We start from the raw sequence: 254,328 nt of genomic DNA, 5'->3' as shown, positions 1-254,328 counted from the left end.
CTACAGAGGCCTCACACCTATTCCTCTCCCACATAATTTGCATCACCGCTAATGTTCAGTGGGAAAATCTGGCTCTAAGACAGAATTTGTATTGTGTCCTATATATCTTATGGGTAGGTCAATCCAAAACATAATCCAGATAGTATTCTTATTTGAAGTCTACACCAAACAACAAACAAGAGCTAAACTAAGAGTTTTTTGAACATAGATATTTGTAATTTTCTGAGGACATTCTGTAAAACATTCCACTGTCAGCTTGTTTTCCATAATTTGTAAATGTTCTTAATGGCAATACACAAACTCCTTTTAAATTACATTTATTAAGTTATACCTTCAGGTTTAGAGCACCAATGTGCAGCATATTAAATAAACAATAAATATATAAATAAAAATTCAGAGCTTTAGAGGAGCTTACATCAAATACATTCTCATGATTGGAAATTAACTGAGAACTTTTAAATACACTTCACAGTAGAAAAACATATATAATTGTAGAAATATAAAATTATAATATGTAGTCAAAATAAAAAACAAAACATTTAGTATGAAGAGATGCCATATTGCAATGACATGGTTGTGTGTGTGTGTGTGTGTGTATGTATATATATATATATATATATATACACACACACACATAGCAGTGTTCAGAATGATAGCATCACTAAAAACAGATATACCTGAGATCAGCATGTGTAGATGTTTGATTACATAAAATCCTTAAAACACAGATATATTCTTGAAAAGTCTGTCTGCTTCAGAATTGATGGTTGGTCATGTCATCTCATACTAGATGAAGTTGAGTTGTCAGTTCTTTGCAGTGGATGGTAGCTGTTTTTAGACTTCCTGCTATGTTTCTCAGTACAGCTGAACCTGCGGCACAAAGGTTGTCCCAGTCTCATTGGACTGAAACTACCTTTTTAACTCATGGCTGCAGTATTTTGAAGCTGAAGTAAAGATTCCACTCGGTCCAGAAACGTTTTGAATTCAGTTTGAGGCCATTTCTCACAGGCACATTCACTGGAGTTTGTCAGTGGCTAGGGAGAAGATGAAAAGTCAGTTTAGTCCATTTGAACAAATTTCAATGTTGTAGTCATATTTTTTTCTATCATTGGTAGGAGAGTTTGGAGAAATACTTACATGGTGCTTTTGCAGTCGATCTTCGATCGTACTAAATAAGGAATCGAGCTCCTGGTCTATGTATTTGTTATGGTCGTCACATTCCTCTTTGACTGTTCCTTCAAGTTCTTTCATAACGCAGTCCAGTGCTGTAGTAATGCATTGTGCCTGTGTGTGAGAGAGATGTTTTAGCTTCCTTTTACTGCTCTGACCAAGGCAGACTTGTGGCTGCACGTGGAGAATTCAGCAAATAGAAGCTGTCACAGCTGTGTGAAGTATCAACACCTGGCAAGCTCATTTCCTGTACTAGAGAACCTTTACATGTGGTTTATAAAAGCTCAACTAAACCCTGAAGCTTGAGTTTCTTTGATGCTGGGGAGTACCCAACATGATTTTTTTTTCTTTCTTTTTTTCAATATTCAAAAACTGATTAGTCCATCATCATATTTGCTACAGTACATACATATACCATATTTCTTTACGTGTGACTTACTGACATTTCTGGGAATGCATCATTATATTTTAAAGAACTGTGAACCTAAAACGTAACAATATAAAATATACCCTTACCGTCACAGCTGTTGGAGCATAGAATGTTGAATCTTGTGGCTGTATGGGCAGAAGAAAACATTGAACTGTATTAGGAACTAGCAGAAACATAGCAAACTGAGCAAGGAAATATATTTAGCTTGAAATGACTTACACATTTAACTTCTGTCCGCATTAAGTTGATATTCGAGTCAGTTAAAGGTCGAGATTTTGTTGGAAGACAACCAAAGAGAGTAACAATCCAAAAGGCAATCCTAATGTGCTCCATATTCAGCTTGAAGGCTTGTCGGTGTGATAAGCAAGTTGATAAGTAGAGGTGTTGTATTGGTTTACTTACCCCCTGTGCTGAATTGAATTTATATAGCTGTGGGGTGGAAAGGGTGGGCTGAATTAGTTGTATATCATCTAATGCATACAGCGTTGTTTTTCCTTTAGATGACTCTTGGAATTTTTTTTTTTTTTCATGATGCTACTACAGCATGGTAAAATCCCTCAAGTGGCTTATTGTAGCACAGCATTTAAGCTCTTATGAAACTAGGTTGGCTGTCCCTAGTTTGTGGTACAGAGGGTTTTTTTTTGCTTTCTCTGTTTGCTCTGTTGGGCAAATGTTTGTCATGTACTGACACTTTTCACTTTTTTGTACATTAGAATATATGTAAAACAACCACAACATCTTGACTTTCTGTCTTTATGTGATTCACAATTAAATAAGGCACAGCCCACTGAAGAAAAATAAGTTGAAAAAGCCCTTGCCTGACATGCAGAGATAATGACTGAATGCTGGGCCATCGTGCTCAGCATGAGTTTGGTTTGTTTTGACTCTAGATTTTGGCGGTGTGTTTTTGTGTGTGTGGTTTCAAGTTTATCTGCTCAAATTAGTTTCTAAATGTGCTTTCATCACATTTTAATATACATTTCGCTTTGCAAGCGAGCACACTTTATATACTATATAAAGATATAAAATCTAGAAAATAATCTTAACCAAATATAGAGTACTTGAAATAATGTTACACATATCATGATGTCCTGGTTTATCAGCTCACAATGTAGGCTTCATCTGCATTGATTAAACTGGCCCTATAGGTAATTTTTCATATTATGATCAGTGGATAATATTCACAACAGTTTCCTCAACCTGGAGGAATGAAAACCTTATATTGCCCATAGGGGACTTTTCACGATGAGACTGGTAAAAACAGCCGAAATGATTAAACATGTTTGCACACCAGATTTGTATTTGTATTAAAACATAAAATATCAAGATTAGGTTGACATAATTAATGATATGCTTAAACTGCTAGATTATGCACTTCATATTTTTTGACACACAGATTTTTTTTTATAAATATATATATATATATATATATATATATATATATATATATATATATATATATATATTTGAAAGAATGCAGTAATACATTATCCTATTTCTAGTAGGTTATTTCTTATTTCACCATTTTAATTCTACTTTAATTCTCCACCTCATTTTAGTGTTTCCTCATAAGCTACTTTAATCTTCTCACCTTGCTTTTCCCTTCAGTTCTATTTCCCCCCCACACACACACACTCACACACCTAGACCTCTGTCTTTTACTGCCCCCCTTGTTTCTCTCTCCCTGTATGTGTCTGCTGTGTTGAGTTTCTTTCTCAGCAGTATGTTCTAAAAAGTCACCAAAACAACACAACTCGCGTTTTGGACATTTTCACCCGCAATTACATTTTCACAGCAGCAGGTGAGCCACGTGTGGAGGAGGCTTGTTGTTAATGACGTAGCCTCTTGAAACCAGTGTAGTACCAAATGACATTAGCACCAACAGGCACAATTTACAGGCTTTTACAAAACAATGGCATAACAGGAGACTGTCTCTGTGTGTTTCTGTGCAGAGCATGTGCAATTGTCAGTAGACTGCACCGAAGGGGTAAAAGCGAGGGGAGATTGTCCAATAGTTAATCGACCATGGATGGCATCGTTCTCTTGGAGGGATAAAAAACCAAAAATTTTAAAAGCGGTTGCCAAATATACTTTGGCGTCCGTTAATATACTCCACCTAAGTAAACTCTGTGTGGGAAGCACTGAAACCACTTCCTCACTACTGAAGTCGCTCCCCTTTTTGGAACTCGGTTGCTTTCACTTTCAGCGTCATTATGTCAACAAGTTGGATTATTGCCATTATCACAATATGAATTTTGGGTCTGCCATCCATTCAGTGCACCGGTGCACCGCTTAACGGCGAGGGCTGGAAAAACTATTTAAATGGAGGGTAACCTGTCAGCCAGCAGCAGCAACCACGTAATTGTTAGCTGACAAAACAAACGACGTCGGCCTACAGGGTGAAAGCCATGGTAGCTTTCCTAGTTAACAAATAATTGCCAGCATGACCAGCAATGTTCACAAATGGTTTTTTAAATGGTGTGCAGACTTCGCCTACTGGACGCACCACAGGTGTACGCGTGGTAAAGGTGCGGACCCACTAAATTGTGTCCTATTTAATTTTTTAAAATTCAGTTTGATAGTTTACAGTTGTCTGTTCAGGTTTTGTTTTAAACCTATTTTTTTGAATGGAGCAAAATAAATATAATTATTTATTTCCTCAACATTTTAATGATGTTTTTATTAACAACTATAGATGATACTAACGAAGTAAAGAAACAACATTTTGATTTTGGGACAGTTTACATTCACTTTAGGACTGTTAAAATAGTGTTGAGAAAAATTAGTCTGGAGCCCTGGGTTACATTATTCAGAAGTACAGTGGGAGAAGGCAGTCATCTTTCAGAGGTCAGTTATCATTTTTGTTTTCTTTTTGTCTAAAATCTGCAAATGATTTGAGACGTTGTAAAAGTTTGTAAATGTTTTATTGTCTGATCTGTAAGATTTCTCATCATCGTAAGTTTAAAGGCCCACCAAAGCTGCATCATTTGAATTTCATCAGTCTACAAAATGACTGTGATGACTCACACAGTCATTGGTAAAGTGTGAAAGGACGCAGCCTTGTGGCACCTTTTATGTTCTTAAGTGCAGATGATAGATGACTGTGTCCTGCACAAACAGCAGATTTATTGTGGCTTGGGAGCAAGGATGTTATATATCTATCTTACAAGTAAGATTGTAAGGGTGTGGAGGTCAAACAATTTGTACTCCCATCCCAGTGTTTCCCACAGGATTTTGTGAGACTGCGGTGACATGCTCCCCCGGAAGAAAATTTTCACATTAAATGCATCAGTCAGGTGCACTTTGAGAGCAAAATTAAGAGGCTAGATCTATGAAGAATGTTATGCTCAAGCAAACAATTCAATCAAACACATTCAGGGTTTTGCCTAGGTGTCTGGAGGGCTTAGTTGCTGTGCTTGCGGGGGGGCGGAGGAGGGGTGGGGTTGTATGGTCGTGGGGTTTAGGGGGTCCTCCCCCAAGAAAACTTTATTTGACTAAAACCTATGCATTTTACTTAGTTTTACATACTATTATCATTACAATATTTATTTAAAAAACACAGGTGGTAGTTTTTCACATTACACTCAGACATTAGCAAGAAAAAAAGTGAAATATGCTCACTGATGAAGTAAGCGCAATGTCCTGAAGTTATACTTAACATTTGTGTGAGTGATCGCACTGTGTGCCATAACGAATAATAATCACAAAATAACATCGGTAAAACAAGGCTTATAGTGAAGGGATTTGAACTGCGATTTGCTCGTCCTTCCAAAGTCAGGGTGAAGCCACTAACCAGCTATAGGGGTGGGTATTGTTAGGATTGTAACTTTATCTTAACCATAAATGTCAGTCAAATAATATTCCTGACATCAAAGTATGAAGAACACATACATTCAGTATCCGTCCTTCCTCCTGTCCTCTGTCGTCCTCTCTGCTGCTGTGATCATGCTTGTAGAGAGAGGAGGGGCTGGTTTGTCTCAGCCAGCAGTTAAGTTTATTTTAGTTTAATTTGCCAAATTTTAAGATTTGTGGCAAACAAAGATAAATAGTTAGGCCACATACAGACAGCTTTCGTTTTAGCTTGTTTGTAACAGTTCAATATTGGCTTAACAAGCGTGCTGTGGTTGTAACAACAACAACAACAAGGGTTCTGAGTAGGTACTAGTGCAATAATTAAATTTTTTCTAGTGCAATAATTACATTAACACTAGTGCAATAATTTATTCTAGTGCAATAATTGACCTATTCTGGAGCAAAATTACATTGTATTTAATTATTTTATTTATTATTTTAGAACCTGTGTTGTTAGCTGCGGATGTTTGTTTTGCTGAGATTGTTTCGTTTCCCTGTGTCTTTTAATGCAATGATCAGGACTAGCACTCCTAATTTCGTTGTATCCTGTACAATGAAAATAAAGGCTTTTTATTCTATTCCAAGTAACAAAACCATGTGTTTTGCCAGTTCCTAGCAATAATATTTAACAAACTGGCATTGTTTTCCTGTTCTGACACTATGAAGAACCAATCACCATCTTCATTTTTTAGAGAGGAGTTACCATTTTACGTGAGCAAATGCACGAATACATGAAGACAAAACCATGAATCACATTTGTAATTGTTCACATTTTATTAGTAATATTTCACATATCGTGTACATAGATGTGGTACAACAATTGCATAATAGATAAATAAATATATAAATAACTTGAGAACTTCTTGCAGTGTTTCTGAACTGTTACTGAGAAAAAATATCACATTTTAGTGCAGTGTGTAATGTCAAATGAAATAAAAAGTAGAGGAAACATCTGTAGGGTCAGTGTGGATTATTATTTATCGATGCTGTTCAGCAGTTGAAGAAATGTCTTGGTGTCGTTGACAAAGGCTGTAAACGTCTTATTGGATCCCTTGTTTTCCCACTTGCACATTGAAGAGTTTGTCTGTGTCTGAGAAGAGGAGGCTGGTTTAGTATTGGATCATGCATTTTGAGTGAGGGTTAGGGACCTTAAATCTAAATAGTTTATAGGGCAATGCAACACTGTCAATACTCACGGATTGGGCCCACTTTGTTTTTGCGAAGTTAGATTCCAAAGCGTCCAGAGTCTGGTTAATTCGGAAAGTGTCACCTTCACAGACTGTTACGCCGTGTTTCAGCCCGTCCATGAAGCACATTAGGACGGCAGTATAGCAGTTTTTCTGATAAAGACACAGCAATCCTTAGGGTCACACTTAGTCCAGTGATGAAATCAACAAAATTGTGAGTTGTCAGTGAAAAGTTGAATCGGATTCAATTGATGTTCCCAGTAATGTTAAAAGCTGATTGCAGATGTTGGTGTTAAGGTTAGATTTACTGTCAGGTAGGTGAGCATCAACAGCAGCCGCTTGTCATTTACCAGTGCTAGTTTAAGTAAGTTGGAATTCATTCAGTTTCTTTAGCAATTTAGAAAAAATAATCTTTACCCCTTAGTGATTGGCACTAGGATTACTAACAAAAGCTTAATTGAGGGGGCAGTCTCTCAAAAGAAAAAACAAAAGTGTGGTAAACCTGATCTGCAATGATTTCTTACCTGCTCATATGTTGGAGAAGTGAACGTCATGTTGTCTTGCTACAAGAAATTAGAGAAAAAGACAAAAATGTTTCACTATTCACTTTCAGTTAAAGCATTTCCTCTTACTCCTAAAACACTTGTGCTTATCAGTCTACATTGTCTTTATCATGAAATAACTTACACATCTGACGTCATCTAGAAATTCGAAGCCCAGGTTATCAATGTCGAATCCTTCAGGGTTTTTGCTCTGCCCAGCCATTGTGGGGGAGATTGGATGTGCGTGAAGATACCATGTGAGACAAAACATCCAGAAGGCAATTCTGCAACACAGCTCCATATTAAACTTTTGAAAAGCTTGATTGCAGTTTTCTGTGGAGATGTATAGTAGTTCTGTTTATCAATGGTTTGTGGTGCCCTCTTGTGCAGTTTACTTATTTATAGGGTAGAGGCAAAAAATGAGTGGGCTAGTAAAGGTGTGTTGTTGAAGGAACGTCTGATTTTTTCCTATTAATCATGTAACATTTTTCCCTTATCAACTGCATGGTAAAAACCCAAAGTAAGAAAAAAAAAATCAAGTGGGCATAGAGTGCCCTTTCTGATGGTGATTACTGAAAAATTTGACAGTTTGCTCACATTTCAACAGATACGATTTTTAACAATATTTCTTTAATGACACGTATGTACAGTTAAATCCTATTAACTGTAGGAGATTTGTTGGTGTGTTTTTTGACGTTCATAGTACTTCATTGACTGGGTGCTTTACAAAGTTTTTATCAGTAGCAAAGTGAGCATAATGGGAGATGTCAGAGGTTTGATTTCCTTTCTTCAGAGAAATTTGTTGGTACTTCTTTGTGTTCCAGATGAACAACAGGTTGCAAGACCACAAACATATCTGTAGCATTCATGTTTTTTTTTACTCTTTGTCTGGGCAGCAGTTGATTTCAAATTATTTGACATTCAATTTCAAAAATCAGTCACATGCAGTATGCATTACAAAATGATTGGGGTACATAGAAACTGCAAGTAAATGGACTCTAAATGAAACAGGCAGTTTCTTTTGAAGACAAAAATCTGAAAGGATCTGTCAGAATGCTCTCGTACTAAAATGCAATGATCAGCAACAACAAAAAAATGCAAATAAGTGTTTTTATCATATAAGACAGAAATGCGTGTTGTAGGAATTCGAACTGCAGAACAAAATGTATTGTTGCATCACATTATTTTAATTTGCTAATCTGTTTTTATTTATTTATTTCTCAGTAAGAATAGTGACATTGATAAATAATGGAGCAACAAGTAAAAACAGACAGGATGACAGCAGCATGACTGGCTGTGTTACTTCACACACTCAGCAGAAATGAATGAAGGGTTTCTCTTACACCTACAATCTCGTGGGGATTCCCCACAGGAATCCTAGATAACAGAGGTAGCACTGCCAACAACCTCTGCTTATTGCACCGTGTCATAGTAGACATAGTCGTCAGTTATTCTCTGTTGCTCAGTCTAGAGGGCTTCACAGGTTAAGTTTCAGTTTTGAGGTTTCTTCAGGAGTCCCCAAAAATAATGAATGTGACAGGATTTTGACGTGAATGAAGAGGGTGGGGAAATTTCTATCCATGGAATTTGTCGCTATGTGGGGGCATCCCTGCTGTTTCCATGTCTTACTGTGAAGTCCTTGCCCACACTAAAGATTAGCTTTTGATATTAGGGTTCAAGTGTCTACCCTTTTAACCTATTATTTGACCAGTTGGGAAAGTCAAGTTTCATTTATAATTCCCTTGCATTTCATTTTTATCTTCCTATGTAAACCAGGATTTTCATAAAGCAAACCCAAACACACTCTTTATGCACTGCTGCAGGTACAACATTTAAAATCCTGGGTTCAACTAATTTTTGACCCTGTTTAGATTTCCTGTTTCTATGTGCCTTCATGTTCAGTGAGATTCTGTGTTGCAGGTTTCGTTGATGTTGAGAACCACAATCTTAAGAAAATTGAAGATGCAGCTTGCTTGCTGCCACACTGTGAAATAGCAGTCCTTATGATATTTAACCTTCTCAGTACAGTACCTCTATTCAGTATTTAAATTTTATTACCATTGCTGTATATTTTCAGTGATATTACTTTGTTCTTGTTTTGTTTTAACCATTTTATTTATTTTTATTGTAAACCACTTTGAGCTACATTATTTGTATGAAATGTGCTATATAACTCAAATTTATAATGATTTATAATATCTATTTCTAATATATATTATATTTTTTGTAATAAATGTGATTCAACCTCAAATTGGTCATAAAAATCTTCACCATCCCACAAGCAACCCTACTTTCCTGCTTTCCTCTTACTTTCTCTGAATTAAGTCTTATTGTTGCAGTAGCTCAAGAAACTTTGTAAAGCTCAATCATAAACCAATGTCTCCCACATGACATTAATGCTTCCATGAGGTAGATTTTGATAGTGTGGGATAACCGAGATAAGGGCTGAACTAGACACACTCACTTTTAGCCCTTTGTGATGTGTCCTTGGTGCAAGATCAAGGGGATCTAAGAAAGTACCGAGACTTGTTTGCCACAAGCGCACAAACACCTACAGTACAGGGCATGTAAATCATGCTGTCCATGTTTGGGAGTTTCCTCCTGCACTTTTCCATTAGTTATTTTGTATTTCTTTATCAAAATAAAAGCAACAGATGAACAGAACTTCACATTTTGCTTTATTTTTCATATATGAATATTATTATATATTCATCATGTATTAATTATATAGGTCATTTTTTCTTTGAAATGTAAGGTAGTTAAATTGATTTCACTTATAACTTCATGTCAGAAATCTGCCAAACTAATTAATCAGTGATTAATCTGTCGATTATTTTCTCGACTTCTTGTCAAGATGATGTCTTCAAATCTCAAAGATATGCACTTTATTGTCATAGAAGACTTTAAAAATAAATAAAAAGGTGAATGTTGACATTTCAGAAACTGGAACCAGTGAATTTTTGGCATTTGAGCTTTAAAAAAAGACCAAAAAGATTAATCAGTTATCAAAATTGTTGCAGATTAATTTTGTGTTGATTGACTAATCAATTAATTGAAAATGACAGCTAACCACAAATGATTTAAACATTCTCCTATTTTCTCAAAATTAGTTGGATGGTGAAAAAACAGTGATTTGTGATATTTTAGGCTAATGGACAACAATGAAGAATTAATTAGTTTCTTGCCTCTACCTGAAGGCAATAAAAATCAGTTTTATTGGTTGGATGTATGTTGAATTGTGGTTCATTCTGTAGTCAGATAGTAATCCAACCCTTGTGCATTATTTTCAAAAAAGTAATACACCTGAAGCAGTTGATTCCAGCTTTGCACCTGTTGTTTATTACTGACAGCAAAAAATCATTGAGAAACTATTTATTCATTTATTTAGGTTCATCAAGTGTGGTAGTTGCGGTAGTTCATGGTTTTATTTTTTTATTAATTTTTTGTAACTGCAGAGTGACATAGTGAATTAAATACTATGCTTCATAAAAGTCATTTTGTGGCCTTTGCATAACTCCATGTTTCACTTCCTATGACGCTTTGTGTGTGGGTGATGTCATTTAAATTACATACTGACCAGAAATGCACTAAATGTCACTGCTGTCACCATATTTCACCAGTCAGAAAGAAAGAAAAAGGAAAATAATCTTTGGTTTCCGTGATAGTAGTGATGTCAGTGGAGACGGTGGAGGCTTGGTTACCACAGGCCACCACAGCATAGTATCACACTCGGGTAGTGGCTTTGCTGAGTAACCGTGTTGCTTTTGAGTCATGTTTAATTTATGGATTATCAAAAAAATCTAATATGTCCAGGTTTTTTTTATACTTAATGCACAAGCTTGTGTCATTAATGGAGTGGATGCATTGTTCTTTTTTTTTTTTTGCCAAGGGGAGTTTTTTGGAACAAAAGTTTACATTGTACGTTTTACATCATGCACAAATTGTACTTCTATTGTGCATTCTTTGAAACTGGGATCTTGGGAGGCTGAGAGTTTACATGTTTTCCTTCCATCCACTCATTTTATCAGTAGTTTAGTCAGAACTGCATGCTGGGCACTCAGTAGCACATGGTTTGAGAGTACTAGAGTAGTGCTTCAGTAATCCTTTTTCCTCAAAATTAGGGTACGGCCACACTAATCTATTCTGATTTATTGTGTACCGGTAATTATCAAAGTGAGCTTACTGTTTGCCAGATAGTGCTAATGATATGTTACTGCACTTTCTTGAGGGTGAGAAAGTTAACTGAGATTAAAAAAAATTCTAGACAGATTAATCACCATCCTTTTAGACAATTTGAGTTGGAGAGGTGATCCTAGGTTTGGTTTGTAGACCTTGGACGTGATAATTAATTTATTGTACACCCTGCAAGGATTACAAATATAAGGAGAGAGTCTGGCATAGGATTACAGGTCCTGTTTTTGATTGGATTTTTACTGTGATTCAGTTTCAGTTATACATTAAACTGACAAGATTCACTGATTAATCACTGATGATCCATTAATGCAGCTGGAGCAGTCAGGGTTAAGTGCTTTGCTCATTGACATCACAGTGGTAATGGTGGGCAAAACCACAACTTGTTCACCGCAAACTGTCTCAGTCATGGCAGGTGTTTGTTGAGCAAGCAAGGACTTGATTGAAAGTTAAGGCGGGGACATGCATAACAATCGTAGACTCAATTCTAGTTATGATTGGGTGTGATGACCAATCAAGTTGGACAGTCCATAGTCTTTGTTCTATTTAAAAATGCATTGTTAAGATGAAGTTAATATGAGACATTAGCAGTCTGAATTAGACACATCAAGTGGGTCTTTCAAAGTTAGTCTTTTTAGTATTCCCTCTTTGAGTTATTGTCCCTCTACTACAGCTAGGCAATGAAACACTGTCTGGTGAGACAAAGAGGAAATTATATACTAAAAAGTTTGGAAGAACCCCACTTGATTTCTCTAACGTAGACAGCTGAAGCCTCATATTAGCCTCAGCTGAACTTTGGAAAACATTTTTAAATCAAAAGAGGACTATGGATTTTGTCCCCTATCACTTACATTGAAATCACTTTAGAAGGGATCTCCTCAGTGCCAGTATGGACAGGAGGTATGAATACAGTGGCCAATAACTTTTCTAATGTGCATGTGAGTATTGTTTTAAGATAGACTTGAGAAAATGTGAACCTATTCCTGCAATCAGGACCATATACATCATGAGGCTGGAGAAAAATTAGTTTCAGTGCAGGGCCACATTTCAGCTGCACACATGAAGTTTTCTCACTTCCTGCTCCTTGTTACCCTTTGTCAACCATCCATTTTTTTCTTGTGTTTCTTTGCCTTTTCCAAAGAAATTGCAGCATGAATTAGCAAGACAAACTTCTTGATGGATGTCCATCTCTGTTTTGGTACAGTATCAAACAGGAATTTGTGTTCTCATGGGATTTCGGAGGTTGCCTAGCAACGCGACTCTAATCATAGTTAACCTGTCATCCAGTGTGTCGTCCTCCGTATTTACTCATTCAGTATCTGCTACTGAATGAATATTGGGAAGAAAGAAACCATAATCGTTATGTTAGGCATGTGTGGGGTTTCTTAGCTTTGTAGGCTTCAGTAATCTCAAGGTCTGTTCCCAGCTTAAGAGAACTGAAACTTGAGAGGAATGTTCTGTTTACATATAGAACATTCCCTAGTAACATAAATCATTATCATAATCATTGGATATTATCGTGATTGTTATTATGGTTAGCGAAATTAGGTAGTGTCTCTAAGGGCCCAAGTGACTCTCAAAGGATGTCACATGAAAACTCCAAACGACAGCTGACCACAGACATACGTGTACATTCTCCTCTTTTCTAACAATTTTGTTAAAATTACAATTTTGTATTTTTAAATAGAAGCTAGATCATCCAAAACTGTAACAACAACAAAAAACATGAATATGGTTTATGTGATCTCACACACACATTTCTTCCATCATGGCAGTTACAAGAGCCAAAATGACCAAATTTGGACAAAAGGGTAAAGCAGGAATGAGTAACCAGCAGCCACCATAGCTGACAGGCTGACACTCCTGGAAATATTGCTTTTGCAGACCTGTATTAAGTTCAGTTTTCACGTATTACACATTTTGTGCTAGCCACTGTGGAAAACCCCTTTACCTGACTGTACACTCCCACACACACACTAAGAGGGATTCACAAAGAAGAGAACTTCATGCCTCCTCACGAAGACCTTTGCCAGGTACACAGCTCATATTGATCTGTACTACATAGGCTTGCCTCATCGCGTGCACAACTCGACCCATCAAGCCCCCTATCCATTGGCAGTTGATGATTCTACCGGCAGGTGGAGGGGGATGTGTGCTATTGAATCACATTATTTATATTATTTTAATATGATTATCATTGAATGAATGTGAGAGTGAATGGTTGTCTGTCCTTGTCTGTGTGAATCCACTGTCCAGGGTGTACCCTGCCTTCACTGGGATAGGCTATCACCCGCGACTTTAATATGGATGGATGGATGGATGATTATCATTGATCTGTTTTGCGATTCCACCCCAGACAGTACTCTTAAAAATGTATGCAGGGTTGTTACCGGGGCTTCGGGGCTAACCCTCTTCATTATTCCAGCAGTTGGGAAACGACAGACATGACTTTTCTTGGTCGTGAGAAGCTGCTCATTTATTAACTGACACACTGTAAAATACACTGTACATTTACTGCCAGATTGACAACTTACTGCTGTTTTTTCTGGATCCTTAGACACTCATTTGTTGCCCATTGTATTTGGACAGGTGATATAAACTGGGGTTCCTCTAAACGTGATCCATTTTCAATGTTTTAACTTCGCATTTCTTTTTTTTTTTTTTTAAATGTGCTCAATGCTCCCCTGCACCAGTGAAATGCTAGCAGTCGCATTCTTACATATAAATACATGGACTTCAGCATAGTTTATCCTGAGTTGTGTGTCAAGGGGCTCGTAGGCTTTGAAATAACAGTTGGGAAGAAAAGACTAGGAAACAAGCTTGGTTAGTGCGACAGGTGGTACTGGACAAGGAAAGTGACTATTCTGTGCAAGAGGAAGGACAAAGGGAAATTATTGCTCCTTGTCTTTCTGCATGTTCCTCTTTTGCAATAAGACTGTGTAGTCCCTCATTCGTCCAGGAGTGTTCTATCGTAGAAAAGGTTTCAGTCGTAGTCATCTGGACAGAATCAAGACGTTTCGGCTCCCATCCGGAAGTCATTCTCAATTGTGAAAAAATGGGACGGTAACAAGAAATTTAAGCTACTCTGTTTGATCCAATTGTTTCTGTTAATACACGTCTCCCTTTGTTCAGTCCCTGATCTCCTGTTGTGCTGGTCCTTTCCTAGATTCTTCTTATTCAAAAGGATGTTAAATTTCTTCATTTGCCGCTCCTTGCTCTTCCTATGTTGTGCACCCTGTGCTACCTGTGTAAAATCCATCACTCTCTTGAGGATTTCTTCTGGGACAATGCTTGTTAACTTCTTCTTCAAAAATTCTATTCTGTTCTTCAAATTGTCTATTCTTGAGATGTTTTCCCTGATCCTTTCACTAAGCATCTGGGTCAGGTTTCTTCTCCAAATCTTCTCTGCTCTGTGTCCTTTTACTGGTGGTTTAATCTGTAGGCTCTTGGGAATAGCCTAGAATAGCTTAAATTTCTTGACTACGACTGAAACCTTTTCTTTTTTTCAATGGTACAATGTTTGATTTTATTTGGATCTCTTTTAGAACATTGGCTAATCTTTCAAGAGTCCATATCAAAAACATTAATTTGACACATATACATGCATATATACACACATAACCTACATACACTGGCACATACATATACTGTAATGAACTTACCTATATACACACATTCATCTACATGTGTTCACGTGCAATAGAAATATTCTACAAACCTTCTGACAACACAATGCAATAGTGTGATGATAACTACATCTTGCAATCAACAATTCAACTGTTGTACTGTTCTTTAGTGAGTTATTGTAATGAATTCCATAATTTAACAGTTCTGAAAATGTCTTCCCATTTTGGTTTTTATTTTTGGTAGTACATAATGATTTTTTTATCTCTTATGTTAACTTGATGTTTATCACATACTAATAACAGTTTGGGAAACTTCTGTATTTTTCAACCTGAACCCCTGTTGGGATCCTTTACATAATGTTATCAGACACTTAACAATCAACAATCTGAGACTGTCAGTGACAAGAACAAGCGCTTATTAGTGGACGTACATTAACGGTGCACAGTTGCCCAGAAGGAATTTTTCAGTGCAATAGAATGTTGTCTCACATGCTCTACTACTGTAGGCTATCCCATTATAATATGTAGTTCACCCACTCCTTTTTCAAACCCACACCTTAAGAGCATTCTTGCTGCCTTGTTTAGTTTGATCTGCAGTCTCTTCATATCTCTCTGAGCCCCGCACTGCACAGCAATAATAACTGAGTGTAGATTAGACTATGAGATCTTATCTTACGAATGTCTTTAGATAAAAACTTTGCAATTCCTCCAACCATTCCTGCCATTTCCATCACTCTTTTAGAAAGATCTTTAATATGAGCCGTCCATGAGAGATTATTTTGTATTTTAACTCACAATAATTTGACTTCTGTAACCTTTAATTTAAACATTGCCATATGTACCATGGCTTCAATTTCTTAATCTTTCTTGCAGTACATATAATCTTATGTTTTGTTTTATTTATTTGTTTGACAGTGATGGGTTGTTTTTTTTTTGTTGTTTTTTCTTGCTTAAAGCGCAAACCAACGTTTATCTAGTGGGTTAAGTCAACACAGGCTCCAGTGTTGCAAGAATGTTTGTTCACAGATGTGAAATACATCTTGGTAAAGTTTGTTTGTGTTGCTGAAATCCCCTTTGTCATCTGGGAAATCCACAGCAGTGGTGTTTGTAGATGGGACACCTGCTTAAAAACATGTGTGCACCTGTCATTGTGAGAGTTGTTAGTGGTATTTGAATTGCCCAGGTGCTGTATTCTTGTTTGTTGAAGTGGTTTTATTTTGGTTTTGTTTTTTGTGATAGTTTTCTTACCACAGAATTTAACCATATCTGTACCCAAAGTAAACCCACCTGGTTTTAATCATTAAAAACAATGGTGAAGTGAATATGAACATACAGGTTATATATTTTTATATTACACAGGGTGCGACCAAAAATCTGTCAAGTGCGACTAAACATTTTCATTGGTTGCACTGGTGCACCTGATTTAAAAATAATTTTAAAAAAACGTATTAAAATATTTTTAAAAAAACTTCAACTGGGTGTGCATTGGTGATGCGCAGATCAGCTCTGGCGTGATTCAAATCCGCATGTAGGCTACACATAAATCATCCACCCGAACAAATTATTTTTTCCGATTTAGAGACTCGCACTGGCATGGACATTTCACTCCACCTCTACCGGTCCCTGTAGGCTTTATTGCCGTTAAAATTATGTCGAGCAGCACAAACTTTACAGGTTATTCCTTTATTGAGTGTTGTATTGATATATGAGTGTTTTCTTTAACGATTTACTTTAATGATTAGAGAGGCTGCTGTCAGTCATTTTAAACGTTTTCATGTGTATGGGAACTGACAAAAAAAAGGTAACGCTTAAAATGTAGTATTTGGTGCACCTAAATTATGTGCTGGTGCACCTAAATGAAAAAGTTAGGCGCACCTGTGCCACCAATGTAAAATGTTACTCTGGATCCATGATTACCTTAACTTGGCTTCTCAAAGTTCCCAAATACAATTTCTTCCCCTCAGGTGACACAAGCCTGATTTCATGTTGTTTTATTTATTAAATAGACAATCAGACTTAATGGGAATACAGTACATAGCACAACAGTATCAGAACATGTTTTTAATGAGTCTGAACGGCGAAAGCTGGATTGAAACATTTTTTCCAATTTGTACTTATTATACACATCACACTGCCTAAAACTTGCCTCTAAAATGGGGACATCTGGTGGTGGGTAAGGGCAATTCAGAGTTTGTATTCAAACAAACTTTCTCAGTCCTGTAAATCAATATTTGTATTGAATATATATATATATATATATATATATATATATATATATATATATATATATTTTTTTTTTTTTTTTTTTTTTTTTTTTTTTTTTATTTATTTATTTATTTTTGACATGAAAAGTCATCTAACAAACTGTTATAACTGCTTATTTATATTTGAGCCTGGAATCCTGTGGTATGAGCTTTGATCACTATGTACCATGTTGTAAGATTTCATATTTAATTTTGGTGCTGCTGCTGTGCCGTGGTTCTTCAATGAGACTACGCTCCTTTAAAATACCAAACACTTAAAAAGGAAAGTAAGGTCATTGGAAAAATTACTGGAGACAATGTAATGAATATACTGTAATAGGAAATCAAGAAACAAAGTAAATCCTAAAATGAGTGAAAACATACACATACAAGGCAAGCTATAAAAGTCCACTTGTCAAAGTATGTCGAAGTGTCCTTAGGCAAGACACTGAACCCCAAATTGCTGGGCTGTTCCTTCGGTGTGTGAGTGTGCTTTGCATTATTAGGGCAGAATGTGTTTAACATCGACACAATTTCCGCGCTGCCTTTTTGTTTGTTTTTTTCATTTCAGTAATGGTGGTTTAATCAGTAATGGTACTATTTGCACAATACTTCTACAACAACAACACATGGCCGAATAAAACAATTAAAAACATATAAAATAGTGTGACAATTTATACCAAGTCCTAGTATTTGCTTTAGTCTAGTACATATCTTGGTAGCAAACCCGATAAGTGGTTTCAAATCGGGAAAATGCAATAGTGTAAAGACAAAGTGTGTCAAAAACTTCAGCATAAATACAAATTTACTCTCATGATGTGTGCTCAGTATCAGATGGAGGGATTCATAATGCCAGTGTTGGGACCACACTGAGAGACTGCATGCTCTTTTGAGAGCCAGTGAACTCAGTTTCCCACAACCCTCCCCCCATGGACCCAGCTCCCAGCTACCATTGGTCAGTCTGACCTGTGACCCGTGATGTCACCAGGTCAGTAAAAGGGTCAGCGACCATTGTAGTCTCTTTTCTCCAGTTCTTTCTCTTCGGCTGCTGCTGTCTCCCTCTCTGCCTGCTTGGAGAAGACACACTGCAGAACTGAACTCTCTCCTACAGCAGCAACGCGAGGGCCTGTGTAAGATTTCTGCACCAATAGTTAGCACCAACGGCTACTACACGAAGTCTGCCAGTTAACTTTAAGAAGTAACTGTAAGGAGAACAACAGACAGAGCGACCAGTTCCTCCATCTGCAATGGACTGCACAGCAAGGACTTTTCTTCAATTGGAACCAACATCCTTCCCTGCCTGGCTCATTCCAACAGAACCGCCAGATAACAAGGAGGACTTCAAAGCAACCTTCTTTCCCTCCATGGACTAGTGACGTAACTGGGCATTACATAACTTAACATAGCTTAACAATGTACTTGGTTAAGCACAGGACTGTTTAACTAATGTAACGCTACATGTATTGTTTTATTGTTGTGATGTCCTTCCCCGTTAGGATTTGGTCGCCACATGCTAAATTGATGTTAGTTAATGTTATGCTTCACACAGAGTCTTTGCATGCTAACTAACTCTCGTTTAATCTGGCAATGTTTATCCTACACAGTTCACACATCCACTTCAATTTGACTTTTAACATAGCCACACTCTTTATCAAACATGGTCTAGCCGATTTTAAATTTCCTTTCTTTGTCTAACCATGCGGCCGCTGCTCAGCCACCATTTTGAATTAGATTTCCATTTTGGAACCAAGCAGCCATTTAATTGAATTATTAATCAGTTCCACATTGATAGTTTAGTATATTATATGAGATTCCTGATTGGCAATCATTTCTCTTCTTTAAGAAAAGTGGTCAGTGGATAATTCTGAAAGACATAATTAATAAATTGAACCTACAGGTTGGTGCCCCTTTAACCATTGTAAATCCCAGCACCAGCTACCATTGGCAATGGTGAATAGTGATGTTATGTTTGTGAACAATCCAACTCTTTCCAACAGCTCTTTGATATGAACAAAGGGAAACAAGTCGTACTTAGTTTGAGCCAGTCTTTTTTATCATTGTGCCCAAATTTCACTGTCTGTCCTTTATCCACTCCCCTTTACATGAACAGTATACTAGTAACGTAACTCTCCTTTCCTACAGCTTTTTTAACTTTTGCACCACAACACTTCCACAGCACACATCTATGTATTGTTGACATGATTTCTACACCTCATTGTTCATTTGTGTTAACTTTAGTTTCAATAAATTATGCTTGTTAAGTAAATCTCTTGCGTGGACTCCCTCCTTGTCACATTCCCTGAGCCACCTGGCGCACACTGGTATCCCATTAGCTGGGCAGAGTTAAAGCGTTTTCTCAAGTGTTGCATGAATTGCATTCAAGGCAAGGCAACTTTATTTACATAAAACACTTCATACAGAAGGTAAGTTCATTATACTAGTGATTATTTCACAGACAAAAAAAGAACGATGAGCTCTTCTTTTGAACGGCTCTTGGAAAATAACGAGCCATAAGATCCGGCTCCCTTCAAAGAGCCACATCACTAATGGTGAACACTGTATCCAACAGGTGAAGTCATTCGTTCAATCGTGCTTTCTGCAACTTCGTAATATCTAGAAAATGAGATCTTTTTCTATCCACTACGAATCTGGAAACGGACATCCACGCTTTCGTTACACTCCGTCTAGACTACTGTAATTCACTGTATTCTTGTCTCACTCAATACAACCTTTCCAAACTTCAACTAGTTCTAGAAATGCTGTAGCAAGACTACTCACAAAATCCAATAGAAGAGTCCACATAACGCCTATTTTAGCATCTCTACACTGGTTTCCTGTATGTTTTTAGAATTGATTTTAACATTTTAATAATTACTTTTAAAACAAGTTTGGGGTTGGCCCCTGCATATATCACTGACTTAACCCCTTGCGAGCCCAAATGCAGCCTGAGAAGTAGTTCCTAGGGCAAGGCTAAAAACCAGAGGAGACAGCATTTGGAGTCAGGGCCCGACGACTATGGAACGACCTGCCGGAGGAGATCAGGCAGGCTAGCTCTGTTTCTTCTTTTAAATCTCTCTTTAAAATGCACTTTTTCAGAATAGCTTTTTCTTGAATTGGTTATTCTTCAGGTTTTTACTTTCCGTGTTTTTACTGTGTTTTAGTAATTCATACCTCACTTGTCATTACTGTATCTACTTTTATTTATTATTTATCTGGTAATTTCTCTATTTTTTGTCTTTGTAAAGCACTTTGTAACTTGTTTTTGAAAAGTGCTATATAAATAAAGTTATTATCTTATTTAATTTAACGCCACAATTTGTATCCTTACAAATGACTGAAAACCATTTTCCCTTTGCTGTTTTGCTCTAGTCTGCAGGCTATGTGGCCAATTTTCCAATTATAGTCTCAATTTCATGTAAATGTTTGGTTTAACTGTAACATGATCATGAAAAAAAGTAACAACAATACTTGTTTGTGGTGCAACTCTTGTTATCACACGTAGAAAATAGAATAAATGCATACAAATTAAGCAGTGACTTACTGTCAGTGCTGTCCGTTTACTCTGAAAAATGTGAAGTCAAAACTAAAAATTGAAGCTAGTTGTATAACAGCAGTGGTTCAGGAGATAGAATATATATACTGAAGATTAAAAATTGTGGTTTTAAACATCAAATTATGAATTTTATCATGGACCACTGCTTTTCACAGAGTTTAACAAACTCACTCGCTTTAAGTGATGGTGTTGTATCCACTTTGCTGGAACTTTTAGAAATGTCCTACAAATAAACCAAGCAAACCAAAACCTCTGTGTTGTAATCTATTTAATATTTTCAATTGGTACAATTATTTAAATAAAATAATTCCTGTACTAAGGCACGTCATACATAGTATAAATGTCATTATACAAGTTATATTCTTTAAGAACTACAACAAATAAATTAATTTTCACTTTCAGTGAAAAAGAGGAGAAAAACAATTCAAAGCTGCCAAGTCCACTTGGTGGCAGCAAAGCAGCTTTCCTGAGAATACCTTCTTCATAGCTTGAGTGGGTTCCCCATCACTATCTAAATAAATATTAAATAAGTTAAATATTTAGAAGGCTATAACATGTTTAGCATCTTTTCAGCGTAGTGTCTTCTCTACATTCAATCCTCGGTCACAAGTAGATCTTCGCCTCTCCTCAGTTCATGCTCAGTCTGGTTATGGCCTAAAGAGGGAAACATTTGTATTGAATTTTCACATCAATCATATATTCACATCTTAACATTGACATGTAGTGCTACAGACTTTCAGCCACTTTTCCTTATGCTACAGTAAAAACAAATGGTTCTAGTATAGTATGTATATTTTTATGAAATGTGTCAGATACAAAAAAGAAAGAAATACCCTTACCTTTTGAATAAGAGACTCCAATCTGTTGAAGAACTCTGTGGCATGTTCCTTTGGATGTGAGCCGCAGTCTTGGCAGGTGGACTAAAGGGAAATAGGCACAAAAACAATTTAGTTACTATTGACCATCTACTGTAAGTGCAACACATGCCACACTTTTTATTTTTTTATATGACTAAAATATCAGTAGCCAATAAATAAGGAAATAACAGAAGAAAATCTGGAGAAACTATTGATAAAATGTTCTCTTACCGTGACAGTTGCTGAATTACAAAAGTTCAGACCTCTCTCCTGAAATGGATCAAAGAACTGTGTTAGTTTTAGAAACGTACTGCAAACTTGACATTGTACTTGAGATACACTTTTAGTACACTTTTTACTTCATTCCCACCCCCACACATTTACTTACAGTGATGGAATTCTTAAGGCTCCTGTAAAGTTTGCTTGTTTTTCTTTCTGTAATGTTGAATTGCACCTGCAGATTAGCCCGAAAGCATTGCAAGGCTGACAGACAGCAGCAGTCCTGTTATATAATGAGAAAGAGAAAAGAAAAGTCAGTCAGATCAGTGTTCTTTGTCCAATTTGGCCTCTTGAAAAACAGAACACTGGAAAGTGACATATATGACAGATTAACCATAAAACCGAGGGTAAAGCTTTAAAAGTTGTTTTTTGTCAACCATATATCTAGTTCACCAACAATCTGTTACATTTGTTAGTTTTTAGATGGTTTTTTGTATGATGGAATTCTACATGTATCAATTTGAGGGAAAAATCCTCTCTTCACTGCCATCAAAACATTTCCAAGAAAGCTGTTGTTTCTGGTTTCATGTCATGACTTCATCATTTCAGTTGACTTTCCAATCAGATACATGCATAACACTTTTACCTCAACTGAAACTTAACCAAATAAAGTTTCCACTATTTTAAAGATGCATTTCTTTTCCTAAAAGTGCTTTGTTCATTTTTGTCTGAATTGTTTCCCTCCAGAAAACTTAATGAAAGTGTTGACATGTTTTTTCCAAGTGAAACAGTTTGTTTCTGTTTAGATACTCATACTTCAATGTGTGATTCTCATGAACCCAACTAGCTTGGGTCAGATCATAGTTTTAGATAATAGTATGTCTGTATGTCTGGTTGGAGAATTAGTAGGTTAGAGTATTCCTTCAGGGAAGATAACTGAACAACAGCTTCCTTAATACTTTCTTACTGCTATTTATTTAGAAATTCTCTGATGGTGTTTTTTCATTTGACAGTCAAATTCTGCTCTGTAGTGAAGTAATTTTTATTCTAATTATTAAGCTGTGTTTTGCAAAATAATAGCTTCACGCCCACCCAGGAATCCTCATCATTTGTGGTTTAAGATAAGCCGTAATTTGCCAGTTTTTAAACAAGAGATTGAGTCAGATGTTTGCTGGCAGGCTAAAGAACGTTTCGAGTTTGTGAGGTGGTGTGAGGAAGTGTCATGGTTTTGTCTGCTCTCCACTTGATTACTCATCACATTTCGCTTGAGAGTGCAACGGAAGCTGTGAGAAAATACACTGAGCAAGCTCTTGACTTGACTCACTCAAGAGCATAAGCCTGACAAGAAAGGGCTGATCTGAATTTACAAGTAATGCCGTTGATCTTAATAGGCTTTTATTTGAAGTCAAGTGCACATAATCAGATTGTTATGAAAGCAAACCCAATATTTTGCAATGTTAAGTAAGGCCACTGACTTTCTACAACGTCTAATTATACTAAAAATGCATGTCCTGTAAGGCACTTAAGCTAAATGTCATGAAAATAACGGTTTTGGTGATTAGAATATTTTACTTTAATCTGATGGACTGCAGGTTTTTCTAGGGCTAAGAAAAGTCTAACATAACTAGTACCAGTAATTATTTTATAAAAAACTAAATGCATGGTGGCTAGTTGGTGCAAAGTTTTGAGGATATTAGTTTGTTCTCTATAACACTGTTTAACTGAAATATTTGTACCATGAAACATTACATTTGTACTGTTATTAATAATTTCCAACACTTAATTATTTTTAGTAAATGTCATGTTTGTTTTATCAAAAACAAAAAATATATTCTCCTGTTTACTCTATAAACTATGACAGATTTTTTAGGTTTAGTTTTGTTAGCTTTGCTTTAACATGTGTTTTTTCGAGTTTAACTTGCAGAAGATGTGAAGTAAAAAAAAATAAAAAATTCTATTTAAAAATGTCAGTTTGAATCCCTGCAGCGTAAGCTTTTGATTTTCAGCCTTTGCAGCTGATTGATTATATATGCTTATTACCCAAAACATCTTGTGATTTCACACATTATTTGATGTACTCCTACAGTAGCTGGCACATGACAATTAGTAACTACAGTAAGTGGGAGAATAACAACAATGAGTAAGCAACCACAATTATTTAATGTGGCGGTGACCATACTGTCAACATTATTTGGAATAAGAGTTAGTTTGGCTTACCTCAATATTATTTGGTGGCGTATTCATTGTCTTATTCTTCTCATTGTGCTGCAAGACACAAACCAACAACATTGTATTTAGTGTTGATAATAGTGACCACACATGGGCAAAGTTGCGAAAAAGTAAATGTAGAGGAACCCACCTGCAGGCTTTCTTTCACATCATTCAGCTGTCTCAGGACTTCTTGTAATTTTTTCCTCACTAGTTTGTCATTGTTTGTCGTTGTGCTGGCCAAAGAAGAGCAGCAGACTGCAATGAGGCAAAACACAAGCAGCTTCATATTCTCAGTTTCAGCAGCAGGCACCAGATCACCAAAAGACTCTTTTCGAAAGATTTGCTGGAAATGTAGACCGTTGTGTCGCTTACCGTTTTATACTAATCCCTGAGGACACAGGAAAACCACTTGCAGAGAGTTGGAAAGCTGCAGAAACTGGTGTGTGTGAGTAATGAAATTTTCTTTTCCACTGGCAGTCACCACTACGTGATTCGAGAGTGGCGTCAAGCCGCGCGTGCGTGGGGCCTATAGATGCAAGTGTGTGTGAATGTAAACTTGTTTGAGTGCACCCGACAGGAAACTACAGGAAGACGGCACTTCCCATTTTCATTTTGAATCAGTGGAGCCGCAGCTATACCGTGTCATAGGTAGTGTTCGTAAGTGTGGTATTGACAACCTGAATGCATTCACTGCATCATGGCCACCTACACAAACACACAGAGCTTGTTGCAACAACAGGAAACCCTTTTTAAGTATTAATGTTTAATCAAAAGGAGAAGTGAGGAGATATGTTTTCTTGGTGAAGGAGGATTCTAGCCATATTTAGGAATATTACCTAATATCTTTTAAACTGGGCTTTTAGGCTGACACTTCCCTCATTTCATCTCACTGTTGCTCATCAATCAGAAAAGGTCTTTCTTTCTGTCCATTTGCAAAGACAAGCAAAAGTGTGTTGTGAAATCTCATGCAAGCCTTTGTGGGAGATACCCTGGAACAGTGGTCATGAGAGTCACTAAGGGCAGTGCTTTCCCTTGTGACTCTCATGTTTGAAACAAATTTCACAATAAAAGCATTCACAATAAAAGTTGTTGAACTTTCTGAACTTTTTATGAAGTTTGATCCTTTCAAACTTGACTACAGAGAACAACCAGATACACTGAGACGTGCAGTGATGTGAAAAATTCTTGATGAATGAATCAATAATGGTGTGCTGGTTTACATGTATTCGGGTTAGTAAATAGGTTTGCTGATGAATGCATTCATTTTACTTTTACATTATGCATTCATGGAAAAAAAATGTTGCAACTATGAATTATTTACTGGAATTATAGATTCCAAATGTTGAATTCTAGTTGTTGAATAATAAATTCAAAAATACAAATGAAATGCATTTTGTCTTTTGGGGTCACAGTAGTGAAAATGAAGAAAGAGTATCCTTACAGTTAATATTTCAGTAAGGAAATGACTGCTTCTCCATTGTAAATAAATCCACATTTATCAAGCTCCACAAATAAATGTCACACACATTGTAGATGTTAGTTTATTACTGCCACATGTTTAAAAATGATTGAACAAGCTCTCAATTAACTAACAGTCAGTGCAAGACATGTTTTTGATGTTGAAATAATCTGTGAAATTACTTGTTATCCCCTCCCGTTTTGGTTCTCCTGTTGCTGCACCTGTGAACCCGAACAGTTGAGTTACATAAATGGCAATGTGTCACTGTACTTAGCTAGACTTAAACAGTGAGGGCAACACACACTGAAGACGTATGATGCTGACAAAACACCCAGACCAGTTTTCCATATAAGCCCACACTCCGGCGGTCAGGGGCATAGCACAAAATTCTGGATCCTGTACATAGGCATTCTCTATGGGCCCCTCCCTGCATCCACAGCTATTCATTCAAGTATCTTTGTGGGCCTTCCTCACATGAGGGCCCTGTATACTCAGCCCCCTTTTCCCCCCAGTCCTACGCCCCTGCCAGCGGTGTCTTAGCACATGTTAAGGTGTCAGGTGGTGTATCCTGACACCTTGACATGTGCTAAGACACCGCTGTCTTATTTGCCAGCATCGATGTGTCATCTCGCCAGAAAAGCAGCAATTTTTCATATTTGTTCCCGAGACCAGCACATCCTGACTACTGTACCATGACTTCTTTTGTGTGTTTGACGTGTCCAGTGTGTCCAATGGGTGTCAGTGGACTTGGTAAAATGATGCGACCCGACCAGTGTTGGTTGCAGATTAGTCCACCACAGTGAGAACAAACAGCAGTCATATTTGAAATTTGTATCTTCACGCTTTTTATGTTTTTTTGTAATTTGTTGTAGGAACTACATACAGTATATCAATATATTATTCCATGCTTCCTAAAAATAAACAAAACACACTTTATTAGGCTTAAACATTATCATCATCATCATATTTGTAATTCTGTACTCTTTGGCCAGTGCTTGTGTTTGAAACACATTGCAGACCACACGTCAAAGTGTTAACCAACATTGATTTCCATTTAGAATAAAGTGCAGTGCATTCCAGCTGCAGATGTGCGCATACTGCAGTGTGAATGACTATTCTGAACCTGGAGAAACCGAAAACATTCATTGTAGAAAAATAAAATCAGAATGTATTTAGGTTCACAGCTTTTAATGTCTGTATGTTCACAGACCACTTTCATGCGCGCACACACACACACACACACACTTTTCCTACATGTGCCCCAAGATTTTCAGAAAGGCAGATACAGGACATAGAACTGAGTTTTAATCACTACTGTGTTTTCAGATTACAGAATTTGGCAAAATGGAAATTCTCCAGTGATGGTCATCTACTCCAATATGCATTGGTATTACACATTTAAGGAGGCATCATATGTTAGTCTGTGTGCCCATGTACATGACTAGCTCACACACTGTAAAGTCTGCCTGCCCCGTCAGTGTTCGTTCACACGTTCTCTACACACACAATCTTTGCATCTGTCTTTTGCCAGAGAAGAGGAAGTGAGAGTGAGAATGAAAGAGAAAACCCCTCTCGTCTGTTCTCTCTCTCTGTCAGCGTAAGGGAAAAGGTGGGTGGGGGCTTCGACTGGTCTGAGAGGTGCATCACTCAGACTCCCATCTTATCAGGACTTCCTTCTGTGATGCACATACAGAAGGGAAAATGTGCCCTCAGGTAGATTTAAAATTCAGAAGAATTTTCCTCCTCTGGCTGCCATCAAGGAACCCCTCCTAACCCACCTGTGGTGTGTGTGTGTCTGTGTAACAGTGTTACTAAGCAGTTTTGTCAAAGTGAGCAATGTCTCAAAATGAAGATGCATGCAAAGTTAGACAACACAACCTTCTGCACCACAGAGAGATAAAGTGGTGGATATATTTAAAAAAGAATGACTTGACATTAAAATAGCACAGTGAAAATTAAAGAATCATAAAGCCATTAGTTATAACTTTAAACCCTTTAGAAAATGTTGGCTTATTAGAAAGTGGAACCAGTCGTTTTTATGCAGTTATGACCAAAGTCTTATCAATGTCCTTTAGTTGTTTTACGTAGCCAATTGTAGCTGTTAGTCTCCTCACATGCTAAAAAAAAAAGTCCTTTCATGGTGGAGAAATGTAATCGTCACATACGCCTCATCTGCATTTAAACGCTTTTCCATTAAATTTTGTGAAACATTGCTGTACTGAGGCATGTTTTTGGTGATGACTAAAGTTCTCGGTCAGGGGTGAAGACATGTCACACAGTGAGAGTTGCTCATTGCGGTCAGCCAGAGTGTTAAACGCAGTAGAAAAAGTGTGACTTGAAGTGAGGCTAGATGAGAGAGTAAAAAGTGTTTTTCTAAAAAGTTACAACACAGTGAACAAGCTTACTTTCTAAAACATGAAAATTGTGAACAATTGCACTAAACTTCAAAAATGGCAAAAAAAAATATTAGGACGCCTTTCCATTTTCAAATCTGAGCATACAAAATTTTTCAATAATGTTAACATAAAGTGTGTGGGATTAATTGCACTATTGTACAAATTAAGTGAAGTTGAGAGTTGCAGAAGCCACGGCTGGAATAAACAAATTCAAATTATTTTTTAAGTTATGTCAATGTTAAGTCAATTTATTTTTTAAGTTATGTGTATATATATGTGGTTGTATGTGTGTGTGTATATATATATATATATACACACACACGTGTGTGTATATATGTGTGTATATGTGTTTAATAATATGTGTTTATTATAGGGTCTGTAATGTCTTGGAGAACAATGTCATTTCTGCATTGGAACTGTCAACTTGTAGGGAACAGGAGATCGTTTTGTATACTGTGTATTCTTTTTACTTGGCTGATTCTATGTTTTTTTTAAATAAACTTTATGTTTGTGTTTTTCTGTGTGTGTGTGTTTTCCCTTCAGATTTCTATGAGCTGTATGCCTCCTTTGTTAAGGAAGGATGTTTGTATTTCCAAAACAATGGTGTTTGGACTGTGACTGAATTAATAAAGTTTTTGTTTTTACTCACAAACATTTAATTAAATAAAGACATTCTGAGAATAATCCATTGTTGTCTTTAAATGAAGAATAAAAATGTGTAGTAAAATAAAATTTCATTCCAGGTTATCATACTTGCTATTAGCATTTTAATAAAAGGCCAGCATCGGCGTGAGTTATCTAATAGTGTAACACTTTAGTTTCTTACATGCATCATTTACTCAGAACACCTGGACAGGGCCTATAGGTTAAATGTATTCCTCTTTCAATATTATGTATTTTGTTGTTTAGTTTTCCACTGTACTGTATTTCACTATTACGTAGCCTCTGTTATCAGTGCAGATGTCTTGGCCACAGTTGTTGCTCATCGATATTTTGTTTGTTTTGTTTTGACTTGGTTATACTGTGATGATGTCATTTTTGTTTTGTTTTTTCAGAATGTGTTTACTATTTGCTATTGCACCGTTTAAGCCAAATGAAATGCATGTCTAAAAAATTGCCAAGTGCACTGTTGTGAAATTTGTCCAACTATGGTATGTGTGTGGGTGACTTAAAGAAATATTAGTCATGTTTCTTTTCTTTTTCTAACTGTTAAGACTCCAGTGAAAACTTACTACATGAGGTCAAAACTAACCTAAGCATTTGTATTTCAAACTATTACACTATCAGGCAGATGTATTTAGATTTATTAATTATGTTGTGTACTTCCTACTCCCACTTGCAATAGTACGATTTCCCACACTGCGGTCTCCTCTTAGTGAACAGTTTGCATTTCCGAGGCAAGTGGGTGCGAGGTTGAAAGTTTGCATGCAACTCATGTACACATATTGGTGAATTGCAGAACATTGTTTACTTGTTTGAAAAATTCTGCTTAATATACATAAATGTGAAGTCCTCTGTTATTTTACAACCATTTGTAGAGCTGGAACAAGGACAAATGAAGGTGATTTTTAGTGATTTGAGAAAAGCGAGCGTGCTTGATATTACCGTAAGTGTACAGGAAGAGTACAAAGAGGGCGTGGGTGGGGGATCGCCTCTTTTGGTCCTCTTCACCGGCACCGCAGCAGTGATGACATAGCTTGTTTATAATGATTGATACATTATTCACAGTCATCATTACTGAATTAAAAGATCTTACCAGTAGATCGTACCAGTAGTTATGTTTAAAATAGAAATGTAGACTTCAGCTCTACTTGACGTTGTTGTTGGCTACATTATTTACAGTAGTCCAATTTAAATGAATTAAACATAATAACAATGGGGACAGTAAAAAAAAAAACCCAACTCCTGCAGGACGGGAATCTATCACCAGCCAAATGCTGAGGAAATTTGCCTTTGACTGGTGCAATACAGTAGAGTTCAAAGTGCTGTCATATCAGCCAGTTTCCAATTGTTGCTTGGAGGGTATTTTGGATCGTCAATGGGAAAAAGTTTTTTTTCCCTGTTGTATTTCTGACTTAATTTTTCCAAATTATATGTCAATCTTTAATTAATTGTGGCCAGAATGCACAAAAGTGCTGAAACGATAACTTATTATTCAGTGACTTATTGAAATGATCTGATAAAACCACTCATCACCCATGTTTAATTTGTCATCTGAATGTGAGATCACACCCACAGGTTCTTTTCTTTAAGATTGAGATTAAAGGTTTACTTCGTTGCACTCGTTCATTTGGTCTGATTATATGTAAAAAAAAAAGTCACTTTAACTTGCAATCAGCTAATTTTCTGATAACTTAGCCAGAAGTGCAACTTAGTAAATTAGTTGGAAAGAGAGTCACTTGAAATCTGATTCCAGTGCCTGTAAATGTAACAAAGCAAGATGAACTTGTCTGGATCCTTTGCTGCAGTGAACCTACTATTTAAAAACACAAAGAAACAGCTGAAAATGATCATCAACTGACAATTCTTCTCTCTAATAGTTGTGCTGAAACGATACATTTTACACTTGTGTTTTTGCTTCATTTCATTTGCAAATGATTTTCCTCTCTTTTTTGTGGGTTGTTTATCAGACTAAGTAAGAAATCTTAAGATAAAACTTTGGCCTGTGGTAAATTGTATTAGGCATTTGTCATTAATTGACCGAATTATTTAAAAGAGCTATATGTAAGAATTGGCCAACTGTCGAATTCATACTCCAAACAATTTGGGGGCAGCATATGACCAGAAAGTTGGTGTGTCCGCCCCTGTTGTAAGAAACAAGAAAATGCACAGTCCCTCCCATAGGTCTATCTTTCTTTCAACAAACAGCTAACTTAGCATACATAACACTGTCAGTAACGTTATACAATTAGCTACCTTTATAAGCTGTCGCAACGTTGCAAGTTCAGCATCAAACTTTATCCCTTTACTCGCCAAGAGCTGTCTCCAGCGGTGGAAGGCAATGCCAATGTTAACTCTTGTTTTGCTTCTATTTCTATCACTTCTTTCTTTGCTGCTGGACGTGGTTTCTTGCCCTCGGAGCAGCGCTACTTCTTCATCCTCTCATGTTAGACTGAGGCCAGACTGGACTGGACTCACTTCGCCTCTTGAGCTACAAAGTGGTATTTTGAGACAGGACGGGCCGAGGTTAGCTGGTTAGCATGCTAACTTCCGTAGATATCTCTGCAACACAATATATTACATCTTTGACATAACGTCAAAATTGTTACTTCTTCACATTCTGTTGAGAATTTTAGTTATTTTTTGAATGGTTTAAACTATAATCTTACATATAGCTCCTTTAATCCAAAAAATATTCTACAGTGTAATATGTGGTGGAAATTACTGTCAAATGCAGCTGCAGTTGCTGACTGATTTCAGTCTTGTTGAACCACACTATAATTTACTTGGAAGATGACTGAGACTCAAACCACCAGCCCAAATGAACTGAATTAAATGGTAGAGAGACAGCTCATGATTAATCTCATTAAAGCTAAACCAGAAAACCAAGCCTATGTAATAGAGATAAAAAAAACACATTGTTATCCAAAGTTAACTCTGCAACATTGTAGAAATAGCTGAGCAGTAGTACTGCTGAGCTCCGAGTTTCCACTACCTCCTTCTGACACCATGCATGTTAATACTGTAAAATACATACTCTCAATACTATAAGGCAAGGTAAAATGGACAAAAGCAGTCCACTAAAATACACATGGTTGAAGACTATAAGCTTTTATATTGGGTGTTTTTTACATTGTAATATGTAATTTGCCTTGTACCAAACCCTGAGCGGATTTTCTTGTGGTGACACAACATGATACTGTTTACCAATCAAGTTTTTAAATGCTCCTTGTCGACCAAGCGTTTTTTTTTTTCCATAGTCGTACGCACCTGCTCTACTGCTTAAAGGTGACTGGTTAACGGGTGGAAACAAATCTTCCCAGACAGGTGGAGCATTAAAATGTGAGACATGTAAATGAGTAAGGTGTACAACAGTACATTATGAAAAAAAGGCGTGAGGACGAGGATTAGAAAAGATATAAAGAGACACCTTCCTCTGTCACACATCACTTATAAACAGCTCCTTTAAAGTCATTATGGCTTTTAGCACTGTGGTTACAAGAGTTTATGTAACAAGTTTCCTCTACATTGTATTCAAAGATCGGAATAAAAAGGACAGGCTAACAAAGCATGCTAACTGGTACTGACACTGGTTCTGGTATCTGGCACATTAAAACAATAAACCTTTGTCACAGTGATTAGATTATAATATATATTGATTACATACAACACTAATGACTTCAAAGGGGAATTTCAGAAACACTGACTTCCTCATCCTACTGTAAAAGATAGAACATTGCTAAATGTTAACATTCAAATGACTATCTGTGGATGTCTAATAAGCCAGAAATTATGTATAAAAGCTATTTCACAAATATGACTAAGGTTAAAAAGCAAACATACCACTGATGCAGTCACTCTTTGCTTCTTCTAGGTGCAATGACAGTTATTTGTCTTCAACTTGTCTTACTAAAGGGGGGCTTGTGAAAATAGGTTGTCTACATAATGGTGACACATTCTTGACCTTTAAGAGTTAATAATATAATCATCTTTTACCAGCAACAACCAGACTTACAGCACTTTGTTGTTTTGGAAATTGATCATTTTATGGGAAAAGAAAAACAGCAGCGGAGCAGTGGGAGTATTGACTCTGTGATGTGAATGCTGTTTAACCACAACAGTAGGGGAATAACACTCAGCTGAGGGGCTGTGAAGATATTAAAGGCCATGAAACTGCCACTGTACAAAAACATCCAATACCAATTGGAAAGTTTTGTTCTAAAATCAAACATCCACCGTTTCAACAACACCTACGCTCCCAAAATGACTGCTCCATGTATGTAAAGCACCCTCTACTTTTTTATTGCTAAAGTGATGAGACCTTGTCTTTTATATAAACATTTAAAGATTTTGAAATACTAAAAGCAGAAACTATTCAAACAATTTTTTGTGATTTTTGAATGAAGGCTATCAACTATGGTGGTTTTTGTGCCGAACAGCTGTTGAAAGCCATGAAAACATCTTCAGTTTTAAAATTGGATGGCTGGCATGTAACTTGAAAATAACACACGGTCACACTAAATTAAGAAGTTTAGAGGGAAGACATTCTTGAGTGATTTTTAAGCGTCTCTGTCCGCTCAAAGTGAGCTTCAGCACTGTTTTTCAGCTGTCACCTGGTGTGTGGTGTACTTTGAACTCCAAGAAGGTGGATGGATTTGAGTCATAGGGGGTAACATAAAATGAACCATTGAAATACTGGCTTTTTGATTTGGCTCATCTATATCAATTCCAAGTTTCAGCTCAACAGATGAGCAAAATAAAGGGAATCCATATAAATTCCATATTCTTGCACTTTAATTTGGTAAAAAGTAAAGATAATTGTCTTACATTAAACAGAAGGCATGTAGCCATGCCTATAAATTTATCTTAGATTTAAGAAAATTTGAATGACTTCACATGTAAAAAAAAAAAAACTATCATCGTTAAGTGACATTAACACCTCGAGGACCTAGTTTGTGAAAGTTGCGATTTCGGAAATCTACGATTCTTTTAATGTGCTTATATGGTTCTTTTTATACCATCAAACATTTTATATGTGGAATATTTTTTCAAAAAATGGATATCACCTTGGGACAAACCTTTTCATATTTTCCGCCTCATGTTCCTTCATTGTCTAGAACAGGTTATCAGAACTTTCATAATCAGTGGCAAGCATCCTCAAAATAATAGACAGCCGTCTGACGGCTCGGAAAAACACGTCACTACAATATCCTGTTTATTTTAACAAGGTATAGCGTTTTGGTCAAAACCAGACTTCCGTTGTATATTACAATTAATCAGCAGGAGCATCTTTCCTATAAGATGATCAGAACATGTAGGTAAGACAGCGTTGTACTGTATCTTCTACAGACAATGACTTGGTTTAGTAACTCAAAGCATGAAGTGAGAGTGACTTTTACTGAGCTACTCATCTCAATTTCGTGTTTGTCATTTCTGTCTACAGTAACATAATTCTGGTTAGTCAAGCATATGACTTTCACTGTCTGTTCCCCGACATCTGATAATTATTGACACGCATTGCTGTGCAGAATGTACTGCAGGGTGCTGAAATTAACTTCACTGAGATTTTCACACTAGTACTTCCACAGTTACTCAGGGTTTGAATAGAGACACTGTTAAACATTGTGAATCTAAGGGGAACATTTCTTATATACACACGGAAACATTAAACTCTTGCAATTTGACTGAATGTTTACATGCAATTTAAATACAATACTGACACTGAGAAACCAAGGTATATGTAAAAGAAACAACAGACAAATCAACTATGATGAAATATATTTATTTGTCTTGCATTGTAGAAAGATCTGTGCAAAGACACAGTATGTTAACATTTTTATTTACACTAACTAAACATCTGCCTAAGTCCCAAAAAAGCTACTGTATAAACGGTGCTGGTAGAATCAAAGGTGAATCTTAAAAAAGGTCCTAGATCGAGTCTGTAACACACTCAACAGGTTCAGTAAAGATTGGTCTTCTTCATTATCCTTAAGAACTCCTGCTCGTTGACCTCACCATCTCCATCTCGGTCTGCCTCGTCAATCATTTCCTTAAAGGATAAGAAACAAAGTCTACTGTAGTACGTTCAAATCGAAAAAGTTACAATTGAATTCAGCACTGAAAGCTATGCTTCAGACATCGCACGTGACAGACATGGAAAAACCCTCACTCTGACTTGGACTGACAACATTTGTCGAACAGGGCTTCTCAAGTGCCTTTTATTAAAGTAAAATTATTTCTAACTTCCTGAGATATCTTATAAATATTGCATTCTGCTACAATTAAACAATTTATGAATGGTTGCATAGTGTCACAGAGCCACACACATGGTACATTTTCTGTGAAGATTTGTCTGCAGCAGCCACTTCACTGGGTGATCAACATTTTTCTAATTGGAATAAATTCTGGAAACCACCCACCACAGCCAGTGGACAGTGAAGTGGGTTCCTAAACATACTGCGCCATGTTCCATATAAAGATGCATTTAACATGATCGATACCTAGTGCACGCATTCTATGCAAAGATATCAACAACAAGAATTGCAAAACAGACTGAAAGCAGTGCTGTTGTGAGACTGGTCAGAGTGTGTCTGGGGGGGGGCAGTTAGTCTCAGCACCAACTGACGTAGGGGACTCCTTTCTGGGCTCAGCTCTTGGGTTTGGAACGGAGGGTGTGTAGGGGGCTGGATTTAAGGTTGATTAAAAAATTTTAGCGCTCTTTTGAATGTTAATTATCAGTGGGTATCTGCCTAATTCTGCTCTACATGCATTTGTTGGTGTTTTTCTGTGTGCGTGTAAAATGCATCTGCAGAATTCTGCATGTAAAGATTCTGTTGGATGTTTGTCCCAACGGGTGTAGCTACGATGACTGAGTGGGCCCCAGACTTCACTACCATTTAGCGCAATGGGCTGAATGACACTATCAAATATTTTAAGCCATATTTTAATTGGAATTTGAAAATTATAAAATTTTCTCTTAATTGCATTTAGAGCTCTTCGAGCTTTTTCTTTTAGGGCATTCACTGCCATGATGAAACTCCCTGATGCTGTTATGGTTATACCAAGGTATGTATAACTCATACTATGTTCAATGATATAAACTCACTGTTGTTGTTATTTAATTTCTTGCTTCGTTTTAATACAATATTAATATGTTTAATATTGTTAATTTATTTTGTATAGTATTCCGTCGTATTTTATTTTATTTCTTTTGGGAAGCCCTTTGTGCTCTATGCTTGGCAAGTAACTTTGTGAGCTACCACTAAAAAAGTTAAACATTTCATCTCGTGTTATAATCCATTTTACCTTAATGATGCAGCACTGCATTTGAAGAGACAATGCTAGCAGTAAAAAAGTACTGTTAGCCAGTATTTGACTCACTCTCATTCATTGTTTTGACACCGGCTTCCCATTCATTATTATCCAACTCTCTCAGCAATGCCCAACACACATTTGAAACCATTGCTCCTAGCTAGAACCTTTGCAGGCAAAAAAGCTAGCAAGCACGTCAACTTTAGCAACTGAACCAAACATGCTAACCAATTTAACATTATTCAACCATTTAAAACAAGTTGAGAAGAAAGCATCGTTTATCTATAAACCTAATAAAAACTACCAGTTACCAGCCAGCAGTGACTAAGATTTAGATTTCAAGGATAATGTAACTGACATTATTATTATAAGTTTCAATGTCATCTAACCTGCATGTGCTACCATGTGATGTGACTTAAGGGTGTGTTCACAGCGATTCTACAACATAACCAAGAGCAGCCTATTCAAAATACTCTCATCCATAAACTATCATTTGAATTTTAATATCATCCTGAACATAACTTAGCCCTTTCAGATGGCAATGTTTTCCATTTTGGAGAGCTCTGATAGATAGCCTAGTAGTTCATTCTCACCTAAAGGAAAACAGGAGGTTGTTTAAATAATTTTCCAGGACAACAAGATTTTTCTTTTTCTCTCATTTTCCATGATTGGAAAATGTGTCAACTGTTTTCCAGGACGTCTGATTGTACATGAATGTACCAATCAAACTACAATACCTGTAATTCTTCATCAGTGAGGTTTTCACCCAGCTCCTTGGCAACTCTCTTCAGATTTTTGAATGAGATTCTTCCTGTGCAGTCATCATCAAACAGCCGAAAAGCCTTCATTATTTCTTCTTTGGAGTCCTTTTCACTCTATGAACAAAGAAGACATGACAAACACATAATGATTGACGCATTACAGCTTCAATTTAAACTTTAAACTTTCAATCTTGCATCTAAAACCCAATGCATTTTCTGTGACTGTTAAAAAATGTGTGTGATTTGCATGAATGGTATTTGTCCATGTTAAAACACTACATCAAACATTGGATTTCACTGTAAAAGATTTAGAAGAAATTTATTTGTGGGATACTGTTGTTTTAAGAGCATATGGACACCAAAGGTGATGAGATGACAGACACAGATTTGTAACTTTATGAATTGTTAAATGTTGTCTTTCCTTGGCTCAGAATGACAATTTTCAATTTCTAAGAAGTTTCCAGGTTTTGTCTAACAGTATACAGTGTATGTATTACGCTCACCATTTTCAGTGTCATCATACTGAGAAAGTCACTGAAGTCAATTGTTCCAGAGCCCTCTTTATCAATGTCTGCAATCATCTTCTTGATTTCTTCTTTCTTTGGTTCAAACCCAAGAGCTCTCATGGCAACCTGTGGCACAGATACACAACAAATCTGAGGCTGCTGTGGCACTATTAACGTGGTATTTGTTAATCTAAACATACAGTACACATCTGATCCTAGGCATACTAAACCAGGAACTAACCTTTAGCTCCTTCACGTCTATTGTTCCAGTTCCATCTGTGTCAAAGAGATCAAAAGCCTCCTTAATTTCTTGCTTTTGCTCCTCGGTCAGTTCGATTTTGGGACCTGCCTTTTTCCTTTGGCTAGCCGAAGGAGCTGGTTTTCGGTAATTTGAAGCCTGAAAAAAGCAAACATTAAGACGTTGTGACTTCATACAAGGTACTCAGCAGGTGCAGCAGAGAGACCCACGGGTGATGTTTTTACATGTTTTTCTCGTTTTAGTCAGCTGTTAACGTTAGTATCATGCTAACTTTTGCTATCTATAGCTTCCATGCTGCTCCCCGAGACCTAACAAAAACACGTTTCAGGATAAAATAAACACCGTTATCTAACTGTGTGCTAGCTATAAACAAAGTTCTTACAGCGTACATGTGATACTAGCCATTTATATAAAGGTTTACCATTAAAATTAACGATTCAGCAAAGAAAGCTTCAATGGAGTTTTTGATAATCAGATGTCAACAAAACAGACAGTAACGGCTGTCTTTTTTTCTGTCAAATGACATGGGAGATAGCCAATACAAACCATGAAAGCACCGAGACGTGATCATATTAGCCAATTGTAAAAACAAATGGGCTGGTCATAAGAGTGTCCGCCAATGGTTGAGCTCGTTTCTTGTCTCCCAGCAACCAGAAAGCAAAGCGCTTGCGCAGTGCTTAATCGTTCGCCGGGGCAGCTGGGCAGTGGGAACAGATACAACCATCATAGATTATTAAAGTAAGGTAACATTACACTCTTTGTGGATAGATTGAAGTTTGTTTTGCAGAAGCATCTTTTGGAGACACCTCTGCGGTTTTAGTTCACTTTAGCCTCGTTATGGACAGGCTGAATTTAGAAGTAAAGTAACGCTATTTTTTCTTTCTTAAGACAGTAGCTTGTTAGCTTAGCTTGCAAGCTGCTTGTGTGGTGTATAGACTAATTACAGGTCTGTTGAGCTGTATCTTTCATGTCACTTGCTCCTTCTGATGTGGCGTTTTTGTGTTGGTCAGTGTTACTTTAATTACTGTTGTAGCTACAGTTGCACCAATGTTGTTGACCAAACTTGTTACTAGTGGTGGAATAAGTGTTCACATCCTTCAGTAAAGTTGAAGTAGCAATAGGCTACCACAATGTATCAGAATCAGAAAATCAGAAATACTTTATTGATCCCCGACGTGAAACTCTTTAATTACAAGTGAAAGTCCTGCAAGTAAAATTACATAAGTATTACCAGCTGTTTGCAGCTTAAGTGTACTTAAAGTCAAAAGTAAAAGTACTCATTATGCAAAATTGACTCTTTCAGAGTGTTTTATATGTATAATATTATTGTTGTAGTATTAATGCCTTAATAAGTAAATAGTGTAATTAAATAATTAATAGTATAAACAGCTTTAGTTGCAGCTGGTTTGTGTGGGGCTGCTTTTAACCAACCTAGGTTAACTTTAATTACTGCTACGTCATTTAATATTTAACCATATTTAATAAGCTGATCACATGTTTTGTATGTAACATCATCTATATCTATCTGTAGGGTAACTTGTTGCTATGTGGTGGAGTACAATATTCCCCTCTGAAATGTAAAAGAAGAAGTATAAAGTACCATAAAGTATAGTTCAAGTACCTGAAATTTGAACTTACTTTCAGTGCTTGAAAAACTGTACTTAGTTATTGTCTACCGCTGCTTGTTACCAAAACTAAGATTTAACACAGACCATGTTAACTTTGCAGTTTTACTAACTAAAAAGAGAATATTTGTGGGGGTATTACTTGTAAAAGGTGAATTAATGTAAAACTTTTCTTGTCCTTGTCCCCTCAAGTAATGCTGGGAAGTACAATTATAAACCATCGACAACATGTTGGACTGCAGAAGCTCTCAGCGCTGGCAGGAATCACACATTCCTCTCTGGGCCCCAATAAAAAGTACAAGTTTATCCAAGATGACACGAGTGGGGAGTCAACTCTTGTGTGCTCGTGTTTTCGCATTTTTGAGAACCTGGAGCTCACCTGCGCTGTGGGTCAGCTGGTTTACGAGACTATTCAAGCCCACCAGAAGGTCTATCATACAGGGTCGGGATGCCTGCTGTTTCTCGCAGGAGCGTGGAGCCGTGCTGCTCTGGAGTGCCTTCAGAGAGGAATTTCAGTAGCACACATCATCTCAGCTATGTCTGAAGGGATGGAAATATGCTTGGATGTTTGCAGGAAATGCAACATCTCTACTGAGGGTCTTGGTGTGGAGCAATCAGAGAACTGCACTGCGACATCTAATGCTGTAGGACTTCAACTGTCAAAGAAACCCATTGTGGAGGTTTCTCAGGCATCGTGCTACCTACAAGGGACAGCAAACGATGGCCACAAGACTCTAAACACCATTGGACAAAGGAAAATAAAGCTCAGCAGACATTTTTGTGAAGCCAAGTCTGAAAATGTCTCCACAGTACTGCAACCTCATCAGCCTAAGCTTCCTGACATTGCACACCTTGCTGAGGGATTGAGTCACGGTTGTGTCGATGCAATGAATTTAGTAGTCAAAGCCAGCCAAATACAGTCAAAAAATAATCAGCAAGATATCAGCTGTTTCATGTTTGATGTTACTAAAGTGGTGACTTGTGTGCTACCTGGTTTACCAGAGGACCATGCGTGCGTTTTACCAGGTTGCATTGTCGTCTTATCTGCTGAACAGGCTTCAGTTGCACATCACTTAAAAGAACAGCACTTGAACGTTGCTCTAATTAATGGCGATTTATCAGATACCTATCGCCATCTTGGCTTTAATAGGCCAACGGGTGTACAGTGTGTGAGTAACCAGTCAAATTTGTCAAGTTCAAGCAAAGAGCAAGAGTGGATGGAAAAGGTTGTGACACTTCTATTAAACCTGGACGTGAACCTGATACTAGTCAGTGGGCTTGTTAGTGAGAAAGTGATTCAACACTGTTGTAGACATCATATACTTGTGGTGGAAAAAGTGAAGGCTTCGGTTTTGAAGGCATTCGCTAATGCAACAGGAGCTGTTCCTGTGACTTATGCCACACAGTTAAGTAAGCACTGTGTTGGCACAGGGGTGAAGGTTGTGATATGGAGGGACCTCAGCAGCCATGAGAGGAAGCCTTTAACAACTGTGAATATTTCCACTGGTGGTAACAGCGAGTTGGTCACAGTAATCCTCACAAGCTGTCTAACTGGCAAGCTGCAGGCTCTGGAGGACCAGTTTTGGACATGTGCTTATCGTTTACACCACGTTCTGAAAGACAAAGTCCTCCTGCCTGGTGCTGGAGTGACGGAAATGCTTTGTGTTCATCGCCTTCAAAAGCAAGCGGAGCACCATGTCAAGCATCATGGAGAGAGGAATGGGGACTCGGTCCAACATACCAAAGCAGGAACAGCAGCTAACCCTTACAGGGGTGTAGTCTTGCACCTCTTGGCAGATGGTTTAATAGATTACATATCCACTGTAGTGGTTAACACTGGAAGGTTTTCGAAAGTCAGAGCTAGGACTGCAGTGAGCCAACAACTGCAGGAATATAACGAAAGTCTAGGTATTGCTGCAAAAGTTTCACAACTTTTCTTGGAAGGTGAACAAGGGGATAGTGCATTTCCCCCCCCCATGAAGACCAGTGAAGCCCCAGCAGTAAAGATCTATGATAATCTGAGTGTGAAGCAGGAAGCATGGAGGAAAGCCTTGGATCTGGTTTTCCTGGTCTTACAGGCTGATGCAGAGGTCATCACAGGCATTGACCAAAAAACTGATGGTGCACAGGAAAACCTGATGCTGTTGTGACTTTCATGCAGAATCTTGGGGAAGTATTTGACTGTATACAACTTTCTGAATGTTTTTTTGTTGTTTGTTTTTGTTGTTTTATTTAGACTGCAAAAATGTGTTTGAAATATGAAATTAAATTTTTGATTGGTACAAAGTGAAAGTAGAATGAAGTGTATTTATATTCTTTATTTTCTTGTCATCAATAAATAGTCAAAGGACAATATACAAAAAAATCATTATAGTGAAGCAAAGCTACCCATTTGCTACCACTCGGGGGCGACACCGTAGTCTATTTGACTGTCTCATCCAAACTGATGCAGGTAAATATGACAGAAGAATTGGCCTACAGTCTGATATTGCCAATGAATGGAGTGCAATGGTGACAGTTGAATGAAATGATGATGCATGTATCTGATTGACTCTTTTAACCTTTGCCATCCTGACCTCCAGGTAATGGTGAGCCGTGACAAATGAGAACAGTGTCTTAAAAAAACACACATGAAGTACAGTCAGTAGTAATGATATATTTCCATATTTTTAATGTATTAAACTTTTCATCCTAATCATTATTTTATGTTTTGAAGGTGCTGCATACTATTCTCATAGGAAATACCCTAAAATTCAGTTTATTTTTATTATTAACCAAGCCTGACTTAGCTGACAGTACTTGTACATGGCCTTGTACACACCTTGTCTTCGTGCTCAGTGCAGCCAGGGAAAACAAATGGTACATGTCCAAAACCACAATTAAATTTCCCTGTCATGGAGCATGGGAGGAATTTTGTTGTGCCAGTATGTTTTTTAGTCTTGGTACACTTCCTTTATGATATTTGCCTGCGTTTCATTATGTGTCTACAGTTTGGCTAGCACTGTTCACACTGGACACTGCTTCCCCGCCAACTCCGGTGGTTTTATGACCTGCTCTCTCATAATGGGAATGGTTGATGGAGAAGGAACGCCTCCAGACTGAGTGAATGGTTCTGATGAAGTCTTATTAGGCCCTGTCCTTTTTTTAAGAAAGTGAACTAAAAGTAATCACAACTTCCGGATGTTATTTTAGTTGTTTGAATTCTAGAAACCTTTTGCTAGCTAACATTTCCCTTCCTACATGATCATTGAAAGGTCACAGGAATATTACCAAGCCGTCAGGCTCTGACCCTTGCACTCCTTAGCACTAGATGCTAAGGAGTGAATAAGTGTACAAATTTAATCAGTTGAAAACCTTCATTGTTCTTTCAAAGAGAAATGTCTACTACTTGGAAAAATCAAAAACAACCCGAAAACAATGATGGTTCACATGAAAGTAAAGCACACTTGGTTATCTTTAGACTTTTTCCTATTGTGCACATTGCATTTCAAAGGTGTCAGTTGCAACAACACGTGAGACCTTCCATTTCCTCTGAGATCAGATAGATCACATTCTAAAAATAGTTCAGTGAAGTAAAAACGCTACCGAGGCTTTACGGTGGAGCCATAACAACCTTAATTCAGGCTTCACTCAGCGGTGGGGTATGACATAACATAACAAACACAACATTGAGAAGGAAATTGGAATGGTAAAATTTGTGAAACATCTGAGAGTTCAGACTGAGTCCCCGTTTTACTGTCTGTCCCTCTGCGCAGAGAAGACCTTGGACCGATGCATGCACACATTTATAGATTACCTTAAAATGTAAAACCTATAGGGTTAGGTGAGATGATCCAGTTTCATTTCATAATTGCTAGCTGACAGCGTGGACAGTTCCATTCATTTTTTGCCATGTTACCATATTCAAAGTAAGATGTCAATCGGCAATTTTTAATTCTAAACTTACGTGGGGGAAAATGCAACTGAAGGCATTTGAAGTTTTGCTTTCGGAGTTAGATTCATTACATTTACATGTGATCCTAAAACCTGTTTGCATATTGAGGTATTTGATTTGTTTGCGGAAAATAAAAGTTGATCTTCTTTATTATAGTTTTTTTGAAAAGTCTGATTTATACTGCTATTCACAAAACTGCAAATGTAAGGTTTTTTAAATAAAGCCATCAGCATGGGAACAGGTGCCATGCTGATACCAGAATGTGTCACATGAATTTATTTTTAGAAAACCATAAATCTTGTTTTATTTTCCTCAGACAGTGCCACATGCTATTGTACTATTTATGTGGTCGACCAATATTAGAAAAAGTAAAATATGCTAGAACTACTGGTATGATCATGGCTGCCACGTGTAGCCATATCCAGTTTACTGTTATATACTGGTATATACTGTTGGTCTAATCACTCCATTTAGCCAGGTTTGACATACAGCAACATTGGCTGATGGAGCTACAGGTGTTATGCATCAACTGTGCATCCATGTAATTTACAGCCCACTTACAAACCATTGTTTTTTTCATAATTCATACAAAATTGAGATTAAGAATCACATAAATCAGACATGGAAAGATGGAGAAAATGTTAAATGTGAATTCAACTTCAACTGATTTTGTAATGGTGTAGGTTGTCTTTTCTGGCGTTATTATTGTCCATTTGTGTTTAAAGACAGTGATCGGTGTTTATGATGATTTTGTTTGATCTTCTGTCCCAGATGCCTGTTTCAGAATTCTCTATACTAGGAGCATTAGTAGTGCAGCACTGGGTAATGCAACACTTGGATCATTTATATGTGGTTCACTAGACTCTTTGGAGTAAAAAAGACCCCTGTTTCACACGAACAGGGAAGCAGTCGCCTCTTTCCTTACATTGTCCTAGATATTTTATCTTATCATGAACTACTGACTACAGCCTTGGAGTGAGCATACTGTATGAACTTTACAAATAATCAGTAATGAGTAAATGATACAGTGATTGAAAATGAGAATTAAAAAACCCATCAGCATTTCCTTCAGAATTTTACTTTTATCAGTGAATGTGATGGGTCAGTATCAGTCAAACCATAATTGAAAAGGCCTTGACAAGCATTCACATGCTCTCTTTTTAGCCCACTGGCTGTTAATGTATTTTAGGAAATTGACATCTTGAAAAGGGAATTCTCAGCATCAGCATGGCATTTGGTGACAAGAATTTCTCCGTTAAAAGTTTTGGTGTGTCAACAAAATGTTCCAAAGAAGACAGAAGTATACAATGAACACCTGAAGATTAGGTCTGTGAATGGAAAGGTCACTCGTTTGAGGTAAAGCCTGGCTGTGGAAGGTGGATCAATAATCTATTTTTTGTTACAGTGCCCTTTAATAAGAATTCTTGCATGTGTATTGTATTGTATTGTACAGGTGTAAATGGGACTGCCTGATGGTATACTTGGTACACTTTGTGATGAGAAACAGGACTTTGCCCAAAAAGAATATGTGTGTTCAGCAAACCCACTCTCTCCAAAACCATCTGAACCCTTCCTGTGGTTGGACTCCTATTTTGACTACAAGTCTTACACTTGCCTTAGTCACTCAAATGGCCTGGTTGATGTTTCACTGACCAGTTTCTGGGGGGGTCACCAACATGACGTCAACCAAGAGCACAGCTGACTTTCTACTGATCCAGCACGAGTTTCAGATGTGGTTACCTTTACCCAGAAGCCCAGACCAGTGAGAGCCTATTCTGACAAATGGATGGCCTTGTTGGTCCTAAAATCAAAAAAGAAACAAATCCTGCACGGATAACAACCATCACTGATCCTCCACTCAGCTGGTTCTGAGGAAGTTAAGAATAGCAATTAAAATCACTCATTCATGATGTAGGCTTTTTCATCTAAGTCTGCTGGCATTTCTACTTCACATTGTTGTTTTTTTACCTATGAATAGCACTGAGCGATTCATTAAAAAGCTGGCTGTGCTGGTTCTCTTTTTACGTCTCTCTTTTCTTGCTCTTGAACAGACTGGATGAATGTAAACACTGGTCCTGTTCAGTCACATGCTTGCTGCTGCTCTTGGCGCCCTGAAGGGTCTCAGTCACAGTCCAAGTTGCACGTCCCCCTCCTTGCCCTCCTCTCCTTCCTCGAGTTCTGCTGGGTGGTTGGTTAAATCAGTGAGCATTAGTGGGCGTGAGCATGTGTGTGTGTGTGTATGTGTATGTGTTGGTGTTCCTAGGGCGCATGCGAACTGAGGCCCAAAGGGGAAAGCCTTCCACACAGATCTAAGCCAGCTGCCCTGTTTTAAACACTTCACTGTAAGAAGATTGCAAGAGAGGGGGAATCCGCATGCATCCCCCATACCAGTGTGCTCAAAGTACACTGGCAAAGCAGCTGCCAGCTCTACAAACAACAGCCGAGCAGCTACAAATGGTAGATTTAGATGTTTGCTGTTTGGTAGAAGCATTTAGAAGTCCTTCTGCCGCAGATATCTCAGGACTCAAAGGGCACTTGCTGCCCTCAGAGTGGGGTGTTCAAGCAAACTGACCTCTGGGGTTAAGCAGAATCAGTTTGTGTGAAGCTCTGTGGAGGAGGGGAGGAGGGAACAGGCAACAGTTGGTGGGAGGTGGGAGGCCACAGTGGGGCTCCTGCACTGCTCAAGAAGGAGACGAAGCAGTCGCCGGGAAGCAGGGAAAGAGGAGGAGATGGCCACGGGAGAAATCACAACACTTCCCTCCACACCTGAAGACGGCGGCAGCGGCGGATTTCCTCCTGGGAGCTTCAAGGATCCCAAAAGGCTGTACTGTAAAAACGGGGGCTTCTTCTTGAGGATAAAGTCTGACGGGGGAGTGGATGGAATCCGGGAGAAGAACGACCCCCACAGTAAGTGGTTCCAGTCCCCTTCTTCTTTGCTTTGCACAGCACACAAGCCTTCTTAATGTTCATTTTAATATGCAACAGGGAAGTAAGAGTGAAGCAAAAATAATCATGGTGGAACGATGTGAATTTTCCAGCTTACTGCGGTTTATTCTCCACTTGCAAACACTAAAATGTGCGTAGGTCTACTTCTGAAAGTATAATAACTGTAGTTCAAGAGAAGTACACCTCAAATTTTCTTAATCAAAGGGAACTTTGATGGACTATGTGTGATGTTTTTAATAAATTTGTATCACCATGCTGAGTCATAGCCATTCACACTCACTGTGTGGTGTACGTCACACAAGACAGCACAACATGGAGTTAAAAACCAGAATAAGTGAATTCCTGATTTAGAGATCCCTGTCAGGAGGTCAATGAACTTCTGCCAGTAATGTATCTAAAAATGATAATATAAAATATATCCTTACCACTCATTTGTACCACCAGTCAATCAATATTTATATAGAAAGTGAAAGGAGTTTAAGGCTTTGCCAGTGTTCCTCTTTAAGTTAGCAACTATTAAAGTAGAAACATTAACATGCTTGTTTGGCCTGGACAACTGTGATACCTCTGCCTCTGTATCACCGATTACTTTTAAGTATGAGTCTTAAGTTGCATCAGTAAGTGGGAAGGGAGGAGGGGGAACATAAAATTGGGTTTTTTTCCGAGGAAAACACATTTGGAAGCGTGTGTTGCCCAAGATACAGTGTGACATTTCAAGCAGGTGTGCCCAAACAAATACCTGATATGGAACCGGCTCAAGGAGAGAGGAGCTATTTTAAAAAAAAATCAGTTACCTTCAATTACATTCAGTTGGACTTATTTATGAAATAAACCAGGAGAGTAACCTTGTTGAGATGATGTGAGCAAGTTGCATATTTGGTTGGTTTGCATTTAACAAAATTCCTGATATTCTGGATATCAAAGAGTCAGTATCATGGGTTCAGAAAGGAATACATCAAAAAATTAGTCATAAAACAGGAATCAGTATTAATCATTTAGCTTTTTACCATAATGTTTCTTACAGTTAATGTGACCTGAGCTGTGCTTCAACAATGGTCCTTTTGTTAAGGCTGCAATAGTCCTGCCAATTTTTTAGACAACCAAACATACCTGCCAGTTAGAACTGGAACTGTTAGTGAAAAAAGTTACCCAATATGTCCAAGGATCCTCAAGTGGGATTTTTGTGTTAATGTAGATGGGACTCCATCACATTTGTGTTTTATGTAACTCACTTCCTAACGTAAAACTTTGGGTCCAGAACTGAGGACAATATTGCCCATATACATTGCCACAAATTGTTTCTTTTACATCACCAACTCCAGGGCATTACAGATAGGACTACACTCTACAGAACCGAAGAACAGTTGAGGTAAAGTTTTCATGTATTCACAAAAGCTGTAAGACATAATATGCCCAGTAAACACTGAACACACCACAGCACAATCAGACCAATTATACATTTCTTTTAGGGAAGAACACCTCTTTGATCTGTGACATGATTCATCCAGGCAGAAATCTTAACTGTAGACAGATGTGTGTCTTTCTGAAGTCTTAATGTGGATTAATTCTGAACAGCTCCCCTAATTTACCTTATGGAGCCCCTGCTTCCTTTATATGTAGTTTGTTTTCATGCAAAGTATGCTCTGTTGGCAAGCAGCATTGTCTCTGTGGAGACAAAAATGTGGAGATAATCTATGAGGAGGCTGTCACACAGCCAACAGGTACTGTGTGCTCAGACTGCTGTCAGCCACAGTGTGATGCTACCGTTTAGTGCCTGACATGAGTTGGCTTATTGTTATTAGTGGCGTCAATGGTGTTTCATTCATTTACTGCATATAAATTTCGATTTTCACCTGAATGTTATGTTCCCGCTAAACTACAAGTTGATGATTCTCTCGCAACAAGTACAGCTCAGAAAAAAACTTAATAACTTAAAAACTTATATAATTTGGAGAGAAAATGCAAATCCAATTAATAGTTAAATCCCCAGAATCTTTTAAAATAAATACAAAAATATTGATCTATAAGCACATTTAAAGCTACATTAATCCACATTTTTTCACTAACTCTGCAGCCTTATGGAGCTTTTAAGCCTCTTAACTCATTGTTTTGGTTTTTCATGTACTGTATAGTTTACTCTCACTGCTTACATCAGTGTTGTTTCCAACCGCAGCAGGCAGCTGTTTTCAGCGAACAAGCTCTGGTAAATGCTACCTGCCCAGCACCAAACACCAGACAAAATTAGTAGCTAGCAATTTAGGAAACTAAAGCATCTACCAGCTAGAGCCAGGTGTCGTCATCAGAAGTTAGAGGAGACCAAAGCCTGTAACCTTATGTCAGCAGGACGTGTAAGTGAGGAAAACACATTAGTCTTAACAACTTTATAAGCTGGTGATTTGGTGTGGCAGTGTATCTGTCAGCTTGTTTTTGTTGCAATGCCCCCTTGTGGCCTTAACTTGATTAATACAGCTTTAAGTATCAATATATCATTATATCTGAAAATGTTTGCTTCATTTGCTCTTGAAGAACAGTTTTCTCTTCCTGTTTTGTGCTGTCAAGCAAATCACCAATCTTCCCTCCAAATTAGTAGGCACTAGTTGGCACACAACATTAAATGCCCTGTAGCAAGCAAGTAGTTAGCACAGGCTGCTATTCTTTTTAGGCATGCTTGTCTTGCTTGTTACTGGTGTGTTCTGCTTGAGTAAAGACTTCATATTGAAATGCCTCACATAGCATCTGATTTTTTTCTCGAGTTGCTGGCTCTGCTGTATCCGAGGGTAGTGTTAGATCAGTTATAACAAAAATTACAGGGTTAAAAAAGGGGGCCGTTGATGTAACCATAAAACATTGTTCATACACTTTTAAAGAGATTACCATTTCATTGCGATTTAGTAATTTAATCCGGTGCCTAGGATGTTAATGCTCCCTTTATCTTTTTATGAAATAGATATATTAAACACAGTGCTTAATTTTTTTCTTTTGATTAAACATTCCACAAGCAAACTATAAATGATTTCTGTCTTTGCTCATGTTATTAAAATAAACTTTTGTCTTTTTTCTCAGTAAAGCTTCAACTCCAGGCAACTTCAGTGGGGGAGGTGGTCATCAAAGGAGTTTGTGCTAACCGCTATCTGGCCATGAACAGAGATGGGCGACTGTTTGGAGCGGTGAGTGAGTGGGATTATCATCTTTCCGTTAACAAAACTTACATTGTTCCTGCAAAGAATTTTGAGATTACTGTAAATGCAGTGAAATCATCAAACAAAATTTCCTGAAAGGGTTCAAAGACTTTTTCAGGGACTGTCTTTTCATAGTAAGCACATAGAATAAAAAAGGCATACAACGACATTAGATTGGGCCAAGTCAAAATGATTCTGTTATAGTTGTATAGGATTCAGTGAGACAAAAAACTGTTTTGTATCTATGTACAGTATCTACAGTTTGTTTTGACCATTATTTGGATCCAACTGAGGCGTCTCCCCCAAATCCAATCAGTTCAACCATTTGTCTTTCCTTCCGTTCTTGAGTTTCGTCCTCGGCGTTAACATTGCCTCAGCCAAGCAGCTGTAGACAACAAAATCATGACACTCGTCATGGTAACGCTGACACATCTGGCTTTGAGCGTTAAAATCCAAATCACATTAAGTTACACAACTTGGAGTTTTATTTTGTACCACATACCCACATAGTCCAGACTGGCTAAGAAACAAATACATGATGTGGCAAGTTGCTAACTTATTTGGCTTTGTAAAACCAAATACAATGAGCTATATTCCTATTCCCAATCAGTAAGAGGTCACTTGGAAATGATAATGAAATAATGCCAATATGATAATTATTATGTTAATATTTATACAGCAGCAACAACATGAATGTTTTGATGATTAGACTCCATTAATGTGTACAGTTGCATCTTTGTAAAAGTGATGATAGGACATAGGACAGAATTTCTCCAAGAGTCTAGATGCTGCTGGTGGAGAAAAGCAAGTAGGTGAATGATGCGACCTCTAGTATTTGCAGGCTTTTATTGTGAATTTTTTTGGATCGCCAGGAACAACCATGGGGATGATAGGGAAGGTAGAGGATGGAGCAATACCTGGTCTGAGAGATGAAAGACAGAAACACGAAGATATTTAAGGAGCTACATCCCACAATTGACTGGTTCATAAAACAAGCGTGAGAAAACAGAAATGATGGAGAGGGTTGAAACTTATTAATGAAGATTTTTAAGCGGGAAGAGAATCCGTAAAAGAATAAAGGCTTCATTACTAGACCCAGTCTGCTGTTCTACAGAGTGAGCAGATGCACTATGGTGTCTGCTGGAAGATTACTTACTGGTATTATGTATTGTTTCTTTTTGTCCTGCTGCAGAACATCTGACTTTTAGGAACTGACAGATTGTCTGACTGACTGACCAACAGGCAAACTGACTATACTGGCTGCTGTTTTTAGTTGATCACTGATCTGATGTTTCACATGAGCAAACGAAAAAACACAAACCATAGTCAAAGTTAGGTTTAGACAACCCTTTGTATTTTATCTTGGAACAAATCCTGATTGCGCTGTGTACTGTCGCAAATTGAACTGATCTAAAACGATTTTCTGAATGCTCATGAGAAATAGCCAACATCAATTTGGCACCGCTACTGGTCTGTTGCCACAATGTTGTTGCTCACAGCGGCAGTGGAAGTGTGAAGTGTTGGTAGCTGATGTGGGTTGGTGCTTGTGAAGACTAATTGGCAAGAAGTTTTTCCTCCTAATGAGAAGTTACAGCAGCTGCCACGCATAGTGTCCCTCTGTTCTGCTCTTACTTGTGTATAGAAAATCATTAAAAAACCCACAAGAGATTAACTCTCTCCTTATTACCATTTGTTGACTGATATGAAGGTTAACATTTGTTGTTGCCCTCTTGACTGGATGTGTGTCTAGTGTGGTGTGCCATGTATTAGAACCTGACTGATATATTTTTGCTACTGACCACTTACACATAAGTCAATATAGATATTTGTCCTGCTAATAAGATAAGATTTTTTTTTCACTATTTAATGCACACTAAACCTTTAACAAAATAACATTCGTGAGTAATATATTTCATGAATTTAAAATGTAATTTTCCTGCGCTTTAGATAACTGAATTGAAAAAATCTAAGACTGGATTCAACAATTAATTGGACTTCTCTCTGTAGATCTATGTCCTGTCCATGTCTTGGCTTGTACTAGCTTGGGTGACCAGTGATTCAGTCCTCCAACTGCAACGCCCCAAAAAAAAAAAAAAAAACCAAAACAAAACAGAACAATAACACATGAACACATCCATTGATGTTATCCTTACTGTTGCACATTTTCTGTAGTGAGGGAGGATTATTGTTTTTTTGGAAGCCACTGCTTTTGCATAATGCATTGAAAGAAGTAGCCCTAAGTGGTTGTTACAGCTGAAAGAAAATGTCTCCTGACTAATAGCTCCGTAGCTGTGCAGTCACGGTCAACTAAAAACAGAAACTAAAACAAAAGCCTCTTGTTGGACAGGGTGCAGGGCAGTTAACGCCCAGCGAGATTTTGGCCAGACATTCAGTAATGAATGTTTTCTTCATGTTTTCTTCAAAAGGACAATGTTGAAAGAGGGGATAGTGTGAGCACTAAAATAGATAGTCAATAACATGACAGCACACGAGCCAATCATTTAGTTTGTATTTTTAGTGATCTTCATCTTTGGCCTTTTTTAAACCTCGTCATTTATATTCCTATCAAATCCAAGTTTGTCCAAAACATCTTGATTTGTTTAGTTTTTGGGTTTGTTCTCGGTTTGTTTAAATTCTTCAAATGTATCATGTTTAACACTTTAGCCCATTCACCTCCATGTTTAATGTTTAAACATGATTTAAGGAAGCTGAACTAAGACAAAACTAGAGCTGTAATAATGTCCCTGGCCAGACATGGTGTCCTGCATTAGTGTGAGACGCTAAGCAGAAATGATCTTAAACCAACAGTCTCCATCAAAATAAAAGTGGCATTTAGTTTGGGGTGTTTTATGTGGTAATTTAATGTCATAAAATGTCAGCATTACAAATGTTTGCCTTTTCCAACAATACATATTAAACAAATTCAAACAAATATCATCCAAACAAAATAATGTATTTGATGAAATGCCACTACAAGTAATCAGATGTCCCTCAGGTTGACTTTATACAGAAATGATGTACATAAGCAGAGGGGATTATTAGCATTTTGCAAAGAAACACGGAAACATTTATATTAAACGTACAGACTGAATGACCTAACTTCAGTTTCCATTTGTTGAAATACAATAAATGAGGATGACAGCACTGCCATACAGGCTATCCTACGCCATATTACAGACTTGTTTCACAGTTTTCTTACATTTCCTCAGTTTGCAAGCTAATTTATGTGTATTGGGATGGCAGTGTGTGCCAGTAATTCTTTGTCCTGTAAGCAAAAGTCTGCAGATTTAATCCTCACAGTAGCCAACTCCTGTTTAAATCTCCTGAACCCCCAACTGGTCCTCACTGAACAGCAGAAATAAATTCAATACATTCATAATCAAATTAAACTTATCTGTTATTCCTCTGTTTTTCTCTCCAGAGACGAGCAACAGATGAATGCCACTTCTTAGAGCGGCTTGAGAGCAACAACTACAACACCTACCGCTCCAGGAAGTACCCAAACATGTACGTGGCACTGAAGCGGACTGGCCAGTACAAGTCTGGAAGCAAAACTGGACCGGGTCAAAAGGCCATTCTTTTTCTTCCAATGTCTGCCAAGTGCTAATCTGGGATCTGGTTGAGAAATATTTACGTCTTAATGGCAGCGACAAAGAAGAAGATGTGACGGCAATGAAGACAAAGTGTTCCATCAACATTGCCCAAAACAGCTGTGATGCTTTCTGACTGTTATATCCTAAGAGTTATTTTTTATCCTGAACATGTCTGCTCATTCAGCTTCACTTTCAAATAGTGTCACACATTCACTCCTGGCTACTTCGCAGTCAAACCAGGCTTTTAGTGTGGACCAACCAACTGCTACACTAGTGCATCTGGAGCCAGGTGCCTTGCTCAAGTGCACCCCTACAGTACAGCAGCAGAGCATTATTCGTTCATTTTACCTATACAGATCTTCCCTCTCTGGCTGAGGGATTCAAAGCTGCAACCTTTTAATCCCAAATCTGCTTCCTACCGTTTCTACAGCTTCTGAGTGTGCAAGTCTGAGTTTAGCTGCAGGAACATATAGAAGAATATTCTGTTAACTCTTTTTATCTAGGATACATGTTTTAAGGAAATGCACTCAAATCCTACATATTGTAACTTGAAGATAACAGAGGAAAAGGGATTGAACTAAATAACTGAATGCTGAATAGAATTTCTGATCTTGTGATACAAAATGTTGTTTGACAAAATAAAAATTAAGCACACTAAGCACACTAAAATCAAAACCCAAGCACTACTTCTAGTTTTATACAAATCTTTCACACTACTCAGTATCGTGGCACACTTAATGTAACAAACAGGTTTCCTGAGCTTATCTTCATTTTCTGATCAAACTGCGTTCCCCTTTTGTAAATATATAATTTGAGATTTGTGCAAAAGTCCAAATGTTGCATGGCACTGGAGCATAACTTAAGCATAAGATAAGTAGATAATTGTTGTGAATGATGTTTAATTCAACGACAGACATGCAGTTAACTTACAAAAAGATGATTTAGACTTTTTTGACCAGTCAGTAGGCTAATTTAACAAGGCAGCCAATATCAATATAGCAACTACTAGCCACTAACGTTAGCTTCTGCCAGTATATGGTCAGCTGACACTGGTGGTTAGCTTGTTAACAAGCTGAAATCTCAATACTGGTCACAAAATGAACCAGTCACAGTTAAAAAATACAGCAGAATTTAGAACAGTACCTTTAAAAATGAACTCAGCTGCTGGCAGCCACTATTGCCCAACAGCTGTAGACTTCCAACATGGCCGCTAAAAATGTGTTAAATAAACCGTATTAAACTCTGCAGTATTGCAGGTACTACAGTGGCATATTTCTTTAAAAACCACAAAGTGAATGTTCTTGTAGTTCACAGCCTATTGCACCGCATTTCTTCAACAGTAACAGTTAGTGTGTGAAACACACTGCAAACATAGTTCAAGTAATAAATACACTTTAAATATGAGTAATACTGACATCCATGTGTCAACATAGCTAGCCATGATATGCTATATACCCCATCAGGTTGATGATGGCTTGCTAGGATTTTAGTGTCAGAGGAAGCTGCCTGTGGTACAGCTGGTAAAACATCCCAGAGTAGACAGCAGGAAGCTCCTCCATGGTGAGGTCGATCTTGCGGAAGCCCTGCTCCAGGCCGTGAAGCAGAAGCCTGGCTACGCGAGAGGTGATGGGCGTGGTGTCGTTGGTCTTGGCCAGCTCGGCGAGGTCCAGCCACTCGCAGCGCAGACACTCCTGAGTGCAGAAGTTGATGTCGTAGGTGAGTGGGCTGAGTCGGCAGATGATGTACATGTCCGACATGCCAAAGGCGCCGGGGTGGTTGTGCTGTTGGCGGATGCTGAGCAGAGATCTGAACTCAGAGCGAACGCCGGTTTCCTCGAAAACTTCACGAACAGCAGTGGCACCTGAGAAAGATTCATTATAATATAAATAAATGTATGTGGAGGCATTTAAAAGATCCTGACAAAAAGGAATATATTTATGTTCCCTTGTCAGAGTCACCTTGCAGACTGATGTTTCAATATGGGGAAAAGGGAAAATACATATATTTTTTGTAAAGACAAACATTTGACGCTGCTTTTTGGGTTGGGTCATGTATATAATATTAAAGCTGCTTTAAAATGTTAAAAAGGTGAATCTGGAGAAACAGATATAATTCTTAGCGTATATATCATGTGCCTTATTTTGTACAGTTAAAATGAATGTATATGTATCATCTTTAAGCATAATACTACAATCCAAGGATTTAGCTAGATGTACTGTATTAGTTTTTTGCTCTGTTGAGCGTGACACTGACCAATATTTTCTCCTGGATCAGACAAGCCACCGGGGAACTTCCAAGCATTCTTTGTCTGAAATACAAGAGCAAAGTTAAAATTGAACATGGATTGTGATAGATGGCACTGCTGTAAATGTACCTTAGAGTTATATCAACATGTATATACACTTCAGAAAATGTCCATTTTAGTCTTGTTTTGAACCATAAAATCTGCCAATGCCGTCCAGTTTAAAGTCACTTGCAAGTTCTTTAAATCAGTGACACTACTTTATCTTACAGCATGGCAATAGGTTTTTTCTTTAAGAACATAACAGCAAGTAGTAGATTATATGTTCAAAGGTTCATCTTATGTATCTGAACAAATAATTTTACAGGCAGAGAGATGTTTAATGCTCTGATCTGAGCATCCTTTCATTTTATGTTTTATATTTAGTGCCTCACTCTTGGAGACTTTTACATTTGATGCGGAGAAGTGCGTCTTCCAAAACTGTTTCACCACTTATCCTTGATATTTAATAACAGTATGCTGCTGGTTAAATTATGATGTCAGTGTTGTATATATATTTCGTTAGTTAGTTACTTAAAGAATTTTGTATGCAGTGCTTTTTTCCCCCCAGAAATGCTATTTCATCATAGATTTTCCTTGTTTTGCAAATCCTCTCTCTGTTAGGAACACAAATGCACAACAGCATTTATTTTCATGTATTGTCAAAAAAATGCTATATTTTCGGAGCTGTTTCTGTGCTCGTAGGAAGAAATAAAGAGATTTTCTGTAACTCTGATCAGTGTGGTTTTTCAGAGTAAAACGTCTCAGGAACTGTCAGAGCTGAAAGTGAAAATAATAATACCAAAAACACTTGCAAAACATACGCAAACTCTTCACACTAAATCTACTGGGAAATGATGTGTAAATGTCATTGGACGATGGCTAAATTAAACACTCATGTAATGTACCCATTACATCATTCAGCTCCCTGATGGATGAAATTACCTTCAGTCCACTGGGGATCTGTCTGTTGTCTTTTGTACTGATGCGAGAGCGATAATGTCCTGGTTTCGTTTCAGGAAGTTCGTAACCCTTCGTGAGCTCTGAATTGGCTCAGTCTGCCAGAGACGCTCTACTGCCAAGGGCCAGACTGTTATAAAGCCTATTTCCAGTAAACAGCTTGATGGGGAGGAGGAGGAGGAGGAGGAGGAGGAGGAGGAGGAGGAGAGGAAGAGATAAAACACTCCCCACACTTCCAGGCAACTAACTGCTTCCCTCTGCTTCTGGACAAAAGCCATCAAGATACATTATATGCTAAGATTCCTGGCTCAGACACACGTTACATGTTGTGTGCGATGAAAGGCCAGCAAATAGGCCCACTTAAATTCTGTCAATTATAATGTGAACTATATTTGCCATATGATCCAGATTTTACAGTAACCATGTGCCCTTTCTAGGACTATTTCTACTGGAACCACTGAGAGACTGAAGAGAAATAAACAAAGACTGCAAATTAAGAGGATTGTTGCACCATCTGACAAATTTAATGCCACAGAAGGATTAAATTATTTCAATTCATAAACTTCTATATTGTGTATACAGTGTATGTTTGGGGGGAACCTTACTTTAAAGGGTTGGTGAACACAAATGAAATACCATAAATTGTGATATACTGTCAGATGTTCTCTGCAGATAGATTTGGTTTTTAAATTTGTCTTTGACATTTCAGACTCCACCCCAATACAACGCAATCTCAGAGACAGATATCTAAAATCCGAGAAGAATGAAACCAAGGCTTCCTGCATGGCTAGATAGAGTCTAGACTAGAGAAGATTGAGAACAAGTTTTTTTTTTTATAAATTGGGAATACAATCCTCAAAGACTTACTCATCAGTCTAAAACCTGACCAACAATAGAGTCGGGACAAATAACTGATGTTGTGATAAATCGTGGTACAGTGTCTTGCGGTACATTATCAATACTAGCAGAGCCTTGCAGAATTACAATAGTTTTTGTTGTGTTAGAGGAGAGAGTTTATTTCTTTTCTTTCAAGCAGACATTTGAATTCTGAAATTTTTTCTTCCTCTGGGGTTTCAGCCTTTTGCCAGTTAATGGCTCTTTGACAATGAATGATGGCCCATGTGTTCATGTTGCTGTGTGTGTGTGTGTAGAACAGGCTCAGACTCTGCTCTTTGATAAACAGTGTTGCAACTAAGGATTATTTTCATTATCTATAAAGCAATATAACATTTTGGTGATTGTTTTGTTTTATAAAATGTCAAAAACAAATTCCATCACAATTTCCATGAGACCTAAACGCCTTCAAATTAATTGTTTTGTTCAATCAAAAGCAAATCCTCACATTTGAGATGCTCTAAGCAGAGAACTCTTTGCATTTTCTTTTTCGATACTATATTTATTGCCGGTGCAGTGAAACTGTCAGAGTTACTGTGGGAAAATTTTAGTAATATCATATCACAAGGTCCTCAATGTTTCAACCTTACAAACCATTGCTCTGTGCTGGGGTTTTGTGCTATGGGGCAGTTAAAATCTTTCCATTCTTTTCATTTCAGTCTTTAATGGTGACTTGTTGTTAAGGGTTCAGGTGCGAAGGGAGCTGATACTACAGTACTGCTGTGCATAAGCAGTGTTTGTATTACATGGGTACGCACAATGCCGGGACTTTCTGACCTATGATGCTTTGAATTGTTGGCAGCTTTAGCAGTAGTGGTGGTGTGTGGTCACATTACAAATTATTATGTTGAGATTACTTGTATTAAGGACAGAAGCTGCTGCCTTCACCACAACAGTTTTGACATTTTCTACTGTTTAGGTTGCAAAAGCACAGTTTGTGTGAAAGGCTCTTTACTTATTCCTTTGTTTATGTCAAGTTTATGAGTTAGCTGGTATCTTAAAATATAATTGGTTTCTAAAATGCAGCATGGTGCAATCACTATTTTAAAATTGGCTGCAGTCTTGTTTTGGCCAAATGAGAATGCAAACAAATCTGTGTAGAAAAGGTTTTAAAAGAGGCCTGTTGTAAGTCACTTGAGCACTACAGCAGGGCTCTGTGAGAGCTGACGGAGACACACACGCACAAAGTTGTTTGAGTGCATTGAGCTCATGTAAACACCATGTTTGCTTGAGGTCAACTAATGTTGTGTGGAGCTATGTTAAGTGTGAGAGGAGCTGAAGGTCTGAGAGGATTTCCACCCACGTTTGGATCAACAGAGGCAACATGCAACTCATTAAATAAACAAAACTAATCACAGACATTTTTAGCGGCACCAATATATCTGGTGCTTCATTGGCTAATTTTTTCACTGTGGACGGAAGGATCAGTGTCCAATATTAGTGTTTTGGCTCAACCAGACAAGAGCTGGTGAACTACCTGCCCAAAATATTTTTTAACCAGCCAAAATGTGTCATAATTTTTCTTTTTACGAAATGTGTCATTCTGCCAACTTATTAACTATATATAATCACTGCTCTGTGCTTATAGCTTGCTATGTTGCACTCCTGATCGAAAATCATAACTAAATTTTCATTCATCCCTTTTTCTAGATTTCGTAGGGTTTTCTGAGGCAGATGAGCACATCTATTATGACGCAACACATGCATACATTTACTGAAAATAAAACAAAGAAAATATTCATTAAATTAAATTAATATGAATGCAATGGACACATATACCTTGTTTCTGTCTTGGACGACAAGAACTTTTGCATTGGATTCATCAACAACTGCACCTGGACAAAAAAATAGAAAAAAATAATAAATCAATCAATCTGACATTAATTTCAAATATTTTGCAAGCACTTATGCTCCCAGTATATAAGCTGGTCCACATTTTGCACTGAAGTAGTTACTGTAAGAACAATTTAACGGGAGACCTGTTGGCAGTCTAGCTCAAAGTTAATTATTAGGTTGGACACAACATTAAACCTGCGCTATTTTCCTTCAAATGGTGGAGCTGAGCCTCTGACAGGCCTCAGACGACACAACAGCTGCCTTGTCCACTTAATATTTTTATATTTTCTAACAAGTCTCTGCTGCTGAAGATCAATCAAGTCCACAGACAAACCAGTCAAATAAATGACAATATCATTGCTGGGCTTTATGCTCATAATTTAGAAGTACTGGGAATTTAAGTTTATTCCACTTCTGGAACTGTTAAGTGGCTGTACCAAAAATAAAACTGTAATAAAGTGCCACTTGACTTTTATCCAAAGCGCCAGAAGTGTATTACAGTTTTAGAGGCCCCTGAGCACCCTTACTGTAAGGCCTCAGTATGCTTCAAACAGAGTACGTTGTGCGACTTGTCAGACCACGTCCAAAGGCAAAAGTGTTTTTGTTCCGATTTGGCCGAAAAGTCTCCTGTCATAAGCAAGAAGGATTGGGGTGATGGTTCATGGACGCTTTCGGACAGTCTCTCCTGAATGCATTCGTAGTGTTGCACCTAGTTGTACAGTGATGGAAGTAGTTGTGTAAAAAAGGAAAATAAAGACCTTGAGAGAGAAGTTCAAACCCTGCTTCACTTTTACATCTCCTCACACAAATCGTTGCATAAAGTGGGCATGATTGCCGAATCGTCTGATTCAGAACGTTTCCAATTCCGCAGTCTGAAAAGGGGTTTCGGACGCTGTAAGACGACTTGACAAGCACTTAGTTTGAAGCATACTGACGACTTAACCTTACACTTGCAATAACGATTTGGTGGCCACTTGGGGGCAGCAAAAACCACTGACATGTTATCACCTTTAAGTTGATATGGCAAACTTGTTAGCATACAGTTGCCTATTTACACATCCAGCAGACACAATGCAACATTAGCATGCAGTCCAATATTCACTCTCCTTTTATCACGGTTTTTGTTCTCCACTAACTCCTGAGGAAAATATCTGGTTCTCTAGCTGCTAAATGACCAGCTAGTAGTTAACTTCTCTGTCTGCTGTTTGGTGCAGGTCAGGTGCCGTGCATTGGGTTTATCTGAGCTGTTTGACTGAATCCAGTTGCTGCAGCTGATGAGAGCAGTGAGAGTGAACCAAAACAGTAAAGTTGTGGGCCAAAAAACCAAAACAATGAGCTGAACGCCGCTAAAATGCTACGTAGAGCTGATAATGACCGCAGATTTGGGTGATAATTCTCTGGGTTCGTCACTACGAGCGACACCTTTCACAGTAGTCATGTGATCCATTGGTAATATAAAAATAGTCTATAGCTGCTTTAATGTCAGCACTACATTTAGAGTAATATGGACAAACTTGTTACTTTCCCAAAAAATATGGACTACATATTTTTTTTAAAGTTGCGGAATAGTAATGTGTGAACAAACATCCACTGAGTGCCCAAGAACAGAGCACGTCGATGTCTGAAACTACGGGGTTAAAATAAAATAGATTATGGGTAAAGGCAAAATTCTTTAATTCCTTGAGTCTAAACAAAGTCCAAGTGACTCAGCTGTACTTGTGAATGATGTGGACATCCCACTCACCATTTACATTTTTCTCTCCTGTTTGAGCAGTTTTTTTTTTTTTTCAGCAGGTAGTGACTAAGAGAAGCGGCTATGTGCCGCTGCTGACTGCTCAGGAGGAGGAGGGAAAACGGGCCACTTTCTTTTCCGGTAGCTCTGTCTGACCGACCAGGACAGGCCTTCTTAAATGAATGTCACAGATGTGTAAAGAGGGATGGGTCGTCTTAAAGGCCTGACTTGGACTTCCATGTGGAAACTGATGTCATTCCCAATCCTTGTGCCATATGGCGCTTCACAGGAGGAGGACCGGGTTGCTGCTAAGGGAGGCTATCATTATGTAGCCTTCAGTCCAGGAAACAAAATGCTCACAGGGAGCATGAGGGGAAAAAAGGGGAAAAGGAATTATGAGACAAAAAGCCCAGAAGCAATCATCAGAGTTTTGTGGGTTTTGTAGTAAAAAATTGTTAATCGGTTGAGGTTACAGTTGGCTTCTGAGCCACAAAAAAGTTTGATGTCTTCTCTTGATTGATATTTCATGTAGGCTTCTCCTACTACTATTCGGTTTTATAAAATATCATAGGTTCACATTAATATCTCCTGTATATTATGAGGTCACAATGATTCTGACCCTTCAGTCCTGACTAGCTTTTAATTTTGATAATGTAGAAATCTGATCTGCTCTGACTGAAAGTCACTCTGAGCATCTACTTAACAATGGAGCTGAATTTTAGTAGGTGTCCAAAATATAATTATTAAAAGGTTCAATGAGTTGCTATGTGATGCGGCGAACCACAAAAAAGTCCTTATGATTCACAATAATGATGCTAATTTGTCCATATATCAGCCAAAATGTATTTCCTTTATTTTACTGCTTGTTAGGGCTCTGTGAAGGGCAGCGTACTCAACCTTTAGTTGGGTGGATACAGGATGTTCATTTGGTGTGGGCAGCTTGAGATGCTGCAGGACATACTTGTTCTCAGAATACCTTCTATATAATAACAATATTAATTTTAGTGAGTGATATTTTAATGACATAAACATGGAGTCTGTGATTCCTTGGAATTACTTTGAGCTCTAAGTTCTTGATCCTGTCCTGAGAGGTCAGAGGTCAAGTGCAGCTGGTAGGATTTCAGCATCGTACTAAAGGACACTTAAGCAGGAAAGATGTTGACATCTATGGGTGTGGATCTTTGGATAGTAAATGATAATAACTTAGATTTAGGAGGAACAACAAAGAGGACAGAGACAGGGGTTATGATCTTCCCCTATACATGAAAACCTGTTATCACATCACCAAGGTCCATACTTAGGTCACGTGATCACAACTAAGCAAACTCCATCTGCCCAAAAGACCACTTGATGCTGTTGAAAGCCCCAGAAAAAGCTAGTAAGTGGACCCTGACGTAAGATGTTTTTTTGTCAAACTACTGTTTCCAAGGTCTAGAATGATCTTTCATGCAGGTTCTTTCAACGCCAACAACACCTCTGCTTCATTTTGGACAGTATACACGACTTATTGTTGGTTTGACTCTTCAGCTGCACTAACCATGTTACAGCCCACATCCCACTGTAAACATACTGTAGCAGCACAAGTCAACCTGCAGAGTGAATCTGCAGTTAGCTCTGCAATGTGATAGTTTTAAATGTTATTGGGCTAACCTTTAATTCTCTGTGTTTAACAGTCAATTGAGGTCACTTTGACCTCGAAATACCCACTTTTGACATTTGAGTTCAGTTTGGACAGTTTAAAAGCCTTCTGCGGATCATATTTCCTTTCCCTCACTGCACACCATTGCAAATCTGTTTCTAGCACAGCACTTGTGTCCACTGCCTCTAAACTGATTATAGTGAGTACCATGTTAAGCTCAGATGTATTGGCCACAGCTACAACAATAAGAACCAAGTTGTGAAACACCGAAAATATTATTCGAGTATTTGTTAAACTAAACTGTAGTGAAGGTTAAAAGTCTAGGATCTCTGTAGGGCATCAGACACCCATGTAAGAACTAATTAATTGGATGACTTCCCTCTTATCAATGCATAGTTACACCTTGATTGACTGTGCATAATGTGTTGTTCTCTTGTCTTAATCAAAATAATAAGCTGAGAGCAGCAAGCACCCAAGAAAACAAGTATCAGATCATCTAAACAGCTGCGTATTTCAGATTCCTAACCTTAGTTTCATCAGTGTTTGTGTCGGGGCATTCTGGCAACAAAAAGGGAGTTTTTGGACCCCATTCCGTACTGAAGGATGCTCTGGACATGTTCTGACATGCTTCAAGTGCATCCACTCTTTGGTAAAAGGTATAAATGACACACTGCTCTCTGCTGGACAATCAGAAGTAATGTAACACTAGACAAAGCTCTGCCAATCACAGCCTGAAGTCTTTACTGTGGAGGGTAGGTTTGATAAATGCATGAAGTATGCATACACATTAGATTATGATATAAGTTTATATATATATACATTTATATATATATATATATAAAATTCATTGGTTTATACATGTATATATTCATATGGCAGTGAATTGATGTTTTTTAGGGCTGCAACTAACGATTATTTTCATTATTGATTCAACTGATAATTTTCTTCTCAATTAATCAAAATCCAAATTAGTGAAAAATGCCCATCACAGTTTCCCGGAGCCCAAGGTGACGTCTTCAAATGTCTTGATTTGTCCGACCAACAGTTCAAAATCCAAAAATACTCAGTTTACAATGATACAAAACAGAATAAAGCACCAATTTCTCACATTGGAGAGCCTGAAACCAGAGAATGTTTGGAGTTTTTGCTGACTTATGATTAATGACTAATGACTAATTAATCAACTATCAAAATAGTTGCCAATAAATATTCTGTCACCTGAGAAACCGATTAATCTACCAATATTTTCAGCTCCATTTGTTTTTAATGTTTGTCTGTGAAATGTTCCACTTAAACGTATATCAAATGTAATTTTGATGGAATTTTATTGTGCTTGCTCTAACAGTGATATTGTATTAACAGGCACAGATTATAGCTGTAACTGTATTATGGACTGTATGTAATGTTAGTTTTTAGATTTGTTGATTATACTGTACGTTTTAATATAAACGATATGGAAAATAAACAATACATAACAACTACACTGGTTTGACAAGATAATCTTAACTTCATTGCTTTTTCACAGAGCTTTCAACTGCATCTTACGGCCTTCATCAGATCCATAACAACTGAGCAAACTCCATCTGATGATAAAGACTGTGAGATGCAGTTGAAAGCTCAGTGAAAAGATAGGGAGTGGACCTTTAGGTGAGGTTATACTGTCAAACGACTATTTCCAAAGTCAAGAATGAGGTTAAAAATCTCGACCTGCCACTCCAATTTGGTGAGTTGCAAACCCTGGCAGCCTGCTTTCCCCTTCTCCCAACCAGAGGGCCAACACAGCATGGTCATCTTTGGCGTGATGGAAGGTGAAGCCGTGATTGGAGGCAGCGGCAGAACACCGACTCAGTTGGATGGGTACTCGAAGCCACACTGCAACTTTCCCCTCTGCTTTCCACTGGAGCAAAGAAACTGCGGAGTACAAAAGTTCACAAGGATACACAAACTTTGTTTAAAGATGTATTATTAATGATGGTTCTGTTCTGCTTTATTAAATAATAAACTGCAAAATCAGACAGGATATATGAAAGATTGTTATTGATGCTTAATCTGATTTTGGAGACAAGATGAAAAGCAACAGACAGTTTGGTGGAAGTAGCCTGAAGATTAAGGAAGCAGATCTTCAAAGTGGAAGGTTGCTGGTTGGAATCCCTGACTGATTGGAAGAATACAGATAAGAATAATGTAGTGCTGAAACAACTAGCCAATTTATCAATAAGTCAATTAAATGCTGGACATTTTGCTGATTCCAGCACATATCATTCTAAATTAAATATCTTAAGTTTAGACTTTTAATCTGACAAAAACAAGACATCATCTTGGGCTCTGGGAACTTGTGACGGCATTTTCACTATTTTTTGGACATTTTTTTACAGAACAATTAAACAATTATTCAAAAGAATTGACAGATTACTCAGTGATGACAATAATAGTTAGTTGCTGATATAATTCGAAAACCTCTCACTTAACTGAATACCATCATTTTACCTTTGAGTAAGACACTGGATGTCTAATTTTCCATAGGGTGACTCCCTTCTTCTCCGGTAAAATGGGATAAATACATGAAAGGCTTGTATCTAAAATTCGGTAATTAACATACGTTTTAAAAACTAAACTACATCCAGACCCCTGACCACAATATTTTATCACATACTGCTATGTTCCTAAGTCACTTCAGGAGGTCATGTGTATGTGGATTCACACTTTTTGTGTCTAGGGTAGTTAAGGCTGCCACCTGCAGATACACTGGACACAAACACTGAATTAGTATTTTTTTCATTACACAAACATGTGATATCAAACCAAGAGAAACGCTGGGAAACCCTGCAAGCAGTACTTCCATGCCTTCATACGCCTGCATGTCCAATGATCCCATGCGTGTCAGCTGACTTCAGCGTTCTTCTATGGGAAGTCCTTTACGCACACACATTGTAGCCCACTGTTCTAGTTTGTAGTCAGTGGTCGGGCAGGTTAATGATTTGTGAGTTGATGAGAAGACATGACCTGTGCATTGTTTCTCTCCCCAGATCCTCTCAGTCTCACACACAGCAGACTTTAGGAGAACCCACCTTGCAGTAAACTGCTGAATGAGCTTTCGCTGATGTCCGCCGGTAAACCGATCTCAGCCAGGTTCACTGTCACTCCACCGAATCGGTCCACTTTGCCTTTCAAAGCACTTGTCCCCTGCACTCTGTGTAGTTGAGAACGAGTTGCAGCGCACGCAAACGCACGGACAGCTGAGGCTCTTCTGCTAAACCCTCCTCTCACCAAGGGTAAAAGCTTGAAAGCAAACGCCCAAGCAGCCATGTTACTACGGTGCCATTAACAGTCGTTAAAAGGTAACAGTTAGTATTTGATCAATTTTCAACCGGCATATGCGTGCAGTGCAGTACAGTTACGTAAAAGTCTACCCTGGAAGTGGCATAAATACCGTAATGCTCCGGTAAAATATAGCTCGAGGACTAGCTAGCCACAAAACAGTGTGGTCTCTTGAGGTACTATGACAAACGCCTTTCAGACATCTGACATTTAACAAGTTAATACATAAACAGTAATTTGCCAGTGTCAACGTTAGCTAAAAAAAAGGACTGGTGTTAAATTCGGCTAACAAACTGACCAATTAACCCTTTTAAACCAGTTAAATATCAACTTTTTCAATAGATTAATACTGCTCATTTGCGCACTTTCTTCATGCAGTCATCTAGCGCAAAGAAGCTAACAAGAAATCAAAAGTAACCGTTGAAAACAATGAATAAACGCTGCTTGGCATATTAGATGTATGCCGAATCTAAGACTGCATCCTCATAATGTTTGCCATACCTTTGATCATATTGAATTATGTGCTTCTACTTGCTTGTAACAAAGAAAACCTAAAATTATATGATTTTTCTATGCAATTTTGCACAACTTTTTCTCGAGGCCAGATTACTACTTATCTTTAACATTTCCCCAATCAAAACCAACCCATTTCTATTGTTAGTCGTAGGCTATTTATGTTATCAAATCTCTAAAAAAAAACACACCATAAGAATATTTTACAATGCAATAAATACAAAAAGGATGTCACTTGCCGTAAAAGATACGCGAGGGTTTACGGTAAAGGGAGGCGGGACTAAACTTTAACCAGGAAGTTTACAACACCGCTCCATGTTTACACATGTTTGCACGTTCACGTGGAGAAGATTTTCACTATTAAAATGTCTTCAAAGAAAAATAAAAGTAAATCGAAAAAAGCGAGTGACGGGGATAGTTCTCTCGTACTGAAGGAGGGCTCAAATGACTCCTCCAACCTGCAAACATCCGGCCACGAAGGAGGAAGCTGCAAAAGTTTAAAGAGCAACTCATTCACTGTCATAGATTTCATTGAAAAAGGTAAGGCTTTGACACATAAACCCAAAAATCTAAAAAGGCTTTGACTCGTCGTTGAGTTGCGTATGTAAATGCATTCAGCGAATGAACCGATCTGCAGTTTGAAGATGTCGGATGCTGAGATCCTGTGTTCATCCATATTGTATGGCAGACAAATCATGTGGATAGGCTATCTCACAGTTACAGTCTTTTTAGGATGAAATTCCCTCTTTGTGTTACTTTTTTCTCCTCTGCAGCTCAGCACAATGAGGAAACTGTATGCCAGAAAGACTGTAACTTTGGAAGATATCTGCATGATTTGGTAATTCAGACTGCTGAAACCTCAAATGAACTCCATCTGTACTTTAAAATGTATTTTTGCACAGAGAGAGGACTGTGGATTTTGTCCCCCATCACTTACATCGAAGCACATTAGGAAAGGATCTCTTAATGGCCATATTAACAGCAGATATGATTACAGCAAGCAAGACCTGTTTTAATATACACATGGGTGGCTGACGGTTGTTTTAAGACTTGAAAAATTGTGAATGTATTCTCTAAAGCTGAAGGTATTATGGAAACGTGTCAGTGTCCTATACTGCTTATAGACATCGCTGTATGAACCAGTCCATTCAGTAGCCAGCTGGTCAATGGGTCGGCCTACTTAGCTATAACACTTTACATTTTCTCTTAAACCATTTCCCCACAATACAGCACATTTCCAGTATGTGACATTATCACCAAACACCAATCAAATGCTTGTAAAACTTTGCATTCTCTCTGCCATTATCAGAGCAGTTATTCATTACCTTGAACTATTGTAATCTACTTGGTTGTAAAATTGGGAAAGTGATTGGTCAATTTAGGCTGATGGACAATTTTTTTTTTTAAAAACACCTGTGGAAAAGTTGACATTTTTAAAATTTTACATTGAAAAGCTATAATAATATTATTGCTATAGTTTGACCTACTCAATAGTATATGAAGTAGGCTACAACATTAAAATTATTTTAAATGTTCACAAATCGATAATTTAACAAGGAACATTTCTCAGAATTAATACTTTCACTAGTGATACCAAAGGACATTTTAAGCAAATACTTATTTACTTTGATTTAAGTGAAGTCTGAATTTGGAGTGATTTTTTTTACCACTTTTACTTTAGTAAAGGATTTAAACACTTTTTTGACGTTATCATATTTGTGTTAATTTTCCTCACAGCTGATGACAAAACACCTAGATGCTGCAGATCAACTTTAGCCCAAATGAGCCTCAATTCAATGAAGTCAGCCAGCGCATGCATCGGGAGACCAGTCCTCCTGACGAGTCCCAGAGGACAAGAGGTGTCGTCTTCTCTTGTCTTCTTTACTCTTCTCATCAGTTTGCATATCAGATATTTAGTTGTATTGTTATTTTAAGGCCCCACTGGCTAACATATTAAATGTTGTTTTGTGTTACTATCCTTGAGCCTTTAGTTGATGGATGGTTCCTGTTCTCAGCATGCCACCTTCCTGACCGTAGCTGCCTGTAAATAATTTGCAGCTCTGAAACCTTTTTAATAATCATTTATTTGATTCTTCTGTCTTACAGGTGTGTTTAGGATGGCCGGTTGCCTCCTTTCCTGGTGGAAAAGTTGGTCTTCAGAAATGTGCTCAGAGTAACCTCAGAGTGAAGTCTGGGGATGAGGTGATGCTGCACCCACTGACAGGTCCAGTGCTCCAGGCTGAGGAGGTGGTTCTCTATAACAGGTAACCTTCATCTGGTTCTCATTGACCAAAAGCCTATGGTACATATTATACGTATTAAAATATCACATTCACACTGTACTTCATATTATACTACATTATGGTTAGTATACACTCAGTTGCTAGTTTAGTAGGCACACCTAGCTAATGCAGTCTAATACAACAGCACTGCAATAAATCCCACCTTCATGAGGGTTATAATGTTCAGTGTTTTAGAGAGGTGTTGATTCAACTTTATTTTGGAGGCTGTAGTTTGTGGTGCTGTTGAACTGTTGTGTTATCCTGAGAGGTGTTTCTTATATTTTTCCACCATTTTTTTTTTTAAATCAATGAGGGTAGACTAAATATGCATATATCACATTAATCTGTGTCACTTTGCTTAGGAATATCATAAAACCGCGAGTAAACAACTATTAGTAAAATAAAAAAACTACTTTTCCATATAAATTTTATTCGTGAGAAGCTGCAGCTGAATTGTTAAATCCCAATACAAATAGCCGATGGAGTTATATGTGATAAAGTCATTGGAATAATACACTGGAATATCAACAATAATTTAATAACGCTCAAAAATGTTGCATGTATTTCAGGTAAAGGCTGCCATCTGCTGGTCACATCTTGCAACTGCAGCTCAAATGCCAAAATAGATTTTAGTTATCCATATTATGCATTTATTTGTAGTAATCTATATCTACAGCATTTCTTTTTTAATATCACTTGTTAATTTTATTGTTGGTATTTTATCAAGCTTACTTAATCCTTTTAAACTTATGTGCTTTGTGATCCTTGATTATTCTCCTCATATTTTATCTAATTCATTATAAGTCAATGTTATATGTTTGTAACTACGTGGTATGTTCTATGTGGTGCTGCCCCTGAAAAATGTTTTTTTAATGTCAGTAGGGCACTGTCCTGGTTAAATAAAATTGTATGTTATATATTATATATCTACATACAATAGATACAAATATTGGAAAATGTGTATAGTTTTATTTTCACATACATATAACTTTCATTCAGGTCAAAAGATGACACACTAGAGACAGATGAGTTCAAGAACTTCTTTCTGAGGTCTCTGGGTAAGTCAGTCACTTCTTCACACTGTTGCATGTTTATTGGCACGTCAGTAGAAACTTTTAGAGTAGGGGTGGGAATCCTACCAAATGCAATATGAAACATAACTGGCAGTTGAGCTAACTGGTCATGATGAACGTCACCTCAGACTCTAAGACCTGTACATTACCCGATCTGGCAAAAAAGAATACTGTGTGCTGGTTTTGAATTACTGTTTATGTTCAGTTTTATTACTGTCCAGACTGCCCTGTTTCCTTTGGTGGAATTACTCTGCTGGTTTGTCTGTCTTGTGCCAGTTGGGAACATCATTTTGCCAGGAAGTGTCATCTCCCTGACCTACTTTGGCCGGTCATGCAGTCTGCGGGTCGAGACCATAAGAGGGGAGGATGGTGTCACCCTCCACAGACCAGCTCCTCCCCCAGGACTGGGCCCTGACACAGAGGAGTCCACCGTGACGAACTCCGTGCTGGACTCCACGTCAGCCGAACTCTCCCTGCAGCTCAGCTTGCTCACTGTGGATGACAACAATGCTGACGGGGCACCGAGCACGCCTGGAGAGCCCGGGCCTGCAGCCAGCACTCCACGCCGACCAACCCAGCTTCCTTCTCTCTCCTCGCCCCCTGCTCCCTGCACCCCTTCCTACAACTCCCAGAATTCTCCTGCAGGGTCAGCAGAGGATGCTGTCAGTCTAGAGAGCTCACTTAGCTCAGAGCAAGCAGAGAAAATCCCCACAGCTCCCCCTGGTGGTGCACTGAATACTGACACCTTCTACTGCCTCTCCTGCTCTACTAAAGTCAGTTTCAGAGACAGAGCAGAACAGGAGGATCCAGACGCAGGAGCTCAAAGGTCAAAGGTCACATACAGAATGATTGGTGGGCTCAGCAGCCAGTTGGATGTCATCAGAGAGACCATTGAGCTTCCTCTGAAACACCCCAAGCTGTTCTCCAACTATGGTAGGTCAGATAGTACAATGTCATTCTACATGCATACTTTAGACTTTAAAACAGTACCATTTGGCTACCAGATGCCCATTATAATGTAAGGTGATATAGATTTTTTTTGTAAACTAGGACAATAGCAATTTAACATTAAAAATGAAAAATCTAGTTGCAAGCTGTTTTCTATGCAGGGATCCCACCTCCCCGAGGAGTACTTCTGTATGGTCCCCCGGGCACAGGAAAGACTATGATTGGACGAGCCATAGCCAATGAGGTTGGAGCTCACATGACGGTGATCAACGGCCCAGAGATCATGAGCAAGTACGGTCATATTTCTCCAAAACTTTGCATCACTTTTCTGTCCCAGAATTTATATATTTATATATATTTTATATATATATATTATATATATATACATATACATATATATATATATATATATATATATATATATATATATATATATATATATATATATATTTATTTATTTATATATATATATATATATATATATATATATATATATATATATATATATATATATATATGGGGATTTTATTCTGTGGACAAGAGTATTATAATGCACACCACCCTGCATGTGATCTGAAGTCATAATTAAATAGTAGAGTAGTTTAATTTACTTCAAGAGATATGTTGTTTTATGTCTTTGCAGATTCTATGGTGAAACAGAAGCAAGGCTGAGGCAGATATTCACTGAAGCGTCTCAGAGGTAAACAGCTGACCATGCCCATAAATTACCATCACCGCCACTATCCTAGTATGATACTTTGTTTCTGTGTATTCAAAAAACAGAATGTTTTCTTTTTGTTGGCCTCTGTCTTTTAATGTTTTAATTTTGGATTTCTTTTATTTGTAATAAATTTCAGTTGTCAAATTATATACATTTATCTTGTGCAGTAAAAAAGCCATCACATGATGTCATCAACAGAAAACAAAAAGTGCAGTACACCAATGATAAGTAAAAGTAAAAAACAGCTTAAAGTCTAAAATCAAACATCAAGCTCATTTAATAGAACAAAACTAATGAAATTTGATTTGTAATTTAAGACTCTGCCCCTTAAATAAAGTCTTTAAAAATAGTGCGTTGAGGATTTGCAGTATGTCATCATCAGCTTGTGATTTTGGTTCTTACAGTCTTGTCGGCCATTTTATAAACATCGGGTGGAGTGTTAGTGTGTAACATTTCTCACATTTTCACCTAATTTACAGACAACCTGCGATAATCTTTATTGATGAGCTGGATGCTTTGTGCCCAAAGCGAGAGGGAGCGCAGAATGAGGTGGAGAAACGAGTCGTCGCTTCTCTCCTGACTCTGATGGATGGGATCGGTTCAGTAAGTATTGTTTTTACCCTTCTACCACAATGCATCCTAACAGGTGCTGATTCTTAGGTTGAAATAATAGTCACTTCATTTGTATGGTGCTTTTTTTAGAACTTGCAATTGACCACTATTTCAAGTGGCACTGCATTCCTGTGATTCTTGTGATTTCTTTAAACATAACTTCACCCTAAATTCACATTTGAGTACAGTAACTTCAGAACACTGTCAGTTGATTTTGATACCGCTAATGCTGCTCTGTAGACCAAAAAAATCAACGAAAAATATGTGATGTTGCCTTTTACTCTATGCCCCTGAAGTACAAGGCAACATTTTTTATAATTTCATCTCTCGTCCATGTTTGTATAATTTTTCCCATTACTCCTTCTAAACCAGCATCTCACCTGGTCTGGTAAAATTATCTTTAAAGTAGGGCTGCAACTAACAAATATTTTCACTTTTGATTCATCTACCAATTATTTTCTCAATTAATCGTTTGGTTAATGAAATGTCAGCAAATTGTGAAAAATCTCCATCACAAGTTCCAAGAGTCCAATAGCAATGTCTTTAAATGGCTTGTTTTGTCCGATTTAACTTTCCATAACCCAAAGATTCAGTTTACTAATAAAAAAACACAAAGAAGACTAGAAAATATTCACATTTGAGACGCCGGAACCACTGAATTTTTTGCCGTTTTTGCTTTTAAAATTTCTTAAATGCTAAATTGATTATCAAAATAGTTGCAGATAAATTTTCTGTCAGTCGGCTAATCGATTAATCAACTAATTGTGTCCGCTCTACTTTAAAGTTATACACCGGGTGATGATAGCTGCTTCTGTGTCCTTTTTTCATTACTTGGCCAGCCCTTACAGCATGAACTGGAGAGCTGCATGTCTTCTCCTTATTCTATCAACCAACAGTGTTTTTGCATCAGTATCATTATTACAAGGAGGTCTGCTTTACATTGACCAACAAATGCTTGTTCAGCATACACATGACTTCAGAATATGGCTCTCCGCAGCAGAACGTCAGGAAATGTCCTCATTGGAAATGCAGATTGTCATGCGGAAACCATCTCTGCATGCTGGACGCCCTTCAGACACTGTGGGTTGTATCTCTGGGGTGTTGTTTGTCCTCTGAGCGCTCTATCAGTGCCTGATGAGAAAAAAGATGATTCCCCCCACACACAGGGAGCCTGGGAAACAAATCACCTAAGGTTGCAGCGACCTGCCAATTTGGCATAACTTTATCAGCAAAGTACATCTCCATGTGCCCAGGCAGAAAAGAGCCCTCTTTTGGATTGGTGATATTACACAGATACACCAACTCCCTGCATACTCCCCGCCACTCTCTGTTTTCCAGACCAGATGATCCGAGGTCATCAGCACTGATTGGTTTGTGGAATGTGGAGAAAGCACTTCCTGCTCCTCAGCATTCTTGCTTGCACTATAATTTATTTGTGTTTCAATTCTCCCTGCAGTATTGAAAGGTAGAAAAATAATTTCTCATCTTGCAGGCAGACCACCCCAAGAAACACAGGACTAACACAAGTTTAGCATCAGACTGGGGTCAAATATTCTTTCTGGCTTTGCTTATGAAAACTGACTTGATTGTCATGAAGTTAAATGCACTGATGTTTTATTAGCTCCCAGGAAGTTGATATTGATGACTCAAAGCAGCAATTTGCATGTAATTCCTAGTGTCTTATTTAAAGTCACATATTGATGCCTCACAAAGTAATCCATTAGATACTGACTTTGTTTCAAGGAAATCACAGTCTGACATGAGCTGCAAGACTACAGCGAAAAACACATTTACACACATTATTCTATATACTGTATGTTAGTTTAGTATCTATGTTTATTTAAAGCAGCACGATAACATAAAACTACATTAAACCATGATTACTAGGACAAGACTGATCTCTACTCTTTTTCCTGTCCTTCCAGGAGGGTCACTCAGGTCAGCTGTTGGTCTTGGGGGCCACAAACCGGCCACATGCCCTCGACCCTGCCCTGCGCCGACCTGGGCGCTTTGACAAGGAGCTGGAGGTGCGTACTACCACACACTGTAGCGGCAGTGGGTGGTGAAAAGACTGTCCTGTATCAGATATGTGTTCAGCTTATTCCTCTGTTATAACTCACCAGCAGCCATGTGTACTCATGCAACACTCTCCCGTTTGCCTATTGTGAATTGGTCTGGTAAAAATTATTAACCTAGTGTTTAAAATGTCAGAATTTGAGGATATTTGCTGTTTGTTTGTATGATCAATGATAACAATGATCACACTGCTGGAAATATCTCTGCAAAGTTCCTTGAAGTACTCCATTCGTTTGTGGTTTGGGGTTCCTCAAGGTTCCTTCTAGGGTTCTGCCACAGTTACTTTTTAGTGTAAATGAAACTTTCTGTTCTACAGTCTATTGTTCTATTGATTTCACGATGGCAGGTGGGAGTTCCTGGTGCTGCCGAGCGTGCAGATATTTTGCAGAAGCAGCTGAGTTTTGTACCGTGCAGCGCCACCACCGAGGAGCTGGCGCAGCTGGCTGACGCTGCTCACGGATACGTAGGAGCAGACCTCACAGCTGTTTGTAAAGAAGCAGGCAAGTAAACACTGTCCTACTGTCATGTGGAAAACCAAAATGCTTTGGAATTTTAAAAAATACACACGTTTCTCAGTTGTAGGAACCTGATGGCATCCAAAATGTTTCGGATGGTGAGGGTGGGTACTATGCGCTCAATCTGTGAATGTGGTCTGCAGCGTTTTTCACATATGTTCCCCTTTTCTTCTCTCTCTTCTGGGCTACATAATGTACAAAATGTCCCAATAAGGGGAAAAAAAGTTTCTTGGATTATTATATAAATTTAATTAGTTACTTGAGTTTTGAACATCAAATGTTGCACAAAAAGTACCTTTTTAAAGGAATGGAAACAAATTCCTTTAATACAATATGTCTTTAGTAATGCCTTTAATCAGGTGCATTCACATTTGAGTTTGATAGACTGTGACAAATATTGTTCCCAGAAATACAGCTATAGGTTGTGAATAAGTCATAAATCTATATCATAAAAATGCCACTGAAACCAAGAGCATCCACAGCTACTCAGACCAGTTGTGCTGCCCTTTATTTTGATTTCCTCTTTGCACTTCCCGAAACCAACATCATTTGGGAAACCAAAACAAAGTCGTGCATGGCAGCTGGCCCTAAAATGCTCACCATCTTTTAGCAGTTTGGTTTGCCTTGTGGGCTCAGGCATCCAACCAACAAACAAATAGCATCTGAACAACAGTTTGTTATTGAGCTTTAGGTACATTTGACTCCCCCTCTGCTTGTAATACTTTGCCCAAACCTCAATTCCTAGTCGCTTATTTCTTCCTAAATTAGTTTTTAACAATTATTTTTAGATGTTTTCTTGGAGTGTCTGACATGTCTGCAGCCACTTTGAACACAGAGGGTCAACCATCCTTTGATATTTGGAAGTGTATGTGGTATTTAGATCCCAGTGAGAGAAACCACTGAAACCACCGCATGCTGTGAATTTCCTTTGCCCCCTCACCCTTAATGCCACAAACTAATCCCCCTCACATCCCGAGGACAAGCATATTGGCTTATATACAGTATGTGTGTATCTGAACGTGCTTGATTGTGGGGGTGTGTGTGATTATACGAGCACATGCACATTTGTTTTTCTGTGTGTGACCCCATATGCCTCTTGGGTGGTCCCAGAGCCTGGGGTACGTGGCGTATTGCATTTCCAGCTGAGGAGGGAGCTGGGGCTGCTGTGCAGAAGCACTACGGCGAAGAGCGTGATTTACTGTCCGCAGAGGGCCAGACGTGACTGGCAGTGTTTTCTGAAAAACCTCCTCACGCCCCGGAGGGAGACAACAACCTCCCCAGCCCTGTTTGACTCTGCTCGCTTCCCCCAAAATCTCCAAACCCAAATCACTAGACAAACACAGGGCCTCCCAAGTACGCCACAGTGGAACTAACAGATTCAGAATACATTTAATGCTTCGTTCTGTCTTCATTTCTTTCTGTCGGATCATTTAATGTTGAAAGAAAGTACAAAAAATGCCAACTGAGGTGAAATAGAATACAAATACAGCTAAAAAGGCTTGGGAGTTGTGTGTCAGATCTCCTGGCATCCACATGTAATGCCATTGGAGGTTCCATTGAAGTCTGGCTTTATGCAAAAGATAATATCTATCTAGCAAATTAGCTAGCAGTCTAACATATACCTATTTATCTAGCTATTTAGCTAACTATCTTAGCTATATTTAGCATTTAGCGTTAATTCATATACAACAAATGACAAATGTCTATCACTGAACAAGATGGCGAGACATCTGAACAAAGGTTTTGTAGCCGTCTAAAAGAAAGTGAATATTTTGATATGCTATGCTGCTCTTCTCTGCCCCAGAAACTAGCGCTAGCTGTGGCTTGAGAGGAGTTAAACAAACGTTTAGGTAGCAAAGCTTGCAGCCTTTTTTTTCAAATGCTAACACATAACATGGCGCTGTAAACTGACTAAAACTGCTACAGCATTATCTGTCAGTTTTTTACATGCAATTATTTACTTGCTGTATTTTGATGAATAAAGAACTAGTCAGAACTTCAGACGAAATAATTTGCAACCATGGTGTTGTTTGGTTTACTCTGATGTAAAACGATAATGGGCAGGGAATTGAAATAGTATTAACATTCAGCTGAATGTGTTAGCATTTTAGGAAAGCAACGCTGAAGAGAGCGGTGAGAGTGAACCAAAACATTCAAGTTGTGGGCCAAAAGATGCTGAAATGCTTCGTAGAACTGCAGAGTCGGGTGATAATTATAACACTACCTGCGACCCTGTGAGTTTGACTTCTGGGTAAAGATCCACCCTCACCACACATTGCTTGGATCCACATAAACAGACACATACAGCCACACAACAACACACGCACACACATGTACCCACAAGCTGATATCTGTTTTTTCCTTCTTTGCTTTCATTGAAAGGAACAAAAGCTGAAGAGGCACAAAAACACATCAAGTAGGAACTGCAGTTGTTTCCTTCTGCTGCTCAGGTAACAATGAGCTGCTGGGGGAACGTACACTCCGAAGCACCGCTTCCTGAAAAATAAAAATGTGGGGACGATATTGCGACGGGCGAGCGTCACGCACAAGATCCCCTCCTTGCACAGCTGCAGAGAAGCATGCACATATACACACTTATGACTTCGATTTAGATGCACGAACACACAAGAAGCACTTTGTGGTGGGGGGTTTCACATCCTGCTTTTAGTACAATACCAACCTGCTTATAGATCAGAGACTATTTAAATAAATTCTTCATCACTGAAGAAAGGCAGAGGGAAGGATGACAAGGCCAAGTGGCTGTTTTCTGTGTGTACGTTTTTGTCTTTGTGAGCATGTTTGTGTGTGCATACGAATGAATGGAAATCTTGATGTCATTAGGGGAGTTTTTGTTTGTCCGGTCTGAGTTGTACCGAGACCCAGAAACCACTTCTTAACGACGTGTTATATAATCAGCACTTAATTACAGTTGATCACGGATCAGCCAGTTGTGAATGTAATGTAATGCAAGAGCACACTCATACCAGATCTATTAGTCTGTTTCATCGAGGTAATCGCAAATCCCTTTTAAGCCTCCACTGAGCACACAAATTATTATGAAAATCTGCGCTTTACATCATGTGCACTGACCGAGGGGATCCAGGTTGAACGCAGTGATCCCTTAATGAAAGGTAGGATTTTTAGACCTGGAGAGAAAAAACAGGAATTGATCTCAGTATTAAGAAGGCGCCATCATGTTTACATGTACCTTCGCTTCAAAACTAAAAAACTAAAATTACACATTTCTGATGAAGATCTGATTAAAAAAAATTCAAATGAAGGTCAGAGGTATTGTCCATTGATTGATTGTCTGTTTTTTTTTTCTTGCTAAATGAAAGCAAAACCAACATAAAGTGTCTTGGCAAGATATTGGCCCACCACAAGCCTCCAGAAGAGTTTCAGTGCTCCTTGGCATAGATTCTACAAGTATCTGAACTCTACTGGAAGGATGAACACCAGTCTTTCAAAAGATATTCCTTTATTTGGTGTTTTGATGCGAGTGGTTGAGAGTGCTGTCACGAAGCCAACAATCTTCCACAGATGTTCAACAGGGTTGCGAGTGAACCATTCAGTAATAATCCCTTTACAGTGATATGTCTGTAATGCTGCCAACAAAGATTAAACCACTTGGTGTTCGGGTGCTGTTTGGTTCCTATAGATCACTGTCTGTCAACCTTTTTTGCTTTTGACCCCCTATCTCCTTATGACTCCTCATTGTAGGTTGCATGTCTAAGTTATGAGAAGTTCAACCAAACCAGAGATTTTGCCTTCTCAGATTGTTTCATTAGAATATGTTTTAAGAGCCTAAAGAGATAAAATTATACAGTATTCCACAAAAAAGAAGCAAAGATTAATAAGACCTGAAACATAAACATACATTTGTGTATTGAGATCTTTTATTTACTACGGGCAATCCTCTCCTGACCTACTAGGTTGATCCTGTGACCCCTTATGGGGGTTCCAACCCCCTCTTTGTCTTGTGACCCTACTTGTAACCGCTTGTCACAGGTTGCATACTCTGAGCTGTGAGCAACCAAACAACTATGTTTTTAGAGTTCCGAGGCGGTAATTCTCTCCAGTATTTGACAAGATTCGTGAAAAGTTGAAAAAATAGAAATAAATGTGTGTAGTTGAAATGTTCGTTCTTCTTCTTAACAATTTTGTTAATCGTCTTGCGACCCTATGGATGTTCCAAACCCCCAGCTTGGGAATCACTGCTCTACATAACATTTAAGTTAGTCATTTTTTGACGGTCTGATAATGTTTGATGATGGTATAGTTGCTTTAGAAAATATGTTTGCAGCAGAACAATGAAAAAGTTAAATACAAGCTGAATTATAGTACAAGTATCTCAAAACTCTACACTTTATTAAAAGTGCATACTTTTATTCCATCATTGCTTCACTGCTCATTGCTGCGGGAGGAAAGGTCAGACCCACTGAAGCTGAACTGTAGTAACCCTAACTGAGGACCTCTAGTGGGCAAATGTTATATTGCTGGGGAGGTAAACAGCCAAGCTCTGCTGCAAGCAGTGAATGTAATGTCAGCGTGGAGGGCAGAAAGACTGACCTCCGTTCAGATTCACTGTTCTGAGTTCTACTAGCACAGTGAAATGGATAAAAGGCACTCAAGGCCTATTCAGCTATGCTTTAGAGAGATTTAGTGTGTAAGTATCGTCATTTCTTTATCTTTCTAACTTTTGAATCAAGGTAACTACTTAAGCTCTTTGCAACAATTAAACCACATATCTCTGTAAATCTCTTTTCAGTTGTGGATGCTGACCTTTTATCAGACTCACTCCTCCAACTCCTCTGAACTTCTTCTGTCTCAGTCACTGTGTCTGAAGTGGACATGGCTTTCATCACGGTTTCTTGCAGGTTGACAGATTTATGTACACATTAAGATGATCTGCTGGACTGTGTTAGTCACAGCAGAAAAATGTACAGCCTGCACTCCAGTAACTCTATTTATAAACATTTTTCTGACAGCGTTTCTGTTGTATCTGATGTAGCTCCTTGTCACATCATTCTGACCGAGCTTTATGTCAGACGTGTGTCAGCAGGCACACTATTACTGGATAGGCTGACACAGATGGAGTCATTGTAGAAGTCCCATGTTTTATTGCTGGTTAGCTGCAGAACTACTGCACCACGGCTCTACGCCTGAGAAATTCTGGTGTCTTTCAGCTGTTAGAAGGTGCAAAGAAAGTTAGATATGTGGTGAATTACAAATAAATAGTACTATACTCTTACAACACTTAATATTTATTTAATATTATACTTTATGTACTTTATAGGTGAGGGTCTTTTGTGGCATTTTTCCTTATCCAAATTGAGGGTCTAATGATACAGAAAAGGACGTAAAGCACTCTGAGACAAATTTGTGATTCTGGGCCATATAAATTAAACTGTCTTGACTTAATCCAGAGTGGACTGTCTAATGCAGATCTACAAAGCCAACTGATATACAATAGTGTTTTATTATTTGATTTAATAAACCAAACGCAGTGTAAGAGCTGAGCAAAGACCAACATTTTGCCTTAGTGCCTTTATTACCATTACACTGAATGTGTGTCTTTTTAAAAACAACTCGTCTGTATAATAAACCAGACTGTGTGCAATCAAGGAAATCCTAGTACAGTAATACAACAATTTAATGAGAAAGAAGCCTAGCTAAAGTTAACTGACTTTAAAAAGAAAAAAGCAGTAGCTGAAACACTAGAGTTGTGTGTTAAAACTGTGGTTTCCAAACTGGGGATCCCAAGATATATTTGAGATTGTTAAAGTGATAAAAGAGAAAATATTATATTATTTATTTCTGATTTTCTCCTAACAATTCCTTTTTTTTTTTTTTTTACTACTGGATATTTTCTCCTTCTCCAGCCTCTAAAGATCCTTAAAATGAAACAACCCGTGGAGGAAAAATCACTCTTTAGTTAAACTGATCACAGCTCATGTACACACTGAAGCCCTAACCTGCAACAAGGGGTCACAAGCCAAAAAGGTGAAGATCCATTGTGATCCATTTTCAGATCCAGATCAATTTAGAAAATTTTAGAAAGACAAAGCCACAGCTGGCTGTTGCAGAACCTATTTTGTATACTGTATATAGAATGTTCTGATTCAGACAATAAGGAGACAGCCAACTGAAGGTGTTGTATTTATGTATTTGCAGGATCCATGAAAAGATTTCCTCCGATATAACCACATAGGCACTGATTTCTTCTGATCTTATTTCCTCAAACGTTACATTGACTGTGTTCCCAGCTCATCACAGATTATACAAAACAGCTCTTCATAATGAATCCCTCTAGGTGTTTTGTGTGGTAGTGGAAGCTATCATGTGGTCTCGTGGAGCCTCACAGACTCTGGGCGTCTCTCTGTCGTCCTGTTGGCGTTCAACTGATCCCGGTGCTAGCAGATGACTCATTTCCACAGTCTAAACAGTGTAAATTGTGTGTGTGTGAGGGTGCACGTTTGTTCGAGTGTGTATGCGTGTGCATGCTTGTTTGGTTTGTGCCACATCCGGACACACTGTTTACAAGCCTCTCTAAACAGGTGAAGCCCACTAGAACAAAAAGGGCCAGTAAAATTGATTATGTGGAATAATAAACACACAACTCTGCACTTTGTCAGCTGAAAGCTTTTTGGTTAGCCTCTTATTTGACGGCAAAGATCAGGCTCAATATTTAACATCCACTTCTCCAACTAGACTAAACGGCCTAAATGATTTACTCGGTAATTGTGCAAAGTGATTTGGCTAACACACTTCAATCCTCCAAACCTAAATACTTACTACACTGTGTAGAAACGAGGAAGAAAAACGGCGTCAAAAATGAGCTCAGTTTTGTGTGTTTGACATAAATTCTGCAGTAGAAGACTAAATGGGCCAAACACTGCTAAATGCTCGCTGATGTTTACAGCGGGAGCCTTGCCTTATAAAGTGCTTTTCCCAGCTCGTCTGTCCTTTTAAAGACACTTCAGGAATTTCAAGACAGGTCACATAAATATCAGTCTGATCAGCATGTGAAGTTTATTTGAGGCCTCTGTTTATAAAATCCGGAAATGTGCTGCTTGTACTCCTTAACCCCGGCACTTACCTTTACCCAGTGACAGCACTGTGTGTGTGTGTGTGTGTGTGTGTGTGTGTGTGTGTCTGTAGCATGTACTGTATGTGCGTGTGTGCATGTGTGTGTATGCCTGCACACGTTTTCTGCATGTTTGGAGTGTGTGAGCACATGTATTTGTCTTTGTCTATCTCTGTGTTTGTGTGTGTGTGTGTGTGTGTGTGTGTGTGTGCACTTTAAGAGCACATATTATTGTGCTGTTTCAGCTCTGGGAACAGATGTTGGGTATTGTAAATACAGGTGCAAAGAGTGTTCCGGAAGCCCCGGCGAGTAATGAAAACGTTCCTGCGGTTTTGTAATGGTGTAATACCCAAAGTATTTCACAATTCATCTGAGGACAGGGTCGCTGGAGAGCTTGTCAGTGTTCGATACAGCGCTACACAAAGCAACATAACACTACACACAGTCCTGATTCTTCCCTGTTGAAATGTGGAATGCACTGTTGAAGTGCAGATGGACTTCTTTTGACACATCTTCCTAGACTCTCTGGGTGATGATCTGCTGTCTGACAATGGAGGTCTGTGAGGTTTCCCTTTTGAAGACTTCTACTGGAATCTCTGTACACTTCCTACCTCATTTTTTTTCTTCCTTCCTGGAAGTTGAGGGCAAATCTCAGATGTTGCACTGAGTTTACTTGCAGTTGCATGAATGAAACAAATATTTACTCTACCCTACATGATACAGCTGCACAGTGCACATAAGTGCAGTGTCCTATAGTGTTTTGTATATCCAGGGAAAGAGGAGCTGTAGTGTGGACTATAGCCTGACCGATACTGAATTTTTAAGGCTGATACCGAATACTGCAGTTCAAATGCAGTTTTGTACCAAGAGCAGCTCTTCAGAGCTATGGTGCACCTGAGAAATGTTGCTGAAGTGGAGGCAACCCAACCTTTTTTACCACAACGGGGCTGCTCTTGCATCCTTTACTGGTGCATGCTGACATATATCGGTCTTGTTCCCGATCCTGAGCATCAGTTTGGACATCCCTAGTCTGCAGAGGTGCTCTATTGGATTCCAGTGTGCAGTATGTGCTCCTTCTGTTGTGTTGACGAGCGCACATATATCCAGATAGGTTGTAGATCTATATTTACCTATACCCTTGGGTATTGGAGAACTATGACCGTACTATGTTGTGGAACACAAACACACAGCTCCCAGTCATTACCATTCAAGATTCTCCCAGTCCCAGTCACTGATTTTTTTAATTTATGCATCATGTGATGCTCGTTGAAACTTAATCTTAATGTTGGTTGTAAGAATATGAAGATTAATTCGTGAAGGTACTTGTGGTGAGGTGTCATCACAAGTTGAAATATTTCTGAGTATAATGTCGGGCTTGATTCTTCAGTAGAGAGGGCCAATTTGGTGCAAGGGTCAGCCGAGGTGACCCCTAAAGGCTTTGATTTGGGGGAAGGTCTGCTTTGGACCAACATAATTAAGACCATCCCCTGTTGAAAAACCACAAATAACCATTCTCCTCTCTTCTTCCTGGCCAACTTCAACTCTGTGAAAAGAGTTCTTCCTTCTCTTCCATACCTAGTTTGGGCCCTGGTGTGATGTTTTGCTAATGTGCATTCTTATACATTTAGGGGGCCCCTTTTTCTATCAATTCCCACTAGATCTCTGGCGAATTCAAAGCATTCTGGAAAGGAGGAGTGCAAAAAAGAAGAAGAAAATGAGTCCACATAAGGTTCAGATTAAATTGTGTTGTGTTGTGTTGCCTCTTTTTTCCCTCCTCCCTTCCCATCGGATGTTTTCATAACTAAACCAAATGTGTGCTTGGAGTCAGCCAAGAGCAGTCAGGAGAGAGAGAATCTCTAAAGCAAAATGTTAAAGTCACATTGTTGAATCAAGTTTCCGCGGCCCTCCGGGCGTCTAGGCTGGACTCAGAGCTCTGTGGCTTATGAACCCCATTTCCCCTCTGGTCAGGCTGTTTCTCTGTAAGGCTTTTCATTACTGCTGGCAAAATGCTAGATTCACTCTAGACAGTTTCAGATAATTCTTGCTGAAACATTTATTAAACATTTGTCAGCTGCATTTTCAGTCCCCAGGGCTTTTATGCTGTCATACTATTGACTAGACCCTTTAAGCTAGCTGTCAGTCTGTGCTTACTGCTGTAAATTATCATCTAACTTGATGTGCTGGATTGAGGATTGAAATCTAGAAATTAAACTTCTGCAGAAATGTAGAGTCTGCAAGAGCTCCAAATTTGTTATGGAAATAAGCCAAAAAAAATCAAAGTTTTTACTCTAATAAAACATCATATCTCAGCCTTGTAGAAGATTTTTAGCTTTTTTTCTTTCTTAAACAATGATTAAAGAAACGTTTTCTTTGCACACATTGCAGTACATTTGTTTCAATGTCTTAATGTAAAAATTTGTCATTCTGTAAAAGCTTAATAATGGATAAGAATACTGATGTGTCCATGAGGAAAAACAAAAGGTTTCTCCCCTTGCAGCTGTTTCTCAGGTTTTCTCCCCTGATCCATCATCCTCAGGAGGTTGAGGCCCTCCACTTTCACAGGGTAGGGAGCTGATGGTTTGGGGTTAGTGCATATGTTGTTGTGGCTGGTGCTCCTCATCTCCCTCCTCGCCCCAGCTTCCTTCCACATCCTGTGCTGTCTTGCCTTGTCCCTTCCACTCGGACCAGATGTTTTTGTGCAGTTTAGCAGCGCCGGTCTGAAGCGTTAATGCAGATGAAGAGCTGAAGGAGCAGCCAGGTGGAATGATGGGAAGTTTAGACCTCTGGGGATCAAGAGTGAGAAGGAGGGTGGGTGGACAGGGACAGAGAGTGAAAGAGCGAGAGAAAGACATCATACACAAGGGAGCCGCGACTGGGGAACACATTGACCTCAGCTTGGCATGCTCACAGAAGACAAACCTGCTTGCATTAATTATATTTCTCCTTCTCCTCTTCTTCTCTTCCTCTCACTGCGTCCGTCCTTCTGTCTGTCCATCGCCTAGTTGGAAGGGTCCTGGAAAATATAAACAGGATGCAGTCATGTCTGATCGTAAATCCCCTCTCGTCTGCTCCCTGGCCCGCAGCCCCGTTCCCCTCCAGCCCTCGCCACCCCAACTCCCGCCCAGATCCCCCCCTTTTAGCTCAGAAGAGGAAGCCAAGAGTTTCTGTGTGTGCGTCTGTGTGATGTGTGCACGTGTGCATCGGTAATGGTTGTCTAATATACTGTTACCCGACTCTGGGATGGGAAACGTGGTTGCGGGCTGGTTTTGTAACTACTAATCATTGTCCACATTTAGCGTGCAATTCACTCAGAAAAGACCTGTCCTCCCACCTGTAGGGGTTAAATCTGCACAGCTGGACGCAAGCTGATGCGCACATGTTTTTTTCTGCATTGTCGCAGTTGTAGTTTTTTGCCTTTCTCACACATTCTTCTCTGCCTATTTAGTAATGGTTGCATGTAATATTGCAACCAGACCTACTTGCAATATTGCAACCAGACCTACCCCGTTTTTCTTTAATGTGAATTGGAGGAAATTACAAGCAGAGAAAGGCCAAAAAGATTCCCTGTGCTCTCGACTGATTGTTTAGCGAAGTTTCAAATGTTTGTGTACTGTTGCAAATTTCTATCATGACCAGCATATCAAGCTTTTGCTATGATTTTGAAAACTCTTTTAGGGAATGCCACAAAACTTAAATCTGACATAACATCTTATGCTGAGGACAAGCTGCAGAAAAATGACCTTAATCAATCTTCATTTCCCTCTCTGATAGAGATAACAACTCGAGTGGTTGTTGACACAGAAGTCCTATGACAGGAAAGACGTTGATTTAAATCTTCTTATTGACTGTGAAAGACTGGAAGGAGAAAAGGAAGTTCCTGCAGCAATGCTTACATAGCTTCCTTTGAGCAAGGCACTTGACCACAACTTGGTGTCCAACAATAGAAGACCAAGAAGTTTTTCCGGGCAGATCCCCAGTGACAGAGGGTGAACTGTAGCTGAATAAAGTTGGAAAGTCAGAGGAGCCGCTGGTTTACTTTGAATGATATCCTTAATGTTCCTCAACATAGAAACACTGAAATCTCCTGGATAATTTTGAGGATACTATAGGTTTATACAGTTAATACCTAACCTTAACCTAATTATCTCAACGTTATTTTTGAGAAATCAAGTTTTTTTTTTTTTCACATTCTGACATTGGGATGGTGGATGGCAATCGATACAACAATACCTATGAACCTAACGGCCGTTCACACATACACACTCAAAAGCTGGGACAGCGATAGCCTGCTATACATTGTGAACGGGACCTGGCATTGCAGCCCAGCGCCGCCCGCTGAGCTACAGAGACTCCAAAATTCCCAAATGCTCAACCATGCGAGAGCCAATAATGCTCATTTTAATGCCAGAATGGCAGAAACGTTCAACCTGCCTCAACGTTTGCCAGACTGCACAGCGCTGCATTGGCCACTCAAATTCCAGAGATGTAAAACCCCTCCTTGTGATATTATAAAATGCTGCGCAGTGTTTTGCAGTCTTATATTTATACATTCAAACTGGACTTCTTGGATCGTATTTCATGTATCGCCGGTGTTTAAAACATCACACTCCCCACCAACACAGCCCTATGGATTTTTTTAATGCAGGGCTGGTTTTGGTCTAAGCTCCCATTTAGCCAAAATTGCTATGGAGAAGAACCCAGTTAAAGAGACAGTTCTACCCGAAATCAAAAATACATATTTTCCTCTTACCTGTAGTGCTATTTCACAATCTAGATTGTTTTGGTGTGAGTTTCTGAGTTTTGCAGATATAAACCCTTTTTTGAATATAATTAATTAATTACTCAAGATAATCCAAAGACCTTGTTGTGAGCAGTTTCATGTAGGAACTATCGGTAGAAAGAAAATAGTTCCTACATGAAACTGCTCTCAACAAATCAGATGATTCAACCAGGAGAGCTTCATCTCCATCAAAGCCTTGGAAATGCCCCCAACTGCCAGTTACCTAACATATCTATGTAGAACATGAATAGGACCTTTACTTTTGGAACCCTGAATGTACTTCACAGCTTTATAAGCATGATGCAGGAAGAGCATGCATGTTTAATAACCCTTCCTGTGATTTAAATACAAACTTTTTTGTGACTTCTGCTTTAGAAGTATGTGTTGTATGTCTGTACTCACTCATCACCTCTGCTTTTTGCAGAGCTGTCTGTTCCCAGATCTTTCTCCCTCAAACCAGTTTGCTATGACCTCTTTTGCAAGGTGAAACAAAGGCCCATTCTTGATATTGACGCATCGGTGTTTGTTTTGCTGCCATCTTTTTGTTCAGAGGCTGAAGTCTCTGGAACTGAGGGTATTCAAACCTTAAGCGCTTCAATTACTCTTCCCTTCCTTTCGGCCTACTTTCTTTTTTCCCCAATAATGCAGGCCCAATTATTTTCGCAGTCAAAAGAGGAATTAGTGTTCATTTTGAGATTTGCATTCGCTAGGCGTGTATCATCACAGCGTGTACAAGCCTGAATGTTTTGAGTACAAAGTTGGATTGGGTGCATGTGGGTTTGGAATGAAAACCCTCAAGCCACAACGACACTAGCATTGCTTCTTTAGGCAAACAAACACCAGTTTTATATTCCTTTTTATGCCTCAAATCACAGTCTTTTATTTTCTAAATGATTCACCTTTTCTGTTTCAGAGTAAACTAGTTTTTAATCTTGTGATCAAATGAGAGATTTAAAATGTGTAAACTCTCTTTCTACAGGTTTGCATGCACTGAAGCGAGCACTGGGAGGTTCCCACCAACCGTCAGACCAGCAGCTGACCGGGACGGTGACCGTCACTCTGCAGGACCTCCAGTGGGCCATGTCTGTTGTGAAGCCAAGCGCCATGAGGGAGGTCGCTATCGATGTCCCCAAGGTAGAGTAATGCTCTCAATCACCGCTCCCTCTGTCTCTCTGTCTCCCACATTCGCTCATAAACACACTATCTCTTTCTTTTAGACTAGTCGGAAAACCAACAACATAGCTTTTTAAACTCAAAAAGCAATACAAAAATGTCTTTCCCGCGTTCTAATATTGATACTAACTTGGTGCTTCCTTATTGCATGAATGAAACTATACACAAGTTGTAGCAGCTGCAAGTTTTTTGTGACCAATCAGTGGCGTTGCACACTGTAAACTCTGCCCCGATAGTATCTCTGGTTCCATCAGAAAGTACTACCTCCGCAGCTCCGTACAACCTTTTTCTCACCAGGAACTATGGCAGAGGAACTGACTTTAGTCCCTGGTTCCACTGGTCGAAACACAGGAACGGTTCCTGAGTTCCTGAAATGGTTCCTGGTCCCCTGGGAAGGTTCCTGTGGTGGAAACAGACTATCAGTGTAAATAAAGGGCTTTCGGCAGTTATTGTGGTCAAGGAATAAAAGAAAAGACATCAAATTGGAAAACTGATGCTTTCCAGGCCTAGAAAAAGGACAGATATAGTTCCTAAATCTTGCCAAAATGCGTCTGTGTTTTGTGTTGGTTAGATAAGAGGAGTTAAAGAAGTGCAGCTGGTCAAAAGAAGTAATTAAAGTTTTTCAGACATGAATACAGACACTATAAAACTAACAAATATAAATAGATTAAACAAAAGCAAGTGTAAACAGATGGGTTTTGAGCTGCTTTTTAAAGGTGTACCCAGATCTTAAGTCCCAAAGGGAGTGAGTTCCAAGGCTTAGAAGCCACAAACACAAAGTTTTAGTCTTAACTTTTTAGCCTGGAGCAAGGTACAATGAGCTGTGATCAGAAGAGATCTACTGGTGATAGAAGGCTACAGTAGCTAACAAATGTCAGAATTTGATAGGGAGCCAGTGTAAAGTAATCAAGATTTGTGTTACACAAGACATTTTTAGAGGACCTGGTCAAAAACTTTGTGGCGGCATTCTGGTCCACTTGTAACTGATACAGAGATGTCTTGTTAAGGCAAGTGAATAGGGAGTTAAAGAGAAAAGAGTGAATGATCATCTCCATCTCAGCTTGAGATACAATCGGCTTGAGTTTAGAAATGTTCCTCAGATGTAGAAAAAACAAAAAGAAGCTATCTAGGAGTAAAAAAAACAACAGAAAAAACCATTTGGTTAAGTTTCAACTGAGGCTGAGTGCTACATGTCATAGACTACTCAAGGAAAAAATATGCTAGGAAAAAAAATCATTAAGAGGCACATGGACAGGTCCTTGACACAATCTGTATTGGATCCTTTGTTTGTAATCAGCATTAGTTGTGTCTCAGTTTCATTCAGCCTTGCAGTGGCCCTGCAAGGTTGCAGGCTGGTTTGCATCACACAGTCTTTGCTTCATATTAAGTACAAAACAAATTTATAACCCAAACCGCGTCACCACTTATTGCCACAAGAAAAACTAAGAGCTCATCAACAGCAGCCTCCCTTTCCCTCCAATGCACATTCAGAAATCCCTTAACTACTCTTTGGACCACTGACCACAGAATCACCAGCACTTAAAAGATGGGGTCAGGCTGAGGAAGAGTGGAAATGACCCTTTGGCCATTTTACCCTCTACTGCAATGAAGATGAATCACTTTGCTCTCAGCGGATGGAGGAGGAGAGAGAGTGAGGGAGGGGAAGGAGGGATGAGAGGACAGTGGTGAGACTTCAGGATGTTTTGGAGTTTGCATGTGCAAGACATAACGGACAGGAAGAGGGCTAACATCATCCTCCACCGGTAATTGAAAGCAGATTGGGTCGCTGACGGTTCCTGCCAGCAACTTAAAAAAAAGAGAAAGAGAGAAAAAGAAACGTCCTTCCTATCCCTTCACCCCCACCCGCCCTCCCCCCTTCTCTCTGCAACACTCTGCACTGAGCTCACCCAGAGACGTTCAGTCCTTGCGGCCGGTTCCTGGAAACAAGAGAGAGGAGTGAGTTTGGGTTTGGAATTTTGTTCTTTTTTTTTTTATCCCCCTAGCGCAGCTCAGCTGAAAGGCCAGCCGCAGAGCCCCGGACTTGATTATATCCACATGAGTGCAAACATTTGTTTCTAATCCATTTTATATAAGAAACTTCCAGTGGTGCCGGATGAATACACGCCTCGAGTTCCTCGGAAACCTTCTCAGATCACGTATCTAGAGATTTGAGTTTTACAGATTATGCCCCTCAATTTATGTTGTATTTATATGTAAATAAATTGAAAGTTCATTCTTAATCCTTTGTTTGTTTTGTGACAGGACATTCTTCCTCGTTTTGACATATTTCTTGTTTACCCAGCATTGCTTTTTTTACATAATCATCCTCCACTGTGCAGTCTGGCTTTAATATTTTCATTTGGCAGCTGTATAACAAGCCCATTTATTCCTCCTTTTAAATTTACTCCTCGTCTCCCTTGAGTTTTTTTTGTCTGAGAAGTTCCCCACACCCTCCTCTCAACACCATCAAAGGGCCAAAGCCTGAGAGGCCCCTTGTAAAGTTCAGAAAACAACAGTAAAAGATAATAACTGGGTCTCGTACAAAAAGGAAGGGAGGGAAGAAGGGGGAAAAACGCAGCACAGTTAGGTGTGAGTCAAAACATTGCCTTCTAATTCCACAGACGCTTCATTCATGACAAAACACACCTTGCAGTTAATGTTACTTTATATTATTTCTTACAATGACTCCATTAAGTCTGCAGAGACTTAACCAAAAAAATGCAACAAAAAGGGGGAAGATGAGACGATGAGTGTTGTGTGTTGCACATCTGCTTCCTTCCTCGGTGGAAAGAGACGAGTGGTTGATTTGTGTTCAGATGATTGGCAGGTCTGAGGATGTTGTCGGTAAACTCAGAGGCTAGAGACCTTTTTAAAGCCCCAAAACCACAAAATCTGGTTCAGATAGCAGTTTCAGATTGCAAGTCATTCGAAGCATTTTTTAAATTTATGTTCTATACCTGATGAGCGGGGTTTACTCGCTCCACCTCCACTTACCACGTAAAGACAGTTCATATAATATTGGCTAAGCTGTCATGTCACAAATCATAGAAATGTTGATACTGAAGTGTTTTGTTATATTAAGCTGTACTGTTATTACTTATAGTAATGCAGCTGCAAGTAGAGACTTTTCTGAAATTGATGTTTTTTGTTGGAGCACTTGAGAAAACTCAGAAACTTCTGAGATTTCAGTGTTCCTTGCTCAATAGCAACCTTTTTAAACAAAGAACTACAGGACTAATAGGACATATGGATATTTTGGAATATAACAGATTTTAAGAGTATCATTGATGCACCAGCCACATTAATTTTCATTCTGTAGTGAAATGAATGGAAACGAAAGTATGATGGCAATCTAAATAACTTCTGATAATATACAGTACATTTAAACATAGTCAGCCGAATATGTCCAAAACATGCACATTGTCATTGACAAAACAATCTCAGCTCAAGGTCCACTAAATAGCATGTTCCGGAACTTTCAACAGTATCACACAGTCTTCATCAGCAGATTGCTCAGTTGTCATGAAAATGTAGTGTTTCAAACTTTGCATTACTTTGAGCACTGGAAGTACTCTTGTCCATGTTAGCTTAACTACATTGGTTGATGACAACAGAGTGATTCTGTCAAAAGTTCTGGCAAGCGAGTAAGTAATTATATTGCGTCATTTTGTTTAAGTCTACATTGAATTTAGCTTCTTGCATATCACGATCCATTAAATGCTTTTTGTATCACGTCTCTTCTGTCTCAGTTTCCTCTGCTTTTCATTCTTCATCCATCTCTTTACCCATCTGTCTCCTGCTCACCTGTTTCCTCCATTTCTCTCCCTATAAGCCCGTTTTACTGTTGCTTTTATCTCTCTGCACTTCTTATTTTATTTAATTCCTTTCTGGGCCTTCAAATGAGTGGTCTGGTTCGCTCGCCTGCTTCCGGCTTATCTCCTCATCTCTGCAACACTCCTCTCTCTCTCCCTTACTCTCCTCCCTCCCTTCCCCTCCCCTCCATCCGTCCTTTCCTCTCTCTTGCTTGGCGCTGTCCATAAATTGCTTTCGGTATTTACAGTATGTGGCCAGACGCCAGGTTTCCATTAGGTGCTTCGTTCCCCGGAGACGGTGCTGGTGGCCTGGGATGTGTTACCTCTGGATGGAGCTCAGGAGGGGGGTGAGGGGGGAATGAGCATGAGAGGGAGAGAGAGGGGAAGATGTGAAAAAGAGTGGTAAGCAACAGAGTTTAAGGGAGAGAGCAAGAGATGGCGTGATAGTGAGGGTCAAATGAGAGAAAGAAAGAAGGGAGTGCAGTAGAGATAAGATATGAAGATAAGAAACAGAAAGATGGGGGAAAGAGAGGAAACAGAAGGTACATGAACACTGCATTTACATGCACTTACTGTAAGTGACTGTTGGTTTGCCGCAGTTATCTGATTAGGGCTGCAACTGAGGATTATATTGATTATTGATTAATCAAATGATTTATTTTTCGAGTAATCGTTTAGTCAAGAAAAAATAAGAAAATGATGAACAATGACCATCAACGTTTCCAGAGCCCAAGATGACATTGTCAAATAGCTTTTTACAGTCCAAAACTAAAAGATATTCAGTTTACAATCATAAAAAAGTGAAAACTTGAAAAAATATTCACATTTAAAATGATGACATTTTTGCTTCTTCTACGATTAATCAATGTTCAAAATTATTTGATTTTGATTAATCAACAAATCATTCAGCACAAAACCTGGTTTCTTAAATGCCATTTATACTTGAAACCCAGTTTCAGTAATCAGGGTAAGAATCCACCACTGAACTGTCCTCTCTATACTTTAAAGGGGTGCTCCAGTGATTACTGCAATTGTGTATCAATTGTAAGGTCGTAAACTGACCTTCAATGTGTAAAATCAGTGGAATGCCCCTTAAAAATAAGCCATTGTTCAAAAAAAGGCCAGGGATAGGGGAGAAATCTGATTACTGCTGTACTGCTTGTATATGCAGATCTTAGTGTAACCAGGCTTCTACAGTGCATGTAAACACATTGTACGACTTCCTGCATAACCTGATTTCTCCCACTAACCCGATTTCTTCTGTGCATGTAAATGTACTCAGAGAGAGAGCCAAGTTTGGGAAGAAAGAAAAGGAGTACAGGAGATAAGACAGAAAGATAGAGAGAAAGAGAGGGTATGAAGGTAGATCAAAAAAAGAAATAGAGGAGAGAGAAGGAGGGAGAGAAAGATGGGGGGTTGTAGAGGAGGAGGAAAAGACGGATGGAGGGAACAGAGTTGAGAGGCCTGAGAGGGTTTTGGATGAGGGCTTCTCTTCTTATGAAGGCTTCTCTTCTTATCTACTTTCCTCTGGTTGCTCACTGCCGGACTCTCTCCCTCCCTTCTTCCCTCCTTCCATCTGTCAGACAGACAGCTGTTGGCTGACTCCCTCTGTTGTTGTTCACTCCGTCCAGAGTCTCCCTGATTCACCCCGAGCCCTGCGTTCCTCCATCTCCCTCCAAATATGCTTTTATATTTCCTACCCTTACCCTCCATCTCCCCCCGACCCGTTCATCAGACTGGAAGAACTTGCAGTTCTCTGCAATTTACTCGGGCGGTCAGAAAGTTAAAAAGGTCCTCCGTGTGGGTTACATGAGAAAATCAGTGACATCAGTGTGCAATCAGAGTTTGTTTGGTCTGTTGCATTTATTGTTGGCGATGTGTTTGAGCTGCAACAGATTAGAACTGTATGATACTTCAGAAGAACCCGAGTAAGTTAGAGCAGTATATTAGTTCAATACATATGATACATTTTGTTTGATTGCATGTTATTGTGTGATTGATTCTTTTTCTACCACCTCTTCTTGTCTACTACAAAATCTTGTTTTTTCTACTGCTGCATCTTCTTCTTCTACTTCTATGTCTTCTTTCTCTTCTTCTATTTCTTCTGATTGTCCTTTATTTTTATCTTTTATTATCATTTATGAATATTTTTAACCAGGGGTTAAAGGGTCTTTATTGGGCATTTGATCTTGTACATGCTTCATGTAACTTGCAACAGCACTGCAATGTAAATGTAAAATAAAAATAAAAAAACATTTCAACTTATTAAAAAACAAAATTCCCTCACAAAAGTTCCCTCATTTTACGTTGTCATCTTCTTCCAGGTTCACTGGTCAGATGTTGGTGGGATGGAGGAGGTGAAGCTGAAACTGAAGCAGGCTGTGGAGTGGCCTTTGAGGCACCCTGAGGCCTTCACCCGCATGGGGATCCAGCCACCTAAAGGAGTACTGCTCTATGGGCCCCCTGGCTGCTCCAAGACCATGATAGCCAAGGCCCTGGCTAATGAAAGTGGGCTCAACTTCCTGGCTATTAAAGTGAGTTTTCATCAGTGAGTCATAATTCTATTTTCTCAGAGTGGTAACTTTTATTTTCTTTGTCTAGACAAGATACAGAAAATCCTTTGTTTTCTGGTGTGCAGTGTGTGATGAGTTCCAATTGAAGGAGGGTATGGGCAAAAGGTTATTGTTTTTCCCAGTTTTTATACATAAAAATGAACAAATAATGTATTACAGGTGTATCATATTCTGGTTGAGTGATGTGCCAAAACACTGCACGTGACTCAGTGGAAAAAAAAAGACTTCAGCTCAGTTATGATGCAGGTTTTCAGAAGTGATACCATAAACTTGACGATTGATGATCTGTTGATTCAATCTCATCTCACAGTCTAGCCCTTTTTAGTTCAACCTTTGTATACAACTTAACCTAGTCGGTACAAATTGTATTATTTCTCCCAGACTTTACTAAGGAAAGTTGCTGAAATGAAAGTGATTTGGTATAAAACACACTTCTCACCTGTCTATATAAAGAGCAGTAGAAGATAAATTGTGCTGTTTATTATTCTGTATTTAAAAATGGTGGAGAGGTTGAACTACTGTAACCACTAACAGTTATACAGTTTTCCCCTTTATTTTCTCTTAATTAGCTTTAAGTTTGGAAAAAAACATCTCATTCCACACGACATTGCTGACAGTAATCTACATACTGAAATCTACATATTTCATACGCAGTATATCGAATATGTCCAAATAGTAGTGGAGACGTTTCCTTGATGACCTGGAGGCCATCTGGCCGCCCAACTTCCTCTGCAGAAAGCTTCCCTGTCTGACCTTTGACCCTGTGTTTGTTCCCTCTCATTCATCACCCCATCCTCTGCCACCCCCTCTGTCACCCTAACCTCAGCCCGTCCAGACCTGGTTGACAGAGATTGATTGATCAACTTGTTGAATTTTTGATCAGTGAATACTTCCAAAGCTGTTGCCATGCGAGACTGGAAGCTTCGACAGAATCTCTCAACCAGGGTCATTAAGCCTTCTGCAAATGCGGGTGTGATTTGCAAGCTTGTTTGTTTTGTTTCATTTCGCAGTGTGATGTTGTGGAATGCACAACAGAGAGACAAAGTCACAAAAGTTTTCTTGAACTGCAGACAAACGTAACCTCCAATTATGTCTACACTTTACTCTTATCCAGAGCAGAACTTGAGACTGACCTTAATTTGTATATGTCCACCGTTATAGGAAAATAAATTGAATGTGCAATTGAAATTCCACAACACTGTCTAATCGTGAATTCACTTGAAGTCATTGCAGTTCAGTTCAATGCTGCTTTATTAATCATACATGGTGTAGTTCAAATCATAATAATTGGTGAAAGAAATGACAGAAAAGCACATCACATCTCAACAGAAAGTGGATGTATTTTTAGATAAATGCATTAACATTTGTATGTTTGTGATATTAGATAAAGGTGAGTCAGAGGTCATCAATCACACGAACACATTTTGAACAAATTTTAATAGAAGCGTCATCTTGTTTTCAAATGGCTCCTGATAAGACATTACATTTCACAAATGTACAATAGCTGAAATTTAAAATGTTATCACTTTCTCTCTAGTGTTGGAGACATTATCATTGTTGTTGAATTATGTATTGTGTTTGATACAAAGGTGATAAAAAAAGAGTCGCACTATAATCCTGTGCATAGGAAGAGTATCTGCTTCATAAAATGGTAAAAATACAACAACAAAAAAAACACATCCTGTCCCTCCTGCTGAAAGCTGCTCTACAGCATCTGCAATAACAGTATCAAGTTTTTCCAGTGCAGCGGTTGCTTTGACATAGATACCTTATCCAGATTTAAATGTGGATACTTTAAGGCTCAGCCTGTTTCCTCTGTGTGAAAAAGCCCTATTATCATCTTGTCAATTTCAGTTTCCTCCCACTGCAGCCACTCAAACACACGCACATCCGCAGATGCATATGTGCACACAAACACACACTCACACACCGCTTGTATCTCTACAGTGTCAATGGTTTTAAACTCACCATGTCCAGCACTTGGCTCTGCCACAGAGAGAGGAACCTGGGATTAATGAGTCAACCTCCACACTTACTGCAGGAGACAAAAGGGCTGGGAGTTAAGTGTCGACTCCTCCGTCAGCCCAGAGGTGTTGAAAGGGTGGATTGCAGGGGAGGAAGTTCTTGTGAGGGCTGAGTGGATGTTTATCTGCTTGTTAGCCAGGGAGAGAAGAGGGAGGAAAGGACTGAAGGAAAAACACAAGACAGAGAGAGGGTATAGCAGGTTCAGTTAGTAGCAGTATTTGTAATGAGTAAAATTAGTGGTGGTAGTAGTGCAGGTAGTGTTGGGTGGAATAGAAGAAGCAGAGGTTTTTGTGGCAGTATATGTGTCCACACTAGCCAGCTAAATCTGAAAAACGCAGTTAGTATATGACAACAACATGTTGCATAAATGTCTTTATGACACTTATAATAGCTTAATCTCTTCTTCCTCCAAACCATGCTTTACATCAATTATCTGGTAGTACAGACAGACTGGTCATTACACTGAGTCTTGGCTGATTAAGGCTCTCTCTCCTGCGAGCCGTCATCACTTATATTGTGTTTCAATACATCTGAATTCACTATTTAGTTGTCATTGACATATTTTTCCATTTCTGTTGTCTGGTTGAGAACCTTAATTCCTCCTTTATTCTCAAGAATGCATCTGACAAAATATATACTGATATTTAACATGAATGATCAAACCTGACATTTAGCCTGTGAGAACATGCCAAAGATGATATTTTATTTCATGTGTAGCGATAACAACAGTCGTAATAATAGCAGTGGTAGTAGCAGTACTAGTATTACTGTACTAGCAATGGTGGGGAAACATGGTACTGTAGCGTTCTGTAGTGTTGCCAGCTGAACCTCAGACATTACACACAAACATAAACCAGTACACAGTGTACAGTGAACATTAAAACAGCACCTCGCAATTACACCACAAAAACCTTGCTGTCCTTCATGACATTCTCACGCTGTGTTATCACTGTTACGCTCTGTTCCTCTTTTTAGTTTCCAAAAGATGCCACACAACAGCAGCCGCTTCTCTGGTCTTTCAGAATGTTAGCTCTCAGTTTAAACCATCTACAAACACAGTGCCACCAGGTGATACTTCACAAAACATAACCATGATTAGCCATGGTGAGTCATGAGTGTCCTGAAGAGGATGGCATATTTACCGCTGCTCGAAATCAGATACTTTAAACTCAACCTCAGACATGGTCTCCGTTAGTTCAGCGTACTTTTTTCTTTACATCAGCATTTGATTTTGCAATGAAACAAAGCATAGCACTCTAGCTTGATTAATATAATGCAGTTCCTAAACATTTCTAGTTGTCAGCATGTCAAATTATAGACCAAATGTTACCACTTAAATATCATTTAAACTTGATTTTTTTTTAGGGTCCAGAACTACTAAGCAAGTATGTTGGAGAGTCTGAAAGATCCGTGAGAGAGGTGAGTACATTTAATTTCTTCCCTGATTGTTTGTTGATACTATTGGTATGTTGACATAAAGTTATGCAAGCTGACATTCTTTTCTGGGCCACGTTGACCGATCCAAACTAAGTGTTAAAAACGTGGTGCCTTTGTAAATATTTTTAGTTGTTGATGTAATGAACGGATGACCTGAGATGTAATTTATGAGCGTAATGAGTGCTGTATTTCCTGTTTATGTTTGTGCTGAGAATGATTCATTGGTCCTGTTTAAAGATTTGTCCCATTTTCCTCTTCTCCATTGTTGCTAACACTACTTGCAGGTGTTTCGGAAGGCAAGGGCTGTTGCTCCCTCCATCATCTTCTTTGATGAGATTGACGCTCTCGCCAGTGAAAGAGGAAGGTACAGTACGTTACTTTTCTTATCACCACAGAAAAAGGCCTAGCATTAGAAGAAATGAATGGCAAAAACTCAGTTCCTGCCCTGTAGATAGATTTTCACTTCCTCTCTGAAAGTTCCTTGGGGGATTGTTCACTGTTGACCACTGCTACCGTCAACTGTTTACTATTTTCAGCACTGTGGTCATTCATTGTCCAGCGATGACAAATGGACAGTCATCGCTGCGGTCTGCTTTAATTTACCATCCTTTGCCTGTGTCCCAACTTGTCTCACAAAGATTCACTTATGAATGGATGGAGCAAACATCCCAAAAAGTCTGCATGACTGCCCTATCAAAGCCAGCTACTCAGTTCCCATGGTGTCCTCTTAGACTTTTGCGGCTTTTCTCTGACGGTGAACACAGAACACAGTCTTGTCCGGAGGCGCTTTAGTGGGATGGCACTGGGAACATCTGTGGCTTAAAGGAAAGAGGACGGGGGGCGGACAGAGGACACAGGCCGGAGGCACACAAACACTTCATTGTGCCCGTTCATGGCAGATGGGGAAGGCCAAATATGCAGCATGCTTCCTGGTAAACCAGTCAATGAAACTAAATGTTGTAGGAAGGAGCACAGAAAGGCCAACAGGCCGTCCCTATAACTTTTCCATGTGGGTCCTCGGTCAGATGCTTCAAATGCTATACAGCGTCTAAGACATAACATATTTTGACATCTTGGTTTTTGTTAAAGTGCCTCTGATCATGAAATGAAGAATTATATTTTAACTGTTTGTGTTAAACAAACTTCCCTATACTATTCCACCTCATCTTTTCTCATTAGAATCACCACCATTCACTACATTACATTTTCTCAGTACAGGTTTTCTTAACAGAAATATTTGGTTTCTCCTCCAAGAAAAAAGATTTTGTAAATCCCAATAACTCAATTCCAGTATCCCTTATCCAGTATATGGTATGCTGTCAACTATAGGTGTAACAATTTATTTGTTACATTGATGCATTTATTATATCGTTATGCACATTCAATACACTGATGTGCTAAGAAACAATCAAATTGAATTTATTTAGGTTTGACGTTTTTAAACCCTTTGAATCGCAATAATCAAATCAACGCTACTTCCTTCTCTGTCACGACTGAAACCGGTGCCATTATTGTGACTACTACTGCTGTCAGTAATATTAATATTACCACTACTACTGCTGATGTCACTGTCACTGTTTAAAAATGTGAGAAATAGTTAAATTTTCCATATACTAGATAGTCAACCTTTTTTAAATGCTTCCATATTGTCAACACATACTAACCAAACCACTCTAAAGTCTTCAGTGCTTTGTATCATCTCATAATATTTAGTGAAATAATAGAAACAGTAATATTTATGTCTTATTTTAGAGTAGTCTTTAAAACACGATTCTTCTGTGAATTTTTCACCAAGTAGGACATTAAGGATAGTTTCACATTTCACATACATGTTTCTTTAAGGGGTTTACCACGCTGGCTAATGCTTATATAATCATCTTTCCAGAATGAAATCAAATTGAGAAAAACAGCAATATCTCTAGAAATTAATCACTGATTTTTAAGAATTAAATTGAATTGCTGGTATGTTAGTAATTTGTGCAACCAGTACTGACTTTTCAATACTTAGTCTCGCTTTCAGTGCCTTGTTTCGGTTTTTCAAGATTGACAGGATGTTTTGTATTTGGGCCACTAGTCCTCTTTTCCACCATCTTTATTTTTGACACTATTTTTCTACCCTTATATCTCATTCACTTAACTCTTCCAAACTACTAAACTAGGTATGACAGGCCATTCTGCAGACAGTGCTTTAGAGTATGCATTTTCCCAAAAAACCTGGAACACAGTTTTTGTACTCTGATGTTTGGTGCAGTCATGGCTCATTTCCAGTGTACAGGATATGACTCTATTGCAACTTGTCTTCATCAATCGAGTTTTTGTCAGTGGGACTGACACGTTCCCTCTGCTTTTTTCAGTATGATTGAGTTTCCCCCTTTTTATCTTGATGTGCACTTTTGTGAATACTCTGATTCTCCACCCAGCTGTAGCCAGCTTTCACCAATAATGCAGTACAGCGTGAGAGTTTGTCAGCTGGCTGCGATGGACGTGGGGCTGGACCCGCGCCTCGGACCACTCGCCATTTTAAAAATGCACTTTGCGCTGATCTATAAAGGTTATTTATTGGTCTTCACTTCCTGCCATGTTTAATCAATGAAGTGGCTCACGCACGCCGCAAGAATTGAAAACTGTTGACACAACCAGACAGCCTCTGCTGTATAGTGGATGTGTGTGTGTGTGTGTGTGTGTGTGTGTGTGTGTGTTTGTGTGTGTGTTTTTTCCCCCTCTCGAGGCAGGATATGAGAAGCACCTGTAAATCTGTCAGCCTACCTGCCACGAGTCCAAACTGGTGGAATGAAATGAAGACAGGAAGAGAGGCAAACTAGGGAAGACAAAAACAGACAATGAATGTTAGATAGGGGCAGATGAGAAAAGACAAAAACATGTTCAGGATTGAATGAATTGAAAATAAACTGACTGCATCCCTGACAGAGAACCTAGAAAAGAAAATGGAAGATAATTATGAGTAATGAAAGAAGTATTGTTGGATTTGAAAAGAACAATAAGAGAGTAAAATGAAAGTCCAAAGTGCTTTCTCTCTCCCTTGTTGTCTCTGTCCCAGCTCTCCTTTTCTATCTTTCCTCATTTTCTTTCTCCCTCTCTCTCTCTATAGTGCCTCTTTTTCTGACACCCTCTCTCCTTATGTCTCTCCCTCTATTGCTCACTCACTCCACTTTCTCTCACCACCTTTATTCTTTCTCTCTCCCATATTTTTTCACCTCATAATCTCTCTCATACCCCTTTTCTCTCCAATTCATCGCTCTGCCCTCTTTTCCCTAATCCTCTTCCCTCTGTCCTTCTCTCCCCACTATCTCCCCTCACCCAAACTTTCTCTCTCTCTCCCTCTCTCGTTCTCTCCCTTCATATCTCAGTGACAGAGCGCCTTTGTGTTACTCTGCAGCCTTGTCTCTGCTAATGACGTCTGGCACTTCCGCTGGCCCTGTCAACAGAGACTGTGTGTGTTTGAGCTGAGAAGGGTGGCTCTCTGCACTGCGTTATGGAAAATAACCACCTTATACTAACACATTGATGAGTTTCTTAAAGGATAAGGCTGGTGATATTATATATTATATTTTTCTTACTGTCAGCAAATCCTACTAAAAGTATTGCCGGTGTAGCCAAAGCATGTGCCATAGAGCTCCATTGTTGTCCAAAAACTATTAAAAAACACATCAATGAGCCACACTGTTGCACTGGGTGATATGTTCCTTCATTACCATGAACACACACGCTGTAGTTTATTTGGAGTAGCTCCCACATTCAACGTCCTGCTGCCCCAAATACTCTGGAGCACCAAATGTATATTAATCCACTGCTGAAAATAGTCCCCATAAAGTGCACCATTTTCTCCAGTTTGAGTAACAGTTGCTAAAAACCACAGTTCCCAGCCATTTTATTATTTATTTTGCCTTTTTTAAAAATGAACCATAATACCCATTTGTTTGATCATTTCTTTAAAAAAAAAAATAGGGGGTTGGTGAATCTTTTGCATTTTGTTTTTCTCAAAATTCTCAATAATTTGAGTTGTACTCTGCATTACATGAAATGTGTGCATACACATCACATCAAGTTCATGGGAACACAATGAAGGCAATGTCATAATGAAAATACATTAAATGACTATCAGGGCTGTCACGTACCATTCAAACATCACAAAAATTAAGTATCCGATCTGTAATGATTGGACCGAATACAACGTTTACATTGCATAAGCCACCGGTCAATGCCTTGTACTTCAGCAGGGGGCGTTCCTAAAAAGCATTGTCACTGTGTTACAGTGCCGTTATCATGACAACAAATCTGATGTTATCTGTTAGCTTGTTAAGTGAGGCAGCGGATGCACTGCAAATGAACGGCACAGCGTCAGTTCTACAACGTTTAGGAGGGTTGCGTTCATGGAAAACTGGGTGGGATAATCTCCAGCACTACATTTACAAGTCCAAACAAGGTGACATATTTGTTAACTTTGTCTAAAGGAAGGCTGCTTTATTTGAGAGGGATGATGTGTTTTCTGGTGCCTTGTTTTGAGTTGCAGTTCAGTAGACGTCATTGGCAGGAAAGCTCACTTTTGCTGCCAAATCTTTTTTTTTTTTTTTTTAAGAATTGTGCTAATGAAAGAACCTGCTATCAGAGTGTCAGTGAAACTATTCAAAAGTTCCCTAGTAGCATTCAAGAACTGGAGGATTTTCATCATTACATAACACAGCAAATATTAATGATGAATGAGAAAAGTTTGAGGCATGTGTTGTATTGGACTCCTGAGAGCAGGAGTGAATGATGATGATATTTGTATCCTTCATGAACTCATTCATCCATCATACATTAATTTCCATTCTCTCTCTTTCCCTCCATCATTCCATTTGTCTCTTTTCTATACATATATCATCTTTCCACCCTTGTTCCCTTCATTTCTTTACAGTACGTGTGTGCTGTCCGTCCTCCCATCAGCCCATCCATCCATCATCTAACTCTAATTCATCACTTTACACCATCAATAATTTCCTTTTTCCCCCAGTTTCAGACTAATTTGCAAGCGTCCATTTCCCTCTCCATCATCCATCCTTTCATTCAATCGCCCATCCACACATCAGTCTAATCTCTGTTTCCCTCTCTTTTGATCCTGTCCACTCATCTATCTTATGTTCTCATCCACCCCTTCAGCTCCTCGGGCTCCGGCGGTGTAGGCGATCGGGTTCTGGCTCAGCTCCTGACAGAGATGGACGGCATCGAGCAGCTCCGAGACGTCACTGTGCTGGCCGCCACCAACCGGCCCGACATGATCGATAAGGTAAACAGACGCCGGCTCTCTGTCTTTATCTCTCCTTCCTCCTCTTTGGTCTCTGATTGATAAGGTTGAGGGGATGTTGTGTGTTTGTCTCTCTCGTCTCCTCCTTTCCCTCCCTTCCTCTGTTGTACATGATTGATAAGGTTAAAGCTCACTTACTCCAGTCTGTCTTCCTCGACTCTGTCTTTGGATGCAGTCACTGCTTTGTTTTGGTGCAGCTGAATTAGATGCTCGAGCACACCTTGCTTGGTTAAAATGATTAAAATTGAGACTGGAATAAGTTTATTATCTGTTGCTGCCTTCACAACTACGTTTGGATTCTTATAGCCACTTTCATTTTGGATCTCCTTCCCAATTGCAAAATACCCAGATTTGCTAAGTCTCTTATCAAACATTTTATCTCTCCAATGACGTTTGGTCGGTCCACAACAATAGTCCAAACGGAAATATCTTAATAACTATGGGATGGATTGCCATGAAATTTTGGACAGACATTTATGGTCCCCAGATGATGAATTCTAATGACTTTGGTGATCTCCTGACTTTTCATCCACTGTCACCAGCAGGTCAAAGTTTTCACTTTCCAGTGAAACTACATTTACTTAATGGATTGACACACATTTTGGTACAGATATTCATGGTTCCCAGACTAATTATCCTAATGACTTTGGTGATCCCCTGACTTTTTTCTCTACTGCAACCATGAGACAACACCGCATTTATGGTTTTGAGTGAAGCGTCTCAACAACTTTTGAATTGCCACCTCAGGATGAATTGTAATAACTTTGTTGATCACCTGACTTTTTTTTTTGCCATCATCAGTTCAAAATTTCAATTTGTCCAGCTCTTTGGTTTATGGTAAATGACTGTACTTATATAGATCCTTTCTAGTCTTCCGACCACTCAAAGCTCTTCACGCTATATATCACATTCACCCCATTCACACACTGCTCCAAAGAAACTAACTTATTCACCCACACACCGAAGGCATAGTCTTCGGCAAAAATTTTGGGTTCTGTATCTTGCCCAATGACACTTGACACTTGTGGGCTGGGGGAAGCCGGGATCGAACCGCCGACTCTCCTACTAGTGGACGACCCGCTGTACAGCCACAGTCGCCTCATGGTCAGGTATTGTGACCAAATACCTGCAAAACTAATGGCATTCCCATCAGCCTCAGCTGCACTTTGTGTTTAGTGCTAATGAAAAAAATCTTAGCATGCTAACGTGCTAAACAAAGATGGTGAACAGGGTGAACATTATTACTACTCAGCCTCAGGATGTTAGCATTGTCATTGTGAGTATATTAGCATGCTGACGTTAGCATTTAGCTCAAGAGCTGCTAGCATGGCTATAGACTCTTGGTCTTAAGCAATATAAAAAAAAATTCAGGTAACATTAGCAAAATTCAGATTTTTAGCTGGCACTGAAACTTGCTTTTGCAATGTCAAATTCAGGACAATTTCACAATTAATCTTTGATTCATATATCTAACTACAGGAGTTCTGTAGTTCTAACTACAGGTTCTGAGCATTAATTAGGCTCAAGCCAAGCCAATTACAGAAGAGTAACAATTTCACTTCCGATACAGTCAATTTACAATGCACTACAGGTGGGACTGAAATGTTTTTTTTCTTTCTTTTTCCCCTCTGTGAAAATTTCAGAAAATGAAGATGCTTCTGTTAGTATTTTTATTCCTCTAACCCCCCTCCAATTTCTATTTTTCTACCCTTTTATCTCCTTCTCGTCCTCTTCCCATCCACAAAAGCTTTCTTTGGTCTCTTATCCACACATCTCCAACCTAATGAAATTTCCTGAGTGCTGATCAAAGACGGAGTCTGCGGCTTGTCAAAAAGGACACAGGAAAGGAGAATGTTGATGCGCTTTTTAAGCTCCTGCTCAAGCTGCCGTCTGTCTCTGTCTTTCTTCCATTTTTTGTCTTTGGGTCTCCTCCTCAACTTACTTAAATATACTTTCATATCTCAGATGCCTTAAAATAAGTGTTGTATTCTAAAATAGCATATCCATAATTGAAATATAATAATAACAGCACCTAAACTTATGGTGCAATTGCTTTTGAAGTAATTTTACTATTGAACTATTTTATTTAAAGGGCAATTCCGGGGATTTGTCAACCATGGGCGTTTTTCCCATGGTGTTATTTTTGTCCAACATGACATAAAACATAAAAACATTTTATCCACCCCCTCTATAATAGAGATTTCGGAAACATGAGCTCTGGCAACAAAAAAGTTGCCGTTCCAGGAGACTATCTGTAATAAGTGAAAGCTTTCAGAAGTGTGCGCTCCTTGTCCCAATTGATAAGCATTTTAAAGTCAAAAGAAATATAATAATTAATATATTTTATTCTTAAGTAAAAGTGAGGGATTTTTCTTTTATCTTTCATAGGTCTAAGTCCATATTTCACTTTTAGCAGTTAACAGAAACCAGGTTTTTCATTTACATGATGTTTGAGACATCAGATTACTCTAGAAAGCCGATTGTAATCCAACTGTAATGTTACTTAAGACCATGTAAATACACTGACTGGGCATATTGCACACCATACACCTCCACTTTGAAGATAGAAACTTCATATATTTTGAGCTATTGACAATTTTCAATTTCAAATGTTACTTGAAATTGGTCTTTTCTATTAAAATCATTACATATTTTCCTTATCTATTCATCTCCATACACTTGCTATTCCCTTACTCTTTCAGCTATTCTATACAATCATAATTTTTTAACCCTTTATCAACTTTATTTTTTATACTTAATAATCACATATCTCAACTAAGAAAATAGTGTAGAGTTGCGCATCTGCAGCTGTTTTATGTAAACTGGCAACTACTCACTGCAAATCTATCCTTACTTGGAGATAGTCCTTGGAGAAATCCTCCACATACAAATTCTGGGTAATTCCCTCCCCAAACACTACACCCCTGCCCCATTTCTAGCCCACTTGTGGAGAATTGATCCATCGCTGTGGTGGGGGAATGACAGCAACTTCCTCCACCTCTGCAAATGGTTGCCATCTCATTTCAAACTCCATTAGTGGTATGGCGGCTAAGAAACAGCCTGAGAGTGTGTTTGCATATGTATGTATATCTGAGAGGGGAAAAGATGAATAAAGAGAAAAAGAGAACTAGAAAGAAACTCTCTACACAGTAGGTAGGGGGTCAAGCCCCTGGGTGGACAGATGGGAAACCCCAGGCGTCCTTCCGCAAGCTGGCCTCCCTCTCAGGAAGTGGTCTCCTGGGCAGCTGAGAAATCAGATTACCTCCTCCTTCCCGCACACCCTAGTGTGAGTGTGAGTGTGAGTGTGTGTGTGTGTGTGTGTGTGTGTGTGTGTGTGTGTGTGTGTGTGTGTGTGAGCAAGGTTCAAGTCATTTGAATGAGGAACCTTTGACATGCATTGGGAAAGAAAACTGCCAAATGGACAGATAGGCACCCCACGTTCGCCCCCCACCTCCTACGATTTTTGCACCCTACCCGCCTTTACCCCCGCTTTGCCACCACTGACGCTGACTGTCAGTTCACACTGGAGATGGGTGGACATTTCCATACCAATGGCAGGATATGATGGGACAAATGAAGATTAATGGGACGTTCTGGTGTCAATGAAGTCATTGTCAACTCTTGGTGTAACAGAGGAGGCTCCTGGGGGCCTCAGCTGTTTGATGGACAGAGAGGGAGGGATGGAGAGAGGAAGAGAGGGGAGAAAGTGTTGTAAAGGAACAGGCCTGATGTCCATCTTTCAACCACTGCTACAGGATAGTGTGGATTTCTGCTTCTTATCAAGTTTAAACAAGGTTGTTTTGAGTTGGTCCAATGTCACAATACGTTTTATTTGATATACTAAATGAATTTAAACTCTATAAATGATAGATTATAGAATTAATGAGTGATAGACCTATAGTGTGTATTCAGGTCATTCATGATATTTAGGAAGCATTTTAGTGAGAATGTAAATGTTTTCTGTACTGCAATTTCTTGTTGTTTACCATCTGACATTTATACTTGACACCAATATATTGGCATTGTCAGGCCCCAATGGATAATATCTGAACACAGTTGTTGTTATGTTATGTCGATTTATATATCAATATAAAAAATATATTCTTATTGATATCATGATATGGATTTCACCTATTTCAGCCAACCTTAATTCTAAACAGAAGTAATTTTGCTCCACACCAGAACTTCTACTTTATTTTTATGTATTTATTTCTTTTATCTTACCTCAAGGTCCATTTGTAGTAGTTTGGGAACTTGTGATCATATCCCACAGTCTCCCTCAACAGATGGAGTTTGCCAGTTTTAGATGTTCATATTTCTGATGTCCATTTTCTGAGCACTTTAAGGACTTCTCTCATTCTCTATATAAAAAATGTGATTCTTTTCTCATCTGATTTTAGTACTTTTTAAATACAAACTAAAGCCTAACTTTTATAACAAAGAAAGACATTGTGTCCTTTTGCACATTCACAAAGTCTTCCAACTTCCTCTGCCTTTGTACTACATCAGAGACAAACATGACCAGATATGTTGCAACATACAGACATAATGTGACTAATGCAGCTGAATCACATCCTAACAAATCACACAAGCACACAAAGTCCCACTACTTCCCCTCGCCTTTGTATCACAACAGTGATAAATGTAATGCACATTATTCACAACTGCAGACAAACCAGATTAATCTGTCACATTCACACTTTGCCCTCTTTAATTTTTACAGCATCATCTGCTACTAATATATCTAATTGTGTAAAGTAATGTAGCAAGTGTAGAAGGTGCAGTGGCCAATGTAAGTAGGTTAGTCCATTCCTCTGCATGATGACATGTCACCAAACAAACCCCCTTCACACCTCCTACTGCCCCCACCCCCCCCAACCCCCCCACCCCCCCCCCAACCCCCCACCCACCCCCCCTCCTTAAAAAAACATCTTACACTTCCTCTTCCTTTGTATTGCGCCAATCACCCAAGCCCACCTCTGACCCACTGCGACGGGGCTGTGGTGATTGATTAGCGCCACCAGGAATATTTATCCAGCCTGTTCAGTAGGAAGAACCCCCTGTCACTCTGTTTGTCGAGCAGCTGTCCATCTAGTTGATTGTATACACAAACACACACACACACACACACATACACATTCAAACAAGATGTCCCTGTTACCATTTGTAGTTTGTGTTAAACCACATTTTGACATTTTTTTTCTCCTTCAGTTTGTTGGTGTTGTAAATCCATTGGTGGCTTAATCCTGAGAAAAGATAGTGTTGGTTTGTTGTTTCACTGAATAGCCTATTTGTTTACCCATAATGTGCGCCGGGCTTCATCCATGTTATCAGGAGGCTGGAGTGCTTACAGTGGAGAAGATTACTAGCAGATGGGTCTTTGTTTGGGACCAGAAGTTCCCGGCTGGGCTCTTATCAGGTCAAGGGGCAAAAACAAAACAGAGACAATAGAATTAGAGTTGGAAGGACAGTATGTCTATCCTGATACTCAATAGCAACAATTAACATTGCTGTATTTCACAGTTGTCAGTGTATGAGACTCAAGGACTTTCTCTTAAGTCTGTCACCTTGACAATTGTGATATCATATATAACAGTCAATATACATATAAGCGGTGGTGACATCTTGACATTACTTGTTTTGACAGACAGTCCAAATATATTCAGCTTACTATGATATAAAACATGATGAACAAGCTTTTTAGCCATGATAGTGGCGTGACTCTAGGGATGGCAGTGTCTAATTGCATTAGCTGATTAGCAAATGTTAGCATGCTAACACACTAAACTAAAATGGTGAACATAGTTAACATTATACCTGTTTAACATCAGCATGTGAGCCCTGTCATTGTGACAGGGTTCAAAGCACCGCTGTTTCTAAGTACAGCTTTACAGAGCTGCTAGCATGGCTGTATAAAAGCTCAGTTTTTGCTACTTCGTCTACTTTTCTTTTTTTAGAGCAAGCCATGTAAATAATTTCTCAGATTCGTCTCATCTCGCACGCACTGACTCGAGTCGCAATGCTTATCGGAATACACAGATTTGATCATCATCAGTCTTTTTTTCAACCACCATTTTGTTGGTTAAGTTTAACTTAGCAAACCCTTTCTCATCCATCAGGTTGTCAGATAACTTATTGATTATTGTCATTGTTAACCAAATTAATTCACAAATATCCTCTTGAGGACACAAGATCACATTCTTCTCAGCTACTGATGAATTGCTTTCAATATTTATATTTTATAAATATAAACATTATTAAACTATAATTAAACTGACAGATCATGTCCCGACAGGAATGAGCACAGTCGCACACTCACTTACAAATTTCCTCTTTCCCAGTGTTGCCTACCCATTTCACTCACTGTGTTGTGGGTGAAATTGTGCCAGAATGCTGTTTGAGTCACCTATCAGCTCTCCAGGTGTGTTACTATGGTGGAACAATGACAACAAATAAATGGTTGTAATACCTTCCTTCCTGAGAATATCGTTTGCCAGATTTTGCCATGAAACATTAAAGTTAGCTTTGCTATAATTACATGTTCAAATTGCAAAATTGGGTGTAAACCAGGTGAATTTTGCTGCATAACTAAAGTTTAAATAAAGATAATTTCTGTCTGCAAATGATGAGTGACACAAAAATCAAGCCAAGTCTTTGCTGGTCTGTAATGTCTCAACATGGTTTTAAGAATGTAAAAAGATCATTTTATAGAATACAAAGCATTCCACAGCATTTATTTTTCATATTTTTTGGGGTTTTTTTGTTTTGTTGTCCCATCTCAACAGTGAAGCTTGTTATCCACCGGTTCAGGCTCCTCCCTCTGAAAATCAGCCCCCTCTACTGTAATTTGGCTTCCGAACAGGAGATGGTGCCAAACTTGACATGGGTCAGTTCTTTTGACAATTATGTTCAATACTGACAATTCCTACAGATTAAAAACTTGACAGAATACATACAAATGCTTAGAATTTTTTTTTCAAACCTGCCCCTATGTTGCTCAATGGATAAAGCAAGAAACCCCTGAGGTTAGGGGTTCAATTCCCACTGAGGACAAAGTATGTACTGTATGTACTACTAAAGTATGTAGTAGTAGTAGTGATATAAGGAATTTAGATACAAGTAATGACTAAATGTCAGATGTAGCCAACTTTCTTTGTGGGTGGAAAGAGCAGGAAACATGTCACACTAAATATGTTTTAACCACTTAAAAACAGGCCTAAAGCTGACTTATGTTTCAAGCAACTGTGCCATATTATTTAATATTCTGTAGTGTATGATACTTTATGCAGCTTGTCCAGTATAGCCGCTCCACATTTTATGTTGTCTCTCTAAATTTAGCAGTAATTTGGTTGTTCTATCCATTTTTTTTGTCCTTCAGTGAAATGCAGTTCTACAGCATGGTATATGGCACTGAAACATGAGGCCTTGTGAGATATTTCATGAGCCTTCATAGTCATGTGGTCTTGTGTCCTAACACATACTTACAAGCTAGCATTGTAATTGTGCAACATGTGACTATTTCATGGTCACTATTTATAATTGTAAGTCATGCTTGTTTTGAGAGTTTGTGGTCCTTTTTTAATCTAAGACCCACAAAATTCACCATTTATATCTATTAACTGGACCTCTCCTAACTGCAGTGCATCTGGCCCTATGTCTTCTTCCTAACAAGTAGGTCCATGTTGATAAAGATGCAATAATTTATAATAAGTCCTTCTGTGGCCTACTGGGCTTTAGCTGGAGTAAATACCCAACATCAGGCCAGTTTGAGAAACCTGAACATCTGCCAGTGTTTTCTGAGCCATTCTGGACATTGCTAATTGTAATCACAGTCGAATTCCACCAGACTGCAATTAGTGGGCCACTTTATAAATATTGAGGCATTAGCTAAGTGTAGCTTTGATTTTTTTTTTTCCCCTCTCTCTCTTGCATTCAGAGCTCACATCAGTACCTCTGTGTTTCTGTGTGTTTGTGGCTTTCCATTCATGTATGCTTGCATGCTGGTGTCCCAGATCTTAATCAGTGGTGTTTTTCAAATGATTTATGCTTTAGTTCTAATCGGACTGGAGAAAACAGAATGGTGGGATTTCCCACCTCATGACTATTGAAAAAGTGTCAAATAAGTTATAAATCATGTGAAAGAAAATTACATTGACTCTCTTAGACTGTGTTGTGATTGGCACTCATTGTTATGTGTAATGTGATAACTAGGGCTGCAACTAACGGTTCAAGGTTGATTAATTTGTTCATAGACTATTCATTTGATCTATTAACAGAAAATGGTGAAAAATGCAGAACACAACTACCCATAACCCAAACATTTTCAGTTTTCACAGATCTAAAATGGAGAAAAGCAGCAAATCCTCACATTTAAAAAAACTGGGCCCAGCAGATATTTGGTATTTTTACTTGATAAATTCCTTAAATTGTTGTTCATTTTGTCATTTGACTAATTGATTAACCGACTAATCATTTTACCACTTGTGCTAACCCTATCTGACTACTAAGTAAAGTAACCTAAAGCAAACCATAAAAAATATGTCTGTCTAATGTGTGTTGTGCTTTTGTTTGTGTGTGTTGGATCATATGAATACCTCTTAATTCCTACCTCCATAAAGACTGTACATTATGACTTAAGTGAAGAAAGCCTCCCATGAACACTAAAAACATTTCATTCTTTGTTATTCGGCCTCACAAGAGGGCATTGGAGGATTCTCAGAGTTTCGCTCTGAATACCTTTTGTTTTGCCTTTTCTTTGGCAGAAACCTCCACCTGAGCCATGCCTCCACTCAACAGGAAACAACTCATAGCTAAAAGAGCGACTATAAGTAAGCCAGTCAAAACAGGCCATATTTTATTTTGTGTTGGACTGACGTTATCATCTCCCAAACTTTGCTCTCCTCTCGTGACGAGCCAAGCATGATGGAATCTCTATTGGTGCTGTCTTAAAGGATTAGAGCTTATTCACAATTTTTTCCTGACTGCACAGTTCTGAATAGGGCCCCGCTGCCACAGGACAGGGTGTCCTGCTGAAGCTGAGCTGAGTTGAGCTGTCAATATTATCCACATTGTAGCTGTTAGTGTGTCTCAGCTTAAATGCTTTATTCTTTTAAAGTATTTTCATCCAGAGTTGAGTTCTCAATATTAACCACTAGCTGCAGTTTTGATATTATTCTCTTTGCTTAAAGACTGTTCATTCACTGTCATGTTTTGAGAGTATTCAAAGTATTTCCTGCCCTGGTTGTGTTTCTAAGATGCAGTAATGAGAAGGCAGAGTGAGAGTTTTGGCTTGTGGCTTAAGCTACAGTGGCAAAAGAAAACAAAAAGTATGTGTGTGTGTGTGTCTTTGCATGCAAGTAATGGGATACCACCTAGGGATGGATGAGCTCTGGGAAGCTGTGTACATGTGTGTGTGTTTGTGAGCATTGGGGGTGCAGGATCCTCAGGCAAGTATCAAACTTCAAGGGCTGTATTAGTATCAGCTTACACATGTGTGCATCCAAGAATACCACCACAAAAAGCCTCCAATCCGACCAAACACTGACAAAAACCTGCAAGACCAGACTAACTCTGGTTATCTAGACACAAAAAGATTTAACTCAGTGGAAGAAAGTGAAATAGCATGTACAAATAAACTTGATGAAGTTAAAGAAGAGTTTTCTAAAATATTATAGGAAATCCTATTCTGATGTAATACATTATGCACAGTAGACAAGCAGACTTAAAACTCTCAGAAATACATAAATACCTTTAAAAAATGAAAGTAGAAGAAAGTTTTAACATATGTAAAGAAACTGCTTGTGTTTTTGTGTTACTGTAGCTGGTGAACAACGTACATGCATGCTTTTTTTTAATCTTAAAAGTGCTCTCTATGTTGAGGTGACCTGAAGAAGTATAAGACTTGCCATTTATAAATCAAAAGACACTGCATTTCCGTCAGCTACTCCTCTGTTTTGGTGAGCTCGAGAGAGAAAGACATGAGGATGGTGGAGGGAGGTGTGAGGGTGGTGGGGAGGAGGGAGTGAGGGAGGGATAGGGAGGAAATGAGGGCTCTTTGTGCTCTGCTACCTGGCAGACATCTCCAGCATGTGTCGTCTTGCCTCTTGGCAAGCCGAGACCACCGGCGCCCTTGGAATGCTCTCAGTTCAGGAAATCTCGTTTATTCTCATAAATGCTACCCCTAACCCCGCTCCTGCAATACTGCTGGAGAGCTAGTATATTTTCTTCTTTATTGTCTTTATCTGTCTCATCTTTCTCTGTATTTTTTTTGTCCTCTTTCTATTTTTCTATCTTCGTCAAATAAGATTTTTCAGTACTCTGTATACCGAGGTGGCTATTCTTTTAACATGGTGGAGATGTTATAGTAAATGATTGTTGGCAAAGTTGCTAATCAATGAGCATAAATATTGTAACATAAAATTACATTCACCATGATAGCAGATTTTATCCATGTTGTTCACCCCTAATGAGCACAATAAGTGCAGAGTTGTCTCTCATGCATTGTGGCTACCATCCAATAAATTGCTTACTCGCCTGTCCATACTGTATAAATCAGTATATTCCAGTTTCAGTGCAGATGCTTAGTTGTTACTAAGCAACAACAGCAACGACTTTTAGCACTTACATGGTTCAGAGAAGAGTTTGACTGTACGCCTACTTGAAAAAGATATTACTGTACACCAACGTAAGTTATTTCAAAAATAAATAAAATATTTACTATATATTATAACAACAGATATGTTACAGTGACACATTAAACTATCGTGTCTTTAGTGCTACAGTCTCATATTCTACCTCACACTTCTACACATAGTGATTCGATGAGAAGCTCAGTTAAGTTGAACATAGTTAGTTAGTTAACCAGCTAGTTAGCTAGATAACCATCTAGCTACATGGCTAGCTTTGAGACAAAATGCCTCAGTGCCTCATCGGAACTCGCACAGAAATGAACTGTCATATTGAAATAGCCAATATGTTCAATCATAGTTTAATGTAAGCTTAACTTGTCTAAATTCATTTTGATTGTTAATCAAAACTGACTTTAGCCCCTTCCTTAATTTCAAAGAGGGCACTGCAAAAAATGCAAGGTTGAACTTGTATCTATTTTTGCCAAACTGCAATGTCATCTGGCAAGGTGCTAGATTTCATAACTGTAACGTGAACACTGCATTTCTACTGTTTGCCTCATGAATTGCCTCTATAATAACTGTCCAGAGTTGTAGAATCCTGTCTCTGATTATTTTAAACTAATGTGCAGTGTTTTGGCATCTGATAAGCCTTCAAACTCATGGATCTATTACTCAAATTGGCCTAGCTGGATTGTATTTCATGTCTCACTGGTACCTGAAATCACATGCCCCCACCTAAACACACGGACAAAATACAAAACGGAGCGTGAAGTTTATGGAAATTGTGTCCAAATTTTGAGAAACACAAAATGCCTGAATGTTGTTATAGAATATGCTAACATCAATATGATTTAATCTTTGAAACACGTCTTTAATAGGTAAATATACTGTATGTGCCACCTGAAGGGACATTAGACCGCCTGCTTGGTCTTTCTCTAGTCTGTGTAAAAACAAGGGAGTAGGAAGGAGTCATCAATCGCCACTATCAGGATACAGTCAGACCCACATACAGAATAGAGGCTGGTAGGGGGCCAACTGGGGGGGTGCAACAAATAATACCCCCTTTGTATGTTCCAAATATCCCCTGCTGAAGCTCCCTGAGCCAGGCTCTCTGCTCTGGGGATCCCAACACCAAATTAAGAGCTGCTTACAAGTGGACAAGATGTAAGTTTTGGGGGGATTTGAAATGGGAGTTGGAGAAGGAGGGGGTACGGTAATGTCGCAAAGGGAGCTACAGTGTGTCTCCTTTTTTTTTTTACCTTTTTTTGTTCACTTCAATAAGGTCCAGTGACATGTTTGGAGAATGGCTAAACAAATGGGCTATTATTTGCAGCAGTCATTTCAGAGGCACGCTGGACAGGCTGGGGGAGTAACGGTATCCCAATGTATATCCTCTGCCGGCTTCAGTCGTCTTCATCAAGATTTAAGTTACCCATTGTAGCTGAAATGAAATCGATCCCACCAGACCCTTCTGTGAGGGGGGGGCATTTGGCTGTATGTATACATCAGTGGTTAAGCATGTGGTTAAGTAGATTCCTTAGCATACTATGAGGCCTTCAGCTGCTTTTTTGTGTTGAAGAGTATTAATGAACATTAGGATTAGGGCTGCAACTAATGATTATTCACTATTCTCCTGATTATTTTTTCCAATAAATTATTTAGTCTTATTTAACCCCCTCATATATTCCCCAGAACCTAAGGAGACAGGCTTTTTTTTGTTTGACCAAAACCCAAAGAAATTCAATAAGATTGATATAAAACAATGAAAAGCAGCTAATCCTCACATTTGAGAAGCTGGAACCAGCAAATGTTTTACATTATTGTTTGATCAATTACTTTTTGAAAACATTTATCCAATTTTTATTTTTATTGTTATTGTTGTTAATTTTCTGTTGACTTATCATAGGATGCTTTGTTTTATTATTATATGTCTGTGCCAGAAAGAGGAGACAATGCTGTATTTTAATGAACGTACTCAAGTTATGTAAGGATCTGTTGTTGCTGTTCTCTAAACTGATGATTTGAATGCAAAGACGTTTTAAAATTATTATTAGCCACTCAATATGTGCTGTTTAACCTTTAGCTGGCAACTTTGCACATTGGTTGCCCCAAATGTAAGCAACGTGGTAACGTGACAATTGCTAACTATGGCTAAACATATAGCCATTGTTGGTTTGCGAAATTGGGACCACTTAACTATATGAGGACAGTGTCGGTGGCCAAACAAGTCATCATAATGTCATTTAGGCTAGTAGAGAGAATCTTTGACTACGGTGTTTCTTTACTTTGATTTAGATTGATAAATTGGAACCTGGAAATGCACCACTTGCTGGCACAGGATTCATTCCTGCTAAATCCTTCTGGCTTGTGACTACCCTATCATCTTTGCTTTTAGTGCTTCCAAAATGCAGCATTAAAAGATGAGAGGACTGGCCTGTCTCCTTTGAAAACTGAACATGAATTAGTTGATGATTTTAAGGAGAACCTTTTATGATAATTACAGCACGACCCCTGAGGTCAGGTAGAGATACAACAATAAAGTGAGACAGAAAAATGTCTGAGGTCTTTGAGGCCTTGCGGCCCTGCTGCAAGGACTTGGCAGATCCATCGGAAAGAGGATGATGGCGCAGTGTCACTTCATTTCCTCTTTTACAGGCTCTGCTTGATGAATGACCGTGTGAAAGGTGGCTGTTTCATAGGTTTGGGATTGCACCTCTGTGTGTGTGTGTGTGTGTGTGTGTGTGTGTGTGTGTTGCAGAAAAGGGACCAGCGCTTCCCTGCATGTCATCTCTGAAGTCAAAGTAATTTATAGCTATCAGGAAGTCCCCAGAAGCACTGTGATGCCTAAAAAAACCTTGACTCGGGTCAGATGGGGGATGAAGGGGGTTGAGAGAGTGTCACACCCACAAAATGCCTTCATGTATTTCTTGTGTCAAAGGGCCATGGGGAGGTCCCATCCTAAATCCTGTTGCCTGAGAAATGAAAGAATTTCAGAGGTTGCCTGGTCCACTGTCCTCTGGGCCAGGCCCCAGAACTAATCTCCTCTTTTTGCTGGCGGGGGGGATGGGCGGGTTGGGATGAGGGGATGTCTCTTCCACCTCTTCTGGGATCTTTGCTTCTGTTGAGCAGATCGCCTCAGGGAGATGTGGCTGAGCCCTCCTTCTCTATTGCCCTTCCCTCTTTGCTGTATAACTCCACTGATCCCTCCGCACTGCTTCCCCAACTCCCTCCTGCTTGCTCTCCCTCCACTAAGCCTTCCCTCTTGCTCCCTCCCACCTTCCCTTCCCCTCCTCTCCCTCCCTGGGCCTCTGAGCTGGACTGCCTTCCCTTTGGCTTTCCCCTCTTCCTTCCTTCCTCAGTTCCTCCACTAATAGCTCCCTTGTTCCTGACTAGTCAGGGCTGCCAGTTGAGCGGTCATTCGTGGAAGATTCATTCGCGGCACGGTAATTGTAAACAGACAGAGAGAGAGAGAGAGAGAGAGAGAGAGAGAGAGAGAGAGAGAGAGAGAGAGAGAGAGAGAGAGAGACGCTCAAGCATTAAACCTACTGGTCACAGACAGAAAGCAGAATGGAGGAACTCTCAGCTCTGTCTCTTTCTTGAACTCCGTCTTCACCATCCATATCTCCATCATCTTTATTACTTATTTGGTTGCCCCCCTTCCCTATCTTTCCTCCTTCTCCGCCTCCCTCATTTTCTGCCCCTCATAATTTAGGCACTACTTACATCCATGGGCGATCTGTGTCTTGTTTCACTGCTAAATGTTGCATGGAATTATGTTACGCCCTCAAATCCTTAATAGAGCCCAGCTAAAATCTTGCTATGTTGTTTTGCTTTCCAGAGAAGGAATCACATGTTTGCGTCTATTTCAGCTCCACAATCACACAATCACTCAATGAAACAAATGCAGGTTTCCTAAGCCACTAACAGCCCCCTTGACTCTGAATTGAGATCCTTTTAGTTGGTGTTAGTGGACAAATGAGTATACTAGACTTGGGCCCTGAATATTGTCATAACAGTATTCAAGTCAGACTCTTATCTAGGTTTTAGGCACCCAACATATGTGCTACCCAGATAAATTTCAGTAATTGTGTTGTTAGTATTAGGTAATGAGTAAGCATTGAGTCAGTAGGTGAAATAATGCATGTATACATAAGCTATTCTCTGCATGTGGAAAAGTTAAGCAATGATGGCTTTCAGGGCATTTACACAAACTGCATTTTATGCAATCAGCTAATATTTTAAGTCTTTCTAAACAACTGTCTAGGGTAACTTAAATTTCAACTACAACATCAGAATAGGTTGATGTATCCAGCAACCTAACTTATCAGTAATCAGTATTAATTAAGAGTACAGAATCAAGCTACAGGACTCTTAACAATAAAGTAGTTCTGTAAAGTTCTACTTTAAGTAATAAAAAAAGTCCAAGTTTTAACACTACTTGCAGTTTAGGCCTGGCCTCTTCACTGCTGTGTGGTGAATGTGATTTCTAAGCAAGAGTAAATTTCTTCAAGCTTCCCCAGTAACAACGAAATGTGTTTGTTGGCTGGTGGAAACAGTAAACATCAGAGAGGATGACACAGGGAATGTGTGTGTGTGTGTGTGTGTGTGTGTGTGTGTGTGTGTGTGTGTGTGTGTGTGTGTGTGTGTGTGTGTGTGTGTGTGTGTGTGTGTGTGTGTGTGTGTGTGTGTGTGTGTGTGTGAGTGAGAGAATCTAGTAGTGCTGGGCAACCAGACCTGTCCCTGACCTCAAATGATTGCTCTTTAAAGCCTGTGCTGTAAGCCGTCAGCAGCCAACCAGTTGCTCCTTTCTCTCTTTTCCCTGCTTTTGTCTCCTTTTCATCTATCCTCATTTTCTAATTCTCAAATTTTTTCTTTTCCTTTCCCACACTTATCTCTCCAGCATACTCAAAGTCCAGCAGTGGTTGTTTGGGAAAACATTTCATTGGTGTTATCAAACCAAGCATGTTTTGCAACCAGCAGTGCATCCCTTCTTGTCTGCTTCAACAATTTTGGAGCTGCTTTCCAGCTGTTTTGTTTCTACTTTTTCTCGTTTAAAGCCAAGTCAACACATATAACAACTGAGAGCTGTCCATCATTGGCTTACCTGTATCCCATACCATGCTCACACACCTTGAATGGAAAGCTACATGGGAGTGTTTACTCATCTGCGCTCTGACACAAAAACAATTAAAGACCACATACCCGGCTATAAACATATTTAGCACAGTAAGCTTTAGCTTTGTTATCTCCTGTGTGTTTTCACTCACAGTTAGCTTTTGTTGCGTGCAATAAACATGACTCAGTTGTTAGGTCATGGGTAAACATTTGCGTTCAGATAATGCACTTTCCACAAGCCATTATGAAGGGTGCTTGTCTAAGTTGTCTAAGGACACGAAGTATAGGCAGGAAGTACTGAAGTGATGAGTTGTTTATAATGCTTCTCTTTCAAGAGGCAGTATCCCTTGCATGTTTCTACATGATCACTATAAAACCAAAGAAGTATTTGTCTCCTATTTTATATATCTGTGGGTCAGACCTTTGACCTGACCTTACTGGTTGCTAGTAATGTTGGTAATCAAGGAATTTAAGCTTGCCCTACTGTCACACTCTTTGAAAAATGATATGCTAAATGCCAAGAATGTAAGTACAGTCTGTATGGCCTGTACCCAAAATATTTCCTCATTCTTCTACATTCTCAGAACAACTTATGTTTACAACACAAGGCTTTTCCTCTGGTTGTTTCCACAGTTCATACAGACTTATTTCCCTTTTTTTTTTAAATGGGAAAACTAAAAAAAGAATGAGGTTGACTGTTCTCTGCACTGATTTGCCTGTGCTGCCCTTGAAAATGTTAATTTTGTGCCTTGATTACGGTGTACAGTTTCTCTCAAGACAAACAAAGCACACTAAATGCAGCACAGCAAATTGGTCCAATCCCGAATTAAGGCAGAGGGAAGCAGAGAGAAACCAATTAGGATACGGAAGCCACTAATTAAAAGCTGCATGCTCTACAGATTGCATCAATTTTATTTTCTTTAGCAATGGCCAGGGCCATAATTTCAGAGCTTGCTTGTACGCCAGTGCACATTCCAGGACAGCTGCATTCTGTGTTTGGAAAGTCCTTGTGCACAGAGGCAGCACTGTCTGTCTACTCCTCTCCCTTGTTGGTAGTTTGGAATGAGGAAAACAAAAAAGCACAAACTGGGGAAATTTGGAAAAATCCTGGAGACTCTACATCATTCAGAATAGACGAGAACCATTCATTAAACATTTTCAACAAGAGTCTGTTTGCAGAAATGTTTCCCCTTCCTGGATTAGGTTCCGTGGATTGCTGCCAATACATTTTGTGTGTTGTGAATCGGAGATTGCATTATGCTCGAGTGGTTTGGGTGGTTAACCAATACGCTTGCTTTGGAAAGCTGCAGGGAAACGTTGAGCACCTGAGGAAAGCCACAGGGTTGCTCTAAACACTGGACTCACAAAAGACCGGGGCCTGTATCCGCGAAACGCTTCCAGAGTAATGGTGTTCATTTGGCAGAGTGACCCGGAGCACTTGTCTTTGTGCTCTTATTATAAAATGAGGATACACAAGGCATTTTCAGTTTTTGTTTTGTGGTCAAAGCGATGGGCAGCACTCCCAGAAATAGGCAACAAAGTGAGCCAAAGAATCACAAAACTATTCAAATATTTCCCTGGCAATGTTGCTATGTGATTAAACCAACTCTGTGGACATTGATTCCCACATGAAGAACCTGAAAGGTTTCATTATTTATTCCTGAGTGAAAAAATAGTCAGTGTGACATAAAATCTTATCAGGATAGACTTTTTTTTAAAAAGGGCCCTTGCTTGTTTTATATAAAGCTCAACTTCCTGATTCTATTTCTCGCTCATTGTTTTACAGGTGATTACCTAACACCGCTTGGCAACTTTTCTTCTCACGTTATTGTGTAACCAGTGAACATGAACCCTCACGATAACCACACACATACACACACACTTGATAAGATCTATTTTGAGAATTAATTGAATTTCCTCTAGTTGTATTAATTTTCTTAGCCGTTGGGGATATATTCCAATGTTTGAAATATGTTGTTTTTGTTATGCACAAGAAGTCAAAGGAAGCAAACACACAAACAGACAGATACACACTTTTTGCAAGACCCCATGACACTGGGGCACCAGATGCATGAGCTGTCACAATACACAAGTGTGTCCTGAATCCTCTTGCCATTGCTGCCTTCCTAGCAGTGACCGCTGTGACACTCCAAGGAGGATAAAGCCCCCCCCAAACCCTTTTCTCAAATGATGGAGAGAAAAGAAAAAAGAGAGGAAATAACTTAGACCTTGTCTCTTCCCTTCCATTGAACCTAATGGTTTTTCCAGACCTCGATTGCTGAAGGCTGACCTTCCCTCTCGAACTGGATTTTTCCTGTACCCTACACCTTGGATTTCAGGAAATGTACAAAACAGGATAGCACAGCACAACATATTTCTTGTGTTAGTTTTCCTTTTTTTTGAGAGACAAAAACACTTGAGAATCCAGTGACATCAGCAGCCAAGGCTGCAGTGTTTTTCTTTTTTTGTTTTTTGTCTTGTCTGCATGGTATTCAGTCTAGCTCTTCATAATGTGATTGTTCACCAATACCCAAACCTTAATCGGTGACTGCTTCAATAACTATATTTCTATTTGAAGCAAGCCTAACTACATGTTAAAATAAAAGTCGTTATATGCAACCTAGACATCGAAAAAACGCCAGCCTTTCAATCAAATATTCGCTTACTGATAAGTGTATGGTTTTCATTTATTTTATTGATTTGTTTATGATGATTGTTGTGTGCCAAGCCTTGTCCATTTTTCTGAAAAGCAAGGATGCAAACAAATCCAAAGCAAGCAAACAGGCCACATATCACAGTTATTTCCAAAGGAGCCAACTGTCCCCAAGTCGGATGGGATTTGCATGTTGAAACAGTTGGAGCTAACAGTCCCTGAGCCCCTCCGTAATTAGTGGGCAGAAAGCCTTATTTGCCTTTCAGGCCAGTATAGGCTTTGCCACATTGTTCAGGGTAGGGGTGCTGTTGAAAGCTATAGAAACAGAGGTGAATGTGTCCTTTTTCCTCGGTCACAGTCACAGTAGCACATTGACGAGTTCAAGATCAATTTTTGGCCGTTTCCACCCAGCCTAGTAGAAATTGCACCAACACTGCTTTCACTATATTCTCTTATGTCTTTGGAAGACCCCTCCATTTGTGCCAGGTTCTTGAATTATGTATTCTTGATTGAAAACTTAAGCTTTTTAAAAAAATTGCTATTGGTATGAATAGTCACCGATTTTTATTAGCTTGACTTTGTCTAACAAAGGACAGTGCGACTCAGTCACATAATCTAGTTTTAGCACTCAGTTCCCTGGCATTACAAACCGTATGCCCAACAGTGATTAATACTTACAGCTTTAAAAGCTGACACAAAGCTTTTCCATTCCTGTCCTCAGTGTATTTTTAGTATGAATGTGTTTATCTGCTGGTCACTGCACCTGTCACTATTTTTGGCGACACCATAACTCCGTTGCATCCATGCTCTGGACTCGCCCACTCCCCACGTTCGCTACATGTTTGTTTTGCCCAGTATTTTTCCTTCTCCACAATCAAGGGGGAATTATCTGTCTTCCGGGAAAAAAGGGGCAGCCCACTAATTTTAGATTGACTTGATTGAGCCTGGAGGCCAAATGGGATCAAAACCACATCCGTTGAAAACCAGGGATGCTAATTCTAACCATAACATAGCTAACATATGTTTTGCTCTCCCCAAGCGCTGATTTGAGACCTGCTTGAAGTGGAGCCCCGGGGCTGCTGCCTTCTCCACTGCATTCGCTGCAAAGGACCATTCTTTCTTGTGGCATGTTTTGTGGGTATTGGCCCACCATGTGTATATTTATAGAGACCGGGTCATGACACATGTACATGGACTACTTGTTCTTTCTCAAGGACATGAGGCAGTCACTTACCAGTGCTCACTGTTTTTGTAAGTGTGAGTGTAGACATTTCATTTATAGCAGAATTCATTTTCAGGGTGTTGAACCTTCATTTGTTTAAATTAAATTTGCCAGGAGCCCTAAACAAAAATCCTGTTTGTACAGGGCCAATGAGAAGAGGTTCTTTGTCACAGGTTTGGCTACTACCCTGGACAGGTAGACACAAACTCTACATAACACAGTAGATACTAAAAGCAATGTATAACAAATCCCATTACCTCATTCCAATCAACTGTACCACTTTAACTATAAATGCTTGACATTTAATGCAAGTGTAGCATTATTTAGGCCATGGACAACTGGAATTCTGTATGATTGCCACTCACTTCCAGAACAGACTCAGTCATTTTGAAGGAGCCCATTTAAATTAAGCTCTATAGCTTCACACTTCAGATGTTTTTTTATTCTTGGTTTATCAGTGTTTCTCTGTAATCTTTTAGTGTTCCCTTTGGCCTGTTTATTTAAAAAGAAAATTTGCTTTAGCCTTCCTTAGTTGCATTTTTACTTTATGTGTAAGATCTTTACATACCAAACTATAAACTTTTTTTTGTTGTGCTTCTCTAGAAATGGCAAAAAGAGCGTAACGAATGGTCAGGCTCAATCTTTGGCATCTTCAAAGGGAGCCTGGTAATGACAACGTTGCTAGCGGTTTAGCCCTCAGAGTTCGTTGTAGAGATGCTTAACTGTGGCTAACTACCAGACCAAAGACGACCTTAGGAAGAGACACTCGATGCTGCTGCCCTGGAACAGTCCCATATCCCCATGTCCACCCGCCCGTTTGGTCTAATAGCTCAAACCTAAACTCTGATCCACTGTTGGCTGAAGCCCTCAGGCCATTCTCAGCTCCACATCTAGCTTTGTGTCGCCACTTTTCCTGTCAAGACTTTGTTATTGCCATCTTTGGCTTGGGAAGCTGATATTTTACAATGTGTTTATTGGTGGGGGGGATTTAGCAAATATAGTTTTCAGGGTCTTTTTCCTGTTTCATGGGGGAAAATGGGAGAAAATCATTGTATGTATCCTGTAAAGTTTGAACTCAAAAGCTCAAGGGAAGGCAGTAGTTCACAGATGGGAAATGGTTCCGTTAATGATACTTAAACATCCTATTTATGTTTTCCTGAAATGATAGGGCTGTTAAACAAAGATGTTTACCACAAAACTCGTATTAGCTGTCAGTATGTTATGCACTAGCCTGGGTTATACGCTTGTATATTTCATGCAGACAGGAGAATTTTTAGGCGCCTGATGTTTGTTTGCAAGGCACTATAAAACAATGGCTGTTTGTGGATCGGTAAAGGCAGGAAGTGTACAGTATCCTTTCTGGAAAATACACATAGCGCAGTCACTTCATTAGTCTTCCCAAGTGCGGCTGTATGGGAGGGATTTAACACAATCATAGTCAATAAGGGAAGTGAACTAGCTCACAGACTAACGTACTATCCATCATTCTCTAAGCATGCTGCCAAGTCAACGGAGACTCCGCTACAGTTGGTCGAGCCAGCAGTCATGTTTCATTCCTTGAGTCCTCTGCAATCCCCCTGGCTTAGTCCCCATCTGGCCGATGGCTCCGTGCTAAAGCTGGGAGATGCATAGGGCCTAATTCCTACACACTAAAGCATTACCGTCTGTCCAGGGCCTACAGAGACAAGATGGTCGCCAGGTGTCTTCCTTTCTTCAAAGTGTCGGCATCGTTTATCATGCCACCACCCCTTCTGCGTCGCCTCACATGTGTTTTATTTTCCTTAGCCCTCACCCCACATACACACCCTTACTCCTTGTTCCCCTGCCTCTCTCTCTTTATTTTTGGACAGTCTGTCACCCAGCTGCATTTCCTGCAGGGTTTATGTACAGTTTGGGCCCGATTGGAACCACATTGGCAAAACAGCGTGCCATCTTAATGAAGTCACTGTGATCCAAATGGGTGGGTGGGTGGTACAGAGGGGGATAATTGGAGAAGCTGTGCCTGCCTGTAAAGGGCCAGGGGATACTGCTAACCCTCCCAGCCTGCCCTTTAGCCCCCAGCAGACTGCTGTTTCCCTCTAATGTGGCCACTTTTATTCTTGAATTCCCTCCTCCACGCTTCATCCTCTCCCTCAAAGGCAAATTTATCTTTCATCTATCTTTGCTAATGGTATTAACACAGCTCATGCTTGTGAACACAGTCTCCACAGCTGCAAGGCCTTAAAACAGCTTCAGAGAAGGAGAGCTAGCAGAACCTTTTTGTGTGTAGGAACTGAGAGGGGTATTTATGTCTTTCAAACCTATGCCAAATATTTGCAGTTTACAAGCCCAGCGATATTGCAAGGTACAGGTTATCTTTTAACAAACAGGAAGTTTTGACCGCATGTTAAGATCGTAAAACCCTATGCTTCAGTGTATCTCTTTGTGATCCAGAACACTTGCTGATGCAGATAAATGTGAATCATCAACAGCTTTGTGTTTGGGTAGTTCTGTCTGTTCTGTCATAAAAGATACGCACATCCTCGTTATGAACTTTACAGTCGTTTGTGGTTCATGTCAAGGTTGTATCTCTCTTTTTTTCTGCTATTTTGGAAAGGCACATTGGATTTAATTTGGCACGTTGGCTGCCAAGGCCCAGTTTCATTAACAGCGTGAAGGGTGCACTCTCAATGCCCTCGCTGACGCAAAACCAAGCAAGTAGAAAAAGACCTCTTTCCTCTGGAAAAGCACCAGGGGGACTATTTCTGTAGTTTTAAATTGTTAAAGAGGGGATTGGGCTGAGAAAGGGAGGGGGGCTGGTGTTCAGTTGTGAGCAGCAGACTGTTTCACGTGCCAGATCTGTAATGTGTTCCTCCGGGCTGGGAGCTGGCTGAACTCTGGACCGTGGCGCTCCGGGAGAGGAAGTCCCAAGCCTGGGGAGTTTCAGACATCCTGTTTTGGAGTGCCATTGGCCAGGACCGGGCCTGTTGCACGCCACCTGCAGACTATAGGATCACATCTGCCAATAGACCGGGGACAGCATCCGAACGTCACACACCTCCTGCAGTTTGGCTCATAATGGCTTCTCTTTGTCTCACTATCTACCTCCCGCTCTGATTTTTTTCAAATTGTCATACCACCACATCTAAACTTCGCTTTTACAAACATACAACCCCATTTAATAAACTGTAGATAAAACAACCCACAAATGTATTTCTAAATTGTCACTACCACCTTGAAAACTTGATGGTTTATACTAGATGCAGCACACAATTTAATCCTGCTCATCTTTGAGCAACATCATACTGTAGCTCACAGTACATTTCTGTGTAGTCACTGGTTGGTAAATATGATTTTATTTATTTGTTTGTCGTTTGTAACAATAACCCACCATTCCAAGAATAACACACCATTTGTTGGGATTCTGCTTGGAATTTGGAAATAGTATGTCCCAATTCATGTCTCATAATCGTGTATCCAAAATGCGCAATCTCTGACCAGCCCGGCTCTCCCTGTTCTCAGAGTCCCCAGGACCTGATAGGGCAGGAAGTTTGGTGGAGATAGCCCTTGGTTGTTGCTATTTAGGACAACAGGAAACGGTTTGTGTCTGTCTCGACCCCCCGCGCGCTTCCTTGATTGGCCTGGTCTGTTTATTCAGTCATTCTCACCAGTCCAGCTGCATTTTAGTCTTCCCTGTCCAAATGGCCACCATGTGACCTCTTTCTGGGCCTACGCACTATTAGCAGGGCTTTTTTTCTTCACTGTGTGATCACAGTCATTCCTAGCAAAATGATGATAGCAGTTTTGATGTGGACATTATGTTCAATATAACCAGTTTCTTACCTCTTCTTAGAACTGTGCCTTGCAGGTTTTATAAAAGATGTAGGCATTCACTCATTGGTCAAAGCAAGAGGCAGGACCCATTGATATTCAAACTCAGGTTATACTTGAGTTAATGAAAAGTGATGTATTCATCAATTCTGTATAATGGAGCATTGTTTCTAAAAAATCATATAATCTTTTTGCTTGTTCAGATGAATCTATACCTCAAAGCTCATGTCATCTTACACAAAGTTTCCCCAAGTTAAATTTTCATATGTTATTTTATTTTTATTTTTGTGGCAAATGAAGTGGTGGCTCTGGCACACACTCTCTCACATATAGTATGCAAACAAATGTAGTGGTGTCATTTGACTGTGGGATACTCATCTGGCATCCCTTAACTGGCCTGAAAAGTCCTGAATGCTGTGGGGGCTCAACTTCAAACCCCAGGAAAACACCAATAGACCCTGTAGGCCAACTTCAAAGGGCCAACACATCAAACGAAACCGTGCGCATAGATGGTCAGCCGGGATAAAAATGAGCATGAACCCTCCCATTTGTCAGTCCAATTTATACGCATTTTCTCCCCATTAAAACCAGCATTTTGTCAAGGGAGCGCAGGGGTGGTGGTCAAAATGCAAAGGCTTGCATGCATTACACTTAATAGTGAGCGCCGCCGGCACACGTCACAGGCTGCATGAGCTGCTGATCCGCTGTGCTAGGAAGTGCTCATGTGGAATATGAAATGTTATGTCATGAACAGGGGCTTGCCCCTTCCCCAAAAAACTAAAGAAAACATCTGTCTATCTGTTTTATTCTCTATCTTTTATCCCCTTCTATCCCCCCCCCCCCTTCACATCACCACCACCCCTCTAACCCTGACGCTAGCTTGTCTGAGTGGCCTTTTGCCATACATTCCTCCCTTCCCTGTTTGGCCTCTGTCTCAGGAAGTGGCCCAATTAGTGGATAAACACCATGGTGGAGATGGGGAGGGGGGGTTGGGCAACTCCAGCCCCTTGCATCTATGCCAGTACTCTGACGGCAAAAAGATGGAGAGGAGCCGGGGATCTCTGAAGACCAAAAAAAAAAGTGAATAATTGTGTGAAAGTCACTCCAATTTGTTTCTACAAACAAGTCGGTCAGGACTAATTAAGAGGTGTATGCTTGATTTGATACTTCGAAGAAAATGAGGCAGGATTTTATCTTTTTTTTTTTGCATGGCTAAGGTATTTTTGTTATTACTTACTGAATTTCTTTTAAGTTCAAGTCATTTGTCACTTGACTCTTGATTTGAGATTTTTTAATCTTTTCCTATTTACTACTAAAGAAAACATTTGCACTGAGAATTTTTTAAGGATCGTTTACATTAATGTAAAACTGATTAACCTTTGATGCATTGATGTAATTTAAAACTTAAACATTTTTGTAATAGGAGCAATTATCAAAACTTTTGGGAGTGTTTTTAACAGCATTCATAACAACAAGATTTAGTCCTTGCAGTACTTTCAGTGCTTTAAACTGTAAATGTAAGAATTTTTGCATTTTAAACATATTGTTACTTTATGATGACAATAACTATTAGTGTCCTGTATTGTGTCACCACAAGTTGCTGCCAAAATATGATCTGCTGGAGATCACGATGGAATTTGCCTTTCTATTTTGAGCATGCCATTATTGGTTGGGTTTGCCTCAAGTGACATGGTACAAGTATTTGTGATTCAAACTATCCGCAGATTGACTCGTGCACTGTCGACATTGTAGCCTCAGGGCAGGAAATTCAATTAAATTCAGTTTTATTTATATAGTGCCAATTCATAACAGAAGTTATCTCATTGCACTTTTCCTATAGAGCAGGTCTAGACCGTACTCTTTATAATATTATTTACAGAGACTCAATAAATCCCACCATGAGCAAGCACTTGGTGATAGTGACAAGGAAAAACTTCCTTTAAGATTCAGAAACCTCAGGTTCTGTCAGGTTTTGTTGTAGTAGTTAACTCTTAACAAGAGGTTACCTGAGTTTTGATAATCTTTGAGTTTCAAACTTTTTCTCTTTGGCACCTCTGTATCATGATCATCATAGAGATTCAAAAAAGTATTTGTTGCTTCTGTTGTCACCTTTCTGTGGAACCAAATCTTCTGGTTGTTTCTGATGTTTGTGATTGTACGGTTTCAGAGTACAATACATTGTAGGGTAAGAAACTCAGCTAAATTACTCAAAAGTACAGTAATATAATGTCATAGAGTTATATTCACTCCTCCTCCCCTCAGATTGCAGAGGAATGCTTTTTGGCATTTAGTGAAGTGTGATTTACAGGTGACACTGACTTGGTGTGTGCACATGGCTAACCTCAGGAAGCACTTAGTTTGACATATGACACTCCCATGACCCTGAGGTATAAACCATTGAATCTGCTTAGCAAGTGAAAAGTCAACAAGTAGCAAACTTCGACTTGAAATCACTGGGACTGCCAGGTAAAGTTATGAGACATTCTGACAACCAACAGAACTGTGTAGCACACATTAACATACAGTGCAGTATACACAGGGCAATAAAACCTTAGATGCATTAAGAGTGCAAATCATACGCAGACTCAGTTATAGACAATAATGACATGATAAGGAGAGTTTCTGCAGTATACACAAATGAAAATTGGCTTTCAGGAGAACAGAATCACCGTTGGTGTGGATAGATCCTTGGCAGGCCACTGTTACTGGTTATAGAAGATTTAAGTTAAGGCTGCAGCTCTGTACATTTGATAGTTCCACTGTAAAATGTGGTCATCTCTACACAAGCCATCCAGAATCATATGGTATAATTTTTTGCCATACAACCCACTGAGACGGCATGCCATCCAAATTGAATTAAAGCAGTACTTCTCTTGTCTGTCCTCTCTCTTTGACTAAACTCAGTAATTTGATTGACTGAGCTGACCCTCTGTCATATTACAGTTATTTCAACTGGCAAATATGTACTCTGCATTCCACCTCCGTCAGCAGCGGCACATGCTGCTCCATTTCCCTGAAACAGTCACTTAACCAACGGTGCAATTACCGTCCCTGTATGCCCAAACACAGTTGGAACCGATGGTTAGATAAACAAATGTTATCCGATAGGTACAAATTATAACTGTATGGCCAAATTATAGATACATGGACTACTTTCAGTTTTTGGGGGGAAACATTTGCGAGGCTGTATTTCAATCAGGGTTTTAATATTGATGTGTGTCATTGCCAGCATGTCTGAAAATGTTTGCATAATTATTGAGATAGCAGGAAAGAGGCCTTGTCAGGATATGTGTTTTCTTTTTTCTCCTTTTTTCCTGGTTGGTGGCTCTGCGTGTTTGTGGAGCAGAGCAGTATACCATACAGCTATCAGTGTGGATGAATTACTGTGAGCATTCCCTCGGAGAAGTACTGAGATGCAGAAGATAACTGGAAAAGCAGTTTGCATGCTCCTCTTTACACAATGCACACCTCTGACTGATGACATTTTTGCCATAGAATGGAAAAAAAAGTAATAAGTTATTTTCCTCTGGGACCTGTGGTGGACAGAGGCGATACAGGGAAATAGTCAACTTCAAATCTGCTACGTAGATACAGGAGAAAATGTCTTAAACAGCACATAGTAGTCATTTTAATGAAATAGTCTTACTCAGGATATTCTGCTGAGGAAATACAGTTTCTGTCATGAACAGGGAAAGTTCAGTCGATGTAAATGGAGATATTAAAATCGAACAGGCACTTTGAGTATTGCATGAAATATGCTCACTGTGCTGACACTACAGAGTGGAAATACTCTGAAATACTTTCATGAATGCTTGTGATTTGTTAGATGAAGATATCTGAGGCACTTATGGCACCTTGTGGCCTTCGAGGAAAGGAGGAGGGAGGGTTAAAAATAGAGAGATGGTGTGTTTGAGGGTGTCAATGAAACTAAACAACCCACAGGATATAAGACAGTAAGTATTATATTATCTAAATTGCAAGAATGCAAGGCTTGAAACAAGATCTCCCAAATTACACATCACAGTGTTTGGTACATAAATAGTCATTTCCGCACATAGACCAAAAAAGAAAAAAAACATGCCTCCCACTGAAAATGGGATTCCTAGCTGTGAAAGTCAAGCTATTTATGGTATGCACCACTTTCCACCCCTGAAATATCCGCTCCGCTCCTTTTTTTTTTCTTTCTCTCTTTCTTGACAGACGGTAAAAGCCACCTCCAGTCGAACTGTGAGCCAAGATTAAGTTTGACAGGCAAATAGCTGCTCTTAAAACTGTGATGGCTTGTCTGTTGTCATAGCAGGAGTTGGAACCTCATGCACATACATATACACACATTGTAGTCCCTTCACTGACAGATTTACAGGGCCTCAAGTGCTGTGGAGTTACAGTACAGTGGGGGCCCGCTGTGGTGAGGGCCTCAGACAGAGAGAGGCAGGCTGGGTCCTGGGTTAGGGGCTCTAAAAAGGTTGTAGGTTATAAATACTTGACAGCACAGTAAACCTGTCACAGTCTTCCTAAAGCAAGCATGCACTCAAATATGAACACACACTCCCGTATATATACACACGCAACCCATCCTCAGGCCCAGCCTCCTCCTCTTCGTATCCCTCCCTATTTGCCTTCTTTCCAAGCAGTGGTTTACTTCCTGTGTAAACAGGAAGTTGCATGGCAGAGGGGACGTCTGGGCAGCTCTCTGTTAGGGTTGGGCCGATGAATGATCTTGTAACTGAAAGTGCACTAAAAGCTTCAGGAGTAAAAAGCTAATAAGAGTAGTTTATCACTATGACTTGTATTTAAAATATTTTTATAATCACATGATCTGCTTAATGAGGTAACTTAAGCATAGTCTTAACCGTTCCTGCTGCAGCTTTCAGACAGTAGTCGGGAAGCACAGGGACATCGGGAACATCTTGGGCATTGAGGAGCTGCAGCGTTTATTCATGGACAAACTGTAGCCTACACTGTACATTTACTGCCACTAGACAACTTTACTGCTAACCTTTTCCATCTGCTCTGATCGGCAATACCTGTCTGCTCTGAGTGCAGTCACCATCACTCTCTGTCTTGCAGCTCGCTCACCCACACACGCACTACGCACTGCCCTGTTCCTTAAATGAAACACCCTACTCTAATGTGCCCCGCCCCACCAAACAGCGATGTCATTGTCCATCCTGATGTTTCACTGTGGAAATCGTCATATGCCAGTTTGGTAGACATCGTCCAACCCTACCTTCTGTCACACTGTATAGCAGGCTTTATTGTATTTGCTCTGGGTGTGTGCATGCTATGGAATGACATTCATTTTACACTGGAATCAGATATTTGCAGTTAAAATGCCATTAAGTTACTTGTGACTTTTAATAGCCTCCTTTGGAAACCAATGAATTGACTTAGGGGCAAGCTTCATAAAGCTTCTAAGTTTTAAATCTTGCTTGCTCCAAATCTTTCTCAAATCTCTAGTTAGCATTAACTTTAGTTAGAATGGAGACAGCTATGAGAATAAGAACCAGGCTGAAAAATAGCATAATTTTTCTTTAACGATACTCTCAGCTTTGACATGACGCACGTTACAGGCTCAGAGTCCAATGCACTTGTGTTATTATTAACAAATTATTAGTGAAAACAAACAGTACAGTAGAAATTCATATTTAATTCCTCTTCAGGATCAAATGTACAAATATAATTTCAAGAACAATAGAGGATCTGACAATAATACACAAAACAGGTGCTCTTTCTTTCTCAGGGTCAAACAGTCATACACAGATAAGGGAATCCTTTAAACATAGACCTCAAACATGTAAGGATTTGCACAAAAGTTTCTGACTCCACCCTTGTTGCACTTGATGCAACTGAATAAATATAGTATAATGATGATGGGAACATGGCTACATGTGGGTGACAAAGATGTGGATAGCATAGATTCTCCAAGTCTCTGGAACATTACTTGAGGACTGAACCCCATTTAAAGATATTTCCTCATTTGGTATTTAGATGATGGTGGTGGAGATCATTGTCTAACACAGTGCTCCGAATTCTCCGATGTGACTGTGAATGCCATAGCATATGATTCCCACCAATTTCATACACTTCAGACCATTCAGTGATGCCATGCCGTGGAGTGATGTACCTCCTGTAGTTATGTCCATCCACTTATGTATTCAGGGTGTTCCTTTAATGTGTCAACCCCCCCCAAACACGCATCATAATCCATACATCACTCCTCTTACCTGACACACTCACACACAGTTAGCCTGCATGGCCCTCTACCCAGCAGCTGCTGCTGATGCTTCGCAGTGATAGCTTTAATGTCTGTCAATGGAAAGAAGGGGTGGACTTACAACAACATCCTGACCCAAAGACTCATAGGAAGGGAAAAGCCTTTTTTTCAAATCGATAACATACCAGTACCTGCATTGAAGTGTGAAAGGAGCTTAATCATGTTGAGCGCTGCTCACTGTGCTGCTGATGTTCAGGCCCAATTGCTTTCTCTTTGAAAGCTCTGGAACAAGGGCCCTATTCTCTCAAGTGTTTTGTCATGGTTTTTCTTCTTCTTTTCTTTTAATATTATGATTTAACAAAAGGTGGTAGGACAGGAGAAAGGGTGCCGACAATGGGCCGCCCTCCTGAGGGTTTTATCTCTCTGTGACTGTGGCTTGGTGAGGTTCCCATGAAAGGAAACTGACAGGAAATCTCAGTTTGTTTCTGTTTCTGTAGCTTGTCATCACTCAAATATGAAGACACTGAACAGCTAATTTGACAATCAAAGCACCATCACCCAAATATTTGATAAATTATTTTTTTTAAAGACCATGTACAGTAGTTGTAAAGGACTTGTCTTAGTGACTTGTCTATGATATCCTAGGTTTTCACAGCACATGGTAGGCCTACTAGACTATACAAGGATTACAAGATTCCACATGCTGTAGGCCTATTTGACTTACTGCAGGAGACATGACTCCCTGTTTGAGTTCTGTGGGGTGCAGTTTGGGTAAATCAACTAATGATTATTTTCATTAATGATTTATTAGACTTTGATGACTAGAACCATTTGGACTATAAAATGTCAAAAGATTATGAATAAAATCGCTTTGTTGTTTGACCAACTGTCCAAATCTCCCAAATCTTCAGTTTACAATAGTATAAAATTATTAATTTTCATTAACTTGTTCAATTCATCATGCGTCACGGGTTAGCAGTTGCTGCTGCGAAACTAACAGCCAGAGAGGACGAGACGGTTTCCCAGAGTAAGCAAACCATCTCCAGACAGCGATATTCACAACTCTCCTGCTACTATCGCAACAATAGCATATCTTGGCAAACTAGAAAGTGAGCTGAATGTCCGTGGGCAAGTCATTTAACGTTACCTGACACACAAATCATGGTTGGAATGGCTGGAATAGTGTTGTGTGGCACGGCCCGAGCCACTTTGTTTGTTTCTTATTTACAGAGCCACGGCTGTGTACAAACACCAGATATTTTTTCACCACACACACTGAACGGACAGCTAGCGGACCGTGAGGAGATATTTGCTGAATTTGACAAAAAGACATGTATTGGATTCAAATCGCATACCCACCTTTTAAAGTGATGTCAGCCAAAAAAGAATTCACCTGTGAAAATATCAGCAGCCAGACAAATGTCATATTGAGTTATTACATCTTCATTGAGTTACCGCTATTTTGCAAAAAATCACCAGCATTTATTTTAAAAGACCAGAAACCCAAATATGAGAATGCCCCTGAATTCTTGATTAGGGCTTGTTTTAAAATGTTAATTAAAATTAACTATGAGGACCTTGTACCTGAGCCAATGTGCCTCTCGTGTTTTATCACTATAATGACTGAAAGCTATAACAAGATACAGGCCTGAACTGATGTCTCAGCCAAATACTGAAACCAAGAAGGTTTTCCTGTATTGAAATATGTAAAATGTCAGGCCAAAACCAAGATCTTCTGTTTCTCCTCATTTTATTTAATACAAAGTTTGCATTACCCTACACAGTATGTGTTAATTCCCAAGCTTATATGGAACCCAGCCTAAACATAAAGCAGTATTTAAGAATGTAAACAGTAAAGTTGATTCTTGGGAGCCTTGTTTGTGGGTTTTCAAGTCTTTTATCAGATATATGACAGTCATAATAAGATATATAGAGGTTCAGCCAGACTGGTGACTGTACACAGTGAATTCAAGGTGAAGGTTTCTCTGTTTGTTAAACCATTAAACTGTCATGCTGGAGCAGAGATAGAAGTAAAAACCTCATAATTCAATATTTTGTGTTGTTTTTAAATTGAATTTATATCAACAGAAATGTTTCCTGACTAGTGTTGAGCAAGTTGTGACTTCAGAGGACATGAAATGTGTTCTAGTAAATTTCCCAAAAGTTTCAAGTTGAACATTAAAGTTTTACTTGGGGCACATGTTTTCTGAAGTTTTATCAGGACAGAACAAGATAAATCACAAACTCCTTCCTTACTCACTTATCCTCTTTTTGCTTCTGTCTGTCCCATTCCTCACTTGCTTCTCTTTTTCTCACACAAACACACGCATACTACACGCACACACACCTATATATGTGCACTCAGAGAGAGAAAGAGAAAGAAGTGAGGTGTTACTAGTTGAGAGGGACATGTACATGCAGCTCCTGGTCTGAATAGCACTTCCTGGCGTGTGAAAGGCGAGCTGAGGAGGGAGGGGAGGGGAGGGATGAAGGGAGTGAGTGGTGGAGGTAGTGGTGGGGGGCTCCTTCTCCTCCTCCCCCTCCTCTTTCTCCTTCCTCCTGCCACTGAAAGCCTTGTTTGCCGTTCTTGTGAGCGCCTCTCTGAAAAGGGAGTCAACAGGGGTAGGTAGGGGGAGGAGGACTGGGGGGGGTGACAATGACATGAGGAGGACCACATCCGTGTTTGCCAGGTGTTCCTTTTGTGATCCTCACCTTGCACTCAGGCATGGAGGGCGAAACAGAGAAGAAGGAATATTCCAAGAGAAAGGTAGAAAGAGATAGGGAAGGGGGGAAGAAGAAAGATAGAGAGCAAAAGAGTGTGTGTGAAGAGGCGTGGAACACACACACACGTGCAGAGAAAGAGAGGCAGGGAGGGAAAAAAGGTCCCTAGATCCCGCAATTCTTTCACAGAGATAATCTGCAGGAAAGGTGCTGCGAACACAAGGTGTGTATGTCCATGCGTGTGCATGCGTGCACTCACATTTGTCTTACTGTGGGTGTGTGCTGCCTTATATTTATTCAGCGTAGGTTCATGGCTTTTATGCACGCAAATATGCTCCAGTGATAACATGCTTTTCCACAGCCCATCAACAATGCTTTATCAAAGCCCTAATCACAACCCAGACTGCAACAGCCTGCTAAACCTGAACGCACACTGACTACGTGATAGTGCTGCTATTCAGTCCTTCACATCCTGAGGACCCCCCAAGTCAAGCCAGCTATATGTATGTGTTACTGTAAATGCTATTACCAAACAGTCTTTTCACAAACTACTTAAGTACACTACAGAGGACATAAATATAGATAATGGATGCAAATTAGACCGGGGACCCTCATCTGAGAAAGTTTGCCCAAAAGATGCTTATCTCAGAAGACCTTTGCTCTTAGAATGGATTTTACACGAAATTGCAAGCAGATGGTAGCTGGCAAAGTTCTACTTTTTTGTGATTGGGTTAGGCACTGCTGCAGCACTGTTCTCACCAGCCTTAAGAGGAATTGTTTGTGCAATCCTGTAGCAGTAATGCTGGGGAACTGTATTGTCCAAATTGAGGGATTCCCATGGGCCTCCAAAATGGCACATTGAGCTCACTTCACTGGGGATGGTCTTTTGCCTTTTGCTAACCACATTTTGATATTCAACTTGATTGCCCAACCTGATTTTCCACAGCCAAAATCTAGAACCAGTTGTTTCTTCTCCCCAACAAATTTCACGGAAATGTGTGTATAGGTTCTTGAAGAATCCTGCTGACAGGCAAGCAGACAAACTTAGACTAATAACATAACTTCTTCAGGTAATAATAAAGTCTAATTTTATTTGCCATTTACCTATCATCATTCCTACTGAGTGAACACTTTTGTTTTTCCTGCCTGTGTAGTACTGTTGGTCTGTTCATTAAGTTCGTCTGAATACACACTTAAACCGTGTTTCCAACGCAGGAACTTTCCCCAGAGACTAGGAACCTTTGGACCAGAGTCTAAATTAAGTTCCGGGGACATTATTTTACCCCCTAAAAGGTCCCTGTTTAGGGATAGTACTTTCAAAAAGTACAGGAACTTTGGGGATGGTGCTTGCTGCGCTGAACATTTCTGATTGGTCGCGCTCCAACCGGCGGAGCAGCGGTGGTTTGACCAGTCAGTTCAAGGTAAATCACATGAAACGGGTAGGCACACCGAACTGCAGGCTGCAGAAACTAGTGTGTTTACCCCTTTGACCACCAGCAGCCCGCGTCCCATGTCTCCTGCTGAGGCACACAAACGCTGTATTTTGCACATTTATGTTTCTGCAGATAAATAAATTGTTTTTGAACCAAATGTGTGTATAGTAGCTGTTCTTGTATCTGAAAATGAGTATATACTACTATATATGTAAAAAGACACGTAATGCTTAAACTTGTGCATATTCTAATATTTACAATGCTCTGAGGAAGTAGTGGCTGTCAGTTTCACCATTATACACCAGTAAGATCAGTATTTAAAACAGGTGAGAGTGCATAGGTTAAAATAAACAATGGTTCTTATGCTGACTTGCAGGTGATGTGTTTAATAAGTTAAAACAATAGAGTTATGCAGCTGTGTGATGGGTGTAACCGAATGGGTGTAATTTGCCTAATCTTTGCGGGTCTTTAGACCGCAGTGGAAGTGCAGGCAACAATGGGTTGAAGGAACTTTTTTAGTTCTTTGAAAAGTAGTTCCTGGGAATGAAAGTCCAGGGTACTTTGAGTGGAAACGCAGCTTTAGGTGAATTAGTAGCTCCAACCTGACCTTAGGTGGAGGAGTAGAGGCTTGTTGTTGGAAAGCTAGTGACTTTCAGTTTGTGGTTTGTTAGTTTTGAGATTAAGCAGTTGACAGCATGCGAATAGACCAGTTTATCTATCTTTAGAAACTGAGGGTTGTTGTTTTCTTGCCAAAGGGAATCACCTAGATCCGGAGTTGTTACACAACCAGAGGTGCGGTTAATTTGTGGATTTCTTACAGAACAGACATGACAGAAGCCAAGGTAGACAAGTTTTTCTTTATTCATCAATCGCTTTTGGATCACTTTGTTGCACAGATGAACTGAAAAACTTTGCTCTTGGCATTTGATAGCCCACTTTTTGTTTGTGTCTCTTCTTCCACTGTTTAACATCACACCTCTTGGGTGTAATCTGTCAAAAGACACTGCGTACTGAAGACGTGAGTCATGACAAATTTACCTTGGTGCCAAATACACTTGCTAACACGGACTTTCTCTGTATTATTTCTGTGGTATTTTAAAAGATGCAACACACTTCTTTTGCTATTAAAGGTCTATATATAGTTTATCTTTTAGGATTATGAGTATAAAGAGCCAAATTCAAAGAGCTTATTTATGAATGAGGTGCAAAAATATCTCAAGACAAAGTTTTAATACGGATCACCTGATTTCCAGTGTCGAAGAACTTATGTGGCATGTAAAGCCTTGCAGTTCAAGTAATAAAAACAAAGCGAAGGAAAAACAAACTAATAAACTAACAAACTAAATAATTGGAGTCACATGACCTAAACATAGTAGCCACAAGATTATGCCTTGTTCTTAACCACTGTGACTAAGTCTGAATGCGTCCGCAGCACCATTCATGTCTAGCAGTCCTGGAGAGCATGATTCAATTACCGGCAGCTTACTGTAAGACAAATACAGAAATAGACTGGTGGGTGGTGTTGTGTTTCACTCAGTGTACCCAAGGTCAGGAGACTGTAATATAATATCCCATTGTAAAAGGAAGGATATATGTCTCTGCAAACAGGGCGTTGCTGAGTTGACTGAATAAATAGGACTGCGTATAATTCAATTATGTCTTTGAGATTTCTAAATGCCTCCTGTGGATGGATCAGTTCTGTTTGATTGATTGATTTTATGTCGGCACCATGTGCTTGAGGTGCCCAACCCACATAAGCCTTCAAAACATCTATACATCATGTTGCAATTTTCCTGAACAGACTCTGGTACTACACAAAGTATGCTGTTGTAGTTCCCAAGCTATATACAGTAGATAGAACAAGGGTTATCTTGTTCCACTGTATTAGTCTATAGGACATGAAACATTGGTTGTGTTCACATTTAAGGCCTAATTACTCAGTACAAGGGAAAGTATTGTCCTTTTTTTTTTATCTAGTCGTGATACTGTAGCTGGGTTTTGGTACCAGTACCAATATACAGTATGTTTTGTGATAACTTACTTTGAGGAATATAAACAAAAAAAGAAAGACATCTCAAATGTTACATTTTGTCTAAACACAAACACCTGTACAAGAATTTTGCCTATATAAAATACAGCTTTACATTGGCAAAATAATATTTTAAATCAGTAAATATCTAATTAAAGAATAAGTAATCAAGAACGCAAATCTGACCTGGTATTCTGTGTGTAATCAGTTTTCAATTATCTATGCTATACAGACCAAAAAGTATTAAGGTTCTAAACCCAGCTAGTCATTGGTTTTGTGTTTCTTTTTTTTTTTTTTTGTCTGTCGTACTTGCACCAACATTGTTGTTGCAGATGAAGGATCCAAGGTATACAGTACTTGTTTTATTAACAACTATGACAGTCGACAGCATTTTATCAAATTTGAATTTGTATCAACACTTTCTGAGTTTTCTATATGAAATGTAGTTTTCATTGCTGTACGTCCAAGTGCTCTCAACTGGAATTTCACAAAATGTGACTCCATCAATCTTTTGAGATGGATTGGAGTACATATCTGTTTAAAATGTGAGAAAGAAAACTCTTTCAGCTGCAATATGGATGGAAGCAATATTGGTTTTAGCTAGAATAATCTCACAGAGGTGCAAAGATCTTCCAAACAAGTGCACTGTAAGGAATGTTTAATTGAGTTGGGCTATCAGTTTTCTCAGCCAACTGCAAGCACTACAGGATTGATTAACTGTCCACCGTGTTGGCTTTCAGTATGCAGTATGTTCGTGGCTGTGATGCTGTGATGGCCCTTGGCCCTCTGGATAAACCCCCCTATCGAATCTCTTTGCCCGAGTGAAGGATGCCTAAGCTTTGTGGCTACAGTGTGTTATGTGGCCCGTGGCGCTGACCTGTCACTCTGTATCCATTTCCAGCATCCAATCTCGTCCACGGTATGGTGGAGCTCGACCTCCCCCCTAGCCGTCACCATGGAGACAGCCAGTCTGACCTGGAATGCCGCTGTGAACTACTAATGGTTTCACTCCTCTTTCGGAAGAGCTGAAATGATCAATTAAGGCAGTACCAGCCCCTCATACACACCCCCAACCTCACCTCATCTGCGCCCCACCCTCCCCTTTCCTCAGTCACACATAACTCATGCAATTGGAACTTAAGAGGACACCAATATGACCAGATTCCACTTTCTCAAATTGCAGGAAAACACACTTAACTGGTGGGCCCTCCCAACTTGAGAGGGGCCATTGTTGTGCGCCTTGACCCTCCACCCCATGCTCCTCCCCTCACCTTCCCTTGGCCTGTCTCCTCTTCGTGTCACATAACAAGCTAAGAGCACACCTTTTTCCACCAGGCCAGCAGGCCCTCAACAGGCGATCCTTTGACAAGCCCGGGGGCCTCTTTGGGCATCTGAAGGACTATTCTCCAGGGTCAGGGACCACAGGGGAAAGTTTGTAAATGATACTTGATGGCATGTAAAAAGATCATTTGATAGGTCTAGATAGACAGAAATACCTGTCAACACTACAGGACAACTGCAATTAACCTGGACAACTGTGGGAACTGCACAATGGCTGATGTACACTTTACTGATGTACACTTTGGAGAGCTAACTTTTGGGACCCCTGGTAGTCTATGTTTTCGAAACATGCAGTACATCACATTGGAAAACAGGCCTTAACAGGAAAAAATGCTTATGGAGACACTTTTTGAATCTTTGTTTGTTGTTAATCTGTGCTACCATGTCAACTTGTACACGAAAGTTTGGCTTTATCTATTTTCAACAAACTGCGAAACAGCAATAGTTAATAAGTGTGTAATCCCTACAACTGTACCCCACAATTATTCCGTTGGCCTGTGTGTGTTTACCTGAGGTGATTCACAGAGCTGTGCTGTGAAACTGTGCCAGTGTATCCAAAAACCTTTGAGGTTTATAACTGTATGTGCAGTTACAGTTTGCTTTGGTTTTCAATCTCTCCATCATCACTGAGAGACATTCCACAACACATGGAGTAGGAAGCGCAGTATGTAATTGCGCTGTCTGAAAGAATTATTCAATTCAGCTCAGCTGCTCCAAATTTGATGGGAAGTTCCTTAAAAAAAGACCATTGATTTAGGAAAAGAGGTCAGTGATCACCACATAAATCATCTTACCACGGCAAAGGATTGCCCAGGAGCAGATGTGTCTTTGGCACTTGGCACAGGATTGCTCTACCGGATCAAAAAAAAAAAGGCCCAACCCTCAGACCATAAACATGTCCTTCCTCAACCCCAAACGGAGGCTACAGCAGCACAGTGTGCCTCCCTCCCTCCCTCCCTCCAGCCTTCCCTCATTCTCTCTGTTTCAACACATCCCTCTCTCAACTTCCTTCCTGCCCCACCCATTGAATTTTAATACCTGCCTGTCATGTTTTCTTCTCTTTTTTTTTTCTCTACCTCCCCCCTCCTTCACCAGACCCTTGCTGCGTATCTAGTAATTACCAGAGCACTGAGAAAACCCTTTCATTTAAAGGATTGGCAATTATCTCAGTGGAACACAATAAAATGGCTTCCCCTCAAGAGGAAGGGGAAGTTTGAGCTGCGGTACGCCGCTGCATGTCGCACCGCCTTGCTCTTGAAGTGGGAGCAGAGGTGGAGGTCCTGTAGGAGGTGTATTTTTTTCATTTTTATTTTTTTTCCCTCATCTACTCCCGCTCAGATATTTGATAATCAAAGAGTAGGATGGGAAACAACATGGGTCGAGTGGGAGGGCTTTATTGCCAGAGATTTGTTCTTTCTTGTTGTTAAGTCACCACTCTTAAAATATGAACCCAGTTTAAATTGAAAAAGGTTGAAATAGCTATATTTAACCAGCCTTGATTTAGAGCCGTGGCCTCCTGTTCACCTCCAGGGGAATCTATAAAGCTGTTTAGGCCATTGTAAATAACACTTTTATGGTACTGTGGGGAGAGTTTGATCCTAACACCTCATTGGGACCAACACCACTGTCAGGTAGATCAGTCGGTTTTGGCCCTTTTTAAGGCAGCAGCAAATGATATTGTGACAAAGCACACAATGTAAATGAGCATAAAGTTGTAAAATCAACTATTTGGGGAAGTGTGGAAAGGGGAGACTGTTGAATTTGGCTGAGAGAGCTGTTTTTTAGTGTTTCAGGCTGTGTAAATGTAGAATGTATTTGAGTTAGATCTTAGAAGACGTGCTAAAAATGTGATCACACAGCCAGATGTGATAATTACTGTGGCTAGTTAGCAGCAGTAGCAGCCTGCATTGATCAGGGCAGCAGTTTATCATATTGCGAGGCAGGAAGCCAACTTGTTTGCCAATTGGTTGGAATGGTCAAAGATAGGAATTTACCGATTCAACTTTCTCTCTCCCGACACTGATTCCAAAACCTCAACTTAGGGTATTTACTGATTCTGAGTACATGTGAGTACCAGTGCTTTCTTTTTCTACGTTTAAAATCTGTATACATGAATAATTGAATTAATCTTTATGTAAGCTAACATGAGGCCAAGTACTGCTGTGGCACTAAAAACTGAGTTGGCAGCATGCTGTGACTGAATAAATATAACTGGTGGCAGAAACAATACATTTTAATAATGTATATACTGTATTTATGTGTACCAGTCACATTATGGCCAATACAAGATCCACTTAATAAGGTATTGGCACCAATACTCAATTGCTAGTTAAAGAGTCAGTTCAGCCAAATTACAAAATAAATAAATAAATACCCCAACGCAATAGGGCTGAATGGAACTTTTATTATTTGTGGTGTCCAAAACATTGAAAAATGACATTTAAAAAAAATCAACATCAGCATGTTTCTACAAAAACACTGTCCCTGTTATAATTAATATTTTGACTGTATTATCCACAGTACACATTGTGAACAGCTACAGGGCCCTTTTTCTTTAGTGGAAAGTAGTTCCAGTGAAAATGCTGATGACGGCAAGAGATCTGTGAAGTATGCAGAGAAACAAGAACATTGTTTCTGGACACATTGATGTTTTTTCTTTCACCTTTAATGTGTATAGTATGTATTTCAAAACTTGGGCAAGGAAAAGTAAAGCTATGTATATGTACCACTAGACATATATGTGAAAATATCTTATCACGTTATCACTCCCTGCTTCACCTGTCCAAGAAAGCCATGTCTGTTAACCTTTACTGGAGCCAGTTAAAGGAAGAGACCACCTTATTGGTCACTGGCAGAGATCAGCAGCATTTGTTTTGAATGGCGGCTGGTGTTAAGTTCCTACCCCTGTGTCGTTTCAGCATTGAGCTAGCTTTGTGTTTTCACAAGCGCCTCAGTGCTGCTTCTACCCGCTTCGCAGCCCCACCTGTCGTTTTTGCCGCCGGCTCGGAGAGAGAGGCAAAGTTTGGCTGGAACAGCTGGTTGCCTTGGCAACACTTTGTGCCACCGCAGCAGATTGGAACAGGAACTGGCCTATCAATGTCAGTCTGCAGGCAGGATCTGGGCCATGCCTTGTGTTAACAGATTATCTGATTTCCATTCAGACGGCTCGGGTATCGGCCCCACTCCTCTGCTCTCTGGAAAAGCGACCCCGGCCAGCCTCTTTCTGAAAGCCCCCAGAGCCCTCCTCTCTTCTCCCATTTCCTGTCTTAATTACGCACTCCTTTGTGCCGTTGTTGTTTTTTTTCTTCCTTCCCTCCTCCCCTGCCTCCCCTTCTACTTCTCTTGATCCCTCATCCCCTCCCTTCTCACTGTCTGTCTCTCACTCTCTTTTTTGTGAAGAGATGAGGACCAAGATTTTGAAGATGGAAGTCTGTTGCGAGGACTGTCTTTGGCTCTCCCCCACCACCACAACCCAGCTCCCCTTCTCCCTTCCATCGTCTCTCCACCTGAAAGGGAATACTGTGTTTTCAATGCATAAAAGGCTTGGCGCTGTCAACAGGATGAATCCACCAGGGCCCATGGAAAACATACTCAGAGCTGCAGCTACAGTTTCTCTGAAAGGGGAGAGAGGAGGAGGAAGAGGAGGGTGGATGGGTGAGTGAGGGAGGCAGCTGGAAGGGATTACTGTGCAGTTTCATAGGCAGCACAATTACAAACATACCAAGTGTTAACTTGGCTGTACAGCATAACACCAATGATGATGCTTTGGCACTGGAATTGGGACAAACCTTTTTATTTTTTTGATCTTTGTATGTGTGTGTGTGTGTGTGTGTTCGTGTGGATGTTTGAAGGGTTGTTCACAGCTGTGCATAGTTTCACAAAACTCCTTGAATCCCTTCACAGGTAAATTAAAGCCTCACGGTGAAAGAAAACAAGGGAAATAAATAAAAATGTAGAGGTGTCGTAAACACAATGGGCATGTAAACCAAGTGGGCACCTCTGCTGTGACAAAAACAAGTTTGTCGCCATCCTGCGCCGGATCCGGTTACCAATCCAGTGCATTGAGGCGAGACCAAGAGAGGGTGACCTTGTCTGTGGTGAAATCTGACACAGGTTTTCACATGCTGGGTGGGGGATTTTTTCCCCTTTTCCTCCCTCCCTCTCCCTCTCTCTTTCTCTGTCTTGTTATCTCCTGCAGTAGGTGGCTAATTGCTCTGATGTTGTCGATTACATTTAGCGTGCAGTTCTTATTGTTTGTGTGCAGTGTAGTACGATGTAAAAGCAGATATGGTTGAACTGTATTCAAGGTTTCTAGAGTCAGACACATTGATTTGGGAATTCTGCAGTAGGGTCACTTTATAAGAATATACAAGAACATATATGTATATGTGAGTGTGTGTGTATATTTACTTGGATGCTGGTTTTCAGCTGTTTTTCTCCATAAAGAGCCCAAATGTGGTAGAAAATTAGCTTAATAAAACGTTAATAATCCCTGAAGTATTATGAAGTCATAGAAAAGTTTGTGTCAAGGCAATGATGGGAGCATTGGTATTATGGTATTAACAAAAATATTAAAAAACAGCCACAGAAGCATTAACACCACTCAACACAATGGGTTCCTTCAGCAAGTGCAACTCATGACCCTGTTGACAGAGTTTTGCAGTCTAGTTCCACCTGTAACCCCACTTTTCCAATTTTACACAAGTATAACTTTTCCTGGAAACTTTCCCTTTCATGGTATTTAACAAAATGTTTTAAACTTTGCATTCCACATAGTGAAAGTCAGTAAATTTAGGGGATTTTACAAATGCATCTGTACAGTTATAAACCGCAATTCCTTTTCTCCACGCTTATTTTTACTGAGACAAAGAATACAAAAGGTCGTACATGTCTATAGTCACGAAAAACTCATGGAATTCCATATTAGGGCCGCAGTGAGGCTTCAATGTAAACATTGTGAACATATTTGAGTGCAAGTGACTAAAGCTCATTGAACTTATACTGTACATATCAAGTGATGCATATAGAGGCTTTTGCAGCTGTGTCATGAGTTTCTTTCCAACCATATCTAGTCCTTTCACGGTGGTCTGTTGCATACATGTTTTTCAGTATTACCTTTGAACAGACGTAGGTGTCCTTAAATGTTAAGAGTGGATTAAGCTATGCAGAGGACCTCAAAGTCAGTGTCAGCTCAACATCTAACTTGATTTGTTTTAGGGTTTGGAAATGGAATGAAAACAACACTGTCAACACAATCCAGATAACAAGTGTTATAACAAGCTGTTCAATATAGCGTAAATGTGGGCACATGGTAGCTGGAAAATTAGAGTGGAAAGATGGCAGAGGTTGTCCAAGTTCATGCTTAGCTGTGATAGGTGTATTGCGGGAAAGAGGCGGTGCTTAGGACTGGTCAGTTGTCTGTCCTTCATTGGACTGTATGTACAGGTAACAGCTGTGTCAATGTGTGTATGTGACATCCATTTACTTTTGTCTGAAGTTTTGGTACTTTGCAAATAAAAAGGTTGTGCCTGGGGGCCATGACCTAGTTGCAATAGCCCAACCATGTCTTCATTATTACTTTTTTAATTCATTAATTTTTAATTACTGATCATCGGAATTAGAAAATAGTGAAAAATGCTCCTCACAATTTCCCCAGGTGTTGTCTTTGCTTTGCTTTTTTGTCCAGCTGACAGTCCAAAACCCAAAAATATTCAATTAACTATCATATAAAACAGAAAAGCAGTGAATGCTCACATTTGAAAAACTAGCCAGCAAATGTTCAATGTTTTTCTTTGACAAATGACTTGAACAGTTAATTGATTAATCAAACTAATCATTTCAGCACTACTTACTATACAGTATGCACTCTGCTGACAGCTGTGTAAAAGGTGTCATGGCTGACGTCATGATGGAAGGATTAAGCAGGTGAGAGAGAGAGAGAGGGAGCGAGCATCTGTCCTGTCTTTTTCCCTCTATATCTTACTCCAGCTTTGGATATTGTCTCTATTAACATGTCTGCTATTTTCTGTCTCACTGGACACACACACACACACACACACCTACATGTAGAGACACACACCATGGCCCAGTCTCAGCTCAGGATGAGGGTAAACAAGCTAATGTTTAGATTTCACGGAAGTGGAAACTGATCCGCCCGAGTCGGCTCTGTCACTCAGCAACGTGCCTGTTTATGTTTGTCTCTTTGGTAAGTATCTGTGAGTGGCAGCATATGTGAGCATTCAAGTGTGTGTGTATGTGTGTGTGTGTGTGTGTTGCGCACATGCACACATTCCTTAATATGAAGCCTTTGTGTATAAGCAGGGGGAGTTGCAAACAGGTTGTTGGTGGCTTCCACCGACATTGAGCAGGGCCTCGTGATGATGATGATGATGATGATGATAATGATGATGGCTATAGAAATGATGGAGGTGGTGATAACAGTATAGGTGATAATGGTGGTGATGGTGAAGCTGGCAATGCTGGTGTTGGTTTTGTTATAAGATATATATATAGTGCAGTAATGGTATCCTGCTGCAATCAAGAGATCCAAAATCGATACTTGAACTGAGCTTTAGAATACACTTAAATGAAAGGTCTATCAACCTTTGATTGAGCATATTTTCCAAAACTGAACCTAGACACTGTTCTCAAAACAACATTTGGGAGAGGTACAGCATTAAAAAATAAACAACTAATATGGTAAAGAAAGGTGTGACACTTCCAAGATTTATTGATTTGCCTTGATCGATTGTTTTTGTTTATTTTTTTATTTTTGACCTTGAGATAATGTTGGACCTTTCCTTTATCTTTCATATTTTGAAACTATGTAATTATTAAACACATTATTAATAACCGAGTAGGGTCGCGCTCAGTGAAAAGACGTTACTTTATTTACAGACAGACAGGACAAAACGTATTTGGACGTCCGGCCTTCATCACTGTCACAACTATGTGGTACAGATGTCTCTTAAATAGCAAAAACACAGGTGAATCCCTGTAAGCACATTAAAATATTGGTTGGGTGAAGAATTGTATCTATTATGATTTTAGTGCTTTAGTGGTACGTCTCCTAAAAGCCAACTAACTGATGTAAATGTCTGAGCATTGGTTAATTCAGATACATTAAAAAATGAAAACTGATTGATGGATCCTTTACTTTTTCTTTTTTTTACAGTTGACCTTATGAGTGCTTCAGTAGGTTTTTGCCCCTCTACTACTAATCACGTAACTTTACTACCAACTATTTTCCAAGGCATGTAATAGTGTTTTATGTGTTTTGGATTTTTGAATCTGTCATTGGTTTCCATTCATTTCACCACAGTATGCAAGTGAATTTGCAGAGACTTGCTTGAGGTAATTTATCACAATGAAACATTGCATCTGATTTGAAAAGCCTGCACTGTTAACATAAGTGCTGCAATAAATGTAGACATGATCTTCATTGTGATGTCATTGTCTTATTTCAAGCAAGTTTTAAGTCTCTACAAGTGGATTTTAAGACCATGGAAATGAATGAAAGCCCATCGCTGTCTTGAAAATAGAAAAAAGCGAAAATAAAATACTGGTACAAACCTTGGTAAATGGACAGCAGTAATGCTATGAATATGGAATTTGTGGCAAATGGGTGAAAATACGCAAAAACACTGGTATAGTCCTTTAAAATTGCCATAAGTGCATAAGTCTCAGCCTTGTGGCTTTGGCAAATTCTTTAAAGCAATAATCCCTGAAGTCCTCCTCCCCCCCCCCACTACATGAAGAGGACGACAAGGGCTGTCAGAGAAACACTATGCACTAAAAGGTTGCGTGTTAGGAGCCGCCTGAATGGCACCAGGCCTAACGAGAGCCCGGCAGGGACCCCGAGGTGGGCCTGGCACCTGCAGTCTGTCTCTTGGGGGAAGTAGGGGCTCTGTGTATGTGGGTGTGTGTAGGAAGGGGATGGGAGGTTTGTGTGTGTGTTTCTGTGTGCTGTCAACAGAGACTGTTCGTATGTATGCATATGAATTTTTACATGCATGTATCTCGGTAGGGGGCGTAGTTAGGATGTCACTGTCCACAGCCGAGAATTGAACCTCTGTGGTGATCATCGCTTGTTGAAGCAGATTATATTTATTGTCCATAAGGCCAAGACATGTACTGAGATACTGTATGGGAAGCACAAGATAATAGAGATAATATAAGATTCTTAATGTAGCTTGTAGATCATAAAATGCCACTCTTGGTTTTACAGTTTGCATGAGCAAATGTTTGGCGTCATAGTTAAGTATTTCTCTATATTTACAGCTAAATTAGTGGTTAGTGATCAAATGTTCAGCTCTGTCTCACCATGAAAACCAAATTTTAATGCCAAGACAGAACTCATACTTAATGTTTAACAAAATGAACTGGAACTTAAACTGGAGCTGCAATGTGTAATCGATTAGTCGACTGACAGAAAATGAATTTGCAACTATTTTGATAATCAGGTTCCAGCCTCTCAAATGCGAGGATTTGCATCTTTTCTTTGTCTTACATTATTGTTAACTGAATTTCATTGGTTTTTGGACTGTTGGTTGGACAAAACAATACATTTGAAGACGCCATCTTGGGCTCCCTGATTTTGTGATGGACATTTTTCAGAGGTTTTGGAACGTTTATAGACTACATGATTAAATGATAAATCAAGAAATTAATTGGTAGATTAATCGATAATGAAAATAATCAGTAATTGCAGCCCTAATTTTAATCTCTGTAGTCACTCAATGTTAAATTCTATGACAGTGCTGATGTCACGAAAAAGATCATCTGTAAGCATATTCCTTTTTTCATATTTCTTTCTCTGTGAAGTCCTCAGACACACATACCAACGATAAGCTTTGCTTGTTGTCGTTGGACTGTGCATGTTAGATGAAATTCGGAGGCCTTTTCACACTCCTTCATCCCCAACTGACACCCTTCTACACACATACGTGTACTTACAAGTATACATACCTGAAGAATAAAAGTACTGAACAAATGAAAAAAGAATCAGAATAACTGTTGGAGTACAAATATCGGTCACCAGTTGTTACTGCCGATTTGTCTGAGGTAGCAACTCGACCGGGAAGTTTGAAGGTTGCCCACAGGCAGATTATGGAAATCCAGACCTGGCGAGTTTACACTGAGTGCAAGGCCCCGTAGAATTAAATTGCGAACTGCGGACAGCTCACAGGAAACGCCTCTTTGTAAAGCAAACATACATGTATTTTATGGCAGCAGCTTTACTGCTTTTTTATTTTGGGCTCCAATAAGTCGACATTTCAACATGGCCTCGGCCTAATTTCCTCTGCTTTTCTTCACCTTTTTTTTTTTTTTTTTCTGGTGGGAGCGACCCTTACCACACATACACATGCTCTGCCCACCTATCAAAATAAGACCCCTTTTTTCGCAGTGGCCATTTTTATTTTTGTGGAGGTGTGAGGGCCAACCAGACGGGGTTGTTTTGACAGATTCAGGGACTTTATAGCGGACCCCAGGGCAGCTGTAGATGTGTGAGTGCCCCACCCCCCTCACCCAAAAGGAGAGCAACACAGCTGCTGCTTCTTCTCCCCCCCTTCATCTCAGCCTCTTCACCTGGTCTCCATATGATTGTGACCCTACACATACCATAAAAGGTAAAAGAGGTGTGACATCTAATTTTGTAATAACCCTATGCTCAACAACACCATGCATACACACCCTCTGACACATGTGCGCACACACACACACACACACACACCTCTATGGTCTTACCAGGTTTAGAGTCTGACTCCTGCTGGGGCCACACATACTAAAAATTTAAATGTGTAAATTCATGACACTGTAGGACGAAAACAAACACCAAACCGTCCATGTGTTAAAGGAAAGTGCCGGTTTATTACAGCTTAGGTCTTATTTTTGTAATCATTCCTATCAGTAATAATAACACTGTACTCACTAAGTTAATTGCTGAGATCTGGGAACACAGCGACATTGCAAAAAAGAAGTGTTGCAGGGCAAGAAAAACAAGCAGTCAAAAGATCATGCAGGTTTTAAACAAAGCCCCAGATTAGCCAAACTAAGATAAAACGAAGGAAAAGTATTATACCCAAACTCTTTGTAAAACATCCAACACAGTTTATAGACAGTTTACTCACTTGTTTGAGCAACGAGGGATTACTACAGATATTTCGGGTGCACTCACTTTCGATTTTACATTCAAATACAGTGATTTGGATCAAACTGGCTAGGTCTTTGCTTAAAACCTGTATTTGTGTTTCTTACCCTGTCAGACTCCATTGTTGTGCAATCACCGTGTTTCCAGATCTCAGCATTTTGGTGAGGACAATGTAATCATCGCCTAAATAAAAAAACAAATTGTAATAAAACAAAATTATCCTCTTATATACATAACTGTTCCTATAGAATTTAGTGGGCTGCTGAAAATCTATCCATTCATGTTGCTGTAATGCACTTAAAGGTTAAATTAAAAGTATAAAAAAGATTGAAATCAGTTTGAAGATGTTCCTTCAAATCTATATGCATTTGTCTTAGGAGAAATTTGGCATTGTGCAATTCTTTTGCACTGCATTTTGTAAATGTTTGAAAATACTTTAACTAATTTGAAACCTTTTCTTTTTCCCCAAATGGGTTGCTCTACCATGCCAAAATACAAATTTTCTATGAACAAAAATGACTTGTTCAAATGGTTTATACCTCATTTTGAAACTACAAATCTTGACTTCCTCCTGGCTGTATGTATGTGGGACAGTAGGGGGTTAACAGCGCCAGAGTTATTTGGTTCTTGGACACGGTGGCCTCGCCTGCCGGATGCAAGTTTGACTCAAGGGCAAAATTCAGAGTGAAAGCCTCTCATGTTTTTGACTGGTTGCCAACTCCCCCCCCCCCCGTCATTCTCATCCCTCTCTCTGTGTTCTGCTGTCCCCTCCCCTCACTCTCTGATTTACTCTCTCTTTCTCCCCACTCTGTTCTTCCTCTGATCCTCTCCCACATCAAAATCAGGACTGACATAAAGCAGGCCTAGTGTCCCTCTGAACACAGCGTGGCCTCGTCCAAAATTATGTCATCTTTTTAGAAAGATGTGGTGTGCAAAACTCTTCAGTAGATAGTATAAATCTGCTTTAGCTACAAGTCAATATATGTGGGACTTGAAGGAACTGAAACAAGGTTGACAGCCTGTTTTGTACTGAAGCTCAGGGGTGTTTTCACACACTTTTAGAGATTTTTCTGCAACCATGACCATTTTCTCCAAGAGATTGAAGAAGTGTGAAAGCTGCTGTCGAATCTGGGTGCTGTTTACAAAATCCAGTTCTGGTTCACCTCAAAATGTGGAGAAGGGTTTGCCTTCAAAAAGCTCCTGGAGTTCACACCAAATATGAAAGCCAATAGTCTCCTCTACCAAAAGCTGAATGTTAGAATAACCATTGTAATAACTTTAGGTCATGGCCTGATCCTGATGGTGTGAAGTTCACAGAGATAAAACACTTACAAAACACTTATCAGAATCAGAATCAGAAATACTTTATTGATCCCCGAGGGAAAACTTAAATGTTATGAGTGCACCTCATTTGAAGGTTGTGCTGCATTAATACATGCCACACACTCAGGCTTGACTGGATTCTGTCACTTTTTGTGTGGTAGCAGAACAGTAAAACAATTTAAGTAATTACAGGCATCTTTCATGTTATGGAAGATGCAAACATAGTGCATTTCACAGAAGTGACGTACAGCCCTGCCATGGATGTGTGTTGCACAATCGATGTAAGGTTTGGAAGGATTCTCATCTATGAAAACAAATCCCTCCCAAACCATGGAAGAAACTAACCTGGGTCTAGATTCAAGTATATGGACCAAGTCTGAGAACACCTTAAGACGTTTGTCTTTGAAACTGAGCTTCTACCTAAAGAGAATCAAGGCACAACCTTGTTGTCCATTGGCTGCCACATCCCAAATTTAAGCAGCTACTTTCACTGATTTAACAGCAAAGTAGACTGCTTTTGCAGATGCAGTAGACAGAATAACTATAATTCCTAAAAGACTGTTTTTAATCAGAATCAGAAATACTTTATTGATCCCAGAGGGGAAACTCTTTTGTTATAGCTGCTCACTGTCACGTCAGTGCACACAGGAATAGAAGTTCTAAGCAAATCAAAATATAATACACTATAATACAGGCAAGATAAATTAAGTACAAAGTGGATATAAGTATAAAATGAAAATGAGTGTAAAGTACAAAGTGGATTTACCGGTTGATGATAAAATGATGATAGCCAACATTTGCTGGCATTTAGTCAGTACCCTGTGTTAATTTCCCAACTCTGAACTCCAGAAGTAAACCTCTCTGACCTTTCTGTGAGCCTTTGGTTCCCATCACGCTCTCTGCATTTTTTGTTGTGTGTGTGTTCTGCATAAATCCAGGGTGGCCTATCTCCGAGTCAGTATGACTCACGAAGGCCTCTGAGGATTGCGGACTGACAGGTTAGGAAACCACATACAGCAAATGCCTTCAGGCAAGGAACAAAGTCAACTGATGTCTCCTCAGTCAAGCCACTTATTCAGCCAAATAGCCTGCTATCATCCTGCACCAAAAAACACCAACAAAAGAGTTTTTAAAGAAAAGAGAGATTTCACAAGATGTGCAAGGAAGAACTTAATCATCATGTTCAGTATCATGGACCCAGTGTTTCCTCTCATTTTTCATTTGATCTGAAGGGAGTGTGAGCAACAAAGCAGATCTGATCTTGATTTAGCCGCACCATGTCTAAACTTTCATCTAAGAATAAGACACCTGAATTGCGGGGGTGTCCGTTTGTAAACAGTTTGTAGACGTAGCTCAGAGCAGGTCAAATTGAAGCTGGCCAAGAATGTGCTCAGTAACAACGCTCCAAGGAGAAGATTCCCAGCATTCCCCACTAGTTAGGGAGAGGTACCGGCCTTCGCAGATAGGAAGTCGTCTGTCATTAGGGGGTAATCACTTCTTGAGGAGGATTGCAATGCCTAGAATGATTACTGTTGTTATCGGCAGTGAAACTTGGCACAGAGAGAGCAGATGAGGGTTTTTTTCTCTTCTGTCTCTCTGTTTTCTCTCTTTGTGTGTTTTGATCAGCTTGACTGATCCAGTGTAGGCCCCACTTGTTTTTCAAAACTATCTCACCATTGCACTATGCTTGATATTGCTCTGCAGGGTAGTCCACAGTGCACACTTGCCCAGATTTAGTGGTGTATAAATGCTTCAATGTTGACTTAAAGCTAGTTGGTATTTCTTACCTAGGGGCATTTCTAATTACTAATGGCTCATGTGTAATGATGCCTATCATGTCAGTGGTGCGACAAGGTGGATGCTATCCGTCATGCAGACTCGTGTTAGAAAAACAGATATATGCAACTGCATTTGGTCCATGGTGGTTTTCTGTCTCCCACGCCACTTATCTGTGTTTGTTTGTAGGGTTTTGGTCCTGTAGTCCTTTCAAGTGGCTTGTCTGGGTCCCTTGGTCTGGCTGTTTTTGTCCTCTCCTCTCCTTTCTCCTTCCCTCCCTCCTTCTTCTCTTCGCCTTCTGCCAATCGAGCCAAGACTTCAGGTGGAATGATGCTGTTACGAAAAGAGCCCGTCAACGCTTGCCCAACATGCCAAGCCAAGTATTTGTCTCACGGGGTCCCCCCCTACCTCCTCCTCCTCTCCCTTCCCCTCCTCCTCTTCTACCCCCACCCCCGGATCCTTGAGAACAGGAAGTGTATCTTGTTAAGTGATGGATGGGCCCCCTGCTCTTGCTGGGAGGAAAGGGAAAAAAAGCCTTTCTTTCCCTCCAGGGCAGTCAGATGAGTTTAGCAGTCTCAGAGCTGAGGGTCGGCTCTGCTTTTTGGGAGCGCCTTGGAACCCTTGGAGCCTGAGCGCCTGGAAGCCATGGGCACTTCTCCATTATGCGTGTGGAGAGAATTAACGGCTGATAAAGTAGCAGGCGGCATCTTTGCACTAGAAAAATGGATCTGAAATTAAAAACACCAACCGAAGAGCGTTTACCAGAATTGTGCAATTATGTGCATGCTTGCGTATGTGCATTTGTTTGTCAGTGTGCACAGGAGTGTCTGTCTGTGTGAGTTATTTATACGGGGGTCAGCAGGTTTGTGTTGGCATGCAGCCGCGAGATACTTCCAGGGAGAGCAACTCAGGAAGTGTCCCTGGCACGTCCTCTGCATAGTGCAATACGCACTGCCGAGACTGGCTCAACCTGCTGTGACAAACAACCATAGACTGTAATCCCCACTGCACCCGTCTCACCTCCTGCACATACACAAACCTAGAGGTACCGGCCTCTAACCTGTGGGAAGAACTGGGACATCAAACTAACTCTCATGTGTTGTTTTATAGTTGTTTTGCCAGACGCATCTTATCCATTATTTAATTACTTTAATTTAATGCTGCAGCCCTCAAACCTGCCATCCATCCATCTCCCAGCAGATCTTCCCAACAGCCACCCTTTTCCCGCTTTGAATCACAATGACGTTATTCCTCTCTATTTGTTTAATGCCGATGGTTTGTCACCCACAACCAGACCCTCTCCTCAAACGAGTGGAAGAATCCAGACACCTGAAAAACAAGAACATTTCCTTTCATGATCCATTGCTCCTTTGTCAGCCATGGCTCTGCTGTGGTTACCTAAGGGTAGCTACTAATGTTTGTCTTCAGTTTCCATCCTCTCATTTTCCATACACATACACAGGAACACAAAAAAGCAACAGATAAAAGGCAGGAAAACTGTCCATTGCCCCAGTAAACGGGAATTGGTTATCCAGAGGGGAAATGAAAAGAAAAGAAAACCATAAAACAAAACTCTTAAAATTGCCTCCGGTACACTTTGCAAGCAGATGGACTTAAAATGTAACATGGCAAAGACCATTTGAGTAGGGTATTCAGTGTAGGGCTGCAACTCGCAATGTTTTTCATTATTGTTGAGGTTCAAAGTTAATTCTCAACCATGGACAGCAGGTGACAAAACAATCTCACCTCAAGGTCCATTTAGTAGCTGTTCTTGAACTTTGAATGTGATATGTGATATGTGTCATATGATCTTTGACAGAGTTAGCCCAGTTATCATGGAATTGCGGATGTTGAAATTTCCTTTTTTCCCGACTTCAATCTCACCTCAAGGTCCATTTTGTGTCATTTCATTTATATTTTTCATTATTGTTTCAACTTTCAATTACTTTTCAGACTAATCAATTAAGCATTTGGTCTATAAAATGTCAGAAAACAGTGAGAATACCCATCACAATTTCCCTGAGCTCAAGTTGAAATGGCTTTAAATGGCAGTACAAAACCCAAAGAGATTCAATTTGCAAAGGTATGATAGATTAGGTAAAATCTTTGAGAAATTGGAACCAGCAACTGTTTGATAAATAACTTCAATGATGAAATTGTCAAAATTGTTAATACCACGCTTTACTAAAAAAAATCTTAACCTATGCATATTGTCCTGCTTTACCCTTCAAGCAAACAGGTTGCTTGCAAACCATACTCATAGTCTATGTATATAAAAGAAACAAGGAGGCTGTCAGGCTTGGGAGATACGTGGTGCATCCAGAGAAGCAGGAATAGCAGTGTGATGACTATGTAAACAAGAGTTCAAAGGCTGCTGGTTTGGTCCCTCCAACCTTCACTGATCACTCCTGACGTGACCTCCTGCATGGCTTGCGTCTGTGTGTGTCTCCTGGCTTGTCTCCACTGGCCGGGGTTTAGCCCCGCTGTGGCCTGTCTGGCCCAAATCCAGGCGCTCCACTGTCTTTACAATCAGGCCTCACTGAGTCTTGGGAGAAGAACAACAATGAAACTGTCAGTTCCAGTTGATGTTTGTTTTTCTGTTGATTCTTCATTCCAGTGCTGAAATTAAATGCTAATTCATGGTGAGTGAAATGCATTTTATTATTTTCAAATCCTGCTGTTCTTCGGCTAGCTGGCGGTTCAAATGGATACATAAACCAAACCAAACAATACCATACCATACCATACCACAGATTGTCACGGCCTGGCTGAGGAGAGCGAATGGAGACAGGGCATATTTGTCTGTCCGTCTGCCTGTCTGTGTTTGAGAGGCGCCTGCCACTTAATGACCTCTGACAAGCGAGACAGCAGCGCTTTGGGTACTCAAGGACTGTTTTGGGGTCACGGAGATGTGATCTGTAGGAAGTGGAGGGTTTATCAGATAACGTCAACATTGTCTCCACGCTGACTGCTGGAAGTGGAAAACTTACATTTCACGGTTTGCATTTTAGGCATTTGGGTCACGGTCCTGTTTAAAGAGGCATACAATCAATGAAGCAATAGAGGAAGCTTAATTTCCTAGATCTCCACCATATAGGCAAGCAGTTAGGAGGTCAAAGCCATAGTGTCCTGACGGTATTTTTGTGAAGCCAAAGTGATCATGTACAAAAGCTGTGCTGGAAAAGGTTTGAATAAAAGAATTAGATTTCAGTTGACTTTAACATGTGTTACCCTCAGCAAGCCAAAGACGATTTCACTGATGCTCAGTATTGATGTGTAAACCTTAACTTGTTAGACTTGTGTGTGACAATTTGTGAAATATGATGGTAAACCAGAGGCTGACTGTCTTTTTTCCGTCCCACAGGCTCTGATGCGTCCAGGTCGCCTTGACCGAATCGTTTATGTGCCTCTTCCAGATGCTCCAACCCGACGTGAGATATTTTCTCTCCAGTTCCGCAACATGCCCGTGGCCCAAAATGTGTCTCTTGATGACCTTGTGACTCGGACAAACAAGTATACTGGAGCAGAGGTGAGTTACATTTTCTTTTACACATGAGTTACACATCTTTTCTTTTCTTTTGATTAATTCATAATGAGTGCAACAGAACATAAACATAACATAAACAGAAACATAAAATATGTAAGGCAAATACTGCTGTTTCCCTAAAGCCACAGAAGATTAAGCATGATGAGATTTATGAAATTAAGGATTACTTCTTTATGAAAATAGTCCACATCATAATAAGAATATACAGGCTATTGGGGAACTAAGATTTTCATTCAACATTCAACTTTCACTCACTGTAGCTGTTTGAAATCGACAATGAATACCTCTGCCTTTTCTGTCATCACGTCCACATTAGCATTCAGTGTCAACATTTTCTTTTGTACTGGGATAAGCAAAATATTTCTTGAAACTCTCATAAAAATCAAGGGTCATTTTTCTTAATGCTTGTGCAGCAGTCTGCCCCAAATTCAACTCGATTTAAAGATATTTGCAGCTTGAAGATTTGGTCTGATTGTTGAAATAAACAAATAAAAAACATCTAGTTTTCTGTCGCCAGATTTTAGGATAGCCTATTAGTTTGACAATCATGTAATCAACTTTCAGACATGTTATCAGCTCAGGCTGAAAAATTGTTTTCATATTTTACGAAGCATCAAGTTTAATAATCCAATGCAAGTGATGCTTGGCTCAAGGATTCAAACTGGCAACCCTGCATTCACAAGCCTACATCTTTACCCTTTGAACAACGGTGGGGACACACAGGACGTGGAAGCGTCGCGATGCGCCCAGAGGCACTGCCTGCTTCCTTTTTCGGCAGCCATGTTAACCAATTGGGCTGTTTAGCACAGAGCTCCGCGGTCGACTCACACTCAGCAGCGACAGTTTTTCCGCATGCCGTGAGCAAATCTGGAAAGAAAACACACTGATCACTGCTGTTTGTGATTGTGTTTTTTAAATTACGTACTCATTCTACATTTTGTCAGTTGTCTTTAAACAGAGAGCCAGAGAGAGTGTGTGTGTGTGTGTGTGTGTGTGTGTGTGTGTGTGTGTGTGCCCTCCCCGCAGATCATCACACAAGGCGATCCTATTAACATCACTGTTGCAGAAGAAGCGACACCCTGCAGAAACACAAAAAAAACTTTTTGTTATAAATTCATGAAGTTATTATAAAGATCCGCTCTTTATTGTGATTAGAAAAGAGCAGAGGAGCAGAATCGCTTGTTGACCGACATGGAGAAATTAGCTTCTGGTGTGGACAGCCAGGCTACTGCTCGCAGGAGAAATGACCTAGCGTGTTGCTTCGCGGTGCCTCCTGTGTGTCCCCGACATAATACTCACCCCCAAATAAGAAGCTGTTACTGTGGCCTGCATTGCAGTGAGATGTTACTGTGCTTTTCCATGATGTCTGTGTCGTGTCTGTACTGTGTCACAGAGCGCCCTCGTGATCTCACAGCAGACTGGGAGTAATTGTACAAACACTCCTTTGTGTGACAGAATTGTCTCTCAGCATTCGTCTGCCGCGTGATTCACATTGTCTTGAGCGGAGAAACTGCTAATGTCCTCCAGGACACAAATAAGAAGAAGCTGTAAGAAAAAGGGCACAATTCTGATAAGAATTCATCACCGTTTGGCCAAATAAACTAATTTACAAACTTTAAGTTTGGTAGGTTTTAGCCTGTGTTCATTATTTACTGCATTATGATGCAGAATATAAAGGTTTTGAGAGTTTTCTGTACTGGGTCTGGCTCTCTCTATCTCTGTCTTGTTCTTTGTCAGAGAAATCATGTTTGTCTTTGACCTTCAACGTGACTCATAGTTTATACACCATTCTACAGAAAAAAAAAACATTCCCATAAGATGTACAGTATATGTTTTCTCCTGAATGTAATTCCCAGCTGTATATTTAGACTTCAAGGGTCACAGACATGATAGAAATGTTATGCTGGTCTTCTGACAGGCTCAAAAAACAACCGTTTTTAAACAATTCAGACACTAGCGTGCCTTGGCAGGCTATGAAAACACAGATTTCATTGTCCTAGTCATGCTTTCTCTGTCATGTTTGACATGTTTGTGAGTCCTGCCGTGTTTCTTTCATTTTGACCCGAAATAGTCCAGGAGGCAAATTTAATGATCTTGAAACAGTTTTCTTAATCAGCTTCTTATTATAAGTGATGGGGTCCTCCTACATGAACACATTATTCACAAAAGTTGGAGCCATATTGGGTATTTTCACATCAGAGATTGCTTTGATTTTTGTCTGTACTTTTTCACTGGTTTGAAGTAGAGGTCAAACCCATTCCTAAATAGACCCATGCGAACCCTACCTGAACTCGACATGCATAAATTAATGTTCAAAAAGTCCAAGGATAGTCAAACCTCATCCAAATAGACCCTAATTATACCGGATCCAAAATGCACATAACCTGAACAGGCCCAAATAGAGAGTGAACATAAACATTGGCAGCAACATGATGTGCCACCACTTAACAAGCAGTCTTGTTAATTTTTCCTGCGTTGATAATGATTCACCACATCATCTGAGCTAATAGTAAGTCCACTCAGTTGTTAGATATATTGACACACAGAGGCAACACCTGTGGCAAGAAAGAGTGGACCCATGAAATTCTCTAGGTTCAACTGGGTGGAAAAAAGTGATGTCAGTTATTTCCATGCATCAATCAGAAATACCAGTAATCACTGTAAATTGACTATCTTTGATTTATTTAATTTTTTTTGACAAAACAAGAAATTTATGATGACACCTTGTGATCTGGGAATCTGTAATGAGCATATTCCACAATTTCCTTTTTACATTTTATATACTTTACAATTGTTTTATTAATCACATAAGTAACCAATTAAACTAAAATGAAAGTACTGTTGCAGTTTGCCTATGTTGCCAGGGGGATGCTACTGTCAATCAAAAGTGATCAAACCACATCCACATAGCTCTGAAGTAGATAAGTAGAATTTTTCAGTATTAAATTTGTATTAATGTATAACTAAGGATGTTTTTTTCCCCCAAATTTAACGTTGATTATTCCACATTTGATCACAAATATTTAATCTTATACAGAATTCCTCAAGATTTGATACCAGGCTTTCAAGTGCTTTAACACTTATAAACACACATGCATGTGTCCAACCTTTCTTTCAGCAAACTCAAAAAACTGTTTATCTGTTCTAAAATCTAGTCTGATCAGGGCAGGGAGGTGTTGAGGTGTTTCCGTCTTTTCTTTTGACATTATGATCCTCTGGAGTGCAGTCTGAGGTTATCTATAGGGCCTCCTCATATCCTGAAAGTACATGCTCTCTCCTTGATCCCTGACTCGGCAACCCCCACCCAAAAAGCAGCCTAAAGCAGGCATACACCTGGTGGAGGTATGCAGTAAGAAACCAATCCCCCGCTATCAGGTGTTGTGTTTGACATCGGGGTTTCTGGTATAATGTCTCATCTGTGGAATGGAGGTTTGCAGTCACTTGCCACTATGTTCTTGAAACCCCACAAAAATTCAAAGACATGCCACAGTCAAGCTGATAAGAGTTCATAGGTGGAAAAAAGCTTGGTCTCACCTGTGTTCGTATTATATTTTACATACCAGCGCTATAGATCAAATTAAATTAGATGAAACTTTAAACTCCTGTGACGATTGAGGGGAAGTTTGAGAGAAAACAGGATAAAAATAACAGAGCATTACAGTACTATAATGCTGTGTTTACAAGAAAAGAGCACCAAGGGACCAATGCAACAAATCAAGTAAATAAACAAGTAAATGTCCAAACCCACTGACTGTGACTGTTGATTAGTCACATATTGACTGGCTGTTCTTATACTCGCTCTTCAGACAGGAGGCTTGAAGGCACTTGCAAAATGTGTGTGCAAATAGTGTTTTTAAAATCCTGTTTTTGACCCATTTGTTAAATAAACAAAGATACATTTCTGGATGCGATTTTGAAAAATCTAAACTGAAAACATAAGGTCTACCTTTGTATATGTATGTACTGTATATGTATAAAACAAATATAATTTAACAACAAAATCCCAAAATATAAAAAATGTATCCAAAAGCATAACAAGGACATAAAATAAACATAATATTAAAATTATGAAGATGAAAGTATCACAGGAAGATGTTATTATCACATCTATAACCTTTTTTCTGTGACTCAAAACATAATAAACAGCATTTCTGATCATCTGTTGAGCCTCCCAAACTTGCACTGTCTTGAGTGCATGTTTGGCAAATAAAACTTACTGTTAGAATCGAGAGTTAGGATTAGGATTTAATGCAAATTACTGTACTTTTATAGAATAACAGATAAAGCATATAGGCAACTATTATTTTATAGTTGGTTTGAAACAAACAGTATTATACAGTGATATATTAGGATATATATTAGAAATATATACTGTATGTTTTACATTTTCTCAGTCAGTATCATGACGAGCTACAGTATCACACATCCTCTGGCAAAGTTAAAAACTTATAAACTGGGAAGATTTGAGTGGTATTGCATCGGAATGGACATTGCGAGTAGCTGGATGTCTACATCTCTGTGTGACAGAGCCCTGAGCCATTATATTTGACTTGGCATTCTAACTGGTAATGCAGTAGGCAGCTGGGTGAGCCACAGCCGACGAGCATCGGTCAGTCGTGCGTCAAGCCCCATGCTGCCAGGGAGCGAGTTGGGTGAAGGGGTGGCCTCAACAGCAAGATGCTTATTGGAGCTGGAGGCCACTAAGCAGAGTCCAGTTTCAATTTTCATATCACACATGCTGTTGCTGATATGTTCCATCTCTCCCTCTCTTGTTCTCACTTGCTTGCATTGTATTCTCATCTCTCTCTATCTGTCAACTGGTCGTATGGAGGCTTTGCAGTTGTGTGACAAATCTTGTGTCAACTGCAAAGTTGGTGTCATCATGGAGCTTTAACAGTGATTTGGTTGGGGTCTTCTCTGTTGCAGCCTCACTTCCTTCTAAACAACTTGCTTAGTTCAGATTCAGCATGCTCTACTAAACCACTTTATTTTTTTCCTTGCTGTATTTTATTAGTATTTGTTGCTACCATGGCCTGTATTCCTGTGTAAAGTTTCAACCAACCTCATTGCCTTATGGCCTGCAACTAGTCACATGACATTGTTGTTTTCTGGTGTCTATTATTCTAAGTATCTGTTGTAATGCCAGAGAGAGAGAGAGAATTTTGTTGCATTACATTGTATGTTTGTTCATTATATTGCATAGATATTGTATATTTCAGGTAATGGTCAAATAAATAAATTCAAAAGTTAGGTTTTTTACCTTTCTTGATTAATTTAGAATTGATGAGCGTAAACACTCTGCTGCTCCATGCTCTCACATTCACACCTGGAAGTTGCCCGGTACAACCACAGTCTTATCTGAACAATTGAAGCAAAAGCTTGAGCTGAAACTCAACCGCTTCCCCACCCAGATTTATCATGTTGGTCCAGGGATCAAACTGGTCACCTAGTTATAAGCTTGCGTCTTCAACCATTAGGCCTACCCCAAAATTTTCAATGAATTTGGTACAATTTTTATTATTTCTTTGTTTTGTTTTTTGTTTTGTCTTTTACAGTGCTGTGAATACTTAATGAGGGGGTTGATTACTCGACTGTTTACAGATTGCACATTGTTGTGAAGTTGATGAACGAATTGGCGCATTGAGCACGTTTCAGTCCTAAGTCTTTTCAGTCTGACTACCTAAAGCTTTGACTTTAATTACATTCCTGGGATTTCAGACTTGTTTGAGAAGAGAGGGAGGCAGGGTAGAGAGGAGTAGGAGGTGGGGGGGTCATGCAGGAGGACGCCATTGTTGTCAGCTCGCAGCTAGAAGCTTGTTAAAATCACCTGTCTTCCTATCTGCCCGCAGTAACATCTGGTTTCCCAACCCTCACCTTCCCACTAAACCCTCCACTGACAACACACACACACCCACACACACACACACACACCTTTAACTCACACTCAGCCCAGAAAATTGCTGCCGGCTCTCCTTCCTCACCTCTGCCATCACTTTCCTAAACAGAAGCAACATTTGATACTGTAATCGTAGTGTTATCTCAAAGAAGAAGAAGGGCTTAACTTACTCCTGAAGGAAGTTGTGATGATACTCCACTTCTCCCTTTTTTTCTATTTATGATCAAGCCCTGACAGGAAAAGACCAGGAGGATTTATTGCACCCTGTCACATACAGAGTCAGTTCCAGGCCTTGTTTGTAGCCTTGCTGAAAAGCTGAAGCCCTCTCAGGTTTCGATACAGCACTTTTAAAAATTTCAATATAAAGAGATTTAATTCTGAACTGAGGATTCTTGCTATAAGGGTGAGAATGTTTTCAGTTTCTGTAAAAAACTGAGCAAGCACTTGACCACACTTACACTTGTTTAGTCAACAACATTTTTATTTAATCATGATATTGCCAGTGAGCACATATTTACTCGTGTCTTATCCCTATTCTTAGGCAGGTTTCAAACTGTAAAAGTTTTAAATCAGTGGCAAATTGCACATTATGTCTTTTTAATCTACTGTCATTATGAATCCTTCTTTATATAGTCTTTGGCTACATAAAGATTTTGTCTAGATTGGAGGTTTAATCCAGTAAAGAAATAGAAAAGTACTGATCCCGCAGAAAGCTTTTCAGTATCCCAAAACCTTTGGGAAGGCTACCTCTTTAGAGATTGTTATGGCTCCAAGCAAATTAAACTCAGTAGGACACCTTTTAGACTTTCCAACTCACTGCCTTATTAGCCAAGTCCACTGACTTGGTTGGATAGGGTTGATTAAAAGTGTAAGGCTTGATATCACAGGATGTAGGAGTGAATCAATATGTGTGTTCAAAAAATGTACAAATTATTAAACAAAGGATCAGAAGACTTCAAATAATGCATGCCGAATCAATACGAGAGGTTTTTGTTGATTGACATAACAAATATCTAAGCCCAGATAACAACAAATCAATCAATGTGTTCTTCTCCGTGTCCTCTCAGTAATATTCACACACATCTGTGGTGATCAATATCAAACAAATCTGGTGTCGTACTCATTGATGGCTGTTAGAGCTACAACCAAGCTGATCACAGTTTTGTAGAATCAGAGAATGCAGTTTCCCTATTGACTGAAAATGATATTAGTGGCAGGGATACATATATAAGTCAAATTTATCATATCAGGACACATCACTCGTTATTCATGGTTTATGGCGAAATGTGCAAGGGGCTTAAAAATGTCTCAACACCGAATAATAAATAAATGTTTGTTTAGCTGCTCTCTTTTTTTCCAATGGTTGAACATATACACAGTTAAGAAAAGCTTTTCTGTTTGCTGTTGGGTCTTCTTTCTCAGAGTTGTCAGTATTGCAGTGATGTTAATGATCCAATGTCTAGTTTAGTGACTTAGGGTCATATAGACTGACACTTAGCAGGAGGAGTTAAAGAGTTTGGCCACAGGCAGGAATGACTTCCTGTGGCGCTCTGTGGTGCATTTTGGGGGGATGAGTCTTCCACTGAAGGTACTCCTTTGTTTGACCAGCACGTCATGGAGAGGGTGGGAGACACTGTCCAAGATGGCATGTAGTTTGGCCAGCATCCTCCTCTCTGACACCACCGACAGAGAGTCCAGCTCCACCCCCACAATGTCACTGGCCTTACCGATCAGTTTGTTGAGTCTGTTAGCGTCCGCTACCCTCAACCTGCTGCCCCAGCATGCAACAGCATACAGGATAGCACTGGCCACCACAGACTCATAAAACATCCTCAGCATTGGCCGGCAGATGTTGAAGGACCTCAGCCTCCTCAGAAAATAGAGGCGGCTCTGGCCCTTCCTGTAAAGAGCTTGAGTGTTCTTAGCCCAGTCCAGTTTATTGTCCATGTGTACTCCCAGGTACTTGTAATCCAGCAATGAGCACTTAGCAGATGTTGACAAGTTGTTGACAAAAATAATCAGGATTTCCCTGCATGAACACAGTAAAAACAGAACTGGGATTTGCTGTTTGGATGCAGAACATGTAGAGGTGACGACAACTGACAGGCAGTGCCAACCCTGCTGCCCGCCCTCCCTCGAGATCTCACAGTGTTGTAACATCCATCTCCCTTGAAGAGGGGGTTGGTTGTTGAGGTATTTTAATAAAACCTCAAGCTGCAGCAGTCAGTCGTATCAGAATATCTTTGTGTTCAGTCACAGATGCCTTTGACCGACCGCAACCTCCATAGCGGTGGGTCTTTTCCTTCCAACAGGGGAGAGCTATTTGGTCCAAGCCCAGGTGTCTGAGACGCTTGGCTGACAGCCATTCAAACTCACTGGTGCAATTGTTTTCTTAACTCTGTTTTTTTTCACACTGGCAGGAGCAATGGAGTTCCAATGTAGGACGTACAAATCAGGCAGATCAACAGCCTGTCTTGACATCAATGTGCCGCATGTGATGCTTAGTATTCAACTTTCCTAGATTATTGATCACCTCTGCAGCTCCTTGTCAACAAAGTCAATGTGTTAAGTTGTAACTTGATGAAGCTGTGGTGCATTTTTGGATCAATTAAAGGACGTAAAAGTAGTTTTGAAATGATGATTAGGTTTTTCGGTAAACCCCACATTTTAAAATAGAAGCCTGAGATGACACACTGGATTTTCAGAAGCTTGTTTGCAACGATTAAAAGCCATAAAAGAGTTTGATCACAAATAAGGCCTTGTATGATCACACACACACACACACACACACACAGACGCACAGAGCAAAACCAACCTCACAGGAAGACAAATGGTTTCCTCCTAACACCTGTTGTGGTTGTGGCTGTTCCTCCTCTGGCTCTGTGTGTCGTCTGTCTGATTTATGACACAGTATTTGTTGTTGTAAAGATTTTTATCACCAAGGACACAAGCGCAAAAAATGCATCAACAAAACGTGTTGCTGTATGAATAACAGTGACATTACACAACGTACGCAGCTGATATACGCCATCAATCCAGGACTCTCTAAGAAAAAAAAAAAAGATCTGTAATCACCATCAAATAAACATGTCTGCTTTGGTGGAATGCGTGTCTGACGAGGTCTAAAGTTGGCAGTGATTTTCCAAAATATGGTTTGTGTGTGTGTGTGTGTGTGTGTGTGTGTGTTTTATTTTCTATGCGGCTGACCACAGAAGCGTTCACGCTGCCACTCAGAAAAACATAGTCGACACGGAAAACACAGTCAACAGCTCAACAAAGGCTGCAAGGAAAAGGCCTTTCACACCTATGTAACTGTGTGACTGTGAAACATCTCGCCTCACTTCCTCTCCAACAAGCCTCTCGCCTCTTGTCATTGTGAATATGTTGTTCTTAGTCGACACTGCAGGTTAAATAAAGGTTGAAAAAGAAAACATTTCCCTCAACGCTTTAGCCAGCAGACTGCTGTGGCTTTCAAAAGGCCAGCAATCGCTGAGAGAGAAATGGCTCCAATCAGCCCTAATTTTACATTTTATATATAAAGCCTTCACTGTGGTTTATGTGCGAGTACATGGTGAGCACAGATTTAATTTTTCCTTGGAAATATGAGTCCTACTAGTCGTACTGTTTCCCTTGACCAGGCAGGAAGGCCGAATGTTGGGAGCAAAAGCCAAAAAAGAAACAAATGAAGCAGGAAAGGAAGAGTAGAAATGTAGGAAAGGACAGAGGGAGTGAGGGGAAAGGTAAGAAGAGAAAGAGAGGTGGATACCAAAATGCAGAGGGAGAGAGAGAGGAAGGTAGAATAACCTGAAAGTAGCTAATAAAACTAGAAAAGCAGAGCAGCAGTGCCAAGAGGACACACCATCAACTCAGTTTCAATAATGTAAAAGGAAATTTCTATGTAAATTGTGATGTATCACTTTTGAAATGCTGAATGAGTACTAGTACATATTGTGTAAAGTCTTTTGTGGCTCCAGAGGGAGCTGTGTGAAGTCTGATAAATTGCCTCAAGCGATGTCACTTGAGTCAGCGTTGGTTGGGGCTGAAGACTACAAGTTTGAAAATGAAAAAAAAAAATCTGGGGGTGTGGAGCAAGCACTTACACTTAGTGGCATCCAGCCATGTGCATAGTTTTGGTTTTGTGTTTTGAGACTTCCTTTGCTAATATTGCTGCCTCCACCCAATACAATAAAGGTGAATAGGATTTAATTTCCCAGTTTTTCTTGAAAATCCACAGATCTTTATGTAAATAGTTTTCACTACCAAAGTAAAAAAAAAAAAAAAAAAAAAGGTCAAAATGTAGTGGTATGACGTACAGAAAGAAATTGGGTATTTGTTCAATTTTGGGGAAATTTTTACTTTTTAAGAAAGGGTGTGAGATTTGTTCCTTTGTGTTTGAATATATATTTGATTCAGTTTAACTTAAAGTGTAACAGTTGAAAATCAAAAAAGTTAATCTGCGTCGTATGTTTTTTGTTGTTTGTACTTGAATTACTAATACATGTGAACATTCACTGCATATATACAGTTACTCTGTATCTTAGCGTGTGTGAAAGATGGAGCAAACAGGAAAGAGAAAATTTCAGTGGAGCACATCACACAGGTGGAGTTTTACCTACCTTGACATTACCATACGCACACACATCTCATATACACACACACACACACACACACACACACACACACACACACACACACACAGAGCTGAGTCTCCAGGTCACTTCTGTGTGGGTGTGTTTGGTAAATATGCCATCCTTGCCTTCCCAAGTCCAGGGAGAATGTGGAGCTTTCATTCGTCTGATTAAGGGGCGAGGACAAATATGCCCTTAAAGGCGAGGCCCAGCTATACCCCCCAACACACACACACACACACACACATACATACATATACAGACAACCTTAACACTGTGTAACACAGGTGCTATCCCACATGGGTCTTTCCAGAACATAAGGTGGGTAGGGGCCTGTGACAATAACACTCAACCGCCTGACATGGAAGTTATTTGGTAACTTTTGTAGGAGATTTCCATCTGAAAATGTCACTTTACTTACATTATTGGTGAGTCATGAAACAGGGGAGCATCCTCCACTTTCATGACAAACATTTCCTGTGTGGCAAGAAAACATGCCTCACATCAAGCCTTTACTGTCTCAACATAAGACTCTGCACAGCAGCCTGCATACATTACAGGCAGCAGATTAGGTTTCTAGTTACTATGAAAGCATTTCCTAAAGGCAGATATCTTATCTTATTATATATTTATACCAGATATCTTATTGTTTGACTTTAGCCTCAGTGGGTGGAGCCAAAGAACCACCTTTTTGTGTATAATTTTGATAAGTTTAATGGCAAAGAAGAAAGTGGCCCAAATATGCACAAAAATTTAAATTTCTGTTTTTGTAAATTGGATTCATGATCTTTGAAGGTAACCTTGGCTCACTATCTAACCTAGAAAAAAGATTCAAAAAACATGGCTCTGCCTATATAGGTCTAATCAAACAATGGCATTATCTCTTGCACCTCGACCTCTTCTATATATATACACTATAAAGACACTATTAACTACAACAGAAAGTGAGAGACTTACAATTTAGGCAGTTTTTTATTTTTTTAAAAAGAGAATGTAATATATGCTATCGTATGTGAACGAGCTAACACAGCGCATGTTTGTTACCTTTTTGATAATTCAGTGATTATTTATCAGTCACGTCTGTTGTACCTTAATAATTCTTTACTAAGGTGAGCATGGCTGTATTACACATAAATATGGCCATTAAATAATAACAAAATCAACAAAAGTCTCTGGAAAACACCCATCCTGGCATATAAGATTCTGCCAAAGTCAACACCTTAACAGTTAATAGTTTGTGTATAAGCGAACGGGGGAGCGGCAACAAATCCCATCTCAGGTGAACGCAGAACAAAATCACACTTGTGCCACTGTTTGTTCCAAGTAGCAATAACTATGTAGCACAATATTATAATATAATAATATATGTCAGTGTAATCATAAATGTAAAGCATTGAAGAATTTCCTTGACTTTTCTACCATTAATCTCTCCCATCTTTCTAACCTAAGGAGGTGTAAATTTTAATTTAGTTGTAAGTTAAGTTCTAGCGTAACTCCCACACTATATTCACACAAGTTTGACCTTACACACAGCTGGTGCTTAATGCTGTTTGCTGGGAGACAATGGATGTGACACACATTCAGATGAATATTATTGTGTAATTATTGTGAGGCTTATTCAATTTGGGCTAAGAAGTGAAATATATAAACAGGAATGTGAATATTATAGGCAGTATAGTAATATTGAAATTAAAGATCATTTTCTCAGGCCTATACGTTTACTCTAGCATACAAAGGCCTCTGTCTGCTACTGTCTTACCTTCGTTTCTATTGTCTCAGCTGTAACATATGGTGAGGAAAAGCCCACACCAACACGCTTTCATCATCAGTTTTCTATGGAATCTAAATTCCTCTGCTAAGAGCACAAGCATGTGCACGTTCATCCATGGCTCACACACACTCCACTCTGCTATTTATGATCATGTGCCATGTTTCCGTTCTCCCCCCACTCTCTCTCCACGTGACTCTCCTCCCTCCATGCTTAACCTCAACTCCCTCTCTTTAACCCTCTCTCTCTCTCTCTCTCTCTCTCTCTCGCCTTGTAATCTTAAAAAGTTTTCACATGGAGCTGTGGTCAGTTGTTTCTCATGGAGGCATGTCACTGCAGACACTTCCTCGTTGCCTTTCTGGAGGATGAAATATTTTATTTCTGGTTGAGAGTTTGGGCTCTGCACATGGATACAGTGTGGCTTGTTTTATTTTCTTTTTTCTTGTTCATTTTATTCCAGTGAAGGGGTTAGGGTGACGGTGGTGATACGGTGGTGTGGATGAGGACATTTTAGGGGAGTTAATATTTAGCTATTTACATAAGAGCACCACTTAGAACCAATATCATTAGATGTCAGCTATCAGTTAGCTATCATGTCAGTTATTATCTCTGTATTCAGTAGTCTATAGTGTTGTTTTTAAATGTTTGCTTTACTTTGGGTTTGGCATTTGTTTACCACCCGAAAACCTGTTTTTATCTATTTGTGAATGTCATCATTTTCCATGGCATCAACTTCAGCTTTTATCATTTAAATTTTTCCTTTTCTGCACAGTAGAGCCGAAACGATTAGATGATTATTCACTTTGTCACTGACATTTGCCAGTTCCAACTCCTCAAATGTAAAGATTTGCTGTTTTTCCTTGTCTTACATAATAGTAAAATCAATATCTTTGAGTTTTGGACCATTGATTGGACAAAAAAAAAGCAATTTCAAGATGTCACCTTGGACTTGAAACCATAAAGGGGTTTGACAAGATTTTGCAGACCTGATTCATCATTAAAAGTTCAGCATTAATAGTTGTTGTTTTTTGCATTTCATTTCATTGATCTCCATACAGTAAAATATCACATTGATTGGACTAATTAATTAGAATTTGCACTTGAGGGATGTTGTGTCCTCTTATTTGAAGTTATTACCGATAAGTAAATCGTAAAAGAGAACAATAAGAGAATAAATTGTTCCTTTTAGCTGTTACTTCTAACTTTTACTTCTGAGGGTTAAGTGTGTGTTTAACTGTTCGTCAAGCAAATGTGCATGTGTTTGCTGTACAAGACTTCCCCATGAAAGATCGTACATGTTTACTTGCAGACGTGTACAAATTACTGCACATATGCGTGTGTTGGTGGGTGTGTATGTGTGTGTGTGTGTGTGTGTGTGTGTGTGTGTGTGTGTGTGTGTGTGTGTACATGCATTTGTACCTGTGCCTGAATGTGTGGTTACATGCTGCTGTGTAAAATGTTTTTTTGGTGCACAGTATGCATAAGTGCATTGGCCCAAAAACCTTATCTGTGTGGTCCTGCAACCGCAGTGTGTTACGTACACTTGTGGAAATGCATGTTCAGTGCATTATTAACTGAATGTGAGCAAGTGCAGTGTGTTGAGTGTGTGTGTTTGTGTGTGTGGTGGTGCACTGTAGAGTATGTGTGCAGGACTTGTGGAGTGATGGAGGAGAGGTTTTGTGGGGGGGGGGCTCGCTCCTGTAAATGTGGCCATTTGTGTGTGAGAGAGGAGGGGGGTACTGGATGTAGCCTGCTGTAGACACAAGGGCGGATTGATAGTAAACACACACTCCGGGTCTAGTGGATCTGCTGCCGGTAGCCCGTCTAACAAGCCCTTCATTAAGGCCGTCTGATACACTCACTGAGCGCCTTTGTTGAAGTAGGAAGCGAAAAGTACACCAGACAGATTTGACCTGAGAACATTGGTATGCGCTGCCAGCAGTTGCAAGCTTCTTTTTTTTTTCACTCCCTCCACCTCTCGAGAAGGGTTTATTTTCGTTGCGCTGAACAGGTTGTCTCATGGCACGTGCCACTTCTCACCTCCTCCAGGGAAAAATATAGATTTACATAGTTATTTTGCTGTGAACATGTAGGATGCATGTAAAGATTTTTGTAGTGTCACTGCATGTTTTTGGCTTTTTGCATCGCGTGCATGTTTATGTGTACATGTACAGTGTGTTTGTGAGATGGAAATTTACATGAGTTTTTGTTTATTTTTCATTTATTTTAAATTCATGGTACAAGTTGTCTATTTCCCTTTATAATGCACCTGTACACGCTAAGACATGGATTATTAATATTGTACATTTCTGGGGATTTTTCCCTTTTTCATGCACATGTATAATTCTTTTTTGGTATATTCTCATCATTTTTTCTTGACCTCAAAAGGGCTTAAGGTTATTACTGTCACTATTTTGCATGCCCATCTAAATGTTGATACTCCTTACTTTTTATTCCACTCATATATTTCTGCTTGCCATGTTCTAGTGCTAAAAAGTGTCGGGTGTGTTTATGTAACCCCCACTTTGCTATGTTCTTATTTATATTCTGTTATTCTTTGCTGTATCTCGTTACCATTTGCTGTTGCAACAGCCTAATTTCCTCTCTGGGGTCATTAAAGTTTCGTGTTGCCTTATCTTACAAGGACAACAGGACCTCACATACAGTGCTGGACGTACTGTAGTATATCACTCTACATACAGTATATACATCCAACATGTTATAGCTTGTGTGCATTCAAGCAGCATGATATAGGGTGTAGTTGTGGCTACAGAGGGAAGTGCAATGCAGTGACCAATAGAGCATAAAGAACCCTGTTGTATCCAGGGTTTCATGTTGTGGCACCCTAATGGCTGGGAGCATGGGAGGCGAGCGAGGGCCTGTAGCCCTGAGTAAAATGTGCCCTGAGCAAAATGTGCCCTGCACGTGCCCGTCCTAATGTCATAGCCCCATTACATGGCTTCACTGACCGAAATCCTCTGCCTTATTCTGTCACAATACTACAGCCTTTATAAATGAGGTTATTGGCATCTGTAATCGATAGGTTATTAGAAAGCAAGAACCATTACCCTTTATTAATTATTTATTATTAACAGTAGACTTGATGGCTTATTATAGAAAGTGAAACCATGAAGTCTGCAGTTAATAATCCACTAATAAATACCCATGGGTTTCTCACTTTCTAATCAGCCATAAAACTTTCTACTAAGCCAACGATTCTGAAGTTTCAGCTGTTTATAAGCAGAAGCAGCAGGCACATGTCTGCCCCCTGAAGGGGTTGTTGGAAGTGAATTTCAGCTTGCCTAAAATAGTATTTTTGAACATTTTTGAAGTTCCATATTAAATTAAAACTTTCTTAATGACTTCTACATAGGACCATTTCCTGCCTGTCTGTCTCACTCCCTTTCATTTCATAGAGACAAACCTTTAGTCCACTTGAAGATCAAAAGGAGATCTAAATGACTTTTCCTGTCTGTATGAAATGACCAACAGACAGCGGAGGTAAATGTGACTGCCAACCTCCAGAAAACATGTCATTATGGTAGTCTGACCCTCTCACCTCTTATTGACAGCAATTCGGAAGAGTAATGGTAAAATCTTTTCAACATGACTTATATATGTCCTTGCACACATTTGAGTTTTTAAGAATATGTGTGTGTGTGTGTGTGTGTGTGTGTGTGCGTGTGTGTGTGTTTGTATGTTCATGCATGTGAGGCTTGGTTTTCAGAGGGGTTTGAGAACCACCAGGGGAAACTTGTCATTAGAGGAATATGTGGAAACAAGGATGTGGTGAGCGCTCCAATTGAGTATCTATCACTTTTCCAGCGACCCATTTAAAAGTTCTGTGGTTTAAGAGGCTCTGCTGACATTTTATTAAGGTGGAATGACTGACACAAGGATTCCGGACATTTCTGCTGGTGGTGGTGTAGGAAGGAGCTTTAAGCTTAAAGCTTTATGCTTTTCCTTGTCAGGACAATGAAATGAATATTATGCTTTATGTACCTTATATAATACTATGTATTACATGAATGTTCATCCTTGAAGAGGGGCCTCCCCTGTTCTCCCTTAGGTTTCTTCCTTATTTTCCTTCACGTTCAATTTTGGGGTGTTGCACAAATTGTAAAGCTCTCTGAAATAAACTTATGATTTTGGGCTACATGATTAAGATAGTCTTGACATGAATCGAGCTGATGACTGGAAGGTTACAGGTTCATAAATGAGTACCACGCTCTGTTCTCACTCAGCAGTTACCAGTAGTGTGCCCTTGAGCAAGGCCTTCAGCTTCCTCCTGCCCTGGTGTAGCTTCTCGCCAGCCACCAGTGGAGGACTGATTCATGGGTCAAACATTTTTCCACAGATCCAAAACAGGCGCATGGAAAACCTACCCAAACCTGCATAAATTGATTTTCAACACGAGACCCTATCCAAAAGGGGCTTGAGGACCATGAAGTACAAATTAAACAGCAAAATACATTGTCATTATCTTTCTAAGCTGTTGTTTAAAGTTGGGTCAGGTTAAGGCACAAAAGCCACCTGATCAGGGTTAAGAAAAGATCGTCATTTGGGTTTGAATAACTACTTTGCTAAGGTTAGGGAACCTTTGTCGTCATGGTTAAACGAAACCAACACTGACTGTTGGAATGAAACGGGTAAGGAACCCCTCTCCCATGTCAAAGTCCGAAGCTTTGTCAGGAGTCACTAGAGGTCTTTGTCAGTTAAGCATAAACACATGTTGATTTTAGGGATTTTCACAAATGACTGAGAAAAATGAAAATTTTCTTGGGAAAAACGACAGCATACATGTCATTTTTCCTGAATAACACAGTTCACGCTCGTCATCTCACTTAAAAAAATAAAAAATGTATTATTAATTTAAAAAAAAAAATTCTCCTGTTATGTTGATGACGCACCATGTTATCAAAGCTGATAAAGATTCTGTTCTGATCCACTCGGGCTTCTGACATATTTACACACTGACCTGAAACCTTTCCCAACCTGATTAGACTGAATATAATCTGGGCCCAGCCCAACTCAGGTCATGTCTCAGCTACTAGGAACGGCGTGGATCCGTGAAGATCTCTTGTATGAAGAGCTGGGTGTCACAGAGAATGTTTGTATCATCAGCAAACGTCTGCTGAATACATAGATAGAAGAGAATGAGTCAGTGAATATTTAGGAGTTAGTCACAGGCCTTATTGTTTAACCTGAACCAGTTGCAATGGAAGAGCTTACGGTACAAACTGTTACTTTAAACAGTTTTTGCTTCGTCATCAAAACCTTTCTCTTTGACTCACTATCAGGCCAACTTTTGGGTCATCTTGAGTCAGCAAGTTTTATCCCCTCTCCAAACTGAGAGGCTCTTGATGATTACTTTTTTTTTTTGTTTGCTTTACTTTTACGACTCTAAGCTCGCCCACATCACCGGAGAACAGCCACTGCAATGCATCAGCTTAGCCCTCTCCATATATTTAAGTGATTGTTGACATAATTTATGAAGGGAATGAAAACTAAAGTCTGCATTGCAATAAAATTTTAAAAAGAGAGAGATCTATAATTTATTTGGCCTGCCACAAGTCAGCACTCTTCGCCACCAATCCCCCCACACACATCTCATTTCTGTGCATTTGCAGTTTTCTCCTTCCTCCTCTTTTTCCCCCTCAGGAGTGCGGGGGGCCCATCTTTAGGAGGTGGTAGGTTGCCTTTTGGGGGGGGGTCAGGGATATCAAGGTGGTGCTGGAGGGGGGTCGCCGCTGGACTTTTGGCTCCGGTCTAGGAATACCTTCACGTTTACAAACAAACTGGCTCTTTCGCTCACCCTGTTTGCCTTTGTGGCTTTATTTTTTTTTTCAAGGCCTGTATGGGCAAACACACATCGGGAAACACTGGCTTGTTGATCGCCTTCACAGACCAGCTCATAAACCCAGTGAGCATGAATGTGGGGGCCTGTGTGTGTGTGTACTTCAGAGCAGCTCCAGACATTTTTTCCCCCTTTTTTAATAAACCCGAGGGGTGTTGTTGAAGTGAACAACCAAATAATTATTAACTGTTGAATCATGAGATTGAAGCACAAGGAAGCTAACATGTCCTGTAAGTCAAGTTTCAACGTAAATAAGAAATTAGTTTGATTGTGCTGCAAAGTTTGTCTGTTCCTGTTTATGGATGTTGCTTGGAAACAACACTAAATCACATTGTTCAACATGTGGCGTCTCTCTCACTCTCTCTCACTAACCCCTTTGCTTGCTGACTCGCCCTCACTCCGTTTGTAAACAGGGAACCGGGATACATGGCCTCATTGTTTTGCATCATTATTATTGACAGGCCTAAATGACATGAATGATGGTAAACCCTCATACAAAATTAACCTGGCCCTGTGTGTTTACCCTGCCTAAATGATGTTGCTTGTAGGAAAGTCCATTGGCTTGAAACAGAAGAAGGGGGGAAAATAGGCCTCACATCCTGACATCTGCAAAGCACCTGTCCTGGGCTGAGAATGCTAGCTGGGCCAGAGCACATTCAAACAGCTCTCTCCCCTCATTTTACTCCCTAGCCTTGAAAAACGCCATGACCGTCATTTGCTTTAACAGTTGATAACCTCTGCTGTGTTTTTTCCTGTCTCCACTTCTATCCATTTTATGTGTTTCAGATGATGTCACGCTCCGTTGACATTTTTAATAAAATGTGGTGATTTTAAATCTTCAACAAATCATGTTGTTGAAGAATATTATAATACTCCTAGTACTTGTTTCCACATTTTTATAGATATTCAAGATGAATATATTTTTTCAAATATTGAATGATAAACTTGATATCTAGAGTTTGGGAATAAGACTCTTCACTCATACCGCCATATACTTTTGATGTGTAAACAGTTTTAATGAATACCCTCAGTTGGAAGAGTATTGAGCGTTAGTAACTAGCTGCATAGAAAACCAAGCGAACTGGCAAACTGCTTTCCTTTATGACAGTATATATAAAATCTGTTATTCCTTACTCTATAGTCACCTTTAAATGACGTGAGGAAACTAAATTGCTTGATTGTACTTCTACTTCTTAATGCTTTGCACTATTGTAGGGGCTTTTGTAGTCCCTAATAACACTTTTTATAGCATAGCCACAACCTACTACACCACAAATAACCAATAAAGGTTAACATTATCAATCAAAAGCCAGTTTTGTCACAAAACATATTCATGTTATTTTTTTCAAAGGGGAGTTTATTGTGCAGTATTAGCAGACAAAGGCAAACGAAGACAGAATGGCTATGCTTGCTTGCTAACATTTGCGAGCTCGCTACATTAGCTAACAACTACTGTTACAGTCTTGCTCCTCTCCCAAACCACCAATTTTTCCTAAAATTATCACAACAGAATGCACAACAAAACTTTAGGAACAGTTGAAAATAGTGGGTGAACAGTACCTACGGTCGCTTGCTTAACACACTATCTGCTAAAAGAATAAAATGGTAGCTAGGCAAAGCAGACCCTGTTCTAAAGATAAAAAGAGAAGAGAGAATAAGAGAAAGAGCTCTTAATTTGTTCCATGGAAATCCTAAACCACCATGTCTTATTTAATCAGAAAAATTGTAATTTTTGTATTGGACCTCCAGTATTTTTTCATTCAGAAGAGTTTTTTTTGTGCATATGAATATTCATTATCAACTTGCATGTCACAGCTGCATGAGTGCCACACAGTGCAGCTGTAGAGGGAAGGGCAGTAACCAGCATTGCTTTGGTCCAGTGAACAATTTCAGTGGACCCACATTGCTCTACATGCATACTTTCACTGTTCAATATTCCACAGCTCTGCTGCATCACATGACCGCCTGTCCCACTGACCTCCCACCAGGCGTTATCAGTGGTTGTACAGGCGAATAGTTTCCTGCGAGGCTGTTGTTGGAGGGAGTTGTGTAAGCTGCCCTGGCTCAGAACAAAGCTGTGCTTCTAGAAAGGGAGGAGGGTGGCACTGCTGGGAAAGGTGCCTGGCCTTCATCAGCCATCGCTACCGATTCGGAAGTGAGTCACTCCTCAGCCTTGTGCAGAATCTCTCCCCAAAGGTCACCCGCACTGGCTGCAGCACTCATCCATGTCAGCCGTTGCATAATTTCATCAGTACTGTAGTAAAGAGGCTGCAGGAGGAGTACTGTATTTACACTTAGACATGGCAGAACAGAAATGTTGGTTAAACAGACATTTTTTCATTGAAAGAGCTGCTCTGGATGCAGAAATAATCATATTTGTTCAATCTTAAAGGGCAGAACCAGAAAACTGCAGTTTATCTACCTATAAATAGTTACATTACAGATTAAAGTCCAGTTTTTAAAAAGGGTAACAGAGGAAGAGCCAAACTTTGAAAGCCTAAATCTTACTCAAAGAATAAATGCAGTCTAGTTGATTAAGTAAAATGACCTCCAAAGTTTAGTACTTAGTTCTTAGCTGTTATTTAAATTTTCATTACAGTCCCTTGATAGTTTGTGTGTTTGTTCCAACAACATGCGGTTCTTTGGCTACATAAGACATCAAATGAGATTATTAGATATATTTTTGTCTCCAGGCCCTAAACTAAATTTCCACTTACTCTTTTCCAAAATGGATAAGAGTTTAGTTAGTTTCTTGTGACTCTGTCAGCTCCTTCCAACCTATAAACGTATTATTTAAGGGTTATATGATGGTGTTCATTTTTATGGCCCACATAAACTCGTGATGCACCTGAAAATATTCTAAAATTTCAATAGTTCCATTACCTCAGTCATTTAGGTGATTGTCTTTTCCAGAGCACACAGTTTTACTCTCTTACATCTTAGTCCTCCAGCCAATTTTGATTTTCTCTTACCTCACTGTTACACAAAATCTTTCTACTTCTCATTTTAGCTTTATTTTTAATAATCTATTACTGTCTACTATTCTTACAGGGCCAAAGGAATATTAACAGTTCTACAGCTCTGACGTTCATCATGTTAGTCATCAAGGAATCAAAGGAATTGAATATGATTCCTCTCTTGCACTCATTGTAATATGTCATACGTATTGTAATATGTCATTTGTGTAGTATATATAGTGTATAGCGTTTTCTTCAGATCTCCCAATTTAGAACATACTGAATGGACACAGAAACTACTTCAATTTAAAATGATTTTACTTTCTAGAGAGGATCAAATGCATACTTGTTCCCAGTGCAAAGGAATTGTGGAATGGTCATTAGGGGTTTTTGTCTGTTTAGTACAGATATGTGGTTGTAGAGATTATATGCAGTTTGATTTGTCCCGCTTGTTTGTCTCTCTGTACGGCAATGCTCTCGCTGTGTACAAGATAAAAGTATTTCTCTGAGAAAGATAAACAAAGTACTTCTCGATTTCTATAACACATCTACCACCAACAGTCCGTCCTTGAAGTCAGTCAGCCTCTGACTGCACTCAAATGATTCAGTGGTGTTCAGTGGATGGACCGCTCTGCCTGACAGCTGAATATCTGTGTCTGTTTCCTGTCCCAGATAACAGCAGTATGCAGAGAGGCTGCCCTCCTGGCCCTACAAGAGAACATCAAAGCTCAGCACATCGAGGCCAGACACTTTGAAAGTGCCCTGAACACCGTGAAGCCCCGGATCCCAGACTCTCTCATCCAGTCGTATATCAGCTATCAGCAGCAACACAGTGGCCTGTGCTTCTTCTGACCACGCTGCTATGGACAAAGTCAATATTATTTTAAAAGAAAAGGTTTTCAACTGCTCCTGTCTGCTGGACAAGTTACCAACATATGATAAGAAACTAACACAACCACCAGCCCATCTTAAATGTTGATTTCTCCTTTGTAGCTGCTGTGCCAAGTTATGCAGCTGTTGTTCTATTTTATACTGTAGCTACTAGAAAAACAAATGTGGTACTGGTTTGGTTTTTACTATAGGTTTCAAAGCAACACTCTGTAAACACACCTGTATGTTGATAGCTCAGCGGGACAATGATGTTTTATTTTTTGTTTTTGAAAAAGGAGCTGAAGTGTCATGTTTGATCATATAAAATATTAATGATGTAATATAATGTATTAAATGCATTATTTATGTATTCATTAACTTTGGTTGCCCTTGTCTTTTTAATAGGCAAAGAACATTACAAGAAATGGAAAGGTTCATGAATCGAAGCTAATGTGATATTTAAAAGACATATAGAACTGAGTTTACAGCAGTATTAGCCTGCTTAGAAAAGTCTGTAAAATACACATGTAATTCCCTGCTAACATAATGTGAATGTCATTCTTTTTCAATGCAAAAATGGGGTTTGCTGGGAGCAGGTTTCCACTGGCTTTTAAGACTTCCCATGCGTTGGTCTGTTTTAGCTCAGCTTTCGCCTACTGTACGTCCAAAGAAAATCTGTCTTTTCTGCATGTTTTCAGTGCCACTTTATATTATTTGTAAGTTTAAATATTTGTGGCTCCTTGGAAACACATGTTCCCTGTGGGATTTTGAATAACTGCACAGTCAAATCACAGGATTTTAAATGTTTTCACAAAGACAGAAAAGACTTTAGGCCCATATATGACAAGATTGCAATAAGTCCTAGGTTGGCAAAACGTTGTATAACTGCTTATACTGAAAGTGGAGAGTATGATCCCTCTAGTCAGAATATTACATGTGTTCTTTTGCACTAACATATATTAGACTTTTATCTGGGGACCTTCTGGACCCTCTTCAAGGACCCCTGATAGTTCCTAAACCCCTAGTTTGGGGAATCGCTGCTCTATATCCACTGGGAGAAAAACAGCCACGGCTGGTATATTCATCACATCCATCCATGGAACATCAGCTAATTGCTGTAATCGTGAGATTTCCGTCCGCGCTTCCGACCACTAAAAGCAGGGATCCAGGCGGCCATCTGTCGGTCTACCAGGATTTGCTTTATCACCAAGAAGCTGAATTTTAACATCCAGCCTAAAAAAACTTCTCAGTCGTTACTGCGCCACACTATCGCTTTAACAGTCCGTTAACTCTACTAGGGCTTTTTCCGTATTCTTTATTAAGCATTTGCTGACCCGAAATGGCACTGGAGGTCACCCATCTATTGATTTTTCCATTTGAATAGGATAAATTGACTTTGTATTGAACTTCCTTTTCTCATGGATCCGGATGTAGCGCATCCGCGACACCAATCAAACCAGACAGTCAGGAACAGAGAGGAGGGGGTGGCAGGAGTGTGTTTGTGTGTGTGTGTGTGTGTGGGGGGGGAGTCTTTCCCCTGGCTGCAGGGCTGCTTTTTTCTTAAGGTGGTCCTGGACTAAACCCCCCCAACCACCACCACCATTTCAACCTCCCCCCATCCAAAAATCGACTCATAAAACTCTTCAAATGATGGGAACATGTCCATATCAGAGAGTTATACGAGCTGCAGCCTCATCGCGACACATTTTATTTCCTCTGCTGACATGCGTAAATGCGTAATGGGAACATTCCAAAGAGGACAGAAAACATCCTGTTGATGTTTCCTCCCTGAATTGTCTATAAAACCGCACAGTTGTCTGTGCAGACAGTCGTTTCCAAAGTGTGGTTCCAGCACCAGCGGGGGTATGTTAATAGAGTCCAGGTTAACTTTTAAGATTGTGACAATAAGTTCATATGTGGGTGTCCGTTATGCAGCGCTAAATACTACAGAGATCATATCTTTTGCTTAAAATGGCTTATCCTCTTAATGACCCTTGGAAGTCCCTTGGCCCCTGTTAATTAATCTGAGTTGAATCACAGATTTCGTCTCATATTGGGCTCCTTTAATAACAAAACGTGTGTCAAACAGTGGGCTTTTCAGGTTCCTTAACGTGTTAAAAAAATATCCTGAGTGAACCCCTCATGTAAACATATTTAGTGCATTTAAGTTTTACAGCCTTCATTTCTCATCCCAAAGCTGCAGTAATAATCAGGCAGTTTAATCAGTTTCAGTTTATTGGATAGTTTTTTTCTTATGTGTACAACCTAAACATATAATAGTTTCTGTGACCAACACAAAATATCAAAATGCCTTTATTACTATATTAGTAGTGTATTAATAGTCGTAAGATGCTTTTAATGCTTATAATTTCTTATATCTTATAGGTATCAACATGGTATTTCACTTTATATTTTAAAAGCAGAGCAAAAAAATACGATCCAAATGAGGATAAATGTATGAAAAGGGGCTTTTACTTGTGTGTCTAAGGCTTGTGTACTAAAAATGACAAATCAGCAAGAATATAAATAAATGGCGCATTTATTACATCACTATTAGTCACATCAACCTTATTCACACCATTATTCATAAGCCGCAAGAACGGAAACTAGTAGTGTGTTCTTCCCTGAGCCCCCTCATCGAGCCAACGCGAAATAAAAACCCGTTCCACCTTAACTAGTGCACACATCTCTATCGCCGGCCTTCCACATCTGCCCAATGAATCAGGAGCGGATGCGATGTATCCTTTTTCAGTGGAGTGAATGGCCAATGGGAGTTGGCTTGTCGAGCAAACACTGAGCCCTGCGTTCCCATTCATTCAGTGCTGAACAGGCCCGCAGAGCTGGAGAGAGCGCATCGCTGTCTGCGAACCGGAGACGCTTTTTGCGAGCGCAGATTCCCCGCAACAATAAGTAACAGCCAGAACTCAAAACTCAACTCTCTGCAGACACTCGAAGAGGAGAAAGTCTTGGATATAAGCTCTCTCGTGTTTGATTTTATTTCTCCGAGACGTTTTTACGCTATCTTTTTATTTTTATTTTACATCAATTCCTGCGGGACGTCTATAACTGGGTTGTCTTACCTAAAGATCGGCCTCCAAGTGCGCAGCAGTTCTCCGGGTGCCTTCCCTCCCACCTCCATCCGAGCTCCACCGTGGATTTACTTTGTTTTATCCTGGGACGAATGCATGCGTAATCCGCGCTGAACTTCTGTAAAACGAACCAAGAAAAGGGAATAACGCAAAGGGATACACTCGCACTTGGATTAACAGGCTGTGAATGTTATGCATTAGACCTTTTAGCCTACGTCTGGACATTGCCCCTTCATTTTGGATGGAGTTTTGGTAGGCTATTGGTTGATGGATTCGACGTTATGGATGATTGCATATAGGTACGTATCTTCCTTACAATTTTAGAATTGTTTTACGCGTGTTAATTTGCTTTTACGGTATTTATTATCTGATAGTAGCGCACGTAGCGAACTAGTAGGCTATGCGCCGCTGTAGCGATATAAATGTTTTGTTACACTGGTGCACAAAGGCTAAGACTTTCCGAGCCTGTTTGTCACGGGGGAACAAAACACCCACAGCGGGTTAAATTCATCACGATTAGTTGATGAAGTTGATGGATTTCTATGCCTGTGTCCTTCCGTGGCTCTGCTGTAACAAACACCCTTCCCCCACGGCGGTTGTTTTCATTCATAAGTTTTTCCCCGTCTATTTGGATGCGTCCTCTAATGTCTCTTGATCTCTGGCTCTGTGTGTTTTAGGATCCTGCTTTTATTACTGCGCACGACGTCGTCCCCTTGAACGGGCTCTATGCAGATAATCCTATTTATAGTGCGCCCTTTGACGCGTAGACTATTAAAAATAATAAGAGTGTGTTTATTTGCAACGCGCAAAAGAGGCAAAATCGATCAGTTCTGCTTTGGCTGCGGTGTTTCTTCCTGTGAGGTTCATGTGTTTCACGGGACAGCCAGGCTTTATGTTTTTGCAAACTGAGAAACTTTGGCCTCGTGCAGGTCGGCGTTGCTTCATATCCACGAAGGCTCAGACCCAAATTCCTGATGGTGTTTATGGCATAAACACGTATATTAGACACATTATTTGCTTCTAATAGGCGAAGTTTTAACCCGACAACTTTCAAGCGCTCGGTCCGGTTTTCAACTAAAGTCTGTATTTTGTCGGAACTTGGTCTGAAGTTTAGTTTTTTTTACTCTACTTTTGTCCCAATTTCCCCGAAATCCTTTTTGGTGTAGTAATAGAATACTAAGTGAGGCAGCTCATTTAGTTCCCTTGGATCGCGTCCTCATTTCGTTGCCGCGGTGCATTTAAATGTTAACTAGTCATACAAATGTAAATGAGGAGGGGAAGTATTTGTAGGGCCTACTGAAGTTTAGATGTGTGCGTATTGGGGAGGAAGGTACAAAAAGTCTTGCTAATAGTCACCTTTTCCCCCCGGGTTGCCTCACTTAACGGAATCAAAAGTGACATAATGTCATGTTGACAGGATGAAAACACTGAGTCTGGGTTAACTTTAAATACACCATCAAAATTAAAATACACATATTGCTTATTTCACCATAAATAATAATGCATGTTGAAACTTTCTATTTTGCTGCTTTGGAATAGTTATTTTATAGCAATGGAATGATATGATACTGATTGGTTTGGAATCTGAAATGGCCTGGGAATCATGTTAGCCCCTCTTCCATCAGGACAGTGTGTGCTTGCCAGTTATGCCATGTTTTGGCTCTCTCTGATGATGTCCCCTCCCTCCCCGCTTCTCCTTTGTCTCTCCCTGGCCTCTCTTCCCCCCTCTGGCAGGTTTTCCGATGCATGCCAAGTCCACGGTGAATGTCGGAAGTGGTGATCCCCCCAGATGGAGCTCCAAAGTCAACATGGCCCCGGCGGTTCATTAGTGGTGATCCAGCAGCCTTCCCTAGAGAGCCGGCAGAGGTCGGATTACGAGCGGGAGCTCCAGCATGCCGCCATACTCTCCCTGGACCAAATCAAGGCCATCCGCTCCAACAACGAGTACACAGAGGGGCCCTCGGTGGTACGGAGGCCCCCTGCGCCTCGCATGGCCCCCAGGCCCCAGGACAAGCAGGAGAGGACTCACGAGGTCATCCTCGTCAATGTGAACAACAATTATGAGCACCGGCCATCAGGTCACCACCATCATGTCGGGGGCGGCGTGGTGGTTGTGGCTGGGGGACAGCAGTACGGCGGGTCCCGGGCACCGGGGCTCAGTCGCTCCACTAGTACAGGAAGTGCCGCCAGTTCAGGGAGCAACAGCAGTGCCTCCTCTGAGCAGGGACTTTTGGCACGCTCGCCCCCCACCAGGCCTGGCATGAGCTTACAGCACCACCACAGAGCGGAGAGGCCTGTTCGGACTCAGCCCAAGCCCAAGGCCCTTTTACAGCCCCAGCAGGGACCTCACTTCCACCAGCCTCCACTAGAGGCTCCACTCAAGCCCCAGGGCAAAGGGAAATCAGACTTTTCTGGCTCTGGCAACAGGGTGGTGGCTGCTGCTGGGCACCAGTTCATCTGTGAGCGATGTGGGAAGTGCAAGTGCAGTGACTGCACGGCTCCCAGGAGCCTGCCTTCATGTCTGGCGTGCAATGGCCAGTGCCTCTGCTCAGCTGAGAGCGCACTGGAGCATGGCACGTGCATGTGCCTGGTTAAGGGCATCTTCTACCACTGCTCCAATGACGATGAGGGGGACTCGTGTGCTGACCACCCCTGCTCACTGTCACGTTCCCACTGCTGCTCTCGTTTCCTGTGCATGGGATTAATGTCGGTACTCTTCCCCTGTCTGCTATGCTACCCACCTGTTAAGGGGTGTCTGAAGGCGTGCCAGGGCTGCTATGACCGGGTTAACAGGCCCGGCTGTCGCTGCAAGAACTCCAACACTGTCTATTGCAAACTGGAGAGCTGGGCCCCACAGACTCAAGAAAAACCTTCCTGATCGCCCCTGTGTGTTTGTGATTGCGTGTGTGCAGGAGACTCTTGATGTGGATCTTATGATGACAATGATAATGATGATGATAGTCACAAATTAATGTTTATCAAACAATCTAAGCACCTCCCACCCGCCTCCCCTCCTCGCTGCGGAATCCTAAGGAGCTAAGCAAAGGAGTAACGAAAACCACTCAATTATTTTTTATTTTTTATTTTCTCTGGATCAGGACCATGTTTTTACAGACCAGTGTTTGCCTTAACTCTTTCTATGTCTATCCTCAGCTCCTCATTAACATTATTTTTTTATATATATATGAAAAAGTTTTTCTTCCGTTTTAGGTAGGCAGTTTCCTCTGGGTCTGTGTGCCCGGTGGGAGCTGCCTCTCACCAAATCTGTGAAGGACGATCTACTATAGGGCAATTATGTAGCTGCTACCTGGTATTCATAGCAAGCAGGTATGTTTGAATTTATTGGTTGCTACCACACTAAAACCGTGGTTCCTATGCTCATGTTGCATTAACGAAAGCACATCCATCTCATAGTATTTTTTTTCTCCACTTGGATATGTTTTTCTCCTTCCACCCATCTGAACTCTTCATACACATTCTGTGGCATTCTCCCATGTTTTTTTTTCTTTTATTTTGTGTAAATTGTATGCTCAAAATCCATAAGAGGAATTCTGGCTATTTTTTAAAAGAAAAAATGTCTGTTTAAACATTTTTTTGTTGTAAAAAATATTTATTATGTGAAGCTCTATTATTTTATGATATTTATTGCAAGAGACAGTCTTAAATTTACTCATGTCTGAATATAACAAAATATCAAATACTTACTGAAAAATTAAAGGGTGGCACAAAAGAAAACTATGTTAACTTTAATGCAGAAAATATATTAATTAATGAAAAAAAGCACTGTCTGGTGTCTTGATTGAGCTGTTGAGAAACAGTAACCTGCTTGAGGAATGAAAGATGACTGATGGCTGATTTAAAGGGAATGTGGGTCTATTTTCATGAGTCTGAGTTCACTGGCGAACAGCATATCACTGTTTTCTGTGTATGTATGCGTGTGTGTGTGTGTGTGTGTGTGTTCTTGCTGGGTGTGGAATTTCTGGTAAAAAATTTTCAGCAGGGAGTAGACACAGCTTGTAGCTCAAAATGTGACTGTTTACATTCTTGGAGGACTTCTTTGCTGCGATTCTCCTCGGTAACCTTGAAAGCTAAACAATACAGGTCATTGACACGAAGCTGCCCCAAAGCTGCTAGCATCAACAGAGCCTCCACGTTTCCATGAGTTATGCTCACAGGAAGTAACTCTCCTTCTAAACCCCCCTATCCAATCACTAGCCCACAAGTCACCACTAAACTATGCACTGTAGTTTACTCTCTGGGCTTTAACGTGACTAGATCGGGATGTTTCCAAACTCCCGAATGGTCTCCATATTGTAGAGCCCAACAGTGTGTGCTTTGAGAAATGAGAGCGACCATTAGGAGTAGCCGGGGCCACCTGTTCAAAGATAATAAACCGGGGCTATCAATGCTGGGCTTTTATGGCTAGTTCCTGCACTAAATTCAACGACAGGGGCAAATCCAGCCCCCGCCCCGACCCACACTCCCCCATTTGGCCGCCTCATTTTGTCAGTGAATTTATCACTTGGGAAGTCTGTTGACCCCCACCCCCACTGACACTCACTCCCCCCTCCACCTCCAGGCCCCCGGGGGATGATATCATCACTTTGAAAGTTGGTTGGTCAGCCAGAAATGCCGAAAACAGTTGGGTAAACACAAACTGTGACCCGGAATTTCTCTGGGACAAAGGAAAAATATACTGTGGCTTAGATTTGGAAAACTGCAGCATTGGAAAGAAAACAACACAACCGTGTCAATAATCAGCTACATGTGATGGTGGTGCCCTCAGGTGCTGTGTGCAACAGGCCTGGGTTCTGGGGATTCAGAGTTTTGCTGGGAATATGAACCACTTGATTTAACATGAGCTTGAACCCCACAGTAAAAGCTGCAGCAGTTTTGAGGAGTAAAAGGTTTGGTTTGAATACTTCACAGATAAGAAGCTAATAGTAAACATGAGCACAAAGGAAGTATCTTGTTGCTTTTGTCATTTAGCTGACCAGGCTTTCACTAAGACTATACAGCATGCAGTCTTATTCCAGTTTGTCAGCAGTTTGCATTAAATGAACCATCCCTTCAAATGGGCCTTCAGTACTTAATGTGCTTTTCTTTCCCTTTTTGGTGGAATGTACCTTTTGTTGCCCTGAATAGTTAAGAGTGGATTAGCGATTTGTCAATTTCCTGTTACCTTTCAGAGCTGCAATTGGAGCCCCATTTGCTCCTAGCTCCTGGATGATAGCAAACAATAGGAGGCCTTTTTTCAGGTTTCACTATAGTTCCCCTGTACAGATGGGGGGGGTTGGTAGAGAGAGAGAGAGAAGAGATCTGAACTCTATTCAGAAGGCGGTGCAGAGGAAGACAGTGTTTACTTGATATTTCCCAATCTAAGCCAAATAAGGAAACAGATTCTACTCCCACCATTTCCAGAACTTGGCTCTGTTAAGTCCTTAACATGTCTCTTAAATCTCTGATCTAATCGGTGTAGGTGTCTAAAATAACATTTTGAGGCCCGTGAATAGTTTTTCACTTTTCAGTCACCCTGCCACGTGAACTGCTCTGTAACTGTGTCACGTTACTCATCACTCGACTACCACTCCACTGAAAAAGGTGAAATCTGAGTCAGTATTTAGTAATTCAGTGGTATAAATGGTCACAACCTGCCCCTCCTCCTCCTCTTTGCACTTGTTTCAGAGTAAATTCAGCTGCTCCACACACCCACGTAATGCTATTTGGAGTTGTCAGGCTTGGCGGGTCTCTTGCTGCAGCTTTGGGTTTTTTGGGGCCATACAAGTGCAAACACGCATGACTACCAAGTGAGTCATGGTGGAACCTCCAACCCACACATCCTACCGGGGCAGTCCTTTTCTTAGCCAGCCGCGATGGAGCAGGATACTCTATAAACAGTCATCCTCCTCCACAGCATTCATCACCAAAAGGCCTGCTTCAGCTTTCCTCTGCCTCCTCATCTGGTTTTCATTATTTCCCCTCATGGCATATAAATAGAAATTAGCAATCAGGGGAAATGTGAGGGTGGTGGATTTTGGAGAGGAAGGCGGCTTTTTTGGACTTCAGCATGATGACCAAAGTTTATGAAAGTTATCTCCTCAGATATTCGGTTTTGGATGATCTCTTGTGTGCTGGAGCGACATGTGAGAGTTAATGTGTTTAGAAACCGATCCAACATCCACACTCGGCCTCCACAGGATTATAATGACATAAAAAAATATTAGATATCTATAAAACATTACAGATCTGTACAGAACAAGTACAGATCCTGAAAAAGTCACGACTGTAATTCACTATGTCCAAAATACCGGAAAAATACAGTATACTGCTGCTGTTGGATGAAAACCTTGTATATCCAAAATGTAAACATCTTCGTAAATAAGAAAAGCAGCCTTGTGTTTGCCTCGACCACCATGCGTTTCAGAGTTTATATAACAGGTTTTGAAAGGGTTTGGCTTGGAGAATTTTTTCAACCCACAGAGGAACATGTAATCCTTCAATTTAACTTAAAACACGAAAATCCCCCGACTTGGTGATGTGAAATTTTCACCTAACAGAGATGATATTATAAAGACTGTTTTTGGCTTGACAACAGAAAAGGGCTAACAGATTGTGTGGCTCTCAGAGAGGTCCAAGTAGCCATTGACTGAAGAACGTAAACATGATTGTAACTGCAGTTCCTCAGCTTGACTTCTACAGTGGTACAGAACTGGTTTGTGCAGAAAGTAAAATCTCATGGAGGGATGTCCTGAAAGATGAGATAATTCCTTACAACTACAAATTAATTTGACTGCAGCAGTTTAGTAGCTAGACAAATGTTTCCCTCTCTTCTCATTTAAAGGGTTAGTTAGAAAAAAAATATATTTCTAGCAGTATTTAGCATGTTGATACTTTTGGTTTTGAGTTTTCTGCCTCTGGGATTTCTGCCTTCAGCACAGAACAGTGTCTTTGCCGAAATAATGTCCAGGTTACTATGGATAATCCACAGACCTCATTGTCTGTTGACAGTGAGTTGAGTGGTGTGTCAGTGGACAGACAGTCATTTAGTGGCCTCTTTCCTCCACAGGAGCCATAAAGCGCCTGTAGGGACGACCCAGTGTTTTATCAGGTGTCGAGGGCTATTCAAGATAGAGGTGTTTCATTGGGGCTTGAGCCTCTTGAACATTTGTCCTGGGTACACACACAACCAACCACCCACTCACTGACAGGAACTTAAGTGTAAAACTTTCACCCCCTCGCCCCCCTTACCTGTTATGTGTCTGTGTAGTGTTACTAGCTATCTGATACCACATTCTTCTCCAAGCTTCCTTCCTGTCTCTTGTCTTGTCTGCCAAAGGCCAGTTGGAGGGGATGATGATGATGATGATGAGAAGGAGGAGGAGGCCCATGGATCAATACAATACTCCACCCTTCGCAATCATTCAGTTGGCTCCTTTTGTAATTAATGGCCAAGTGTTATTACGGCTACAGAGGAGATTTGCTCCTGATCAATGGGTCCTATTTCATCAGCGCGATTGACTCATCAGTATTCAAAGTGTCATTTCACAAGTTAGTGCAAAAGCCTTTGCCAGATCTCACAGGCCACAATAGACTCGCTTGTGATTTTGTATTCCACTTGCTAATTAAATCAGAGGGGTGTTTGTCTCAGTGTTGCTCTTATTGGAGACTGTTGCTGGAAACAGCCAGTTGTCAAGAGTCGTTAGATTTGATAGCCAAATATTCTCCGAATGGCTCAAGAGATACCAAAAGACTATAGTTTTATAGTAGGAGATATTTCAAAATGACAACATCAGAGAATGACAAAAAACAGAGCCTGCCTTACATAAAAATCTGCTCCTCAAATAAAAAAAAAATGTCCAAAAAGTCCATAAAAATCCAGCTTTCACATTGGAAAACATTTCTGATACATACTGCCGTGTCTTCTGTTAACCCAGAGCTGCTTTTACATTTTCTCACATAGCCTAACCCTGACAAGATCACGTCCTTTCTCCTCTTTTAACAGCCCCAGGGGACAGTTTTGTGTGTTTGCTGCATTCCAGGCCCCCTACAGCCACTTTTGTTCTGTTTTTCCCTTCGATATCTCAACCAAAGGACAACAAAAAGCATCACATATGCACATTATATAGATTGCAAGAATGTTAGATAGATGGACTGATAGATAGATTTGTGTGTGTTTGTTTGCGAGGAAGAAGAGGAAGCTTGCTCTTTCTTTATTCACCCTTTCCTCCCCCTTCAGTCACTCTTTTTTTTTAGATTAGACTATGCATCCAGACAGATGGTTCCCGTCTGCAGGCTTTTTTCAGTTGACTTCCTCTCCTCACAGACAGCAACCCTTCCCCCCTCTGCTCTCTCACTCCCTCCCTCCATTCCTCCCCTCTCCCTCTCTTTCTCCCCCCTCCGCCCTCCCCCCTCCAACGGCTCCTCTGTTATGTGGCTAGAAATAATCTTTTATTGCCCAGTTGTTCGGAAGTGACCTCCTGCCCTTGATTAGATAGGGCCAAGTCCTATCACACGATTGTGTTTGAGCTGCCCCCCCACAACACCCACACACACACACCGTATTCACCCCCTCCCACACCAGCCCCATCCTTTTTCCAACCCCCCATTCCTCTCTCACTGCCGGGGCCTTGGTGATCCTCTGTGAGGGGACAACAATGGGGGGCTTTAGTCCCGTCCGGCTCTTCTCGGCTGGGGGGCAACAGGGTGGGGGTCATGAGGGACTTTCTTTTTTTTTTTTTACATCAGTCAGCCAGTCACCGGGTGGAAGTTGCAACCCTCCCTCTCTCCACGACCTCCCCCCCGAAACCTCCATCCCATCCCCAGTACGATGGTTAACCTCCCAGTTGCCAGTTTGCTCACCCTTCGACCCTCCAAACCCTCCTCCTTCTTCCTTTCCTGAAGGGCCAACATAAGGATACTCATTTTAAGAAAAATATTATTTGAATCTGCTGATGATCAGATAATTAGAGTTTTGGTAATGACTTTTCTTGAAGAGCATGAGGTTACTTCCTATGTAACCAGAGTCCTTAGATTTAAGCTTCTCGCATTCCTCAACTTGATCAGTTTGGCACTTTTTCCATCAATTAGTCGTTCAAACGTAATTTGTATGAGACATTTATACAAGCTGCAAATGCTTTATCATTGACTGACAAACTAATACTAAGTGACTAATATTAAAGGCCCAGTAACACCAGAAAGTGGCACAGCGAACTGAATCTGTGCATCTTCGCTGAACATGTGTTGCTGGACGTTTAGTAACGTAGTGACTACTTGTAGAGGTAGTTGGCAAACTACTTTAGCTGGTGAGCTAACCGTCAATACGCTAGCCAGCCCGGAACATGCTCTAGTCAGTCACTATAGCTCCCTGTGCTAGTTAGGTTTCTAACTGTCAGTTAGCAAGCAAACTATGGTATGGCAGTGGAGGTTAAATAAAAGTGGATGCTGCAACACAACTGATGGCACAAATTCACATATCAGAGTTGAGCTCTACATGAAAGAATTCAGCAGATTTACTTAGCATCTCTGAGCAGATCTGTTGATTGTGGCAGTTACATTGGCATTCATTGATTTTGCTGCAATGTTTTGCTGTTTTGAATACTGGTGTGACCAGGGTGTAAGAGTAATAAGACAGTATAATATAAATAGTAAAACAATAGGAAAGAAATTGATGAGTCTTTAATGCGTATTTCAGTCTTAAAAATGGGTAAATAAACAAGTGCTGGTGAGTGCCATGCATTTCATACCTGGTTGTTAATCTGCTCTCATTCGCAATACTATAATTCAGGCATTTAGCGGATTCCCAGATCCTAAATGATTTACAATAAGAAGAATGTGTCAAACTTTTTCTTTGCTTTAAATCACATTGGTGATATTTCACTGACATGCCTTAAAAGTGCACGGATTGTTTCAAATATTACTAATCCCCCCTGGTTACAAATTCAGTTTCCCAATTGGAGACATGACATCTACCCACAACTTTAGCTCGTTTTCCACTGTGGTTGTGCTTGTCAATTGTATAACCTCACAAACTAGTTTAATTTGTTTTAACACAAGACTTAGAAATCAAACTACTATCTCAGCCAAAGAAACAACACTCACAAAAAGTCACGTCTTACTTTTTATGTAAGCTATTTTTCAAACTTTAGTGTCAGTTTTACAGCAGTGCTAGAACTCCAGGGGAAAAGCAGCCTTGTTTTTCTGCACCATCTTGTTTGTCTCCTTGTCCTCTGGAGCTGTAAACCCGTAACAAAACCCTTGGTGTCCAGTTTCACTTTGGGAATGAAGGCCAGGCTGTGTGTCTAGGGGGAGAATAGACAGGAAGACAACTCTGATTACCTCCATAAAGGAGCTGACCTCATGTCGCTCCCTCTTGTACTTCTTCTTCTCTACCTTACACTTCAGTCATTTAACTCGAAAATGTCAAGAAGCATGAATAACATTTATCATATTTAGGTTTACATATATCTATAGGCATGATTTCTTAGTAAAGATCATTATGTTAGTTTCAAAGTAGTGTGACTTATGTGAGGATGTCATGGAAAACATAACATTAAGATGACAGCTTCTCTGAAGACATATTTTATTTACTGTACAAATACAACATATTTAAAGCCTCAATAAGTCATGTTGCAAATCCTTATATGTAGGTGTTTTGTCTGCATATTTACAAGACATTTAGTCCAAATACAACCTGCCTGAGGATGGCCATACCAAAACAGATTCAAGTCTTGTCCAGCAGTTCAAATGCATGAATGCTGTTCAGAACAGATGACCGCAGTTCTGTATCAAGTTCCTTTAAAATGTTTTTAATAATCATGTTACTGGATGTTTACAGTTAGCTTATTACAGTGAGCAAATCAGGCCCAGTGGAAAGTTTGAGGGCATCTGCATAGCAGGGACCCTGCACTCCTCCCTCTTCTCCCGCTTCTTCCTCCAGGGTCTATAGCCCCAAATCTAAAGCAGGGGGGTCCTGAACAGGAAGCTTAGGAGTACCCCCCTCCTTCCCCTCATCCCACCCCCATGCTGGAGGGGGGGGGGGGTGCAGACGGACCTCAAGATCAAAGAGAAAGGACACAGAAAAGGCTTATCTGTTGTTGATTTTAGGCTTACACTCAAGCACAGGGTTCTAGAAATGTGTCAAGGAATTACAGGGTTGGATCATTGAATCTCCCCCTTTTCATCTTCTTTTTCACGCGTTTGTTCTTCCAGTTTCTTTGAAACTGGGGGTGTTCTTGTGCAGTTTTGAGGGGTTCTTTAAAAGTGAAAGCAACAAGTAAGAGCAGATAAGGAAAAAGAAATTGTCAGAGAACAAGGGTGTTAAGTGGTGAAAAGAAAACAAACGCACCAAATGGGATGGAGAGGAAATAGAAAATCGTTTCCAAACTGACAAAGAAGACTGTCGTTTCTCTGGCGGCATTTTACAAGTTTGCTTTCTTGCTCGTATAAAAACCCAGTAGATTTCAATCATTCCTCTTCCCACTCTGCTTGGTCTTTAACATTTCAATTTCGAACTCTGCGAGAGGTACAATTCTATCTCCATCTTCTTCAATGGTAGTATTATGCCAAAGGGAAATTGGACCTTAAGGGCAGGCCCTTTCCCTGCTGTAGATCTTATTAAGTACGTCCCTCCATAATACAACCCAGCTTGACTCTCCGAGACCACACCCCTTCATAGAAACAGACCTGTCAATCACAGCTCCTGGTAAGGCTCTGACGTGGTCAACTATGGCATGACTGACACCTCGTAGGATGTGTGGAGGCTCCAAGGGAGTATATAGAAATGCTGGTGTACCACCAGGAGAAATTCTTTTCCACATCACTGCTCAGCCAGAGTGTTGTGTGTGCATGTTTTAAGTTGCTGAGGTCTGAAGGCTGCTATTTGCCACACAAAGCAGTTTCAGTGGAGAGAAGCAAGGCTGGATGTTGACCATTATATATTTAGAGTCATAGTATGCAGATACGCAATCCTGCGCACCATCCTGTGGAACAGATACAACGCTTCAGTAGTTTCCAAACTCTCTCAGTGGACACACATTTCCAAAGTAATTTTCCTTGCAACCCAAAATTATTGTTGCAGACTACTGTGCAGGCCGGTCTAATCTTTCCAGCCTTTAGAGGAGTAAATCAGCAGCAGATAAAAAAAGTTTAATTCGGCCTTCCTGACGGAGCAGGACCTCAGGAAAGTTTGGCAGCATAAAGGCAGCAATTTAAACTTTTGTTATTAAACTTTTATTTCAGAATGTTGTCAGAACACATATTGATCTTCCTGCAACATTTCTTTAGGATCTGGCCCACACTGAGGATTAAAGAGACTGTAAGACTTTTGAAATATGGTATGATTTATTTATTTTGTATAGGAGGTTGTTTACAGTTTCTATTATGTCTAATTAATGGATTGGGGAATACGGCATGGCTTTTTTGAAATTGATTGACTTGTATAGAGGCTCACACCTCACTGTGTGCATTCTCAAAATTAGAATGTTTTGAAATATGGAACATAAATACAGTACATTATCCATATATGGAGATGAACATACATTTAATAATATTTCTGCTATGTGTTGTTGAATAATATATTTGTAGTATATTGCAAAATATTCTAATTATTGCCAATTTTCTTACTGGTATTTTGTAAAAAGTATCAATGTTTGTATTTTGCATATTGATTTTTGACAAATGACAATATATTGCAAAATACTATATATGTATATCTATATCTTTTTTATAGATACTATATATTTAGATATATATTTAAAGGTTCACTTTGTATTTTCACTCTAATTTTTCAATATATATTCTTTCTGTACTGTCTAGCCAAGCATCTAGGTAGCAGAGAATCTGAATTTTGGATGTTTGTGCTTGTTATAGAGGAACAAAACAGTCAGTTCAGTCAATTGGGTGTTTTTTTGACACCAAGAGTATGGCGATCTGCAGGGACAAAGTCGTAGACAACACAGTTGTTCAAGTTTTATTGTCTCAAAAAGTTTTCAGCCAGTGTGGCAGGTGATACAGACGAACTGTAACAGCATTTGGTTCTTGGTGGGTGGCGACATCAGACTTTTGGTGACAGTATGCTACAAATAGATGCAGTAATGATGCTTAAACTGTTGTTAATATCTGAATTTACAGTGATGTTGGGTCCTGTTAATAGTTTCAGCTCCGATAGGCCCAACAGCACTGCAAAGCAGATGGAAAAAAATAGCTGTCACGCAAGGGCCTATAGCTTTTCGTCTGCATCTGTTCCAGGGTCCTGCTCAGGAGACGGCCAGCTGTGGAGGCCGTGTGAGAAGTTGAAAGGAAACTTCAGCTGCCCTGCGAATCTCACACCATTACTCAGGATGAATCAAAAGAGGAACACTTTGGTCGAACAAAAGGAAAGCAAGAGAGGAAGAGAGAGTGAACGAAAAAGTGAAACCAGCTGTCTAGAAGTGCCTCATCTTTACATCGGTGCAGTGGCGCATGCTCATAACTGTGTTCAAGTTTGGCCACAATCAAACGCTCAATTTGCCTTTACAGGAATATCAGAGATGTTCTGCCAAGGTCGTTTTTTTTTAAGCGGAGGGGGGATGAGTTAGACTGCCCTCTTGTATTTGTGCCTTTAAAATATATGAGGTGTAGCTAGTGCAGACAACAAAGGCTCCCTCTAATTCTTTCCTTTCCCGAGGGGTTAGAGAACACACTGCACCCACATCAAGCCTCCAGACGTACCCCCACCATGCTATACAGGTGCAACTTTAAAGGAGCTCTCATTGAAGGCAGGTTGGACGCCTGCAGTTAAAAATAAAATCCCTTCTACGTCTTTCTCCCCTCATGTTTTTTCCACATCTTTTCCCAGCACTCTTTTCTCGCATGTGTTCATTTTAAAGTCAGGGAAATCTTTTGTTCCATCTGATGCCAGGGCATTATGACTCTGACTTTTGCACTCTGTACTATTGGTTGCATATCATGATGATGACTGAGGAATGAAGCTCTCTGTATGCAGGAGCTCTAACTTTGTAGGAGTTACAGATTTTCTTTAAATCATAGAAAGCAGGTTGAATGTGAAGAGAGAACAAAAATAATTGGTCAAAGTATACGTGTATCAGAATCAGAAATACTTTATTGATCCATGAGGGTAAACTCTTTCATTACAGGGGGATCAATAAAGTATTTCTGATTCTGATACACGTATACTTTGACCAATTATTTTTGTTCTCTCTTCAGACGTGTAGACGTGCACCAAGAGACATCAATCAAACCACAGCTCTGGAACGCTACTTCCAATTCCACTAAACAAGGAGACAATAAAAAACATTCATCAAGGAATAACTTTGGATTCACAATCAAATATTTTAGAAACTCCTGGACATCAAGCTTCAGGAACGACCTTAACCCTGCAGAGAGCAAATTTAAATGCTTAAAAACGTAATATGTCAGTAACAGCCCACAGACCCACTGTCATGGACAGGAGGGCAGAGAGAGAACATTTTGCTTCACAAAAGGTTTTTCATGAATGAACTTCAGCTACAGATGAAGGCTCTGAAGAGCTGAAACACTAAACAGAGACACAAATTACCTCTGTCTTCCCCTGCAAGTGCTTCCCAGCTTCCCCTCATGTATGTGGTATTCTTTGGACTTTGTGACTTTCTGTCTGCTATCTACGATTCAAGTGTCAGATAGCAAAGTTGTCAGGATGCCATTAAAACGGCAATAAATCATCCTGATTAGATGAAATTGTAACTCATCATCCTAAAGGTTGCTGGTCTTCTCTGACTCTGAACCAGACAATTGATCTAGTATTGACCTAAATAGGTCTATAAAACATGTAAGGGCATCTTGCATCCTGAGGAAGAACACCTCATAAGAGTTTACAGCCCCTAAAAGCGAACAACAAACTTGCAGAGGTCATGGATTGAACTATATTGTTGAGTTTGGCTTTCAAATCTGTGACTATTTGTAGTTTTTAGTCCAAAAAGATAACTTCCTGAGGAAGGCAAGTGTGCCTATACACGTTTATGTATTTTTTATAATTTACTAGCCCATATTTATTAAAAGCTTTTTGTTTTAAATCATCCACTTGAGTGCTTGGAGTCAAGTCAATTCAAGTCAATTTTATTTATATAGCCCAATATTACAAATCACAAATTTCACCAGTGCATATAGTTCTCTTTTTAAGGACACATCATGTCCTAAACAAGCAGAAGGAATACAAGACATCTTTATACTGTACCTTCTTCAAAAAGACAGAAGATCACCAAGACCAACAACTAAATAAGACAAAAAAAACAAAACAGGATAGAGTAAATATAGTAAAAAAAAATATTTTTAATTTTTAAAATAATCAGATTAAATTCACTGCAAGAGAAGACCACCCATGCCTCATGCTGAATTTAATAATTTTGCAATTCATCATTTTCCATACTGGAAGCACAGTGAAAAAGGAAAGAAAACTAGCCTTGAATGTTAATGAGACAGGCTAATCAACAGTCACCTATTATTCAAGCAAAGGTCGCGCTCCCTGCAGAGGAAGTGCACCGCTATCATCAATCTGGTCAGAAGGGCCTGCATGAGAAAGGAGCTGGAGGTCGTGGGCGGGGTTAAAAGTTTAGTGCACTGTAGGTGCCAAACAGTACATTCAATACCTTCACACCCCACCACTGCTATCTACATTTCAATGGATCCTACATGTTGACTTGGTATGTTCCACTTCCACAGAGGCCTATTGTAGCTTCGGTGTCATTTATCATTTCTTCTTTGTCATCCCACTTTTTCCTTCCCTTCCTCAGTTTTGACCAAGTTGGCGGTCTGATTCAGGAGGGAGGGAGGTCTGCTGGGAGTGGGGGCGGGGGGAAGACACATTGAGTTTGCCAAGTCAGGCAGAACGATCGACAGGAAGCCAGGCAGGAAGGAAGACGAGCCTCTCCCCATGAAGTGCCATTGTTTATGTGACGTGACTTGAAGCAGCCAAAAGTGACTGGTGGTGGGCTCCTCTGCTGCTCTGACCCACTTCTCAGAGTGGCACAAAACACTCAGCCTGCAGATGGAAAATACAAAAGAGGAGCACAGTTTTTTTTTTCAAAAAGTGCAATACAAACTTTAGTCCAATCATAAAGAGTTGGGTAAACCCAGAGGAATATAGAAGTTGTTTCCAACTTTACAGGCCCATATATATTTGAAGTGTACTGTACATCACAGTGTGTTTTGCCAAACTATTTAAAAACAATTGTCATCCTCCTTTTTTCACAAACATATATGAAGCATATGTTTTCTAAAAATGTTTTAAATTATTTTTAACTTTGAAAGAACTTTGCATGACTTTGGGTTCATGTCCCATGTCCAAGGTGTGGTTGTAGTTAGGCTACTGAAACATTTAGTTAAGGTTTGAGAAAGAGATATAGATATATTAATTACACATTTCATCATTATGTTGATAATAAACATAATACCTTGCAGCATTAAGTTTCCTACAAAATCCATTGCAAAGTAGTTGCATGCATATATGACCAGTTTGCTATGTAACATACTACTAAAGTCTACAGATATATAATAGCTATAATATAGCCTTTTGGCCAAATTTGGCACATTTGCAGTAATGTTAAATATGGTAAAGTTAGGTTAACTTTACTTAAGCACTACTTAAAAAGTACTTTACAGATGGGAGTAAACAAAAAAAAACAGATGCAAAGTATTAATGTGTTTTCCCTGTTAAATAAACCAATAAGTACATTTGCCTTTGTTTTAATATTACCCTTAAAAACCCCATGAAATGGAGACTCCAACTTCAAGGAAAAGTGTCACCCTGCACAAGTAAGCATAAACAACCAATAAAGCATCACAAATGTTTAAGAAGTCAGCTTATCCTTCCCCGTGTTATGTCCCGCCCCTAACATCCTGTTTAATCAGGAAATACATCACATTCAGGAAGTAAGATTCTTCCAAAACTGGTACTTAACTGGAAATTTAAATGCCATCAAACATTTTCATCCCACGTTCACCCTGCAGGTAATACAAAGTCCACTTGTTTCCTGTAGAGTCAAGTAGTGACGGACATTATTAAGTTTATGTGAACTCAACAAACTTCGCCACTGAGAATAGTGGTTTTTATCTATCAACAGCCAACCTAATTTGGGGGCTTTGTTTTCCCAGTGAAGTGTTTTTAGTTTCATGAGTAACAGTTACACCTGTTAACAATTTCAAAATGGACAAGAAATTGATTCCAGACATTTAAAGATTCCAAGTTCTTTTAAACATCTCAGAGACAGTTTGGAGAGTGATTTCACCAGTGGAATTGCAAGTAAGCTCTAAAATCATTTTAATAATTTGTTAGATATGTGTGATGGTTTTGATTTTGTTTATTTTTTGGGTGGAAAGCTACTGAGTTTGAGCTGTCTCGCTGTTCCTTAGAATTAAGTAACTTTATGAAAAGAAAGTTAAAGTACGGACAGTGTTAATGTGGGATTGTTGTTTCTACATGCTTGTCTAAAATTGGCCCTTTATTGGTTATGTGTTTACTGATGGGGGCAGAGCACATGAATCCACATTGACATTGTAACAACTTTAATGTAAAGGTACCATGGTTTGCTAAACATCTAATTTTGTACCTGCTGTCCCAACTAAAAACAGACAAAACAAAAGAAACAATCATTTAACAACAGAAATAAGAATAAAATCCAGTGTCTGCCTGTTCTGACTGTCTTTCCTTTGCAGGTTTGGGGAGGGTGAGACAGTTCACCTGGACTACAGGGAGAAAGATGAACTCGTCTGGTCTCCATCTGCTCACCAGTCCACCTTTGGAACGTGCAAGCTCTTGGCCTCATCCTCCCTGACAGAAGATCACAGATCACATTACCTCCTGATCAAGCAGACGCTTGGATCCATACCCCATCCCACAGGTAGGCCTTCCAACAGACAAGCTGGTAGAAAGGCCGTTGCTTTTATTGAGAGCCAACCAATGGCAGCGCAGAGATGTGATCCAGCGCTCAAATGGGGCCAACCTGTGTTTTGTGGTGTTTGTTGAGGTAATGTTGAGTGGGGATAGCGTGACAGTATTCAGTCTGCATATAGCTCCGGAGCTGAGTTTAGTTTTCAATGTTGTGGCTGTTCTTTTAGTGTAGACAGGTTGTTTTGCACTTGTATATGAAGCTAGTTCTATTGTATCTGCTTATTTCAGAGTACTTGGTTTACAGGTGGTATTGAAGCTGGTAAAGATGAATGTAGTGGGCATGAATCTCGTGCAATCATGCAGCAGTATTATTAAACTTCTCCCAATGTGTGGGAAAATCTGAAGTTAGGGATTGAGAATGTATTAGAGGTTTAAAGGGTCTGTTCACCAAAATATAAATCATTTTCTCAGCTTTCATAATGACAATTTCTTCATTAGAAAGTTCCAATTTAAACTTTTGACAGCAATGTTTGTGGAATATCCAGGGTAACCTGGACACTGTTTCTGGAATAACAAGTTGCTGTTGAATTATTATCATGTGAGAACCACAAGCAGAATCCCATGCACGTCCATTACATTGGGTTGGAGTTGGACATCTCAAAAATGAACTAATCATACGGAAAAAGGTGTGATTTGAAATGCTAGATCCCACTACAAGCAAGTGAGAAAATATGTTTGGTTTTTTTGTGATTTAGTTGAAGCAATCCTTTGCTAAAGGCATATTTACACTCCTTGCAGTTGACCTTAAATTTGCAGATATGCTAATTTTAGCCTGTTTGGAGTCTCCGATGGGAGCAGTTTATCCTTCAGATAGTGTTTCATCTTGACAATTTTAGAAACATTCACTTTCCTGTGCTTGTCTGAACTTTCTTTCACTCCTTGTATTGTCCAGCCTAGTGCACCCTCTCCATCTGGCACTTAAGCAGTATATAACACATCATAAAAAGTATATGCTAATATTATTTGACCAAAGTCAGCCTTGCGAAACACTAACCCTTGCAGTTTGCTGTTAAAATATTGGACTCTACTCTTTGGAACTGTAGTGAGAGCCCCCCCTTTCGTGCCTTCACCACCTCCACCACTTTTCCCTTCCTCCTCCTCCTCTCCCTCTGTGTCCAGTAAGGACCAAACAGACAGCCTGTGTTTGTTTCCCCTCTGGTCTTTCCTGATTGCGCGACCAGGCAAATTCCGGTCGGCTCTAATCTGGCTGTTAGACAGCCACCGAATTAACTAGAAAACCCATTTGACACACATGCTTCCACTTTTCTGTTTGTTGCCTCCCCCCCGAAGTCTGCTTAATTCATACAAGTTTGCCTTCATTAGGCTGCATTTCAAGCTGCGGGGCACAGGTAATGCAAAGCATTTCCTCCTTCAAATTGTAGGCCAGAGCCTCGGTTGCTAGGAAGTGGAAGAGCCTCAATTGCAGCCATTTCCTTGCCAGTGCACCAAGAGGTCCTATTACAGCGTTTAGGTCAGAGCAATTGGTGTCATTACAGGCAGCCAACTTCCCTCCACCAAAGTAATGAATTAGCCCAAGCTATTTGGGCTGTATGATTGCAGTTGCCAGGGGAGATGAGTATGAAGTGGGGGGATAATTATGGTATGTATCCCTGAGCGGATGTGTGCCGTGTGGGCCAGCCACGAGGGCGGTTTCCACACTTGTGTAATGGCTTAATGTAGCTGCTGACAGGCAGCCGGGCAACATGGAAAGGTGCTACTGTGCTCTGCTTGTGGACTGTGACTGACATGCCAAACCATGCCAACCTGTTTTAACCCCACGGCTCATTTACTTCAAATGATTCAGTCCAACGTCCAAGAGTCATTTCTGCTCAGAAATGTCCATGAGGGATGAATAAAGCTGATTGAATATAATTGTTTACAGAACCTTTTTAAGATAATTTGTATGGTAATAGAGTGTAACTTTATATTATCAGCTAACTATGAATTGTGCTCAAACTTCATTAAGAGCTCCAGTTCTTTACAAGCTGTTGAGACCAGCAAGGAAACTATTAACTCTTGGAACACTGATAAATTACCCCCATAATAAAACAAGAGTGAACTTTGATTGCATGGCCCATTCATAAAAAGCAGTGAAAACAATAACCAGGAGGTGCTATTTCATTTACACCAACAACCCCTGGAGGGGGGCAAGCTCTGTAATAAAAGTATCAATGATAACTATGTGGGTTATATGCAGTTAGGGTTCATCTGATGCTTTAAAAAATTAAACAAATACAACCTGAACAAACAAGCTTTGACTAATTTGTTAAAGAAAACAAGGAGGCCAAGGTTTGCAGCTCAGAGCAGAATTGCGAGTGCCATGCTCGTTGGTGGTGGCGGGGGGGTTTGGTTGTTTTCTCAATGGGAAGTCGAGCGCTGCAATAGGAACCCTGCCAAAAAAAGGCTTCACCAAACAAAGAGGCCGGTAGGAAATAATGCTGGTCGAGGCTTGTTGGGCCATCTATGGGCTTCTTTCCAAGCTGCTGTAACCAGCTATAAGTCTTTTTATGGGGACACCCCGAACAGGGGGCCCCACTAAGGACAGGAACTTTTACATTTCTGCTTGAATGGGACCTCTGCCAGGGGCTGAGTTCAAAGTGCACTTTCCAGTCATTTGATTTAACTACTTTGTAGATTTGATAGGCTGGCAGTGAAGCACAGGACCTGAAGTAATATTCTGATATTCAGTCTATTTTTTTTAAATAGTCCAGTCTGAAGGGAAAATGGGATAAAACCTCGTAAACTGTGGGACTCTTTGTGTACACACACGCACACACACACACATGAACATTTAATTTCTGGCTCTCAAGCTCTCCCTCTGCTTTTCCTCTCCATCCTGCAGATCATATCTCATGTCAGTAAGAGCAGAAAAAAGTGCAGCCTGATTATTTCTCAATACAAACACCATGTGTCTGCATCCATATGTCTGTCATTGTGTCTCTTACTGCAGCTGTTTTTTACTTCACGTTTCATGAAATTTTCTTTCTTTTAGCAAAAAAGAGATTTCATTTTTTGTGTGATAACAATTCCATATAATGCATGTTTATCAAACATTTATTTAGTTTCAGCAATCTGATTGTTTTTTTGTTATGAACTCTGCTATCTATAGTATGTCTATCCACTCATTTAACCTCCTTGGTAAAAGAATGAGTTTGCATAGAAGTCCAACTTTATCCACAAAAGCCCTTTGAAACCAAACCAAGTTTTTTTTTTACACAGCATTCTCATATCACAAGCCCACCATGGTTTTGATCAAGAGATGAAAGAAATTTGGTTGACTTAAAAAAAAAGAAGTTGCAGCTTCACTCTGTGGCATAGTTACTGTAGTTTTCCTCTGTAGAATGGGCCATTTGCTAAGCAGCTGCATATTTTGCCAGTGATCAGCACTAAGCCAAACTTTCATTCTATCTCTGCTGGTAAGCCACTGTTGGTGGTATTCTGCCAAATGGCACCAAAAGCAGGGGAATCTGCAGGACGCCACCTGGTGGTCCATGACTGGTTTGAAGCTGACTGAATGACCATCATTCACCACTTATAGCAATAATGAATGTTTTTCAAAAGCAGTGTTTGCTGAGGGGAAAAACATCCATGGCACTCCATAATATATTTAAAAAAAAAAAAAACTTTATTCCTCTAGTTTGAGTGTTTTGCTCATGTCTCTATTAATTTTTGTTCCATAGAGCACCAAAACTGTAGTGCGTATTTCTGAACATGTATCACACTGGATAATTATTGAATTCCTCCATAAACATTTAAAAAAAATATATAATTTTTACATTCTAAAATACCAAAATGTCTTCAAGGAAAAGTATCAAAGTATGATTACTCTATCTCTTTTCCTCAGTAGAGTTCTATATGCAAAATTAGGTTTGATTCAACTTTATTTCAAAAGATGAATATAACCTGTGCGAAGGATTTATATTATAAACAGTTAATGTACAACAAACTAAAACCAGGAGTAGGAGTTAACATCTTAAAAAAGTGCAATAAAGTCTCTTATCACTGAAAAATACAAAGAAGCATATCATCAGTTTAGAAGTGATGCCTTTAAAGAGGTACTCCATCAATTTAATATTCCACTTCCATAAAGTTGGAGGACTTGTGAGAGACTAATTTAAAAAAGAATGGTGAAAATTGATGCAACAGAGGGTGAGATATTCTGACTTTCAGTCCCTAGAATGGGGAAAAGATGTTCAAATTCTGTTCACAGCTCAGTTCTGTGGTTTATTGTTTCAACAGACTACTGGAACAAAGTTGCCTTTGGGCTGTTTGTCTTATTTCTTAAAAAATTGACATGGAGATGCAGTGTTTTCATACAGCGCAGATATGGTTTGCTTGTAATAGTCATATGATTTGGTATTTTCAGATGTAGTTAATATACAGATACTGTCAAAACAGTGAACATCTAATGGATCGCCTCTGATGTATCTGATTACATGCATGGGAAAAAAATAAAAAAAGAATTTGACCCAGTGCTGGTTCAGATGGTGTGTCCAAATAATTCTTGCCTTTTGTTTTGATCTATGTACAGCACCAGATGGAGTGAGTATTTCCACATTGGCAAACACACGGAGTACGTGCAGTACTTTACCTGCAGTACTTTGGCCAGTCTGAACATCAAATCATTGTACTCTCCTGTGGTTGACAGCGTATTTGGATCAATTGAAGTTATCCTGATGCAATAAGAACCGCCCATCTGGTGCACCGACTGGATTAAAACAAACTAAATTATTAGATTCCAGCCTGAATTTGTATCTTCTTGAACTGTGGCCTGTAATGTATGGTGTGTTGTGAGAATTAAGTCATACTTCTCACTGTGTGTGAGAGAGAGTTTCACTTCCTACCTTTGGAAGAGAATAAGGTTAGTATGACAGCTTGATGGATGGCTCTACACACTGCTTGTGAAATAAGATGTTTTCATGTGGTTGTGAGGCCGCGGTGTGCTTGTTGCTTTGGAGCGCTACAGCAATTAGCACATTCACTGTATGATAGGGCTGCAGTGTGTCTAAGTGGGTGTGTACATGTGAAATAGAGAGCTGCTGTACGTGTGTGTTTGTAGATGTGAATGTCAAACCTCCCCGGACATAATTGTAAAACCACACTTGTAGTTTCATAAGACTACTTTGGCAAATGTTTGCAGTAACAAGTGAAATACGTGTTTTAAGCTTTGCCAGTAAACAATTCAGAGCTGTTCAGTGCATGAAACAAAACAGCATCCCCTGAATTATTGGATTTCATTTTGCTTTATGAAATTTAGAAATGGAACTATCCACTCCCATAATCAATCAAACAAGGATTACTGCAGTTCGACTCATTCATATCTAAACTGTGGGAGACAGAAAAATGTTAAATTATGTGATTATCACGAGGCACAAACAACACCAACAGTGTATGCATATATGTACTAACTTCCTACCAAAAAGCAAAGAGAGACTATCCTCTCTAGGGAAACGACAATGGTTGTTGCTACAGCATCAAAAAACTTACATTCAGTAGCAAAGCAGGAAGTTGAATGGATGGTCATAAAGTGTCCGACTTGAACACTGATGTCAATTTGTTATCTGCCTATGAAAGTGAGGGTTCGCATGTAGCCTAAAATTTAGTACTACGTTTTCCTGATAAGCAACCTCTGGTTGGTTACTCGAATAAAGATTGTTCTCTCTCAGAAGCGCAGTTTTACCGCTGTGAAACCTCCTAGAAAGGATGTCAAGGTGGATGGTTGGGTGTAAAAAGTGTCTGACTTTGACAGCTTTGACTGCTCTTTGCATCTTGTCTCCTGGCAACATTCACATTGGTTTCTTTTAACTATAACCCTGATCTGTCACTAACCTTAACCTTAACCTTTACCCTTACCAAATATTAACCAATCAGGTGGTAGATCCAAAATTTCTCATAGGGTTCATCTTGGAAGGCAATGACGGTATGAGGACTTGTTGATATCTGAAGGACAGATGAATAGATAGTTTACATAAATACATATAAAGAGAAACATACAAATAATCAAGTCAACTATAAAATCCTCTGATTTGTCTTTCTCTTCTTCTTCCTCATCTTCTTCCTAGGCCCTTGCACCATTCCACCTATCCTTTAGTTATTTGACACTGCAGGAGACGCCAGGCATTCAGGGCATTCTTTGTCCCAGGAGAAAGGAGGAGGGAGACAGGGGGTGAGGCAGTCGGGGGGTGGGGTGCAGGAGGGGAGACAATGCGAGAGGTTCCATTCCGTTCAGCTTCAATAAGAGCCCCCCCCCCCCAACACTTTCCACACACACATACTCCTCGACCACCTCCCAGCTCACGGAAGGGGCGGAGTTGAGGGCAGCGAGGCACTGTGGAGTTGGAGGAAGGGGGATAAAAAGAAAGAAAATGACCCCCCCACCACCACCTCCACCTTCACCACCATCCGCCCCTTTCAATGTTTCGTGGGATGCCAGCATGTCCTGAGCCCCCTTTTTTCCCACAGGGAGAGAAGAAGAAAAACACTCCTCTTCATAGACCCCATCTCCCTTCTCCCTGCTTCAATGACTGAATTTGACTTTGGCATCAGAAGCCATTTGGTTGGACTTGTTGTGATTTATTATTGTCCTCACCTGCTCCTCTCCTCTTTGGCTTTTGTTTTTAAACAGATGGGTGCCAAGGCTTGTGTGGTCCTTGAATTGTGTAATTTTACTCTTCTACTAAAGGTTGAGTCCAGTTTATTACAGCTTGGGCTTTACAGCTATAGTTTTGGGCATCATTCAAATTGGATAAATAACATTGTACTCACCTGCTGAGATATGGGAACGCATGCATTTTCACATTTCGTGTGTGCTCACTTTTGGTTTAGATAATCTGGCTTAACTGTTGGCTTGTTTAGAACCTGCTTGTTTCTTGCCATGTCAGACGTTGTTGTAGCAATGCTGTCATGTTCCAGGTCTCAGCTTTTTTTTTGTTGCGTACAATGTTTTCATAAGTTGTACTAAACTGGAAGTATCCTAATTATCCTAAGTTTTGAGTGATTATGTGCCAGTATTGTAGAGACTAGTTTTTGATTACCATACAATTTGGTGCAAACTTAAGATAAGATAAGCTAGAACTTTTTTTATCCCGAGGGAAACTTTTGTGTGGTACAAGGTAGGGAAAAAAGTGCAAATATATGGAGTGTAAATAAAATCAAAATATAAACAATGAAAGATTTTTAGTAAGGTGCAAAACCAAATGAACACTATGACAGAAATGTAAAGTGTTGTGTGAAACCCAACATTGAACCATAAATTAGGTCATACTCCAGAATCATGAACGGCATGGCGATCATACTTCTTGGTGCAGAAGCACAATTCAAGTTTACTCTGCCATCTACACACCGCTGTGTTGGTCAATATTTGCCTAAAATCATAAGCACCATTGGTGCTCATTGTTTTCAAAAAGATCAGTCAGGTCAGTCAAGCAGTACTGCCCGCACTGCGAGGCTCCTTCTTTGGATTTCTTCAGTTGATGAAGTTTGTGTTTTTCCTCTCTGTAAGTAGCATTTTTTTCTGTCTCATGTTGCTGCTTAAGCTAACTTTGCAGCATTTTCTTCCCATGTCTCTTTTTTTTGCAGCAGAGTATTTTAAGAGGATACCAGTTTATGTGTGGGAAATGGTAAGTGCATGGTCTTTACTCATCTGGCCATGGGAAATGTGAAAGCTTTCATTAACTGATGAACCTGAAATCAGTAATACAGGACAGCAAAACTGGCATTTTTATCTAGCTAAAAGTCAGATTACTACATACAACTTTTTTTTTTTGCTTTGGAAGTCAATGGATATACACATGTGTAACTGTTTTTCATTCATAGATGCTGGATGTGTCTATTAACATCATGTGTGGTTTCACATCTTCTTAACATTTAAAATGGAAAGGAATGTTTGTGTGGGAAGACGAAACCAATTGTTTTTTATTGATTTTCTTTCTGAAAGGAGAAGTAGCAGTCATACTTTTCAAACCACACTTGTTCCAAAGACTTTAACTTTTTTAGGATTGTACTAACACTACCTTTACAAAGGATGTCCCAGACATGGTGGCCATCTTGGCTGTTTACATGGTTCTCAGTACTGAGGTAATGCAATTTGTCTCTATATATTAACTGGGCAGACTTGGAGGCAGATGCCCACTCTTATTACAGTGAAAGCAGAGCAGAAACCAATAATTCTTTGTGAAAAGAAGAGGAAAATGAAGGCAAAAAAGCCCAAGTAGAATGTAAAAATAATCCAGCATAAAATAATTCCATCCCAAATGGTCTTTTAAAGACATGTTACAGACCGTAATCATGAATGTAAGTGACGTCAGCCAACCTCAGCCTCAAGTGGGACATCCAGCGTTACGTTGTGGCGTAAAAATTACAGTGGTGGCCGAGAACGGGGAGTTACTTTTTTATCTGACCTGGATATTAACGTTGTTCCAGAGCTGCTGGGTGAAACCATAAACCTGTGTTTAAGAAATATCACAGCTGTCACGGAAAAACCCATATATCTGCAAAATTCTTTTTTTCAGGAATGAAGAAAAGAATGCTTATTATTGTATTTTCCCCATTACACAATGGGATTTTCTACAGGCAGCACAAACACAACAGTTATAAACCTTCTTCAGCATATACAAAACCATGTCAACCTTCAGTCTTAAGTGACAAAAACGTTTAAGCGCTTTTGGTTTTCACGCGATGATTTTGATGGTTGAAAGCTTGAAAGGCCTGACGTATTCCTCTGCACACAAGCTGCTCTCCTGTTGACCTTGGTGACCACACTCACCTGTTGTGGTTGGGCTAATCTGTATGAAATTTCTTTTTGCTCTTATAAGGTCTCAAAAGGAAACGGCACACATTTTACTCTCAAATGAAAAAAAATATAAAACTGAAAAACAAATATATTTTTTGTCTCCTGCAGACTTGGGTGCATTAGTTATGTTTTTGATTTGTACCTAAGTGTGAGTGAGAGTTGTCTGTGCTTTTTATAGATGAAGCTCAACATTTTTGGAAAAACGGTTATTGGCTTTCTTACTAAGAGTGACATGATAAGATGAATACCACTCTCATGACTGGATGTTAAGCACAGAGCCAGTGCCTGGAGGTGGTTAGCCTAGCTTAGCATAAAGACTAGAAGCAGGGGGAAACAGCTAGCCTGGCTCCAAATTTCAAAAGTACACTTACTAACACATCTAAAGCTGACTAATTAACATGGTTATTCAGTACATTAAAAGAAATGTAAAACAACAATTTATGGTTTATGACAAGAATCCAGGAAGTCATTGCACACGACTGTTGTTCGCCAAGCAATAATTACAGCACAAACTCTCCCTAAAACCACAAATTGTCATTTTTTTATATTTCTGTTTGTGTATGGATTAAACAAACAACAAAGCTATCTTTAGAGGTGTTTGTAGGTGTATTTTTAAACTCTGAACAGAGCCAAGCTGTTCCCCGTGCATCATGCTAAGCTAGGCCAATTACCTCCCGGACACAACACTGGCTCCAGCTCCACGCTTAACGCACAGACATGAGTAGTTTCGATCTAATCATTACATTCAAAGATGTCCTTATTCCTTTCCTTAAAGGGAAAGTCAGATGATCATGGTTTAAGATAGATTATTATAGATGAGGAAACATGATCTGACAAACACAAAGCATGCATAAATATCAACTGATTCCAACAATTAATATTTATTTACATAAGGTGAAAATGCGTTGCAAAGATTTTTTTCTATTATAGACTTTTATGTAATTTTTGTGGTCTCACTGATATCCTTTGGTTTGTCAGCCTCTTTTTAGGCAATCTTTGGCTGTTAGACTTTTCTATCAGTGTGACTGATTAAGAAGACGCAATGCAAGAAAATATTATTTAATTTCTACACTCTGCTTCTGTAATGAAGTTTCATCAGGCAGAGTTCAAAGAGCACAATATGTGCTGTATGTTTTACTCATTTATGAATAGTTTAAGATTAGATTTCAGTCATTTGTTATTTGGCAGCTTTCACCTATAAAGACAAAGTGCAGTAAATGCAGGGTCTGAATGACTTCAAAAAATACTATCGCTGAAAAACGATAGTTTATTATCTGACCTTTTAAAATGCACCACTTCCTTCTGTTTCTCTCAGTAAGTTACTTTTGATTAGCCAGTGCAACACTTTGCTCAGTCTATTGCTGGTTTAGCTTCTTCTGCTTATCAAAGTTCAGGAGCTTAAAATGGTTTAATCTAGAAGTGTGGTTTTGTGTGCAGTGGATGGTCAGAATGTTGAAGATTTTTCATTTCAAAACTGCTCGGCATCATGTTGGACCGGCTATCCGACTTTTGGTTAAACATGTTTTTAGTTTGGTTGTATGTATCATCTCCATATTTAAAGATCTGTGTATAAATGTGTGTGTGAGTGAGGGCGCACGCACGTGTGTGTATAAGAGGGAGAAAGGGGGAGTCAGTCCCAGAGGCCTGTAGATAATAATAATGTTACAGGAGGAGGATTGTGGTCTGCATTCTGGAACAGTTTATTAGGGGGAAGCCTGCAATTACATATTTTCTGGGTAAACATTAACTAGCTCTGTATCGCAGGCCTTCACAACAACAGCAGCTTGGACTGTAGCATGCTTAGGCCTAGAGTGTTTACTTGTATGATTCACTTTTACTAGAACAGTTACCACAAAAGGGGCTGAGCACAACTATTCATCTAATGTTGGTTGTTTCCAATGGAGGATATTTTGACAGTATTAGGGTTTAACCCAGAAAACTCATGGGATTAAAAGACAACATTAAAATACTGTCCTGCAGCTGGTTCTGGAAGTATTTTCCTCACTGTAAATTAGCATTTGAAGGATTTCTTTTAATGATAGTTTCAATGTTGTTCCTCAACATAGCATATTCTGAACTCTTGGTTGTTGCAATTAGGAGCAAAACACTGCACCATTGTAGCTGAATGTATCTAACAGAATCTAAAAGTGAATGGTGTTAAGCTTTGATTCAGTACAGACACATATGTGGACTGCTGTGGACTCATGTTCCTCTTAACGAGAATAAAACAAGTGTCCAGTCAGCTTTTCTAGCGCATGTGCAGTCGCTGTGCTTGTAGTGTGTACAGTCCACGTGGTCACAGATTTTGGGATGCATGCAGATGTCCACACAGGGGTCTGAGCTGACCTTCACAGACTTGGGTATATGATGAAATTTACTTCACATAGACCCTAAAGGCCACGCAAATGCGGAAACTAATTGGGTTTTGAATTGTATTATTAAATGGAAAATTTGGTTTATTACAACTTGGGTTTTCATTTTGTAGCTCTTGCCTTTTTGTTCTATTGGTTATGATAATATCGTACTCACCAAAGTACACAATTGAGAATGACTTCTGGATGGGAGCCGAAACGTCTTGATTCTGAAAACAGTGTCCAGATGACTACGACTGAAACCTTTTCTACGATAGAACACTCCTGGACGAATGAGGGACTACACCGTCCTACTCACCAAAGTGTTGAGATCTTGTTAACATGGCAACATCGCTAAAAATAGGCTCAATGGGGCAAGAGAGTTTAGACAGATTAGCTACAACAACTTTATTTGGATATAAAACCAAAAGTGAGCGATTCTGCAGTGTCCCTGTCAATCTCTCATTACACAACAAAGTTTGATTGACCTCGCGGTTTGTGGACTGTTCATATTTCTCGTCCAATCAGATCTGCAAAAAAAAGTTTCAAAAGTAAAACCCAAGTTGTATAAAACCATATCTTTACGTTTCAAAGTGTAATCTTTAGCTTCTGATGGCTGTTAGTGGCTCACTGCAGCATAATTTTAAATTCGGTGGTTGGATGTTTCTTACTGAAATGCTCTTTCAGAAACGTAGTTGACTTCTGTTAAGTTTTTCTGTACGCAGGCTTGTACAGTGACTTTATACAGTATTACAGATCCACATTTTTTCAAGTGCAATTGTTCATGTTAGGTAATGAAAATTCAATCAGGTGAGATTCATGTCCATCCAAGCCTTGGAAGTGCTCCAACTGCTACAAATTCAGATACTAATGTCAGTGCTAATATTACAGCTCAATATTGATAGCAAAGCTAATACTTGGACACGTTCCATTTTTGCATTCACAGTGCGAAACAAACACAAACATACTCACACAGTGTTCAGAATAGTCATTCTTGTATCTACCAACCACTTCCTGCATCATCATCCACATTCACTGAGCTAAGGTTTATAAAGAAAAGAAGAGGCAGAGCAGGAAGGAGGAGAGGAAGAAAGGTAAGTCATAATAGCTTACAAATGCTCTCTCTCTCTCTCTCTCTCTGTGTCTGTGTGTGTGTCCATCTGAGGGCAATTTCCAGACCGGGGCAGTTGTGATGGATCTCTGCCTTTCAGGTGTAATTATTTTAAGAGAGATTGAGCTGTTAAGTACTTGGAAAACATCACAGAGGCTCAGTGAGTGTTTATGCTTTCCGTTCTGTCTCTCTCAGTCTCTGACTGACTCCTTCAGCAGATCCTGCACCCAGTGATGTAACACATTATTATATGTGACCTGTTTATTACTGCGGACTGTAACCTATGTATCTAAACAACATGTTGTTTAGATTTAAATGTTGTTTACTGATACATTTAAATCTGTATGAGACATGAGTTTTACATAAAAATACTCTTGAATTATTTTAAATGACAAAATGGTGCTGCAACAGAGCGTTTCCAATCACCTCTGACAGTAAAGCCCTTGATAAATTTGACCCATCATATTTATCCATATAAAATTCTGGATGAAGGTAATCATCCCAAACAAGAACCCATGCATCTGTACTAAACAACAGTGAGTGAGTACTCTGTCCAGAGAAAGTTAGACTTTTAAACATTTTGTTTATCTAATCAGTTTAAACTTAGGTTTTAAGAAGTGCTATGAAAACAAAATTATTATTGTTTCTGGATATTGAAATCATTAACTTTCAAACAGTTATGTCTCATGGCCGGGATATATATAACCGGAGGGTGCAGTCTCTCCTGAAGACATTCACAGTGTTGCACTCGGTTGTCCACATGAAAATTGGCAGAAAAAGTTGTGTAAAGAATGAAAAAAGAGAGCTAGAGAGAGAAGTTCAAACCATATCTCCTTTCTCACCTGTGCACAGCTGGTCAATCACGGCATGAAATGGTTGTGAATGTCGGATTGTCGGACACAGCCCCCCCTTTTGCTTATCATTTCCAAATGCAGGCTATACTGTCAAAGATTTTTAGATGTAATTTTTTAAGTCATTTAAGTGCAGATTTATTAGAAAGGTCTGCACTTCATTATCGCAAAACAATAATGTAACATTGACAAATATTAATGCAGACATGATGTTTACTGTGATGCATTATATAACTCAAGCAAGAGTCTAGGGGTGTCCTGCTGACCATGTAATCACATTGTCCCCTGTTTGGGTCTGGCCAGGGACCTTTGTCGAATGCTACCATGTGAATAATGATACCACCAAGCAGCAGTCTGAAGTTTTAAAGGGGAAATATATAAGATTTGGCCAGAATTTTAGCTTAAAACATTAAGAAAATGAACTATCAACACTATCAACAGAATGTGAAGAAGATATCTATGTATTGTGTTGCAGAGATATCTACTGATAGCATGCTAACCTGCTAGCCCCGGCACGTCCAGTGTTGTAATAGCACTTGTGCCTCGAGAGGCAATATTCCGATAGTATAGCTCAGGTAGTTCGAACTGGGAGATGCCGCGAGTTTGCTACGTTACACAAGCTCTTAGCTTTTTTTTTTGTCTAATAAATAAACAAAATAAACTCTCAAAATGTCAAGAAAGGAAATATTCTTACACCTATTTTCCTTAAAATACAACCGTACACCTTCTGAATGCATGTTTCTCTCTTTCACTGAATTAAAAGCAGCTTAATTGCCTTGTTAACTCGTTGTAAAACACACTTTATTCAAACTCACAGAAACAAAATAAAACTCACCAAAACTGTCTTGGTTAGTCTTTTAAACTGTTCCAACAATAACCAACTCTGGTTTAGTTGAAATAAATCCTTAATCCACCGCGCTAGATGTGCAAAATATTCTGGGTATACAGGCTGTCGCTGCCTCTCTGATGCTCGACCTCCCTCTCTCTCTCCTCTCGGCTTGACAACTCTCCTGTCCCTGCCTGAACACGTCTTTGTCCCCGGAGTTCTGGTCGGAGCCACTGTAAATTACCTCAGTACTGTATTTCCTGTCGTCAAACTGGCTTCCGTCGGTCTCTGAGGCTGTGTTTGGTCCCGGTCTGGCCGTGTTCACTGGGAGGCTACTGATCTGAGTTCTGTTGCCTGCTCGCCCGACTCCGGTTCTGGGGCTCAGCCAGCTAATAGCTCCGTAACTAAGTTATGTGCACGGCTAACTGAGTTCACTAGCTAACAGAATTGGAAGGGGAGCTGGGGTGGTTGTTTATGTTAAATCAGGTTTCTCTCATTTAGGGCCTAATACAGTAATTGTGTTAGGGGTCTATAGACCCCCATCTGCTGATGCAAGTTATATTGACAAAATAGCAGATGTACTCTCTCAGTAGTCTGATGCTGAATTAATTGTTTTGGGTGACTTTAATCTGAATTGGCCGAATAATACATCTGATTATCTAAAGATCAGTAGTACGCTCAACTTATCCCAACTTATTACAGAGCCTACTAGGCCAAATTTGAAAGACTACTCTAGGTCTACCCTAATTAATTTAATCTTTTCCAAAACAAATACAAAATTATTGCCTGTGGTATCTTTGACCTAGGAATTAGTGATCATTGCCCTATAGCATGTATTAGAAATACTCGGTTTAAAAAGACAAAATCTCACACGGTTACAAAGAGAATAGCAAATACCAAAAACATTTTAGTGAACAAGTCTTTTTAATTGATGTTTTCCATAGCAACATACACTATACATCTTTGATACCAAGAGGTAAACTGGAGAGGATAAATTGGATATTTTTTTACTAAGACTGTCCGCTCCATTTATCACAGTGCAATTAACATATATATTTAATCTTTCTATCACAATGGGCATATTTCCTAGTGTTTGGAAGTCAGACCATGTGATTCCATGACATAAAGCAGGCGATAGAAATTATCTACATAATTACAGATCAATCTCTAAATGATCGCAAAAATCTTGGCATATTTAGTAAATAACCAACTCACAACATTTCTTTCAAGTCACTCTGTATTACGTCCGCACCCGTCTGGATTTAGAACTAATCATAGCACTATTTCAGCTATTACATTAATTACAAATAATATAGTAGCCACTGTAGACAATAAGAAACATTGTGCTGCCCTTTTTATAGATCTGTCAAAAGCATTTGATACTGTTGACCATCCTTTGCTCTTACAAAAGTTGTGCAGTATTGGCTTTGATGCAAAGGCTTGTGAATGGTCCCAGAGTTATTTGTTTGAAAGACTTCAGTGTGTGAAGTTGGGGAGTGTCCAGTCGGAGTTCTTGCCGGTAACAAAGGGTGTTCTGCAAGGCTCAATTTTGGGTCCTGTCCTCTTCACCATTTATATTAATGATATTGTCTTGTCACTGAGTGGCTGTCAAGTCCATCTTTATGCTGATGACACTATTGTGTACTGTATTGCTGATACTGTACAACTAGCCATTGAGAACCTTCAGCTTTCTTTTAATACCCTACACGATGCTCTTATTAATCTCAAACTGGTACTTAATGCAAATAAAACAAAATTCATGCTGTTTACCAGAGACAGAGATATCGATTGGAATAGTATGCATATATTCACTGCAAATGGATCTAACATTGAGAGGGTTACTGAATATAAATATTTTGGCATCTGGCTTGATGAGAAATTTACATTTAAATACCATATACACAGCAAACTGCGTCAAAAAATGGGAACAGAACCAGCTTCCTTCAGTAGAAAGACGATTGTTGAGGCAGTTTTCCTATCGGTTTTGGATTTTGAAGATGTAATTTATAGAAATGCTGATCCTTACACTCCTGGGTATGGCCTATCATTCTGCCCTCAGATTTATTACTGGCGATAGCTACGGTACTCACCATTGTATCCTGTATAATGAAGTGGGTTGGTCTTTTCTGGCAGAGGCGTAATAAACATTGGTATTTGTTTGTCTATAAAGCCCTTGTTGGAAAGCTGCCACCTTACATCTCAGTGATGCTGGATCGGAACTTTGGCCCCTATCTAACTCGCTCAAATGACTCTTATGCTTAAGATCCCCCGAACACAGACTGAATTTGGATAAACAGGCACTAAAAATCAATACTCTACCAACCTATGGTCAATTTAAAACCATGATCACAAATCTCCCTGCTTGAGTGCGTAACTGTTTTAACTGATTTTTCTCTATTGTCCAAATACTTTAAAAAAGCAAATTCCGAGACTTTCAAACTAAATTCAACAGAAACGATTGGATGCCTGGAATGGTGGGCAAAATATACAAATTTAAAATCTAAGTAAAATAGAATTATTTCAAGCAAAAGTACATGTTTGTGCAAAATAACAGAAGCATGATGTATTCAGGTAATTAAAGAACTGAGTACAAATTAGACAGAAATATTATAAAAAGACACATGCATGCAACATAGTTTTTTTTAAAGATTTGAGTACAAGCAAATATACAGGTGACCATCATGTAATTCATTCATGCATTACCAAACTAGTCTTTAGCCATCTTAGGCCTCAGTTTCACTAACACCGCTCTCAGTTACCATGGAGCTGTTCTGTGCTCTTTTCAGCAGTGGATCCCTGGGCCTCAGGACAAGGTAAAGAAAAAACAACATGCTGCCTTAGTGCCTGAGTTACTCTCAGTCCAGCTAACATATTAACCCCCTCCAACCCCCACAGAAGCTATTATTTGATCTTATCTTACCAGAAAAGGAAGTTGGCTTTGATGACTTCCATAACTGAAAGAAAGTGCAGAATAAATTTCATATTCTTTCTCTTTAACCCCCAACCTCCACCTCCACCCTCCCTGCTGTCAGCTTGCTCCCCTCCTGTCCTGTTTTTCCATTCCTTTATCTACACTATTTTACTCTTCCTCCTTATATTTCTGCTCTCAGTTATTACATTGCATAGACCAAAGGGATATATGATGACATGGCAAACAGGTCTAATATATGAATTATCAAGAGGGGATATCAACGGGTGAAATCGGACACTCAACTATGAATCAAAACCTGTTGTTTGTGATTCTGAATGTTTTGCTTAAGGAGAAATTCATGATTCCTTGGTGTCACTGGGAAATTAACCCAGGCTTTCCAGATGAAGAATGATCTCTCTGATCAGTGTACCAGCCTGCAGCCACAAAACGGGTCAAAACATCTCAAATGAATCATGTAAAAATGAGACAGCAGAGCATTGGCACCCTTTTGATGATGGATTGGAAAGCTGCAAAAGCTTGTTTCCTTTAAAAATACAATCCCAGATACCAAGATTTTCTGCTTTTGAGATGTTTTGCCTCCAGGAGGACAGAGAGAAAAGGATGTGTGATTCTTAATGGAGCTAAATTTAGATGTTTGTTTACAGTACAGCATCAAACCATTTATTTTTTGGGTGGAGTCTACTAGAGGACCAGATATTGTTGGCTAAACTGTCAGTCATGTAACTTAGTCATTAAGTTTCAAATGCTTTCGTTTTATTGTAAAAACTCACTGACAGTCGGTGCATTGTTCTGCTGTTTGTGGCAAACCCCACCCATCTACCTGAGGAAGCTAAAGAAAGCCATATAAAAAAGTTTTTGCAAATGCTTTCTGAAACAGGTCTGTGCAGTGCAGCACAAAGGACCTTACTGAGAAGTGGTTGGAAGCAACATTACATTTTGCTCAATGTTTTTCTAAAGCGCGGTTAGTCATTCAATAACAAAAACAATAACAACAATAGTAGTGTCTCTGTGTGTGTTTATGCGTATACGAGTATTATCAGTGCGTGCATGTTATGCCTGTGAAGGTGTTTCACTACAAATGTATGACAAGCTTTGCTCAATTTGACAAAAATGATATCTAAGCTTACAGAGCGAAAGTAATGCACATTATACAGTAGTTGAATAATAAAGATAAACGTGATTTTTAAAAGTAACTTATAAAATACATTGAAGATGGATTCATTTAATTTTAAAACTATTACATTTCAGTCAGCAATCTCTTTAAAATGGATACACACCATATGATTAATATTTACTTTTGTATCCATGCATCAAGCCTGGATGTGCGCACACATGTCTGTTTCTTTGTCCTTCCAAAGTGGCCTTTTCTGCCTGCAGACTGGAAACACCTTTCCTCCTCTTTCACCCTGGACAATAGCAAAGAGAACCAAAGAATTTCTATTTGTCCACGTCCTTTGTCATGCCGTATTAGTGTTATTTCCAGCCACCTGAACCCATCACACTCGATCAAGGGCCATCTATACACACAAGTCAAAATCATTCCATTAATAAGTCACCTCTGTGGTATTTAAGTGAAGCTTGGGATTTAAGATTTCCTCTTTGCTCAGTGGAATTCACCCGGCCTTTCGGAGCTACCTTTGTGTGACTTATGTGCCTCCGGTGGATTAGGAGTACTCAAAAGCCATTTAAATCACAATCCTCTGCGTTCCAAAGCAATGCTGGAAGGACAATGTAGTGTGGTGGAAAAAAAGGTCCAACAAGTACTAGGCTGATAGTTATAAAGCAACCATATTCCAAAGAAGGGCCAATGAATAAAAGTGCAAACCCCTCTATTAGGGGAATGTGCCTGAACTTGAGCTGAAAGGAATGTTTTGGATTCACAAGGATCCTGTGTGTGAGACTTTGTGTGTGTATGTAGTTGTATGTGACTATAAGTGTTAAGTGTGTGTGTGTGTGTGTGTGTGTGTCTAAGTGTGTGAGTGCATGGGTGTGCTGTAAAGCTCTGCATGAATAGATGAATTGACCCCAGGTTAGCATGTTCCATGTATACGCAGGAATTCAACACTTTGAATTTAGTTTTCGTACTGAAAGAATTTCACAGTCTTATGCGCAGCTGCAGATTGCTTCCACCAAGGCATCATCGACTTTATGCATATCTGAAAGGTGGCCTCTGTGTAAAAAAAAACCCATCTGTGTAAAAAATTTTGGGTACTTTCAGCTGGCTACAGCTATTGCACGGCTGTAGCCATATCTGTTTTTATCATGAGAGACTATTTGTGTACCTCCTTACAAGCTTGTGTTTGTGCGTCTTATGTGTGGTCAGAAAAAGCGAGACCGTTTCCTTCTGAAAAATGCCGGGAAAAGGACACAAATCTCCCCGGCTCCTGGTGGGACGTCATGGAAAATGGAGACCTTAAAGGCAGGCAGGCAGGCAGGCTAGCAGCTCGGGGGAGGAACGCCAAACATCAATCGTGGAATCCAAGGAGAACGTGTTCTGGGTCCTGTCGGACCAGGCCAGGAAGTGTGTGTGTGTGTGTGTGTGTGTGTGTGTGTGTGTGTGTGTCTGCCTGAGCATGCTTGGCTTTTCTCTGTGTGTGTCTTTGTGTGGATGTGTTGGTGGATTTGTATGTGTGTGGATGCATGCTGAGAGTTTCAGTGTGTGTGTGGACTCCTCTGAAAACGCCTTCCCAGACTCCCCTCTTCTGGGGTGGAAACGGGCAATAAATAGCAGGGTATCTCCTGGCGGTGGTCCAGCAACTGAGGCCCTGGCAAGGAAGTGACTCATTTCAGCAGAGAGAAAAGGAGGGGGGGATAAGAGGATTTTTGTGTCTCTTATTATCAGTCAGCCAAGGCAAACCACACTGGCAGGCCACAGAGGGAAGAGAAGGAGGTGGGGAGGAAGTGGGAAGAGGAGGGGGAGTAAGGGAAGGTGGTTGGTGGAAGAGGAGAAGGGGGGAGGCAGTGCCAGTGTGATAGGGCTTCTGCTGCTTGGTATTTGGCTCTTTTTAGGAACTGACTTGTGACCTTCTGTGTGCTCGGAGCCAAGGAGCATGCTGGGACAGTGTGTTTGCTAACACCTGAGCGATGAATGCTCACCCTGCATATTCTGAGTGCTTTTTGCTTAATTAAGGAAAGTGTCTCTCTTTTAGATTTGAGTTTACGTTTTCAGCTGGAAAATAAGTTTTCCAAGCCGAAGTTTTTCAGGTAGGTAAGTAAAACACCTGAGTAGACAGGGAATGTATTTTATGTTTTTGTGGGTATGCATTACATGTGTACATGTGGCAAGAGTTGGATGAGGGGCTCAAAACTGGGCTGGAGCTAATGTCAGCCAAACACTTCTTAATTTACTGGTGTGTGTACAGGTATAGCCAAATTTTACATTTTTACTTTAAAGGAAAATTACTTTTTAAAACAAGTTTTGGCCATCATTCCTATCATTCCTATTCATATCATTCCTATCTATAATCATGACATTTAGATGCACTACAGGCATCAAAATGCTTCAAATTAAATGCTTGTAGGATCATTGAACAGCAGCTGAAACCCCCTTCAAACCTTTCTGATGTGGGAATTTGGGAGGCTGTAACTGGCAGTTTCTGAAACCGACAATCCGAACATGCATACCCACTACACGCAGCATTTGACCAGGTGTGCAGAGGTGAGAAAGTATGCAAGATTTGCAGGCAGACTTGCACTTCCTAGAAATCAAAGACACCACACTGATGAGCGCTGAACATCAAAGATGGAGAAAACATTAAAAAATGAGAATCTTTCTGATTTGCACTTTGTCATTTATCTGGCTGTTGGATCCACAGCAGCAGCAGAATGAGCATCCTGTTCCCATTATCAACATTACACATCTGGTCTGAAGGGGCCTTTTAACTGCATAAGCCACACAATGAAAAGCCACCACTATTAAGCAATGAACACCTACTTCCACTCTCTCCCATCGGAGTTCCCAGGTGGGTGTACAATATGGCAGACCTTTGTTCCGTGTGTGTGTGTGTGTGTGTGTGTGGAAAAGCACACAATGTCAACACGGGATAGAAAAGCTAATATTTACCACGTATGGCCTCGGCTTTAATATTAGCTAGAGGCACAAGTCTCGGGAGAACAGAGGCCTCACTCTGATCACTTCCTACCCGAAAGCAATATCCAAACATTTATTTTTTAAGCCTTCACTGCTTTATTAGTCATGATAGAGTGGAGAGTATCAGATTGGAAAAGAAAGAGGGAGGAGTAACAAATGTCATAAGTTGGAATCTGACCCACAGCATTATGCATATTGTACTGCTGCAGTCCACAGATCAACAAGGCAAATTTTGACATTTGGGAAGTGTTTCATCGCACATATTGAGGTTTTTGTACCAATTAAGTGTTCAACATTTAGGGGGCTCTATTGGCAAAAATGGAATACAGTATTCATAAGTATGATTTCATTAGTGTATAATCACCTGAAAATAATAATTTTACATATATATATATAATATAAAGGCGTCATGTTGCACCGCCAGGTTTTCTACAGTAGCCCAGAACAGACAAACCAAACACTGGGTCTGGATAGGGCCTTTTGCGTTTTTTGAGAGTTTAGCAGCCTCTGTAGATTCTCCAACACGCTTGGAAGGGGAGGGTGAGGCAAGGGGTATTCAAATGGTTGCAATCTGCAACCTCACCGCTACATGCCACTAAATCCTACACACTGGTCCTTTTTAAGTATGAAACTCCATCACAAGTGGCTAATCAGAGTATCTGCAATACAGGCAAATTACAGGGATCTCAAACTGATTGAATGTCTACAGTTACATAATACCTTAATTATGACAGATCTGTGCTTTTTGTGGCAGTTTAAACTGAAAAAAAAATCTTGATCAGATCTACACCTCAAATGATGATCTTTTGTACAGTACATACAGTCTTACAATAGCCTTGTAGTAATCTCCACAGTGATCTTCCTCAATCCACACAGCAAATATTCTGTGCATATCTTCCCCTCTGTGATCCTGATTTGAGGTCCAAACAGGAAATGATCTCGGGGGCCATTTCTATCCTCATGGTCCAGACCAGCGGAGTGCATATTCAAGACATACTGGCTATGTCCCTCGTCTCAGGAAAGAACTGCAGACGAGTTCTTGTCCAAGCATTTCAGCTAAATACCGCATGAAATTGCCAGAGGATTTCAAATGAGTCAAGCTGTGGGGCTCTGGCGTGGGACCCACATCAATATCCTACTTATGCCGGTGGCCAGGTGTCGAGGGGAAATTCTCAATTGAATATTGTATCCAGCTTTCTGGGAGCTCAGGGAGCTGTATCTTGTGTGGATATTCGTTTCTCCGCCTCGCTATGTACCCCGTCTCCTCTCCTTCCGTCTTGTTTTTGGCATTCCTCCGATCCGGGCCGAGTGCAGTCTGCTGTGGCTCCCACTTGCACACCTGCCACAAAAAAACAGCTGTGGTCCGGCACAACATCATTAGTGCAGCTGAAAGAGAAGGAAAGGCCTGCATAGCCGTGCCCCCTTCTGTTTACTCTCATGAAGAGTTCAACTCCAGGGCATCTGTACAATGGACAAACATTTTTACGATAAAGACGTGCAAAAGTCGCCCCCCCCCCCCGCACTCTTACGACTAGGACGTGTAACGCGATCACGACGAAACCTGTGGGAGAGCAGGGGTGCTGAAAGAAAATTTTATACCTCAAGATAAATATGTCCTTTTGGGGTGTTCACTTCCCACAGCTGTACAGTGGAAGGCTTTAAGGGCAATCTTTGTGCATTATCCCTATATCCCAATAAGACTGCTCCATAGCCATTTCTGGGGGTTTTAGTAAAGCATGAAAAATGAACTCTCTTAAAATAAGGTTTTGACCCCTGCAGGCAAGACCTCACCCCTTAACACTAGACCAGAAATCTCTCATCAAGCTGTGTATTTACAAGCAGTCAAGAAACACAGGAATGTATTACGTATTTTGCTGTAATTGATACGTCCTTAGTGCATGTGGAGGACAAGGGGAGAGGAAGTGCTTCCATTGATTTGCAAAGATACTGGAGTGTAGGCCTCTCTTAATAGCCTCTGTTCTTCCAGAAACAGGAGGGAGATCTGACCCCTGTGGGTACCAAGGGCTGCTCCGGAGAGCAGACGCCAAGCCACAGACCTAAGACTCCACTGTAAAAAATGTCAATTTTAACAAGTCGCTTCATTTTGCTTACTCCTAAAAGTGCAATGACTAAGATTTTCAATGCAACGGATTATTGTAGAAATCACAATTCACTTATCTGATTCAAATCATAGTTAAATTAAGCACAATGATTTGTAGGCACTGACTTTGTAGTTTAACTTTTTTTGTTCAGTTTAGTACAAAACTAGGCCTATATAAGCACAATTTAAAAGGTTAATGACTGAGCAACAACCTATCGATGCCCACTTTTTCATAGCAGGGTTAGGTTATGCTTGAAAAGAACTATTTTATATGATGTGTCATGCAAACAGGTCGGAATGCAAAAGTGTTTAAAGTTGTTCTGAATGGCCACATTTGAAAGCAGGGCGAGACATGATAATCATTTAAACTTGCACACTTTCATACAATCTTTTTCTGGAGGGAGTTGTGTAAAGAATTAAAAAAGCCTTCTTATGTTCTCATCTCCCCACACCAGGTCAATCGCTGTCTGAAGTGGGTGTGAATCTACTGATTTGGTCATTGACACTGATGAATTAGCACAGTTCTACTTGAGGATTCTGTGTTAAGGATTTGTTTGTTCATGTACTGGATCCATCTACAACTCATAACACCATTAACTTGGCAATGGCGATTAGCAATTATTTCCATTTTTCTGAGCACTGTAAATGAGATTCTGAACATTAATACAAGCAAGCAACTATTTGCTATTTGCTGAGCAGAGAATGACATCACACACCCAACTCGTGTTGTCATTCGAGCTCTGTTCTTTGTTGAGGTAGCCGGCCCGGCCAACCGTGCATGTTAGTGCATGCGAGTCCCTCCCTGTGAAACTGTTGTCTTTGGGGAGAACGATATAACGACAGTTCTTTTCTCATTTAACGCAGTGAATTAAGGGTTTATTTCGACCAAACCAGTGTTGGTGATTGTGGAACAGATGCAAGACCAACAAAGACGGTTTTGGTGAATTTTATTTTGTTTCTGTCCAGTTTGAAAGAAGTGTGGTTTTCAATGATCTGTTAAGTTAAATTACTGTTTTTCTCTGTGGAGTCTGGTGGGCTGTAACGACTATTTCTTTTAGTCTGAGATGCTGATGCTCTAGTGCGACATTTAGTGGCAGTGAATGTCACATACAGTACCTTTTTTAAGGACTTCTCGCCTTTAGAAAGCTTCAAAATTGAGATTGAAAGTTCATTCTTGACCTTGTTTTGTCAACTTCTATTTCCAATCTCATGAATGTCCATTTAGTAGTTCTTTTGGAGCTTTTAATATAGTTTTAAAGCTGTAAATCATAACTTTAATGTGTGTTCAAACTAGTGAAGATAACAGAGCATCCAGTGTTGGGTTTGTTAAGTCGTTTCCTCCTGTTTCATTGATATGCAATGTATATGTCACTGAACAACCATGCTACATAACTGAAAATATGTTATTTATGGTAGTGATGCAATTAGATGGCTTTGGTGTCATTAACAAAATAGCTACAAATCTGATCAATAATTCTCAATATAAGAGTATGTATGTAGTATGGAGAGTGAATGTGGCCTTTTTTTAGTGTTTCACTACACTCCAGATGGTTATCATAACCTATAATTAAGAAAAAATAACGCAATAATGATTCCAACTTTAAATTAGTTTTGCAATTTCATGGTCACCATTTGAGGTCAATGAAAGTTATAGACAACTCAATCCACTTTTAAATCATTTCATTAAATGAAGAAGTTTGGTAGCGTGACATAATTTAATTTCTTTTTCCACTGCAACTTCGCTTAATAAAGAAATACTAAATTATTGGAAAAAGTGATAACAAGGTTGATCACTCCACTTATTTCAAGGTGATGTCACTTGGCTCAAGAATTTTCTGGAAAGGATTGTAGAAAAGTGAAATCATCTCTCTTTCCTGTTAGCTGTTTTTCTTCCTCTAAGAATCAAAAAATGCCATTTTAAGACTTAACACTAAATTAAATAACCTGTTTAGATGAATATTTCTTGCAGTGGATCCCTACCGGAGAAAATCAATCCGTCACCACGCGCACAGGAAGGAAGCCTGGGCTGGAGAGAGATACTGCTCTTAATGACATGTCTCTGTGTGCCTGGACCAGAGGGAGAAGTAACCGGATATTTAAACAGAGATAAGAGTGTGTGCCAAAGGGGCAGGGATTGGATATGACTGAAACCCCATGGCAACCAGCCGGGGCTATCGGATATGGAAAGGTAAATAGTAATGCAGCCGTAGCATGTTTTAATGCTGTAAATTAAAAGCTCATGTAACATTCATGCGAGGGTGATATATAGGTGGTTAGCTTCTGCCAAGTTTTCATTAGTGATTTCCTCCAAGCTTTTAGCAGCGAGCTTGTTTTAAATCAAGATTTGGAACATGCGTTTTGGCTCATCAGGATCTGTAAGCAGAAATCAGATATGCTGTATTTCCAAGCAAGAACATTCACTGCCATACTATGATGAAGGAGATGAAAGTATCTTTTACTTAACCCTCTCAGACAAGAGGAAGAAAGAAGATGAGAAAAATGTGTGTTGGTACATACTAGGCAAGACAGACCTTGAAGAAAAAGAAATTTGTTGTTGTGTTTATCTAACCAATATCTGTGGTAGTAAAAGTCCACCCACTTACTCTTACCTTTCTATACATATATTGTATATACTGATATAATCTAATCCTACATTTTCCAGAATGGCTTTGACATCTCCCAGAGAACAGGCCTGAACTTGTTGTATCCAGCTGTAGGCTATACAAATTACTCACAGCTTAACCGCAGCCTGTTTTGTAGCTGCATTGCATTCTGGTCTGTTGAGGCTACTGTGGATGGACGAATTGGTATCTCTACCTCTTATTTCCCTGAATGACCAGTGTAGCCAGGAGCCTCTCCTTTCTGATTCTTTATCATGGTCAAAGCTGATGTTTATCATTGATTTTTCTTTTTTCTTTTTTCAGTCATGTCATCAATTTCTGCAATCAAACCTCTCTGATGATGTTAGGTGACATCATCATGTTTGACCAGTTAACCACAGAAAAGAGAATAAATTGGTCTTTTTGACCAATTAAGGCTCTGATATACTGCAAAAATCCAAAATAGACAAAGACAGGCGACAGTGGATACAGACAGTGAATTCACAGCGACCATGAACAGTTGGCGAGTACGGTCTGCACGAGACCAGAGCTTGTGGCTCACTAGGGGTCCCAAAACCAAGAGCTCCCTCCAAAAAAATGCATGGTCATCGAGCAGAAAAATGTAAACACATTCAACATTTGTCGCATTGCAACGTTATTCAGCAACGCACTGTACTGACCAATAAAATACGTGAGTGCAACTTACTACTGTAAGTAAAATACTTAACGTAACATAACACGTGACGTGAACTATCTAATTTTACCATTTACCTCGCAATTATTGAGACAATAATTAATCTTTTTTTTTTGAGATAGTAAAATGATTGCTGCCATGACAACTTTCCAGAGTTGTAAAGTCCTGTCTCCTGTCTCAGGAGTATTCTAAAATGCTGTGTAGTAGTTTGGTGTCTGATAAGCCTTCAAACTCATGGATGTATTTCTCAATGTGACTCTCCTGGATCATATTTAATCTTTTCACCTGTAGCACTACAACCCCCCAATTGCCTTGTGTTTTTGTTTTTACGCAAACAACTAAAAAGTGTTGGAAATTAAACTCCAACAACAGCACTTCATGAAAAAACGCATCCCCTGCTTTGATGCAGCAGGAATGCCAACGATAACTCCGGCAAAAGTTAACAACTCAGGGTCTTCTGGCAAAAATGTTTGCTCATTCCGGGTAGATTACTTTACGACGTAAACTGTGTAACTCTATTGTTTACCTCATGATCATTGAGCCCATGATCATGATTGTCATCATGACAACTTTCCAGAGTTGTAAAATCCTGTCTCATAGTTTTCTAAAATGCAGTGCAGTCTTTTGGCATCTGATAAGCCTTCAAACTTACGAGTGCATTACTCAAACTGGAGTTACTAAATTGTAATTCATCTTCTCACTGTTACTTGGGAACTAACTCAGGGACAAAATGTTCCTTCAGCATATTCATGTTTGGTTTCCAATATTTCCACTCAAACAACACAAAAAGGCAAGAGAAGAAAACATTTTTGCACATTGTGAGACAACAAAACTGTTGTGCGACTGATAATTAAATGGATGTTGGGGAGCAGTACAGAGCTTGAAAGGTCCACAGAAAATGCCAGAAAGTAGCAACAATCTAATGAATGGATTTTCTGGTGATTTTCCTGCTTTAGTACATTACCTCAGTTTGAAACAATTACCATTGAGTTCATGTTGTTTATTCTCCTCGTTTTTAAAGACTCTTTTTTAAAAATGTCAACTACATAACTCTCCTTTATACCTCATATTGATACTATCCAGCAGGCACCTAGTAATTTGTAGTCTGTTCCAGCCTCCATAATAGATAGGAAAACCGAAGTATGTACACTGGATGAGTAAGACTCTTCATTCTCGTAACCGCTAACACTCAGATGCCCTTGAGCAAGGCATTAAACCCCCTGACTGTTCTCGTGGCCCGAAGTAATACCTGTCATGCCTGTGGGAAGTTCCCAGAAACTAAAAGTATAAATTTGGTTCTAATTTGCCTTCTCTTTTCTTTGTGAATGCTTTTGGAAATGTTTTACATGTTGTTATGTATACTGTTTGTATTCCTATTTATTTGATCTTATTAATTTTATTGTCTTTACTTCCTCTTTGCTCATGTTCTTTGGCCTTATCTCATTTTATCTGCCTTGTCTAGTTTTATTTCTTTTTGTAAAGCACTTTGTAACAGTGTTAAGAAAAGTGCTATACAATTATGTTTATTATTATTATTATTATTATTATTTTCACTCCCCGTTGATCCCTGTATCAGTTGATTCTGTTCAATGTTGGGTCTGCATAGCCAGATCAGGCTCCCTCTCCCAGTTACCGCTCAAAAGGATTCTTGTAATAGGAGCAGCTTAGTGCTGCAGATACAAAAATACACAAGTTTTTCTTCTCTCTTAGTGGCTTGGACATGAAATCATATGGAACATATCTTTCCTTCATGGTTTGATGATAATGCTCCCAGACAATGCAGGGTTCGCCAGAGGAAGTGATTAAACTGTATTTTGTGGTGTGTTTGTTTTAGTTTTAGCCATTTGAATCATTAGTCCTTCTGGAAAACAGTGAGATGTATTTCTCAAGTCTCAAGTGTGTCTGAAGAGTTGTTGACATTTTGAGATCTTATATTTTATGAATCCAGCTGACACTTTTATTCAGAGTGACTAACTGTGAGTCTGTAGAGTAAGCTTCAATTTTAACATTACAAACAGTCCGCTGGTACAGAGTGTGAGGTTCATAGCTACCACACCTTGCCAACAGTAACAAAATATTCCTGTGATGCTGCGATGATCACAGAAATTCCAGTAAAGGTAATGGGAGCTTGAAGAGAAGCGCATATTAGAGGAAGCAGAAGTGGATGTGAATCAAGGGGATGAGGGTATCATGAAATATTTGCTCAACAGATGGGTTTTGAGCCACTATTGACTGTCACTGACCACCTCACCCTCCACATACACACATTCTGTCCATGTTTCAAGCATCTCCAACCATTGGCAAGGCCGCAGTCCTAACCTCTGCTGGCCTCAGGATCAGGTGATGCTCCGCAAAAGGATTAGCGGCAACTGGATCCTTTTGGCATAGGCACAGGAATTTTCATTACAATGATCTTGGGTGTGGTGTTCCAGGAATGCATCTTCAATAGGAAGGAGAGGAATACACCGAGGCGAAGTGCATGAAAGTGGCGAAGAGTTTTGGTGGGTTTCGTTTCTTCCCAGTCCACTACCTTGTCTCATCTCCCCTCTCCTGTGATTTTTTTGTTCCTATTTTCCTGTAGGGTTTTTAAAATGCGTACACCCCTATTGACTGTTAGGATGGGAATACTGCTCGACAAGTTTCTTATCTCATGTGTTTGTACTGTTGAATGTGTATTTGCATTTTTAACGGTTTTGAACAGTATGGCAGTATAAGTATATGGTACTCTGACTCAGTTTGAGTGTGAAAATTGGTGTGGTTATTTGGGACCTTGAAAATTGCTTGACAAAATAATCTTAACTCAAGATCCACTTACTAGCTTTTTTCAGAGCTTTCACCAACATTTCACAGTCTTCGTCACTGTTTGCTTAGTATGAGAATGACAATGGACTGAGAATGGAACTTTGATTAATGTGATAACTATTCACATCCAACGCAAAACAGAATGCATGAACAGGAGCTACAGTCTACCAAACTAAGCAAACTCCATCCACTGATGAAGACTGTGAGGTGCAGTTGAAAGCTCTAGACAAAACTATGAAGTGGACCTCGAGTTAAAATTATTTTATCAAACTTTTTTCAGTTTGTCTGATCCTGTAATTGACAAGCAAAGTGAAATAGAATATATTCAACACATTACACTATACACAATAATAACAAACACATGGCATTAAAATAAATAAAATGACCAACAGAAAGGAGAAATAAAACAAATATGTATATATGTATATATATGTGTATATATATGTGTGTATATATATATATATATATATATATATATATATATATATATATATATATATATATATATATATATATATACATAAAAGAATTTACTGTTTAAACAAATGTAACAAAAATGTCAATATGTGACCAGTTCTTGCACACACATGCTTTGATGAGGTCTCAAGCCTTTTAATTTGCAAGTTTCTCACCCAAATTTATGTGACACAAAACCATTCATATTTGAGAGTACATTTTTCATTAGTTTTGAAAGATATTGCAATATTTTTATGGCAAAATGTGCTCTAAATCTCAGGGCTTTGATGTCTTTGGCCTGATCACCTTTGTTCTTTGAAATTATGCTTTAATATCTCAATGTCTCATTGTGCAAAGTCTGTTTGACCCAGAAATAATGTAACATGACATTAGCAAACTGCTCACCCTTCAGACCGACATGATGTCTTTGGTCTGTGGTGCGGGTTGAGGTGTTGAACTGTCAACCACAGCTATTGAGTGTAGCCTTCTCTTGATGGAGTGCACATTTGCTGCTACTTTTCTATTATACTCTATTTAATTTTTTTGGAATTCTACAAGCATATTGTCAGTCTATACCAGAAATCAGTGTTTTACTTGTGTAAACAGAACATATGGCTCCTCATGCAGTGGGGAAGCTACCTTGAGTAGTGCAGCTTTATATGAAACTCAACTCACCTGAGGGCATGTTTTACCCATGTCACAGGAAATAGCGATGTGTTGATTATTTCATTTTTAAAGTGCTGGAGAATTGACATGTTTGACGTTCATGTCTTCCTGCAGTGCGGCCTTGACATGTTTGTGATAATTTGCTCAGACTGCACATTGGATTTGTGAGTCAGTTTTTTATCTAATCTCCACTTGAGTAATGAAACAGGTGTCTGGTGTTTAATCTGGCAACTGAACCTGCATTTAACAAGTTTTTCCACCCCGGTCCCCCTGCATTGAAATTTCATTCTCTTTGTTTAGTTATATAATGCTATCATTGCACTGTGCACTCACTGAGAACTGACGACCAGGAGACCATGGCTGAAAGGTCTTTCCGATTGCAGGTCACGATTTTGGCAGCGGTGGGAGAGAGAAAAAAACTCATGGGGCACAGGTCTGGAATTACCTCCACAATTGCAAAGTGAAAGCCGTTCTTAGAGGGGGGCAACAAAGAGCTCTCTGTCTGGGCAGCGCCTTTTGGCCAAGGAGAAATACTATCTGCTGCCATGACCCCCCCCATCCTGCCTCTTGGGCTGATTACGACAGCGGGGCAGGGTGGGCAGAGTGCCGCGCTAGTGCCACGTCCCACAGCTCCATTGACAATTGTTGCAGTTGGCTTCTTCCATTTACATGCAGAGGACGAGAAGGAAGAAAACTAGCTGTTATAAAAATCTTTGGTGTCCATGCGTGAACCATCTACACAGAGTAAAAAATATATTGGAATAAATAAGCTAAATACACTCAGTGGCCACTTTATTAGGTACACCTGTACAATCTAATGCAGTACAATACAGCTGTGCTGCTATAAAGTCTACTGATATGATACCTATAATTTTAAGTTTTATGTTTTTAGTTGTTTGACACTGCCATATAGGGTTTATTTCAATGATGTTTAGCATAAGGTCATAGTTAGTGGGTGATGTTGTATTGCATAATATTCAGAGGTGCCCCCCCTCATGTATATAAATGGGGAGGACAAACTCCAGTCAATATAGTGTAGTCCAGTACAACACCACATTTTAACTATGACCTCAGTAATAAAAATCTGTGAAAATACACATTTCTGACGATGTCAACAAAAACTGGACATCATACACTTCATAAAGGTAGAATTTATGGCAGAACTGTTGTATTGAATTGCATTATATTGTACAAGTCTGTACTTGAATTGTTAAGTGGCTACAAAGTGTATGATAAATATGAATGCGCAAAAAGTAGCAAATAACATTTTGGCAATGAGCGGTTTTGGTTGAAATATTAGTATTAAATGCATCCTTTAGAGCTGATCTTTTTTTACTTACACCTCTTGCAATGTACAATACCTCTCTTGGAACATAATTGTTGTCAGTATCTCAACTCCCAGTTTCATTTTGAGCTTTTTATAGGGCCCGGATGCAGATCCAGTTACATTTCTTGCAGAAACAGCAATGATGTGTATGTATCAAGTCTAAGAGCAGTGATAGCCACAAACAAAAACACCACCTTAAATTTCACAAAGAAAAAGATATAAAGAAAAGGACGTAAGTCTCTCCCACATTGTTTGACTAATAGGTGATCCCATCTTTTGGGACATCTTAGGAAAAAAGGTCCATAAGTGGCCAGATTACACGCTCTGTACTGGTGAGAAGTGCAATATATGTCACTGGCTCCATTTAATCCAATTAGTAATCCTCAACCTCGCTTTCAAAGGCATTACGTGAAGAGAAGAGAAGGTGCTCCTAATCGCCTTGGAATCTGCAAAGATCCAGCAAAACATCTCCTCCCCCTCTTTCTTCCACAGGCTTTTCCTTATTCCAAACATGCAGATGGCAACAGCTGTCTGTTGAGGAGCTTGAGAAACTGCAGCAACTGGAAATGCATTTTAATTTCTGCTATGTAAGGTGACTTCTGACGTGTTGTCCGGAGCCTCTCAATGCAGTCAATCTACGGAGTAAAAGATTTTGTTTGAGGACACAAGTCCCCGAATCAATTCTGGACCTATTATTATAGTCATTTTGATATTAGTTTCAAATTAAGCCATTCATTCTTATGAATGATGCTTACTGCAAGCATACAAAAAAGCCTCCGCGAGCATGTGCACTAGTGTCCATGGCTGGCCTAGCTGGTTGCGCCCTAGAGACTTTCTAATAGGGCTGTGGTATTAATCGAAATATTATCGAAATCGTAATATGGCCAAGTGCAATATCCAAATCGCAGGAGCTGCATTTTTTTGATAAATGTGTGATAAAATAGCATAATGAAATATCTTGTGAATTTTTTAAAGGGGCTGCAAAGCAAACAAGCAACATTTTCACCACAGCTCTGCTCGATACAACACCTTCTGTCAGAAATATTTTGTACTTCAAATTTGAAATATGGCAGGCTATTGTACAGCTACGGTTCGACAGCATCAGTAAATAGTCATATCATGTTTGTTCTGTTTGGACATGAATGATTGAGTGAATGAGTTTCTACTAAGCAAGTTCCATGAGATGCTTTGCTTCTTAAAAAACAAACATACAACATGCTTTTTATTGTGACAAATACAGATAATAGGAATGAAAAGTAGGAATGGACAATTCAAGAAGTCATAAACTATTTAGGGTATGCTAACATTTACATCCACTAATTCCACTACATGAAATATTCCTAAACTTATTGCCTTTATTTCATTTCATTACTTATCCTTACTGGACAGGAAAGTTCTGCTTGGCCACTCCTCCTCCTACTTGGGGGGAAAAAAGAAAAAGAAGAGGAGAAAACGTTGAGTGGGGTTACACTAGAGCAGAGGGCAGTAGAAGCAGAGGAAGAGCAGACCACTGAGAGAAGAGGAGCAAGTGAGCGAACTCACCACAACAACACAAGTCCCCCACCTGCCCTCACCTCCCTCACCCACTGCACCTCACCCTTGAATCGTGTCCAAATCTTATACATTCACAGGCCGGGGCTGGCCAACTTTCACAGCTGTCACACATTTTCAACAGATTCCACCAGCCCTAGATGAGGCTGGGGAGAAGACATTCCTGCGCCATTACACATTGGCTAAAAGGAATTACCGTTAACATCTGATATTGTGGAAGTGGGAAATTTGCCACCCCGACCTTGCCCAAAGCACTCCGGAACTCAGGGTCATGGATTTATTATCTCAGATGGCCCTCAGAGGTCACAAGGGGCCATTTCCCCCCCCACCTCACTGTTCCGGCAAAAACCCCTGCAGCCCCAAGTGTGCTATTCATTAAGTACACTGTGCAGCTTTGTGTGGGGGGGTGGGATGGGGGAGAGTTGACTCGCAGGGGTGGGAGACACATGTTACTGTTGCTCTACGGGTATTTGTCATAGGAACGGCATGTCTTGTCAGACTGAGAGGCCATTCCCAGCTGTTGGGCTGCAGCACCGTGATGTGGCCTGAGCCAATCCCCCTGGAGCAACCATGGCCACATAAACAGGATGCCTCCGATGTACAATTGCACAAGTTAGGTTTCATGTCCATCTGAAACATCTCTTCACAGTTTTGATTTCTTACTTCTTTTTGTACTTAGTGCGTGCAGACTCATGGCAAAGAGTGAGATATTTCAAGTATTTCCATACTTTGCAGGTTTTTCAATTTTCATTCAGCAACAAAAGCCACAACCAAGCTTTCTCTGAGCATGTTTACTGCTGCTAGCTAAACAAAACTCTACAGCCATGCTAGCTGTTCTGTGAGGCTGTACTTAGCTGGTGCTTTGAGCTAAATGCTAATGTCAGCATGCTAACATGCTCACAATCAATCAATCAAACTTTATTTGTTTAGCACCTTTCATATATGTTAGCAGTCCAAAGTGCTTTACAGACTCACAAGCTGAAAATAAGACAGTACAAATGCTACAATTTGAGACTTCTGCAGATGTGAAATACGAATGATTAAAATAGATAAACTGTAAAATATAAAATCTGTAAAATAATACAAAACAATGCAATGCAATATTTACCATGTTCACCATCTTAGTTTAGCGTGTTTGCTAATTAGCACAGAAGTACAGCTGAGGGTGATGGGAATGTCATTAGTTTTGCAGTTTTGCTCATCAACCTAGACAAATTAAACTTTGACCTGTCGATGGCACTAGATAAAAGTCAGAGGATCACCAAAGTTGTTACAATTCATCCCAAGAGGGACATGATTGTGCGTACCGAATTTCATGGCAACATCCATCTCATAGCTATCAAGACATTTCAAAGTCAGTAGACTTCATCCTCTGAGAACCACTAATGTCTGTACAAAATGTCATGGCAAGCTATCAAAAAGCTGTTGAGATATTTCAGTCTGGACCAAAGTGGTGGACCAAACGACATACACTGGCATCCCTAGAGTCCTGCAGTGTGGAGAAAAAGAGTCCTACAGTGGATAACCTGCCCTCGGTCCTCATGCAGCGTTCGATTTACCTTTCTTTGCTTGTCTGACAAACTTGCTGACACAGTTTGGCATGAGGAGTAGGACAGATGAGATGCAAAGCAATATGTGTCTCATTATGTGCTAAGTGTAGGAGAAACACTATAACAAACCTCACTCGAGCAGTTTTACAGATATTGTAGGAGGGAGAGCTCACATACAAAATCTCTTGTTGCTTCTAAAGTGATGAAGACAAGAAAATGAATCTAGTGCCATTTTCAAATATCTCAAGGGCATATTATTATTTTATTTAGAAAAATTATGTCAATTAAGATATTTATCTTGGTGTGATTTTGGCAATGTATTTCTGCAATTTCCTACAGCTGTTTGAGTAGTTCTAGCTATAGTCAGTCATCTCTTATTGTCTGTCATCAGTGAGTTTTAAAATTTGGAGCCTGTTTGAAAGCACCTGCAACATTGGCACATAAAAAACCCCTTCCCTCTTAAAACATCTTTTTCTGAATGCTCATAACAGCTAAATATTTATAGAAAGTCACAGTGCCAAAGTAACCCGCCACATTTTCTAAATAAGCCTTATTTGAAAATAAGGTCCAGATGTTTCACGTTTTTGGTGCACGAGGCAGACGGCTGTGAGGAGTCAGCGTGTGTTTTCACTGTTTCCATGACTGGGAGTACGATGATGGTCGTCTTAGTAACTTCAAGGCAACCCCAGTGCTCCACTTCCAGGAAGTAAAGTAAAACTATGCCGGAGCCTGCGTCATCCAGTGAGTCAACTAAACAGTCTGGAGGGATATCTGTGAGAGAGTCCAGACACAGTCATTCCTCCTTCCTCTAACTGTCATGACTGTTCAGTTTCCTCACTGGCAGCACACTAGGTCCAAAAGCATTTACACCACTACATATTAAAGTTTGTTCTAGTGTGTTCTAGTACATTATAAAACGGATAGCTCGAATCAAGCAATCTGATTGGTTGTTAGCTGTGGTATAATAACTGTATATTACGGCTATGACGTCTAATTCCTTTACACAACTCGGTATCACTCAGCTTGAGGGAAAAAAAACGTTAGTCTAACAAACTGCTACAAACTAATACAAAACTGCTACAAAATGGAAACATTAAGGTCAACTAAGAGAAAAAGAAGAGGTCGACGAATTGGAAAAGATGCGAAATGAACAGAACACTGTTAAGCAAACAAAATGGGCTGTCAAATGCTTTGAACACTGGTGTAAGGATAAAGGTGAAGTCTTAGACCTTAAGACAATGTCAGAGGAGTGTGTCAATGAAATTTCGATGCCACTGTCAGAAACGGTAAAGGCAAGCTCTATTGCCTGAGCAGCTATGTTGTTCTCCGTGCTGGACCAAACCATTACATTAACGACCCACCGCTCAGTCGGCCCTGGTGTCTCCTCAAAGACAAAGTCATCCTACTGATGCTGAACAGTTTTTCAGTGGTTGCACAAGAAATGGCAACATACAAATTAATATAAATAAATAGCCAAATGATGAAATCGATCTGTGATGATAAAAAAAAGATAAATAAAATAAGCTACTATGTTGCATAGCAACCACCTTGCACTATGTGCAGGCAGCCAGGAGGGCTTATTTATTTGTAAGAACAATGCTTTATGAATGCTTTATGAACATGTTAATAAAAACGGTTTAAATTGAAACGTGTCTATAATGAACATATATATATATATATATATATATATATATATAAATAAAATTAGGGACATTATTCGGCCCGACGTGAATACCACAGCCTGTCGTGAGTTATTGCTTAAGTATTCTATTGTAGGATAACTTCCCAGGATCTGGAGTAGTATAGCAGAATATGACAGGAACTGATGATTTATCCAGGTAAGTCTCTCTGAGATCAAAACCTTCTTTTGCCAAGAAGACTTGGTCAACAAGGCCACAAGGATTTAAAGTAATAAAATTCTTGTTTTGTAGTCATACTTGCAGTGTGGCGATAGAAATGGCAATGTTGTTCTGTAAGTCGGTCGAGCAATTTGGTCCTCACTGAAACATCTCAACAGCTATTGGATGGATTTGTACAGACATTAATGTTTCCCATCATGTCAAAAATGTACAGTATTTGTCCACTGCTTTGGTTTACTAGCAGTGTTATATAGCTTTACTTTGGTAACTGCCTACAAAAACTAATGATATTCCCACCAACTTAAGCTATCCTTTGTGTTTAACACTAATTAGCAAATGTTAGAATGCTAACACACAAGGTGAACACGGTAAACATTGTACCTGCTAAATATTACCACGTTAGCATTGTCATTGTGAGCATGTTAGCATGCTGATGTTAGCATTTAGCTCAAAGCACCACTGTGCCTAGGTGCAGCCTCACAGAGCTGCTAGCATGGCTGTGGACAACTTCTGTTATGAATTGGCGCTATATAAATAAAAATTGAATTAGTCTTGTTTTGTCTTGTTTTGCTTATTTTTCTTTCTTTAATAATTTGGTGACATGTATAGTGTTTCTGCTGCAGCCACAACATGCAAACACATCACTTGCACTATATATTCTTGTTTCCAGTCAAGTCTACCAGACAGTAGGTGTTCAAAGCAGAAAAAAAGTTTCAAGATTTAAAGTTTGAATAATTGATCAGACATGCACCTTCACAATTACATGCCTCTAGTCTTAATAAGCCAGTTTTCTGTAAAGATCATGATGGCAGTACCTTTGGGTTGGACATAAAATCATTTCTATAACAATTTTAACAAGGCATAAGTCTGGCACAATTAACTGAGAACAGTCCTCCTTCAGTGATGTTACTTCCCTCTGGTGCACCATGCGCGAAAATATTGTGCAAGAATTGTGGCCCTTTCCTTAACGGTACTGTCCTATTTGAGTAATATGACAGAACATTTACATCAAGAAGATCTTTATTTGAAAGCGTAGTTAGAATAACTTTTTGAATTTGCAAAACAGAGATTAATTTTTATATAAGACAAATTATTATTTTCATGTTGTAGGGGAAAGTCCCATTGGCATCACCATGCTAACTGTAATTCACATCTAAATTTTAAAGCTTTTACATGAGGCAAAGAAGTTCCTGTCCACCTGTGTATTCCTCCGCATAGACTAAACATAGACATTCCTCAGTGGAACGGGTTAATGTAAATAATGCACAAAGCCAAATACAAGCTTTGAAGCCAGCCTCGCTGATATCGATATCCCATCACTCCAGTACCTGATATTAAAAGGATCCCTGCCAGATGACTGAAAAGAAAAAAAAAAAAAACTTGTCAAGTTGCTCTCGCTCTGCTGTGCCTTCAGGGCTGGGTTCTTAGCTTTCCTTTTGTCTGAACGACTATATGGACAAGTCTGTCATTTGACCGTCTCCCTCTGCTGTGTACACTTCAGATCTAGCCCTGACAGACTATGAATCATCTGTTAGGAAACTAGGTTAGAATACAATAGGCTCTTCATAAAGTAAGGCAAGGCCAGGTAGTAAAGCAGCAGAGAACATATGTGCGGCGGCCATCTTGGAATTCAAGTCTGAGGAAACACTGGATAAGAGCTCAGTTTGTTTTTCTCTTAGCTCTGTCATTCTTTGAATCCCTTTTACAGTAAGAATCATTTCAAGGTGAAGCAATAAAATCCCTGCAAAGTAAGCTGGCCAGGCAGTTTAATGACAACTTCAATATAAAAATGACTACAGTTTTTGTATTAACGGATAGAAAAAAAAGTATACTTTCCATAACAGTTAGCCTTTTCTCGCCATGCATTATTAAAAATACCATCAATGTTGACACTGTAGGCTTATAATCAAGAGAGACTGGGAACTTTGCCTAAATATTTTAACAACCTCTCTTCAGTTTATACCTCTTTTCCCCCACGAGTCCGCACCTATGTGTTTCAGGCCGTCTATAATATGGAGTTGCTGGCTGTGCTGTCTGTGTCCGGACTACCTTACAGCAAGGAAATTAAATGTTAAATATTTACCATTCCCCTGGTATGTGACCCCACAGATTCCAGCTGTGATGGGTAGCAGCCACATTCCTCCCACAGGAAGTTTATCCTTACTCGTTTTCTTTTCTTTTTTCACCTCCTCCCTGTCCCGACAGTGCTTTTGAACATGACCAGTGGCTTAGGCATCAGCCTAAATCTCTGTCTTGAAATACACTAACATGTCACATGTGTCACTGCAGCCGGGCGTGAAGATTTCCAGGACTAAGAGTATTTTCAACAGCTGTCATACACAAAGTAAAATCTTTCCAGCTCTGTTTCACCGCATATCAGACCCATGATTACTTTATTTTCTTTAGATTAATAATATACAACATTTTAATCAGACGGTTAATAAACGATTTTATATTTTCTGTACTAAAATCCGAGTGTCAGGTAAGACTTTCCTGGTCATTTGGTGAACAGGAAGTGATGCATTTTATGTTTTGGCAAAAGCAACGAGAATAAACAGAGAGTAACTGAGTAGTTATGATGAAAGGAGGAATTATACAAATTAAGTATTTTGTTGTTTAATTTGGTGGACTCATTGGATACTCTTTACTACTGCTTTTACTATACGTTCTGAAGGCATTTTGAAAAAATTTGGTGAAAGCTTTACTGGCCCACCAACCAAAAGGAATTTTTAAATTTCTGTGATGTAGAAATGAAATACATTAAGACATCATTACATGGGATCATTTCTATACAAAGAAATAAGTATTTCTAGTAGCCTACTGATGCATTTGGATGCTTGGTGGTCAAGTGACCCTTGATTCGTCCCTCGAGAGTCTCCATACAGTTAGGATGAACAATGATAGCCAATATGGCTGATGACAGAACATAAAGAGAACGACAGATGAAACTTAACTCAACAGAAACGCACATCTTGAATAAACAACATGAAAATTTCAAGTTGAAACGTACATTTGGAGCCTTTTAGTTTATGTACTTTCATTTTTGGATCTATTCTTAGTCAGACCAACACCATTAAAATCTTTGAAGTGTCTAAAGGGCATCCACACCACCTGTTGGATCTGCTGTACTTTTGCTTTAGACTGTGTTACATTATTGTAGGACATATAAATAAACCTTAATAGTTGTAGTGGTGATACAGTACTGACTAATACACTGTCTGTATGCACTAAACTGCACAAAATGCAGCATATAAAGGAAAATGAGTGATTCATTTTGTAACTAAAGTAAGTGCTTATTGTGCTCTCCTGTGTTTCTGCCATTTCATGTTAAAAGAAATAACTATAGTCCTTGATACTTCCACGCTTGATAGACTAGGTCCACAGCAAAGAATACGACCAAATTTCGAACATAGCTGGAGTGAAAAGAAATGGGAGTCGTCTGATTTCACAATATCCCCAGCACAAAGCATCTCTTTACCCCTAAGACCCCAGGAACCCCACCCCCTCAGATGTAGCCTTTTGTTGTGTGCATGTGACTGTAGAAATAGCTCGGTAGGAAATGCCAGACACCCACAAAAAAAGCAAGAGAAAAATAGTTGTGGGAGCCACCCTCTGCATCAATTCAGCTGCAACAAGAAGTATTTTACAGCTGGTTTATTGTTATTCTTCTGCTGTTTAAGCTGTCTTTCATGTCAAAAGTCTTTTCCTGCTTACACATCACCAGGAAGCAATCCCTTTGGCCACACTGCTGTGCCCTAAGCCCCTTCCTAGGGTTCAGTCCTTTGATCACCTGTAACGTTGGCCATCAAGTTAAAAAATAGAGAAACGGGCTGCTGGGATAAGCTTGTGTTCTTGCCTGGAACAGAGGAACCCTCCCTCTCCTTTTCAGCTATTCCTTTTTTCTTGTCTCTGCTCTCTCGATGAGCCTGGGAACAAAATCTCAGCAAGGCGAGGGGGGGGTGCAGTTGCGGTTGTTGAATTGTTCGGGAAATTATTATGCTTTGGCTGCATTAACGAGGACTCCTCAATGTAAACAAACTGATTAACTAATTAGCTTAGAAATGCAGCGCTGTATTCCCGAGAGAGACACATAAGCAGCTAACCTTTGACCTAAGGCTTTAGATTCAAGGTTAAATGTGCTGCAGTGTCCTATGAGTGAACACCACTGTCACATTGAGGCCCTCAGCCAGAGGCCCAGACCAGTTGTCACCTCTTCTGAGTTTTAAGACCTGCTTAATTGGCTTCCCTGAGTGCCCGAGGAGGGGAAAGGGAGAGAGCTAGCTTGTTACGAGCCCTTCTGTTCCAGAGGAGGGGGGGATAGAGGGTCCCTTATCAGCCATCGTTGGACACCTCCAGTGGCTATTAATCAGAGCCAGAGCCCGACTGGAGCCAGAAGAGGATCCGTGGAGGAGCGGGAGGGAGAGGGAGGCTGAGCATGGAGCCTCCCCTGGGCCTCACTGACACCCTCATGTAGGGAACCTCAACAGACAGACACAAACACTCCTTCCTCCTCAAGTCCGAGGGTATACACAAGTACAACCCCCCGCAAGCCCTTCTCCACTCCTCTAGTCTCCTCACTCAAATTGATTTAGGTCCTGTTTAGCCCCCTCTGGCCAGGGCCCATCCATTTTAGCTGGTGTGACAGGTTGATGTTGCCCCCTTACTGTGTTATTATATTGGTGCTGTGCTGCCAGTTACTATTGTGCTAATGAAAATTTACCACCAGACATAATAATCTTTTTCACAGGATGTACACTCAGCATGCAAAATATCTTGAGTGCATTTATAGCATTGAAAGCACCCATTATTTTTAACCTTTGGAAAGGAAAAATAAACTGTTAGGTGTTGTCATTGTTTGGGTCTTTGGTAAAAATTTTATCTTCTGTATATGCTAGCTTGTGCATGGCCTTTGACTTTTCTTCTTGTGTTCAAACATAAAGAGGTATGTTTGCACCAAGGCAAAATTCCTAACAAAAGCCTAACAAGACCAAGAGTTTACAGCCATTCTAGCTGCTCTGTGAGGCTATACTTAGCTACATGCTGACATCAGCATGATAACGTTGACAATGCTAAGATGCTGATGTTTAGCAAATATATTGTATACTATATTCACCATATTAGTTTAGTGTATTAGCATCCTAACATTTGCTAATTTGCGCTAAACACAGTACAGCAGTCTGACGGGAATGTCACTAGTTTTGGGGGTATTAGTGATAAACCAAAACATTGGACACATTTTGACCTGATGATGGCCCAGGATCACCAAAGTTGTTCCCTTAGGGGAACATGAATATGTTTACCAAATTCATCCAAGAGCTGTCAAAACATTTGACTGAAAATCACAAATGTGAACTTCATGGTGGCGCTAGATGAAAAGTCAGGGTATCACCAAAGGATTTATTAGGATTCATCCTCTGGCACCATTTAAGTCTGTAGCAAAGTTCGGGGCAAACCATCCAGTAGCTGAGACATTTCACTGAAAAACAAAACAACCTCATGGTGGCGCTATGAAAAAGTCAGAAGATTACCAAAGTCAGTAAGCTTCATTGGCAGGCCATCCAATATTTGTTGAGATATTTCAGTCTTGACCAAAGTGTTGGACCGATAGACTTTGCCACCCCTAGAGCCTCACCTGTGTGGCCAAAAAGTCACATACTGAGTTCATCTAATGACTAATTCCACATTGTCAATGCCACTGGTGGTCCAAATCTGAATTCTGCATAATTTCCTTTTAAATATCAACCAGAGTGAAAATATGTTTGTAGATTTGGTATGCAGACCTTGAAATGTGTTAATGACCAAGAATGCTTCTATCCCGCCCAGAGTTTCAAAAGAAACTACCATTCAGTAAGCCATTACCGATAGTGCAAGATTCATTATTTCTGCAGTTCCCACAAGATGAGAGGCATGGGGAAACTTTCTGATGAATTCAGTTTAAATGGAAAGCTTCTGTGGCGTGCACTACAAAGCGCCATGTGTAAATATTGAATAATGAGCCGCTTTCAAGTTCTCCACTTTGTATCTGCCACGAAAAAACAGCATTAATGACAGCTTTTGGTGTGGTTTACATCACACAGACCCATGAAATGCAATCCCCAGAGATAAATTTGTTATTATTAGTCTCTAAAGGCATGAGATTTACAAGCCCCCATGCATTTGCACTCAAGATGTGCTGACACAATTTCTTTCAGACACATGTGACAAATATTAATGAGGTACTCCTTTGCTGCTAATGCATGATGCTCGAATTTAGTCATCATTTGGCACACAAACAAAATCTCCCTAAAAGAACGTGGCCATGATTACTTTGTACATACTGCAGATGGTGTACATATTCATATTCATTACATTTATGTTTACATCACAGGCATTTAGCATTTTTTTTCTAAATGTGGGATAAACTACACTTGCCTCATCACAAGCTTTGCAAGTGATTAATTGTAAGAAAAGCAATGTTAAGGGTCAAAGTGCCTCTACAATAAATGGAACATTTTCCTGTAACTTTAAAATAATTCTGAGTCATAGAAAAAAAATAAGAAAATAGTAGAAGCTATTTCACTATTTTTGATGGTCAAATGAAACAACTCAGCATATTTCCTGCCTGAGTCACACACAAAACATTTGCGTTTAATGTAACTTGAGGTCAGGATTTCTCATGAGTAAAAGAACAGAGTCATGTAAACAACCGAGTGCTTTTACATACGCTCATACTAGGACCTGCGTATGTTGCCAAGGAAGTTGACTCAGAGTTGCTTGGCACTTGGGGTTACTCACCAGAACTCATGGAAAGAAGTGTTGAAAGTTTGTGTAGAGTTTCTTTTTTTTTTTTTTTTTTACAGAGCCTTTAAAGTGATTATTGTTTTCATCCCATGGTCAAATGAATACAGATGAGTCATGAAATAACCGCAGCAGAACACTTTGAATATGTGAGTTACGCAAACACTCGCCCTTGACAGCTCCTTATGCATATAAATGGGGTGGATCTCAAAAATGAAAGAAAAGTTTGCCAAATAAAATACAATGTGAATATGGTTAGTGTTACAGCTTCACAAAGTCATAACTTGCTGTGCCAGTTTGATGTGATCTGGCACACTGCAAATAGCATTCACTTTATTTCATATAACAATCAATAAAAGGCTACAAAAATATTATTTAAAAAAACTCTACATGGAGGGAGAAATCATTTCTGTGATTCCAATACAACTAAGCTGAGAAATGTCCAAATCAAGTTGCACTATCTTTAAGGAGCAAGTTTTTTTAAATGACATCTTCATGTTGTTTTGGTGCATAAGCATTATTAGGTGTACTGTATATATTTAGCCCATTAAAGTCTCCACTAAGTCAAAGAAATCTTTCAGTTGTTGATTCACGCATATTTCTATAGTCTGACAATCATATATATGGCAGAAGTTGGGTAAGTGTTGACTGCTGCATATAAAGTTACAGTGAAATGGCACTTTTGTTGTGTTGCTTGTCAACTGTTGACTTGTCAGAGAATGTTTTGTGCTTTTTGTGAGACCAAAATACACAGAAGTACCATGCTGCCACTTCTTTGATAATTGCATGTTTTGTGAAGTTCAGTTGTCCCATTTTATTGGAAATTCTAACTATCATTCAAACATGGGAAAAAACGTAATATTCAGTCTTTAATGATCTATTCAAATTAAGAATTCACATTGTATAAGCACAACAGGCCATGCTTTGTACCCCAGCAGGGGGTGTTTTCTAAAATGCACTGTCCCACTGACCCACTGCATACCCCTTAGAGTTCTCTCCTCTAATGCAAAATGGAGAAAACTAATGAGCGCAACACCAAACCATCTGAAATGTAATGTGTGGAAGCAATTTATATACAACATCATACTTGGAAAAACTGTAGATGACGCTGACTTTGTAAAACACAACTGCCTTACATTAAAAAATCAATAAAAAATAGAGAAAGCCACTGTGTAGGATTTGAGAATTTCGTATTTTGGTGCCATCCAGTGGTAGTATCAAGAATGACCATGGGGCAGACAGCAATGCAGTGTTCAGATTGATTGTAAAGTACATTTTTGCCTTGCTTTATTCCTGCAAATGTGACCACTGTGCTGTTTTTTTTTCAGGCAATGTTTATTCACTACAAATAGTTAATGGACCAACAGTACAGATGTTTTCTCTAGCTAGCTTCCAGCATGCACCAGTGTGTAGGCTACCGTTCAGATTCAGACTGATTTCAAAACTTGACTCACAGTTCAGGATGTTTTAACCTGAGCTAATTTTTCGCTAAAGTTGAAACATCAAACGTCTTAATTTCAATTAACACTGCCTTGTATGAACCTTCATCTGTTTGTATCCAATCAAATGTCTTTCTATTGACTTTGTATGTAACTGCACTACCTCTGAAATTTGCTTTTGTGTTCAGTCTAAACACACCTTTAGGGCTACAGACAAAACGGCTTGAAATGCATCTTATCAGACCTTGATACACTTTTACCTTTCACCACTTAGTTTCAAATAATCCCCATTTTTCTTGCCATGTCTTTACAAATTGAATTCCACTCTAACACAAATACATGTACACACACTCACTAGGCTACCTGTGAAACCTAAGAATGTGACAGATATTAATCACCCTTTGGCATTTGAAACAATAAGAAATACCTATCATGGGTGATTTCACCTCTTCTGAATGCTTCAGCACTTTACCTGCACAGCACTCTGAGGATCTGCCAAATATGATACACTAGCCCTTAATCTGAATTATACAGGCAGCGGAAGGGATCAGGGCATCTTACACACACACACACACACACATATCACCAGAGCAGTGAGACAGGTTAACAGTTACTCGTGAGTGTGTTCCATGTATGATTAACGCAGCTAAATTATCTGCACAAAAGGTGTGGTTGGTTTGCTTTGATTCTCTCAGCAGTAATGTATGGTGAGCTATACAATACACCTGTCTCTACTACTACAAAGGCCTCCTTTATAGGAAATATGTAAGACAGGTTAATAAATTAGTTATCTTAAGTACATTTTACTGCAGTAGTTCAGTGTGGCAGTTATTTAAACTGTCTTTACCACAGAATTCCCAGTTTCCTCCTTTTAAATGTTGTATTAGCTTTAGCATGTAGCATGCTCAGTTTACAATCGTGTCCAAACAAGTCATTCAGAGTTACTTCTGCCATAGCTTTCTCAGAGGTGTACCTACTCTTTTGAATCAATATCTAATTTCACAAACAGGCCGCTGGTTCCAATACTCTCTGACAAATGGCCTGCGGCTAGTGCCGATTCCAGGAAAAAAAGAGAAGCGGCTATTAACTTTGGCCATGCTACAGTGATAACTGGAGGGCAATGGTTACACAATCAGCTCCCTTGCTAGATATGGTCATTGTGTTAGCTCAGGATCGGAAGTAAACCTGAAAGCCTTGTATGACAAGCAAACAGCAGGAAGGAAATAATCAATTTGGTGCTTTTAATGAACAACTCCCTATCTGACCTCTTCGTCAGTGCAAAATTGCCACACGCTGGTTAAACATTACTCCTGTGATAGTACAGTTTTAAGGTAGTCATGAGCAGCCAGGCGAGTCAGCACACAGGAACTTAATACAGGCTGCTCGTATTGTGCGTTCTGTGAACTCAGGTTGTGACCGTGAGTTCAGCCAGGATGAAGTAAAAGCAAACATCACCCAGTGAAGATGCTGAGCTTAATAAATGTAACGGCTAAAACAGTATTTCTGTCAAGAGGTACTTAAAAAAATGTTCATTGTACTTTGGTTCATTGGTTCATTTGATCATGGTCAGGGTTGTTTTTGTTCAGGAGAGTGTTTGCTTAACAGAAACACATTTTACACTCTCCAGTCAGAGTGATGAGGCCTGAATTAGACAACAACTGAATTAGAGAACATTTAAAAGATGCATTACGGAAAAGTGTGTGTTATAGTGATCAAGAATCTGACAAACCTTGAGTTGGATAGTATACTTTATTGTTTGCTTATGCTTTAAGAGTGCACTCAAGCTGTCCAAGTCTTTAAATTAACCTCACATTCTGAGACAGATTTTGAATTTACAAGTTCTCCAAAGTACACAGTATTAGATTGGAGTGTTTCTTTTGTTTCATAGTGGTGGACGCCAAACATTAGTCTTGGTTTTTCGCTGAAACTGCTTCCTTCTGTATATTAATTGATACTTAAGGGAGGTGATAAATGTGGAAATGTGCAATTCCTTTCATGGATTGCACCAGCACTGTGAGTTGTGTTCTCCTTGTGGAAACATTGGATCCCATTCTGCTGATCTGTTTAGTGGAGATCCCCCTTCTCCCAGGGGGGTTTCCCTTTGACTTATTTAGTGATTGTCTAAAGATTCCTAGAAGTAAAAAGGGGGGAGTGTCTGGGTAGAAACCTTATTTAGCTGGGAATCTTGCATATCTAGGTAGAGGAGAAATGGTCATGCTGATGTTGAGAGGGCACCATGAGGGGTCACAAATTCACCTAGTTGAATTTCCAGAAAATGGACTGGAATGTATATTACTATCATGATATAAATTACATATACCATAGACTATTTTATCCATACCGCTCACTTCAAAGAACATTACTCTGTTGTCTACCCCAAAGCTTGCTTATTTTGTGAATCCTCTTATGGCGGATGAATAATTTGACACACTATCAGACAGTTTATTTGTACTGCAATACGGTATAACCAATTCACTCTCAAGTGGCATAATTACAGATACAGTCAACACAGAGCTTCACCATCAGTGAAATGAACCAGCCAGGAAGCGTGTTAGAACTTAAAAAAAAAAAAAAAAAAAAAAAAAAAAAAAAAAAAAAAAAAAAAAAAGCGTACTCTGACACCCTGGATCATTTGAAGTCGTGGAGAAAGAGCCTCATTACCGCCAGGGCCCACACGGGGGGGGTTTACTCCCAGACGCAGTTTAATGGCAGTAAAAAGGAAAAGGCTTCAAGGTTACGAGACGCTGAATAGCTTTGGAGGAGACGGCCTACTCTCCCTCTGCCCCGTATCCCACGTCACTGGAGCCAGTGGAGTCATAAATTGCTGCTAACACTAACAGTAAACGGATATAAAAAGACTCCCAGTTTCCTTTATATGACCCATTCCCCATTGCTCAGGGGGTTTGTTGATAGGAGCCGGGGGTGTTGTGAATGAAAGGGATGGAGAGTGTGGAAGGAGGAAGAGCAGCATACTTACTCCTTGGATGAGAGGTGTTTCGGAATAAAATTTAGGGGACATTCAGGCAACTTGATTCACATCAAATTTTCTGTCCTTTTTATTTTTTTCTTTTCTGTCTCCTTTTCACTCCTTCAAGGTGTAATGTATGGACTATTTTTTAAGTTGACATCAGAACATTCATAATGTCCAATATGATGTGTTGGATATATGTTGCTATATATTGATTTGGATTACTGGTTGAATCCCACTACCTACTGTAGTTGTCTGCTTTACAGCATGTCTGCTTGCCAAATTGGCATGACTGCAGCAAATACTGTAAGTGATGACGTCAATGGTCATTATTCTGAGATAAGTGGAAAGTTCTGACTAATTTAAAACAAATGAAAGTAATCCATCCCAAATGCAGATTTTTAAAAAGACTTTAATAAGATTAAGAAGAAAAAAAGATTTCAAGAGTAAATAAAAGATCAAAGTGCTTGTTAAGATGTACATTTGTACAGTCTGCCGAGGAGAGAAGAGTAGCTTCCTAACTCCCTGTCATTTGGTGTGGAACATGGACAATCAGGAAACATCAAATGTCATAAACTGGCATAAATTATGGATTTGTAGGAATGGTGATAAAGCTTGCAGTTAAACAAGCCACCAACATGGCGTATATAAAGCACATGTAGTACCAACATCTTGAAAACCTGTAAATCTGATTTGTGGCTGGAAACATTTTTTAAACAACAGCAATACAGATTAAAAAAGGGTTAATTTTGTTTTTTTGTTTTTTAAAAGGAAAAGCACTGTTGTAATATTATTTTTCAAATCGAATTCTTACTTTAGCATGCACTAAGCCAAATCTTTATATAAAAACATACAGTTTGGTTACAATTTTGGTATGAACACTTCACCCCACCTCAATGACTAAAACATGAAAGGAAAACAAAATCTCTCTAAACTGGTGGTTCCCAACCTGGGGGTCATGCTGTGAGATGTTTAGCCAGAAACAAGAAAACTAAATTCTGCTACACAAAATTATGCATTTTCTTTAATTCTTTTCAGAAATCCTTTCCCTTGCTTGTGAAATACTGTATAGTTGTACCTCTTGCCTTTTGAAATAATCAAAAGGAAACACTCTCAGAAGGGAAACTCACTCTTTGATTTGACTTGAATTCGGCTCAGTTCATACACCTTCAACCTTTAATGAAGGATCGTAAGATAAGATTGCATAAACTTTGTATAAATCAAGAAAATTGGGAAACATTGCTCTAAACAAAAGTAGGTTAATAAAGTTGGGCTCACCAACATTATATCTACTCTCTTACCCGTTGATGATCCTGTGGGATAAAGCGACACCAACCAAGTCACGGTTAACATGACTTCACGGTGCTGAATTCCAAATGATTTAGTTACCTTTGCTGTCATGTGAAGCAATACATAGTTGCAGAATGGCAGCTTTAAAAAAACTTTATTCATTTTCCTTATCCACAACATCCCCTTACAATAAACTCAGTGAAATCAGTAGGCGAACATACAGTACCTTTTACCTTGACTGAGCCTGTTGGATTATTTGCTAGAAAAAGCACATCTTGATTGTCAGATCAGATTTTGTGCACTCTGTGTTGCATTTATAATACAAACACTATAAAATGCAGCCCCCTTTTTCCCAAAGTTTAATGTATTATTTATTTTGATTGTTACCAGAATAGTCTCGTGAGATTTACATCTCACTCACCAAAAAGGCGGCACAATTACGTTGAGCGAGCCAACGCAGAATTTACAACTGACAGATGGAAGAAGAGTAGGAAAGGGAAGAAAAACATGAAAACACAGTTTTTCTGTAGAAAATAAAGCTTTACATTAAAACATAACTTAAAAAATGTTCAGAATCATTTTAGCTGATCAGTGTCTGTAATTTCAATTTTTTGGAGTTCATTGCAGACAGATGTAGCTGCCCACATACAATATATACTGTATAACAGAAATTCTGACAAAACACCACTTATGCAGTCACTACCATTGCATGTAGTGGAAACTTTTGACCCCTGTTTTTGTCACATGATCATGAACAGAAAATGTCTCTCCTTATCTCAAAGCGAACACACCCAGAACCCTAAACCCATATTCCGTCAGTCAGCGCCACAGATTAGCTTGCCTTTAGGTAGTACTTAGTGTAGCCCTGAAAATTGATATGCATCAGCTCTATAATTTAAAGGTAGTTTTCAAGGAGGGGGCCTGTTGCTCCTTCTCCACCAGTAATGACCATAATGCCTTGTTAACCTCTTCAGCAGAGGTTACATACCCCTATGACGTTGGCCTTAAGTCATCCAAATAGTCGCGTTCCAGGAAGGCAGTGGCTTCTTATCTAGTTTCTACTATATCGGTACTCACTCACTCCTGTGTAATGTCTAAAAACACACAAAGAGCTTTAAGAAGATGGTCACCTTTTACAGGCTACTCTAAACTACTCTAGAAAGTGCATAGTGATATTTCTCAAAGGATAAGTATGATGATAAGATTTAGGTCTTTGGTTGACACTTTTAGACTGATTCTTGGACATTTCTGTAGTAAACAGTAAATGTGTAGCATTTGGAACTTTTTCCATGATAATGTTGCAACATCTAGAGATTTGATGGGTTGAGTAACCATCCAAATTAACCACTCTGAAACAAGTGTGTAGTTTTGAAAGGATAAATTATTACAATCTACTTCCTCTGTGACCTTTTCATGCACTTTATGCTGAGGCCACCCCCCTCACCTCTCTCCAGCCACCTCATTTCAGAGGCCCCAGGCCTGTTGCATGAACTCTGACCCATGAACTGGAAAGGGAGAGGCTTACACTAGCTAACTTGGCTGATGGGAAACCCAACACCGGCATCCTTCGATACAATTTTCAAGCTTTGCGTTCACGTCCCCTCCATAACCTTCTCCCTCTCCCTTAGTGCTCACTAATCCACTAACCCACCAAAAACACCTATCGTTAAGACTTTCAGAGTCAGATGGGAGTCGGTGCAATCTCCATATATTTATGGATGACAAGAAATATATGTAAATCCTTTTAAATGGGATGGAATGCAATGTCTGCAGTATTACACACAATATTTTATGTTTTGAACTATATAAACAAATGTGTTTTTGTCAGACATAGATGTCATTTTCTCAATCTTTCTGTCTTTGTCTGACCAATTCAGGTAATGTGTGTCATCCAAAAAAGGATTTCAGCTATCAGGCAGACATAATGCCTTAAAGCATTTTCTCTCCAGGCCTCTTTGCAAAGCACTTCCAAGTATCTGTGTTAAGTCTTGTTGATTTTAAGCCAATTGTTCCAGGTCACTTCCTTAAGAAGCTACATAAACAAAGAGAAAGTAAAGCCAAAACAATGTCAAGTATGTCTGCATCCTCAAGAAACAGCAGATAAAAATAAAGGGGTCACTGATGACGAGAATGTTACCTATAACAAGCATGTGAACTCAGATAGGTGCTAGTTATCTTATTGAATAAGTGGTGGTTTAAAACTGAGCTGGATGCGTGTCACCAGGTGAAGCAATGCAAAAGTTCATGAACAGACCTAATAATTAGTCAATTAGTGAGACTTTACATTCATAACAATAATCCAAATACTAGGCACAATTTATTACAATAAATTCAGAATTCAGAAAACCGTCTTAGTTTACATGGATGATGAGAATTTAGCATGGAGCCACAGTGGACAGCAGTGTCTTAATGGGACTTGATAGAGAGGTCATAGGGCACCATATCATGGTTCGCTTCACATTTGTACTTTGCAGTGACTAAGGGAAAGAGAACACCTGCAATAGTGCATGGGAATGGCCCTCCTATGGCCGAGGCATCAATGTTATTAAAAGGCTACGGAGCATGTCTCCGTTACTAAGTGTATCCACAAAATTACATTTTTCATGATGAAGAAAGTAAGGCTTATTTGCTTGGTAGCAGACACATTATGCTTGAAAGAATTTGCTTTGTTAGAAGTTTCAATGTGTCATGGGTCATAAAACATCACAAAAAGATGAAGCAAAGGCTTAATTAATGGAAGAAAAAATGCTTTTAAGGTTTTTCTACAACGGCAGCAAGCTATTTAACTGGCTATGTGATGGTGGTGAACTGCTGCCACTGTAGCTATGATGTTAAACCACCTAATATATGCATTTTACTGTAAATGCACATACGGTGCAGCCCTCCCCCCTCTCTGTCTCCTTCTCACTGACACATGGCACACACAACCAGACGTCAACCAAATTTTCTGTTCTTTTATTGTTTTTTTGGGTTTCCTTTTATGGCACGTTTTCATGCTTTGCCACACATGCACCGAGGTTTGACAGACTTTATGGGCCATATATTTCCAGTGCAATTTGTCTTTAGAGCAAAAGTGACATTGCTGTGACATTCAGAGGCTGAAAGCCTCATAAAGTGCTCTCCTTCTATTTCTAACCATAACCATGTCCTGACTCCCATTAACCTCCACCTCCGTGTCCAATTACCAAAGACCCCTTCAGTTGGAATTACAATCATAATCATTTACATTTCACCGATTTAGGTAACACTTTTATCCACAAATACTTACAGTATGTGCAACAATAGAGGGAGGATTAATTCCCTGATCACCATAACATTATTTTGGTAGTGGTATAGGTTAATGCCCTTGCACAATTATGATACATGTAACAAACACTCTCCCTTGAATGATCCTGAAGCCATAACAGAAAAACTTATTGGGGGATCCTATAAATACTAAACTACTAAGAATGATGCAGAGGCCATTTAGCAAAACCTTAGCGACACTGTAGCAACCTCCCAGAACTCAGTTTTAGCCCTAACAACAATCTTGCAACACCCTAACGGCCACCTTAAAAGCCCTACTAACCACCCGATAAGACCTTAAAAGACACTAGGCAACACCCTATCCAATAACATAAGTTACCTGGATGTAACTCCAGTTACAGTAAGCAAATGAAAAGTTGAATTCATAAGCAACAAAATTAAACCTTATTCACTTCAGTGCGCTCACGGGGTTTTGTGCTACAGCCTTACTTGGTTGTGTATGACAAGTAGCTTAAGGTGGCTAATGTTAGCAAACTTTAGATATTGCTGTGTAACTGACGTTGCTGAGTCACTTCACTGACTTTATGACTCTTCTCCACTTGTGCTACTGTTACACTACCAATAATGAAATGGAAATTCAATGTGCAATTACTCCATAATTGACACTTATGACCACAGTGACCACTGTTCAGTGAAAGTTACATACTGGTAGTCTCACTTAGAGATAGATACGGCAAGATACGGCCTGATCATGTTCAAAACATGCATCTAGTGTTGCGATGGCGATATCAATGGGTGAAACCTGTTGCTTGACTATAAATCAAAACCTACACCATAGTTATATATGGCAGGACTCCTCTTAACCCCTTGCATCAACTATACATCCAGTTTTATGAACAAAGTCTGACTGCTCAAAATATTTAGAACACATTATATGAATTCACACCCATTTTATGGTTTTGATGTCTAAGGCTTTTATTTCACAGGAAATACTTTTGGGACACACACTGGTGTCAGACTGTGCGACATTCTTTATTTATAGATTCTATTTAAAATTTTTGCCTTCATCAAAAGTCAAACCATTAAACTATTACCCTTTCAACTTGAGGCTTAGACTCAGGAGAAAAAAGATATGAGGATCCCACCACTGTGCTTCACCTTGGCGCCCCATGGTACATGCTCTTCCAGCCCTGCCAGCGAACATCAACCGGCAGGATTCCTGCGAGGAGGAATCCTATTAGCATTTGAAATAAAGCTCTGTCAAAATACAGAAATGAAAGGTATGCTAGGAGGAGTGAGATGGGATAAGGGAAGTGGTGGTGGTGAGTGGAAGGCAGAGTTGGAATGTCAGGAGAGGAACCTGGCTGTCATCGTCAGGAAGTGGGAGTAAAGGGTTGGGGGGAGAGCAGTAGGAGTCAGAAGGGAGGAGGTGCTTGAGGGTTTTGAGAAGAGATGGCACTAATTCAGGAAAACTTCCTGTATCAGTTTTACACCCAGCACTTAGGACTTTGGATTGACAGCACCATCTCTGAGGGGGAGGGGAGCTCAAATCTTACAAAACTCTCAGGCACTGACACAACACTTCAAGTTCCAATATGCATTTCTTTTCATATCAAAACATGTACAATTTCCATCATATTGGGACAATAGGGTGCGTTTACATGTGACAAGTATAGCAGAGTGAGCAGTGTTGCTTACCTTACTGTTGGTTAGAGGTTGGAGGTTCATCCAAACTGCAATAAGCACCTTTTAACAAGTTCTCTTTGGCTTTGTCTTTTTTTCCTTATTTTTCCCTTGAAATATATAAAACCGACCATCTGCCACAAAAATCTACAAAATATAGATAAGAATATAGATAGATCCAATATCAAACAATGAGTCAGCACTTCCAATGTAGATGCTACACAGTAAAATCCTTCCCATGGTTTGCACCTGGAAAACAAAAAAAAAAAAAAAACTAAAACAGATGTGTTTAGTTTGTATTAATAGTACATTAACACAGGAACGGACTTCATTACAGAGCCAACATTGTGATTAAGGAGATTGTATCAGAAAACAGCAAGGTTGCTGTCAGTTAGATTAAGGTAAAAACAGGAACTTAATAAAACAAGACTCCAAACAATGTAGACTCCTATGGTATGTAGCTGCTACAAAACAACAGAAAGATGAATGTCTTTCAATAATGGCACCATCTGTCTAGTTGCCTCTGTTGCAAATCATCACATCACAATCGTCAAATATTGTGGCTTTGTTTCAAAGTAGAGCCACAATATTAGAATCCACTGGAAATGGATGATTACAGGACAAAACTCCTCCATTTACCTTACGTTAGATTTCACTGATATTCAGGACATTTGCTTTTGACATGATTATCTATGAGCTGGGTTATTGCTATCAAGCTGACTCTAGTGATCTCACAGCAAGTGAGAGGTGAAGAAAAGAAAGGAGAAGTGAAACATATAGATACAAAACCTGGTGACAGTAGAATTGCTTTCTCGTCTTTTATGTCAGCAGATGGAATATGTTTGTTTTCAGCTATTTCAGGGACTGTGGGTTTACATGGATGTCGGTCTCAGGCTACATGCTTTTTCAAAGTCATGAGTGACAGGTGTCATGGCTGGAAACTAGGAGGGCAGGGCTAATAATGCACTTTGCTGCTTTAGGTGAAAAGCTGCAAAGGGAATGCTTAAAAGAACAGTTGATATTAAAAATTGTACCTGTGCAACTAGAATTCCAGTTCAGTACAGAGGAAGTTTGAAGAAAAGAGAACGAGATAGAAGTAAATACAGAAGAGTAATGAG

The 254,328-nt window shown here is 39.6% G+C and overlaps 7 protein-coding genes and 2 long non-coding RNA genes across 18 annotated transcripts; 4 read left to right on the top strand and 5 right to left on the bottom strand.

Moving 5' to 3' along the window:
• Window positions 1–17,298: 17,298 nt before the first annotated feature.
• Window positions 17,299–30,358, bottom strand: il21 (interleukin 21). Its single transcript, XM_044205953.1, has 6 exons — window positions 24,230–30,358; window positions 24,088–24,135; window positions 22,040–22,153; window positions 21,883–21,921; window positions 21,634–21,714; window positions 17,299–21,448 (listed from the first exon to the last, which is right to left on the bottom strand). Exons 1-6 carry the CDS (start codon window positions 24,365–24,367, stop codon window positions 21,422–21,424), a joined length of 447 nt encoding a protein of 148 aa, XP_044061888.1. The 5' UTR covers window positions 24,368–30,358; the 3' UTR covers window positions 17,299–21,421.
• Window positions 30,359–34,362: 4,004 nt separating this feature from the next.
• Window positions 34,363–37,987, bottom strand: cetn4 (centrin 4). The gene is made up of 5 exons (XM_044204423.1): window positions 37,855–37,987; window positions 37,416–37,571; window positions 37,172–37,300; window positions 36,645–36,782; window positions 34,363–34,645 (listed from the first exon to the last, which is right to left on the bottom strand). The coding sequence occupies exons 1-5, from the start codon at window positions 37,855–37,857 to the stop codon at window positions 34,556–34,558; spliced, it is 516 nt and encodes a 171-aa protein (XP_044060358.1). The 5' UTR covers window positions 37,858–37,987; the 3' UTR covers window positions 34,363–34,555.
• On the top strand, window positions 37,594–41,969 carry bbs12 (Bardet-Biedl syndrome 12). Of its 6 annotated transcripts, none has more exons than XM_044204421.1 (2): window positions 37,594–37,612; window positions 39,251–41,969. In XM_044204421.1, exon 2 carries the CDS (start codon window positions 39,253–39,255, stop codon window positions 41,206–41,208), a length of 1,956 nt encoding a protein of 651 aa, XP_044060356.1. In that variant the 5' UTR covers window positions 37,594–37,612; window positions 39,251–39,252; the 3' UTR covers window positions 41,209–41,969. The 6 variants fall into 6 exon arrangements, with proteins under 6 accessions (XP_044060356.1, XP_044060352.1, XP_044060354.1 ...); XM_044204417.1 differs by lacking the exon at window positions 37,594–37,612 and adding an exon at window positions 38,039–38,171; XM_044204419.1 differs by lacking the exon at window positions 37,594–37,612 and adding an exon at window positions 38,081–38,176.
• Window positions 41,970–45,292: 3,323 nt separating this feature from the next.
• fgf2 (fibroblast growth factor 2) lies at window positions 45,293–55,721 on the top strand. The gene is made up of 3 exons (XM_044204424.1): window positions 45,293–45,899; window positions 49,002–49,105; window positions 52,539–55,721. The coding sequence occupies exons 1-3, from the start codon at window positions 45,722–45,724 to the stop codon at window positions 52,722–52,724; spliced, it is 468 nt and encodes a 155-aa protein (XP_044060359.1). The 5' UTR covers window positions 45,293–45,721; the 3' UTR covers window positions 52,725–55,721.
• On the bottom strand, window positions 51,961–65,358 carry nudt6 (nudix (nucleoside diphosphate linked moiety X)-type motif 6). Its single transcript, XM_044204422.1, has 5 exons — window positions 65,121–65,358; window positions 63,760–63,963; window positions 58,625–58,680; window positions 54,964–55,018; window positions 51,961–54,571 (listed from the first exon to the last, which is right to left on the bottom strand). Exons 1-5 carry the CDS (start codon window positions 65,356–65,358, stop codon window positions 54,189–54,191), a joined length of 936 nt encoding a protein of 311 aa, XP_044060357.1. The 3' UTR covers window positions 51,961–54,188.
• spata5 (spermatogenesis associated 5) lies at window positions 65,252–178,610 on the top strand. 4 transcript variants are annotated; one of them, XM_044204412.1, is made up of 18 exons: window positions 66,321–66,423; window positions 66,657–66,721; window positions 67,621–67,742; window positions 67,990–68,147; window positions 69,165–69,223; window positions 69,515–70,171; window positions 70,348–70,477; window positions 70,830–70,886; window positions 71,387–71,510; window positions 73,445–73,546; window positions 73,942–74,095; window positions 86,957–87,111; window positions 93,287–93,496; window positions 96,926–96,979; window positions 97,282–97,361; window positions 102,155–102,281; window positions 156,082–156,246; window positions 178,043–178,610. In XM_044204412.1, the coding sequence occupies exons 3-18, from the start codon at window positions 67,665–67,667 to the stop codon at window positions 178,220–178,222; spliced, it is 2,490 nt and encodes an 829-aa protein (XP_044060347.1). In that variant the 5' UTR covers window positions 66,321–66,423; window positions 66,657–66,721; window positions 67,621–67,664; the 3' UTR covers window positions 178,223–178,610. The 4 variants fall into 4 exon arrangements, with proteins under 4 accessions (XP_044060348.1, XP_044060349.1, XP_044060346.1 ...); XM_044204413.1 differs by lacking the exons at window positions 66,321–66,423; window positions 66,657–66,721 and adding an exon at window positions 65,252–65,390; XM_044204411.1 differs by lacking the exon at window positions 66,657–66,721 and having other exon boundaries at window positions 66,125–66,423.
• Window positions 83,467–89,334, bottom strand: LOC122879893. 2 transcript variants are annotated; one of them, XR_006378804.1, is made up of 3 exons: window positions 87,445–89,334; window positions 84,117–84,210; window positions 83,467–83,980 (listed from the first exon to the last, which is right to left on the bottom strand). It is a non-coding gene; the product is annotated as an uncharacterized LOC122879893 (long non-coding RNA). The 2 variants fall into 2 exon arrangements; XR_006378803.1 differs by lacking the exon at window positions 87,445–89,334 and having other exon boundaries at window positions 84,117–84,323.
• A 2,316-nt stretch (window positions 178,611–180,926) lies between the features above and the next one.
• Window positions 180,927–185,022, top strand: spry1 (sprouty homolog 1, antagonist of FGF signaling (Drosophila)). Its single transcript, XM_044205640.1, has 2 exons — window positions 180,927–181,628; window positions 183,064–185,022. The coding sequence occupies exon 2, from the start codon at window positions 183,119–183,121 to the stop codon at window positions 184,205–184,207; it is 1,089 nt and encodes a 362-aa protein (XP_044061575.1). The 5' UTR covers window positions 180,927–181,628; window positions 183,064–183,118; the 3' UTR covers window positions 184,208–185,022.
• Window positions 185,023–196,612: 11,590 nt separating this feature from the next.
• LOC122880128 lies at window positions 196,613–199,173 on the bottom strand. Its single transcript, XR_006378832.1, has 2 exons — window positions 199,040–199,173; window positions 196,613–197,341 (listed from the first exon to the last, which is right to left on the bottom strand). It is a non-coding gene; the product is annotated as an uncharacterized LOC122880128 (long non-coding RNA).
• Between the last annotated feature and the right edge of the window lie 55,155 nt (window positions 199,174–254,328).

This window comes from Siniperca chuatsi, linkage group LG8 (assembly GCF_020085105.1).
Source record: "Siniperca chuatsi isolate FFG_IHB_CAS linkage group LG8, ASM2008510v1, whole genome shotgun sequence".
Lineage (NCBI taxonomy): Eukaryota > Metazoa > Chordata > Actinopteri > Centrarchiformes > Sinipercidae > Siniperca > Siniperca chuatsi.
Note: the sequence above shows the minus strand (reverse complement) of the source record. Positions and strands in the feature narration are given on the sequence as shown.

Excerpts from the sequence above, each read along its gene's own strand:
- fgf2 (XM_044204424.1), top strand. The coding sequence starts at position 45,722 with ATGGCCACGGGAGAAATCACAACACTTCCCTCCACACCTGAAGACGGC. Across the intron at positions 45,900-49,001 it reads GGAGAAGAACGACCCCCACA|TAAAGCTTCAACTCCAGGCA; the intron begins GTAAGTGGTTCC and ends CTTTTTTCTCAG. Across the intron at positions 49,106-52,538 it reads ATGGGCGACTGTTTGGAGCG|AGACGAGCAACAGATGAATG; the intron begins GTGAGTGAGTGG and ends TTTTCTCTCCAG.
- il21 (XM_044205953.1), bottom strand. The coding sequence starts at position 24,367 with ATGAAGCTGCTTGTGTTTTGCCTCATTGCAGTCTGCTGCTCTTCTTTG. Across the intron at positions 24,136-24,229 it reads ATGTGAAAGAAAGCCTGCAG|CACAATGAGAAGAATAAGAC; the intron begins GTGGGTTCCTCT and ends TGTGTCTTGCAG. Across the intron at positions 21,922-22,039 it reads GCCTTAAGAATTCCATCACT|GAGAGAGGTCTGAACTTTTG; the intron begins GTAAGTAAATGT and ends GATCCATTTCAG.
- spry1 (XM_044205640.1), top strand. The coding sequence starts at position 183,119 with ATGGAGCTCCAAAGTCAACATGGCCCCGGCGGTTCATTAGTGGTGATC.
- spata5 (XM_044204411.1), top strand. The coding sequence starts at position 66,249 with ATGTCTTCAAAGAAAAATAAAAGTAAATCGAAAAAAGCGAGTGACGGG. Across the intron at positions 70,887-71,386 it reads TTCACTGAAGCGTCTCAGAG|ACAACCTGCGATAATCTTTA; the intron begins GTAAACAGCTGA and ends CCTAATTTACAG. Across the intron at positions 102,282-156,081 it reads GGCCCGACATGATCGATAAG|GCTCTGATGCGTCCAGGTCG; the intron begins GTAAACAGACGC and ends TCCGTCCCACAG.
- nudt6 (XM_044204422.1), bottom strand. The coding sequence starts at position 65,358 with ATGGCTGCTTGGGCGTTTGCTTTCAAGCTTTTACCCTTGGTGAGAGGA. Across the intron at positions 63,964-65,120 it reads ATTCAGCAGTTTACTGCAAG|TTTCTTTGCTCCAGTGGAAA; the intron begins GTGGGTTCTCCT and ends TGTACTCCGCAG. Across the intron at positions 55,019-58,624 it reads TCGTCCAAGACAGAAACAAG|ACAAAGAATGCTTGGAAGTT; the intron begins GTATATGTGTCC and ends CTTGTATTTCAG.
- cetn4 (XM_044204423.1), bottom strand. Across the intron at positions 36,783-37,171 it reads GTATGATGACACTGAAAATG|AGTGAAAAGGACTCCAAAGA; the intron begins GTGAGCGTAATA and ends CTTTGTTCATAG. Across the intron at positions 34,646-36,644 it reads TCACTGATGAAGAATTACAG|GAAATGATTGACGAGGCAGA; the intron begins GTATTGTAGTTT and ends TTATCCTTTAAG.